Source organism: Pelodiscus sinensis, chromosome 10 (genome assembly GCF_052426305.1).
Source record: "Pelodiscus sinensis isolate ZL-2025 chromosome 10, ASM5242630v1, whole genome shotgun sequence".
Taxonomy (NCBI): Eukaryota; Metazoa; Chordata; order Testudines; family Trionychidae; genus Pelodiscus; species Pelodiscus sinensis.
The window spans coordinates 42,871,625-43,159,982 of NC_143061.1; the positions used below are offsets into that span (position 1 = coordinate 42,871,625).

At 43.8% G+C, this 288,358-nt stretch overlaps 1 protein-coding gene across 4 annotated transcripts; it reads left to right on the forward strand.

Annotated features, from left to right (window-relative positions):
- The first annotated feature begins 13,919 nt into the window (after positions 1 to 13,919).
- Positions 13,920 to 238,897, forward strand: SPSB4 (splA/ryanodine receptor domain and SOCS box containing 4). 4 transcript variants are annotated; one of them, XM_006134825.5, is made up of 3 exons: positions 13,920 to 14,056; positions 107,806 to 108,657; positions 237,652 to 238,897. In XM_006134825.5, the coding sequence occupies exons 2-3, from the start codon at positions 107,964 to 107,966 to the stop codon at positions 237,777 to 237,779; spliced, it is 822 nt and encodes a 273-aa protein (XP_006134887.1). In that variant the 5' UTR covers positions 13,920 to 14,056; positions 107,806 to 107,963; the 3' UTR covers positions 237,780 to 238,897. The 4 variants fall into 4 exon arrangements, with proteins under 4 accessions (XP_006134887.1, XP_006134886.1, XP_006134885.1 ...); XM_006134824.5 differs by lacking the exon at positions 13,920 to 14,056 and adding an exon at positions 53,419 to 53,587; XM_006134823.5 differs by lacking the exon at positions 13,920 to 14,056 and adding an exon at positions 53,597 to 54,049.
- Positions 238,898 to 288,358: the final 49,461 nt, after the last annotated feature.

A 288,358-nucleotide genomic window follows, 5' to 3' on the forward strand; every position in this document is an offset into this window, starting at 1 on the left:
CTGAGTTGTCTAGGGCATTGAAGAATACATGTTAATGAGATATTAGAATGTTAGTTGATGTTAGACTGGGGGTTGGGTTTTTTGTTTTAGGTTTTTAGGTTTTTTTTGGGGGGGGGGTTACTTGTTTTCCTCATATTTCTGTTCTCCTCTTGGAACTAATTTATTTCTGATGCTATGTCTTGGATACCTAGTACACAGCAGGCTGCACAGCTTTTACTAGCAGATCAAGCTATTGAACTGTATATGAACTAGGAATGTAAAAATGTAACCGTGTAACCACTAAAATCATAGCTGCAGCAAAGCCACCTCCCTGGGAGAGGGACTGACAAGGGCTGCTACCGGCCCTGCTCCTGGGGAGGTTTGCATGGGTTCTGCAGCCGACTTGTGGCGAGCCAGAATGTAACTTTGGGGGTGGGGAGAGGAGACTGACAGGAGCTGCTCCAGTGAGCCCTTACTGATTAACCAGAACCAGTAACCTTTACTTATTAACCTTTTACACCCATTAAGCAGTTTGCCTTTTATATCCCTAATATGAACTGACTATAGAGCTTCCTTCCTCAAGAAGCATGTTCACTTCTAGACACTTCAGTGCACTGCCAGGAATAGTTGTGAGGTTGGTAAGTTATGTTACATAAGGTAATACCTGGTGGCTGAATGGTATATACAGTTTAGCATTCCATTACTCTTATCACAGTGGTACCCAAACTTTTCCTTTCTCGCCCCCCTCCCATCAGTAGTGGAATGTGTCCCAGTGCTGTACAGTTGGCTCTGCAAAGGAGGAGCTGGGGCTGTAAAGGTGGAACTGGCATACAGACAGAGGAGCATGGCTGGGTGGCTCTCCCTCCCTGTCCCCCCTGAGGGCTGGCCCTAGCCCAGCTGAACATCTCCCCAGATGTTGCTCTGCATCCTGCAGGAGGGGTGCCCCAAAGTTTATACAGAAGTAAAAATAGCCTTCATTACTTCAAGTGCATTAACCAGTTCCCACAAGTGCTTATGATTTTTTAATAGGCACTTAAACTCTGTAGCAGATTTTACAATAAGATACATTTCCTAGCAATGCCAATCTTTAGGGTAGTTCACATGTAATTTTGGTAATGTTTCATACATTATGTGGTTGCTGCTTCTGATTTGTCTGCCAATCACAGCAAGATCATGTACTACGAGTATTTCAACTCCGCATATGTCTGTTTTCATTCTGTCCTAAGCAACAACTGAAAGAAATTGTCTTATCTTCTCCTAATGCTTGATAGACATTACACTAAATTTAAAAAACAACATCCACAACACCTCAGTGATTTCTAAAACCATATTTGCAGTCCTGAAGGCTGTAAAAACTGGATTTTGTATTTCAGGTTGAAGTAACAGTGAAGCTCAATGATTAATTCATAACAAATAATTTATTCAGATTAATGTTACCTTTACAAAAATGTGTTAATTGTCCTAAGAAGACTGTAGAATTCTCAAATGTATTAATTATTTGAAATTGTTCACTAATTTCATCAGCAAATAATTCTGTTTACAGATTACTTAGTAAGGAGAAGAGTTTGTTGTCAATAATTGCTATTCACACTGATACAGGCCCGTTTTGGAAGTTATTCCTAGATGGTAGACCTCTGCTTTATACTCTTATATGAAAACCATATGTTATTTAAATCTTTACAGCAGGGGTGGGGCACCTCAGGCCTGGGGGCCGGATATGGCCTCTGGCATGCCTGGCTCTGGCTCCCAAGGCTCATGCCACCCCGCCCCCGCCCCCCAGCATTGGGGAGCTCACACTGGTGCTTCAGCCCTCCTGCTACCTCAGTGTGAGGCTGGAGCAGACATAATCTATTAGGCTGGCCCTCCCCCAGGCTCTGGTGTGTGAGGGGAATGCGGGGAGTGTCTTTCTCCTTCTCAGTCAGGAGCTTTGTCAGTGAGAGTTTGTTTTTGTTTTTTGCGTCTCACTTGTGTGTGGCCCCTGACTGATTTTTCTGTAGGTGGGTGGCCTCCGACCCAAAAAAGGTTCCCTATCCCTGCTTCGCAGGCTCAAGGCCATGGTTACATAACTCAAATGGTATTATTTTCTGTTCTTAAATTCTATAACTTTCCAACAAAGTGTAAATTTATAACTGAATATACAATTCAAAACTTACTTTCAGCAAATATTTGAGCTTTGGAAAGTGATCAGGGGGCTGACAGCTGATCTGCGGGCCCCTGAGCAAGGTATGTGGGGGGACTGGCTTTGTACACCCAAAAGGGGCAGGACTGTGGGCAAAAGGGGTGAGGCAGCCAGCCAGCCCTCAGGACCACCTGGACTGAGGTGCTCCCTCAGAGCCATGCGGAGTGTGCAGAGTGGTGCTCTGACATGGTCCCCCCTGTTGGCATGCCAGGGGACTTTTGTATTATACCCAGAACTAGGGCGTACTTATTGCTTCATAAACACCACAGCTCACACAGAAAGAAGCTAATGCAAATCCCTGTCACAGACATGCATTTTCTGTTAATTCTTCTTTTCAAGGAAGCAAAGGAAATGTTACTGCATTCTTGTAGCACAGAATTTCACAGAGCTAGTCACAGAGGAGCATGGCAGTTAGTCCCACGGGTGTGCCAAGATACTGTAGTGCCATAGAATAGTATGCATGGGGCAGGCAAAAGAGAAGACCTTTGCACAACTTGCCAAAGCCCATATAATAAGAATAATAATGTGTGTTTGGTATCCCATTAAAATCAGATGGGGCAGGTTGTTCCATCTGCTAGGAAGCTATTAAAGAATGCATTTAGAAGCAAGATAAGTTATGAACAAGGCCAACTTTAGGCCGATTCGCCTGATTCCCCCGAATCAGGTCCCACGCCTAAGAGGGCCCCACTAGGGTTGCCAGATGGTTTCAACAAAAATACTGGACGCGCTTGACATTACATCACAATCTACATTATATCTTATTTAGAAAATATTGGACATTTATATTTTCTCAATTTGTTTCCCCAACAGAAAGCTCAAATACTGTACTGTCTGGTTCAAAACCAGACACCTGGCAACTCTAGGCCCCACACCCTAAAGCTGGAAGTGTGCTGGCGTGCCGGGCACACTGCGGGAGGGGGCGTCGGCCCCTGAGGAGGAGCGCGGCGGCTTCCCTGCGCCGCAGGAGGGGTGAGATAGGACTCTGCCCTGTAGCTGCGGATTTAAAGGGGCTATGACTCTTCTTTTGTGTGCTTTTTTTTCCCCTCAACAAAAAATCCTGGCTGCTGGGGCCCCATCGAAACTGTTCGATTTGGGCCCCGCACTTCCTAAAGCCAGCACTGGTTATGAATTATTTTAAAGTAAGATCAGTGATCTTTTTATCTTTTTTTAGAAAGTTGAATTTTATGTTGAAAAAGAATTCTGCTTGATTAAAGTAGGGATGTGACCAAATCTTGTATTGGTAGAAAAATATGAAGCAGTGAAGTTTTTTTCCCTCATATGAATAACAGCACTTCACCTTGATTTTATTTTCAAGTGCATTATCAACACTAACTAATTAATCCTCAAAATACCACTGTGAGTTAGGGAAATATTATTAGAGCAAAGAGAAACAATAGTATCTGTCTGAGGATGCGTCAAGGAGTATGTCCGGCTCATATAGAATAGCTTTATAAAATCTTGTGTGTACGTTATTATTCTTTTATGATTCACAGATTTTATTGTGAATCTGGGTACATCCACACTTGCTCCCTAGTTCAAGCTAGGGATGCAAATGTAGGTGACTGAAATTGCTAATGAAGTGGGGATTTAAATATCCTGCGCTTCATTAGTATGATCTCGCCAGCACGTTACTCTGCTCAACAGCTGATTCGAACCAGGAAGTGCGTGCCAGGACACATTAGTTTAAACCAAAAAATGAGGAGTAACGTTAGTTCGAACCAAGGGGTTTGGTTTGAACTAATGCATCCCAGCGCGCACTTCCTGGTTTGAATTAGCTGTTGAGCAGAATAACGCGCTGAACTAGGGAGCAAATGTAGACGTACTCTCTATTTGGTGGCAAATTTTGATTGCTTTTTCTGATTTTTGAATTTGGGTTGGTGATCATATAAATCCTGTCACTAAACCGATTGGCTGAATCTTCTCAGTATTAAAAGGTGTCTTGACATGTATTATGAGGCAGTGACTGTGTTTGTCTGCTGTCTCTAATCCAATCAGAAAATAATATTATTAGCCACAGAGAATGTTTCTGCTGTGCTCTCTGCTGTCTGAATGCTTGAATACCATTCCCAAAGGCCATCCAGGATTTTGGCGTTTGCTGTCCTCTGAAGTCACCAGTGTGCATTATGTTCCATCCTCCAGAGAAGTAGCAGATCATCAGTACTTCCCTGCCAGAAAACAATCTGAAGCAAGAATGACGGGTGATTGAATCTGTCATAGAACATGTAGACTAGAAATAACTGGAATTTGCACTGACTGATACTGTATGTGGATTATTCTGTTGGTGTAAATAATGCCTTAATGAGAAGCAAGATACTCTCCATAAGAAATTGTAAATTACCTTGACAGTCACTCATCTTCTCTTCAACATTCTGTACCTGATAAATACACAGTTATTAACTAATAGGTTACTGAATGCAAACATCGTTTTGTAGTAATACCAGATGACAGAAACTAGCCTGTTCAGTATAACAGGGAGGTCAGTTTGCAACATTCTTACTGTGCAAGTAAAAAGCTTACCATATTTAAATGACTCTCCTATTGGCATGTACAGTGGTCTAATTTCAGTAAATGGAGTGATTGAGATCTGTTTCTTAATCTGACGTGGGCGTGTGTATTTCTAATCATGCTGGTGAAAGGGAAAACATTTACATACAGATTAGCCACATAGACCTTAGCTATGGTTTTCAACCTATGTGTTGCAGCTCATCTTGAAGGGTCCACAAAAGGTTGTTGTTACACTAGAAGAGTGTTTTTCAATCTGTGGTCTGTAGACCCTCATGTTCCACAGATTATGTGTAAAATTTCCAAAGGAACCAGCAACTCCATTCATAATTTTAGGGGTCCACAGGTGAAAAACAGTTGTGAACCTCTGATACAGTATATTTGGAGTTGATTGAAAAGTTGTGGATCGATACCATTTAAAACTTCTTGGCCCTCCATACCTTGAATGTTCACTTGGTATCAGTCTTATGGGTAAATAATCTTTTTTGACTGGCAATAAAAAATAAATGTGATGCATTAAAGCTGTTTTAGACCTCTAGTATATTAAATTGCCAATTCTAACCTATTGGTGAGTCACATTTGACGTGCAAGTCATACTTGTCATATTCTGAGAATGCTTGCGTACTTATGCTTTCCTGAGCTGAAATGAAGATTAGTGAAAACATCAAAGTTGCAGTTAAACTGAGGAAAGATGAGTTTAAGCCAAGTCATTAGAGATCCCTTTGAAGTGATTACAGACTAAGCACCATCTCTTTTAAGTGGGATACTTATCTGCCTTTCAATATTTAAGTAATAGGACACGACAGGCTGTGCTTTTCTGGGGGATTATGGCATGCCTCTGGTGCGTTGTAAGGCATGAGCCAAAGGCTCAGTGACTTCAACTGCTGAAAACTGTAGTAATCCCTTCAATGCAGGGCTGGACTATTTTACTGCTATTATGAAATGAAAAAAATTAAAGGGGAAAAAGGTGCACTCTGTAGGGATAGTAATTGAGTACCGTGGACAATAATGTGCCAGCCAATCATAAAATATCCAGGACCAGGTTGGAAAACTATTGTTAATGGTAGGGTTTTCTGAATTGTTAATGCTTATGTTTTAGGATCGATAACTGACCCTTTCTTTTGGTTACATTTTGTAGACTGTGAATTTAAAATACATGCCATTCCTTTAATAAACCACTGTGTTGATCTTTTCTGTATGGCTACGTGTCTCATTGAGTCTTGGTTCATTATGTCATAAATGTAAGAGCAAGCATAATATCAGGACAGTCGTAATAATACATATAGAAGTGCAGGGCCTTCTAACAAATACAGAGAAGTAACATCTAGCTATATCTGGTGAATCTGTACAAATTCAGAATGGCTGCTAATATAAATTCATGTATCATGATCTGTTGGTGAAAGAGACAATCTTTTAATTTACACAATCTGTGAGCTATGTGTACCTTGAAAGCTTGTCTTTTTCACCATTAGAAGTTGGTCCAAAGAAAATATTACCTTATCTCTGTTGTCTCTGAGCTCTGAGACCAATATGGCTACAGCAATCCTGCATCATAAATCTCATGTTCATTTTATCAGTGAGTCTTTTTTCAACCACCTCTGTTGTTGAGCTAGTGACCATATGTATTAATGTCCTGTCCATTATTATTATTGAGTATTTTATGTTGTGGTCATGCCTTGAAGCTAAAAACCCTCTTTGTCCTGGGATTGTGCAAATTTGTAGTATGAGACAGCTTTTGCCCCAAAGGACATACAGGGCTTCAAAGACAAGACTTAAAAAGTTCATGAGACCAAAGAGCAGGGATTGGTAGAAGCAATGGAATAATACAGTAACAAGGAAATGTGCAGTCCTTTTTTAGTCAGTAGGAATAATCATAGCTCATCACCTTGGTGGTTGTTGTCAAGTTGAAGTTTTCTAAAAATATTATGAGAGGGGTGAATTTTAAGGAGATACATGAAAGGGGATATGGTGCTGGGTTTGTGGATTTGGATTACAAGTTTTCCTCAGGAGTAAGATGCAGCATAGGGAAAAGTATGAGAGGTCAACAAGAGAAATGTTCCCATCAACTTTCCTTCCCTTTCGTGACAGTGGAGTCACCCTCAGTGTTTGATTTGTTGGATCTTTACCACTAAACCAAATGCCAGAATATCGACCGTCACAGGGTCGATCTTCCTTCACTCAAGTCTAGATGTTGCCTCAGTGAGTGATATTAATCAGAATCCACCAGCTCTTCCCCAAAAAGCAGCATAATAGTAATTGTACATAATTCCAACTACATTTCATGTGATTGTATGTTTTCTACCCATCCTTGATGCACCATATATGCTCTGTTGAGAGCTGTCCCATATAATACTTACTAAGTTTGCTCACACAGTTGAAATGTATTCTGGAACAAATGGTCAATTGAAAGTGAGGGTGTTTGCCTGGTTGAAATCTGTTATGTTAGTTGGGTTAATGCTTGGAGACTGGTATTATGTAAGGCATGAATCTTACTTAATGTATATCTTTACTCTTTAGGGTTTGTCTTGTGTGGAAACATGTTTGGAGCAACCTTAACTACAAGTTAAATGTCTTTTGTATGAAGATGTTACATATGCCATAATAAGGTACAGTAGATTCCATTAAAATTCCACATTTGCCTCTGAAGATATTTCTATGCAATATACATAGGTAAGGATGGCAAGCTCCCAAGGTGCAATAGCTGCCTGAGACTGTAGAGATTGAGGGCCTGATAACTTTAGTGGTCTTTTTCAAGAGAATCACAAGAAACATACCACATAAATGCTAGCGGCTGTGCAGTATCATAGGGTATGTCTACACTGCATTCCTCTTACAAGAGAGGAATGCAAATGCAGACAAATGAAATTGCAAATGAAGCACAGATTTGAATTTCCCGTGCTTCATTTGCATAATCGTGTCTGGGCACTATTTTGAAATACCCTATTTCGAAAAAAGAAACGCTGTCTAGACGCAGTTATTTCGAAAGAAAACCCTTCTTTCGAAATTACCCTTACTCCTTTTAAAATGAGGTTTAAGGGAAATTTTGAAAGAAGGGTTTTCTTTCGAAATAACCGCATCTAGACAGCATTTCTTTTTTCGAAATAGGATATTTCAAAATAGCGCTCGGACGTGATTATGCAAATGAAGCGCGGGAAATTCAAATGCGCGCTTCGTTTGCAATTTCGTTTGTCTGCATTTGCATTCATCTCTTGAAAGAGGAATGCAGTGTAGTCATACCCATAGTCATTAGTAGACTATAAAAAGAAAATGAACAGACTTGGATTAATCCTGTAAAAATCAGAGCTAACTAGTCTGTATGGTTATGTCTACATAAGAAAGTTATTTTGAAATAACAGCCATTATTTCAAAATAACTTTACCAGCGTCTACACAGCCAAACCGCTATTTTGAAATTAAATCAAAATAGTGGAGGGCTTATTTCGAAATTGGTAAACCTCATTCCACAAGGAATAGCACCAATTTCAAAATTTCTATTTCGAAATACGTGTTGTGTAGATGCGTATTTCGAAATAGGGGGCCTCCTGCCCTTCCCAGGGTGCCCTACTGGCTACTCTGGGCACAACCAAGAAAACTCCTCTCCCTCACCCTCTCCCTGGAGCCCTTTAAGGGGTAGACTCTGACCACAGTGCCTGTGCCAACTCCAAGCCTGCCAGCCCAGAGCCAGCAGTCGCTGCACCTGGCCCAGTGGCCCCAGCATGAGCCAGGCAACCAGTGACAGCCAGCTCTCCACCACTCCCCAGGACCAGTTTGCCAGTTCCTAGGAGCCTGCCTGGTCCAGTGTGGAGATCAGGGACCTAATTCAGGTTTGGGGGGATGCCTCCAATGTCCATGATCTCCGCACTAAACGGAGGAAAGCAACTGTCTACAGGCGGATAGCTGCCAGCCTGGCCATCAAACCAGGAGCAGGTTTGCATGAAAATAAAGGAGCTACGGCATGCGTATGCCAAGGCCACAGGGGGCAGCTCCCAACCAGGGGCAGACCCGGACCCCTGCCCCTATTTTGATGCCGTAGACTGCATCCTGGGGGGGGGGGGGAGGATGGTCCGTGCCCCCCAGGTGGTGATCGACCCTGGGGCAGAGCTTGCTGCCTCCTGCTGCTCCAGCCCCTGCTGCCTCCCCAGCTACCGCTCCTTCTCCCCCTCTTGCTTCTTCCTTCCCACCTTCTCCATACCCCCAGGGATGCTGAGGCCCCCGCACCCACGGTGCTGGGAGACAGGTGGGCTGGCAAGACTCCCAGCCCTGAGCTTCTCCTCCCCCCTCCTCCCTTTGCCAACCCCGCCAGCTCCCTCCTCCCAGGTTTTCCCCTCCCCTCTCCCACCTTCTTTTCCCAGTCTCATCTCAGTTTCATTTCCCCCACCCCAGTTTTGTTCAGTAAAGAGGCTTTGTTGTAATGAACATGTGTCTTTTATTGTACAGCAGGAAGGGGGGTTAGGGAGGGGTAAGTGGAAGGACGTGAGGGAGGAATGAGGCACAAGCCCCCACTGGGGCACACCAGGGAGACTGTTACTGCCTGCAGAACGTGCTGCCAGGCTCACAGCAACACGTCCAGGAGAAGCACCAGAGTGCCCGGGGTGGCTCCAGCTCCATGCTGCAGAGTGCTGTGGTGTCCTGAGCGAGGGCAACCAGAGCACTCAGAGAAAAAAAATGCTTTGCTGTACCTCAGCAATGTAGGCAAGCTAGCAGGGAAACATTAGAACCGGCTGTCTAAGGGGGATCTCTTTAAACACAGGTGTCAGATAGCCTCAGCCTCAGGCAGCAGCCACACAAGGTAACTCCTGACTTGATGCCCTGCCAGAACCAGTTCCGGCCGGCCTTAAATTCGATTCAGCGTCCTATCATGCATTTTGTGTCTAGACGTGAAATAACGCTGTAGTGTAGACATACCCTATCTTAGGTACTTGGCTGTATATTTTCAAAAGGCAGCACTCTATACTATGTTCAAAGCACCAGACCCACTTCTACTTAGTTTTCCATACAGGCTTTTGAAGATTTTGGTGACAGAGTATCAGTAAAAGCACTCGAAGATGCTATGTGGTCTCTCAGCCTAAGAAGCAAAATAGGACCAAAACTTTCAAACCTAAATGTGGGTATCTACATTTAGACATGAGCATATGTAGACTGACTTATCATAGAATCATAGAATAATAGGACTGGAAGGGACCTCGAGAGGTCATCGAGTCCAGACTTACAGGAGTGCTGAATTCAGTGAGAGCTGTGATTGCTCAGTGCTTCTGAAAATCTATAAAAATAGATGCCCAACTTCAGGCATTCAGGTTTAAGATTTGAGTGTAGGATTGCAGAATGTCACAATCCAGATATCTTTTTAGGCTATGTGTTTGCCTCTTATTCTTCCCCCTTCCCTTCTTAATTTATCTCAGTGTCCTATAGTTCTAGAGGCAAATTGTTTCTGCAATTCAATATCCTTACATTGGAAAGAACATATTTTATTTGGAGTCCACACCTGCAGACTCCAAATAATTCAGTGCAGACTCTACTGGTAATTCAGTGCAGACTCTACTGTTTCCCACTTATGGTCACTTTCTGGTTTCAGCAATAAATGCTTTACTCATACTTAAAGTTACAGCTCATTTATCTGTGTTGTTCATAAGAAGAATACTGATTAGCCTTTAATAAAAGCTGTCACCACTTTAACCAGAGGTGATAAATTTAAAACACGGGCTCTCTGTTTCTCCATTGTGCTTAGCCAATACTGATAGCATGTTGATCATGACCTTAATCCCATAGCATTTTGCAAATTAAATAATGTTAAAATTGTAATTCATAGCAAATATATTTTGATATTTAGAAATGCATTACACATTGGAGGGAGTCTTTCTGTCCTTCTGTCCATCTGTCTGTTTGTTCAAAAACAGAAGAGCTAAAACCAAATTTGGTATGCAACTTCCTCTTATAACTTAAAGCAAAGAAAGGGTTTGCTTGTGCCAAGACAATGGGATGTGCCAGGAATGTGATTGTTTCTCATAAAATAGAAAGAGAGGGGTCTATTAGCAGGGACAGTTATACTGTAGAATAACTGCAAGGGACCAAAGATGGGGACTGGAACAGCTATAACACGTTTGGGCCAGCAGGCACCAGGGGTTGAAAAAGGGACAGCTATCTACTATATATTTCAGAAAGTGAGTTTGTTTGTGTGTCTGTCTGTCTGTATGTCTGTCTGTATGTCTCCCCTGCTGGGAGACATACACCTGTCCCCTAGCTGTGCCAGTAGCAGCTGCAGCAGCCATGGACAGGCACTTCTCACCTAACCCCAAGATGCTGCGGTGAGAAAGGGTTGGGGTTGTCCTCTCTCCCCAGGGCAGCCAGCATACTGAAATCCTCCTGCCCAGCCCCACCCCAGAGCAATGATTTAAATGAAGAAAAAAACAAACATTGAGGACCTGAGCAATGGCAGGTAAGTCCTCTAGTAAAATATAAAAGAATGGTTAAAATTGGAAATCAGATCTCAAAGGAAAGATATAAAGATTCCAGTTAACTCTCACTGGCTTGATTTATGCTCAGCCCACATTTCCTCTTCCTCCCTCCTGCTTGCAATTGTGATGAGCAGGACAAGTTAGCCCTACCCTTGCTCTGGCAGGTGGCACTGGTCCAGTGGCTAGTACGTGCTCAAACTGAAGCTGAGTTCTTTATGGGCTACTTCTGTGCATATTTAGTCACACTTGTGCATGATCATATGAAAATGTTGTCAGGTGCTGTTGAAGCAGATTTCGTTTTCAGGCTTGCAATCTTGAGGATGGTTATTTTTAGGGTTGCCAGGTGTCCAATATTCAACCGGACAGTCCAGTTTTTGGGCCCTCTGTCCAGTAAAAAAAATTCAGAAAATACTGGACATGTGCAATGTCTGGTATTTTCTGGTTTTCTGGCTGAGCACCTGACGGAAGCCTGGCTGGGGCGAGGGGAGTGGCTGGGAGGTGGGGCGTGATCAGCACTGGGAGCTCTGGTTGCATCTGACATAGGAGTGATGCCTTGGGGAGGAGGAGAAGCCTTGTCCGTGCACCTAAGGGCTGTTCAAGTGCGTTGTGGAGCCGTAGTCAGACTTGCTCGTGCTTTGCCAGGACCGTGCATGGGACAGGCAGCACCCTGGAATCTGCATGTGGCCAGGTCAGTCCTGCTCCCCGCCGGCTGATTCTCTCCCTCCGCCCCATTCCCCCCCACCGCCAGCCATCCTCATTGCCCCCCCCCCGTCCATCTACTTTTCATACAGCTAGTGTGCCTGTGGGGGCCAAATGTCCATAGCATTGCTATTCGACTTCCCGGTGTGGCTAGCCTCCTGGTCACCCTTTGGGGCATGTCCCCCTTGACTGCTCTCCTTCTGGAGTATTGAGCATGCAGGGAGGGTTAGGGGGACCCGGGCTCACCCTCTCCTCCAGGTCCCAGCCCAGGGTCCTTAAGTTCACTGGTCCAATCCCTCTACACGACTGGTGGGGGTTGCTCCCCGAAATGCGCCAGCCCACGGGCACCAATGCCACCCTGCCCTGGGCTGCTTCCTACCCTCTAACTCGTCCCTCTCTGCCACTTCCTCCGTCTGGGGTCCTACCGGGAGTTGAGTGTCTCTTCGCTCCTCCGGCTGCGTGGAGGCCTTGTCCTGCACCGCGCTGTTCTCGCCGGCCCTTGCGTTCAGCGGCCCTTGGTCCCTGCCGCTTATCCCCTGTGCCGGCTCTAGGGACACCTACCTCTCTTGCCGCAATGGGCATCCCTTTTGAAAGTGCCCGCCGCCGCTGGGAACGGTCTGATGCTCTGTGTCAGGAGCATCCTGACACTCTGCCATGCTCTGCCCCCTACTTTGCCCCCTCCCTTTCTGGGGCCCCGGCTGTGTGACCGGGGCCCTGTCCCGGCCGTGCCTCCACCGCAGCTCACCGTTGTTGGGCTCGCCCCGCCTCTGGGAGCACGAGAGGGCTGAGTCCATCCCGAGTGTGTGTCTCCCCGGACCCATCACACCACAATAAGGGCTTAGTTATACCTGCACAGCTATATCAGTATAACTGGCAAAGCTCTTCTTTGTAGAGAAGGGAATAGTTTTGGTCTGTAATTTACACAACATTTATTTAAAGCCCATCTTGTACTTTTTCTGGTATAATCATAAACATATGAATCCCTCCTTTGCAAGAAAACTAGCATCAACATTAGTCAACAAATACCATGTGTGTGTGTTCATGTGTCTGCCTGTTATTTCCGTCTTTTAGGTATTTTAGTTTTAGTTCTTGAATGTAAAGATTTACATCCTGAATCATTTTGGAAAATGAGTTGCACAGAAGTCTTCTTTTTATCTAAAATGCAGTCTATGAAGCTAACCAACTCCATCCGCACTTTTTTTAACCTACCTGACCTATATTGTGATTTTTGATTGGGGGGTGGAGTTGGAGAGAGAAAACTGTGGAGACAAATCTTTAGGTTGGAATTTTTAAAGGAGCCTGAGGCAAGTTAAGTGGCCAAGTCCAGCCCCAGCCATAAATTTTAAAATATTATTTGCCACTAATTCTTTTTCATACAACTAACCAGTAAACTTTCCACAATGGACTTAAATATGATCAGAAATTTTGGGGTGTGTGGCCTTATTCTAACTTAAAAACATACATTAGTTTTAAATAAACCAGTTTAAAATGGATTATATTGGTTAAGATTTTCTCTGCAGAGCTTATGAGTTTTGTTGATTGTAATGTACCCAGTTTGAACATGCCTCATTCTTTAGTTGCATCTTTGTTTTATTGCAATTTTATAATTTACCAAAGATTGACATTTTTTATTTTATTTGATGTTGCATGCAATGTTACTTTTCAAAATGCAGGGATGTGGTTTTTTGTTAAACTGAACAACATTAAACACAGACCTTGGTGTAAAATGAATCAAATCAAGGTTGTTTCTGTCAAGATTGATATTTAACTGAAATTGCTAACACTTGAAAGATAGTTTAAGGCAGGAAGTCTAATGTTGACTGACTTTAAAAAGTTGGCTAATTTAAATTTAAATTATATCATTCAACAATGTTATGTAATTGGATGGGAAAGCAGGAAAGTCCTTTTATTAGAGAATTCTTTGTAGATAGCACCCATGAAAGCCACACTAGTTGATGCTAATTACCATATTTTGTTTAAACTTCCATCTAAATGAAAGGATCATTCAGTTCAGAAGCTGCAGTCATACAAAAACCACAAGTGCAGTTGAATTGCTGCTGCCAAGCAGATGGGGCTTTGATCAGAATAAGTTATTTGCAGCTTTATTGTCTGGCTGCCAGGGTGGGGTTTGTATTGAATCATCTCTTTTTGAAGAAGGGAAAGGGGAGAAACCGGTCACGTTGACCAGTGATAAGTTTTTATTTTTTTGCAGATGAAAATCCTCAACTGAAGAGACAAACTTCAAGGTACTTGTTTAAAAATGTCTTGTGATATCAGATCACTTTATACATGGGATGATTTTAGTTGGAGAATAACTAGTGTGTTTGTTTTATGTAATAGTAGTTTGTAGGGGGTAGAGTATTGGATTATTTTGAGTTGAAACATCTGATTCCCTCTCCCCTCCCCAAAATTCAACTTTTAACTTCCACTGGAGGAGGAAAGGAAAGCCATTGCTGCTGCTGTGATGCATCTCATACTTCATGCTGACAGAGTCAAAAGCTTAGCAGTGTCACATAGCTGAAATACTTTCTGCTTGTGTTGGGAGGTGAAAACAGTGGTAAACCAGTCAGTTGACAAAGACATGGAGGGAATAGAATGGGAAAGGAGAATGATTTCTGCTGTGTGGTTTTCTGAGGCTTCACAGGATATTGCTGTAATAGCTTTACTAAAACAGCACCCAGCATTCAAAAACAAGACGAAAAAAGGACTGGGAACTCTGTCAGGAATAAAGCCAAAGTAGAAATGTGTACTGTAGAATTAAGAGTCCTAAATCAGATAGGCTTATTCTTCAGTGCTCATTTCTGTTTTGGCTTTAGCTCTCCTGTACCAAATTCCCGGTACATTTTTATTCCTGTTTTGAACACTAGCTGCTGTATTAAGGCTATCTGTTCAGAGATACCCTGTACATCAGAAAGTGAAATGTAACCCCGGGGAACCAGAACCAGCCTGTGGGCAAGTATTTGCTAACCCTTGCACCCTGATGATAGCTTTCCTAAAAATTGCAATGTACAACTGCAGCTGTAATTTTTACTTTGCTGTTCACACTGACAGAGTTGTAGGTGGTTTTTTTTCTAAGTTTAGAACAAGTGATGCGAATAAATAGTTTGTGAGTACTTTTAAATTGTGATGATTTATTTTTCAGAGAAAAAAAAATCCCAAACAGTAGACTCATCATTATGGCTTCATTTTGTTTCAGTTCTTTATTGCTCTCATCTTTCGCTGTCTTTGTTTCTCTCCTTTCTTTACACTTTATCTTTGTCCCTGCTTCCCTTTCTATTTTATATGCTCTACCCTTCTTCCCCCCCCCTTTTTTTGGTGTGTAATCTCTGCTGGGGAAGACCACAATAGATTGTTACTGTATAAAAGGCTTACAAATAAAACTAACTAGCTTCCCAATCTTTATACCAAACTTTGTGGTAAGAAAAAGCATGTGAATTTCACCTGAGAGGTAGTTTTCAGTGCCTAAGATAAGGAGTTTAAACTGGGTGTTTCCCCCCAGGTACTACTTCAGCCTCATAATAGCAATCCTACATCAGTAAAATCTTTGTAATAAGAAAATGTAGTGCTTCAGCTGAGAATGATTGTGTAGATGTGTTTATAGGTTATAAAAGGTTATAGTGCTATGTTTTGATAGGCTCATTTTTCAGTAGCCCAGCATTATGGTAGACGATTCCTTATCTCTGATCTTTCTGGTTAGCTCAACGTTAGGCTATTGCCAGCTGAATGCAAAAGGTATAGAGGTTATCTTGAAAATAAAATTTTGGATAAGGAGGTTTTGGGCTATGGTACCACAGGTGCCATCTGCAGGTTAAGAAATTGTTCCAGGGTGGAGGGCCTGAGTCTCCATTTGCTTCCATTGGTATACATCATGAATAATTGCACTGAAATCACTGGAGTGAAACCAGTATGAGTGAGAGGAAAATCAGGCCTATTGAGTTTTGTGAACTTTCTCAGCATGCCAGACAATACCACTTTAGAAGCTTTTGTTGTCTGAGGATTTACAGATTTTCAAGATACCCAGACTGATTTTGTTACTAGATTTTCAACTTAAGAGTATGCACTCAACAAATCCTTGACAAAAATCTTAAGACCATCAATTTCCAAATTTTGAGTTGTGACTCTTCGAATGAGGAAACAGTCCATTTTGATTGTTTAAGAATTGGCTTCTGCCCTCACACTTCATGAGAGTGTGTATATATCTCACTGAATCTTGGTGATGCTGCACACAATGAATGTGGTACATTTGCCTGAAGGCAAAATTTGTCACTTAATATATTGCTGAGACACTGAATGGAACTATCTGGTTAAGCAGTTAAGGAATTAAGAGGCAGGTGAATGAGGAGGTGTAATGGACAGGAGGAGTGCTGATCAGCACTTGGTGACTAAGGGGTTAAACTCAGGTAGCTAGTAAAGGTGTTGACGAAGGGGCCATGAGAACCAATTGAGATAGTGGGTTGAAATTTGAATTGGTTATAGGTTCCTTGCCTGCTTTCTTTGTGTGGGAGAGATAAACCAGGGCTAGTCTAGACTGGCATGATTTTCTTCAAATGCTTTTAACGGAAAAGTTTTTCCGTTAAAAGCATTTGCGGTAAAGAGCGTCTAGATTGGCATGGACGCTTTTCTGCAAAAGCACTTTTTGTGGAAAAGCGTCCGTGCCAATCTAGATGTGGTTTTGTGCAAGAAAGCCCCGATCGCCATTTTCGCGATTGGGGCTCTTTTGCGCAAAACAATACCACGTTGTCTACACTGGCCCTCTTGCACAAAAGCATTTGTGCAAGAGTGCTTTTGGCCGAATGGGAGCAGCATAGCACTTCTGCAAGAACACTGACAATCTTACATGAGGTCGTTGGTGTTCTTGCGGAAATTCAAGCGGCCAGTGTAGACAGCTGGCAAGTTTTTCCGGAAAAGCAGCTGTTTTTGCGGAAAAACTTGCCAGTCTAGACACAGCCCAGGAGTTGAGAGAGACAGAATAATTTAAACCCAGACAGGACTACCATGTCTCCAAGGAATTTGGGGCATGGGAATGGATTGAACAAAGATAAAACTGTAAGTCAAAGCGAAAGTGAATCCAGTTGTGTTCAGGGTAATTTTTCTTTATTTTGTGGTTTAGTAAGAACTGCTCTATATGATTCTGTGCCTCGCTTCCCCATTTACTACCTTGCACTATGTCCAGAGACTTTTCTCTGTCTTTTAAAATTTGTTTTCCTTGGTTGCTCTGTAACATCTAGCAACCAAGAATGCTTTATGAAGTTTATCTTTTGTTTTGTAACAAAAATAACTTCTTTTAAGGTGATTCTTGTGTCCTGATAGGTCTGTCTGCATGCCTCTGACTGAGGGGTCAGTTGCCAGAGACTGCAGCTTGTTTTCTCTTTTCTTTTTTCAAGTTCTTTTGGGGCAAAAGAGCTTGGGGTACCCTGGGGGAGGTGGTTTCAAGTGTTCATTCCTAGTTTTTGGGATAGAAAAGCACTTGATGGTGGCAGTGATTCCCCAAAATCTGTGTATTGTGATTCTGGGGTTGGGAGGGGGATTTTTTTGTAACCAGTGCCTGTAAAGGCTTTGAAGTTCTCTTGTGAGCCCTCACCATCTGCACTCAGAGCGCCAGGGTGGGGAATAACCCTGACAGGAGTTGAAGAAGGTCACAATGAATGTGGCTTAGTTTAGGACCAGAATATCACTAAAAGGTCACACTCACTAGTTGTATCTTCTGCCTACTTTTTAGCATGAAACAGAGCTGGGGAAAGCATAATTATGTAACATGCCAAACATCCATGAGCATGATGAAGGTATTGAATAGGGTTGCCAGGCATCTAGTATTGGCCCGGACAGTCCGGTATTTGTGGCCTCTGTCTAGTAAAAAAACAACAACCTCTGTCCAGTGTTTTCTGTTTTTTCTTGGACAGATGGGCGCTTGGGACATTCCACCTCTGCCACGTCTGATGGGAGGAGTGGTGAGCATGGGGATTTAAAGGCGCAGTGCCTTTTGTTTTGTTCCTTTTTTTTTCCTCAACCAATTTTTTCCCACCATGTTCGGTATTTCTTTTTAAAGTATCCGGCAACCCTAGTATTGAACAGCACTGGTCCCAGAACTGATTCTTGAGGATCCTCACTAGTTATACTGTTCCAGCATGATAACTATTTCCCTGGGAACAGTTTTCCAACCCATCTAATAGCTCAATATAGTTTGTACTTCCCAGTTATCACTAAGTCATGTTTTTCTCACTCTGAGCATGGTTAAGTGGTTCTTACACAGTCTATAGCTTGTTCTTTTAATTATTTCTCAATGTTTTAAATGAAGGGGTTGTGCTTAAATTATCTGTTTTTAAATATGTTTCTTTAGTTTGAAATGTTTCAGGAAGTTTCAGCCACTGTTACCAAAATCAGTGTTTGGAACCTATGTGTAGGGGAACAAAACCAAATTTAGGATCACATGTAAAAGTGTCAACAGTTGGGACAAGAACTTCCCAAATTGTAAAGTTTGAATTACAGTCATTTAGCATGTGTTCAGTTAAGTGATGTGGTATAAATTCATTCAGTAGCTGAATGAATTTACCATATTTTAGAACCTTATTTAATCATTGTAATGATTTTGATATAGATAAGTGTTTTCAGCATCATAGGAATATTCTATTTTATTTTTCAGTTTTTCATTTGATCAGTTACTGTAAAAGCAATTAAGGATTTCTAAAACAGAGGGCTATTTGGATCAGGAACTTCTATTCCTTCATAGAGATTTCACATTCCAGAAGACTGGAAAAGTGCCCATCTCTAAAAAGGAAAGTAAGGACAACAGAGGGAATTACAGACCAGTCAGTCTAACTTTTCTGTACCAGGAAAGATGATGGAACAAATAATTAAGGAATCAATTTGCAAACATCTGCAAGATAACAAGGTGATAAGTAACAGTCAACATGGATTTGTCAAGAACAAAACTTGCCGAACAAACCTGATCAATTTTGGGTTTTTTTGGATGGGGTAATAAGCCTTGTGGATGTGTGTGGGAGTGGGGGGGAGGGGGGGGGAGGGACTAAGCACAGTATAGCTAAACTTTAGTAAAGCTTTTGATACATCTCACATGCCCCTTCTCATTAACAAACTAGGGAAATACAAGCTACATTGAGCCACTATTAGATGGGTTGGAAAACTGGAGTAGCATAACTAGTGGTGTTCCTCAGGAATCAGTTCTGGGACCAGTGCTGTTCAATATCTTCATCAATTATTTAGATAAAGACATAGAGAGTACACCTATAAAGTTTGCAGATGATACCAAGCTAGGAGGGGTTGCAAGTGCTTTAGAGGATGAGATGAAAATTCAAAATGATCTGGACAAACTGGAGAAATGGCTGGAGGTAAACAGGATGAAATTTAATAAGGACAAATGCAAAGTACTTCACTTAGGAAGGAACAATCAAAATGGGAAATGATTAATTAGGAACGAATATTACAGAAGGGACTCTGGGAGTCACAGCGGAACACATGCTAAATATGAGTCAACAATGTAATACTGTTTCCAAAAGAAACCCCACAAGTATTATTCTGGGATGTAGTAACAGGAGTGTTTTAAGCAAGACTAGAGAAGTAATGATTTTGCTGTATTTCACACTGGTTAGCATTCAGCTGGAGTACAGGCAGTCCCCGACTTACGCGGATCCGACTTATGTCGGATCCGCACTTACGAACGGGGCTTTCTCGCCCCGGAGGTCAAGGTAGCGGATTGCTACCTGCGAGCTCCGGAGCAAGAAAGCCCCGTTCGTAAGCTGCTCCGGTGCCCCTGGTCTGCTGGAGACCGTCTCCAGCAGACCAGAGGCACCGGGCGGGTTCCCGCGCTTCTGAGGCTTTGCCAGAGCAAAGCCTCAGAAGTGTGGGGAACCGCCGCTGCTGCCGCTTGAGTCCCGGTGCCTGTGGTCTGCTGGGGACCGTCCCCAGCAGACCACAGGCACCGGGACTCAAGCCGCAGCCGCGGCGGTTCCCCACACTTCTGAGACTTTGCCAGAGCAAAGCCTCAGAGGCGCGGCACCCCGCTGCCGCTGCGGCTCTGCTCCCCGTGTCCCTGGTCTGCTGGGGGGGGGGCGCGGCTAGTGTGCCCCCCCCCCAGCAGACCACGCTTTTGTTTTGGACCCTGGAGCAGAGCAGCTGGGGCGCTGCAGATTGGTCCTGCAGCGCCCGCTCTGGGCACTACTGGACCAACCCGGCAGCACCCCAGCTGCTCTGCCCCAGGTCCTGATTCAGCCGCTGCTGGTCAGTTTCAGCAGTGGCTGAATCAGGACGCCTGGGGCAGAGCAGCTGGGGTGCTGCTGGGTTGGTCCAGTAGCGCCGAGGAGCGGTGCTACTGGAGCAACCCAGCAGCACCCCAGCTGCTCTGCCCCAGGCGTCCCCAAGTCAGCCGCTGCTGAAACTGACCAGCGCTGACTACAGGAAGCCCGAGGCAGAGTTGCTCTGCCCCAGGCTTCCTGGAATCAGCGCTGATCAGTTTCAGCAGCAGCTGACTTCGGGAAGCTTGGGGTTCTTAAGTTGAATCTGTATGTAAGTCAGAACTGGCGGTCAGTTTCAGCAGCGGCTGAATCTGGACGCCAGTTCCGACTTACATACAGATTCAACTTAAGAACAAAACTACAGTCCCTATCTTGTACGTAACCCGGGGACTGCCTGTACTGTATCTAGTTCTGGTCATCACATTTCAGAAAAGATGTGGACAAATTAGAGAAGGTCCAGAGAAGAGCAACAAAAACGATTAAAAGTCTAGAAAACATGACCTATGAGGGAAGATTGAAAAAACTGAGTTTGTTTAGTCTGGAAAAAAGAAGACTGAGAGGGTATATAACAGCTTTGAAGTACCTAAAATGCTGTTATGAGGACAAGGGAGAAAAATTATTCTCCTTAATATCAGATGATAGGACAAGAAGCAATTGGCTTAAATTGCAGCAAGGGAGATTTAAGCTAAACATTAGGAAAACCTTCCTAACTGTCAAGGTGGTTAAGCACTGAATAAATTGCCTAGGAGATTGTAGATTCTCCACCATTGGGAGATGTTTAAGAGCAAGTTAGACGAACGCCTGTCAGGAATAGTCTAGATGGTGCTTGGACCTGCCACAAGTGCAGAGGACTGGACTAGATGACATCTAGATGTTCTGTAATTCTGTGCTTCTTTATCTGTAAAGTAACTACAGTAAAACTCCAATAGTCCGGCATCCAATTGTACGGCACTCCCGATAGTCCGGCATCAAAATGGCAAGAGCCTAGTGAGTGAGCTTCGGAAAAAAACGAGTCACAAGGCCGCAGCTGCAGCAGCTGAACTGAGCAAAACCGGACGGGACCGAGTCAGTCTGCCACTGGTATTGTGTGACTCTGGACAGTGCTTGTGCTACAATAGAAAGGGTTAAAAACACTTTATATACAGTGTGTGTGTGTATATATATAAAACCATCTTATAGTACCTCCTGATAGTCTGGCATATCCGATAATCCGTCACCACCTAGGTCCCAAAGGTTCCAGATTATCAGAAGACTACTGTAAAATGCTTTTTGAATGCTGTCTAAGTAATATGGATGGAATAATTAATTTTACCAAATTTAGAACACTCTCAAACATTTTGTACTCTAGATTGAAACCATACTTTAATACTAAACTACATTTGTAGACTTCTTTTGTTAATTTCCTTTATCAACAAGTCAATTAATTGTGTAGACAAGTGAATATATACTAGCTTGAATAGAAAATAAGATGTCTAACTTTGAGATAACTTTATTTAAATTAAAATAGTTTTATAGCATATAAGAGATAATGCTGATATATGGGAGATATTTACTGGGAGTGTCCTATGGAAAATTATTTTTTCTTTTAAAGAACAATGTGGTAATCTACAGCAGGTGGCCTCTCTCCACTGATTTTGAAGAGTAATCCAAGAGAAAATGCTGTCCTGTTTAGTCAGTCTGCTTGTTGGGAAAAACAGAATGTAGCCTGGGAGAACCCCTGTCAGGACCAGGAGAGGTATGATCTCCGCCAAAGAGAGTTGTAAGTTGTGGACCTGGGAACCTAAAGAGGTTGAACCACAAGGGCTGGGAATGCAGATAATGTTGCAATGAACTATGGCAATGATCTTTAGAATAATATACTCAAAGTCTGATGGACATGTAATTACAGGATTTTACAACCTCATATAGAATATACACTTAAGGTTCATACACAGATTTGAGATCTGAGTGCATGTAGCCTAATCGGTACTATTAGTACCAATGATGAATATGTTCAAATACTACAGTAGTTATTTCCTAGAGAGTCTTTTTCAGTAGTATTAAAAGTGAGGTGCATATAGAATGAATGGCATTTATGGCATGTCTTCAGTGAGAAATGGTTTCAGTGGAACAAATATACTGTATTCTGATTTTAATCTGCTGCTCATGCTATGTTGAAGTGCTGCAAATGATTTGCATTTGACCCATATTTCTGTGAGTTAACTCACTCTCTAGAGATAATTTAATTATATATTAGCTAATTTTAAAAACTGAAGTCCTTACTCAGGACTAGATCAGCCCCTTTGGTGGGAGAAATTGCAAGAGGGTCGGGGGACAGAATAGAGGGAGATCTCTATAACAGTTTCATTCTTTTGGGGTTGCTGTGCTCCCCTACAGAATACTCAGGGTAAGTGTCTTTGTTTTACTGTGCTGGTTCTAGGCAGTGCTTAATATGTGCCAGAACTAAGCCCTGGCACATCTATGCTTGGCAGTTCACAGCCCTGGCACCTCTGAGCTTCCCACTTCATTTCTGAAATTTAAAAAAAAAAGGCCTTGAATCCTGACATCTTGAATCCCATCACCTCTTTCATTGTAAATTAAGCATTGGCTCTAGGTCACGGTCTTTGCTCCTCTATGCTGGCTGCAAGTCATCCTTATTACATGTCTGGCCTACCTGAGACACGGCACTAATGGGCCCACACATGCAGGGATCCCTCTGTCACTTGATTCCCTTCAAGCCCCCACTTGAGAAGTTGTCTACAGCATGGAGGAGCTTTACAGAAGAGTCAAAACAATTTCAGTGGGACTAACTGTCCATTGGATTTGAGCTGGTTGCCTGAATGGGGAGATTGTGTACAGATGTTACCTGCCCTTCCTGCTGGCTTTTTTCCCATCCCTGGCTTGCCTTCTCCCAGGTATAAATCTTTGACCCTTCGGAGGTCCCTCCCACATGGGTTAGGTATGGAAAAGGTGGTGCAATGGAAGTACATGACATCTACTTATTTGCAGGAAGGGGGAGAGCCATGCATACTTTATCCCTTTCTTGTCTGAAGTACTGTGGGAAAAGCCTGGCTTCCAGGATTTACCATTTGAATTTGACTTAATGAAGACTATGATTAGGTGATGTTATAATCACTACTTCTCTTCTAATTAGCTAATATAATTGACAGATATTTACTTTTTTTAAAGCAGGTAATGGAATTTTAATTTCTGCTCAGATTTGGAACTGTCTTGTCTGTTCAATATTTTTCTGACAAGGTGTTTCTGGGGCTATGTCTACACTAGAAAGGTTTGACAACAAAAGTCCCATCAATTTGCAAAAGTCGGCAAAAGTGAAAGCCGGTCAAACTGGTTTTCCTACCTTCCACTGTGAACATTTCATGGCCACATTGCTAGCTGCCCCCTCTGCTTTGCTCTATCTGTAATGTCACTAAGCATCCTGCAGTGCAGTGTGGTGGAAAGGCAGAGCTGATCCCTGCGTTTCTTCTGATTCTCCCTGAATTATCCCACAATCTCCTCAACTGGGAGCAGCGTCAAGAGTAGCTCTGTGAGCTCTCCATGCTGAGGAATGCCAAAGCAGCACAGCAGTCTCTCCAGACTCCCTCCTGCAGCAGCAGGCTGCCTGCTGCTGTGTTTCTAGCAGGGCAGAACATGAGCATTCTAATGGTTTGCTCTTTTTGTTTGTTCCTCAAAAGGAGCAGGTCAGTCAACTGTTAGGTACTTTCCAGAACCCTGAAAGGGGAGGGGCGCATGCCAGCAGACATCACAGGGAAGGCATTGTGGGATACTGGTGGAAGCCAGTTCTCTCAACAAAGCAAAAAACAGAGTCCACACTGTTCTTTGTTGACCATAAAGGTCAGGGAAAAGACAAAAGTCCCTCACGGAGGTGGAAATTTTCTGTCGCAAAAAACAGTTGCACGTTGGGACATTTTCATGCTGTAATGTGGACACTTAGAGATTTTAGTTATTCAGAGTTTTTCTCGATGGAACTTGCCAGTGTAGACAAGCTTTAAGTGTACTTATTTGTAATTAGATCCTACTTAGACTGTCCACCTTTTAATTTGAAAAAGGCTTAAGTGTCTTTAATTTCAAGGTTAATCTGGTAATAATTACATGACCTGAATGTTGATTTTTTTTAAGGTTTCCATGCATTCCAAATGAAAAGTAATGGTTGTCAACAGTATGAATTAGTATTATAACAGAAATCAGTCTTTCCTTTCTTTTACTGAGAGCAAAAATCATTCTCAAGGCTAACTTATAACAAAGTATAGATAGCAAAATGTGTTGCTCAGCTGGCTAGATTGATTGTATGTCATTGTCAGCATAACTGGTGAGAACTCAACAAGTTTTGTTTCTTTTATCTCTTTTCTTTAAAAAAAATAATAGAGCACGTTTTAATTCCATATTAAAAGGAACTAACATGATAATTTTCAATTTCTAAATCTTGGGGGTGGGTGCACAAAAGCAAAATCTGAATTTAAGGACATAACAAAGAGTTATAATCGAATAGAAAAAGAAAAGGGAAAAGGTCCCATATATCAACAATATAAAAATGTAAGAAACTACCAAAAACAATGTATATGAATAATTCCTGTGTACAACATTTAGTTGCTACTACCAATATAGCCATCAGGAATACACAGAGTAGTAAAAGAAAAATCTCTCACAAAGATCATCATGTAAAAAGACAAGAAGGGGCCCAATCATGCAATTTTTCCTTCATTACAGTGGGAATATTTCAGTGAGTAAGTATCATTTAAGCCAGGATTGCAAGAGTTGATCCCAAAATAATGTCTGCTCATATTTGTCTCACTCACATTGGTTTAAATGAGATTACTCCTATGAGCAAGGGGAGCAACATTTAGCTCATAGCACATAAAAAGAGAAAAATAACATAAATGTCTGCAATGGTCTGAACACTTCCTTTATTTCAAGGATGGTGACATGTGCTGGCTGGCAGCATTCTAACTTGCAAAATTTCCTGAACCACATATTTTACTATATATTGAACTACATAGTCACCAACAAGGTTTGTATGCAAGGTTGATAAAATATGGCAAAAAATATCGTAAGTATACTGCAGCAAGAGGAATCAAAACAATATTTCACTGGTTCAAACAATCTCAACTATTCAAATAGAGTATTTCTTCCTTATGAAATCCACTATTTAGTATACACTCTAGAGCAGTGGTCCCCAACACGGTGCCACACGGCATTCGTGTGTGCCCGCTAAGTGCTCGGGGCTGGCCTGGCCCTGGGCATGTGGCGCACGCATGGTGCTGGAGCTGGCCCCGGGCGCATGGCACACAGTGAGCGCCGGCCCCGGGAGCGCCGCGCTCTGGGTGCACGGCGCTTGGAGGAGGCGCCGGCCCCGGGCGCGCGGCACTTGGGGGGAGCTCCAGCCCCGGGCGTGTGGCACTTGGGGGGGAGCTCCGGCCCCGGGCGTGCGGCGCATGGGGGGGGGGCGCCGGCCCTGGGTGCGCGGCTATGGAGGGCCCCACCCCCTGGCGCCCAGCGGACGAACGGCCATTCCCCCTGGCACCCGGCAACCTCCAAAGGTTGGGGACCACTGCTCTAGAGGTACGTCTAGACTACATGGCTCTGTCGACGGAGCCATGTAGATGAGTTTACTAGACATAGGAAAATGAAGCAGCAATTTAAATAATCACCACTTCATTTACATCAAAATGGCCGCTGCGCTGTGCCAATCAGCTGTTTGTCGGTACAGCGCGGTAGTCTGGATGCTCCATGGTCGACAACGGAAGCCTTTGTCGATCGCTCCGGTAAACCTCATTCCACGAGGCATAACGGGGCGGTCAACAAATGCTTCTGTTGTCGACCACGGAGCATCCAGACTACTGTGCTGAGCCGCCAAACAGCTGATCGGCACAGCGCGGCGGCCATTTTGATGTAAATGAAACGGCGATTATACATATCCTAGGGCATGAGTGAGCAAATACCGGCATGCGGGCTGAATCTGGTTCCCCAGGGTTAGCTCCTGGTGGGTCACTGCCACTATATTTACTTGCACTTCTGAAGCTATGAGAGATTGTAGCTCCTGTTGATTGTGGATCACTGTTCCTGGCCAATGGGAACTGCAGGAAGTGATGTCTCAGTCTGCACCATGTCCTGCGACTCCCATTGGCTGGGAGCCATGGATCCACAGCCAATGGGAACTGCAATCTCCCATATCTGCAGAGGTTCAGGTAAATACAGGGGCAGTGGTCCTCCAGAGGCTAACACTAGCAAATCGCCACCATTTTATTGCTGACCCCTGCTTTAGAACTCCATTAGTAAGGCAAGAATATATATAGTAAATGATATGTAGTAAATTCATAAGCTGAATGAATATAGTGGAAAAAATACCTACATAGACTTCTAGAAGTCTGACTGAACTTGGCAATGAAGTGTATTCAGCCTGCAGTTCTCTGTGAAATCACAGGCTAAGCTCTCTAGCTCACAGAAATTCTGAATGGCCACCTGGGAATCTGAATATTTTATATTTAAAGGAGAAAATATTTTGGGAAATGATAGACAAGTTGGGGGCCAAGGCACTCAACAAAGAAATCTCCACCCTGTTTGAGGCATCCAGAAAGGAATTATGTAGGCACAACAGCCAGACAATCCTTTTGTGGCTTCAAATTCTGCTGATGTCATAAAAAAGCATCTAACTTTGCCAGCGTATTTTAGCAGTGCAATACATAAAATGTCTAGATCAATCTTCTCCAATAGAACATCCTCCAAGAACAATTCATGACTTCCTATACCTATGTGTGACAGTGAAATAAGCTGTGAGAGAAGTATGCGAGATGTTGGATAAGTGCAATCTTAAAAAAGTAAGTGGTGGAAATTCCATGAAGGCATATCCCATCACTTGGAGATTGGAACCATGACATGTCAAAATTAAGGATTTTAGATACTGTGTTAAGGAATAATCATGTAAATGCACACAATATTATCAGTTACATGATTATTTGATGGTCCTTGGGGGAAGGACTGGCAGCCAGTGTTCTCCTGGCCCCATTCCCGGGAAGCCCCCTACATCCTCTGATACAGATACAGAGGCAGCAGCCCGACCCACCGTGGACAGAGGCTGCTCCACAACAGCCTCCCATGTCCCCCTGGTGTGGGGGGGGGCGAGTGGCTCTGTAGAGTCAGCATATGTGAAGAGCCAGCTTAAAAGCTGGCTTCGCACATGTACCAGCTCCCACCTGCCTCCCCTTATCCTCTTATGCTGCTGCCTCTCTGTCAGAGGCAGCTCCACACAATCTGGTGCTCATGGGAAGCCAGCTTAAAAATCAGCTCCCCACAGACACTGGCTCCTGTCTGTCCCAGCTCTTGCTGCCTGTGATACACAGAGGCAACAAGAGGAGGGGTGTTGTGTGTAGTTTATAGGATTAACTGATAAGCCTAGGCTGATCAGTTTACTGATTGTGTACTTGACTACATGCTGACTTCCCTAGTCAAAATAAGATATACTAGGGTTTACTTAATTTTGCTTTAAATTTTCCTCCACCAAAGTTTATTTTAAATCTAAAAGATCAAGTGGTCCATATCTTTGAATCATGAAATCTGTTTGGGACCTTAAGTTCATTTAAGGTAAATATTAATGAACTTAAGTCTAACCTAGGCACGGCCTTCTAAGGTGATTATTTTTCACTGGTGGACCTCAAGGAGACCTGTGTTCATATAAGTGTTAGTAAAGCTCATATTTATTCAGATTTATGTTTTATCAGAGTCACTTAGAAACATTTTGGTTGATTTTTTTATTTTTATTTTGTTTTGGTTAGGATGTAGAAATTCATCTATTTAACTTTATTTCACTGGAGGGAGGGGGGCAGAAAGAGGAGGGTGGAATAAAAATGCGAGTGATTTTTCCCATCCCATCGAATTAAATTTTCCTTTCCCTCCCCATTACAATTAAAATATTTTGTTCTAATGTAAAATCAAGATGTTTCTCTCATTCTCTCATTTTTTATTGAAATATATTTTAACTTTCTTAACTACCTCTACTCATGATTTTAAAAAATGGACTTTAACATTCTCAAACATTACTGAGAATCTAGCAGATAAGAGAGACAGGCATTCACATCTCTTTATATCTTAGTTGCTGGATCTGAGACCTCTCAATGGAAAAAGTAGTACAAAAGCTCAAATCATTTGTTTGGGAGAAGATGCATAACTCTCTTGTGACCAGGGCTTCTGACGGGAGGGCAAAAGGGGCCCCTGCCGCAGGGCCTGGCCATTTAAAAGGGCCCATGCTCTGGCCTATCACTGCTGCTACCACGACAGCAGTAGCAGCTGGAGCCTGGGCCCTTTAAATCACTGCTGGAGCCCCCGGTGGCGTGGTTTGGTCATCACTGAAGATTGAGTGGGGGAGGCTATCCGAGTCCCCTCTCCCCTGCCACTTTGCTAAGGGCCAAGCAAAGTCTGTCACCAGCTCTGTTTGTGATTTCAGAACTTGTCAATATAAGGTCGTCTTATACTCCCCATTTGGTACATTTAACCATATTCATATAACTGTCTTTATAAAAATTCCTGCTAAGCAAATTTCATCATTGAACTTACTTTTGGGTTTTTTTCTGCTCATATCAACTTCCACATTTTGAGTATGGCTGTTGCAAACTATAATTTATTTGCCTTGCAAAAGCAGCTTTAGAACAGGCTTTGCTAAGTGGGAGTTTCTTGCCTAACTATTTTTTTAAAAGATCCTGTCTAAGTTGACTGCTTTGTACTGATCTAAAGATCTAGAGTTAAAAGCTTTTTTAAGTGCATAGAAGCTGCCATAGCCAATTGTATGGAGGACTGTGTTCTAAGTATCTTTCTATACATTTAATATTTAAAAGCTAGATAACTTGGTCTATTCAATTATTTAAAGAAATACGTTTTTAAAATTATATTTAAAGCAATTTAATGCAAATAATATTAAATTTGAAAACATTTATTCATCAACATGAAAGCTGTCCTGTGTCTTTGAATTTAACTTTCTGATGCATATTAATAATTTTATAGTTTAATAATAAAGCTGCTGATTTAGCATTTAATTTGTTTACAGTTATGAAGTTGCTTTAGCCTCCATTTTTTCTGTTTCCCAGCTCAGGTGTTAGAGAAGGCTACAGGAAAAAGACAAAGTGTTATGTCGTGGGGAGTTTCAGAGTATAGGAAGAAATCAGTGGAAAGGCAGAGAGCTGGAGTAGGTGCAAGTGTCCATTTTATTGCATAGCACAGAACTCACTAGAACAAGCCCAGACTAGCTGGGCTGACCCCAGTGACCTACTCAGTTACCATAACAACAAGATCTATATCTACAACCCAATATACAACATATTCCTCCCCCCTTAATAAAAATGTCCCTTTAAGAAAACAAAAACTAACTATGAAATGAGGGTAGAACGCCTCAAGTTCCCAGCTGTGAGTTAATCTCAACTAAAGGTCCAGCCGTTGAGGAGGCCTCCTTTCTCTAGGTGGATTACGGCGGACATCCGGCGTTCTTGCACCCGAAGATGTTATGGGTGCAGGCCTGACACTGGGCTGGGAACTTGAAGTGGGAACAGGTGAGGCTGTTGGATCAGCCTGCTCAGGGAGGAGGTTATTGTTCGCTGCTGGTGGTGATGGAGGAGGAGAGTCAGAAGCAGGTGATTCTTGACATGGTAGCTCACCAGCAGTGGGAAGGACGGGCAACTCAACTGGAGATGTGCCTCGGGGGCAGGAATAACCTGTCAATAACTGATCTACATGCTGCCGCCAGATGAGATCTTTCGCAGTCCGGACAGTATAGGAAACAGGTCCTGTTTGAGCAATAATAGTGGCAGGGACCCATTTAGCTCCAGGAACATAGTTCCGAGCCAAAACTGTCTGTCCTGGACTAAAGGTTTGGTCTTTTGCTCTGGATGCACGCCTGATGACTTGACTTTCCTGCTGACGTGGCACAATTTGTCGTGGTTCTGAAGGTTTCAGCAAATCAAAGCACGTGCGTAGCTGACGTCCCATCATTAGAAAAGCCGGGGACACTTTGGTTGTAGCGTGAGGAGTGTTTCTGTAGGATAGTAAGAAGGTGTCCAGACTCTTTTGTACGTGTGAATGTTCTCTAACCGATTTCAAAGCTTGTTTCATTGTCTGGACAAACCTTTCAGCCAATCCATTTGTGGCCGGGTGATATGGTGCTGAAGTGATGTGATAAATCCCGTTTGCTTTCATAAAATTTCCAAACTCCTGAGACATAAACTGTGGACCGTTGTCACTCACAAGTTGTTCAGGAATACCCAAATGACAGAAGATTCCCCGTAATTTTTGGATAGTACTCTCAGCAGTAGTGGAAGGCATTATACAGACTTCTGGCCATTTGGAATGAGCATCTACCACTACCAAAAACATGTTACCTTCAAATGGGCCAGCAAAATCAACATGAATACGTTGCCATGGTTTTTCAGGCCAGTCCCATGGGTGCAGAGGTGCCAATTGAGGTGCATTCCTCACACCCTGGCAAGAAATACAAGCTCTTGCCTTCTTTTCAATGTCACTGTCCAAACCAGGCCACCAAAAATAGCTTCGTGCAATTTCTTTCATGTGCACCATTCCACAGTGACCTGAATGCAGTTGCTCTAACATCTGTTGTCTCAGTATTTTTGGAATAATGACACGCATTCCCCACAACAAGTACCCCGAATGGGTTGATAACTCCGTTCTCCTGGACATGTAAGGGACAAGGTCAGATGAGACCTGAGAGTTCCGTAGAGATGTTCCATGCATCACTAGTTCTATTACTTGGGAGAGTACTGGGTCAACACGAGTTGCTCTCTTAACTTGTGCAGCAGTGATGGGCCTGTTCTCTACCTGCTCAAAGTAAAAGATTTCCTTCTGGCCACTATCTTGATGTTTGACTGGCAAAGGCAGCTTAGAGAGACCATCTGCATTGCCATGTAGAGTGGCTTTCCGATATCTGATCTCATATGTGTGTCCTGAAAGCCACAATGCCCATCGTTGTATACGACTAGCAGCCATTGGTGGAATACCTGAGTGTGGACCAAAAATTGCCATCAGAGGTCGATAGTCAGTGAGAAGTGTAAACTTCCGTCCAAACAGGTACTGGTGAAATTTCCGAATTCCAAAAACGATTCCCAATGCTTCACGTTCAATTTGTGCATAGTTAGTTTCAGCTGTGCTTAAGGTGCGTGAAGCAAAAGCAATTGGTTTCTCCTCTCCTGAGGGCATAACATGTGACAAGACCGCGCCCACTCCATATGGGGAGGCATCACAAGCCAACTGTAAAGGTAAGGATGGATCAAAATGCGTCAGGACCTCTGCATTTAGCAATGCACGTTTAGCCTTGTTAAATGCAACATCACAGGCGTCAGTCCACTTCCAGACCTTGTTCTGGCCAAGGAGCTCGTGAAGTGGTTTTAATAGTGTGGCTAGCTGTGAAATAAACCTTCCATAATAGTTCAATAGTCCTAGAAATGAGCGAAGTTGACTAACATTTTGAGGGGGTGGAGCTTCCACAATAGCCTTAACTTTTGAAGGGGACTTATGAAGACCAGTAGCATCAATGATGTGTCCCAAATATTCAACAGAGGGCTGAAAGAATGCACACTTATCTTTACGGACTCGTAGGCCATACTCTTCCAGTCTTTGTAGGGTAGCCTCTAAGTTCTTAAGGTGATCCTCCTCATTCCCACCCGTGACCAGGATGTCGTCAAGATAGCACTGAACTCCTGGCAAGCCACACAAGATCTGGTCCATAGCTCTCTGGAACAAGGCTGGAGCAGAAGTTATTCCAAAGGGTAAGCGACAGTAACGATAAAGTCCTTTATGAGTCACAATAGTCAACAGCTCTTGGGATTCCTCCTCAACTTGCATCTGTAAATATGCTTGACTCAGATCAATCTTGCTGAACATTTGTCCCCCAGCCAGGCCCGCAAAGATGTCATCGATGCGAGGAAGGGGGTATTGCTCTGCACATAAAACAGGGTTAACAGTGACCTTAAAATCCCCACAAATCCGAATAGAACCATCTTTCTTCAATGTTGGAACTATTGGAGTTGCCCATGGACTATGGGTAACTGGTATTAGGACTCCATTTTTGACTAGGCGCTCCAGGTCTGCTTCAACTTTTGGTCTGATAGCATATGGCACAGTTCTGGCCTTCAGATATTTTGGTTGGCTACCAGGTTTAATGTTCAGTTTCACGGTGATTCCCCTCATACTTCCCAGATCCTCTCCAAAAACAGCAGCATGTCTCTTTAATATATCAGTCAGACCTGTTTCTTCTTTAGTCATCCGGTGCACTTCTGCCCAGTCCAGTGGGATCTTCCTAAGCCATGATCTCCCCATTAAGGCTGGGTAATGGCCTTTCACCACAAACAGTGGTAATTCTGCAGTCCGTCCATTTAGTTCCACCTTAACATCAGTAGTGCCCAATAGGGGTACTGCTTCTCCTGTATATGTCTTCAGAATGATCTTTGTTGCCTTAAGTGGAAGATGCTTCAACTTTTCCTTATACACCGAGTCTGAGACCAATGAAACTGCTGCACCAGTGTCCACTTCCATGCGTACCGGTTTGCCATCCAACAGTGGGGTTACCCAGTATTCATGGGAGCCCCCTTTCAAAGACAAAACATAGCAGGGCACTTCATCTTCAGACAAGATGTCGCTTTGATCATCAGGCATCTGCTCGATGCTATGCAGATTTTCCTTTTTGTTCCGCCAGGCCACAGGCCTCTTTTTCTTTTGTTTACAGGCACGCTCAATGTGTCCTTTTTTTCCACACTGTTGACACACTAGGTTCTTACACCAGCATTCTGATGCATGGTGACCTGTCTTACCACAGCGGTAACATTCCTGGCTCCCCACTGTTTTGTGAGTAGGTTCTTGGGACATTTTATGCACCCCAGGGGGTGCACTAAGGTATTGTGCCTCCTGTGTGGCCAGTTCCAGGGAGACCGCAATATCAATGGCCTTCTGTAAGGTGAGCTGAGCTTCTGTTAACAGACGCCTCCGTATAGCTTCACTGTGCAGGCCACACACTAACCTGTCACGTATGGCATCATTTAACATCTCTTTAAATTCACAGTGTTCAGCAAGCTTTTTCAAATTGGCTACAAATTGTACAATGGTTTCACTTTCTTTTTGGTCTCTGCTATGGAACCTGTACCTTTCTGCAATTACCAGTGGTTTTGGAGCATAATGTGACCCCAGGATTTCCACAATGTCACTGTAAGATTTGGTCTCTGGCTTAACAGGGAGCAGCAAACTGCGTAGCAGAGAATAGGTCTTAGCCCCTACAACACTTAAAAATATTGGCACCTTCTTCTCTTCTTTAATGTCATTTGCAATAACAAAAAGTTCAAAACGCTCAGTATATACGTGCCATTGCTCTACAGACTCCTCAAAAGGTCCCAGTGGCCCTGTAAGTGTAGCCATGGCTGCTGCACTCCCCCCCCTTTTTTTTCTTTTCCAGTCTCAGGGCTCCTTGATCTTAGTTTCAGTTTGCACAGGGTAGCAGTCAGTTCTTACCCCCACCTTCCAGAACAGCCGGAAAGAGTTTGTTTTCTTACATTGACTTCTACTTCTTTTGTTGCTGGAGGCAGCACAGGTATCCCATCCTCGTCGCCACTTGTTATGTCGTGGGGAGTTTCAGAGTATAGGAAGAAATCAGTGGAAAGGCAGAGAGCTGGAGTAGGTGCAAGTGTCCATTTTATTGCATAGCACAGAACTCACTAGAACAAGCCCAGACTAGCTGGGCTGACCCCAGTGACCTACTCAGTTACCATAACAACAAGATCTATATCTACAACCCAATATACAACACAAAGCATCTTTAAAATAGTTGTGTTTTGCTTCATATTGTAATGTACTAAAAGTCTTTTATGTAGGAAGGGTTTTCACACTGGTTGAAATGGTTGAATATTCCCTATAAGGTACAAGAACAAAAGATTCAACAGGCAAAGCCTGCATTGGTTGGAAATGGGGAAGCTAACCTAGATAATAATGTATTATATTTGTTTCCACGTCATCCTTTGAAATAGTAGTTAGGGTAAGCCTGTGACCAATTCGTACATGGATGTTTGTGTGTGTGTGTGGATGTGTGCGTGTCTGTGTGTAAAGATGTTTTCACATTCTCCTTGGACGGGGCTGCCCTTTCCTGTCTCTCAAGTGTAAGCGTACGTCTACACTGCAACACTATTTCAAAATAACTAGCACTATTATGAAATAACTTAGTCTGTGTCTATGCTGCAGGCAGTTATTTTGAAATAGTGTAGGACTTCTGGAGGACTTCTTACTCCGACTCCTGTAATACTCATTGTATGAGGAATAAGAGAAATCGGAGGAAGAGTGCTCTGTTTCAAATAAGTGCTGTGTAGACACTTCCTATTTTGAAATAAGATACGAAATTGACATAGCTCAATTTGCATAGCTTATTTCGAGTTAAGCCCTGCAGTGTTGATGCACCCTGAGTCATCCCAAAAAGAAGCAGAGAGGGGAAAAAGCTAGGACCATGAGTTCTTTTCATCTCTCATCGACCCAGCTTTTGATGTTCAACATGACTTGAAAACAATGGCTGTGTCTAGACTGGCATGATTTTCCGGAAATGCTTTTAATGGAAAAGTTTTCCGTTAAAAGCATTTTTGGAACAGAGCGTCTAGATTGGCACGGACGCTTTTCCGCAAAAGCCATTTTCGTGATAGGGGCTTTTTTGAGGAAAACAAATCTGAGCTGTCTACACTGGCCCTTTTGCACAAAACTTTTGCGCAAAAGGACTTTTGCCTGAACGTAAGCAGCATAGTATTTCTGCAAGAAGCACTGATTTCTTACAGTAGGAAGTCAGTGCTTTTGCGGAAATTCAAGCGGCCAGTATAGACAGCTGGCAAGTTTTTCCGGAAAAGCGGCTGATTTTCTGGAAAAACTGGCCAGTCTAGACACAGAGTAGTCCTGTGGCACCGTAGAAACTAACTACATCTAGACCTATATATATATATATATATATATATATATATATATATATATATATATATATATATATATATATATATATAATCATGAACGTTTGTGGGTAAAACCCACTTTATCAGGTGAGGACTCATCCAGTATAAGCAGCCAAGATTGAAAATGTTGGCCTGTACATATTTTAAGGAATTTAAGGTAGGGGTGTTAAATTTCAATTAATTAACTAATTGAATAGTTGATGGGATTTCCTGACTGTTCGATTAGTCATAAGGACCAGAGGTGACTTTTCAAAGTTGGAACGGCGCAGCTGCACCCCTACCTCCTCCCACGAAAGTAGAGCTTGGGCGAACTGGCTTTTAAACCAGCTCCCCCCACTACCCCTTTCTCTCCCCCTTCCCTTGCTCCCTTTTTCTGATAGAGGCAGCAAGGGTGGGGGAAGCAACTAGTCAACTAGTATGTTGACTATCCGATAAGCTTTTGCTTATCGGATAGTTGACTAGTTGATTAGCTGCTTACATCCCTAATTCAAGGTATTTGGAGCCAGAATCTAACCAACATTCCACTAATCCAAGATTAATGTTAGAAATTTAAGTGTTTAAGTATAAATAGCCAAGATTGAAAATGTTGACCACAGTGCTTATTTCATGTGAAAGTTCATGACAAAAGCAGCTGAATGTACAATATAAACTAACACACTCTATGTATAACTTGGGTTTGGCTATACTGGTTCTTACATACAAAGCTAAAATAGGTGCAAAGTTCTGACTATAAAAAGATGTTAAATATTTTATCCTGTTTTCCCATTCTCTTTTTGAATGAAGGGGATAGTATTTTTCCTCACTGTATAATTCATGTTTCATGGCTTTTCCATCAGTGTTCCATCTTGCATTCTTTGTGCATCCAAAATGGATTGGGTCTGATTACACAGAAAGAATAAGAAAATATTTTTACAAAACCTGGAATGTGTGTATATGTGGGCTCCCCAGTGCAGCCACAATACCAAAACATGTATTTTAAAGAATGATATTTTTATTAAGATGTAAAAATATTAGTTTGGGTTTAAAATATATAAACTTTTATTCAAAAATGTGTGTTCACACACCAGCACTAGGTGGTTGGTTTGTTTTTTATTTATTCATGAGAGAAAGAAGAGATCATCTGTGCCCATTGACCTGCTGTTTGTTGTGAGATTATACAAGATGACCTCTAGCCATAGAGGGAGGTGATCTGCTCAGTCACACTGAAAGACTCACAGCGATTTGTTAGGTGCTGGCAGCATTGAATATAACCAATTATGCTGCACCATATGTGATATCAAATTGTAATTTGCTCTTTTTAGTTTAATGGGCATAGTAAAATATATTTTAGTGGAAAAATCAGCACTTTTTTCACATCCAACAGTTCTTTGTAATTTAAAGTAGTGGGTAAATTAAATTGTAGCTCTCAAGCAATAATGAAAAATAATTCTGTAAATAATAGAGATTTTCCAAATAGTGCTGCATTTTTGGTCTCATTATTTCTTGGAAAGCATTTTTCTGAATTCTGGCCAATAATTCTGTGATTGCATCATAGAATTCGAGATCAGTTTTCTTGTTTAGGCAAGCATTAGAAGTTCATGACTATATTTGAATATGCAGTGTTGTGGTAGCTGTGTTGGTCCCAGGATATTAGACTGACAATGTGGGTGAGGTAATACCTTTTATTGTATCAAGTTCTGTTTGTAAGAGAGAGAAAATTTCAAGCTTCCATAGAGCTCTTCTTCAGGTCTGGGAAACTAACTCAATATTTTACTGATAAACACAAGATTTGAATAGCTTGTTTAGCATAAACAGTGAACACTTATTTCAAGGGACCGTTTCATTCTCACCCATAACAATTTTACATTCAACAAGGACTGAGTCCAGACTAGGAGTGGGCAATATTTTTTTGCTGGAGGCCACTTCAGAAATTTTTGAAGTGGCCCCAGGCTGCACAGGAAGGGGCGGGGCATTGAGCAGAAGAGGCAGGGCATCAAGCTGACTTATGAGGAGAGGCTGAGGGACTTGGGTCTGTTTAGTCTGCAGAAGTGAAGAGTGAGGGGGGATTTGATAGCAGCCTTCAACTTCCTGAAGGGAGGTTCCAAAGAGGATGGAGGGAGGCTGTTCTCAGTAGAGCAGATGGCAGAACAAGGAGCAATGGTCTCAAGTTGTGGTGGGAGAGGTCCAGGTTGGATATTAGGAAAAACTATTTCACTAGGAGAGTGGTGAAGCACTGGAATGGGTTATCTAGGGAAGTAGTGGAGTCTCCATCCCTAGAGGTGTTTAAGTCTCGGCTTGACAAAGCTCTGGCTGGGTTGATTTAGTTGGAATTGGTCCTGCCTAGAGCAGGGGGCTGGACTTGATGACCTTCTGAGGTCTCTTCCAGTTCTATGATTCTATGTAGGGCCAAGCTATTTCCAGGTTCCCCACCCCCAGACAACGAATAGTCTGGGGGTGAGAGAGTGCCTTTGTCCCCATCCCCCATTCCCCCAAGGTGCCCATGCCCCTACTGTGGGAGGAGACTTCCCTCACTCCCCTGCCCCTAGGCCAATTAGGACCTGGGGGCGGGGGAATGCACAAAGCCGCCTCCACTCTCCCCCTGTCTCCTGCGAGCAGCATGCAGTGTTTCAGAGTGCCACATGCTCCTGGAAGGGCGGGATAAGGCTTTGCATGCTCCCCCGCCCCAGGCCAATTAGGAGCTGGATCTGGCCCACAGAGACCTTTTGTCTACCCCTGGTCCAGACCATGGGAACAGTCATGGGTACGAGGATGGCTCCTGACACCACCTGCCTACACATGCCTAGTTTTCACCTACCACTCCACACTGGGATGCATATGGGATATAATCAAACAACTACAATCCATACCCAATGGGGACCCTATCCTAGAAGAAATCTTTCCAAGTCCTTCTGACCTTCAAACAACCCTATAAAGTTTCCAAGCTCAACATGAGAAGCAAGTTTCCCACAGACGAGGTCACACCAACTCAGACTATCACCAGACTCTTCCAGAACAACAGATGCAAAACCTATAGATATATTTCCACTTCTATAATGCCTTGCAACATTCCTTTCAAATCCCTGGGTCCTACACATACCTATCACAACTTCATCCAGAATATTAAATGCCCCAATAGCACTATGTGGAGGAAACCAGATAATTACTATGTTATTGAATGAGCTCATACTGGAAAAAACACCCTGTCACCTGTGGGTGAACACTTTTGAAAAATGATCACTCTCTCTCTCTCTCTCTCTGATCTTTCAGTTTTTATCTTCAAAGAGAAAAAAGATAAGCCCGGGGCATAAATTCATAACTTCGCTAGACTGAACAGAGACACTAGATTTGTGGTTTTTTACCATAATCTATAATCCACTAACAGCCCCCCATCCACTTTCTTCCACTCCTCCACCCCATGTTTTTCTCCCTATGACTGGAGGGGTGTTTATCTTGAATAGTGCCTCGAAATGTGTTAACTACATGTGTAAAACAATCTTTTTAGACTTGTATTTAGCAGTGACACTTTGTGATAGTTTCCAAGGCCCAAAGAAAAATTCTGTGTTCATTCAAAAGTGTGTCTCTCTCCTCAGCAGAAGTTGGGCCAATAAAAGATATTACCTCACTCACCTTGTCTGTCTAATGAGGAATAAGTTATTTAGGCACAGAGCCTCCCAAGTGTTTAGTCCTCTAATGGCCACAAAAAACAGTGAGGGAGCACTTTAACCTCCCTTAACATACAGTTGCAGACTTGCAAGTTATTCTCAGGCAAAAAAACTTTAAAAATGGGCTGCATGGAGAAACTGCTGAACTGGAATTCATATGCAAATTTGACACTATTAAAACTGGTTTATATAGAAACATGGAATAGCTCTCATATTTGGGAATGGGAATGTGCACTCGCATAAATGATTAACCAATGAGCAGGGGCTTTTAAGCCATTCCCCAAGCGTTCTGGCTCCCATGGAGCCGCCTTCACCCCTGCGCCTGGTGAGCACTGGCTTCTGCCTGCCCCCCTGCATGTAAATATGTAACTGCTGAAAATTTCAGCAGTTATAAATTTACAAAAATAAATGCATTTAAACATCCCAACACTCATTACAATAAGTAACTTCCCCTTCACGTACTCTCACCTTGTCATCCCTGTTGGAGGCGAGACACATCTACTCCGATTTAATGAGCACTGATGTCACACACCCATCTCTGTGTCCCTTCCCTTTTTCCTTTTAGCATCTAAAGAAATGAGTTGTATCCCAAGAAAGCTTATGCCCCAATACAGTTGTTAGTCTTTAAAGTGCCACCAAGCGCCTTGTTGTTTTTTGCTGAAACAGACTCACACAGCTAACCACTCTGAAACATATGTAACTTAGAGCAGTGGTCACCAACCAGTAGATCTTGGAACCTCTGACAGGAGATCCTGAATGGTTTGGCTATCAAGAGTGGGGGTGCTGATGTTAGAGTGTCCCTCCTCCCCCCAACTCCTGTACCCTGTCTTGCCACAGAGAGAAGGGGATGGAGGGAGCTTAGCAATGCAAATCTCTGTCACTCTCACACAGTGTGTGTGTCTCTGTCATTGTCACAAACACACCCTGTCCTTCCTTCTCATCTCCTGACCCAAAACATACATGGGGGCTACGTCTACACTGGCCCCTTTTCCGGAAGGGGCATGTAAATTTCACCAGTCGTCGTAGGGAAATCCGCGGGGGATTTAAATATCCCCCGCGGCATTTAAATAAAAATGTCCGCCGCTTTTTTCCGGCTTTTAAAAAAGCCGGAAAAGAGCGTCTACACTGCCCCCGATCCTCCGGAAAAAGTGCCCTTTTCCGGAGGGTCTTATTCCTACTTCGAAGTAGGAATAAGACCCTCCGGAAAAGGGCACTTTTTCCGGAGGATCGGGGCCAGTGTAGACGCTCTTTTCCGGCTTTTTTAAAAGCCGGAAAAAAGCGGCGGACATTTTTATTTAAATGCCGCGGGGGATATTTAAATCCCCCGCGGATTTCCCTACGACGACTGGTGAAATTTACATGCCCCTTCCGGAAAAGGGGCCAGTGTAGACGTAGCCGGGGGGAGGAGAGGGTTACCACTTTTTGCTGCTTGCAAAGTGGGTTATTTTTGGTTTTTTACTTGTCTGTGCATTTCATAACTTTCATTTCTCTCTTACTCTTACATTTAATTCTTTGAGTTCTCAAATTCCTAACCTGTTGTGGTTGGAGTAATTATCCCTGTGGTAACTGCTGCTCCTGGAAGTAGGTGGCATGTCTCTGCAGCCCCCGAGAAAGGCAGAGCAGAGGGTCTTCATACGCTGTCCTTGCCTGCAGATACCACTCCTGCAGCTCCCATTATCAATAATGGAGAACCCTGTCCAGTAGAAGCTGTGGGGTCAGTGCCTGTACACAAGGGTCAAGACATGGAGCCACTGCTGTACATGCCAGCTGCTTTCATGGGTGGTGCAGGGCCAGGATAGGTGTAAGCCTGCCTTAACTCTGCTGCTCCATCCCTGGGGCAGCTGTCCAGCCACTCTGGTGGGGGGGGGGGAAGGAAAGGGGGATGCAGAGGGATTGAGCCCATCACCCTGTCGTCCAGAGGCTGATGCCCCATCTCCCACATAACTGGAGAACCCACTCCACCTCCCTACCTTCAGCATGTCCCTTCTCCTGCCTTACTAATGCGGGAGCCAGCTGCAACCCTGAGGCAACTAAGTATTGGCTGTCAGGCTGCTGCCTGAGTGGGTACCAGGGAGAACTCAAGTCCACCATCCTGTGCTGTCTGGCCACTCCTAGGCTAAGTCTACACTACTTGCTTCTTGCACAAGAAGCTTTTTGTAGAAGAGATCTGGAGTGGTTTAGTGGACACTCTCTCAAAAGAAAGCTCTGATTGCAATTCACAGAATAGCCACCAGAGCATCTGTGCTTTTGTCCATTGGCTCTTTTTGCACAAAACCCCTTGTTGCCCATCTACACGCACCTTTTTGCGTGAGAACACTTGTGGAAAAAGGAGTTATTCCTCATAGAAAGAGGAATACCTACACCCCTCTGTTCCCTCTTCCCCATCCACGCACACCTTTTTCCGAAAGAGCTCTTTTGGAAAAAAGCTTCTTCCTCATAGAAAGAGAATTACCAACTCCAGAAAAACCCCTCTGTTCTTTCAATTTTTTTCCCCCAAAAGAATGTGATTGCAGTATGGATGTAAGTGAAGTTTTTTCAGAAAACTAGTCGTTTTTCCAAAAAAACTCTGCAGTGTAGACATACCCCCAGGGTGGGGAGGGCAGGACTTGAGCTGCTTGCGGGGGGAAAAGAGGGAGGCTGGGACTCAAGCTCCTAACCCTGCACTCCCCAGGCTAATACCCCATCTCACTCCAGAACCCACCCCACCTCTACTTTCAGGGTATCCCTTATTCCACCTTCCTGCTGCAGGAGCCAGCTGCATCCATGGGGCAGCCTGTGTTGGCTGTCCAAACCTCCCAGGGTGGGTGTAACTCGAACCCACCATCCTCCGCTCCCCAGGTAAAGGCCCTATTCCCTCAGGTCACTCAAGAACCCACCCCACCTCTGTACTTTGAGGGCATCCTGTATCATGCCTTCCTGATGAGGGAGCCAGCTCCATCCCTGGGGAAGCCAGTGTAGGCTATTTGGTGGCTCCCAGGGTGGGCGGGACTCCAACCCACCATCCTGCACTCCCCCAGGCAAATGTCTTAATCCTTATGCCACACCAGAACCCACCCAACCTCCCTACCTTCATGGAATCCTGTATCCGGCCTTCCTGATGCTGGAGCCACCTCCATTCCTGGGGCAGCTTGTTGTAGCTGTCTGGTCATTCCCCCCGGTGGACAGGTATTTGAGCTTCCTAAGAGGACTGGAACTCGAACCCACTACTCTGCATGCCCCTGGCAAATGCTCTATCCACAGGCCACTCCAGAACCCATCCCACTCCCAGGCGTCCCTTATCCCGCCTTCCTAATGCAGGAGCCAGCTCCATCCCTAAGGCAACTGATGTTGGCTGCCAAGCCGCTGCCTGAGTTGGTGGAGTTGGGGATATTAGGGTGCATTAGGAGGAGCAATGCCAGCAGATCCAGAGAAGTGATTATTCCCCTTTATTTGGCACTGGTGAGGCCACACCTGGAGTATTGTGTCCAGTTCAGGGCCCCCCACTATAGAAAGGATGTGGACACATTGGAGAGGGTCCAGCAGAGGGTGATCAAAATGATTATGGGGCAGGAGCGCATGACCTATGAGGAGAGGCTGAGGGATTTGGGTTTGTTTAGTCTGGAGAAGAGAAGAGTGAGGGGGGATTTGAGAGCAGCCTTAAACTTCCTGAAGGGAGGTTCCAAAGAGGATGGAGAGAGGCTGTTCACAGTAGTGATGGATGGCAGAACAAGGAGCAATGGTCTCAAGTTACAGTGGGGGCATGGGTGGTGAGTTATATGGGCTCGTGGTGCCCATGCTCCAGCAATATTCAGAGCCGGGGGTCCTGCTCCACCAATATTTGCAGCTGGGTTTTTCCCCTGGCTCTGAATATTGCTCGTCTCCTCCAGCCCCAGAGCGTCCCCGGAGGAGAAGAGGAACTGTAACGGGGCACCCGCAGTCCCAATGTGATGGAGCACAGGGGTTCCACCACTGGGTGGCAGGCCAGCCCCACACCCGCACCTAGAAGAGTGCCCCTCCCTTCATCCACCCTCTCTCCTCCAAATTCCTCCCTAAAACCAGCTGCTGATCAGCAGTCCCATCCTGCTTTTGTCTCATCGAGAGGGATCTGCACACCAGACAGGGGTGACAAGATGTGGAGGCCTCGCCCCTGGGTGGACGCTGCAGGGAGTGGGCGTGGCGGGCCAGTCCCGCCCCCTCACCCTTGCGGCGCATGGTCATCCCACGCGCCGGGTATTTTAAATGCTGTTGGCACGGCAGACAAGGGGGAAGGAGTCCCAGGGAGCTCAGCGCAGTGCCCACCCTCCTGCAGCAGCCGGGACCTGGCAGGCAACCCCACGGGGTGGATGCCCAGACTCAGCAGCCCCAGAAGGAACGGGCAGTGGACGCCGGAGCGGCCGATGCCCCCTCAACGGACAGAGGAGTGGCAGGGCCTGATTGCAGACTCTAGCCCCACTGCCCTGCAAACTGGAAGGCAGAAGGTAGGGGAGGGGGAAAATTAGGGGGAAGAGATGGGAGAGTAAGGGGCTTGTGCAGAGGGGTGGGGGGTAGGTCAGGAGAAGAAAGGGGAAGGCACCAAGGGACAGGGTAGAGGAGAGACAAATGCCAGGGGGCCAAGTGGAGACAATGAGGAAAAGGGCAGGAGGGGAGGTGTCAGTGGGAGGGGGGACAGGGTGATGCTGGGAGAAGAAAGGGTAAAGGCATTGAGGGCTAAAGGGGGGAGGAGGAGGTGCTGGGAGAAGGCTTGAAAGAAGGGGTGGGCATGAGGAAGGCGGGGATGGAGCAAGTCATGTGTGAGGGCACAGGGGCATGAGGGGAATGGAGGCAGAGGGTGGTGAGGGGGTGGGCATCAGGGAAAAAGAGGACAAAGTGGGCAGGGGCAGTGAGGGAAGGGGGGTGCAGGTGCTAGGGGATTCTGGGGGTGAAGCAGAAGGGCAGACCCCTGCAGGGGAGAGACCAGCACCAGAGGTAAAAGGCAGGGCAGGTGAGTAGAGGGAGGTGTTAGGAGAGGGGATGAGGAGGGGTAGCTCACATGATCAGAGTGGGGCTACTGGAGGAGTGGGCACCAGGGGGAGAGAAGGGCTGATGGAGAGGGGGCAGGTCTCACGAGGGCTGAGGGCAGTGAGAAGGGCAGGAGTCAGGACAGCAGAGGAGGGTGAGGGATTGGGGGGCAGCAGGCACCAGGGGAGCTGATGGAGCAAGGGGAGGAGACATGGCAGCAGAGGGAAAAGGCAGAGGTTTATAAGATATTTATTAACTTGGGTGCCACAGTGGCACATCCAAACAAGCCACATGAACTCAGTACTGGTGCACAACACAAAATTCATTCTGCTCATGGGAGGAAATTCTTAGGCTATGTCTACGCTGGTGGCTTCTTGTGCAAGAACATCTTGAACATGACTTGAACATACTACCCTGCACTCCCCACAGGCAAATGCCCTGTCCTCTAAGCCACTTCAGAACCCACCTACCCCACCTTCAGCAGGTCCTTTATTCTGTTTCCAGATGCTGCAGTTAGCCCCATCCCTGTAGGGCTGCCTGGCTAGGATAGACTGGGGGTGGAGCTGAGACTCAAATGCATCATTCTGGGCATTGCAGGTAATTGTCATATCCCCTCATCCACTCCAGAACCCTTTCTACTGCCCTGCCTTCAGGGTGTCCCCTCCCACACTCTGAACCCCTTGGCCCAAGACCAGAGCCTGCACCACAGCTCCCTACCCCAGCCTGGTGAAAGTGAATGAGATTTGGGGAGGAAGGCGGATGGAGTGAATAGGGTGAGGCCTTGGAGAAGAGGTGGAGCATGGATGCGGCTTCCAGAAGCAGGGAGAAAGAAACCAGGCAAGGGTATTTGGGTAGGAGGTAGATCTTACATTGTTCTTAAATTGAAAAAGTGATCTTGTGGTTTTAAAGGTTGGAGACCACTGCCTTAGAGGTTTGGGGCCATAGGCCCCAACATGGAAAGCTCCTGGTATTTTTCTTGCAATACTAAGTCCATTGAGTTAAATGAGAGCTGTTTACAAGATGGGCTCTATATTTTAGGTAAAGCTTATCTGAAACTAAAGCCTGGCTAAATTTTTACAAGCAAGGAGATGTCTTAGGAGCAAATTGATGGTAGGATTCTGAGCTCCTAAGAAGCAAACAGGAATCTCTGGTAGGCCCTGAGGTGTAGTGACACAAATAGCACCACACAATAGTTAGGCTTTAAGACTCCACAGGTAGAGAAAGATGAGGCGGAATCCAGTTACAAACGGAGAGATATGCTAACCGCTTTGAGAGCTGATACTGTATGTGAAAGGATATATAGTACAATAGAGATTTAGACTATCAGGTTTTTATGACCCATTAGCTCAAGCTGTGCATATCAAAGGGTTCTATGCTGTAGTCCTATACAATGTTTCCTCTCTTCCTACATGAATAAACATTGTTAATACACATGCTTTAAAACTGCTTTCATCTCTGATTCATGTCTTCTCTGTGAAATAACCTTCAGTGTGCTGACAACATGAACATCAGGTTGTATTGCTTACTCTGCCTTTTCTTCTCAAAGCTCTCACAGATTCTGGGTGTGAGCAGTGCTCTTTTTGCGCTTCCTGCTTACTCTGCTCTCTTTGGCCTGCTATCCTTGGCTGAACAGCTGCTGCTATTACACCACATTTTTCCCATGTGGGAGGGCAGATGGGCTAATCCATAAAGAGACGATATTTGTTCATAGATCAGTTCTTAGAAGGGACTAAATTGAATAACTGATAATGTGAACAAAGATTCTGAATATGTCCCTACTTAAACTATTTATAAAAACAGGGGTCTTCCATTGTCTTTTCGCTATATATACAATGTTAGAACAGTGCAAAAATGCAAACTAAGAAATTGATGTTTTGTGGCCCAGGTGCTAATAGCACTTACATTTATTCCTTTATTCCTTCGTAACACTTTCTTCAAAATAGCACACACTTCAGTGACTTCCACTCACTTTTCCCTCCCCTACCAAACAACAAAAAAGTCTTCCATTAATACAGCAAATACAGTAGCACGCTAAAAGTGACATTTGATTTTTGTTTTTGCATCCTCCATATGCAGTAGGAGTATGATGGATTAGAGAGATTTCATTTTCCATGTTTCAACTGAAGATGTGTTGCTTTTCATTGAACATTGCAATTGTGCTTTACTGCTTATAGATTTAGTACATGCTCACTTAGATGTTTTCAAACCCTAACAATTTTCTCCAGAGGTTTTTTTTTAAGGGAGAAATAAATCCCTGTACTGTCTTTTTTTGTTCAGTTCTTACTGAATGGATACTTTTGTAACTGAACACACTTTACTGTATGAATATTTTCTCTGAAAATCTGTTTCTTCATAAACTCTAATTAAAACTAGTCATTATACTTTAGGAATAAAACATTTATTGGTATTTATTTTTCTTATGCCAATTAATTTAATTATCCATCTCTGCCTTTATAAATATTGAATTTCTTTTAATAAATCCAGTAAGATATATTACTGGGCAGTCAGTTATGTTAGACCAGGTTCTCTACAGCACTATTTATTCTTTTCCCTTCTTATCTGACTTTACTGGTCCTCCTGTAGTCTCTCTCCATTATCCTATAAGTCATTGTAACATTTTACAGACAACATTAATAAAGAATAAAAATAAAGAATAGATTATTGGAAATTAGAACTGCAGTTGTGATAGTTCAATAAAGAAAATGATACATTTCACTTCACAACATATGTTGTCATAAGAACGGCAACAAATTTTAATTGAAGGGTAGAATTGCTTTCTTGTATAAATTGGCCTATGTGTATTGTGTCTTTTCACCTTTTGTTCACCATCTGTCCTGGCTGAAACTCACGTTTGCCATCTGAGGACTACTTCCCTGATGCTTAGTTTTTTGATTAGATGCTCCTGGCACCCTTAACCCCTCCCTCCCACCACACACAACAAAAGATAATAGGGAGGCTTTTGTATAGTGCACACTTCTAGATCCCCAATGTGCTTTTGTGTTTTGCACCCTTACAGCAGGCTTTTGTGTGTCCAGACCCCAGATGGTTGCCTGCAGCCACGGCCTTTTGTAAAAGAAGCCTACACAAATTGTGTAATGGAAAATAAATTGTATTTACTAGACTTCTGAAGTAAAATAATATTTTCAAGTTTAAGAGGAAATTGCCAAAATACATACTCCTGCAAATCTTGGTGAAATATTTAAATAATTGATAACATTACTTAATGGTTTACTGGGAGCACTAAAAGCAAAGGATTGAAGAAATTGAAGATCGAAGGCAAAAATGTAGAATTATTAATATAAAAATCAAATATTTATAGCTAGAGGTTAGAGCTGTGCAAACAATGCAAAACACTTCTGTTTTAAATAAAATCACTTAGGCGATGTTCTGTATTGACAAACATTTGAGTGACGTAGTTTATTAGAAAAACATTATCAAGAAGCAACTTTGAAAGTTGCAAGGGTAGTGTTCACAGGAATTAACAGTTGCAAATATTCTTCCTTGTGTGCTCATCCAATAAGGGAACAGAAACAGTAAGCTGTGATTTAACTGAGAGTCCTAACACTCCAGCTTAATATACTGGCCATCAACTTGAGTTTAAATAATAAAAATAATAGTCCAAGTCAAATAATGGTTTACAAGTGATCTGCTCACAAATATTTTGGGAGCAGAAAGAATCTGAATATACTGAATAAATTACTGATGTGAGTTATTTCCTCAGTGCTCCAAGAGATGGTAAACAGAGTTCTTGTTCTAGTTAAGGAAGTAGTTGTGACAGAATATTTTATAAGGGAAGATGAGTACTTGAAATGGTAAAATTACTGCAATATTAATTGACTGTCTTAATGTTTTGATGAGGTTGAGCAGCTGGAACACGCTGAGTGACAGTGATAGTGTATCTATTTTTCTAGATGACTGCATTTTTAGTCCTTGGCATTATTTAAGCTTTGTCTTGCAAAAGATGGGATTTTTTTTCGGGAAAACAAGGAACTAATTTGGAGTTACCTTTAAGAAAGAGATTCTGTTTTACAAGGAAGAAACCTTGAAGGAGAGATGCTTATTTTGGATCTATTTTTTCACATGCTTAACTTCCATTATATTTTTAAATATAAATGTTACGTGGTAGAATAGATTAAGGAGACCATGATCCTCCAAGGTATCGAGGCTCCTCATTTCCATTCCGTGGAAGTTAGATGCCTTAGTATCTCATAAACCCTGCCCTGTGTCTTAGCTGAACTACACTGGCTCCTGGTGTATGCATTTAAGTATAGTCCTGATTATTTTCAACTAAGAACTTTCACCTCTCAAGGGCTGATGGAGGTTCATGATGTTGTCAACATGAAACCCGCACACTTAGCAAATGTGAAATATGCAAAATCTCAGCAAACTTTTTGGTTCCGGGGATAGAGAGGGGTTGGTCTCTGAAGCTTTATGTTGTCCTATTCTCTATAGTAGCAGTCAATTATAATCTACGTTGGCTTTTGCAATTAGGTGTTTCTTTCAGTATACTATAACTTCCTCACAGTCATTTACTCACAGTTGAATGTATTGCATAACATTCATTGCACTTATATGGCTAACTTGCAATTCTGATACGCCTAGGCCTCAGGAATCTCCCACTTGGGAGCTAAAAAAGATTTTTGATATTGTCATCTAATCAAATCTCTATTTCTCAGTGTATATTTTTGTTAAACATTCCATTTTAGATGCCATGATCGCCCCTTTATTCTGGCAGAGAAAACTCTCAGGGGCATTTCCTAATCAACCTAAGGGAATAATTGTTTAAAGCTTATTTTTTGTTTCTTTTTGGTGTGCAGTTCCAAACATCTCTACCCGGGGCTGAATCACTGTTGATTTATGCTACATAGAGAATGTACACAATGAACTTACACAGCTTTAGTGTGCAAAAAACACCTTCCTGTACTGACCATGACCAACTAACACATTTCCAAACACAATTTGCTATGTCTACACTAGGTGCAAATTGCTGTTTAAAATTATTAGTTAAAACATGACCTGTTTTCCCCCTAGTCTAGACATAGGCAAAAGGATTTCTCATTTCTATCTAGATATTTGTGTAAGGCCTTGGTAACCAGTACAGGCAGTAGTATCACTTTTTATATACTCAAGTAAAAGTCTTGCATGTGCATTGTGCTGGCCAAATCTCTCTGCTGCCTGATTGTTCTCAGTTGTTTGAGTTTCAGATCTCCGTGCTCAAGAATATCTGGGAAGATAAAAGGGAAGAAGTTGAATTGAGTTTTATAGTAGCATCCCGAGTCCCTAATTAGGATTGGAGCCCCATTGCTTTAGACACAGCCCAAATGCAGTAGAAGGCATGGTCCCTGCACTGAAGAACATATGATCTAAAAACATATACACATCTATCTTACAAGATAATACTGCACTGTGAAAGGGCATATCTTCAGAAAAATAACAGTTCCATTTAAAGTATTTTCTTGTCAAGCCAGAGAAGTGAAATTTGAGTACAGTGACTAAACTAACAGTAGTGATCACAAAACCCAGACCTTTAGAGGTATTTAGACTACTACCTTGCTTTGATTTCAATGGAATTTAAGATCTGGGACAGAAACTAGGGATGTAAGCATTTTGTCGACTACCTGATAAGTGTAGGTGACTACTCGACTAGTCACTTCTCCCCCCTTTGCTACCTCTGTATCAGAAGCACCAAGGAGGGGAGCAGGAGCCAGTGCTGGGGGGAGCTGGCTTAAAAGCTGGTTGCTTCCATCACTGTCTCCGGATGGAGGGGTGGGGGAGAGGGAGTGGGAGAGGCAGAGGTGCGGTGGGGGAAAATGGTGTGAGTGGGGACTGAAGCAGTCCCTGCTCGCACGGGGATCTGCCTGCTGCACCTCTTCCTTTGAAATGTACAAGAGTTGTGGGTGGGGACTACTTCAGTCCCCATTCACATGGTGTCCCAACAGCTATGCCTTTCCCTTGAAATGTACACAGCTGTGGGTGGCTCTTGTACATTTCAAAGGGAGAAGCATAGCAGTCAGGATTCTGCATGAGCTGGGACTTCTTTGGTCCCCACTCGCCCGGGTTCCCTGCTGCGCCTCTTCCTTTGAAATATACAAGAGCCACAGGTGGGTCTTGTACATTTGAAATGCAGACACGCAGCGGGATAGCGAGCATCCCCCTTATCGACTAATCCATGGAAATTTCATCCACTATTGGATTAGCTGATTAACTGAAATTTAACCTCCCTAAGAAATGTTTCACTTCAGGGTTGTAGCATGCCTCACAAAGGCCTGTTGCTGGTTATTGAGTTGAAGGCAAAGGAAATACTTACACTTTTTTCAAATCTAGAAGGCTAAAGTGCCAATTGGTTCTTATATCTTCTGCTCATTCATCTCTATGGGTCACTGATGTGGTAGAGAATTGGGTTTTGGAAGAGGGGAGCTACAGGCTTAATATAACTCTATTTGCTTTTTAAAAACATTTGTGGGAGTTCCGGAGCATTTGTTTTGAAGGCTGTGTCTCTGTCCCACAGTTTACATTGCAACTGTTTCACAATTCCAGTTTGTGATATGAATCATCTCCCAAATAAGACTGCTGGATTTTCACTGTGTGTCACCCTGAAGCATAGAATGTCTGAGTCAGTGTAAAGTGATGGAAACAGCTACAAGACAGGGTTATTTGGTTCTGAATATTCTCAGGCACAATCATCACTGGGATTTGCAGTCTGCGGCTGTCCACACAAGTTTTAAATTCTCAGCCATTTTGATTTCACACACTATAAATATCTACTATCACATATCTGTGCCATTCCGAGACTCCTAGATCATTGTACTATGAGAGGAAACTGCAGGATTATCACCTTTATTATACAGCTTATTTTCATGTAACCATTTAATTGGTTGTATGGGAGTGATTATATAGATCAGGGCTACTCAACATGCGGCCAATGGGCCGCATGCAGCCCGCAGCCTGTTTGTGGCCCACAGTGTGGTTTGGGTTTATGCAGGTCTCAACATGTGGCCCGCAGGTGGGATGCTTTGAACATGGCCTCCACTGGGAACATGCCCCACCAGCCGGACACCAGCACAACTCTGCCTGCAGTGGGCCAGGATTTCTTCAGGGCTGCGCTGGAGTCCTGGTCAGAGCAGCCCCTGGCTGTAGGAGTGCCCTGGCCTGCTGTTGGAGGGGGCTGCACTGGAGCACCCCTGTCCGCAGCAGGCCCCCTGCAGGGCTGGGGCATCCATTTGACTGTGGCAGGCAGGGAACTGCTCCAGCCCCACTGGTTAACCTTAGCCTTAATACAACCATTTAACCAGTTAAACCTTCACATCCCTAGTTTGCAAGTGCAGAACCTGAAACCCTGTTGCGCTGAAACATCCTTTCAAAGGAGTAATAGTTTGGTAGATCAATGGTCCAGTCCAAGCTTTAAAGTTTAACACTCAATTCAGATGAAAGCAAGAAATTCACATTCTTGTTGCTTTTGTTTCAGATTGCCTGGCCAGAGATTCTAGTTAAAAAAAAATGAATTAGTTTACACTGGGAAAGTTATCATCACCAGAAGGATAAAATGTCATTCTTAAAAGCAACAGCAGCAACAAAAACAGCTTACCGGTAGATCCCTAATACAGTAAAATCCACAAAAAGTCCCCTTTGAATTTCTATTCTATCAACATTGAAGGAAGAGTTCTTTTAAACCTTAATTTGTGTATTATTTCAAGGACTTTTTTTCTGTATTTGAGGGTTCCTAGTCCATCACCTGGTCTGCAGGTGACAGATGTCTTGCGTAATAGAAGCAAAGTCAGCAACTGAAAGAAAAGATTTCAGCTTGCTAGTCAGGCACTAGTGTGTGTGTGGGGGGGGGGGGGGGGAGTAAATATACAAATTATAGAATGGGGTTTTGAATCAAAGCATTTATTAGTATCACAAAACACTGGGTGTCATTTTAATTAATAAAATTAATAAAACAATATTAGGAGGAAAACAAACATCTTGCATTGTGATCGCACAGGCAATCTAAGTGACAAAGTTTGCTTCAACTAATCACAGTGCAGGATTGGGGCCATATTTAGGAGATTTTTTGTTTATTTAGCATAAAAAACTTTGGTAGGAGCTATACAGGCCTATCAGAAGATCAGTCTCTGTTCTAGCAGCTAAAAACCTAATGCCATGATTCTACAAAAATGTACGTATCACATGTTACTTTAGAGCAGGGTCTCAAACTCCCAGTCCAGGGGTCATCTACAGCCCAAGCACTTCCCCAATCCAACTCACAAAATAGTTTGAAAAGTTTATTTAATCAAGACTACATGGCTGCCTGCCTAATAGCGGGTGACGGCAAATGGCATGTGGGGACTCACTGCATAGGGCGCGCCACTGCCTGCCTTCACCACAATGCAAAGTGCGCTTGTAAGGGTTAAGGGTGATGCTTACCAAGTAACTGGTTAACCTTTTTTATCCCTACTTCAGCTCACAGGTAAAAATACACGTGGGGATCTTTTTATTTGGCATCTGGTGTTTGAAGTCTTTGGCTGAACCAGGGCACGTTTTCTACTTTTCTACACAAATCAGGAGACCTAAATTCTTCCTTAAAGAAAAGAAAAAAAGATAGGATTCTCTTCTAATATCATGCACTAACAAACAAGCATAGCTAATCATACTTTTCAGGATGCTGTCCTAATCTGATGGATAGATCTGCAAGATTTCCCTCCTATTCCTTCTCTTTATTACATTCCTCACCAGCACATTTGAAGGGTGATTTTTCAGGGTTGCAGGCGCACCCTTACTTTCCATGGACTTTTGTAAGAGCACTGGCAAGGGGCACTCAGCACCTCTCCAGTTCATGTCAGCAGAGTGTTCTGCCACACATGGGCTGTGTATATTTAAACAAACAGCAATCTTCAAGTGCCCAAGGAAAAGTAGCGGGCAGGCCAGGAACATTTTTAGTGTGGGGATACTGAAGGGCTGCGTCTAGACTGGCAAGTTTTTCCGCAAAAACAGCTCATGTAAGATTGTCAGTGTTCTTGTGGAAATGCTATGCTGCTCACATTCGGGCAAAAGCCCTCTTGGGCAAATGCTTTTGCGCAAAAGGGCCAGTGTAGACAACGTGTTATTGTTTCGCGCAAAAAAGCCCCTATCGTGAAAATAGCGATTGGGCTTTCTTGCGCAAAACTGCGTCTAGATTGGCACGGACGCTTTTCCACAAAAAATGCTTTTGCAGAAAAGCGTCCGTGCCATTCTAGACGCTCTTTTCCGCAAATGCTTTTAACGGAAAAACTTTTCCGTTAAAAGCATTTGTGGAAAAACATGCCAGTCTAGATGTAGCCAGCATGTTTGGTGTTTGTTATTACAGCATTTAAATCTGCAATGCTTGTTTCCTGGGGCCCCCTCCCGTCTCACCCCGGGGGAGCAGGTTCCCTAGGTGTTAACCATGCAGATGGGGGAAGAGAGGTGCATCAGGGCTAGAGTCTCCCCTGGCATGGCTCCCCCGTGGGTTTGGAAATATTTGTGGGCGCGTAGTGCCCAGCGGCCGGGTCGAAGCCCTGGTTATTGCTACTTCACCCCAGAGGGTGCGCCCCTAGTTCCAGCCCCACTGGTCACGCGTGGTCCTATGCAGCTGTTGCGAGTGACCCAAGGGGTTAAGCCCTGCAGCGCCTGCCTGGCCCAGTAGCCTCGCAGGACGCTGGCTTGGGGGTGAGCCCCAGCCGCGGGCAAGCCAGGGCAGGCTCGGGGCCACGTCTGGGCGGCGATGCTGGTGCCCGGGGAAGAGGCGTCACCATCTGTTCTTCATTCCCTGGCCATTGGATTAGTAGCCGTAGTGATGAGATCAGCAGGCTCGGCTTTCCTGAGGGGGCACTGCGCTCGCTCGGGCGGCGCGCTCTTCCCTTCCCTTCCCGGCGGGGCTGGCTCTCGCTCGCAGGGCGGGGAGGGACAGAAGGAGGAATCTGAGGCACGAAGTGAAGGCGCCACAAAAGCAGGTCCGGGGCGGGCGGGCAGGGGGTGGAGGCCGGTCTCCTGCTGGGGGGCGCCCCGGTCCCTGAGCCGAGGGGAGAGTTGCGAAGCGTTTCCCAGCCATGCTGCGAGCTTCGCGCGCCTAGTGCGAGCGTGTATCCCTCGGGGCGAGGAAGCCTTTCCCCGCCCCCTCGCCTCTGGCTCGCCGGGTCGGAGCCCCGAGCCCCGCACAGATGTGGCGCTCTCCCGCGCGCCGCCCTCCGCTCCCGCGTTGCCTCTCGATCTGCCTCCTCTGGGGGGTTCGCGTTTGCTGAGCTCCCGCGGCGGCGGCGGGCAGCTTGGCGCGGCGGCGGTGGAAGAGGAAAATACGGGTTGAGGAGAGTTTCGCGAGTCCCTGCGCCCGGTTTTTGTTTGTGGTTCGCTCTTTCCTTCTGGATGTGTGTGTTCCCGTAACAGAGCCGCCCGAGAAGTGCGGTCATCAATCTGCGGTAAGTTCTTGGAAAGGGGAATGTTTTCCATCGATTGGGAATGTTGTTTGAGTCGGTGACGTGCGTTTTTGAAGCAGTGGCTACAAATACTAGAAACTAGTCCTGAAAAACCAGCCAACCCCTGAATGTGTGGTTGAAATAGTCACATGTTCTTCAGGTTTTCAGAAATGCTTGTGAAATTCATCTAACTGTGGTCTTGATTTTTTTTTTTTCACAACAAAACACGTGAAAAACAACCCTCCCATAAGTTTTTGCTGCCTGGCTGTGAACCTAAATACTGGTGGATCAAACAATCCCAGTGTAAACAAAAATCTTTCTATAGGGCAGATTGTGATGTAGATGTTAGTGCAATATTTGTGGGCATTTTAAATATTTTAGAGATAGAAAAGGTGACTTCAGTTGAGCTACTTAATAAAGTTTTGAAATGTGAAAGATCTCTTTGGCTAATGTAACCCTCGTTATAATTTTGTAAGTAATTAAACACAAATTTGTATGCTACATGTGAGTTCCAAGCGAAGGAATGTATTCAGTCAGTTTGCCTTGTCCCTACTTTTAAAAACTCCAGGCAAGGATATTGTTTGAAATAGGTCTGATCCTCCTTTGGAATAGGAATACTACTTGAAAGCATAAAGGCTATTGAAAGATGTGCCACACTGTTTCCTATTGAATTCCTCAAGCGTAGAATCCCATTCATTCTTGGAGGAGGAAGAACATTCTAGTTTAAGATCAGTATGCAAAGTTAGTGTGACATTTGGCATGTTAGTTTTAATTTTTTTTTCCTTCCTTATATTTTGTAAACCATATGTGACACACTGCTATGGGATAAGAAGCATCTTGAATCCAGGCTGGATGTTATCACTTTGGACAACAGTTTGATATTGGCAACAGTCCAGAGTGCTAGTCAAATTAGATTTTCAATACAATGCTTGTATTGCTCATGGTGACAGCAACTATCCATAACAAGATAACATTGCATTGTGAAAGTTTATCCTTGGGAAAATAACAGCCCTTGAAGGACTATTCTGAAGTTTGTAACTGTTTGGTTGATTTGTGCAATGTATCTCAAGGCATTCTGCATTTTTAATGTCTTTTTGGTAACAAAAGCAGTCTGTCAGGAACATGAGAGTTGCAATTAGACTTGTGCTGATGACAGAATAAAGTCACACTATGAGTTCATTTTTAAAAACTGTTGGGCAATGGTTTTAAGATATTTGTCCAGTGGTATTAACAGAAGTGTGTTCCAGTAACTAAAGCACCAAAATAGAAGGTGAAGGACCTGGCTTATATATACTTCTCTGCCATTGATTTGTTGTGTGACCTTGGGCATCCTCTTCGTGTCTCCATTTCTCTGTCTGCACTTCCCTACATCATAGTGGTGCTGAGGCTTAATTTATTAATGCTTTTGAAAACATTGAAGGTCTTTAAATGGATCGTGCAGTATGCACTTAGAACTTGTGAAACTAAGAGCTGAACTTCTTCTGCATTTAACTGTTAAGGGAGATCCAGAAATAGTAGTTTGTCAGCCCCTTAATGCATGTGGTTTTTCCTGACCTTATTTTTTATTTCTTTACAGACATCAGTTCAATTGATCTGGTATAATCAATCTTCTTGCTCAATATTCCTTAGGCTTTGGTGTGATATAGTTGATAGGAGGTTCCCTCTTGGTTAAATATATATTTATAAGTAGTCGGGCTGAGAGCACTTGAACAGAGGTGTTCAAATGAAGATACAACACTAACTGGGAAATATACACTCACTAGAGCAGAGTGGAATTGTTAATTTTTGTTGAGGCTATTATGAAATTATAAAAGACAGTCATAAGTTTCCTGTAGCATAAGAATTGCTGAGTGATGGACTATTTCTTATGCTAGTCCACATGAAGCAACTCAATAACTTGTCAGGCTTCATTATATATTTAAGATAATGGATTTTCCATGTACCAAAATCAAAATTTAAGCAATTTTTTTCTGTCTTTTCCTTCTGCAATCACTTCTTGTCCTCACTTTGTCCTCTACACTCTCACAATGGTGAGTGGTGTTGTTTCATGGATTGTAGGGGGAGGGGATGGTTGTCTGAAACAATCACCTTGATGATGAGATGCTCTTGAATTTTACTAATTTTGTGACTAGGAATCCATGCCCCTCTGACTAGTTTGTTTTATCCTCAGTCTGTTGCAGTAATGGATCTGGTAGGTTAAAAATCTGAATATAGGGCTCTGAGATCTGACTAGCCATCAGTACCTTCATAAGAAAGTTTAGCAAACTAATATTAAAAACATTTCTACCAAATTCTTCTTGCATTTAAAATAAATGATGTTTTTACCAGGTTCAAGCCTGATAAATCATAGTGTGTTTTTTAGCTGTCTCTTCTGCTTGGCTGCTCTCTCTAGTAATACTGACATCCTTTTACTTACAACCTCCTTGCACTATAGCAATATTGAAAGCCTTCTCAAATTTGCTCTGAAGCAAAGAATAGTAAATTCCAGCTTAAGCAATGGTAATGAAGGTACGCTGTTTTAATTATTAGAAAATAAAGGGAATTTTAAAGCTATTTTAGTTATAACCAAGTTTCCCAAGATGATACTCGGTCAGGAAGCTTAGCAGAACTTGAAAATCCTGGCTTCATGCCAAGGAGTTACAAAATGGAATAGCAATAACTGATATTCTGTGGAGATGCCTTGCTTTATTCTGTGATGTAAGACATGAACCTTGACTCATGTCTGTTGAATTGTAAAGAAGCCATGCCGACAAAATCTTCTTTAGATTGACAGAGCTAATTCAGATTTCTCTTGCTGAGCCACATACATAAAGTACATTACTCTGTACTAGATTGTAATGGAAAGAAAAGACCAGACATGTTGTACGAAGGTCCTAAAATATGTAGAGGGGCAGTTTTAATTCTGATTTTGGTTATAAAGTCAGGTTTTCAAGACTAGCCGATTTGGAACTCAATCAATATTGTCTTACCCAAATTTAATGTGAAAGTGCTGTTTGCACATGCACGTAGTGAAATGTGTGCTAATATTTCCATAGAATACTATACGTACTTTATTTAAAATGTGAACATTTGCTCTGGGTTAACTTGCCAGATAGGCATGCAGCAGTTCGCCATAAAGGATGCAATTTTGGGCATTTAATGTACTCACCCTACACACTTGTGTCTTATCACTTGAAAATTTATTTTATATTCAAACTAAGTATGATGTGAAAATGTCAAGTAAAGCTGTAAGCTTGTGGTTGAGGTGAAAACAATGACTGTCAGGTTTTTTGGTACCATTCCAGAAACACTGCAAACGGACAATGACTACAATTTTTACTGTTCGTAAATTTCAAGGCCTTAGTCTAGTGTTTAATTGTCAAAGTATCTTGAAGTGATTAGTCTTCTGGCCAGCCAGTTTTAGTTGGAAATACAAGTCAGTCTCACACTAAAGAGTGTGCACCAGTAGTAGCAATAAGCAGCCTGCAGGACAGATACAATTTGTCAGGGATAGCTCCTGGCAGACCACCAGATGCAGACCTAAAGGTGAATGAAACAGATACGACCACTTGCAGGTCCCAGTGGCTGTGGTTCACAGTTCCTCGCCAATGGGAGCTGCGGGAAGCGCTACCGGCCAAGCCAGACATTCTCCCCCTCCACCGGGTCCCTCTCCTGGTGATGCAGCACTTTCTGCTAGCAGGGGAAGATTTGGAATACTGATCTGACCCAGACACTGCTGTTCTTCTTAGGGGTCAGGGAACTCTGTTTTTCTTCTCACCTGCCCATGCAGCGGGGGCATTCCTAGAACTTCCTCTCCATAGCAATTTACCACTTCTCCCAGCTGCCTGAACAGATGATCCTGGACTGCCATTAAAGGGTGAGTGAACAGTGGTGTAGCTTCTCTTTGCTTTCCCAGAGAAACTATTTTTTTTGCAAGCAATGTTCCCTGTGAGTTGTGTGCTTGTGCGGCTACTCAAGAGATTCTAGTGTCATCCAGCTGATTGGCAGAGCACTCACAGCTAGATTTTTGTGTTTCTAGTGGTGGTACCATTTTGCACATGCTTTGGTGCACAGAAAATATATATTCTGCACCTGGGAAAAACTTGCACATGGATGTAAAATCCCATTTAAAATGTGAGCCATTTAAACTACATGTTTAACCTGTTAACTGGCCCACTGTATTATGCTGTGGTAGAGACTGCTGGGCCTGCTCGGGTCAGGCACTGATTAACTGGTAAGACAATGCTTTTCCTGTACATCTCTAATTTCAGGGCTGCTGACAGAAGGGGAAGAGGACAGCTGCTCTGGGGCCCAGCGATTTTTTTTTTTTCTGAAAGAGCCAGAGGCTTGCCGTTGCCACTACCATAGCTGTGGCAGTGGCTGGTGTCCCAGGCTTTTTAAAATTGCTGCCAGAGCCCCTAGTGACATTGTCCAGGCAGTGCAGAATGGTTGGTGTAAGGAGGCTAGATTCCTCTTGCCCCTTCTGCCCAAGGTTCTGCCCTTCCAGGAGAGCCTGGAGCCACCCCCTTCCTCCTGCATACCTTTCCTAGGGATCTGGCATTTCTATCCTCGGTATTGGCATGTTTCATAGAGATGGACATATTACTAACAAAGATGTGACAAACCCATTTGCCCCTGAATCACCTCCAAAGATGCTTATCAACATATCTGCTGGACTGCATGCAACTTCAGATGTATAAGAGTGTCTGTGGACAATAGCAAATGTTGAAGATGAAATGAAGATGTGTGAAAGATGCTTTTGGTTCTAGCAGGTGGTAGACAACTTTTTTCAGCTCAGTCAAAAAATCTCACATCCAAACATGCTGACATGGCCAACAAATGAATATGCAAATATGGCAAGGTAGGAATGATCATGGCAGTCCATAAACTGGTTTCCACAGAGCTCTGCTCTTAGCAAGAGGTAGAAATAAGGTTTCAATGGCAACTGTGTTTAATCCAATAGGATCTGTGCATATACCTCTCTTCTATGAGAGAGGTATATGCACAGATGTATCAACAGGTGTGTTGTAAGCAAAACTCGTGAAGTCATTCTGCCGCTCTACTCTGCACTAGTTAGGCCTCAGCTGTCCAGTTCTGGGCGCCACATTTCAAGAAAGATGTGGAGAAATTGGAAATGGTACAGAGAAGAGCGACAAGAATGATTAAAGGTTTAGAGAACATGACCTATGAAGCCAGGCTTCATGAACTGGGCTTGTTTAGTTTGGAAAAAAGAAGATTAAGGGGGGACATGATAGCGGTTTTCAAATATCTAAAAGGGTGTCACAAGGAGGAAGGAGAAAATTTGTTCCTCTTGGTTACTGAGGACAAGAAGTAATGGGCTTAAAGTGCAGCAGGGGAGGTTTAGATTGGACATTAGGAAAAAATTCCTAACTGTCAGGGTGGTCAAATATTGGAATAAATTGCCAAGGGAGGTGGTGGAATCTCCCTCTCTGGAAATATTTAAGAACAGGTTAGATAGACATCTGTCAGGGATGTGAACTTGGTCCTGCCTTGAGGGCGGGGGGCTGGACTTGAGGGTCCCTTCCAGTCCTATTATTCTATGATTCTATTCTATGATGGAACAATTAATTAGAGTATCAGCTAGGAGCTCAAATTGAAAGAAACCATGAATTAAAAGCAGGCAACAGAGAAGAAACCACAATATATGTCAAATTCAGTGGATGGAGGTAAATTCCACACATTTGGTGAACTGGCTGCTGAATAAAAGGTCTTAAAAAGATTTGACAGAGCTAATTGTGTCTTTGACAGATATGACAACAGTAATTCTGAGAAGTGCAAAATGAGAATGCAGGCCACAGTCTAAAGTTGGATGCAAGACATACCAGGTGATTAGTGGAAGCCCTAAGTCTCTAGGGATGGGGGAATTTCTAAGTGTCATCCAACAAGTTACACTTGAAAAATTCCTCTTGGAATATGTGGTTAAAATGCACTGGAGAGGATAGGTGCATACTGAACCCAGAGTTTCTGGAGGCTTTTCCAATGGTGAAATAGTGAATTTCTTGACCAGTTGAAATAGCCTGAGATGTGTTTGGAGGAAGTAAACCCAAGAGGTTTTTATATGTGCCATTCTGGCTTTTTGGTCTCCTGGTGTTAAAGAACCATGGTAATTAGGGCACCTGAAACAGATATTTTGCTCTTTGCTATTCCGTACTTTGCAAAAATAGAACATGTAGATAATGGTGCCAGATATGTTAAACATTCTTATGGCTCTTCATGCTTCAGCCACACTTCCAGAGGACAAGCTTCCATGATGATTTGTGGAGGAGAATTGTTTGTCTCCTGCTCTGTTTTACCCACATTCTGCCACTTATTTCACCTTATAGTCTCAGATGATGACTTGGTATATGCTCATTATAAGAACACTTTTGCTGCAGACTTGACCCAAGATTTAGGAATGTATCTTGAGAAGGTATCAATATGAGATTTCCAAAAATCTGTGATGGACTATGTGTGGAACATGCTTTCAGAAATCTTAAAATAGCAACACTCAGGTGCAGAAATTACAGACCCTAAACAACCAAACATCAAAACTAGCCTTGTGCTGGTGGTGGCATCTGACTCAGATAATGAAAATGAACACGCATCAGTCTGCACTGCTTTGCAGTTTGTTCATAGAATCATAGAGCTGGAAGAGACCTCAGGAGGTCATCAAGTCCAGCTCCCTGCTCTAGGCAGGACCAATCCCAACTAAATCAACCCAGCCAGGGCTTTGTCAAGCTGAGACTTAACCACCTCTAGGGATGGAGACTCCACTACTTCCCTAGGTAACCCATTCCAGTGCTTCACCACTCTAGTGAAATAGTTTTTCCTAATATCCAACCTGGACCTCTCCCACCACAACTTGAGACCATTGCTCCTTGTTCTGCCATCTGTCACTACTGAGAACAGCCTCTCTCCATCCTCTTTGGAACCTCCCTTCAGGAAGTTGAAGGCTGCTATCAAATCCCCCCTCACTCTTCGGTTCTGCAGACTAAACAGACCCAGCTCTCTCAGCCTCTCCTCATAGGTCATATGCTCCAGCTCCCTAATCATTTTGGTTGCCCTCCGCTGGACCCTCTCCAATGCGTCCACATCCTTTTTGTAGTGGGGGGCCCAGAACTGGACACACTACTTCAGATGTGGCCCCACCAAAGCCAAATAAAGGGGGAATAATCACTTCTCTGGATCTGCTGGCAATGCTCTTCCTAATGCAACCTAATATGCCATTAGCCTTCTTGGCTACAAGGGCACACTGTTGACTCATATCCAGCTTCTCATCCACTGTAACCCCCAGGTCCTTTTCTACAGAACTACTGCTTAGCTGGTTGGTCCCCAGCCTGTAACAATGCTTGAGATTTTTCCGTCCCAAGTGCAGGACTCTACACTTGTCCTTGTTGAACCTCATCAGATTTCTTGTGGCCCAATCCTCCCAATTTGTCTAAGTCACTCTGGACCCTACCTCTCCCCCTAGCTTAGTGTCACCTGTAAACTTGCTGCAGGTGCAATCCATCCCCTCATCCAGGTCATTAATTAAGATATTGAACAAAACTGGTCCTAGAACCAAACCTTGGGGCACTCCGCTAGACACCGACCACCATTCTGACATCGAGCCATTGATCATTACCTGCTGGGCCCGGCCTTCTAGCCAGCTTTCTATCCATCTTACCATCCATTTATCCAATCCATATTCCCTTAACTTGCTGGCCAGAATATTGTGGGAGACTGTATCAAAAGCATTGCTAAAGTCAAGCTATATCACATCCACTGACTTTCCCACATCCACAGAGCCAGTTACCTCATCGTAGAAGCTAATCAGATTGGGCAGGCACGACTTGCCCTTTGTGAATCCATGCTGACTATTCCTGATCACTTTCCTGTCTTCCAAGTACCTCAAAATGGATTCCTTAAGGATCCTGTCCATGATTTTTCCAGGAAGCAAGGTAAGACTGACCAGCCTATAGGTCGCTGGATCGTCCTTCTTCCCTTTTTTGAAGATGGGCACTACATTTGCCTTTTTCCAATCATCCGGGATCTCTCCCGATCTCCATGACTTTTCAAAGATAATGTCCAAAGGCTCCTCAATGACATTTGCCAACTCCCTCAATACCCTCGTATGCATTAAGTCCGGACCCATGGATTTGCGTATGTTTAGCTTTTCTAAATAATTCCTAACCTGTTCTTTACCTACCAAGGTCTGTCCATCTTTATCCCATCTTGTGTCACTTAGCGCTTTAGTCCGGGAGCTGATCTTGTCTGTGAATACAGAGGCAAAGAAAGCATTGAGTGCTTCACGTTTCCCCACATCGTCTGTCACTAGGTTACCTCCTTCATCCAGTAGGGGCCCCACAGCCTCTCTGATCACCTTCTTCTTGTTGATATGCCTGTAGAAACCTGTCTTGTTATCCTTCACATCCTTTGCCAGTCGCAATTCCAATTGCGCTTTCGCCTTCCTGATAACCCTCCGGCATTCTTGAGCTATACATTTAAACCCCTCCCTGGTCATTAGTCCAAGTTTCCACTTTTTGTAAGCTTCCTTTTTGTACTTAAGTTCACCAAGAATTTCCCCTGTAAGCCAATCTGGTCTCCTACCATGTTTGCCTCTCTTGCTATGCATCAGGACGGTTTCTTTCTGTACCTTCAATATGGCTTCTTTAAAATAGTGCTAGCTGTCCTGGACTCCTTTCCCCTTCATGTTAGCATCCCAGGGGATTCTGCCCATCAGGACTGTGAGGGAGTCAAAAACTGCTTTTCTGAAGTCCAAGGTGTGTATTTTACTACTCTCTTTTCTTCCTTTGGTCAGGATCCTGAAATCTACCATCTCATGATCACTGCTTCCCAGGTTGTTACCCACTTCTACTTCCCCTATTAGTTCCTCCCTGTTTGTGAGCAGAAGGTCAAGCTGTGCACGGCCCCTGGTTGGATCCTTCAACACTTGTACCAAGAAGTTATCCCCAACATTCTCCAAAAACTTTCTGGATTGCCTGTGTACTGCTGTATTGGTCTCCCAACAGATGTCAGGGTGATTAAAGTCCCCTGTGAGACTTTGTTTTATTTTTGAAAGCAGTAATTTTACTACATTTGTAACTTGATCTTTCATGATCCAGAGATTGTGGTTTCATGATCCAGAGATTGCACTACTGTACTCGTAAGTCTTAAGTCACCTCATATTATTTTTACAGTGTGAATATTTGTAATATAAAGTGAGAGGTGTAAACAGCTATTTTTAAAAATATTTGGTAGCCTAAGTGGATATTAAGTTTTACCTAGATTATACATTGTATGCAAAAATTCTTAAATCAGAAAGGAAGTCGGTAAATTGGCTTAATAAGATTTACATTGAGAGGAGAAACTCTGCCAAGCATAGAATGCTTGTCTCATGTCGGTATTTATATTCAAATTCCATATATGTGTAACTGGCTGCTGTGTTGTCCTGGAATAAAATGCGCAAAACCACTACAAGTGGTCAACGTTTCAGTTAGTGGCCTCCACTGTACAACTCAAGGCAGCCTGTTTCTGTCACTCGAAGTATGTGCGTTATCATAACTACACTCCCAAGAAATATATTGCTGAGTTTACAAAAGGATTATATTTGGCTTCTGGCTGACTGCTGACTTCTTGAATTATACTCTCAAGTGCATGCCTTGGAATTCTTGCAGGCAGATTGACTGCTGCAATCCATTTTATAGTTCACTTTAGGCCAACTATCCAAAATATGCATTTTGCAATAAATTGTTTTCTTTTTTGCCTGTATTCTTAAATTTCTCATGTATCAAACCTACTTCTGAATTTAACAAAGGTTTACATTGCATCTTTGATCAACAAATGAAGACTACTCACATTAGTACAGGCACTACTGACAAAGAAGAGAGCATGGGCGGTCATGGTGACTTGGGGACCTGTTTTTTTTGTTTGGAGTGGGCAAAAGATATTGTGATATTAAACCTATTTGTGACAGTATCCCAGGAATTCTTTTGTGTGATGCAATGTTGTATATTGCCCTAAGAGTAGTTGTTACCCCTCATGTTGGTATAAATAAATAATGAAGGTGAATTTATTATGCTAATGGGAGAGTTCTCTCCCACTGGCAGGGAGAATCTTTGCCAGACATGTTACGGTGGAGCAGCTGCAGCAGTGCAATATGTAGTGCTACTAGTGTAGAGTAGCTCTTTGTGGTGCATTCTTCCCAGGTGTCTGGCATCTTGAAGCTGGAGGCCATTCAGAACTGGCAAATATTTTTGCATATGATAGTTGTGCTTTCGAATAGTCCCTTTAAGAATGTGCAGAGCAGAATTTTTGGCTTATGGGTCAGTCCTCTTGTGGCAGAGCAGCCAAAGTGGACAAGAAAGGTGACTGGAGGGACGGAAGACTCACCAGAAGGAAGAGCATTTAAGGTTATGGGCTTCCCTAAAAACTTAACACAGACTGTTGTTTTTATTGGGAATGATCTTTCATGACAGCAACCCTATAAATAGTAAAATGAAATGAATTCATCACCAGGCCAAACTGTTGTACCAGGAGAATAATGTGGAATTCATAGCCAATAAATCAGCTGAGTACAGTTGTATTGGGAAATCTGTTTTACATTTATAGAAGTGAAATATGCTTTATTTTTACTTTTCGAATATTCATTCTTAAGTCGCTGGATTAGATAGATAGATGTCTTGGGAGATAATGTGTGCTGAATTTTCCAGGTTTAAATATTTTACTTGTAATTCCTGCCTCCCAGACTACCATCACTATTTGTAGTCCCATGGCACCATAGGAATGTCTACACTAGGGATGTAAGCAAGTAGTCGAGTACTCAACTACTCCCTCTCCCTCCCTCTCCTCCATCCCCCTCTGCGTCCTCTATATGAGTGTCAGTAAGGGTGGGAAACAGGAGCTGGTACTGGGGAGAACCAGCTTAAAAGCCAGTCGTCCCCCCCCCCCCCCCCAGTACTGTGTCTTTGCGATGCTGCCTGCCTCCCCTCCCCCGCAGCCACCTCTATCAGAGGCAGGAGGGCGGGGGATAAGAACTAGCCTCTGCCTGCAGTGGGCCAAGGCTCGCCGTAGGCAGAGGCTGTTTTGGCAGCATCTCCTGTTCGCGGGTGTTCCAGTGGGCAGCTGGGCCCCTCCACGGACAGGGGCTGCTGCCACGAAGCAGCCCCTATCTATGGTGTCCCGGGCTGGCTGCCAGCAGAGTCTGCTCCAGCAACAGCCCCTGTCACTGGGCAGACCCGACCACCGTGAACAGGGGCTGCTGAACCTAGTGCGAGCCAGGATCAAGCAGTCCCAGCTCGTGCCAGTCTGGGACTGCTGCGCCTCTATATTTTAAAAATACTAAGAGCCCAGAGACTTGCTACATTTAAAATGCAGAGCCATGGCGGTCCGGAGCTAGCGCAAGCTGGGACTGCTCAGTCCTGTCTCGCACCTGCTCCAAGAGCTAATCCCCAGTGTGGCTCTGCAATGTAGCTCTCTTTATTGACTGATTGTGTAGTCAATACAAATTGTATCAACTACATGATTAGCTAAATAATTGCTCCTTAACATCCTTAGTCTACACTAGGAAATTATCTCAAAATAACTAAATTCGAAATAACTCCTGAAATAACTATTTCAAAGTAAGTTTATTCCCTGAGGAAAGCAGGAGTACAGATTTTGAAATAATCAACCCGTTATTTTGAAATAACAGACTTGGTAGTGTGGATGCTCCACTTAGTTCAAAATACCCCACCCCTTTTATTTCGAAATAATATCTCCCTAGTGTAGACCATAGCTTAGGGTATGTCTACACTACAAAGTTAGTTCGAACTAACGGACGTTAGTTCGAACTAACTTTAATAGGCGCTACACTAGCGCTCTGCTAGTTCGAATTTGAATCGAACTAGCCGAGCGCTTAGTTCGAACTAGGTAAACCTCATTTTACGAGGACTAACGCCTAGTTCGAACTAGCTAGTTCGAACTAAGGGCTGTGTAGCCCTTTAGTTCGAACTAGTGGGAGGCTAGCCCTCCCCAGGTTTCCCTGGTGGCCACTCTGGCCAACACCAGGGAAACTCTATGCCCCCCTCCCGGCCCCGGACCCCTTAAAGGGGCACGGGCTGGCTACGGTGCCCGTGCCAGGTGCAAGCCTGCCAGCACCCAGCTAGCAGACCCTGCACCTGGCACGGCACAGAGCCACCCACCCGATGCCCCCCAGCCCACCCCCTCTTGCCGGGACCAGGCTGGCGGCTCCCGGGAGCTTGCCCTGGACCGCAAGAGGTGGGTACCTTCCTGGGCTAGTGCGGACATCGTGGACCTCGTCCACGATCTCCTCACTAGGCACAGGAAAGTGGCCGTCTAGGGCAGGATAGCTGCCAGCCTGGCCACCCAGGACCAGGTGTGCATGAAAATCAAGGGGGTCCACTGAGACCCCCGCCCCTGAGCCCTGAGCTTACAATGGCCGTACTGGGTCAGACCAAAGGTCCATCTAGCCCAGTAGCCTGTCTGCCAACAGCGGCAAACCCTAGGGACCCTGGAGGGGATGGACCGAAGACAATGACCAAGCCATTTGTCTCGTGCCATCCCTCTCCAGCCTTCCACAAACTTTGGGCAGGGACACCACTCCTACCCTCTGGCTAATAGGACTCCATGGACCCAACCTCCATCACTTTATCTCACTTCCCTTTAAACTCTGTTCTAGTTGTAGCCTTCACAGCAAGGAGTTCCACAGGTTAACTATTTGCTTTGTCAAGAAGAACAACTTTCTCTTAGTAGTTTGAAGCCTGCTACCCATTCCTTTCCTTTGGTGTCCTCTAGTCCTTCTTTATGGGAACTAATGAAGAGCTTTTCTGTATGCACCCTCTCCACCCAACTCCTGCTTTTAGAGCCCTCTATCCTGTCCCCCCTCCGTCTCCTCTTTTCTAAGCTGAGAAGTCCCAGTCTCTGTAGCCTCTCTTCATATGGGACCTGTTCCCAACCCCTGATCATGTTAGTTGCCCTCCCCTCTCCCAGCCTTTCTCTTCCCCTCTCCCACCTCCTTTTCCCAGTCTCCCCCAGTTTTTTTTCAATAAAGACAGAGTCAATGTTGGAAGAAACGTTATCTTTATTTTGTACATCAATAAGAAGGGGGGCTAAGGAAGGGTAAGTGGAAGGAGGTGAGGGAGGAATGGGGTACGAGCTCCCGATGGGGAGGACTGGGCTGGCTCTGCGGGCTTCTGGGGGTGGAAGCTCTCCTGCAGCCCCCCAATTACTCCCTCTCCCCAGATGGCAGCCTGCGGCAAGTGCAGCCGGGCTGATGGCCGAGTGGTGTGATGTGCCCAGTGTGGGCACTCAGGGCACTCCAAGCCAGAACTTCTTTGCAAGCGGGGCACCCCTTAGAACTGTGTGTCCGGGGTGGGGGTCGGGACCCTTTAAGCGCAGCCCTCGGCTAGCCTGAGACAGCATCTCCATGCTCTAAGTCCTCCTTTTATGCCCTGCCGGCACTACTTCCGGCCATCCTTAAGCCCTGTTCAGAGTCCACTCAATGTGGACTTGCTAGTTCGAACTAGCAAAACGCTAGTTCGAACTAGTTTTTAGTTCTAGACGCGTTAGTTCGAACTAGCTTAGTTCGAATTAACTAATTCGAACTAAGTTAGTTCGAACTAGCGCTGTAGTGTAGACATACCCTCAGAGACTAACTAAAGTATATGGAACCATTTGGGTTTTGCCCACAAAAGCTCATGATTTTATATATTTTGTAAGCCTCTAAGGCGCCACAGGACCATTCGTTGTTTTAAAAGTTATAGACTAACATTGCTACACCTCTGAGATTATCATTTGTGATATTAATGTTTCACTAAGAGAACTATGGCAGTTACCAACAATATTATGTTTATTTCAGTAAGCATCTGTTAATTCAGGCTAATGTGCTCTTGGTGATACCCTTATATACAGGGCTCGCCGCGCGGCGGCAAGTCCTGCTCACCCTCTTCACATGCGCAGATTATTCTGAGCATGCACAAATCGCTCCGCGCTGGCTCTTCTGGGGTGTAATCTACTCGCCACGGGGTGTGTAGATTACACTATTTGTCAAGCACTGCTTATATAAGTTAGTTTAATTAGAAATTGTCTAACATGAGCAGGGCTCGACAAACCGCGGTGAAATCCACTTGCCAGCCCCGCACCGTGCATGCGCCAGACCGGCACTGCTCATGGGCACACCGCCAGTGAATGGGGCAACCGGCTGAAATCTACTCACCACAGGTGCGTAGATACACGGATTTGTCTATCCCTGAACATGAGGATGTTACTTAAATTAGTTTAAAATTGTCTTAAGGGTGCTATCCTAAGCAAAATGTACTTGGGGTCAATACTCCTAGGGATATTCTGTGTCTCTGCACATCTATAGAATTCATGCCCCCCACATAATTCTTAGCTTCCCCGCAGAAAAATAACTTTGCACTGGAAGCCAAGGGAAAGCACAAGAGTGTTCATATGACAGCAAAGGCAAAGCTGTTCAGGATCCTGGAGCAATTGGTACAGAAGTAAATGAGACTAAGGATGTTAAGAAGTAGGAAATTGGCTAATCGAGTTAGTTGATAAGGGAAGGTGCTCTGTCCCAGCTCATGCTGGGTCCGGGACCTACCCCTGCTGTGACTCTTCATTTTAAATAAATTTAAAATACAGAGCCACAGAGGCAGCAAGAGGGGGGTGGGGAGGATGCGAGTAGTTGACTACTTGACTAGCCACTTGCATCCCTAAATGAGACCATTATGGGCAGTCATGCAGGTGAGAGAGAGAGAGACACTCTGTCTCGCTTGCTTGCTGTTGTGGCCCACTTGATAAGAAGGGGTTCTTGATGATTCTGAAGAGGTAAGAGTGGGCAGGGTCGGACGGAGGCATGGGCGAGCCGGGCAGCTGCCCAGGGCACCAATCGATGGGGGGCACCTGATGGCAGCTGTAAGGGGCACGTGGTGTCCCTTACAGCTGCCATCAGGTGCCGTGCGCCCGGCTCCCGCAGTGCCAGTCTGCCCGCATCCCCCTGGCGCTGGCCAGCAACGCCCTTCTCCCCGTGGCCACGGAGCCCTACATGGCTCGGCGCGTGTGCGCCAGCAGCAACAGCCGGGTCAGACTGGGCCGCACTTGCGCCGTGCGCCCTAGGGGCAGGCCCCGGGCTGCACGCCAGCGGCTGTAGCCAGGCCGCGCTTGCGCCCTAGGGGCAGGCCCCGGGCTGCGCGCCAGCGGCTGTAGCCAGGCCGTGCATGTGCCGTGCGCCCCGGGAGCGGTCCTGCACACCCTTAGGGGGCGGGTCCGCTCCCCATGGGTGGGCCTGCACATGTGCTGTGCGCCCAGGACTGGCGCCCCATGCCCTGGGCTCCATAATACCTTGGGCTGGCCCTGAGCATGGGTTAGGCTCTGTTCCACAGGTAGAGCAGAACATAGCATCCTACCTGCTAAATGAATTGTTCCCACTGTCTTTGTGAATTCCCCTAGCAGCATTAAACGGGGAAAAATGTTTTAAGGCTCCTTTACGTTGCCAGGGCTGTGTAAAAGACAGTGTGGCATTGTTAATGCTTAGGGCACTAGAAATGTCAACGTTAGCTGGGCTTATTTGTGAATCCTGTTGATTACACGCACTCCACCTCGACACCGCTTCTGTATTAGAAAAAACAGCATGGGATGGGTGGAATGAGAGCCAGTGCTCCTACCTCCGGGGCAGGGGAGGCTGCTGCAGAGAAACTGTTGCAGAGCAGCCTCTGTCTGTGGCAGGCCCGGGCTTGCTCTATGGATCTGGCACAGCCTCTGTCCATGGAGAGCTTGGGCCCTTCATGGACAGGAGCTGCTGCTGCCTCTGTATTGGAAGCAGCCGCGTGGGGTGGCAGGAGGGAGCTGGCCTGCACAGGGGACTGTTTTTTAAACCAGCTCCCCTCATGGACTGGCTTCTGCCTGCCACCTCTCAGTGCTGCCCCGGATAGAGGGGCAGCAGCATGGAGTGGCAAGAGGCTCCTAAGGAATGGGGCTGGAGAACACTGGTTGTCCCCTTGACCCTCAGGGGTTATTAAATAGTCGTGTAGTTACATGCTATCTAACAGCCTTATAGGGAACTTTAGTTGGGGAAGGGATAGCTCAGTGGTTTGAGCATTGGCCTGTTAAATTTAGGGTTATGAGTTCAATCCTTGTGGAGGCCATTTAGGGATTTGGGGCAAAAATTTGTCAGGGATGGTACTTGGTCCTGCTGTGAAGGCAGGGTACTGGTCTCAATGACCTTTCAAGGTCCCTTCAAGTTCTAGGAGATAGGAATTCTCCATTAATTTAAATTTAGTGATTAGAACTGATCTAAATTTTTTGACTGGAAAAAGAATCCTGTCTAAATGTGCTCCATGAATTGTTTGCTGCTGACTTTCATGAGATGGTCAGTAGCCATTATAAACTAACTTTGGTTCCCCAGCCCTCACTTGCACTCAGTTGCCTGTGATATAGTACTGAGCATATATAGGTTGCATATATTTGACTACTAACTAGAAATAAATGGTCAAACTAGCTACTTTAATGTAAGCCAACGGGGCTTAGGGATTTCCTCCAATGCTGACAACTCATATTCTTCATCCACTCTGTTGCAGTTCAGTTACCAAAATAATTGAAATCAATGTGATTATGTTGTGTTTAGTTTGACAGTTAAGACATGCAGAATTTTATATATGGAGATATACCTATCTTATAGAATGGGAAGGGACCTTGAGCAGTCCCCTGCCCTCATGGCAGAAGCAAGTATTTATCCCCTGACAGATTTGCTCCAGATCCCTAAATGGCCTTCCTCAAGGATTGAATTTATAGCAGGCGAATACTCAAACCACAGAGCTATTCCTCCCCTCTCGAAACTTTCAAAAAGCAAGAGCTAGTAGTTAGGCTGGACAGCCTACAGGTATTCAATCAATTGTATGAGGTTGTAAGTGTGGGTGTAGCATATTTTGTGATAAGATTTAATTGTAAGTGTTATTTTTAAGAGAGACATTATTTAGTATGGAATTTTTCAAAATAAAAAAAATCTGATAAATCATTTTTTTTTTAATCCACCCTCGCTATTACTCTGTCTTGACTAATCTAGTGAGTAGCCCTTTTTCTAGATTCAACTGGATCTTGTAAAGTTTGGGCATTTAAAAATCATTATACTTCTTTTTAAGGATGTTAAAATGCAGTTAATTGGCTAGTTGACTAGTTGATAGGCACTTCCACATTCCTTCTTTGAAATGTATAAGAACCCTAGCAGGGGCTCTTTACATTCAAAGGAGGAAAGTGGAACTTCGCGTATAGCCGGGGCCAGTGGGAAGTTCTGCTGACTTCAGGTTGCATGTGGGTGCCTGTTTTGAAATGCACAATAGTCCCCTGCGGGACTCTCAGTCTCTCACTGACCCTGGGCTCCATGCTATGGGCTCCCCTGCCTCTTTGAATCATGCAGAGGCAGCAGTTTCAAAGGGGCAGCGGCAGCACAGTTGATTCGCTGTTCGGTGGCTACCGCTTTGAAACAGCCACCTTCGTGCAATTCAGAGGGAAGTCAGGGGAGCCTTGGATCAGCTGAGGAGTACATACATTTCCTCTATTTCATGGAGGCAGCAAGTTGGGGGAGGAATTGAGTAGTCTACTAGTTGACATTACTATCTAGTGACAGTACTATAATAGTTGACTAGTGTTTAACATCCGTACTCCATTCCTGGTTATACTCATTAAACTTGCACAAATGTGTGATGTTCTCATTTCTAGAAATGCTTCTGAGTATGGATCTTCAGTGTAGTACCCTGAAGCATGACAGTATGTTTAATGAGTTTTAGGATGTTTGCTCAGAACCCATTAATTTTTTCATACTTCCAGCATAACTGTTTGGGCTTAAAGAAGCCAGTAAAGTCTTTCAGTCACTGTACTGTTGGAAGCTGTTGTGATGTAAGTAACAAGTAATGGAAGTTCTCTGAAGATTAAGAATACGTACTTTGTGGGATACAGTTTTTAATTTGTTTTAACTCAGAATCATCTTCAGCTTGAGTGCTCTGTTGCTCTACCATACTTCACCCACACGGTGCCAGATAGTGTCTTCTCTAGGGCATACAGTGGGCATATATTAATTTCTGACATAATAAATATTTCCAAAATGTTGAACTTGATAGTCTTTCATTTGAATGAGAATATCAATCATTCTATAAATTGTCTTTGCAACTAAACAGCATTGCCACATCTGAACGGGGTAAAAGAATGTTGGTTTTCTGCAGCTTTAAGAGCTTGTAGCTTTTCCTGCTGAGAACAGGCAGTTTAGACACAGTCTCTAATGTAAAAAATATTACGATTTACATTTTAAAAACTTGAAATAATAATAAACTCCCATTGCTTTAGTGACTGGGGCTAAGCCAGTGCTGAATATTTCTTTGAAAAATCCCATACTTGTCAAAGTGTTTCCACTATAAATCTCTTTAAAAAAAAAAAAAAAAAGGGCAAAATTATGTGTTGAGGCGGAAAGAAAATTCAGCAAGTATGTGGAAATTTGTCAAGACCAAATTGCTTTTTTATACTTTGTTGGAGCACATTGTCTCCTATACAATAAGGTTTAAACTGCTTGTGTAGCTAAATAAACAAGATGGCTGTGTCTACACTGCACCCCTTTTCCGGAAAAGGAATGCAGATGAGACAAGTTGGAATTGCAAATGAAGCGGGATTTAAATTTTCCCCGCTTCATTTGTATAAACATGGCTGCCGCTTTTTTCCATCTTGGGGCTTTGCCGGAAAAAAGCGCCTGTCTAGACGGGGCTCTTTCGGAAAATAAAGCCTTTTCCGAAAGGTCCCTTATTCCTCTTAAAATCAGTAAGCGAAAATTTGTAAGCGATTTTATGTAAAAACTGGGGATTGAAAATAAGGGTCTAATGGCAATGATGCAACCCTAATAATAGCAATTTGATATTTGCTACAGTGCTAAATACATATTCTTGTTAATAGATAGCAATTACTATTGATGTGATAACAAACTCTTTCCCGTTATCTTTATTTTGTATATGAACTGTGTTATAATAGATTCAGTGGTATGGGAGGACGCACATGAAATTGCTATCTTGAATTAATGCCCTGGGATGCTACCATTTTTCTTTTTTCTTTTTCTTTTTCCTTTTCCTTTTCCTTTTCCTTTTCCTTTTCCTTTTCCTTTCAGAGAGCCATTTAAGCATCAATAAATTAACTTGTATTTCCTACCTTAAAACTCATTGCACAAATTAACAGCTTAATTATGTTCATTTGGATGCATCCTCACTTCAGCAATGCTTACTGATTGCTCATACATTTAGAAAAAAGTTAAAAAAAAAAAAACCCACCTTTTTTTATTTTACAGGCAACCTAAGAGAGCCAAATTTAGCTGGTGGAGAATGCTGAAAAATCAAGCTAAGTGACAGTAATATTCCATTGACACTATTGTCAATGAATTATCAATATTTCCATTTTAAGCCTGAGCTCTAAGATGTTGAGGCAAAGCAGATGGGAGCTTTTCCACAATTATTACTTGCATAGGATATTGCTGGAAAAAATTAGGGATGTCATTGTTTAATTAACCAATAACCCTAGGCTTATCGTTTAATTGTATGGTTGATCTTCTCGACTAAACACATTTCCCCCCCCCCCCCAACCTTGCTGCCTCTGTATCAGAGGCAGCAAGGGGGGGGCAGGAGCAGGTGTTCAGGGGTGCTGGCTTTAAAAGCAGGTGTTCAGGGGAACAGGAGTTCAGGGGTGCTGGTTCCCTCCAGCACCAGCTCCGCAGTTCCGCCACCCTCACCCCTAGCTGCTTCTATTAGAGGCAGCAGCAGGGGGCAGAGCAGGGAAGGCTATCTACAGTGGGACTGAGTGCCCCGCAGACAGACGCTGTTCTGCATCCCTTGGAGCAGTCTCTGTCTGCTGCGAGCCTGAGCCTGCTGTGGGCAGAGGCTGCTTTGCGTTCCAGCTCCCCATGGACAGAGGCTGCTGTCACCCCGTGTTGCTCCCTCTGTATCAGAGGCAGCAGCATGGGGTGGCAGGCAGACACTCTGCATAGGGAGTTGGTTTTTAAACGCTTCCCTCGTGGACTGGCTCCCTCTGCCTCAGAGAGGCAGCAGTGTGGGAAGGTAGGGGGCTTCCTGAGAGTGGGGCCGGAAGCACACTGGCTGCTGGCCCCACATCCAGGAACTATCAAACAGTTAGCTACAAAGATTTCATGTGGTTACATGACTATTCAATAACCCAATAGCTAGCTTCCCTAGAAAAAAGCTGTCTACACAAGATGCATCCGCATCTTGGCTGCCAGTATTGCTATAAAATAGCTGGGAAGTGAGGATGCTAACAAGACATGGTTCTAACTAAGGATGTTAAAATGTGGTCAATTAACTGGAGGATATTATCTCTTGCATGTGCTAGAGCTATACTTTTTTCAAAGGGAGCAGGAGTAAGGGAAACAAGTTCTTGATCCTGTATAGAGGCTGTTGATATTTCTGTGCATTCATATGAACAGTAAGAAGATCCAAAGGTCTGTTACACCTTATAGACTGGGGGTATGTCTACACTACCACCCTAGTTCGAACTAGGGTGGTTAATGTAGTCATTCGAAGTTGCAAATAAAGCCCAGGATTTAAATATCCCAGGCTTCATTTGCATCTTGCCGGGTGCCGCCATTTTTAAATCCCCGTTAGTGCGGACTCCGTGCCCGCGGCTACACGTGGCACGGAGTAGATGGTTCGAATTAGGCTTTCTAATTCGAACTACTGTTATTCCTCGTGGAACCCTGGTTCTGGAACGGCCTTCCACGGGAAGTAGTGGGGGCAAAAGATCTATCTGGTTTCAAGATTAAACTAGATGGGTTTATGAAGGGGATGGTTTGATGAGATAACATGATCTTGGTAACTAATTGACCATTCATTATCAGTGGGAAAAGGTCAATGGAGGGATGATAGGAGTTACTATAGAGAACTTTCTGGGTGTCTGGCTGGTGAGTCTTGCCCACATGCTCAGGGTTTAGCTGATCACCATATTTGGGGTCGGGAAGGAATTTTCCTCCAGGGTAGATTGGCAGAGGCCCTGGAGGTTTTTCGCCTTCCTCTGTAGCATGGGGCACAGATCACAGCTGGAGGATTCTCTGCATCTTGGGGTCTTCAAACTATTTGAAGTCTTCAATATCTGAGATATAGGTGAGAGGATTATTCTAGGAGCGGGGGGAGAGAGGGGGTGAGATTCTGTGGCCTGCCCTGTGCAGGGGGTCAGACTAGATGATCATAATGGTCCCTTCTGACCTTAAAGTCTGAGTCAGGAAGGAGCTTCTGAGCCATGAGCAGAATTATTATTGGGAGCCGAAGCTTTCCTCTGGAATGTTTATATTGGTCTGACCTTGTATTGCAGTTGTCTGAAAGGCCAAGGCTTTCTCCTCTATGCTCCTGGATCGGACGAAGAACACAGGTGTAATTTTTAATCATGATCTCTTTGTGGAGAGTTCTGTGTTGAATGTAGTCTGAAAATCTGTGGAGTCTGTGGTGTTTATCTTCTGACCATGCGGCAACAGTAGAATGTGGCTTTGTGCCACAAGATTCTGTTACTGTAATCCCTCTCTGCATGGCAGCTGAACTCTTGCAGGTTGCTCAGAGAACTGTGACATGTTTGAGGAATCCTAATCCTGTTATGTCTATCCCAGATTCTTTGTGGGTGGCCCACCAGAGCAGACTGATATTTTGAATCCTGTGTTGCCTTGTTCTGACTAGTAGATGCCTACTGATTAGGATGTAAGGCGCTCACCCAATTTATTGGTGTTGGAATTTGCTTTTGGGATGTGATGATCTAGTCTCTCTCCACAACCATCTCTCTCCACCTTCAAACATGACTCAATTTAAATATTTAATTATGGCATTTAATTTTTGCACCTATTCTTGTCCCTTTGCTTATTATCCTATCCCCATTCCTTTGCTCCTCTGCAGCCCAGTTCCTGCCTTGATCCCCCGTTGCTGGGCGCAGCCTGAGGTTTATTCAGATCTGACCTCTGCTTGGTCACCTTTTCTTTCCCCCGCCCAGCCCCATCCAAGGTACAGCAACTAGCAGACAGCTAGGTCCTTCTTCCTCCAGAGCTGGAATGAGAGAGAGTTCCTCCTGTTCAGGAGCCCTTTTTATAGGTCCCAGCTGGGCCCTGATTAATTCCCAAGGCTTTTTTAAGCCCTTATGTGCCAGTGCAGGGGGAAGACCCCATCACACACCATCTCTGATATCTAATATATAAAGGAGAATGTTTGTGCACTAATAACTTGGACACTATAAGAGCTACCACAACCAAACTTTGCATGGGGTAACCTTTTATACAGGAGAAGGTTTTAAGGGACTGTGGGAGGGAAGAGATGCGAGACTCTCTCCTCGGGGCTGCACGGAGCTTGGCAGTGTGGGGAGAAGCAGCTTCCCGGGGGAAACAGTGGGGCTAGTCATTCACTAAGGCTGGCGGACGGACAAGGAAGTGGAGGGCAGGTTCAGGCGCTGATGGCAGGTGCGCGGCTCCCTTCCTCTCCTCATAGACTTTAAGGTCAGACCTCCTTCACAATGCAGGCCACAGAATCTCACCAACCCCCTCCTAGAATAATCCTCTCACCTATATCTCAGATATTGAAGACTTCAAATTGTTTGAAGACCCCCAAGATGCAGAGAATCCTCCAGTTTTGATCTGTACCCCATACTACAGAGGAAGGCGAAAAAACTCCAGGGCCTCTGCCAATCTACCCTGGAGGAAAATTCCTTCCCGACCCCAAATATGGCGATCAGCTAAACCCTGAGCATGTGGGCAAGACTCACCAGCCAGACACCAAGAAAGTTCTCTATAGTAACTCCTATCATCCCTCCATTGACCTTTTCCCACTGATAATGAATGGTCAATTAGTTACCAAGATCATGTTATATCATCAAACCATTCCCTTCATAAACCCATCTAGTTTAATCTTGAAACCAGATAGATCTTTTGCCTCCACTACTTCCCTTCGAAGGCCGTTCCAGAACCTCACTCCTCTAATAGTTAGAAACCTTCGTCTAATCTCAAGTCTAAACTTCCTACTAGCCAGCTTATATCCATTTGTTGTTGTGTCCACATTGGTATTAAGCTTAAATAATTCCTCTCCCTCCTTGGTATTTATCCCTCTAATATATTTAAAGAGTGCAATTATGTCCCCCCTCAGCCTTCTTTTGGTTAAACAAGCCAAGCTCCTTGAATCTCCTTTCATAAGACAGGTTTTCCATTCCCTGGATCATCCTAGTGGCCCTTCTTTGTACCTGTTCCAGTTTGAATTCATCCTTCTTAAACATGGGAGACCAGAACTGCACACAGTATTCCAAATGGGGTCTCACCAATGCCTTGTATAATGGCACTAACATCTCCTTATCCCTACTGGAAATACCTAGCCTAATACATCCCAAGACCGTATTAGCCTTTTTCACAGCCATGTCACAATATCATAGTCATAGTCATGTCATTCTATAATCAACCAGGACTCCGAGGTCCTTCTCCTCCTCCGTTACTTCCAACTGATGTGTCCCCAGCTTATAACTAAAATTCTTATTATTCCCTAAATGCATAATCTTACACTTCTCACTATTAAATTTCATCCTATTGCTATCGCTCCAATTTACAAGGTCATCCAGATCTTCCTGTATGATATCCCGATCCTTTTCTGAATTGGCAATACCTCCCAACTTTGTGTCATCCGCAAATTTTATCAGGACACTTCCACTTTTGGTGTCAAGGTCAGCGATAAAAAGATTAAATAAAATTGGCCCCAAAACTGATCCCTGAGAAAACTCCACTAGTAACCTTCCTCCAACCTGACAGTTCACCTTTCAATATGACCTGCTTATCCACCTTTAACCAGTTGCTTATCCACCTCTCAACTTGCATATTAATCCCTATCTTTTCCAATTTAACCAATAATTCCCCATGTGGTTCTGTATCAAATGCCTTACTAAACTCGAGGTAGATTAGATCCACTGCATTTGCTTGATCTAAAAAATCTCAGGCTCCTCACCTCAGTTATATCAACTGTCAACAATGTATACTGACAAAGAGCAAGGACAGTCACTTAAAGTAGTTGGAATTGATTTGGAGACATCTTGCTTTTCACATGGACAACTCTTATGTTGCATATTCAAGAGTTGGAAGTGGAAAAATTTGTATATATTTGTTGTTAATAATGAAACAAAATACAGTTTTTGATGATAACATGTAAAATTGGTTGGTTTATACTTTTTTTATATATATATATATTAATCCCTATAGAACTCAGTGCAACTTTTCTACCATTCAAAAAACAACAGACTACTGTTTTTCTAAATTTTGTTCCTCCACTTTCCCGAGCAACGTAACTCCCACTTGTGTGTGTGTGTGTGTGTGTGTGTGTGTGTGTGTGTGTATATATATTTGACTTTCTTATGACGAATTTTAGATATTTGATACTAGTCCTCTAAATGGACTTTATGCGTTTGAATATAGAATGCAATGAAATTGTACCTATGTATAAAATTTACCAATTTGAAAGATCAGGACCTTAATTTGTAAAGCACACAATGCTTTGGTAGACTGGTCCTTTATAAGGAAGGGAAAAGTTCATTATTGATGTCAATGTAGCTCTCAGGCTATGTTTAGTTAACTGCTGCAAAGAGAACAAAACATGGATTTTGTAAGCCTATTCAAGTGGTATTTATTTTGTATTTTTTCCATCTTGATAAATACATCTGAACACAGAGCCTTTAATGCTTGCTTAAGTACTGTAATGGAAAAATCATAATTGGACATCATAAGATTATGCATCAGTTATACAAAGTCAATATACAGGCAGTCCCCGGGTTACATATAAGATAGGGACTGTAGGTTTGTTCTTAAGTTGACTCTGTATGGGTATGTCTACACTACAAAGTTAGTTCGAACTAACTTAGTTCGAATTAGTTAATTCGAACTAAGCTAGTTCGAACTAACGCATCTAGAACTAAAAACTAGTTCGAACTAGCGTTTTGCTAGTTCGAACTAGTAAGTCCACATTGAGTGGACTCTGAACAGGGCTTAAGGATGGCCGGAAGCAGTGCTGGCAGGGCATAAAAGGAGGACTTAGAGCATGGAGATGCTGTCTCAGGCTAGCCGAGGGCTGCGCTTAAAGGGTCCCGACCCCCACCCCGGACACACAGTTCTCAGGGGTGCCCCGCTTGCAAAGAAGTTCTGGCTTGGAGTGCCCTGAGTGCCCACACTGGGCACATCACACCACTCGGCCATCAGCCCGGCTGCACTTGCCGCAGGCTGCCATCTGGGGAGAGGGAGTAATTGGGGGGCTGCAGGAGAGCTTCCACCCTCAGAAGCCCACAGAGCCAGCCCAGTCCTCCCCATTGGGGGCTCGTACCCCATTCCTCCCTCACCTCCTTCCACTTACCCTTCCCTAGCCCCCCTTCTTATTGATGTACAAAATAAAGATAACGTTTCTTCCAACATTGACTCTGTCTTTATTGAAAAAAAACTGGGGGAGACTGGGAAAAGGAGGTGGGAGAGGGGAAGAGAAAGGCTGGGAGAGGGGAGGGCAACTAACATGATCAGGGGTTGGGAACAGGTCCCAGATGAAGAAAGGCTACAGAGACTGGGACTGTTCAGCTTAGAAAAGAGGAGACGGAGGGGGGACAGGATAGAGGTCTCTAAAAGCAGGGGTTGGGTGGAGAGTGTGCATTCAGAAAAGTTCTTCCTGAGTTCCCATAAAGAAGGACTAGAGGACACCAAAGGAAAGGAATGGGTAGCAGGCTTGAAACTAGTAAGAGAAAGTTGTTGTTCTTGACAAAGCAAATAGTTAACCTGTGGAACTCCTTGCTGCAGGAGGCTGTGAAGGCTACAACTAGAACAGAGTTTAAAGGGAAGTGAGATCAAGTGATGGAGGTTGGGTCAATGGAGTCCTATTAGCCAGAGGGTAGGAGTGGTGTCCCTGCCCAAAGTTTGTGGAAGGCTGGAGAGGGATGGCACGAGACAAATGGCTTGGTCATTGTCTTCGGTCCATCCCCTCCAGGGTCCCTAGGGTTGGCCGCTGTCGGCAGACAGGCTACTGGGCTAGATGGACCTTTGGTCTGACCCAGTACGGCCATTGTAAGCTCAGGGCTCAGTGTCGGGGGTCTCAGTGGACCCCCTTGATTTTCATGCACACCTGGTCCTGGGTGGCCAGGCTGGCAGCTCTCCTGCCCTAGACGGCCACTTTCCTGTGCCTAGTGCGGAGATCGTGGACGAGGTCCACGATGTCCGCACTAGCCCAGGAAGGTGCCCGCCTCTTGCGGTCCAGGGCAAGCTCCCGGGAGCCGCCAGCCTGGTCCCGGCAAGAGGGGGTGGGCTGGGGGGCATCGGGTGGGTGGCTCTGTGCCGTGCCAGGTGCAGGGTCTGCTAGCTGGGTGCTGGCAGGCTTGCACCTGGCACGGGCACCGTAGCCAGCCCGTGCCCCTTTAAGGGGTCCGGGGCTGGGAGGGGGGCATAGAGTTTCCCTGGTGTTGGCCAGAGTGGCCACCAGGGAAACCTGGGGAGGGCTAGCCTCCCACTAGTTCGAACTAAAGGGCTACACAGCCCTTAGTTCGAACTAGCTAGTTCGAACTAGGCGTTAGTCCTCGTAAAATGAGGTTTACCTAGTTCGAACTAAGCGCTCCGCTAGTTCGATTCAAATTCGAACTAGCGGAGCGCTAGTGTAGCACCTATTAAAGTTAGTTCGAACTAACGTCCGTTAGTTCGAACTAACTTTGTAGTGTAGACATACCCTCTGTAAGTCGGAACTGGTGTCCAGATTCAGCCGCTGCTGAAACTGATCAGTTTCAACAGCGGCTGAATCTGGACACCAGTTCTGACTTACATACAGATTCAACTTAAGAACCCCAGGCATCCCCAAGTCAGCTGCTGCTGAAACTGATCAGCGGCTGATTCCAGGAAGCCTGGGGCAGGGGCTTCCTGTAGTCAGCCACTGGTCAGTTTCGGCAGCGGCTGATTTGGGGATGCCTGGGACAGAGCAGCTGGGGTGCTGCTGGGTTGGTCCAGTAGCGCGGCCGCTCCTCGGCGCTATTGGACCAACCCAGCAGCACCCAAGCGTGTCCGCTGCCTGTGTGTTCCGCCACTTTGCTTCCTTTCCCTGGTCTGCTGGAGACCAGGGAGAGGGCTCCGTTCGTAACTGCGGATCTGACGTAAGTCGGATCTGCGTAACTCGGGTACTGCCTGTAGTGAATTTATTATTGACTTTGGGAGACATTAAAGTCTGTCTTTTATAGAGGCTTCCCATACAGTTGACTTAAATGTTTTGAAGAAGAAAGGCAATTAGTAATTTAAAATATAATTGCAATTATTCAACTCACAGAATAAGGAATGTAGATGGAAACAACAATATTGCTTCTATAAAATGCAACAGGTGAGTTGGCTCAATTAAAGCTGAACCCCGAGATGTGATACTCTGTTACTGTTTTAGACATTTAATTCAGGCCATTAACTTTTTCATAGTAATTGCATGGTATGTGGTTCTCTTTTTATTATTTTAATATAACTGACTTCTATTTAGGTCTTTTATGGGTATAAAGAAAATTTTATGGCTAGTAATTAGCTTTTGAAAGGAAAAACTATCTTTCACTTTAATCACATTAATAGCTGGATCTAGTTAAGATTTATAGCTCTGTTTCCAGTGTGTTCTCTAAATGACATTTTAACTGATTTTTTTTTTGTTTATGTGGCTACTTCCTAGAATGCTTTTAGACTCTCATTCTCACAGGTTCCTTACCACTGTTCTGCATATTCTAATCAGTTGCTTTCTTTTAAATAGCTTTTGCGTTTTGTTATGTTCTGCTCATTTTTTTATTTAAATCCAATAAATAGAACTATTCACGCAATAATTTTGTTTTCCTTATTCTGTATTACAAATGTAAAAATACCCATTGTAAATTTGATATCCAGTATCTCCTTTGTTACTATGTAAACACTTTACAGTTATTTACCAATTGTTATAGAGAATGTTGCATACATGGCAAAAGCAGAAGACAGCTCAAGTAAAATTTTACTTCATAGGCATTCAATAAATTAGTAAAATAAGTGAATTCAAATCTCAGTGTTCTTATACACAGATCACAATCCATTTTATGGCCTAAGATAAGTAATATAATGCCAGGAAAACAAAACACAGGAAATAAAAAGAACACAGAAAACTAAAGAATAATACTTGAATGTATTTTCTTCCACAACATTTTCTTATTTAAATGCAAGGAATTAAGATGTTTAGTTTGAATAAAAAAATACAACTCTCCTATTAAACTCCTATTTTTCATCACTTAACTATCTTACCAGGAATAAACTACTCAATTAGTATTTGTGGTAATAGGAACACAAGCATATGCTTGGCATGTGTGATACACAGCTAGTAATGCTCTTTCTCTGGGATTGGATCTGGACAGACAGACCCCCTAAATCAGGAGTCTCAAACTCATGGCCCAACCAGTTCCATAAGTGCAGGCTGGCTATGGGACCTGGTAGCAGAGCAGAGACTTCTACATCGTACTGCTTCTCCGTGGCTCCCGTGAGTGCAGTGTGCTGTGGGCACCAGCCTTCCCAGGACTGTATGGACTAATCTGAGTATGTGGAACCATCCCATACATAGGACTGTTTGGGAAGGCCACTGTGGGGCTACCCAAATCATGGGGTCCGGAGCAGCCACACTGATCCATCCTATGGATGGGTTGGCTCTACACACACATCCCTCAGGGTATGTCTACACTACAAAGTTAATTCGAACTAACAGACATTAGTTCGAATTAACTTTCATAGGCGCTACACATACAAATTGCTAGTTCGAACTTAATTCGAACTAGGTAAACCTCATTCTACGAGGAGTAATGCCTAGTTCGAATTAAGTAGATCGAATTAAGGGTAGTGTAGCCACTTAATTCGAACTAGTGGGAGGCTAGCCCTTCCCAGCTTGCCCTGGTGGCCAGTCTGGGCCAAACCAGGGAAACTCTTCTGCCCCCCTCCCGGCCCCAGAGCCCTTAAAGGGGCATGGTCTGGCTACGGTGCTCGTGCCAGGTGCAAGCCTGCCAGCACCTAGCCAGCAGACCCTGCATCTGGCACGGCACGAGCCAGCCATCCGCTGCCACCCAGCCCTCCGCCTCTTCCCGGGACCAGGTTGGTGGCTCCCAGGAGCCTACCCGGGGCCGCAAGAGGCGAGCGCCCGCCTGGTCTAGTGCAGACATCGTGGACCTCATCCAGGTTTGGGGGGAGGCCTCCAACGTCCACAACCTCCACACTAGACACAGGAAAGTTGCTGTCTAGGGCAGGATAGCTGTCAGCCTGGCCACCAAAGGCCACATGCGAATCCAGGAGCAGGTTTGCATGAAAATTAAGGTGGTCCAGTGAGACCCCCCGACCCTGAGCTTAAAACATAAGAACGGCCGTACTGGGTCAGACCAAAGGTCCATCTAGCCCAGTAGCCTGCCTGCCGACAGCGGCCAACACCAGCTACCCCGGAGGGGATGGACCGAAGACAATGACCAAGCCATTTGTCTCATGCCATCCATCTCCAGCCTTCCACAAACAGAGGCCAGGGACACCGTTCCTACCCCCTTGCTAATATCACTCCATGGACCCAACCTATATGACTTTATCTAACATATCTTTAAACTCTGTTATAATTCTAGCCTTCACAGCCTCCTGTGGCAAGGAGTTCCACAGGTTGACTACTTGCTTTGTGAAGAAGAACTTTCTTTTATTAGTTTGAAGCCTGCTACCCATTCATTTCATTTGGTATCCTCTAGTCCTTATATTATGGGAACTAATGAAGAACTTTTCTTTATGCACCCTCTCCACACCACTAATGATTTTATAGACCTCTATCATATCGTCCCTTAGTCTCCTCTTTTCTAAGCTGAAAAGTCCCAGTCTCTTTAGCCTCTCTTCATGTGGGACCTGTTCCAATCCCCTAATCATTTTAGTTGCCATTTTCTGAACCCTTTTCAAGGCCAAAACATCTTTTTTGAGGTGATGAGACCACATCTGTACACAGTACTGAAGATATGACGCACCATAGCTTTATACTTCCCCCTCCTCCTTCTTCCCCTGGCTTCCCCCTTCCAGCTCCCTCCTCCCAGGTTTCCCCCTACCCTCTCCCACCCTCTCTCTTCCCCTCTCCCACCTCCTTTTCCCAGTCTCCCCAGAGGTTAATCCACCTCCCCCCAGTTTTGTTAAATAAAGAGAGTTTTTATTTTTGAACATGTGTCCTTTATTTTTTACATCAGGAAGGGGGGCTAGGGAGGGGTAAACGGAAGGAGGTGAGGGAGGAATAGGGCACGAGCCCCTGATGGGGAGGACTGGGGTGGCTCTGTGGGCTCCTCAGGGTGGAAACTCTCCAGGGCTATGTCTAGACTGCAAGCCTCTTTCGAAAGAGGCTTTTTCGAAAGATACTTTCGAAAAAGCCTCTTTTGAAAAAGAGCATGTAGACTACAATACGCGGATCGGAAAAGTGATCCACTTTTTCGAAACAGAGGGTCCTGACTGCTGGACGCTCTTTCGAAAGTAAAAGCCACCCGGAACTGCTTCTGCCAGGGCATGGGGGCAGCATTTCCTTCCGGGTGCTGCTGCCTGCCCTGTGCAGAGACGCGTGGTTAAAGGGACACCCCTGAACACCCGTTGCTCTGCTCCTGCAGCTGCCTTTGCTGTCCGTCTAGGAGGTAAGCAAGGCATTGCAGTGCTTGTTTGGAGTGCTCAGCTTCCTGGGACACCCCAGCAGGTTTTTTGTTTGGAGGTTTTTCTGTTTTAGACCCTTTTTTTCGGCATGGAGCCAGAGCTGCCCCTGGGCAGGCGATGGCCCCACGCCATCATACTGCAAGTGTTGCTGCATCTGCATGACACAGTCATGAGGCTACTTCCCCATCTGGACCGAGACCAGAGGTACGAAGGGATCATCCGTCATGCAGCCCCACTGCTCTTACCTCCAAACTTCTTTGTGGACAGGCGTGTTTGGAGGCTTGACACCAGCTCTGACTGGTGGGACCGGCTCGTTAGGGAGCTCTGGGATGACCAAGAGTGGCTACACAACTTCCGGATGCGAAAGACCAGTTTCCAGGAGCTGTGTACCTGGCTCGCCCCGGCTCTGCAACGGCAAGACACCCACCTGCGGCCCGCAATCCCCCTGGAAAAGAGGATCGCTATTGCCCTTGGAAGCTGGCCAGCCCCGACAGCTACTGCTCCGTGGGACACCAATTTGGAGTGGGCAGGTCTACTGTTGGATACATCCTGATGGAGGTAAGTCAATGTCTGGGGACAGTCACAGTTTGGGGTGAGGGAAAGGGAGACTGTCAGGAAGGGCAAAGTGGAGTGGGAGTGGGAGGGAGCTCCTCCACTCACCCTGAACTGCTGGGGGGGGGGGGGGGGAGTTCTGAGGAGGAGATTCTCGGGATGTTTGAGAGGGAAGGTGGGTGGTGGGTTCTCCTCCTAAGAGATAAGGCACCCCTTCTAAAATTTTGTCGTCTGTCTCTTTCTGCAGGTGGTGAAGGCCATCAATTCTGAACTGCTGAACAGGCTTGTCTGTCTAGCAGATCTGGACAGCGTCATGGCCAGCTTTGCTGCCCTTGGCTTCCCGAATTGTGGAGGGGCACTCGATGGGACAAACATTCCAATCCGTGCACCGCCCCATCGAGCAGCCCAATTCATTAACAGAAAGGGCTACTTTTCTATGGTCCTCCAGGCCCTGGTCGACCATCGTGGCCAGTTTTCTGACATTTGTGTTGGGTGGTCAGGGCGGGCACATGATGCCCGCATCTTCAGGAACTCGTACCTCTACCGGAGGCTTCAGGCAGGAACATTTTTCCCGCATGACGACTTTGCGGTTGGGGATGTGCACATGCCGGTGTGCATAGTGGCTGATGCCGCCTACCCCCTGATGCCGTGGCTGATGAAGCCCTACACCAGCTACCTGGATGCGAGCAAGGAGCAGTTTAATGCTCACCTTAACCGGGCTCGCAACAAGGTGGAATGTGCGTTCGGACATTTAAAAGGGAGATGCAGGTGCTTGCTCATACAGCTAGACATGGGGGAGCGCAACATCCCTGAGGTGGTGGCCGCGTGTTGCGTTCTCCATAACCTGGTGGAGAGGAAAGGGGAGGCCTTCCTGCCAGCGTGGGGTATAGATGCTAATGGTCAGGAGAGGCACTTTGCCCAGTCCCGGACAGCTGCCATCCGCCAGGCTCACAGGTCTGCTGTTTGCATACGGGAGGCCCTACGGGAGCAATTCTCAAGTGGAAGCCACTGACTCTACTGAAGGGCTTCTGCCTGGGGACTGGGCCCTGGCCCAATAAAAGCTTCCCTCTGCAACCCATCTCCTGACCCTGTTCGGAGAAATAATAAACACCAGGGTTTGTCTCAAAAGAATAAATTCAGGTTTATTTTTTTTAATATCACTCACTGGAAAATAGTATAACTGTGGCAAACATAAAAAAGCTTTTGTTAATTTTTGATGTAGAAAATATACTTTCATGCCAAACTATGTACCATAAACATTTTCTTGAACACTTTCTTGTCATTTAACTGGGGTGATGGGGGTGCTTGAAACCTGGAGCGGGGAAGCGGACTTGAAACCTGGCGGGGGGAAGGGGATCAGGTTGCACGGTGCTTGCCTGCTCGCAGTCTCCTGCTTGGGCCTCGTGTTCGGGGTCCACCATGGCCACGGGATCGGGTGGGCCGACTGTCCGTTGGCTGGACAACAGAGGGTAGGGTGCTCTTGGGACTGGGAGGCCTGGGGGAGAGGAGGGCCAGGGGGAAAGAGGGACTGGGGGACTGGGGGAGAGGGAGGTCCATGGGGGGAAAGGGATGCTGCTGTTGAAGGGGGGTTTGGTGGGGCGGGGTTATGGGGTGCTGGAGGAGCAGGACCAGGCACAGGAGCAGGCAGGCCACAGACCTCCCTGAGAGTGGCACACAGGGACGTGCGCTGCTGAACCAGCTCCTCCATCAGCCGGTCATGCCACCGATCTCTGCCTCCACCCTCTCTCGCAGGATGGTGTTGAGGTCCTGCACGGCCGCCACATGCTGCCTCAGGATGTCTGCATACACACGCCTGTGTCTGCGGCTCCCATGTCCCTGAGATGGAGATGGAGGTGGGGCTGGGGTGCTGCGGCCCTCTTGCATGGCTGGTCCGGCTGTGGTGGAAAAGAGGAAGACACAATCAGTCATAAAAAACTGGACTATGCACCACTGAAAATACTAACAGGATGGTTTATTAGGGGATGTGCTTTCGTGGGCCAGACCCACTTCCTCAGATCAGAATAAGATGACTACATTTCTATCACAATCAGTCATGTGTGCAATAGCTGTCCAAAAGGGCATGCTCTCTCCATGAGTATGTCTACACTACCCCGCTAGTTCGAACCAGCGGGGTAATGTAAGCATACCACACTTGCAAATGAAGCCCGGGATTTGATTTTCCCGGGCTTCATTTGCATAAGCGGGGAGCCGCCATTTTTAAAACCCCGCTGGTTCGAACCCCGTGCAGCGCTGCTACACGGGGCACAACCTAGGTAGTTTGGACTAGGCTTCCTAGTTCGAACTACCGTTACTCCTCGTGAAACGAATAAGCAGCAGGTTTAAAATAAACAAAGGGACATTCTTCACATATTGCACAGTCAACCTGTGGAATTCCAGAATGTTGTGAAGACAGAGACTATAACAAGGTTCAAGAAAGGACTAGTTGAATTCATGGAGGAGAGATCCATCAATTGCTATTAGCCAGGAATAAGCAGGGATGGTGTTCATAGCTTCTGTTTGACAGTAGCTAGGTAATGAGCGATGGGTACACTTGGGTGCCTATTGTGTTTATTTCCTCCGAGGCACCAGATAGATTCCTTCAGTTCCTTCAAAATTATGATATTATCCACTGAATAGTTTATTTTTTTCTTTTCATCACAGTTGGACCGTCTTTATTTCTATTTTTTTTCAAGTTATGTTTGAGATCCAACACAAAATAAATGTAAAATTGAGTAAGAAAATTATTTCCTCTGAGGCACCTGGCATTGGTCACTGTCACTTTTATGTTTTGGTCACTATTGTGAACAATAATTTGGGTGTAGGTTTTTTTTTTTTTTTAAACAGCAAACTAAATCTTGAGGTGGAAAATGTTTAAAACGAACTTGGTAATTCTGTTCCATACTGTGGAATTCATAGTTTGCATCCAAACATGCAGACAGATGTAGGATCATCTGCCCCCTATATTAAATATCCTTCTCATCTCTTAATAGAGATTGATTTAAACTTTGAAGCATGAGGTTTAAAAGCGCTTCCGAAATTGTTGTCTGTTAGGCTAACATTACTCTGGATATTTTTTTATCCATGTAAATGTTCAATTCTCTTTAAAATGTTGCTAAATTCTTGGCCTTAACAGCTTCTTGTGTCAATGAGTTCCGTGTGCATTGTGTGGAAAAAGGTACTTGCTGTCATCAACCAGCCAAACTATCACTCCATGTTCAGTGTCTGACTCAAGTTATTTTTTGTTTGTTAGAATAGTCTTTTGGTAAACCAGTTCAAGTCTGTGAGAATCGAGAGTGCAGTTTGCTCATTGGAGAGAGGTTCAGTTTACATTTAATGTAAAACCTTCAGTTTTGAATGAAATTATTCTGGAATTACAATTGCATAACCGTGATCAGAGTCCTAGCCTTTGAGGCTGAAGGAAAGACTTGCTTTCCAAGCATTTGTTAGAGAACTTTGACTACATGATGTAATAATGTGTATAACTTGATAAGGGATGTGTTTTCACAGATAATAATGAAGTTCGTTACTTCTTCAGATGAAAACTAAATGTCTTTTGAATGTCTCTGAAATGTGTAGTTTTACTCAGTTGCATAAGAGATCTGTGTTCAATGTGATACTTTGAATTTGTGAAAACAAGTTACAGTTAAACTCCAATAGTCCAGCATCCAATTGTATGGCACTCCCGATAGTCTGGCATCAAAATGGCAAGAGCCTAGTGAGTGAGCTTCGGCAAAAAACGAGTCACAAGGCAGCAGAGGCAGCAGCTGAACTGAGCGAAAAGGGTAAACAAGTTGAAAAACCTAAAACATTATAGTATACTGTATACAGCATGTACAATAAAAAGGGTTAAAACACTTTCTATACAGTATATACTGTGTATATATATATATATATATAACCAGTTTATAGTACCTCCTAATAGTCCAGCATATCCGATAATCCGGCACCACCTAGGTCTCAAAGGTTCCAGATTATTGGAAGTCTACTGTATAATGAATGTGTATTAAGAGTTTTTGATTGTGTGTGTGTCTGCTGTTTTGGTGCTGCCTAATATTAAATTTAAGCAAGACTGTCATGTCTCTAAAGTGTTACATTACCACTTGTGCTTTTGGTTTTTTTAAGTTACAGACTAACATGGCTATCCATATGGGAGATAAATACAGACTTTTTACAATTCCCAGATACAATAGATGGAAGTATTTTCAAATTTGCACAACGCCATATACACAGCTTACTCATATTCTTTCTGAATTCTTCATATGACTAAACTGCAGTCTAACTGATGTCATAACTGTTCTGTATTAGGATACTCTTCAATACAATATAAGAGCACAGTCCATTTTAATTGCATGATAAGTTAGCAGGTTTATCTTGAATTCTGAGGAGTTAGCCTTTGTGTAGTGCTATGAGAATGTAGCCTTTATGAAAGAACATCCTTGGAGTATTTGTGACGTGCATTCTTTTGCGAATTGAGCAACACATGACTGTTAATATTTTCCCCACAGTACTCATACCTCACATTAAATGTCATTTCCCTGAATATGTAAGCAGTATAAAATGTGTCTACTGCACAATGAAATGTAAAATGTCTGAAGGATTACAGACCTACTGTTCCCAGTACTATTACTACCAGTTTGGCAATTGGACCAAACGTTGCTCTATATATGTAGTGAATCAGCTTTTCTAGTGCTCTAAGGGTATATCTACACTACAGAGTTTTTTTCATAAAAACAACTGTTTTTGTGGAAAAAATATTCAATTATGTCCACACTACAATCACGTTCTTTCGAAAGAAAACAAAAGAACAGAGGTGTATTTCTGACATTGGTAAACCTCTTTCTACGAGGAAGAAGCCTTTTTCCGAAAGAGGTCTTTTGGAAAAAGGCATGTGTGGACAGGGAAGATGAAGTTCTTTCGCAAGAAGAGGAAAAAGCACACGTGTCCTGGTGGCCATTCCACCCTGAGTAATCACAGCTTACATGCGAGAGAGCATCCATTCAGTGTGGACACTATCTTTTGAAAAAGCAGATCACTTTTTCAATGCGCTTTGTCAGTGTGGACGCTCTCTTTTGGAAGACTTTTTTCAGAAGATCTCTTCCAAAAAGCTTCTGAAAGAAGCCTGCCATCTAGACATAGCCGAAGAATGTAAAGGGCACATCTAGACTTGCTTTCACTTTTGAAAGAAGATAATGCAAATTTGGCACGAATTTGCATTTCTTTCTTCTGATTGCTTTTTCTAAAGAGGTTCTTTCTAAAAAGAAGGTAGTCTAGACGCGGTTCTTTTGGGGAAAAAAATGTTTTTCAAAAGACCCGTGTAAACCTCATTTTTTTTAGGAAGAACGGTTCTTTCGAAAAAGGTTTTTTTTTTTTTTTCTCAAACCACATTTAGAGTACGATTGGAAGAAGATATTCAAATTCAAAAGTGATAGCTAATCTAGACATGCCCAAAATCATAGAATACTAGAACTGGATGGGACCTCGAGATTGTCAAATCCAGTCCCCTGCCAACATGGCAGGACCGAGCAGAGTCTATATCATCCCTGATAGATGTCTATCCAATCTGCTCTGAAATATCTCCAGTGATGGAGATTCCACAACCTTCCTAGGCAATTTATTCCAGTATTTAACCACCATGATAGTTAGGAAGTTTTTCCTAATGTCCAACCAAAACCTCCCTTGCTGCAGTTAAAGCCCATCCTTCTTGTCCTATCATCAGAGGCCAAGGAGAACAATTTTCCCCCCTCCTCCTGGTGACACCCTTTAGATACCTGCTATCATGTCCCCTCTCAGTCTTTTCTTTTCCAAAGTAAACAAGCCCAGTTCCTTCAGCCTTACCTCATAGCTCATATTTTCTAGACCTTGATTAATTTTTGTTGTTCTTCTCTGGACCTTCTCTAATTTCTCCATATCTTTCTTGAAATGTGGTGCCTACAACTGGACACAATACTCCAGTTGAGGCCTAACCAGTGCAGAATAGAGCAGAATGACTTCTCGTGTCTTGCTCACAACACTCCTGTTAATGTGTCCCAGAATCCATATTTGCTTTTTTTTTTTTTGCAAGTGTCATACTTGAACATGCTCTGTTCGCTAAACACATGGAACGGTGGTTACTGTTCTAGCTGCACCTTTTAACCCTCTTTATTGGCCTTTCTAAATGAACCCTGTAGGGCCACAAATGTTTAACTTCTCCAGGGTGGAATTCTAGAGTTCTCTTGTTCTTCATGTGATTGCTTATGTTATTCCACAGAAGCTGTGTGTGATCACCATATGCACCAGTGCCAGAAGTCTTTCCCTTAGCAGTATCTGTAGGAGACGGGCCTGGAATGGTGTGCACATGCCACATTATATAAAGGACTACTGACCTCCCCCACCGTGGTTCCTTCTTGCCACCAGTGACAATGCTGGAACTGTTCTTGCGGAAGCTAATGCTATCATCGTTCTCTCAGAATGTTCTCTTTTTTTCAGTGCTCCAGTGTATGGTTTCCCTGTTTAAAGTAACAAAATACAGGACTAACAAGATGGTTTATTAGATGATGAGCTTTCGTGGGCCAGACCCACTTCCTCAGATCAAGTGGGTCTGGCCCACGAAAGCTCATCATCTAATAAACCATCTTGTTAGTCTTTAAAGTGCTACATAGTCCTGTATTTTGTTTCAGCTACACCAGACTAACACGGCTACATTTCTATCCCTGTTTAAAGTAGTATCTCATGGAACACAGACAATCCTTGTCCCTCCTGGGACTCTGCCATGCATCAGGGCCTTAAAGCTTGTGAGCATTAGTGAACAGCCCATGTCGCTAGGCGACTCTGATAGGAGCTGCTTATGACGCCTGGGCAGAGGACAAGCAAAAAGTGTAAACTCTGTAAATCTTTTCAGCCATAGACTGAAAAGAGCAGGATATTGTCTGTGAGTCTCCTCTCCTTATGCAGTTGGCTCTTATCCTGGCACTAGAATGCCGCTTCGACTCGGTACTAAGCATCATGACAACACTGTGCATTGCGCCAGTGATACCATCAACGGCCCACCAGGAACTGCTAAGGAAGCTTTCCTCCAACTTGAACTTGAAGGCAAAGGAGCTGCAGGAGCTCTGAGACTCATTCTTTAACATCCTTTCCCCTAGGGTACCAATGAGGGTAATGCTGCCCATATGTGTAGGGGTGGCCAAAATTACTAATGCCTGGTGCCAAACCCCATCTTCTTTGCTCTCTGTCTCTAAATCTATGTCTAGACTGCAGGCTTCTTTTGGAAGAAGTTTTTCTGGAAGAGAGTGTCCATACTGCCAAAGTGCATCGAAAAAGTGATCTGCTTTTTCGAAAGATAGCATCCACACTGAGAACCCTAAGAGAGCAGAGAGGAAATATTTCATCTGTTCTGGGGACCATGAGTATCTCTATATCAGTGGTCTCTGACCTTTTTAAGCATGAGAGAATGTTTTGAATTTTAAGTGCAATCCAAGATCTACCTCAAACCCAAACACCCTTGCCCCTCCTCCTTTCTGCCCCTTCTCTGTTCACTGCTTCCTTCTCCCTCCCTCACTTTCATCAGGCAGGGACAGTGGGTTGGGGTACAGGCACTGGTCTTGAATTAAGGGATTTGGCATGTGGGAGGGGCTCTGAGCTGAGCTTGGGGCAGACAGTTGGGATGCCAGAGGGGTTTCTAGGTGCAGGCTCTGGGAGGGTGTTTGGATGCAGGGCTGCTTGGGGCTGGGGCAGGAGCCTGGGGTGCAGGAGGGAGTTCATGACTGGGGCAGGGTTTTAGGATGTGGGCTCCAGCTGGGCACTGCTTACACCAGGTAGCTCTTGGGGGGCGGTGCAGTGGGGCTAATGCAGACTCACCCCTGCCCTGGCCCTGCACCACTCCCAAAGGCAGCCAGCAAACTCCCTCCCAAGTCCTGTTGTGCCCCTCTCTCTGTCTGTGGAGATAGAATACAGAGTGGGAGAGGGCGCACCTTGACATCAGCACCCCTCCTCCCTCCCCAGGCCCTGCATAGAAAGCAGGAGGCTCCTGAGGGGACAGCTCCAAGGCAAAGGGCAGGAGATGCAGAGCAGTGGGGGGAGGGGCAGCTGAAGTGCTGGCACTTGATAGCCTCTTGGCCAAATGTGTCAAGATCATCTGTCAGAGGCTCCAAGATCTACCAGTAGATCCCAATTTAGTGGTTGGCGACCACTGTTCTATATACAGTAATTCCTCATTTAACACGTGCCCGCTTAACACGTTTTCGCGATAGCACGATTTTTTTAGGAACGTTTTTTGAATAACACGATTTCTCCAGCCAGCCCGTTACCAGCGGCTGCACGGGGCTTCCCCTGCCTCCCTGCAAAGTGGCAGAGGGTTCGCCGATGCCGCGCTGCTGCCCACTGACGCCCCTTCACCAAACACCTTGCTCCCTCTCCTCCACCCTTGCTTGCAGGCCGGTGGCTGGGTTTCCCCAGCCGGCCCATCACTGGTGGCTGCGCAAGGCTTCCCCCACCTCCCTGCAAAGTGGCAGAGGGTTCACCGCTTGTCGTGCCATTTCCCAGCAACCCCCCTCACCAGACGCAGTGTGGGTCCCGGCAGACCCGTCACAGGGGCATACTCCCAACCCAATCCCCCTCCCCTCTCCTTTCCTTCCCCAGAGCCAAACACCTCCCCTCCCTGCTGTAACCCAGTCCCCTTTCTCCTCCAACCTTATGTCCCAGTCCCAATAGACACCACCACTTGAAATGCAACCCCCACCTTTCCATTATTTTCAATGGGAAAATTGGTCCCATATAACACGTTTTCACTTAACACAATCATTTTGTGAAACAGATCTATAGTGTTAAATGAGGAATTACTATATTCATCAGGCCCCCCAACTCCCTTATAGCAGTGAACCACAGAGAATGGCAAGGCCAATCTAGCATTATCCCCAAAAATAGACTCCAGGAGACTGTATTTATTTGGATGAAAGGCTTATTCCCTCTTCAGCTCACAACTGAGTGTGGCAAACTATGAGGCCCTCTTGGACTGACACAATTTCAACCTCTGACAGAATATGGCAGTCTCTAAACTAAAATGATGCCAGGAAGTTTGAAGCTCTCCTCAAAAAGAGGATAGCAGAAACTAGGTGACTCTTCAGGCGGCATTGAATGCCGTAGACACAGTCACTTGAACTATTTCAACTGAGATTTCTATACACAGGGCATCATGGTGGCCCCTCTACTAAGGCCTAGAATTATCTGCAGTATTTTCTGTTCAGTGGGCAGACTCTGTTTGTGGAACAAACGGATACGAAGCTTCCCAGCCTCAAGCATGCACGCATGACCTTGGGAACACTAGGCCTTCATGTCCTGGCCCCAGCTTGTAAGAAGTTCATATCTCAACAGATGCAGAGCTCATCAGGAGCCCATTCCCATCAGGAGCCCTTTCTTAAGAGTTACAGGAGTTATAAGCTCTCAGAGGGGTAGCTATGTTAGTCTGTAACTTTAAAAACAAGGAGTAGTCACATGAACTGACTGTTCGGTTAGACACTAACCAAAATATATAGAATGATGAGCTTTCATGGGAAAAAATCCCTTTATCCGGTGAATTGGACTGGAAATAAGAGAAAGCAAGTGGATGGTTTTCCACTCTTCAAATAGAATTTCTCCGGGGTGGGAATCCTTTGTTTAATCACTGTAGAATGGGGCTATCCCGTGACACCTCCCTTGCACCAGTAGCTAGAAAGAGGAGATACAGCAGCTACTATGGCATTCCTGAACCATTCCAGGATTCTTTTGTAGTGGAGCAAATTCTCAAGAGGTTAGCTAAGCCAGCTTTATCATGGCTTTTGCTGCCATGGTGTGCTCATGATCATTCTGTTGTGTTTACTCTGCACCTTGGTATGCTCTCCCAGCCTGGGTCTGCAGCATGCGAGTTGATAATTTCTTGACATCAACCTACTACAATGCCAAACTTTCAAATTCACAGACTCCATAATCACTGTGGCAGAAGCTACACATTAATTGTAATAAATCCAGGGTTTCCTTTTCTGTGAACTGCAGTGCTGCTCTTAAGAACACCACAGTGCTTGTGTCTCAGGTGCTTTCCATTAAGGTGGAGTGTTTTTCTAAATATTGGAACTAGGTAGTTATATTTAAGGAACTCTAAAGAAAGAGCATCTAAATCGTGCTAATTGTACTTCCCTAAAGTGCATTTTTCTGATGCTTAGCCAAAAATTATTACCAAATAACATCTGTCATGAGTGTTGCAATGGGATAGAAGAAATTGCTGGCAGGAATTGTTATTTATTTATTTATTTATTTAAATGAGCATTGATGGGTTTAGCCTAAATCTTTGACCATATAGGGTATGACTACACTGCGAAAAATAATCCATGGCAGTAAGTCTGAAAGCCTGTGTCTGTATACTTGAGTTATTGGGGTTCGTGCTATGGTGCTCAAAATAGCCTTCAAGATGTTCTGCCCCAGCCCTTTCCCTGGGCTTCTGAGCCCAGACTGGAACATCTGTAATGGCTATTTTTAGCTCTATTGTTCAAGAATGAATCTGTAGATATGGGTTTGGGGACGTATTGCTGTTGGGGTTTCTTGGGACATTCCTCCTTCACATCCTGGTCCAAGACATTTACAAAGCTGCCACATGAACGGCCACAAAGTCACTTATACATTTGAGCCCGGTATGCCATTGTTCACCAGTCTAGAGATGACACCGAGTTTCTCCCTATGTGACTGCTTGGAGTCATCTACGGTGGAATGGATGTGAGCAACACATCTTGAACACCAGTTACAGAAACAGGTAACTGTCTCCTCTTAAATCAAGTCCAAAGCTGTGACACCCTGCGCATCGCCTGTGCTTCCCCAGTGGATTTGACTGAATGCGGTATCGGGTTGCAATGTAGACTGTACCCATAATTTCTAGTTACAACTCGGTAACATGTCTACAAAACAAAATACTGGCTTTTTAGTTATTTGTATCGGATGGAAGAAGTAGTAGTTGAGACAAGCTGTTGAAAAATATCTGACCTGGTAGGAAAAATTGCAGTGGATGGGATTCGCCATAATCGCATCCCATCTACAAAACACCTTTTTCGCCTTTGTCTTCGCCTTTGTCTTCGCCTCTGTCTCTATTGCAAATGAAAATGACTTAATGAGGCTCCTATGGGAACCCATTAATGTTCTTTCTTAATCAGTTAGAGGAATGTCAGTTATTTTCAATAAACACATGCAAATTCTCTAAATTGTCCAAAGCGGTGACACCCTGCGGATCACCTGTGCTTCCCCAGTGGATTTGACTGAATGCAGTATCGGGTTGCAATGTAGACTGTACCCGTAATTTCTAGTTACAACTCGGTAACATGTTTACAAAACAAAATACCCTCAGTTACTGAAGAGGGTGTAGTCTGCCAGGCCCACAGCTTTAAAACTTTGGGTGTCTGCTCAGTACTGTTAATGTGCTTGAGCGTGTGTGTGCGTATCTATGTGTAGGGGGGTTATAAAGGTATCTACAGGTCGAACCTCTGTAAATTGGTACTCTCTTATCCGGCAACATCCAAGGTCCAGGAGGATCATGGATGTTCGAGGACCAGAGAGTCCTGGTGCAGCTGTGATGCCTATGAGCCCTGCGGCAGTGGGGCCAGGAGCCCAGCTCCTTACAGCTGGGCTGCCGGGCATGCCCCACCACCTTTCCAGGGCTGACGGGCACACCGAAGTAGGCTGCCTGCCAGGGCCGGGAGCCTAGCGCACTAGCTGGGCTGCTGAGCAGGGCTGCCCAGTGCGTCCCAGCAAGGCTGCTCAGTGGGGCCTGGAGCCTGGGGCTGCCTAGCGTGCCACAGCAGTGCTGCCCAGGGGGCCAGGAGTACTACAGTGGGGCTGTTCAGCAGGGCTGCTTAGGGGGGTGGGGGGGCTGGGCTGCCCAGCAAGGCAGGCAAGAAGGGGGATGGGGACCAACAGGGCTTGCAGCAAATCCAGGGCTGGGGGCCGGTAGCAGGGGGGTGATATGACCTCCCCTGGACTGGCAAAATTGTTCATAAGGGACTGGTCAGGTCCCAAGGGTGATGGACCAGAGAGATCCAACCTATCTGGAGATTTTAAAATATATATACTCAGATAATTTAACTTCCCTACAGTAAAACTCAGAAATGTCTGGGATAATGTCCAGAGACATCCTCGACCAATATAAAAAATATTGGTAAATAGATAGATAGTGTGAGTGGGTGATACAAGTTAGACACAGGATTTGGAGACTTTTGGGAAAGATTCAGGAGATACAGCTTATGTGTCATCAGTCATTAAAACTATTATGATTTACATGCCTTTCTAATGATTTAATGGTCTTGTCAACTGCTAGTGACTGTTGGTAGCTTCTCTGGAGATCAAGAATTGACTGCACATATAGTGACATATTTTCTCCTCCCTAGAGGGGTTTTCTTAAAGAATACTTGTAGGGCATTATGGGAAATTTGCAACCAATTGTTCATGCTGATTTGTGACTTTATTTATCCTTGCTGCTGGCCTGAACTCACATGACTTCCTTTTTCTCTAAACAAGTAGCATCATAGGCTATTAATGTTACCCCAAAAAATTCCTACTGGAGACCACCCAGGGTAACGCAAGCATGAGTTTATTGATAAATCAAAGGTTTAGACTAAAGAGGCAACCAGCTGTCTCTCTCTCACACAAACAAGCACACGCACACATTCATTCACTACCTCATTCACACACATTCATTCCAGCACTCACACAGGTATATGGGTTGCAGAAGGAGCAAAGGCATGAAGGCTTATTTCTTGTAGAAAGAGGTTTACCGCTGTCGGAAAAACCCCTGCACTCTTTTGACTTTCTCTCGAAAGAACACAATTGCAGTGTGGGCATAAGTGTAGCTTTTCCAAAAAAACAACCGTTTTTCCGGAAAAACTCTACTGTGTGGACATAACCTATATAGTGACGTTAACAAGAGTTACATCATGTTCTTTCATTTTCAACTGCAGTATTGCTTAACAGTAGATATGTTCATGTTTGCTGTAAGTAGCTGGAGCTACTCATAGTCTGGAAGGGTGGAGAAAAGTAATTGTAAATGCTGGCAGTAAAACCACAAAAAGGATAATAACTTTCTTTTGGCAATATTTGCACACTGTACTGATAGTGGCATACTTCGTTGTATAAATCAGTCAGCACTTTTAACAGTATATCCCTCAAGCTTCTTCCTAACTGGAATTTCACTACTGATGTGAATAATATCCCTAAATACCTTGGCAAACTCCATGAGGGCACTAGAAAGTGAAATTGACACTTGGCTTGCTCTCAACAGTGTGCTTAATCTAATCATTTCCTGACAAAGTGTGGAGTGAATTTGAAATTATGAAACAAATATTTTAGGCAATAGGATCTAGATATCTCTCTTAATGCAGTCTCTCAGATTTCTCAGTAGTCTCACTCAAAATGAACTCTTAACATTTTCCTTCTCTTATCCCCTGTGTGCTTAAGTTTTCATGAAAGATTTTTTTTTCAGATAGTAGAATCATAGAATCCTAGGAGTGGAAGAGTCCTTAGGAGGTCATCGAGTCCAGCCCCCTGCCCAAAGCAGGACCAACCCTAACAAAATCATCCCAGCCAGGACTTAAAAACCTCTAGGGATTTTTCAAGCCGGGGCTAACAAACCTCTAGGGATAGAGATTCCACCACCTCCCTAGGTAACCCATTCTAGTGCTTCACCACCCTCCTAATGAAATAATTTTTCCTAATGTCCAACCTAGACCTCTCCCACTGCAACTTGAGACCATTGCTCCATGTTCTGCCATCCGTCGTTACTGAGAACAGCCTCTCTCCATCCTCTTTGGAACCTCCCTTCAGGAAGTTGAAGGCTGCTACCAAATCCCCCTCACTCTTCTTCTCTATAGATTATATAAGCCCAAATATCTCAGCCTCTCCTCATAGGTCATGTGCTCCAGGCCCCTAATCATTGTGGTTGCCCGCTACTGGACCTTCTCCAATGTGTCCACATCCTTTCTATACTGGAAGGTCCCAGAACTTGACACGGTACTCCAGATGTGGCCTCACTAGTGCTGAATAAGGGGGAATAATAACTTCTCTGTCTGCTGGAAATGCTTCCCCTAATGCAACCTAATATGCCATTAGCCTTCTTGGCTACAAGTGAACACTGTTGACTTATATCCGGCTTCTCATCCACTGTAATCCAAGATATCAGCAAATTAACTTTTGATGAACTTTAATCTTCTGGTTAAAGTATAGCAAATTAAAGTGATCATGGCTTTAGATTGGTATAATCAGAGTCTTGTGTGTATTGAAAATATGCTGAAGTTTCTGCAGTAGCCTAATATGAATAGAAAAAGTACTAAAAATAAAAGCTAAAACTCAGACATGGGTGGGATTCTTAATATTTAAGGATACACAGATGAGTAATTATGTAAGCTTACATATTAAAACTGTGCTAGGGGTAGGAATCATAGAGCTGGAAAAGACCTCAGAAGGTCAACCAGTCCAGCCCCCTGCTCTAGGCAGGACCAATCCCAACTAAATCAACCCAGCCAGGGCTTTGTGAAGCCGAGACTTAAACACCTCTAGGGATGGAGACTCCACTACTTTGCTAGGTAACCCATTCCAGTGCTAGGTAACCCATTCCACTCTCCTAGTGAAATAGTTTTTCCTAATATCCAACCTGGACCTCTCCCACTGCAACTTGAGACCATTGCTCCTTGTTCTGCCATATGTCACTACTGAGAACAGCCTCTCTTCATCCTCTTTGGAACCTCCCTTCAGGAAGTTGAAGGCTGCTATCCAATCCCCCCCTCACTCTTCGGTTCTGCAGACTAAACAGACCCAGCTCTCTCAGCCTCTCCTCATAGGTCATACGCTCCAGCCCTCTAATCATTTTGGTTGCCCTCCACTGGACCCTCTCCAATGCGTCCACATCCTTTTTGTAGAGAGGGGCCCAGAACTGGACACAATACTCTAGATGTGGCCTCACCAGAGCAGAATAAAGGGGAATAATGACATCTTTGGATCTGCTGGCAATGCTCCTCCTAATGCAACCTAATATGCCATTAGCCTTCTTGGCTACAGGGGCACACTGTTGACTCATATCCAGCTTCTCAACCACTGTAATCCCCAGGTCCTTTTCTGCAGAACTACTACTTAGCTGGTTGGTCCCCAGCCTGTAACAATGTTTGGGATTCTTCCGTTCCAAGTGCAGGACTCACTTGTCCTTGTCCAGGACCCACTTGTCCTTGCTGAACCTCGTCCGATTTCTTATGGCCCAATCCTCCAATTTGTCTAAGTCACTCTGGACCCTATCTCTGCCGTCAAGCGTATTTACCTCTCCCCCTAGCTTAGTGTCATCAGCAAACTTGCTAAGGATGCAATCCATCCCCTCATCCAGGTAATTAATAAAGATATTGAACAAAACCGGTCCTAGAACCAAACCTTGGGGCATTCCGCTAGAAACTGTGTGCCATCCTGACATCGAGCCATTGATCACTACTCACTGGGCCTAGCCTTCTAGCCAGCTTTCTATCCATCTTACCATCCACTTATCCAATCCATATTCCCTTAACTTGCTGGCAAGAATATTGTGGGAGACTGTATCAAAAGCCTTGCTAAAGTCAAGGTGTATCACATCCACTGACTTTCCCATGTCCACAGAGCCAGTTACCTCAGCATAGAAGCTAATCAGATTGGTCAGGCATGACTTGCCGTTTGTGAATCCATGCTGACTATTCCTAATCACTTTCCTGTCTTCCAAGTGCCTCAAAATGGATTCCTTAAAGATCCCGTCCATGATTTTTCCAGGAACCAAGGTAAGACTGACCAGCCTATTGTTCCCTGGATCGTCCTTCTTCCCTTTTTTGAAGATGGGCACTACATTTGCTTTTTTCCAATCATCTGGGATCTCTCCCAATCTCCATGACTTTTCAGAGATAATGGCCAAAGGCTCCTCAGTGACATTTGCCAGCTCTCTCAGTACCCTCAAATGCATTAAGTCCGGACCCATGGATTTGTGTACCTTTAGCTTTTCTAAATAGTTCCTAACCTGTTCTTTACCCACCAAGGGCTGTCGATCTTCATCCCATCTTGTGTCACTTAGCGCATTGGTCCGGGAGCCGACCTTGTCTGTGAATACAGAGGCAAAGAAAGCATTGAGTACTTCAGCTTTCCCCACATCATCTGTCACTAGGTTACCTCCTTCATCTAGTGGGGCCCCACACCATCTCTGATCACCTTCTTCTTGTTAACATGCCTGTAGAAACCTTTCTTGTTGTCCTTCGCATCCTTAGCCATTATGGATAAGGAATGTGGCCATTCGAAAGATTAGGTGTGGTGGTGACAAGCATGTACACTAACTGATATAAAGGTTTTATGCAGGAAGAGAAAAATGTAGACAATGAAATAAGTAGCAGTGTTAGCTAGCTTGTCGATTCTGATCCCTTCATCCTCCCTATGATTCCATTCGTAGGGATAAAATTACTGTATATTTTTTCCCTATACTTGCCCTTTTTTGTGAGAAATTCTCCTTTTACTCAGTGTGTAAGATGTTAGGAGTTCAGAACAGGCAAGATGAAAAATTAGGAGATGCCAGAGAGTGGACATACAAAAGATTTTTTTTGTTTTGTTTAAGCATCATAGAAATCACCCTGATTCTACACTCGAATTCTTCACCTGTTTTATTTTTTAAAGTAGAACAAACATCTCATAAATCAGTTCCTGCTTTCAAAAGCTGGAGTTGTAAAGTGGAGGCCTGGACTCAGCTATATGGATATATGGTCATATTTAAAATTTCTGAAGAATGCTTCAGAATTTCTATAACCCTTTAATACCTATAATCATCATGACCAGAGAAAAACATTCATAAACGCCAAGAACTGAGCTATATTTGGTTTTTTTGTACGATCCTGTATAAATATACCTCCCAAAAAAGGGCTTGATTCTCCTTTCTCTGTTTGGAAATGCAGAATTTGAACATGGAGAAGACAGAGGAGGACCCAGGGAATACTGTGCTGTTTGGATGGTCCTCATTTGCTCTGTCTTTTGAGTTTGATCTAATTTGGGAGCACTTCCATAAACAGCACTTCTCTCACTCTGCAACGGAGAGCAGGGAGAACAGGAGTCCCAACTGGCACGTTTCCCTAGCCACACCTACGAAGTTCTCAAACTGAGGCAACCAAAGGGTAATTTTATGCAGGAGCCATTGCTTCCATGAATTTAAACAATGTCAGCTGGCACAATATCCTGCACATAACTGTACAGTGAGCCCTCCCTACTTCGCGGTTCGACCATCGCGGATTCACGACTTCGCGGACTTTTTTCAAAGCCTTGGGGGAAGCCGGCGGGGGGGCATCCCAGGCGCGCCTGGGCTGCTCCCCCGCCGGAGCCCCTCCGCGGCTTTCAAAGCCTCGGGGGAAGCCGGCGGGGGGGGGGGGGCATCCCAGGCGCGCCTGGGCTGCTCCCCCGCCGGAGCCCCTCCGCGGCTTTCAAAGCCTCGGGGGAAGCCGGCGGGGGGGCATCCCAGGCGCGCCTGGGCTGCTCCCCCGCCGGAGCCCCTCCGCGGCTTTCAAAGCCTACTTCGCGGATTTTCAGCTATCGCGGTCGGGTTTGGAACCTATCTACCGCGATAAACGAGGGTTCACTGTAATCTACTTACACATGGAGTTGATCTGCTAGCACCTTCTATTAGGGAAGTAAAATCCTGTTTAATTGGTTACTTTACACTTCGTTACCAGTTGAGGGGACGGGCAGGCTAGAGCCTTGCCTATGCTGTGGAGCTGTTTCAGCCCCCACCAGTTAACCGGAACTGGTAAGCCTCACTCTTACTGAGTGAGACTTACCAGCTCACGATTCACATCCCTTCCTTTTCTTGCTTGGCTTATCTGCTATCTCCAGGGCTGCTCTTACCATGAGGTGAACTGCCTCAGGTGCCAGACTGTGGGGGTGGGGTGGGGTGCCACTAGGACCCAGAGTGTAGAAAATTGTGTCTGCTGCTGGTGCATATGTATTCTTTCTGCAGTACCATGAGAGGAATAGAACAGGCAGAATTGAGACCTTTCAAAGTTTTGGCCCAAGCAAGGGGACATGGGGGTGTCATTTAAGCTCCCCGCCTCAGGTGCCAAAATGTTGTGGGCCAGCCCTGACTATCTCCCATTATAAGAAGATCTTGCTTATAATTTTGCCATACTTGAACCATGTGGGATGGAAATTCCCATTCAGAGTTTGTGTCACAGAATATAAGTCTGGAAAATTTTAGCTAAAATGCTTCAGCCTTTTCTAAGAGCAAGACTAGAGCTGTTAAAAGATCTGGTGACTTTTCCTTTGAGAACTCTAGTACCCCTGGGCTTTGGAGCAGGGACTCAAGACTTAGCAGGAAGTGATTTGTATTTTAAGATTAGGGATGTGAAGGGTTTACCAGTTAAGGTTAATTGGTGGTGCTGGAGCAGCTCCCCATCGGAGTAGCCCCTGCCTGCAGGGCATCCAGACCTGCCTGTCTCTGGCGAGAGGTCAGGGGTGTTCAGGCAGTGGCTACTCTGGCTTGGTTGCAGCATCCCCTGCCTACAGGGTGGGGTGCGTTCGAGCCCAGCAGCCAGAGCAGCCCCTCCACTGTCCCTCTATAATTGGTTAATGGGTTAAACAATATGTTTAACAGGTTAACCAATTACATGAGATTTTACATCTCTAGTTAGGAATATGAAAATCCACCCCGATGTCGTCAATGCATTAGCGTTCCAGAAACCACAGGTTGCACAGAATCTAAAGACTCTTAAGAATTTTTTAATAACTAAATTCCAACTACATTGATCCTGCTCCAGCCTGAGGCTAAGGAAGACTTTCCTTGCATTTGTTGCTGTAGGTGTTTGCAAGCTGATCACTGGAATTGAGAGCAGGAAGAGTTGTGTGATCATTGATTTGTCAGTTGGGCCCTGGCATTGTGGGGGCGGAAGCTGATTGATTTGAATGGAGGGGAGGAAACAATGGGATGTGGGGTTGAAGGAGACGGGCAAGAAGCTGGCATTGGGAAAAGGGTGAAGCTGGAACTGGGATGGGGTCTCAACTCAGTTAACCTTAGGGCTAGCACCAGTCTTCAAATCTTCCTAATGGGCCTATGAGCACCCCTCTGTGACAATGCTGCAGGGGGTGGGGTGTCCCTATGAGTTTCCTCTTGCATTTTCCATTCCTGCCTGCCACCCTTGGGTGATTGAAACATTCTCTTTTAAGCGCCCCTTCCCCCTCCACCACCACTGGTAGCATGCAGGACTAGAGCAGCTTCCAACTGCTAGCTCTACGCCACTGCTGGCACATCCCTGTGGCCCACAGCAGGCATGTATAGAGCCGTCCCATCCATAGGACATTTCAATACAGCTGCTCCAGGTTTTTGGGGGGCCCTGTGGTGGCCACCCCCACTGTCCTATGTATGGGATGATTCTCCCTACTCAGGTTAGCCTGCAGTGTGCTGGGCAGGCTGGGGCCAGTAGCAGGGGTCAGCCCACTCCTCCCCAAACTTCAGTAGCAAGGAGCTATCAGGAAGTGGAGCTACAAAGCAGCCTGCATTCTGCTGCCCAGTGCTGGAAGAAGGAATTTAAGCAGTGCCACTATGAACCACCATTGTTTTAACCTAACATCATTCTTGTTAACATTCTGCAAAACTAAGTTAATCCTAAGAACTCGCATATAACATAGTAATTATACACCTTTAGCTATATTGGTTTGAAACTGAAATGATTGAAATTACTGAAATAATTAGGTAAATTATTAGGGAATGTTGCTGGTGTACAGGTGCTTGATGTTGGTATAGCTTATGTATGACATAATTCTTGCTGCATGGGAAGGGAGGTATGGTTGTGGTCTGTCCAAGTTCAATGCCTCTAGGGTTTCTAGTGTTAGCAGTCACAAATAAAACTCTGCTCCTTTGCTTTCGGGAATGCAAGCAGCAGTAATTTAGATCCATTTTCTCTTGGCTGGACTGCATTGGTGAGAAATTCCCCCTCTCATCATGTCCACAGAAACATCATACTGTGTTTCGTGTGTGTGTCTGAGAGGGATGGGAGTGGGGTGTGAGTTTTAAAGCCCTATTTGGAATTTAAGTGCCCATCTCCTGTAGAAAACTCAGTGGGACTCCTAGCTGCCCTTTAGGCCTTTTGACATCCTTATTTCAAATTGTAGAACTCTTTAAGTTTTTGTAACAAAGCACATTTTACTAAGAACCTAAGCAGAATTGGTTTGCTCAACAAATCTCCCAGGAAAACACATATCTAAAATATTTACTCTTTAATACTAACATTCTGTATTTTTATTGTCAATATTTATCTCTCCCCAGCTTATTAGTATGGATTGAAGTATTCTCACTGGCCCAAGTCTTCTGCCCCTTCACAAGCATTCAGTTTACTTAAATGTTGGCATGCATGTACCTGAATTTGGCTTACTGTCTGGATAGGTAGTTTTTAATTTACCCAACTCCTCTTTATGGTCCTCCACATGAGTATTTTCAGAATCCACCAATCTTTGTGGTCATTTTTTTTTTGTTTCCTTTGACTCCACAAATAGGCTTTCTAGAAATTGAGTTGCCGTTTTATGTCTGGTATCACTCTTTATTGCGTTCACTGAGTAATACTGAGTTTTATACAAGAAAAAAGGAAGCACACTTTCCCAAGAATATGTTCATTAGCCACGAGAGTTGTTCTTATTTTATTCGCTAATTACAGAAAGTTTGACTGGCAGTACAGCAATGAAGCATCTAGGTGCTTTGGAAAGTGGTTCGAAAATACACGTGTAAATGAAATGTTCATGGGCAGTAGGTGAAGGCCCAGCTGGGAAAGATGCATCCCAGCCCTACCCCTGAAGCCAAGCTCCAGTCCTTCTTGGCCATCTGAATGGCCAAGGCTACTGTGCTACTGCTCCATCCCTTTTTGGGGACAGGGGAGCTGGGTTGCCATCCCACTGCCCCACCCTTCTCCTGTGACCGGGGGAGCTGGGTTTCCACACCGCAATCCCCACCTTCCTCTGTAACCAGGGAAATTGGGCTGTTGCGCTGTGGCTCCAGCCTTCCCCGGTCGCCAGGGCACATAGGCAGTTTTGGGAAGGCAGTGCTCTTCCTGCCAGTTCTTGCTACATTTCAAAGGTGGAAGCACCGCAGGGAGCACCAGGCCAGTGAGGCATTCAAGTAGTCCCGGGCTTCCTGTGCAGGCTTTGCTTTTGAAATGTACAAAAGCCCCGTCTGTGTACTTGTACATTTCAAAAGAGGGGAGCACAGGGCCAGCGGGGGACTGCTTGAGCCTCCCACTCTCCCTGTGCTCCTGCAATAATTCTGCTTTTGAAATGTAGCAAGAGCCCCATTTCAAAGGTGGAAGCACCATGGGGAGGGTGCTGGGTGGAACCGGCTTTTAAGCTGGCTCCCCCTAGTATCAGCTCCTGCTCCCCCCTCTTGCTGCTTCTCTCTGATAGATGCAGCAAGGGGGGGAGAAAGTGACTAATCGAGTCACTAGTCAACTATCTGATAAGCATATATAGTCAACTATCAGATAGTGGACTAGTCGCTTACATCCCTACTTGGCACTGCATCAATTAGCCACTTAATTTGCTGCCTTCAACACTTCCTATATCTATAAACCATCTCATTCCTGTAACCTTTTAAACCTTTAAACATTCCTGTACAGCTTCAGAGATTGCTACAGAGCAAGTCCATTGACCTTAACACCCTCTTTTAAATATATTTGGGCTCTTCTGGTTTAGTTGCTTTGCCATGTGCATAGAATACTAACCTACTGAAATCCATGTGTACTTCCAAATGATTCTCACCCTTTATTTGTGCTAAAAATAAATTAAATACTGCAATGTGCGATAAGTGGGTTACACACACTACCCACACAAAGCACAAGAACTTGCATTCTCAGATATTCTCATTGGGGGTGGCTGGCAAAGAACTGAAATTGCAATGTTTTAATCTCAATAGCTTGGAGAACTCCCATTACAGAATGTATATCCTATTTTCCTCTTCTCACTGCTTCCCTCTTTCTTCTCTCACCAAAGTCAGTAAAAATAAAGCTTGACAGTTCTGTGCTCTTCTTATTTAAGGGACAGGTTATGTTAAAGGTAAGCAGTCCTGTTTCACAGCTGTTTCTTATCAGCACTAATTGTTCTAGTTGCTGTTACAAGACAAAGCCATGGATTGTAAGGGCATATAAAGACAGGAACAGTTAGAAAGAAAGGAGAGTTCTAAAATAGGACCTACTTGTGAGGAAATTAAATGAAAAGAGTAAGTAAAAATGGTTATACAGCTGAATGTAAAGTTAATCCCTATTCCTGGGGAATAATATATGCTTTGTACAAGACACTATGGCCCTGGCTAGACTAAATGGGTGGAAGGGCAGAAAGTGGAGAATGTCTGTATCCTATTATGAATTGGAGGAAATTACTGTCTGTATTCTGTATGCTGGTGGGCTCAGAATATCCTGTTGGCAGTCTGGTTTGTACTGCAGGGCAAAGAACACAAAGCAGAGAAATGTCAGTTCTTGTTTAAATTCACCTAGGTGGGATCAGAAGTAGTTTTCAAAAATATGTTGGAGAGGATAAACTAGCTCTCATTAACTGAAAATTCTCGGTTTTCTTTCAGGAGTGTGTTTTCTCTGAAATTGCTGCTGCTAAAGGGTTCCAAACGGGAGAAATAAATCCAGTCTGCTTGTCGAATCCCTGGCTCAGAGTGAGAGCGCTTTCATGAGGTAACATTGGGCCAAAGTCAACCTTTCTTCTTTCTGAATCTGCAGCCAAGAAATGGGCCAGAAAATCTCAGGGAGCATAAAGTCTGTGGATGTGAGAGAGCCCCCTTACAGACCTGTTAAACGAGAGCTGAGGGGCCCAGACTTTTGCAAACCTGCTCGACTGGACATGCTTCTGGATATGCCACCTGTCCAATTGGAGGTCCAGTATAAACATGCTTGGAACAATGAAGATCGATCTTTAAATATATTTGTAAAGGAAGATGACAGACTCACTTTTCATAGGCACCCTGTTGCCCAAAGCACAGATTGCATCCGGGGCAAAGTTGGCTACACAAGAGGCCTACATGTCTGGCAAATTCACTGGCCCACTAGGCAACGAGGAACACATGCAGTGGTGGGTGTATCAACAGCAGAAGCTCCATTACATTCTGTAGGATATACATCCTTGGTTGGTAGCAATAGTGAATCATGGGGTTGGGATCTGGGACGTAACAAACTTTATCACAATTGTAAAAACCAACCTGGGGTGACGTATCCTGTTTTTTTGGAACCAGATGAGTCTTTTGTACTCCCAGACTCTTTATTGGTTGTTTTGGATATGGATGAAGGAACGCTTAGTTTCATTGTAGATGGACAGTATCTTGGAGTGGCCTTCCGAGGACTGAAAGGGAAAAAACTTTACCCTGTAGTCAGTGCAGTTTGGGGGCACTGTGAAATTACAATGAGATACATCAATGGACTTGACCGTAAGTCAACTTTTCTCTAAACTATTTTTTTTTTACTTTCCTCTTAACTCCTTCATACTCTGAAAATGGAGAGTGCTGGGCAGAGGACCCTTGGATGCTGTTAATTTTACAGATGTTGGTTACTATCTCACCTCAAAACTTCTGCCCCTTAACTTCTGTTCCACAGATCGAAGATTATGGCTGTGGATTGTCATAATATCAACTCAGTTCCTAAGATAGTGATGGGCTAGTGAGCGGGCTGCATGAGTGACCTTCCTTCATCTCTGTGGCCTGCAAGATTGTCGTAACCAACACTGTCTCCCAGGATAGAGTAGTTTTGTAACTGCGCTTGTGTACCTACAATTGGAAGAATGTACCAACTGAACAGTAGCAGGTCTTTGGATAGACGCAGAAGGAGCACATGTCTCTTACTGCCAATGTTGTGTGCAATCAGCATACACCTCACTTCATGTGCCCTTGGTTTATCTGTATGTAATTTTAGTAGTACCAGTAGGGGAAAAAATATGCAAACGGAAACCAGCGGATTCTATGCATGGAAAACTATAAATAAAATGTCTCATGGACCACAGTTCGAACTCTGATGGGCTGCAAGTTGCCTACTTCAGACTTTTTTTTTGGATCCTATATTATAGTATATCTTTTGGTCCTCTGGCATAGAGAATGTCTAGAAATCTGACTTACACAAGTAGTTTTATTTCAGTAAGATGGGCAGGCTGGGACAATTCTCAGTTTTTATGCATTTTCAGAGTGAAATTCTTGTTTATTTGACATCGATGCATTTAAAATATTGAAATGTAAATGATTTTGAAAGGGAGCCCCTTTTCTTAAATTCTTGATAGTTTATAGCAGAAGATGAATTATCTTTTTTGAAAATGGGGTTTAATATTATTCATTAGATCATAATTTGAGGCTTGATCATGAATTGACAAATTATCCAGAATAAGGGACAATATGATGATGTAGGCTCCTCATGTGGCAGTGCAAGAGAGGTTGGCTTGAGGGTCATAGTCTAACTCCAGATTTCCTTGCAACTCTGGAGACTATTACCCAGTTTAGCAAATATCCATTGATGTGCTGGCACAGCTCTGCTGGTTGGGCACTGTGAGGGTGGGATGAGTGTGCGTGGAGGTCTATAGCATAGATGCAGCTATTCTTTGGAGCCTGCTTCACCCCTGAACTACGAGGGTTGGTATAGACAGGCCACTCTAAATGGTAAGAAACATAAATTCATAGTGTGTGTGACTGAAGTGGCTAGCTAGTTAAGCTGGAACTTTACATTGTGAATTAGACTATTGGCTATTTCTTATAAAGAAGAATTTAATAGAAAATGCATAATTTCTCTGTGTCTTAATAGTTCTGGGGCGGACACATCCCTTTAGATTTGAGTTTCTCTTTTTAGCTTCTAATGGGATCATCTAAATTCTCTCTGTCAAAAGTAATTGTCTGCTCATTACCTTTAGATTTGGTCTGTGAGCTGTAGTAAAATCATAATTTAAGAACTTGACCCTGTTTAAGATTACTTTTTAACTCCTATACATAAGTCTCATTGGGGAGAACTTCTCAGCAGAACTCTTGCAAGCATATTTCAGCTATAGTCAAATGAAACGTTCTTGTGCCTTAAAAGGAGTGTCAGGGGGTGGGCTCCCCGCAATAGCACTCTGCTGGTACCTCTGGGGAATCAGTTCTTTCTCAGCAGAGCGTTCCATTCTGGTCTCCTGTCCACCAGAGGCGCTCTGTCCACGTTTGGACTCTGGACCCACGTCGCTCCTGGACCATGGTATTGTTGTCTTCAGGACACTGCCCTCTGGCAGTGCCCACTCCCATGGTCAGTGGTTGGGATTTTATTGGCAGTCCTGTGTCTGCTGCCACTGTGGATGACTGTGGCCTCTAATCCTAGCCCGTCTTGTTTTGGGGGCAAGCCACAGTTTGTATGGGCCACACCTTGGTGGCAAGGTGTGATGCAAGGGAGATGGGGGAGACCCTGGCCCTCCCACTATGCTGGGTCCCAATTCAAGGACCCTCTGTTGGCAGCCTTGTCCTGCTCTTCTCTACTTTCATTGCCTCCTGTTCCTGGACCCCTTTCCCTGTGAGCCTTTGCATCTTCTTGGCCCTTGTAGCAAGGCCTGCAACCTGACAGGTATCAGGCTGGAGCCTCCCTCTCTAGCCCAGCTGAGCCTGCCCAGCACTGCTCGATCAAAAGGAGGCTTCTCTGGGAACCAGGTCCTGCACCTTTGCTGGTCAGGGCTCAACTGACTCTGCTGGGCAGCTCCAGGAAATGACACCTTGATTGGCTACCTAAAAACCTTTGGACAGGGCTCTGCGCAGGCTCCCTTCAGCCTCCTTTAACCCCTTCCAGCCAGTGTGGGACAGTAGCCTGTTACCCCAAAATATTCTCAATGGAGACCACCCAGGGTTACACTAGTATGGGTTTATTTCCACTAGGTAAAACTAGAGAGAGGAGAAAGCAGCCACCAAAGGTTTAAGCTAAAGAAGATAGAATTCTTTCTCTCTCTCTCTCTCTCTCTGTCTGTCTCTCTCTCTCTCACACACACAGACAGGCAAGCAAGCACACACCCCTCCATTCATTCACTCATTCATACCCATTCATTCCTGCCCACAGGCAATCACACACTTACAGAGACATATGGGTTGCAGAAGGAGCCAAGGCATGTGGATCCTGGAGGGGCTGTCTGCTCATCATGGCTGGGGAAGCTGGTCACTGGTCAGGAGGAAAGACACTGGAGGGGAGCTTCTCAGGATCAGTGGAAGGAAAAAGAGAGCGTCTCACATGTGTTCCTTCTCTTTATATAGTGTCTGAATGGCTCCTGTGACTCATTCACCTTGTCATCAGGGAGCATGCCCAGACTTCCCTTTATCCAGAAGAGAGCATGCCCATACTGTGATGACTCATTGCCATGTGGTCCATTGTTCCAAGCCTTCTTCAAACACACTCACGCTCACACTCTCTCTCCATTCACTCAGGAGAATGCAGCTTAGGGAAAAGTTACAAGCAAGGTGGCTGCATGTTACAAAGATTACAAAGTTGCAGTTTACAGTAAGTTTGAGAGTTACACAGATTACAAAGATTGACAAGGATCACAGTAAGTTGCAGTTTAAAACCTTAGACCGTACAGTTTGGTGTAGCTTTAGAAAATCCATGTATATAAATCTATTGAGCTCAGGTGGAGGCTTTTTTATGCAACATCGCCCACCACAAGCTGGAAGATTAAAGGGTCAAAAGTTCTCTAGCCATTAATTTGAAACCTGAAAAGCAGTTTTTTTTTCTTTTGACAGTGTGCTATATAACTACTTGGCTTTTCAAAAGCAAAAAGAAGAAACTGATAAATACAAATTTAGTTATGTTCCACTGTGTGTATTTTAGCTGTTTTGTGAGATATTTAGTTGAATACTAGAAGACAGAAAGGAGGATGTCCACAAGTAAGAAGAAAGGAGAGGCAGAAAAAAAGAAACCTCACAATGGATAAATAGTGGGTGTGAATGGATAAATAGGGAATGTGATGGCTTTCCCCTTTGGTACCACTGAGCTCTCTCACCCACTAGTCTGGGCTCCCTCTCACCCTGTGCTGCAGTGACAAGGTGCAGAGGCCCTTCTGGTCTTACACATCCTCCAGCATTCACACAGGTAGGGACACCCAGCTGCATTTGCATGCAGGCTCTCTGACCAATCACTGCATGAATCAACAATACAGAGGAAATGCAACAGCCTTTGCCCCTCAAGCTAAGATTTAGGTATGCAAGGGGGTAGCTGACTAGTTGACTACCTGATAAGCCAATGCTTATCAGGTAGTTGAGTCAACTACTAGCTTCCGCCCCCCCCCCCCCCTTGCTGCTTCCTCTGACGGAGGCAGCAAGGGTGGGAGGGAAGCAGGAGCTGGTGCTGTGGGTCCCAAAAATTCCATCAACTACTAGATTAGTTAATCACAACTTAATGTCCCTACTAAGATTACCAAGCACTTCACACCAAACTTCCTGGTTTAGATTAAAATGTAAAATAAGTTTATTAACTATAAAAAGATAAGTGACAACAAACAGATCAAAGCAGATTAAATACCTACTAGATAAGTAAAAACACCAAACTAAGCTGAACATACTAGAAGGATAGGGTTTGAATTCACAGTTTCTCACCCTGACTGATACATGCTGCCTTTCAGATTCTCATGGCACAAACTGTACTTGCTTTGCAGCTTGAGATCCCCCGGTTTTCGTGCGCAGGCTAACAGTTACTTTTAGCGTAGGGCCAGCACATCTCTCAGTTCAGTCTTTTGTTCCTCAGGTGTTTCCAGGGGTGGTGTATGTTAAGGAATAATCAATAAGCAACTCTGCAGAGCCGCAGCAGGGGTAGCTCCAGGAGCTGACTCAAACTGGGGCTGAGCAGCCCTGGCTCATGCCGGCTCTGGAGCCACCTGTGCTGCAGCTCTGCATTTTAAATGTAGTAAGAGCTGCTGTAACAGAGGCAGCAGCATGGGATCGTAGCTGGCTCCCCAGGAGTGGGGCAAGGAGCCTCCATGTAACTGAGTTCATTAACAGAGAGGCCCAGGCTCATTGGTTAACGGTTTACATAGTTATACATTCACATCCCTAGCCCAGAGTCATTTGGTCTGGTCATATGCCCTTGCATACAAGCCATTACTTATGGTTGATCTGGAGGATTCTCAGGAAGGCATACTAGCTGAGGGATAAATCTCTCCTAAGGCCTACTGTTTTCCCTAATGGCCCATTTCCTTGAATGGGCCCTTCATAGATTAGCTAGACTGGAAGCATTTTGACTAGTCATTACATTTGAAATATGGATACATGGTCAATAGTCATAACCTCATATAGAAAATGATAAATGCATACAAAAAAGAAGCATTCAGCAAATTGTAACTTTTCTAATGACGCATTACATGCTCCATGTTGTACAAAATACATCATAATTATGCCATTATCATATCACTGTGAAGAATATGGAGAGCAGTGTCTGGGTATGTCTACACTACCCCGCTAGTTCGAACTAGTGGGGGTAATGTAGTCATCCGCAGTTGCAAATGAAGTCCGGGATTTGAATTTCCTGAGCTTCATTTGCATGAAGCCAGCCGGCACCATTTTTAAATGCCGGCTAGTTCAGACCCGTGCCGTGCGGCTACATGCGGCACGGACTAGCTAGTTCGGATTAGGCTTCTAATCCGAACTAGCTGTACACCTTGTTCCACGAGCGTACAGCTAGTTCGGATTAGCAGCCTAATCCGAACTAGCTAGTCTATGCCGCGTGTAGCCGCACGGCACGGGGTCCGAACTAGCCAGCATTTAAAAATGGCGCCGGCCGGCTTCATGCAAATGAAGCTCGGGAAATTCAAATCCCGGACTTCATTTGCAACTGCGGATGACTACATTACCCCCGCTAGTTCGAACTAGCGGGGTAGTGAAGACATACCCTCAGAGTGGATGTTAATGTATTACCACTTCCTTTGTTAGATAATTGTATATATGAAATTATAGAAGAGAAAGTCTTTCATCCTGTTTCTTGAAGGTTAATCTTCTTGACTTCCATTCATGTAAAGAGAAAAACTTTTCAGTGGCATGCGAGCGCTCTTTTAAGTTTTTGATCCTGCACTCATTAATGAAGTTAAAGGGTAATTTTTCAGACCTTTAATGTGGGTCAGCACAATTTAAAACTATATATATCTAGGCCCAACAACTTGGCTGACTGGTATGATGAAGTTTAGAGCCACTACCTGGTGGGCAGGTGTTGACTAATAGGGTTGCCAGGTGTCCGGTTTTTGCCTGGACTGTCCGTTATTTGGGTCCCTCATCCAGTTAAAAAAAAAACCACAGAAAATACCTGATGTGAAATATTTCCTGTTTCTCTTGGATAATTTTTCCCTGCCATGTCTGGCGAGGGCGGGGGAATAAGGAGCACAGGGCCATTTAAAGGCACAGCTTTGTTATCTCCCCCTTTTTTTTTTCTCAACAACTTTGGCCTCCCCCCTCCTCCCTTTTTTTTCTCAACAGAATTTTTCCTGGTGTTTTTTTTAGGGGGGTTAGGGGGAGGTGTTCAAGTATTTTTTGTTAAACCATGTGGCAACCCTATAATGACTAACTCAGAATATTTCTGATTACAGATTCATAGTTCCATCCCTCTTGTAGAGCTACATCTTATTGTGTATATTTTAATAACTTTTCGTGTTCTCTAGATTTGAATAGGCAGATCTCCTGGGGATGGTCTCAGTCACCCACTAGATAAACAAATCAAATTGCTTCATGGTAAAGACCATTTTTACATTTTTATTTATCTTCTGACGTGTTCTTTTCACAAAAGTGCTCTGAATACTTGTCGTTCAGATAAGGATTCCGGAACCCTCTGATATTCATACAGCATCGTTGCTTGGCAAAGAGTGACAAGAGGAAGGAAGATGAAGGATTAAGTGGTGGACTTACATATGGGTATTAGTCATCTATTCTTGTCACTATGGCACAAATTTGATATGGTTCTTGCACTTTATTCATCAGTGTTCTGATAGAGAACATACAGAGAGAAGATAACTCTCTGCTCTGAGCCTTTGTGGCCTGGATATAACAGTGAGCATGTCCTCTCAATCTCTTTCTCTCTCTTTCTCTGACTGTATTGTTTATCATTGTCATATGTCAGCTAGTACTATAGCTCTAAAGCACTGATCTTCTATACCTATAGTAGTTCATTGCTAAAGCTAAAGGACTAAAATTCTCTGCTTCTGCACTCTGCTGGCAGCACAAAGGGAAAATGATATGTGGCCTTGTTTTCTCTGCTGCGGAGTACCAGCACACCTTGAATCTGTGCTTTCCTGCCCCATGATCTTGGCATGGGAAGAATGTTGGGGTGGATGACAGGAGGGGGGGCAGGAGGATGGTACTCTTTGGCCATCTTCACCTGGAGGACAGTTGCTAGATAATGCTCATTGTCAGCTGGTGCATAGTGGAACACCCGTTAAGCTGCTCTAGCCTCAGACTGGGAAGAGACTTGGAGAACCATAGCAGATTGCCTGATTGGTAGACCTCACTTCTATTACACTGGATCGGTTCTCAATGCAATGTAGGATCTTTGCACACGATCTCTTCTCCCCGCTTCATCAAATAGAGCTGTTTTATTAGGAATGCAGATGTATTCCATCTTCGGATCTCTTGTATGACAGTGTTTGCTTTTCACTGGATTATGTCTTTTTTCCCTTGAACACACTGACACCTATGTAGAGTATCTTATCTTTGTATATGGTGCATATGTAACACACACATACACTCTATATTAAAATGTGAGAACATTGCCTAATAGACAAAGTAGCTATGTGTTGATGCATTGTTCTGAGTAGGTCTTTATAAATATTTTTTCTTCATCTACTTTTTCTTCAAGGAAGTTTGTAATTAAAACTTGGTAATCTCCTAACTGCAAATAATTTTAAGGAAGGGAAAACCTAAACATGGCTTTTAAAATGGCTCAAAATTGCTTCAGCTTTAACAGTTTTAAAAATATTTTCCTGAAACACTGTTAGGGATGACCCCTGAATTCTTGTGTATCCCTATTTGTACAGACTAATTTAAACACAGCCATGTTCTGACAATTGGGTCACCTTTTTTGAGGTGGTTGGGTCCTAGTATCTGATTTCAATGTATTGGTTATAGATTAGCAAAGACTTGTATCATAGAAAGTGAACTCTTTTTTTTTTTAATGTTTCTTTTTGTGTAACAAAGTAAATGAACATCAGGATTCTAAACAAGTCTAGCTAAATTTAGGAGACCTTTAAATTGCAACTAATGTAAAAATTAAATATTTTTTTCCTGTTTTCATCTTAAATTCCAGCAACAATGTCACTTTTTATTTAAATGGCAAGAAGAAGGCGTGCCAGTGTTTTCTGGACAGTATTTTACTTCAACAGGAACATATCCCACTTGTTTCCCCATTCAAAGCAGTGAACTGTAACTGGGTATCAAGTAGAGTTGGTGATTCCTTAAAAAAAATATTTGGTTTGTTCTAAATGTTTTAATTCTGCAAACAGATCAGCAAATGGCATTTCAGGCCTGCAAACCCTAATCTTTTCAAGGGAGGGATTTGATTCTGTATTACATTTCTCCCCAGTGATTGGCTGAATCACCAGGCTCAGGAGTAATTCTTTTATCCCTATTTGAAGTACACATAATGGATATATTGTAAAGTATCTGTATAAAGAGGAACATCTTAAACAAAAGTAATTGACAGCAATCCATCTCAGAGCAGGGATGTTAGAAATTATTTATTTTAGTAATCGTGTAGCCGCAACAATTCTTAGCAGTTACATGATTACTAAATTACGCCCCTCCCCCCCACACATCCTCCCTCAGGATGTGCACTGCTGCCACCCCATGCTGCTGCCTTTGTATCTAGAGCTTTTAAATGTAGAACACATGGAGGAGCGGGGGTGTTGCAGTTAACTGGAACAGTAAACTGATAAGTAACCACTTATCAGTTAAATGGTTAGCCAGCTAGCTGCTAACATTCCAACCCCAGAGTAGTCTGGGGCCCGGCATCTGAGCTCCCTGCGGACAGTGGCTGCACCGCAGCAGCAGCAGCTCCTGTCCACGGGAGCTTGGATCCCCCCCATGGACAGGAACTGAGGGTACAGCGTGAGAAGGCAGGTGGCTCCGTGAAGCCGGGAGACGGCTTTTAACTGGCTCCCCACAGCAACGGTTCCTGCCTGCGCTCCCTTCCCACACTGCCTCTGTAGATTTCAGATCTCATTCATATGCCTTATATGACTCCAGTTGCTCTGGAAAAACACATTTTTCAGTGATATGGATAGAACTATTGCAGAAAATAACGTGAGTATTATAGAGTGCTGGGAAGAAGTTCTGTAAAGAGAAATGCCCCTGAGAATTGTACATTTGCCACCTTATCTCAGCACACCACCAGGTATAGAATTGATAGTTTGGTGCTCTGGCATTAAACTATTGAAAGAAACAAAACCAACAATCTACATCAAGAGATCCAGTAGTAACACCAAGAGAAGCCTTTTACTTCTATACCCTTCATTCTGAAAACCTGAATTGGCCGTAAAACTTCATCAGTAATTCCTTACGTGGAGACAGTGTTTTTTTTTTTTTTTTATAAAGATGTTTGCCGAAGTCTCATTAAGACTATTTTATCTGATGTGTAAATGATTCTTTTCCCAGAAACTTTCCAACCTTTTATGAACCACTTAGGATTTCAGAAAGTGTGTGTGTTTTTGAAAAACGACATTGAAAGGTTTGTACAAAATCTTGCAAAAACTTTGGAAATAATATCTTGTAACTTTCATAAGTGATTTTTTTTCCTCCTCACATTTATATGACAGATTTGCAACTGCAAATATCAGTCTAGATTTTGGCAAATTTGTTTGGCCGTGCCAAAGGAGGTGAGGTTAAAAAAGAGTGAGAAGAGGAAATGCACAACTTAGCAACTTTCATCTCGTTTCAGGACAAAATCCTCTGGCAAATTTTACTCTCATTTACTTTGTTGACATTTGAGGTCGTACAGATTGGAGGTCAGACTTTTTGATTCATTGACTATTTCAACACTTCTAAAAATACTTATGTACAAAACCTGCTACAAATATAAAGCCACATATGTCTTTCCCTCTGTATATGTTTAGCCAGAGACCAATAACTTATAGTGTGTATGCTAGATGACTTAAGGAAGCTTGGGAAATCTAGCTACAGACACTGAAATGGAGAATGCTCAGTGTTGTTCATAAATATATCCTATAAATCCTTAATTGTTAAAATCTCAGAACAATGGAGGCAGGGCAGATTAGTAGTATTGGGGGGTGTATTATATAATTTCACTACAGTGATTTCTGCTGCGGCTGCATTTCTGTCTACCAAAATAGTTAATAGTTTTAGAGATGTACTACATAAGGTGTTTTTATTTTGTTTTTTGGGGGAAGGAGGGGTTGTTGTACCAACACTGAAAAGAACAATGAAAACATCCCAAACACAGAAGTGAAACAAAATGCAATCGTTAGCTACAGATCCCTGGATTAAACAGGCTTCCAAGACAGAGTGCAAGGCAGATGAGGCATGCAGCTTTTAAAAATTGCTGAACTGAAAGTGCCTACTACTGAAACACAGATTGGATAACTTGGAGCAAGACTGAAAATCTTGAGCAAAGTCTCTCACATTACTACCAAGCTTTTTAAACTGGCTTTTTTTTTTAAGAGAACTCATTTCCAAGGTTGTGCAACTCCAGCTATAATTCAAGCCATATGTACATAGATTGACATCCTGATGCCTCCTCAAAACACTTCTCTTCTGCAACTTGTGTTCTTTCTTCCAAGTTCCATTCAGGTTGGTACATAAATGGATTCAAATTTCTGAATCTGAGCAAAATGTATGTACTTTCTAAGTAGACACCCCAAATCGCAAATAAAATAGTAATTTCATGATGGAAAGAGAAAATTCAGTTTACTCAAACTCGTATATATAGTAGCCCAGAGTGAGAGAGTTTGTAACGCCAAAATGTTGGCTGTTCCCTCTGGGGGGCGCTGTTGCCTGAAATGCTGGCTTTTCCCTCTGGGAGGTGCTGTTGCTGAAATGCTGGCTGTTCCCTGTAGGCGGCCCGTGCTCCATGGGGAGTGCGGGGCCAAAACAACCACTTGCTCTGATTGCTCCCCCGCAGTGGCCTGGCTGAGCGGTGCAGAAGTCAGCCGAGCGCCACAGCGGGAGGGGAAGGGGGGCGGGGCGGTGACATGTGGCATGACACCGGCTCCAGGCCCTGCCCCCTGGCCGTGAATGTCACCGCCCCGCCCTCCCCTTCGCCTCTCGCCGTGGCGCTTGGCTGACTTCTGCGCCACTCAGCCAGTCCGCCACGTGAGAGCAAGTGGCACAAGCAACCATTTGGGTTCTGCGCTCCCCATGCAGCACAGGGAGTGCGGAGCCCAAACGGTTGTTTGGGCTCCGTGGTCCCCCGAGTGAGAGGAAGGAGGGAGAGCAGAAGAGAAAGAGAGAGGCAGGAGGTGGAAGAGAGCTGGGGGGGGGGGGGGCAGTAGGAGGAAGAGAGAGACCGGAGGCTCAAGAGAGAAGACTGATGTGGAGGAGAGACCTGAAAATCCCATCTTATGATGGGCTAATTGGCTAGTACCTAAATAACTGTAAATTATAATTAAAGATCCATCTTTACCAGAATTAAAAAAGATTAATAGGTCCAAGAGGACCAAAATAAGACTAAGGGGGAGAAAAACTCCTGAATAGTTAATTTTGTATGTCAAAATATTAAAAGGGTTATTATTGTAATAAGAATAAGAAAACTGCAACAGAAAACCGATATCTTTCTGGATATAAATCCCTAAACCACTCAAGAGACAGTGGGACTTGATGGAAAATGTTGCTGAAATGTTGCTGAAACAACTAAACAGCAGCAAATACTGGTGACCAACTGAGGCAATTATCATTCTTCCCTGCCTTTTTTAAGTTCCAAAAGAGAGAAATCAAAAGAACGCAGGGCTTTTTTCAACATTGGTAAACCTTAAATTACAAGGAAGAACGCCTTTTACAAAAGAACTCTTTTGAAAAAAGGTGCATGTGGACACAGAACAGGAACATTTTTGGAAAGAAGTGGCAATCAAAAAAAGCACAGGTGACCTGGTGGCCATTCTGTGAATAGCAATCAGGGCTTTCTTTCGAGAGAGCATCCATGCAGTCTGGACGCTCTCTTTCAAAAAAAGCAGCTCGTCTTTTCAATCCGGTTTTGAGGTGTGGATGCTCTCTTTCGAAAGAAGCTTGCAGTCTAAACGTACCCTTAGTCTCCTCTTTTCTAAGCTTGCCTAGATCTTCTGGCAATGCTTCTGCTAATGTACCCCAGTATGCTGTTAACTTTCTTGGGTGCAAGGGCACACTGATGATTCATATCCAGCTTCTCATTCACTGAAATCCCCAGGTCCTTTTCTGCCAAACTGCTGCTTAGCCAGTCAGTCTCCAGACTGTAGTAATGCTTGGAATTTTTCCATACCAAGTGCAGGACTCTGAACTTGTCCTTGTTGAACCTCATCAGATTTCTTTTGGCCCAATCCTCCAATTTCTCTAGCTCACTTTGATCCCGATCCCTATCTTCCAGCATATCTACCTATCCCCCTAGCTTTGTGTACTCCATGAACTTGCTGAAGGTACAATCCATCCCCTCATCCGGGTCATTAAAAAGATGCTGAACAAAACTGGCCCCAAAACCAACCCTTGGGGCACTGTGCTTGATACTGACCACCAACCAGACATTGAGCCCAAGGGTATACACACTTTCCCTGAAGAGTAGAGGTTTATTATGAATGCAGCTGGACTGCTCATATATTTAAAGTTTTAATATTTTAATTTATTTTAAATGAAAGAAAACTCGTGTCAGATTATTTAATATAGAATGTTACAAAGGAATCTAAGCCAAAAGACAAATTTTTCAGGAGACAGAAAGAATTATAGATGGGTAGTGTCTTCCATTACAGTGGGGTTTTTGTCTTTCTTCTAAATGATCTTAAGTGAGAGACTTTTTTAATGGATGTGCTCTTTTTGTTAATATAAACCTTTTTTGCAGTATTTTAATACTGACTCATGTAAAGAGAAGAGTAGTTCAAATATATATTTTAATTATAATCCCCCTTTACTAGCTTTTTCTTAACAAAAGCATTCCTCACACAGGCGTGCTCTTGGAGAATTGAGTGGTAGTACTTTTTTGGAGATGTCTTCAGGTTTTGGATAATGTTTTTTAAAATGGAACTTACAATTTATTAAATAGGAATTGTGCAGCTAATTGGAATTCTCTTCCCCAAACAAGCTTTTCTTCTAGGCTTTATCTACACTATGGCTTTTGCCGGAAGGGGCAATGCAAATGAAGTGCTGATTAGCATTTTGTCACACTTCATTTGCATAATATATTCCGAGCTGTTTTTGCGCAAGGGGTTTTTGCGCAAAAACAAGCAGTGTGGCCGTTGCCGTTTTGCGCAAAACCCCCTTTTTGCCCAAGATCCTTACGCCTCCGTGGGCCCTTTTGTCTATGTCCCTTTATTTTCCGTACTTACCTGTCAGTGCCTCCATCTTCTATTTTCCTATGCACTTCTGCCTATTAATTGATTCTTTTTTGCCTTCAACTTTCTCGTCCCTAATCTACAAACTATATTAAACAAAAAACTACACTGGAAGACTATTACTGGCATTACAAAGGCCAGCACTAAAAAGTTAGGTAACTTATGCAACCTTAACTTGCCCCCCAGCCAGTTGTGTGTATGCATTATGATCCAGTTTTTAATTTCATGATCACTTGTTCTGGGAATGAGTGAGGGTTTTATAGTGAACTAGACTGTGGTCTATAGGACCCCTGCCTACTCTATATCAGAAGTGGGAAGCTATGTTGTTGAATGAGGCAGCAGATTGTGGAGAAAGCAGGGATGATGTCATGTTTAAGACATTAAATGCTTCCTAGGAGAATTGGATTCTTTCCTGTCTTCACCAGAAATATCCTTTGTGATACTGTACAAATCACTGAAGTAGACCTCTTCACATTCTGGTCACTACTTTTTTCCTAATTTTCTGGGTTCCTGACCTGAGCCCCTGGGGTCTGCTTTGCACAAGTGCTGAGCAAAGCACACGCCCCATGGATTCAGCAGCATCAGTGATTGAAAACATAGAGTTCTATGAAAAATCAAGCCTAGTGCTCTCCAATTGGGCACTTGAAATTTTTTATATTAATATATGTGTGTTTCCCACACATAAAATGGGGATAATACCACTTACAGTAATTGGGACCTGATGGTACTACCCCATTGTGAGCTGAATCGTGAAAAGTGGAATGAAAGTTTAAAAAATGTTACAGATACTTATAACATACATTGATGAGAGAAACAACATATTGGCTTAGTCAAAATAGAAAGGCTTACTGAGAACTTGCAGACAATTGAAATAATGTTTTGTGAACTAGAAAGAAGTCTCTGGGATCAGAAATCAAGGGACCGAAACTACTGTGTTGGAAATGTAGGCCTAATTTGGTGATCAGAATAATAAGGAGCTGTTCTGCTCCTCACTCTGTTTTGTGGTTCCTTTTAAAAGAGACTTCAGCAGGAGGGTCAAATGCAGACTGGAAAATAGATGAACTAGAAGGAACCAGCTTAATCCTAACAGCTGCCATCCGAGCCCCCAGATTCCATTGTGAAACATTTGTACCTTGTCCTTATTCTGAGAGAGGTCCTGTCTGGAATGGGCCAGGGAGAGGGACCCACTTCTACCAGCTTTGGCTAGATCCTTAATATTGGTTAGGATGGGGAACTTTGGTCCATATTGTCACCTCTTCAACACATCCTCATGTGTCTTTTTTCTTTCCCTCACCTTATTTTATGCTTGTGCCCTTTCTTAATAGACTTGGACAGCAAAGCCAGACTCTAAGCTCCTATGATTAGACAGGCAGCTAAAAAGCAATGTCTTGAACTGCCCACTGCTCATATGAGTTTGACAGATCTTGAAATAGTTGACAAGAGTTGCTGTGCCTTTATTTCTTCAACAGCAAGTTTGCAAGTAGAGTCACCAAGAGACACGAGTTACGTTCTCTTTGCTGCCCCTTTTGAGTGTGCATCTCTTGTTTCGTCTTAAAGGAAGCAGATCTGAACTTTCACAATAAAAGCAACATCTCAGGGTACGTCTAGACTACATGGCTCCATCGACGGAGCCATGTAGATTTGTTTGTTCGGCAAAGGAAATGAAGCCGCAGATCGGGGCAGTCTGGACGCTCTCCTGTCGACATGAAAGCCCTTTATCGACCTTCCCGGTAAACCTCATCCTACGAGGCATAACGGGGAGGTCGATAAAGAGCTTTCAGGTCAGGGCGGGAGCATCCAGACTAGTGCACTGAGCTGACAAACAGTTGATCAGCTGTTTGTCGGCTCAGCATGGCAGCCATTTAAATTTAAATGATGCCGCGATTATTTAAATCGCGGCTTCATTTCCCTCTGCCGATCAGCCTAATCTACATGGCTCCACCCTCAGGGTATGTCTACACTACAGCGCTAGTTCGAACTAACTTAGTTCGAATTAGTTAATTCGAACTAAGCTAATTCGAACTAACGCGTCTAGAACTGCGTTTTGCTAATTCGAACTAGCAAGTCCACATTGAGTGGACCCTGAACAGGGCTTAAGGATGGCCGGAAGCAGTGCCGGCAGGGCATCAGAGGAGGACTTAGAGCGTGGAGATGCTGTCTCAGGCTAGCCGAGGGCTGCGCTTAAAGGGTCCCGACCCCCACCCCGGACAGACAGTTCTAAGGGGTGCCCCGCTTGCAAAGCAGTCGTGGCTTGGATTGCCCGGAGTACCCACACTGGGCACATCACACCACTCGGCCATCAGCCCGGCTGCACTTGCCGCAGGCTGCCATCTGGGGAGAGGGGGCAATCGGGGGGCTGCAGGAGAGCTTCCACCCCCAGAAGCCCGCAGAGCCAGCCCAGTCCTCCCCATCGGGGGCTCATACCCCATTCCTCCCTCACCTCCTTCCACTTACCCTTCCCTAGCCCCCCTTCTTATTGATGTACAAAATAAAGATAACGTTTCTTCCAACATTGACTCTGTCTTTATTGAACAAAACTGGGGGTATGTCTACACTACCCCGCTAGTTCGAACTAGCGGGGTAATGTATGCATACCGCACTTGCTAATGAAGCCCGGGATTTGAATTTCCCGGGCTTCATTAGCATAAGCGGGGAGCCGCCATTTTTAAATCCCCGCTGCTTCGAACCCCGTGTAGCGCGGCTACACGGGGCTCGAACTAGGTAGTTCGGACTAGGGTGCCTAATCCGAACTACCGTTACTCCTCGTGAAACGAGGAGTACCGGTAGTTCGGAATAGGCACCCTAGTCCGAACTACCTAGTTCGAGCCCCGTGTAGCCGCGCTACACGGGGTTCGAAGCAGCGGGGATTTAAAAATGGCGGCTCCCCGCTTATGCTAATGAAGCCCGGGAAATTCAAATCCCGGGCTTCATTAGCAAGTGCGGTATGCATACATTACCCTCCTAGTTCGAACTAGGAGGGTAGTGTAGACATACCCTGGGGGAGACTGGGAAAAGGAAGTGGGAGAGGGGAAGAGAAAGGCTGGGAGAGGGGAGGGCAACTAACATGATCAGGGGTTGGGAACAGGTCCCAGATGAAGAGAGGCTTAAGAGACTGGGACTGTTCAGCTTAGAAAAGAGGAGATGGAGCGGGGACAGGATAGAGGTCTCTAAAAGCAGGGGTTGGGTGGAGAGGGTGCACTCAGAAGAGTTCTTCATGAGTTCCCATAAAGAAGGACTAGAGGACACCAAAGGAAAGGAAAGGAATGGGTAGCAGGCTTCAAACTAGTAAGAGAAAGTTGTTGTTCACAAAGCAAATAGTTAACCTGTGGAACTCCTTGCTGCAGGAGGCTGTGAAGGCTACAACTAGAACAGAGTTTAAAGGGAAGTGAGATCAAGTCATGGAGGTTGGGTCCATGGAGTAGTCTTAGCCAGGGGGTAGGAGTGGTGTCCCTGCCCAAAGTTCGTGGAAGGCTGGAGAGGGATGGCACGAGACAAATGGCTTGGTCACTGTCTTCGGTCCATCCCCTCCAGGGTCCCTAGGGTTGGCCGCTGTCGGCAGACAGGCTACTGGGCTAGATGGACCTTTGGTCTGACCCAGTACGGCCATTGTAAGCTCAGGGCTCAGGGTCGGGGGTCTCAGTGGACCCCCTTGATTTTCATGCACACCTGTTCCTGGGTGGCCAGGCTGGCAGCTCTCCTGCCCTAGCCGGCCACTTTCCTGTGCCTAGTGCGGAGATCGTGGACAAGGTCCACGATGTCCGCACTAGCCCAGGAAGGTGCCCGCCTCTTGCGGTCCAGGGCAAGCTCCCGGGAGCCGCCAGCCTGGTCCCGGGAAGAGGGGGTGGGCTGGGGGACATCGGGTGGGTGGCTCTGTGCCGTGCCAGGTGCAGGGTCTGCTGGCTGGGTGCTGGCAGGCTTGCACCTGGCACGGGCACCGTAGCCAGCCCGTGCCCCTTTAAGGGATCCGGGGCCGGGAGGGGGGCATAGAGTTTCCCTGGTGTTGGCCAGAGTGGCCACCAGGGAAACCTGGGGAGGGCTAGCCTCCCACTAGTTCGAATTAAGGGGCTACACACCCCTTAATTCGAACTAGTAAGTTCGAACTAGGCTTAATCCTCGTAAAATGAGGTTTTCCTAGTTCGAACTAAGCGCTCCGCTAGTTCGATTCAAATTCGAACTAGCGGAGCGCTAGTGTAGCGGCTATGAATGTTAGTTCGAACTAACATCCGTTAGTTCGAACTAACATTGTAGTATAGACATACCCTCAGGGCTTATCCACCCTGCCACTAGACTGCATAGTTTGAATTTACTCCACTTTAGTCTGCATCCATAGCCACTCACATACATCTTTGCATGTTAATACAGGTTGAACTCTCTAATCTGGCACACTCTGGTCCAGCAACCTCAGTGGTCTGGAATGATTTTAGTTAGCCACATGTCCACTTAATCATTGGTGTGGCCAAGTTTCCCACAGTCTCATAAAATGTGTTTATAGTCACTGTTCCTGGCTCTCAGGGTTCTGTACTGTTTTTTAGCTCTAATTAACCCCCTAAATGTCTTTTAAGAGTCCAGTAAGCGGTGGAAGTGTTGCTAATGCTGCTAGACAATATTGACCTCCTGTGGTGCAATAAATTCTCTGGTTCAGCCCTGGTCAGATTCCGAGGGTGCCAGACTAGAGAGGCTCAACCTATAGTTCCTTAGGGTGCATCTACTCAGCAGGGTTTAACTAGAAATAAGTTATACAATTTGAGCTACATCAGTTGTGTAGTGTATTTCAAATAGCTTATTTTGAAATTGGGAGCATCTACACAGCACTTATTTCAAAATAGATTACTCTTTCTCTGACTTCCCTTATTTCTCTTACAATGAGGGTTACAGGAGTCAGAGTAAGAAGTCCTCCAGTTTGACAGTCTTTGGACACAATTTCGAAATAACTGCCTGCTGTGTAGACCGGGGCTACTCAACATATGGCCTGTGGCCTGTTTGTTTGTGACCAGTGGTGTGGTTTGGGTTTACACAGGCCTCAACATGAGGCCTGTGGGTGGGATCTTTTAAACATGGCCTCCACTGGGAGCACGCTTCATAATGGTGAGTCAGTATAATGGTCTTCTGTTGATATGCAGTTAAATTCTTGGACTGTCATTCTTTTAGCAGTTAAATTCTTGGACTGTCATTGCTCATTAAAAGTGCTGTCATATGGGTGGAAAGCGGGTAAATATTGCATTTTATTAATATCAGCAGAATTGACTTAAATGCGGTCTGTGTGTTGTGTAGTCTTGCCTTAATCTTTGTATTCATGCCTGTCAGTGTGAAAGAAACTATTTGCATATATATTTGCTTGTACATGCAACCACACTTAAGTTGCAGTCCTCAGCATGTGCTGTGAGTATCATTGTGGCCCCGGGGCTTCCGAAGTTGAGTAGCCCTGGTGTAGACGCAGACTACGTTATTTTGAAATAATGTTGCTATGTAGACATACTCTGAGTGCTTTGTGCTAGTCCCTTCTCAAAGAGCACTAGTTCCAAGTACTCTAAAGAACTCTTGTTGGGCATCAGCAGGGTGCACATGAGCAGGTTTATCACAGTAGACTAATAAGACAGATGAACATGCTTGTTTGACATGGTTTAATGTTTAGACAAGGCATCAGTTAACCTTGCCCCTTATCCTCTGGGAACAGTTATTGCCATGTTTAATATCATCCTAAAAACTCTCTGCTTTTTCCTATCCGAGCCCCTCTACAGTTGAATGGAAAGGGTAAAGGAATATTGTTAAAATTAAATCTTACTTTACATTTCATTTGCTTGACTATTTTTCATATCTCAAAAGATTTATAAAGATTTTTTTTTTAAATGGTGTGCTTGCTAAGCTCTCTCTGTTCAAAACCCTGAGCTTTATTTTTACTGGTTAATGTTAGGGATGTTAAATATTGAATAATTGTCTAATTGAATAGTTGATGCATTTTGCATCGACTATTTGATTAGTCAATAGGGCACCTCCACTTTTGAAGTGTAGCAGCAGACCTGCGGCATAAAGTCTGGGTTGCCACATAGAGCCTGGTGTCAGCTGGGGACTCACCTGCTGACCCCGGGCTCCATGCGGCGCTGCCACTTTGAAATTCGTCAGGGAGCCCAGCGTCAGGCTCCACATGGTGTTTCAAAGCAGAAGCACCACATGGAGTCCAGGGTCAGCAGGAGAGTCCTCAGCAGTCCATGTGGCGCTGCTGTTTTGAAGTCTCCCCTCTATTTCTCCCCCCTCTCCTTGCTGCCTCTTTCTAACAGAGGAAGCAAGGGGTGTGGGAGAAACTAGGCAAATAGCCTGTTGATTATCCGGTACCCATTTGCTTATCAGATAGTTGACTAGTCATTCACATCCCTAATTATTGTTTTATAGTAATACCATTCCCTGGGCACATTTATTCCATCCAAACTGCCTCACCTTACAGGGACATTGAGAAAATAAATTCATTAATATCTGTGAAGCAGTCAAAATATGTTCTACAAAAGCTGAAGAGGATATTTAATAATTCAGTCCTCAAAGCAGTGTTCAGTAGTGTGCAGTAAATAAGTTGTGGGTCATAATGCGCAATATAAGGACAAAACAAAAGAATGACAAGGCCCACATTCAGTGTGTACTGGTTGCTCAGTGCTTTGAGAAAGAAATCCCATGGAAAAAATAATATGTAATAAATAACTTTGTATTATAACGTATATACTTAAGGGAGCCAAATTAATGTTGCACAGGCCATCTTAATTCTGGCATTTTCCAACTTTTTAAGTGTTTGCAATCTTGTCAGACATTGTAGAGCATGGATAAATCCAAGCTGTAATACAAATATTTGTGCTGTAGCAATAGATTATCCATTGGCTTGCTTATTTATTTTTCTGTTAAGTGTATGTATGCACACATGCTCTTGCATTTGATACTATCACAACATAATTTTTGAATGTCTTGAAGGAATTCTAGACGATACATCTTTTCTCTGAAGTTGCTATAGATTAATGGTTCACTTTTACAAGCTCACATTTTAGTAAGCTTTTACTGTTCACCAGTGTTCCCTAGAGCTTAATCTTTCTCATAACTTTGATAGAAATGTAGCCGTGTTAGTCTGATGTAGCTGAAACAAAATACAGGACTATGTAGACACTTCGCCAAAGGATCAATGCCCACAAAACAGATATTAGACAGGATCACAAATGAAAAACAGTTTCTTGCCATTTCCACCAGAAAGGACACTGTCTCAATGACTTAATTACCTGCATCCTGCTTCAGAAGCCTTTTAAATCTGCACTTGAAAGGGAATCCTCTGAACTGTCATTCATGCTAAAATTCGACACTCTACGCCTCAGTCTCAACAAAGACACTAACTATCTTCCCAATTACAAAGATAGCTTCCCCAATTATCACCTCTAATACCATTAGCTCACAGACATTTACTCCCCCCCATTCCTCTTCTGTTCTGAAATGTGATTTGTCCTTTTCATATGTGTTCATTTTAATTGTATCCTTTGGTATATATGGTTCTGACTATTTTCTTCCACTATTTGATCTGAGGAAGTGGGTCTGGCCCATGAAAGCTCATCATCTAATAAACCATCTTGTTAGTCTTTAAAGTGCTACATAGTCCTGTATTTTGTCTCATAACTTTGTATTAGACTTCTTCTGGCTTTATAAATGAGTGACTTTTGTCAAGATTTCTCTCCCTCAGGGTATGTCTACACTACCCTCCTAGTTCGAACTAGGAGGGTAATGTAGGCATACCGCACTTGCAAATGAAGCCCGGGATTTGAATTTCTCGGGCTTCATTTGCATAAGCGGGGCGCCGCCATTTTTAAAACCCCGCTCGTTCGAACCCCGTGCAGCGCGGCTACACGGGGCACAAACTAGGTAGTTCGAACTAGGCTTCCTAGTTCGAACTACCGTTACTCCTCATTCCACGAGGAGTAACGGTAGTTTGAACTAGGAAGCCTAGTTCGAACTACCTAGTTCGTGCCCCGTGTAGCCGCGCTGCACGGGGTTCGAACGAGCGGGGTTTTAAAAATGGCGGCGCCCCGCTTATGCAAATGAAGCCCGGGAAATTCAAATCCCGGGCTTCATTTGCAAGTGCGGTATGCCTACATTATCCCGCTAGTTCGAACTAGCGGGGTAGTGTAGACATACCCTCACTGTCTGACTACAATTTATATTAAATTGGTACCCTTTAGAAAAAGGAGCAATTTTAGCATGGATAAATTCTTCTTTAATTTGGTTGCAGTTCTGTGCTTACCTGGCAGGGCTAAGTGTGTGTCTGCACCTCAGAGCCCATATTGGCATAGCAATGCTGGCCCAGCCTCCTAATTTTCAGTTTCAGGAACACTACTTTCCCAAATTATTTTGGCAAAAGCCCACATCTGCTATATTAACTGCATGTACTCTTGGTGGTGGTTGGCATAGCTGTGTTGGTTAGAGATGTGTTTTTTTCACACTCATTATTGATGTAGTTATGACAGTATAACTTTTCAATGAAGACCAAGCCTAAAGAGTCATACTATTACATATTTCAGCATGCTGGATTCTTCAAAGAAACCTTGAGTATGTTATAAGCTAGTCTTGTATTACATTAGACATTATGAACAAATTAATTATTAGGTTTGTTTTCCATCTTTATAACAAAAATGCCTTTTCTCCAATCTTTACTTTGGAGGGGAGATCATTAAAAAGAGTGGGAATTGGATTAACTCATCAGGTATAAAGCAATGCATCAGGCTGTAGATACTGTGGATAAAGAAAATGTGACTTTAACATCCGCATCTAGCTGAAAATCATTTTGGATTTTATACATTCTAATCCTTTGGTAAAGAAAAAGATTACAATTGAAGTGTGGTTGGCAAACCTTTGTCATCCTATCGGAGAGGTTAATTGTGTCTGTCTTCCTGCCCCAGTTAACTAAATAGAGTTTAATTTGAATGACCATTATCCTCCAGTATGAAAAGTATGAAATGCCTCATTTCAAATTTCGGGGCTGAGGAGGACAAAGGCACTTGAGTATCAGTTAGTCACAAACTGTTCTAATGTGTGCTAGAGGAATAGTTGCTTAGTGATTTTTTTTTTGCGGAGAAAAAAGATGGATAATAATTAATTGAAAAGGTAATTTCTTCTTGTCATTGGAATTAATTACATCTGCGGGTTGTCTAACATCTTTGATTTCATTACTCGGTTATTCTAATGGACCTTATTTATTCACTGACCAGTTATGTTATACTGTAGTGAGCAAAATTACAGAGTTATAGGTTGAATTAAAACCACCAAGCCACCAACAAGGAATTACATGAAGGCTTTTACAATAAATATTTAATTATTGTGTCGTCATCTAATATGACCAGGAAATTTACTCTTTATGTAATGCTGTACCTTCAACACAGTTAGACATCCACTTCTTGAAATTTTATCATCCCTTGGCTTCTGAGACACATGCCTCATTTTTCTGTGGAAAAGCAAAAAAATCTTCAGAGGATATGAATTCTGCACATGCACAGTGGTGCAGAATTCCCCATGAGTAGAAACATCACTTTTTTTTGTAAATTACAATCCCAATATAAGGATCAGTATATTGATTTCAGTAGGCAAAATTAATATAACATATGCAAAAGGTGCAACAAGTTATTTAATTTGATGCCAATGTTTCCTTTATTTAAATAATTGCTATTACAAGATTGCACTAGAAATGATCACCAGTGTTAGAGTTTAGCTATGAACTACCAGGTTTCACCTTTCACATAGAGCTTCCGTACTTCATGAAGGCTATATTGAAATGCTGGTATTCAGTCAGAGCAGATTGTGGTATAGTAACTTGGTTGCTTATTAGATGTTTAGAATATATGGTTCTGTGGATAACTGTTCTCAGTCATTCTTCAAGGGCATAACGTGGGTTTCCACAAGAATCAGTTTTGGGACCAGTTCTGTTCAATATAGTCAACGATTTCAGTAATGGTATAGCGTGTATGCTTTATAAAGACTGTGGGAGGGGTTGCGAGTGCTTTGGGGGATATGAGCATAATTCAAAATGATATGGACAAACTGAAGAAATGGTCTGAGGTAAATAGAATGAAGCTCAATAAGGACAAATGCAGAGTACGCCACTTAGGAAGGAACAATCTCTTACACACATACAAAATGGAAAGTGACCATCTAGGAAGGAGTACTGCAGAAAGGGATCAAGGGGCTATAATGGACTACCCGCTAAATAGTAGTCAGTGTGATGTGACACATTTTCAAAAAAGGCAAATATCATTCTAAAAAGCATTAATAGGTGTGTTGTAAGCAAGACACAAGAAGTAATTCTTCCACTCTGTTCTGATTAGACATCAGCTGGAGTGTTCTGTCCAGTTCTGGGCACCACATTTCAGGACAGATGTGGAAAAATTGGAGAAGGTCCAGAGAAGAGCAACAAAAATGATTAAAGGTCTAGAAAACATGACCTATGAGGGAGGATTGAAAGCACTGATATTCTTGTCCCAATATCAGCAGTTTGTCTTTTTATATAGGCAATATTCCCTTTCTCCCCGAAAAAAGTATCCTGATTTTTTACACTTGCTATACAATCTTGCAAAACTAGACACAAACTGAAAGAAAAAAATTGAACAATGTTTATTTTATGTCATAGCTACTGGAGGCAGCATGGAAAAATTTAAATGGGTGATTAGGATTTTCAGAAGCATTCAAGCATTCAAGTAGGTATAATCCTACTCCCAGTGAAGTTGGTGGCAAAATGCTCATTCAGTGGTGGCAGAAGTAGGCCAGCTGTGAAAATCCAATTATAGACAGTCATGTGTAAAGCTAACGTCTCTATTTACAACATAGCTGCATATCAATAATGACTTCATTTGTTATGAAGGCCACTGAGCAACAAGATGTGATCTCTGTGCAGCCTTAGGGGCAGATCAGACCTGTCAGTCAATGGCAGCGGAGATGGGTCTACACCTCTGAGTGTACATCTACACCACAGCAGGTAATGACATTGAGATGGATCCACCAGCAGTTGACTGAGTGGGTATAGAGAAGAATAAGGTAAGTCAGTGGGAGAGTTTCTCTCGCTGACCCCCACGGTAACTTCTCCTGAGGTATGTCAGCTCTAGCTATGTTATTCATGCAGTGTAGACGTGGGCTAAGAAACCACTGTTTTTTCATCTGCCTCTTCAGCTGTTGGCAGGTTGAGAAGCTCCTTTATGCTGAAAAAGAAACTTAGAAGAGAAAATGGCTTTTATATCTCCAGCTTCTCAGGGCTTGCCTTCATTGGCAGAGGAAATTCAACTTCCTCCCAGAGTCATTGGGACTTTGTGCCCCCCATTCCATACACTATGTAGCATGGCAAGAGGACTAACAAGCGAGGGAAAGCCAGAAATGGTTTCTTCCATCAGGGAGGTTTAGTAGGACCTGTATGGGGATCTGAGCCTGTACTGTAAAGACCTAGCTCAGCCCAAGTGGTTAGTGTGGGGGGATGCTTCCTGCAGCCTCCGTTCTTGAGCAAGAGAGCTCCCAGCAAGCAGTTGCAGAACCTCAGCAGCAAACTCCCGCAGGCCCAGCACAGGCACTGGCTCCTTCCACTTTCATGAGGGGAACATAGGTTAAAGCATAACCTCAGAGGTGAGGGACGCGTCAGCCCAGCTGCCATGGGCTGCGCTCACAGACTGTTGACAGGTAGCACAGCGGCAGAGAGCTACTGTCAGCGATACAGAGCACATTGATTCTAATAAAGAGCCCTCACACCCAACTTTTCCCTACATTCTGCAGCATGTACAACTTTGCAATGGCTCAGGCCTACTTTTGATCAGCAGGGTGAGCATTGCTCTGTCTTCCAGTGCAACAAGCGGGTCAAGAATTTTCTTGTAATCTTCAAAATTGGAACCTGGTTGCTTGTTGGAGGGTCAGCCTGTCTCCATGTCCAGGAATCTCCCTTAAACAAAGCAAGGGAACTGGGAAGCCCTCTCTGGACTTAGCTTAGCACAAGCCTCCACTCTGAACCCTTCCTTTGAACAATTTTTTTACTCTGAGAAAGAGGTCGCTACCCATCTCTCTAATGAACCATCAGTCTGAAATTCCTCTCTGTCTTCCAGCAGGATGATCAAGGAGCGGCATAAGAAAGGTCTCAGACTCTCTCCCCTATCTTCTTCAACCTCTGATGAATCAGCAGGTTCCTTCAGGAGGTGCAATTAAAATTTTCTTACTCTTAAGCTGCATAAATCTTCAGGCTGCATCAGGGCAGATAGTCCTCAGTATCCTGTTAACCTGCCCAGCATATCAGTGTGGAAAAGGCCAGCTTGTAAGTTTAAGCTTGAATGCACACAGAGAATTGTCTCTCTTTAGGATAGGAAGGCCAGCATTCTAAATAAAACATATAAATATTTTGAACAGATCTTCCTAAACCGAAAAGGTTATATAAAAGAGATAATATTATCCACACTTCTAGATTCCGGGGAGTGGGAAGGCTCAGTGCTTTTGCGAGACTGGTTGAGATGTCCTGGTGCCGGGACAAGGAGGTCACTCCTGTGTCTACATCCATACCACAGATTCTCAAATTTCTTCAAGATGGACTGAGGCTATGACTAGCAGTTCACACTTTTGGAAGTTAAATAGCTGCTTTGGTTAGCATCCTTTGATCAGTAGACAAGTAGCAGATTTTGTCTGACGTGGATTTTATTTGAGAGCAGCATCTCTTCTACATTCTCACAAAATATATAGATTTTTTTTCATGAGTTCATCAACTATCTCAGTGCCCTTACAGATTTTTCATTTGAACCACCCATTAAAGGATCTCTTTACTTCAAGTAACCAAGTGGCCTTTTTATTAGAAATCTGATCACTTCAGAGGGTGGCTGAATTTAGGAGCTCTTTTCTGGAGCCTCAGTACTACATGGTGTATGCTAAAGTGGTACTTTTTTCAGAGGGGTAGCATTATTAGTCTGTTTCAGTAAAACCAATGAGGAGTCCTGTGACACCTTAAAAACTAACAAATTTCTTTAGACATAAGCTTTCATGGGCTGTAACCCACTTGCATTTGACAATGTGCATTGAAACCCTTAAAAGCTTATGTCCAGATAAAAGTGGTACTTGAAATTGGGCTTTCCTTCATTATCAGAGATGAACTTCAGGCTCTACAGAGCAGAAGAAATTGTCCTGCTCAGCTCCATTGCGCCTCAGAGAAATTGTGGAATACTTTGTGCATCCAAAGAGCTCTCAAAATTATCTGAACTGAAAGTGTGATAGAATAGTAAATGCTTGGTTTGTGCTTTATCATCTGGTGTCATAGGAAAAGAAAGCTTTATAATTTTTCCATTTACAGGTGGCTAGGGTATTCTATCTCTGAAACAAGAAAAGCCCTCCGTCTTCCAAAAGGAATTCACTGCCTCAGAACCGCAGCAACTTCATGGGCAGAAAGATCATATGCCTCATGCAAGAAAATCTGTAAAGTGAACTTCCAGCCATATATTCATACCTTCTCCAGATTCTACAGAATAGATATCCAGTCATCTGATACTGCCTTTGTTAGACTTGTGCTCCCACAATTAGGAAAGAGTTTAGCTCCTTTTGCATCCATACATAACTGTATAATATTCTTTACCCCAGTACACATTTCTATGAAAAGTGCCATTTTCATATCTGTGGACCTCATGAATTAGAAAATTGAACTGTGCTTTACTTGAAAATTTCCTTTCTTGAAGCAGTGAAGTCTGCAGATCCCATCCACCTCAAATAGGCTGTTAATGGTGGCAAAAATGTGATAACTAATTGGAGCCGTTTTTTGGTAACAGGATTCCTTGCTGGGTAGAAGGATTGTTTGATTTAGTCTTGATACTTAAATTCTCCTTTCCCTTAGACTAGCTAGAGATTTTCTAAGTTATGGAAGTGTCTCAATTTGTGGCTTCTCAGGTAAATTTTCCTAATCTGGTGATGAATATCCATGCATTAATGTGCACTGGTGCCTTTCCTGTAAGTATCATTGTTAGCAAGGGTCTATCATGAAATCTAACAAAGGTACATCTGTGTCCTGTGGCAAGTAGGGAATTACCATGAATTATTTTCATTTATATTGCACATATAGCTTGGGAAATCTAATTAAAGGAGCTTGGCTTCTGCTTCCAATATATTTTTAAGGTAGCGATACATATTGGTCAACACTATCCCTATATATTTCACTAGTTCATCTCATTCAGAATTCTTCACATTCTTGGCAAGGCATCATGGAGAAGAATAAATTGTTCTCCCTTGGTACAGCTTTAGCAAATGGACTTCTCAAGTACATTTAGCAGGTACCAGTTTAGAGTTTCATTTATAGCATGGTGATTTTTCCCCCTTGTCAGTTTTGTTTTGTTCCTGCTGTCTATTTTTCTAAATGAAAGTATGCAATCAGCTTTCAAAAATACATTCCCGTGATCATCAAAACTGCATAGGAACATAGATTATAGAAGACACATTTTTAGAACTTAGGTGTGTGTATTATGTAAATTTCTAAAGCAATAAATTAACATTAGCATATATGCTTATATATCAATTACCGGCAGTCCCCAACTTACGCGGATCCGACTTACGATCCGTACTTGCCCCAGAAGATGTGGGCGGCGGGACGCCCAGGTCCTCCGCGGCTTTGCTCTGTGTCTCCCTGGTCTGCAAAGCTGCGGAGGACCCGGGCGGGACCGCAGCGCATCTGGGCGCTCCCGCCGCCCGGGTCCTCCGCGGCTTTGCTCTGCGTCTCCCTGATTTGCTGGGCCCCCACCCCCAGCAGACCAAGGAGACGCGGAGCAAAGCCGCAGAGGGCCCGGGCGGAGGCACCGCGGCGCATCTCGGTCCCGCCGCCCGCGTCTCCATGGTCTGCTGGGGGGGGGGGGGGGGCACAGCTAGTGTGACCCCCCCAGCAGACCAGGCTTTTCTCGCGGACACCTGTGGTAGAGCAGCTGGGGCACTGCCAGTTGGTCCCGCAGCGCCGCTCCTCGGCGCTACTGGACCAACCCGGCAGCACTTCAGCTGCTCTGCCCCAGGAGTCCTGATTCAGGCGCTGCTGATCAGTTTCAGCAGCGGCTGAATCAGGACACCTGGGGCAGAGCAGATGGGGTGCTGCTGGGTTGGTCCAGTAGCGCCAAGGAGTGGTGCTACTGGACCAACCCAGCAGCACCCCTGCTGCTCTTCCCCAGGCGTCCCTAAGTCAGCCACTGCTGAAACTGACCATCGGCTGACTATTGGAAGCCCGAGGCAGAGTTGCTCTGCCCCGGGCTTCCTGGAATCAGCCGCTGATCAGTTTCAGCAGCAGCTGACTTGGGGACACCTGGGGTAGAGCACCTCGGGTGCTGCCGGGTTAGTCCCCGCAGCGCTGAGGTGCGGCTCTGCGGAGACCTACCTGGCAGCGCCCCAACTGCTCTGTCCCAGGCGTCCAGATTCAGCTGCTGTTGAAACTGATCAGCGGCTGATTCTAGGAAGCCTGGGTCAGAGAAACTCTGCCTCGGGCTCCCTGTAGTCAGCCGCTGGTCAGTTTCAGCAGTGGCTGAATCTGGACGCCAGTTCTGACTTAAGTACAAATTCGACTTAAGTACAAACCTACAGTCCCTATCTTGTACGTAACCCGGGGACTGCCTGTATATAGTTTTTATTTTACAAGTCATTGTTTATATGTTCAAGTTAGAATGGTCTTTTCAAAGGAACTTTCCAACAAACATTTAAAAATTTAAATCTCACTTTTAGTGCATAATTTTACTTTTTAAATAGACACTTTGCTTCCAATGTTTTTTTCCAAAACTGCTTGCATGATAAACAAAACAGCAAACTTTTTCCTATTTAACATGAGACCAATTGTAAGTAGTGAATATTTTCCACAGGATTTAAATCTGTATCCCAATATCACATACAAATGTGGTTTTAAAAAACACAGGAACTGCTCCTGTGAACATAGGTGCAAAGAAGATCTTCCCTTCACCCCTGCTCTTGTACATTTTGTAAATAATGCTTATAATTTCTCTTCAGAGCACTTCACAAACATTAATCACAACACTGCAAGATTTACATAAATTACAATCTGCAAAAGTCCCCTACAGTACAGTATCTGAGCATCTCTGAAGTCTGCCACTTTCTGAAATACGCATTAAACGTATGAAGTGACTTTTTGGTGAATAGATTAGATATGAACCAGTATGTTTGCCCTTGAAGATACAACTCAGTAATCATACCAATAGTTCAAACTTGATTCTGTTGTGTTGCAAACTTTTCAAAAGCACATTTTGTTGAATCGGTAGCTTTAAAGTTTCATTTATGGTTGTGTCTTTGGATGAATTTGTTTTTATTTAATATATGCTACCAGGTGTGTAAATAGCTTGTTGATTTTAGACTTACGACCTTTTGACCTCTTATTGTAAAAACAAATGAAGGTTAAAGGTTGAAGAGATCAGAGGGAGAACTTCTAACATCTTGCAAGATGTAATGTCCATTAATTATAGTTCAGTTTTAGTGTTTGATCAGAAAACTTGCAACCAATGTCCAATTTTTGTTGTTGACATTGTTGGAAGAGAATATAGTTATATCCAATTCATCGGTTCTACTTTACTCAAAGGCACACCCATTTTTTTTAAATCACTTTTTTCTGAATATAGTTATGAGTAACAAGTAATATTACTGCAACTGAAAATCTAGAGGAGAAATTCTTTTTTTCAATGTCATGGTTGAATTTGATAGCACTGTGGTCCCTGGAGTAAGCATGTGCTTAAGTGCTCTGCTTCACAGAAGGCTGTATTTCAGCATGTGCTGCTTATTAGTTTTCCTGAATCAGGATTTTGTGCAGTCTGTTTCCTCTGTGTAGTTAGTCTCTTGGTTGTATTTGTGGATTTTTCACACATCTGAAGTAGGAATACTGAAGTTCAAGTTTGCTGTGCCCCTTTAATAGCTACATTAATTATTTGTCCTTTTAAACATTTTACTTGGTCTCTTTTTTTCTAAATATGGTTTCCTAATTAGTTGGTGCATAGGACTTCTCAGTGACTCACTGGTGTGGAAAGACTACCGAAGTAGTGGAGCACGGTTTCTTTTAAGTGGTAAAGTACGTTGACTTACAAAACAATTTGTATCAAAGTCAGCCATGGGATCAAGTTCCTGAAATCTCTTCTATCAGATTGTGTTTGGCTTTAAACCTCCCCCATTTTTCAAAAGGGTCATGTTGTCATTTGTTTACAGTCTGCCAGAGTTCAGATTTTGAAGCTGAATATACCACTGATAAGGGACTCGGATAAGTCACTTGGATTTAGGTTTTTCAGTGGATTTTTATGAAAGGCTGCATTACAACGTTTGACAAAAAAGTATAAACTCATATTAAGTCAAGATTTAATTTGTGGGTTTTTTCATTGCGTTCTCACTAAAATCTAAGCCTTCTATTTGCTATAACTCATTTTGATTGTGCCAAGAAATTATGTAGAACACAAGAAATTAGGAGTTCCCTAAGAAGCTAAATTGTATCTTGATGGCTCCTTCCTTTGTGCTGCGTGTTGACCTAGGTACACGATGGATCAGCTGAAGTGACTGGCTCTCAATAAGTGTGCCAATATTGATATTAAGGACCCAAAATATTCCACATCTACATTCCTCTATATAGAGTATTTACTTAATTTGCAAATGCTCCAATCCTTTCCAGTTAATATACATCTTCTAAATGGCTTATAAAAATGCACCATCAATTTTCACTAAAATAACTTTTCAATCTCTCCTTAAAGTAAAATGAAAGAGCTGATTCTGTCAGTAAACCACAGTCTTGAAGGTAAGATCAAATATACTTGAATCTCTTTGGGCTCAAATTATAACTAGCTACCTGATCCAGGGACCTCTTTGAGGCAACTGGCAGAGTGCAGAGGGGGTTCATAAGGATTACTGGGATTGCCTAAATCTGATATTTTACATAATAGCTCACCAAAGGGTGGCATGTAAGATCTCTGTTGAGAGCCTATGTGTCACTTGTCCTTATAATCGTTACAGAATGTATGAACAATATGTAAATATCTGTGTGTATATGCTGAGAGTTATATTATTGAAACCTGTGAATTGGAGCTGGTTACCAGCAAATAAGTTCATTAGTGTAGATGTGCCTTACAACCATACACTATTGGCAAGATTGCTTGGGTCACCACTGTATACTCATGGGGGAGAGCTGTCCAGCTGACAAAATATGCTGCTCAGGGGTGTTTTTTTATACCCTCCCCCACATAGTCCAAAGTAACACAAGTTTGGCCGACATAAGTGATGGTATAGACATGTCCTAAGTTACCTTCAGGTAACATGCTTATCTGTCTGTAACCCCCAAGGAGATTGCTTGGATTCCCGGGGCTTTGTCTGCTGGCAGCTCAGGGAGAGGCACTCTGAGTTTGCCTTGGCTCCCCCTCCCTACCAGGGCCAGAGTCTGCCCGGCAACCCACAGGGAGTGAGATGCCCCTCCCAGGGGGAAGGAGAGACCATTGTTGAGGGGAGTCTGGAGCCAGCCAGGAAAAGGGGAGGACTGAGTGTGTGGGAGCTAGTAAGCCCCAGGCCTGCATGCAGGGTTCCCCCTGAGAGCTAGCCTCTAGGGACCTGAAGGCAGGATCCCTCAGCTGGGTTTATGTCTCCACTGTTGATTCCCAGTTGTGGAGTTTGCTGGGAGGCTTCCCCAGCCAGGCGGAGTTGGCTCTCCAGCTCCCTGGGTGAGAGAGTCACTGCATGGTCAGCTAGGCTCTAGCAGCAAGTTCAGGGCTGCTGCCTGCTGTGTGGGTCTGGAGGCTGGCCTGGGAGGCTATAGTTTTGAATTTTGGTGCAGTTGTGTGGTCTGCATCTTGAGCCCTGCACCCCTTCACAGTGAGGGGAAATTCTGGGACCGAAGCAGCCTGGTTCCTGCTTGAAGAGGACCCCTGTGAGGAGAGAGCAGCCCCTTTGCAGAGACTGAGTCATCTCTCAACCTGAGGCTCATTCATGGAGTGTGTGAGTGCACCAATTTTTAGTTAGTAAGTCAGGGAATTTGTTTGGGGATTTTATTACCTGCAGCCTATTAAACTGTGGAGGGATTTGCTGCCTTCTCCCATTTGTGAGTCCTTTGGGCTGTACTGGACCTAGTCAGCCCCACTGCTAAACCTCTGCAGAGAAGGATTGTGTGGTCAACAGTCATCAAGGGCCCCAACAAAGTACGCGTACCAACGGGACACTAACTTCACAGTTGCAGGGCACCGGTGACCCTAAAAATAATGTTTTACCCTGTTTTGTTATAATTGTCTCCTGTTTAATATAATTGTGTTTATTATAGTGTATGTGTTTGTGTTATTTTCTGGGAGTCTCCAACTATCTGGCGAATACGTGGGGATTATCCTGGGCTAGAATTTTCCTCCCAAGCTGCCCTGGCAACCCTGCTAGGAAGGAGTGAGGGGGGTGGAGGCACCGCCAAGTACATCAATCAGAAAGAATAAAATTGAGTAGGTGGCGGGATCCAGAAGAACCCAGACCTATCCATCCGAACCTGAAAGGAGATTGGCTCTAAAAGAAGGTAACCAGGTGGAGAGGGGGCGCTACATGTCTATATATAATATGGGATTTCTGTGAGTGCCCTTTGGATGCTATAGGGGGAAACTCAAGAGTTCTTAGGGGCTGGAGTGTGTCCATTGTTAATATGCAGAGGGACAGGGACTTGCATAGACTGGAAAGGGGCTGCTTGTGTTGAACATGGCTGAGATAGCAAGTCTCATCTCAACTCTGGAAACCTTGAGGAAATATCACAACTACCCTGGCCAATATTTTTCATGAGTAAATGCAAGAAAATCCCTCCTCAGGATGATATAGCATGCTAATTAGCAGAGCTCAGTAAACCCAGACATGAACTGACCCAGCCCAGTTAGGCTTAAAAAAGTGGCCAGTAATTCATGCTGTTCTTTGAATCTTTAACTTGTAAGACAGTTCCTTTGTCAGGCGTGGAGGGAAGATCTGTTTTTCCTTTACCCAAGTACAAAGGGTAAACACACAGGAGTGAGACACAGGAAAGTGGAATGGCTCTGCATAAATGAGTTAGAAAATGAAATGACCTAGGTTTTTTTTAAGTGGCACAATTGGACCCAAGTGGCATGTGCATCTCCTCTGTTCGGTTCTGAGACCAGAGAATTAGGGATGTTAAACTGAGGTTATTTTAGTAATTGAGTAGTTGATAGAATTTTTATCAACTACTCGATAGGGGAAGGCAGCCCCGCTCAGTCCTGGCTTGTTCCGGGACCAAACCCCACTGCAGCTCTGCAATTTAAAACGCAGTAGGAGCCGGAGGGCAAGCTGCCTGACTCCTACTGCCTTTTAAATTACAGAGCCACAGCGGGGTTTGGTCCTGGTGCAAATTGGGACTGAGCTGGAATGCCGGCCCAGCTGGTAGTAGCCCCTGTCTGTGGGGGGTTCCGCAGAGAGAGGCCTGTGAAGCAGCTCCTGTCCATGGAAGGTCCCAGTGGGAAGTTGGGATCCTCGGCAGACAGCAGCTGCTGCTAGAGCAGCCTCTCCTGCCCTTCCCCCCTGGTGCCTCTAAAGAGGAGCAGAAACAATGCTTTTAAGGCAGCTCCTGCCAGCCCTGTTTCCTGTTTCTCCCCATTCTTGCTGCCTCTGATGTGGGGGGGAATGTGAGTGGTCGCTTAAGCTTATTGGGTAGTCGACTAATCAACTACTCCCTTACATTCCTGCAGAGGATGCTATGGGGAAAGTTAGCCCTGACTGTGCCCCATTTTACACCCACACATGTACTCATACATGCCCTTGCTTCCTTCGAGGGCAGCTGTTCCTGCTTTGTTGTTTCTGCAGCTGCTCCTACCACCATAGAATCCTGGGGCTGGAAGAGACCTCAGGAGGTCAGCAAGTCCAGCCCCCTGCCCAAGCAGGACCAACCCCAACTAAATCATCCCAGCCAGAGCTTTGTCCAGACAAGACTTAAAAACCTGTAGTGATGGAGATTCCATCACCTCCCTAGGTAACCCATTGCAGTGTTTCAGCACCCTCCTAGTGAAATAGTTTCTCCTAATATCCAACCTAGACCTCCCCTACTGCAACTTGAGACCCATTGCTCCTTGTTTTGCCATCTGTTACTACTGAGAACAGCCTCTCTCCATCCTCTTTGGAACCTCCCTTCAGGCTGCTATCAAATCCCCCCTCACTCTTCTTTCTCCACTGAGAGCTGCCCACCTCCTTTCCATACTGCATTGCCTAGTGCAGTAGTCTGGGAGCTGACCTTGTCTGTGAAGACAGAGGCAAAAAAAGCATTGAGTACTTCACCTTTTCCTACATCATCTTTACCTCCCTCATCCAGTAAGGATCCCACACTCTCTTTGATCACCCTCTTATTGCTAACATGCCCATAGAAACCTTTCTTGTTACTCTTCACATTCTTTGCTAGCTGGAATTTCAATTGTGCTTTTGCCTTCCTGATCACTCCCCTGCATTCGTGAGCAATATATTTATGTTTAAGATTTCTCCGGTAAGCTAATGTGGTTGCCTACTATATTTGCTTTTCTTACTGCACATCGGGATGGTTTGTTCCTGTGCCTTCAATAAGGCTTCCTTAAAATACAGCCAGCTCTCCTGGACTCCTTTCCCCTTCATGTTAGCGTCCCAGGGGATCCTTCCCATCAGTTCTCTGAGGGAGTCAGTCTGGTTCCTAGTCTGAATTTTTTTTCCTCAAGATCCAGCAAGGAAGGGAGCTCCACATGGAGACTGTTAAAGTAAATTGCTGTGGGGTTAATCAGTTTTTAACTGGTAAGTACTACCCAGTAAGCCGAGCGCTATACTGGGTAAGCAGTTCCAGGCCCACTGTTCTGCAGGTGGGGGGCACTTCAGCTGGCGGGGCTGGAGAGACTGCACCTGCCGTGCGCCAGGCCTAGCTGGGCTGGAGCAGCCTTCTACCTGTGCCATGGTGCAGTGGGCCTGACCAGAGCAGCCTGCCACGCAGTGGGTCTGGCCAGGCTACAACAGCCCCTTCCCAACTTGCTATGGGCAGGAGGCCTTTCCAGCCCAGCCAGCCATGTTAAACTTAACATTTAACTGGAATTTTACATGACTAGTCTCAAACATTTGTTGCTTAGAGAGCCACTTCATTAGAGCTCACAGTAGTTACTGTAGCACTCTTGCTATCTGAATGGGCCTTTTATTTATAACATACAAACTGCTTTTTTTCCTTTACCAAAAGGTGACCTGCTAATTGTGGTAGGTCCCAGTGACTGCTGGACAGCTTACAGTGACACTGCAGTTATTCTAATAGAAACACTGGTAGCTAATTCTGTTAGTTTAACATGTATTTTGAATTTGATTCCTTTAAAAAAAAAATCCCTGTTGATTAAGATAATGAAAGCAAATCTTCAAAAAAGAGTAACTTCCATATTAAATCCATTACTTCTAAGCCGCTCTTTGCACTGCTAAAAAGGAGAGCCTATAGAATAAACACATACTAGTAATACAAAGTAGCTCTGAATCTTAATCATATCTTAAAATGCTGATTTTTCTCCATTTCAGCTCTTGAGGACTGAAAGACAATTACACACTTAGCTAAAATATTTGCAGCTTGGTTTTCTATTACGCAAATGCTTTCAAGAATATTATGGGTTTTTTTTCAAATGTTGGAATTAGGTTCTTTTATCAGAATGATCATAACTGGACACTCTCGAATATGATCTGTTCAAATAGTCTGATTTTACATACATGTGCAGAGATCTACTCTGAGTGCAAATTGGCACTCTGAATCACTCACAGTACATTAAGTCGTATCAACAGGGGACCTGGGGACCTGAATCTCTGTTGGTACATATTTTATATTATGTATTTTTTATTTTTTATAAAAGGGGAACCTTTTTCATTAAAGCTGAATCTAGTGAAAATCAAACATGTAAATCCATTAACAAGGCTTTATTTTATGGTTTAAAATGTGAGAGGTTTAACAAAATACTTTGTTCTAGACCAGTGGTTCCCAACCAACCATCCAGGGCTGAGGGGCTGCAAGCACATTTCAGGGGGTCCCCCAAGCAGGCCCAGCATTAGATTTGCTATAGCACAAAGCAGAAAGCTGAAGCCTCACCACATGGGATTGAAACACAGGCAGGGCTGAAACCTGAAAAAATGGAGCTTTGTGGTGGGTTGTGTGGCATGAGACCCTGCTTGCTAACCCTGAACTCCCACCCTGTCTTTTACAGGCAGTCCCCGGGTTACGTACAAGATAGGGACTGTAGGTTTGTTCTTAAGTTGAATCTGTATGTAAGTCGGAACTGGCGTCCAGATTCAGCTGCTGCTGAAACTGATCAGTTTCAACAGCGGCTGAATCTGGACGCCAGTTCTGACTTTCATACAGATTCAACTTAAGAACCCCAGGCATCCCCAAGTCAGCTGCTGCTGAAACTGATCAGCGGCTGATTCCAGGAAGCCCGGGGCAGGGGCTTCCTGTAGTCAGCCACTGGTCAGTTTCAGCAGCGGCTGACTTGGGGACGCCTGGGGCAGAGCAGCTGGGGTGCTGCTGGGTTGGTCCAGTAGCGCCGCCGTTCCTCGGTGCTACTGGACCAACCCAGCAGCACCCAAGCTGCTCTGCCCCAGGCGTCCTGATTCAGCCGCTGCTGAAACTGACCAGCAGTGGCTGAATCAGGACGCCTGGGGCAGAGCAGCTGGGGTGCTGCCCGGTTGGTCCTGTAGCGCCCAGAGCGGCGCTACGGGACCAACTGGCAGCGCCCCAGCTGCTGTACCACACGTGTCCGGAGCAAAGCCGCGGAGCACGGGGGCAGCCCAGACGCGCCGTGGCTATCCTGCTGCCCTCGGGCTCCGTGGCTTGGTCTGACGGGGGGGGGGGGCAAAGCAGAGCCAAGCCGCGGAGTGCGCGATCAGCTGACAGTCCAGACGCGTCTTGGCTGTCAGCTGGCCGCGTACTCCGCAGCTTGGCTCTGCTTTGCCCCCTCCCCCCCCCACGTCCCCCTGGTCTGCAGACCGGGGGGGGGGGGAGGCAAAGCAGAGCCAAGCCGCGGAGCGCGTGGGCAGCGGACAGCCCTGTCCGCTGCCCGCGTGTGCCGCTTTGCTTCCTCTCCCTGGTCTGCTGGAGACCAGGGAGAGGAAGGGCCCCGTTCGTACATAAGTCGGATCCGCGTAACTCGGGGACTGCCTGTATATGTAGAAAACCAGCTATTGTGGCACAGCGGGGCTCTGATGTTTTTATAGCATGTTGGGAGGAGTCTCTGGAAGAGAGAGGTTGAGAACACATGTTCCAGACAACAGGGACCACAGTTAGAACAGGAACAGTCCCAGGCTGAGCACTGCCACTGCTGTGACTTCATAGCCTGGCCCTGCCCCTCAATAGCAGTGGGGACTGCAGTTGGGACAAAAGGCATTTCAAGCTGCAACTACTATTGCCAAAGTCTCTAATGATGTTTCCCTCACCAAAGCTCCGTCAGTGTCCCATCCCCATTCTTCTTGATTTGTCATTTGCCTTCCGCACAGCCACACATGCTCTTTTTGAAATCATTGTGATGCTTTGGATCACAGAAATTGACTTGGGGCTGTCCTCTGGGTGTGCTGATCAAGTCACTGATACCCATGTGCCCTGTGGGGCTCCCCACCATCCTGTCCTGATGGTCCAGAAGCTCTGGTTTTCCCCAGCAAGGTTACTGCCTTCCTGAAAAGCAACACAGACACTGAATGGACTCAGCTGTAAAGGGTCAGCACTCAGGAACACAGAGGACTAAACCCCAAATAAATTAGTCTTATTCCATATAAAAGTTTTACATCAGAAAAGGTCATAAGGTTAGCCCCCTTTATCAAACAAAGGTATGCACAGTGGTTGCTTCTGCTCTCTCCTTCCCACCCCCATAATTGTTATTTCCACTGGGCTTGATTTAATAAATGAGTGGAATTTAAGTTGTTGCAAATGAAAACTGAGCAAAGTTAGTTACTAAGTTAAAATACACAAAAGACACCAGCTAGTTTTAATCCATTAAGAAATATGGGTGTAAGTGGGTACTCGATAAGCCTAGGCTCTGTATCAAAGGCAGCAAAGTGGTGGGGGGGGGGAGCAGAAGTTGGTACTGAGGGGAGTCAGCTTAAAACCCAGTTCTCCCAGCACTGTCTCCATTTCTCTCCCCCCTCCCCACCTCTGTCAGAGGCATTAGTAGGAGGGGATAGGGAAGGCAGCTCTGGCAGCAGCCCCTGTCTGTGGGGGAGTCACAGTGGATAGCCCCCCAAGAGGGGCTGCTTCCTGGCAGCAGGTTTGCTGTGAGCAGAGGCTGTTGCACATTCCACGGACAGGAGCAGCTGCTGATGGAGCTGCTGAAATCCCCTGTGGACAGGGACTGCTGGACCCAGTGCGAGCCAGGACTAAGCACGCCTGGCTCACGTGGGGTTCAGGAGCTACCCTGTGGCAACTCTGCATTTTAAATGTAGTAAAAGCCAGAGCTGCAGTGGTCCTGGACCCAGCATGAGCCAGAACTGAGCTGGGCTTCTTCAGTCTGGGCTCACGCTGGGTCTAGGATCTACTCCCCGCTCCGGCTCTGCAGTTTATATGTAGTAGGAGCTGGGTTGCCTGCGCATCTGTCTGCTAATATATTTAAATTGCAGAGCTGCAGTGGAGGTAGTTCCTGGGCCCAACACAATCTGGGACTGAACAGCTTCCCTTATCGACTAATCATATAGTCGATACAAATTGTATTGGCTACACGATAAGTCAATTACCCGCCTCTTAATATCCTTAATAAGGAAGTTTTTACATGCAAATTCTTACCCTGACCAGCTGGTCTCATTTAAGGAAAACTTTTTCAGGTGCGAGCTGATCTGCATTCTGGCTTGGGTGTACAGCTTATTTCAGAGTTCTTTAGAGGTTGCATCCCCTTAACGGAGGGCAGTTTCAAAGACCTGATCTTTTTCCATTCCTTAAAGAGACTTCCCCTCCAGGGCAGGCTACGTTTTAGACTCCCCTTCTCATGGAAGAATACTAGATTGAAGATGGATTCCAGTACCAGGTGGCATGATAATTTCTTTGTAGGACCACACAGTTTGGGCGTACAGGACAAACGAGACTATTCACAGGTCATTTGAGTTCTGAGCCAGATTCACACTTTATATTTTTAACTTTACATACAAGAATAATACCTCCACAAAAATAGAATATGCAGATTCAGCAGATTGTAACTTCAAAACTGATGCATTTTGCATAAAGCATCACTGAGTTATGCATATTCATAAACCAATTTTCATAAAGCAGGGGGAGTGTGGTGACAATCATATCTTCCCTTGGCTTCTGTGACACTCTCCTCTCCTGGTCTTCCCATCTCTGGTTACTCCTTGGGTGCGTCTAGACTGGCAAAACTTTGCGCAAAAGCAGCCGCTTTTGTGCAAAAACTTGCCAGCTGTCTACACTGGCTGCTTGAATTTGCGCAAGAGCACTGACTTTGTAATATACAAAATCAGTGCTTCTTGCGCAAATACTTTCATGCTCCCGCTCGGGAAAAAGCCCTCTTGCGCAAGAATACTTGCGCAAGAGGGCCAGTGTAGACAGGGAAGAACTGTTTTGCACAAAAAAGCCCTGATGGCTAAAATGGCGATCGGGGCTTTCTTGCGCAAAATTGCGTCTAGACTGGCCACGGATGCTTTTGCGCAAAAGCACCTTTTGTACAAAAGCATCCATGCCAATCTAGACGCTGTTTTGTGGAAATACTTTTAACGGAAAATTTTTTCCGTTAAAAGTATTTCCGCCAATCATGCTAGTCTAGACGCAGCCCTTCATTCTATCCTTCAGAGAATCCTTCTCTTCAACCCCATTCTAACTTTATGTAGTGGTTCCACAGGGTTCTCATGTTCATTCCCTTCTCTTCTCCCCCTTATCTCGTGGGTATCCATCCACAAACATTTTCATCTCTCATCTGTGCACTGGCAGCTAGAGCTCAGAGTGGTGCAGAACTGTCAAAACATTGGTCCTCTCATTGCTTACTCTGGAAAAAATCTAGTAATGTTGGACAGCATAGCCACCATACTTGTATCAACAAGTAGGGAGATATAAGCAAAAGACCATTTTTTTATGGTATTGGACAGAGAAGAGTCTTCCATCCCTAACGCATTTTCCACATTTTGAAAGAAAGTTCAACATCAGTCACAAAAAAGATGTGAATGGGCAGCTTTGTTATTTCTTTTGTACTATGAGAGATTCTGGTCTCTGTGTTACGAAGTGGGGCCACTAGAAACAAACATGTAAGCAGTGCAAATGCTACCATCTTACCCAGAATATAAAGAAAACCTCTTTTAAAAAAAGAAACCATTGTATCCTCACTTAAATCATGTTAGATATAAAACTATTAAAAATGCATCCTAGGGAAAAAATACTTTACATTGACTAGCAGTCATCTAAGGGATTGAGTCACCAGTTGACACATAGCCTAAAAAGCCTAAATAGCCTTACCAGTTATTTTCCATGTCCCCTCAGCCTTGAAAAGGAGGTTCCCTTAAATTTCTAATTTTTAAATAGGATCATCATGGTAGATTTTAAAGGGACATGACCTCATTGCAAACTAAGTTCCATTGGGATCGATTTCTGGCAAGGTCTAGTTGTATATTAATTTTGTCCATCATTGGCAAGTTCTGCCACACTAGATACTCATTTGATCACCAGCTTTTAAAATGGGATAAAATCTCTCAATTTTCTAGACTCCAAGCTGTCAAAAGTGACCATGTCTTCCAGCATTTTTTGTGTCTACAGATGTACTGTAACATGTTTGCTTAATTAACTGTTAAACTGAGGTCTCCATTCAGTGTGATGGTACTCCTGCTGCAATCACAGTGGAACTTCTCTTTCACAGGAGGAGAGAGTATTGCTGAAATAGCTCAGCTTTTTCTATATCAGGCTAATTTTGAATTTTTTCCTGCACACCTTCAAAAAGGGAGGATTAGAGATAGGTATGGTGTTTTGGGGAGCAATGTAAAAAGTTGAACTAGCTTGCTGGAAGATAGGGTGGGCCAAGAAATATCACCACATGGGAATGGAATCAACTGTTGTGAAAGTTTTTGTATGTGAACATACCTGAACAGTTTTATCTTCCCATCCTTGACCTTCTTGATACACTAGGGCTACGTCTGGACTGGCATGATTTTCCGCAAATGCTTTTAACGGAAAAGTTTTTCCGTTAAAAGCATTTGCGGAAAAGAGCGTCTAGATTGGCACAAACGTTTTTCCGCAAAAGCACTTTTTGCGGAAAAGCGTCCGTGCCAATCTAGACATGGTTTTGCACAAGAAAGCCCCGATCGCCATTTTCGCCATCGGGGCTTTTTTGCGCAAAACAGTTTTTAGCTGTCTACACTGGCCCTCTTATGCAAAAACATTTCGGGAAAAGGGCTTTTGTCCGAACGGGAATGTCAAAACATTTGCGCAAGACGCACTGATTTCTGATAGTAGAACGTCAGTGCTTTTGCGCAAAATCAAGCGGCCAGTGTAGACAGCTGGCAAGTTTTTGTGCAAAACTTCTTCTTGCGAGTGCCCCCTCTGACCGAGTGCTGCACTGTTTCTGTTTAAGCCTTCTTTGGCAACTCAGCCTTCTGGCTGAGTTACATACACCCTGTATAGGAATCAAAGAAAACCCCTTCTGGGGTACACATTTAACAGGGTTTCATCTTTGTGTCCTTTCTATAATGTCTGAGTCCATTCGTTCAGTTTGTTACCCACTCTAGTAGAGTGTGGGTGTCCCTCACATTTCTCTCAGGGCTTTGTCTCAGAGTCCCAACATAGTCAAGTCTTCACTATGCTCACCATACAGATCTGTCAGCAGTGCTGCTGCTCAGTCAGCCAGTCATCTGTCTGCATAGCTTGAGATTTTCCAGAGGAACTGAACTGCCTCTGGTCCTGCAGCTCCCTTTATCTGGACTTTTTGACTCCCGAGTAGGTGGTTCCTTGCAGCCACTCTAACCTGCTTGGAAGCCCTCTCTATGGGTTCTCTGGAGCAGGCTGTGGCAGGTCCACAGGACAGGGGGGCCTCAAGGCCTGGTCCACCCCATCATAATTAAATCTAATGCAATAATTAATTTGTTTTCCTGAATGGAAAAATAGAACCAAAAATCTCATTGGTATGTCGATATAAATCACACACCAACTCTTTTTGAAATGTCCATTGCTAAATAATCATTTCTTGTGAGTCCTAGTTTGCAAAGATCTTGATGGGAATTGTGAACATGCACATGTAAATACTAAGTGCATTAGTATCCATATAGGCAATTGATAGTATTCCAGTTTAAAAGATCTGTTCCAGTAAGAACCAGGTGGAATCCATCAAAGTTTGAGACAGTGCTATGTATAGTAAACTCTTTGGATCTGAATATTAATGTCTTCTGACAGGAAGTGTCAAATTAGCACTATGTGAAACTATTTTTTATGTCATTAACAAATATTTGAAATGACAAATGTCCTTTTCCATCATTCTTGTTACATTCTATGTTTAGTCATCCTTGGTAACTAAGAAACTGTACTAAACCTATTATAACTTACCCTTTATTATCTCACTTTGGTGCACCACTCTCTTTGCTGCATTGGTTTCCTCTGAAAGAAATTATTGCTTTATACTAGAATTTTCAGCTGCTATATACATTTTAGGGCTGGTATTTGAAACTAAGTATTTAATCCATTTTTAAGATAGTGATGTTAGTGGCTATTGTTGTATTCAAGAAATGTGTTCAGTATTAAAAAACATAGTGAATGGTTATACAAATGACGTATGTTTGTTTTCTTCAATATAAAAGGTTTTTTTTTTCTAAAAGTATATAAACTCATGTTTTCCAAGATTTTATGCCAAAAAGACAGATGGCAAATCCATTTCCAAATGCTAATTTTACTATAATATCATGATCTTCTGTAAAGCAGACAATTTGTTTTGAAACCCACAAACTGTCATTAACATTTTTACATGAGGAGAGAGATTACTGTTCGGTAGAGAATAGTGAATGATTTTTTAAGCAGTGATAGAATAATAGCTCCAACTGAGAAGGAAGAATATGGATAACTCTGTTTAGCCTGACTGCACTAAATGTTTCAAAATGTGGATTTTTTTTCATGACTAATGAGACAAAACACATCTCTGTTCTGACCCAAGAGAAAGGGGTTGTAAAACATTGTTAGCATTGTTTTTCTTTTCCTTAATGTGCCGTCAGTGCCTCCCACGTTGCTGCAAGCTTAAAAAACTGTGTCCTTGCCAGTTACTTAGCAGGAGTGTATTCAGCATTAAGAAAAGGCTTTAGGATAAATCTAAATAGTTTGCTTACTCAGAATTCTTTAAATATAAGTGCATCATAAAAAGGCGTGTATGTAAAATGCAATTGTGTAAACTGTAAAAAAGATAAAAGGATATTCAACTGGCATTTTGATATAGTCCCCTAAATAAAGTGAAACAAAAGACAAGGACTATGCAGCACTTTAAAGACTAACAAGGTGGTTTATTAGGTGATGAGCTTTCATGGGCCAGAAAAAGAGCGGGGGGAGTGGGAGGAGAGATTAGTGAGCAGAGGGTGGGGGGGGGGGGCGTATAAAATCTGATTTGTCAATTTTATGTGTGTTCGCATTTTTTTGATTGCATCCCTTTGGTATATATGGTCATGCCAGTTTTCTTCCACAATTTGATCTGAGGAAGTGGGTCTGGCCCACGAAAGCTCATCACCTATTAAACCATCTTGTTAGTCTTTAAAGTGCTGCATAGTCCTGTCTTTTGTTTCAGCTAGACCAGACTAACACAGCTACATCTCTATTACTACCCTAAATAAAGTGTGACACACACGCACAAATGTAATTTCTCTTAGCCAGTTTGTTTCTATGCTGCCCATTATCTTTCTATATAAAAAAGTTATTCCTACCGCATGACAGAATGATCATCAGCCTGCTTGAAAGTGGAGTCTCAGCACCTCGCTTATTAGGGCGTCAGTCAGAACCAACTGCGAAACTGAGATCTGTCTGTTACATGTAGAACGTGAGTAATAAACCAATTCACAGTTTGTTTTCTATACAGATTTGTTTGTTCACTTTTCTGTATAATCAGTGCAAGTTTAACAGAAAAGTGAACAGAAAAGAGAGCGGTTGGTGAGTGTAGCAAGCATAGGGCACAGCCCCGTAGTTTATTGTTAAAAATCAAAGTGAAAAAGGGTGGACAAAAAGCATACTCTGCACCTTGCAGGCAAAGAAAATGTCAAATAAAAATCTCTTTGGTAGTTAGAAAATCAGAAAATAGCTTTGAGCTACTTGCAGCTCACACAGATGATGGGAGGTGTCTCTTCTATTTCGAAGCAAGCAGGTTGCTCTCATACTCAAGGCTTTGGATGCCTGGGAGAGGAGTCCTTCACTTGTCTATTAGTCGAGTTAGCATATCCTTTAATAGTTATATAGTGTCTTCTATTATCAAAGTTCTGTACAATTATAAACAAATGCAGTAACGCTACATGTAAGATCTGATTTCAGTTACACATTGCACTTCTGAAGAAAAAAGAATGTTGTGGACTATATAGAACATAGTGGCGCAAGTTCTCCATGTTTATTTTTATTTTTATTGATGTATCTGATATGCCCTGTACTTGCTGCATTAGTCAGAGGAATAATTAATAACAGAGTATCCGGTAGTGGACAACTATCATATAGTCTTTCAGTCAAATGAAATATTCTTTATTCATTTGCCTCCATATAGGGGTTGTATTGAAATTACTTGCAAAATTTAACATATTTAAATAGTTTCCAACGAAGCTAAATAAACTGATGGGTTAAACACTTAATTGTGTTCCTGTCGCAAACAATAGTCTCTAATGGAGTTGCAATTATCTAACAGATGAATAGTAGTAACAGATTTTGTTTTAATGTTGTCTGAGATGCTTCGCCTTTCCATTTCCTGTTGTTTTTTTTTTATTTCTTGAGTATAATTGACAGTAAACAGCTTCTAGTTTCAATCAGGTATAAATACATACCTTGACATACCTAAGAAGGTGGTGCTATTATGTGCTTTTGGGGTTTTTTTCATGTATTTGTCAGGTCAGTCATCATGGTTTTCAGTGCTTAAACCACCATATGGAAATGTTGCATGATTTCATTTGCAGCTGCATGCCATTGGTCTGCACAGAAGCATTGATTTCAAATTTGTATTTATCTTTGAGAAATACGTCATTGCTGAAGTTCATCCTGAAGCACTCCTGAATGGGAAGTAATAGCTAGCTCTTCCAATTGAGCTGAAGGTGGGTCTCCAATAATTGGTACCAGTAACAGTACTGAACAATCCTGGCTCTAAACACTTAAATGTAGTTCCAGTCCTTTTTTTTTTCTTTTCTTTTCAGTATTGATTTGCTCCCATGAAGTCAAAAGAAAAAAACGTCTGCCATTGGAGTTTTGTCTTCACAGCATTTTACAACTGATTTACTGGGCTCGTACTTTCAGTATATTCTTGCTACTCCACTTGAAGTGTGAGAACAACTTGTACTGCTCAGATTATCTGAAGTTGTAAAAACAAGTACATTTTCAGCTCCCAGTGATCAATGTATACAGTGGATTTCCACTACAACAGTAAAATGTGCTTTGAATGGCATGCAGATCTGATTCATGGTTAGATGTTCAGTTAAATATTTAGATTACTGGACACCAATAACCAGATTGTACAAAGCTGTTTAATAACCTAAAATGCTTATGGGCATCTACTGGAATATAACAAAATGCATAGGCAGGAGGGATGTTAGATAATAGCAGGTAATAGAATAGTCGACTAACAGCATGAATTCTTAGTGGTTAGTTGACTGTAGTCCCTGGGGATGGGGATAGTAGCTAGTGTGCTCTGGCCCCAACCCCGGGGAGCCCCCTTCTACCCCGTGCTGTTGACTCTGTATCACAGGCAGCGGTGCGAGGTGCCAGGAAGGAGCCTGACTGTGAGGGCAGCCAGTTTAAAAACCAGCTCCCCTCATGGACCGGCTGCAGCAAACCCTGTCTGCGGAGAGCTCAGACCCTTGCCCCTCCATGGACAGGGGCTGCTACTGAGAAGTACTCTCTGCCTGCGGCTAGCCAGGGCTTCACTGCAGCCTCTTTCCTCGCCATCCCCCCCGCACTGCTGTGTCTGACAGAAGTAGCAGCGGGGGGAGAGGAGGAGGGAAGGAAACAGGTGGCACAGGAGAGGTACAGTCAGCACTATGGAGTCAGTGCTTGGAGGAACCAGCTTTTAAGCCAGCTCCCCTCAGTACAGGCTCCTGCTCCCCCCCCCCCCCCCCCCGCCCGATCCTAATTGGCCAGGGGGCAGGGGAGCAGCAGAGTCTCCGCAGGCCAGAGCAACCCACTTGGCAGGCCGAATCCTGCCCACAGAGGCCCTTTTGCTCACCCCTGGCCTAGTTGCATCTTCAAGTTTTTATTTATTTTGGCATATCTAGTTCCAATAACTTCTGAGTCGCTCTTGCAAAAATAAAAAAAATAGGCTCAGCTTCTTTGATCAGGTTTTCTCCTTTTGCCGTCATTCTGAGCCACCTCTCATAGAATCATAGAGTCCAAGGGCTGGAAGAGACCTCAGAAGGTCATTGAATCCAGTCTCCTGCCCAAAGCAGGACCAACCCTCACTAAGGCCAAGGCTAAAATTTTCAAAGGCACCTAAATTACTTTTTCAATGAGGATACTGATCGTTAGGACCTGTGTTGATTTTGAAAGTCAGTGAAACTTTGTCATTCAGATTTGGGGGGGGGGGGGTCTCCTCTCAGTTTCTGATCAGGTTTGCCAGGTTTTTTTTTTTTTTGCTCAACAACTTTGGTCTCCTCCTGTTTTCAGTGGGTTTTTTTTGGAGGTGGGGGGGGGGGGGTTGTTCAGTATTTTTGGTTAAATCTTCTGGCATCCCTATTTCTGATCCAGTTCAGAATCATATTGCATGGCCCTGACCTGATATGGAGAATTTAATTTGAAGTTCTTCTCATGAAATTTGTGCATTCATTTGTTAATGATAGACATTCACTGTTTTTAGTATTCTAGAAAAAACGCTTCACAGGACATACCTGCACTCTGTTTTTTGTAGGCTGTAATCAGTAGTCGCCTCCCCAGACTTTTGAATATTGTTTCTCTGGTTTATCAATATGTTTATTACAAATGGAAGTGCCACGATTGTCTTAGGGTAACAAAAGTGAATTTGGACATGTTGTATATGTTACTCTTTGACAGAATGAGTGACTTGATATGAGTCATATTTACTAATATGTCTAGTATTTCAGAGAGCTGCATAATGAACGTGGTTTATGATAAAATGCACCAGATGTGACAGGACTCGTTTTACATGGCATTTATTCATAAGATGCATGTTTAATTCTATTTCACACATCCATAACTAAGATTAAAACAAAAACATTAAATGGTAGTGTTTAGAATTATTGTATAGTAAGCCATAACTTTCATGTCGTCTTCACATAAAATACACATTTAAAGTATATTTTAAGAAGACTAAAGTTTTAAACGATCCATATAATCAGTTTTAAAATGTAAACAATGTTGTAATCTGATTATTTCCACATGTGTTTCAAATCTGTTTTAAAATAAGAAATATTTGTCAACACTCCTGAAAACTGAAGCTTTCAGTAACTAGACAGATGGCAGAATTCCTCTTGGTAAACTGTAATGGCGAATTGATTCTACTGCTCTCATTGAGTTGAATATGGACATTCATTCATACTTCATTCCAATCTCATCCTCTAAAAATAGGCCGAACATATTGTTCTCGGGTGCTCTCCTAGCTACTGATTGATCATGCATGCAGGATCATTAATTACCTTTATAGAGGGCGGATTATTGTATCTTCCCCTCTGAGCTGCAGCAGTAGTTATTCTGTCTGCTTCTCTCTTCCACAGGAAAATGGATGAAGACCAAGTTGTGAAAAGAAAAAAAAATCTGAAAATACTATACAATGTTTGATCTGAAAATTCCTTTGCACTGACATCTGCTATCTCAGGATCTGTCTACACTTATGGTGTAGTCCCAGAGCCTGGGCCAGTTGACTGCAAGACTAAAAATAGGAGTGTAGATGTACTGATTTGGGCTGGAAGGAACCGAGGCACTGATACCTAGTAAATGCGGGGGGGGGGGGCAGAGGGAGAAGGTATCAGTAACCACTGCCTCCACAATTTGTTTTTGAGGTTTGAGAGCTCCTTTGCCCGTAGGTTCAGGAGGTCTGAAGTAAGGATGTTAAAGACTAGTCGACTATCCAATAAGTACATTTCAAAACTAGCATGCCCGCATGGAGCCCGGAGTCAGCAGGACTTCACACTGGCTCCGGGCTGCATGCAGAGTTCCACGTTCCTCCTTTGAAATGTACAAGAGCCCCAGTAGGAGCCCTTGTACAGTTCTAAAGAACTGTACAAGTGCGGAAGTGCTTGTCGGCTAGTCGATGGAAATTCCATCGACTACTCGACTAGTAAATTAACCGCTAGTTAACATCCTTAGTCTGAGGGCCTTTTTATTGCCAGTGTGATTTGGGGGAAGGAGTTTCTGAAAGATTTGAACAGAAAAAATTGTTAACATTGTATTGCAATAGTTTCTCTGTCATTGGCTCCAGATAATAAGTTTTAAAAAAGTAAAATTTCTCTTTTTTGTCAGTGAATGGGAAAATTAAGGTAACCTTGAAAAAAAGATTTTAAATGTCAGCCATTTTAAAAGTAGTCCTTTACCACTAGTTATTGGAATGAGACGATGATAATCAGCTTCAAAATATTGAGCGAATAACAAGGACTAATGGAACATAATTTTGGCTACTACTTCACTTTGTAATGCTGCTTATGTAATGCTGCGTATGCAGTGTAATGCAGATCTGGCTCATGGATGCATCAGGAAATCTCAAGCAGGCTCCCTGCCTGTCCTGCCTTACACACACCGCTCAGAGAAGTGGCTGTGTGACCCAGTTTTTCTTTGAACCACCTGTGAGCCTGGGGGAAGGGAGAGAGGCTTGGTGTGCTGCCCTCTCCCGCAACATAATATCATTGATCTGTTTCCAGCCAATGGGAGCTGGAGCTGCCTATTTGAAGAACAGGCAATGTGTGAAGCACCCTTCTACCCTCCCCTCAGACTCACATGACTTCTGCAGCTGGTGTGGGTGGGGCAGGCAGGGAGCCTTCCTGAGAAACCTGCTGGGCTGCTGGCCAGGAGTTGCCCAAGTGAGTCTCCTGCCTTTGGCACCTGTGCTCCTTCCTCCTCCAGCCATCTGCCCCAGACATAACCCAAACCCTCTGTCTCCCCTCCTGCACCTATACCTCCTCCACCTTGCTCCCTAGTCCCTCATCCCAGATTACCACCTTCCCTGCCCTAAGTCACAACCAGTGTTCCCTCTAACATTTCCCATCCTTGGGAGGGTTGAAATTTCTTAAGTGCAACACCAATATGGAGCTAGTGTGTGGATGTGCACTCACCAGTACAAACAAGAACCCTAGATATAAATATGTATTTTAAACAATCCATTGGTGTGGAATATATTAAAACAAGGGATAATTAACAAGGAACAATGCTTATGATGTTCATTTAATATGAATCAAATAAAAGGAAAATTAACATTGCCCTTGGATTACATGTATTATCATCTTTTCTAACAATTCAAGCTAGTAAATGTGCCAAAATGAATATTCTCCACTCATAGCTCAGCTTTAAGATGCTAAAGAACTCTATGAGTTAACCAGAAATAGTCATGCTCTCCTTGCAAATATTAATTCAATATTTACTGCCACAGGAAAGGAGAGTAAAAAGCATTTACTCCAGCTTATACACTTTATCTGGGGAATGTTTAGGGTCCATGCTATACAAATACAAATGAAACAGGCCTCTAAAAACAGAAGTTTTCCTGGGTTGAAACTTTCACCTTGTGTGTGTCACCAGTTCAAAGAATAGAAGCTCAAGAGCAAATTAACACATAGCTTCAGGGTGTGTAGACAGATCCATTTTTCAAAAAGCTTTGCACATACTACAAAACAGCTACCATCACACCTGCTACTTCTGACTCATAAGAGCACTACCTGCTAGCCAAGATCTAGCCTTAATTAAGGATGTTAAAATGTGATTATCTGACTAATCATATATTCAATAAGCACCACTCTGCAGAGCCACAGCAGGGGTAGCTCCAGGAGCCAACTTGAGCAGTCCTGGCTCGTAGCAGCTCCGGAGTCACCTGCTCTGCGACTCTGCATTTTAAATGTGGTAGGAGCCACTGGGCTCTTACTACATTTAAAAAGCAGAGGTGCAGCATTCAGCGCAAGATGGGACTACTCGGTCCCAGCTCGTGCTGAGTCCAGCATCTCCTGTTTGCGATGGACAGCTCTGTCTGCCACAAATAGGGGTTGGTGCTGGAGTAGCCTCTGTTCACGGTAGCCAGACCTGGCTGCTATGAATAAGGGCTGGTGTTGGAGCAGCCTTTGTTCTTGGTGGCTTGGTCTGGCCACAGACAGGGGCTGCTGCCTTATCAGCCTCTGCCTGTGGCTAGCCCTGGCCACCACGAACAGGGGTTGCTTGGTGGCAACAGCCCCTGTCCACAAGGGGGACTAGCTCCCCACTGGGACCCATGCAGATGCAGAAAGTGGGGGCGGGGGGGGGGAGGGAAAGAAACTAGTCAAGTTGCTACTCGACTATCCGATAAGCATTTGATTATCAGAGAGTTGACTAGTCGCTTACATCCCTAGTCTTAATGCAATACAATTTACCATGTATTAATTAGTATCACAGGAGTTAAGAAAATCATTAAGACCACAGTTTTAGATACCTACAGCACTCCAAAAAAATTATGTTAAAAATATTTTTCTTTCTTACCTTAAGCCATTAACACCTGTGTAAAATGTGTTTGGAATGTAATCATGCAAATGTCCTGGCAGCACCCCCTCCCCCAAACAGTTTGCTTCCTTGCATGTCCTTTTCATAGGAACTCGAAGAAGTCTCCCCTCCCTTAACTCTCTAAGATAACATCTACAGAACAAATTTACCAGGGTCTCCATCTTGCACTGTTTCCAAGGCAACACACAACTTCATAATCATCCTCCTTTTCTATCCAAAGACTTATCTTACTATGTGTTTCATCTCTCACAATGTCTCCTCACAAATGTCTTTCCCCTCCCCCGAAAGTCCTTACCAAATGTCTAGATTCAACCAAAAAAACCATTCCTCCCCCTCCAACCTGTTTGCAGCCTCTGCACATGTAGACTGTGGCTGTCCTGTTTCCTGCAGCTAAGGAGGGAAGTTTTCTAAGCATGGAACTCACCAGAGAGTTAAAAAAAAGGGAGGGGAGACTTAAGTGATCAGAGAGATGGCTGAAACTGAATGTGCAGCAGAGATGTATAACAGGGGAAAACAGGGGATCCCTGCTCAGCCAATTCCCCAATGGGAGGGCTAGGAGAGAAGCAGCAAGTGGGGAGGCTGCCACCCCTATTAACAGTTCACAGGACAGGGAAGGATTGGGGAGAAAAGTAGAGAAGTTGACCCAATCTGTCAGTGCCTGTAACTTAGCCAGCTTTTCCAGGTGGCCAGTGGCAGGCAATGAAGCACCAATCCCTCCTCTCTTTCACCCAGCAGCTCGGCTCCAACAGGATCTGGGTCACATGATCCTCCAAGTACTTCCCACCTCCCTGATTGGAGACCTCACTAACCCCCAGTGCGTACACACCCTCCATAGGCGTGAGGATGGGAGGAAGGAGGACTGGAGTACAGGCCGTAGTCAGCTACTCCATTTGTAGCAACCAGCAGCTGCTATTGCTTCTGCTCTTCTGCAAGAGGGCAAGTGCCCCTGTCCCCTACTTCTTCTGCCAGTCAGCTGAGCTCCCTGCATGGGAGCTCTGAACTTCTGAACTCCCTCCTAGACCCCACATCCCCTCCTGCACCTCTGTCTCTTACCACACTCTCTCTCCTCATCCAACCTCCATCCCAGATCCCTTAACTCATCCATTAATAATATGGAAGAGCGTGCCCCTTGACAACTTTTGGAGTGGCCCCTCCATTAAAAACTATTGCCCACTCCTGCTTTAAAGTGAAAATTCAAATATTTGCAGTGCATTTACATGGTTACAGCTATACAACAAGCATTTTCCAGAAGAGGAAATGCACATGGAGCGCTCATTTGCATATGTCACTCTCTCATTTGCATTTTCTCTTCTGATCCTTTTTGCGGAAGAGGTTTTTGCACAAAAAAAGTGCTGTGTAGATGGCGCCTGTTTGCCCCAAAATCCCCTTTTGTGCAAGAGTCCTTCCTCAAAATGAGAGTGCGACATATGCAAATGAGTACTCCATTTGCATTTCCTCTTCCAGAAAAAGCTTGTAGTGTAGCCATAGCGCATATGTGTTTTGAACAAATAATCCTTTTTTTTTGTTGCAAAATAGTATATATTTTAATATCCATAATCCTTTCTGTTTGCATTTCCATAGTTTAGTGAGAAAATAAAAGGAGGAATTTTAGTACAGCGGTGTTGAGAACATGCAATGACTTTGGAATATTTAGTACTTCTTCATAAAAGATCTGAAGGTGATCCCATTTAGGACAGTGCAAACATAAAATTTAAGAAAAGGAATTTACATAGTACTGTTTTCTTTCACGTTTCAAGGGCAGAATACTAAAGAAACAGATTGTCTTAGCCCGTAGCAAGGAAAAGTGTCAGTTCTCCAATAGCAGGGAATAATTAGGCTGATGGTCAGTGCAAAAAGATATTACTAAAGTGTGTGTACATAAAATATAACCACCAAAATTATCTTCAGTCTCAGCAACTCAGCCAAGGATAGTTGAATAGACATGCCATTTGTAAACTGTTATCTGTAATCTGCTTGGAGTGCTTAAACATGTCAGTATTACAATATGAAGAAGCTTGCTGCACTGCTGCTTCTGTGATCTTTCTTTTTGGGGGTAAATCAAGACCTCCAGGCTGAAGTGCTATTTTAAGTAACCTTTCACAGGAAATAACCTTATTTAAAATTAGAGTAGAAATATTCAAAGCAAGTAAACAATATCTCTGCCAGCATGGCAGCCAACTGAAAAAAGATAATCAGTGAGTTAATATCCTAGGACATTTAATATTTATTGACAATGTATTGTTTACAGGGAGAGAGAGCTCAGATTTAGCTAATGGTGCTGTGTAGAGAACACTAAGTAAAGTTCAGGATACAGAGTAACGTGATGTATGCAAGTTAATTTGTGCCTTACATTTAAGGCTCTTGGATTGAAAGTGCCTTAATTGGCTTGATGGTGTGTATACATTAGTACTTACCATGTGATGGATTGTGGGCCAAAAACCAAAGGAAGCTGAACTAAATTATATTCCGTCTTCACATACTAGCAGAAATTCAGAACATTTTTATTTGTGGGAAAAGGCTTTATACTGCTGTTAATTTCAAATAGAGTTTACGTTTAGAAAACACCTTTTTGTTCATTCTAAAACCTTGTAGTAGACAAAGGAATTAGTGAAAATTCTTATTTAGTTAGATGATTGATATTTAGACAGTGCTACTTTTTTACTTTTACAATGAAGTCCTCTTGTCATCCCTCCTCCTGCCTCACCCCAAAGAAACCTCTTGAATCACTGTTTATGCATTCCACTCTACTGACATTGTTACATGCAAACTTTTTTTGGGGAATGATTATTTTCAATCTTGTTTCAATCTAGCTAGCTAGAATTACTATCAAATTAACTGGTCAGGAATTCCTAAAATACTCAACAGGGGGAAAATGTTGGGCACCTTTTACACTAAAAAGCATGTGTTGGGATGTGACCAAACTTTATCTTTATTTTTATTAATCCTATGCCTCTGGCTTCAGCTGTGGAGAATTGCTTTATTTTGTTATTGTTCAAAAAATGTCTGTGGGATAGCACTATTCTGTGATCTGAACTTACTTTATGGAATGGAACAAAAACTAAAATCTTGACATTTCATTCAAAACAAATCCATGGGGAAAACTGTACTCAATTGAAACATTTTAGTTTTGATAAAATAAAAATGTTTAATTGAGAATTTAACATTTTTTAAAAAATTACAATATACAGTAACATTTTTGAAGCACTCACTTGAAATTGAAAAGTAAGATTGCTCCATTCTGAAAATGTTGGAACAGAACATTTTGATACTATTGAAATGCATTTTCTTTTTTCTTAATTAAATTTCCCACATGTGATGCGTGTCTACAAAATGTTTTGTTTTTGATGAGCTAGATACAGGAGTTACAGTAGACTTCCGATAATCCGGAACATATGGGATGTAGGTGGTGCTGGATTATCAAATATGCCGGACTATCAGGAGGTACTATAAGCAGGCTATATATATATACTGTATACATTATATACTGTATGTAAAGTGTTCTTAACCCTTTTTATTGTACATACTGTATACAGTATGCTGTAATGTTTTAGTTTTTTTAAGCCTTTTTTACCCTTTTTGCTCAGTTCAGCTGCTGCCGCTGTTACCTTGTGACTCTTTTTGCCAAAGCTCACTCACTAGGCTCTTGCCATTTTGATGCCAGACTATCAGGAGTGCCGGACTATTGGATGCTGGACTATTGGAGTTTTACTGTACTAGGAAAAATTCCTCTCTGACCATAAAGTCGCCCATCTGACCTTTAAAATATGTGAATCAAAAAGTATATAATTGTTGTGGGAATTTTCATGCTTATTTCAATGGGAACAGTGTTAGGGCAGTGCTTAGTGCTTTTGAAAACCCCACTCATATTTCTAGTGCAGTTTTGTAGCCATAAGGGTAGGTTACTTGCCTCTAATTGTATGAACCAGGTTTGTAAGTTTGACAAGTGACACAACAATGGGAACAAGGTTCTGCACTTTAGAAACTGGAAATCTGAGCAGGTTGATTGTACTTGAACACCTGACAAGACCAAGCATCTGCTCATTTTCCCCTCTGAATGAGGTATGGAAGTAAAGGGTTTTCAATAACATCTGTAGCACAGTAATTTGAATTCTGAATGATTTTTGCATGGTTGACTAGATAAAGCACAAAAGAGACAGTCTTTGTGGTTCCAAATCCTCCCCATCAAGTCTCTGAATAATTCATGAATGACTGACCGACAGCTGTTTTAATAAGATGCTTGTCAAGAATATGCCTTCAATGGTCTGACCAGGCAATGGCAGTAGGAAGGGCATTATAGGATTTTTATTTGTTATTTTAAATATCATGTACTTGCAAACATTTCTGAGGTCAACTAATGGGATTATGGATAGCATGTACCATATCCACATCAATAATGCAATATAAGCCAATTGAAGAATTGATTATTTTTTCCTGTTCAGGGAGAGAAGCACAAAATAGAATGTAGGTCTTTGGCCATAAGAGATGCATGCCGATAATTCCAGTTTATCTATGGGTTCTAATTGTGACCTTGGAAGCAAGAAGGCCCATTAGATAGATTTTTATAAGCAGTTAGCATTAGTCCCTAAGTGCAATACAGGCAGTCCCCGAGTTACGCGGTCCGCAGTTACGAACGGGACCCGTCTCCCTGGTCTCCAGCAGACCAGGGAGAGGAAGCAAAGCGGCAGAGCACGCGGGCTGCGGACAGCCAAGACGTGTCTGGGCTGTCCGCTGCCCGCGTGCTCCACGGCTTTGCTCTGCTTTGCTCCCCGTCCCCCTGGACAGCCCAGATACCGCTGCCCGTGTGTTCCGCCGCTTTGCTCCCCGTCCCCCTGGTCGGCAGACCAGGGAGACGGGGAGCAAAGCAGAGCAAAGCCACGGAGCCCGAGGGCAGCAGGACAGCCACGGCGCATCTGGGCTGTCCCGCTGCCCCCCGTGCTCCGCGGCTTTGCTCTGGACGCCTGTGGTACAGCAGCTGGGTCGCTGCCGGTTGGTCCCGTAGCGCCGCTCTGGGCGCTATGGGACCAACCCGGCAGCACCCCAGCTGCTCTGCCCCAGGAGTTCCCAAGTCAGCCGCTGCTGAAACTGACCAGTGGCTGACGACAGGAAGCCCCTGCCCCGGGCTTCCTGGAATCGGCCGCTGATCAGTTTCAGCAGCAGCTGACTTGGGGATGCCTGGGGTTCTTAAGTTGAATCTGTATGTAAGTCAGAACTGGCGTCCAGATTCAGCCGCTGTTGAAACTGATCAGTTTCAGCAGCGGCTGAATCTGGACGCCAGTTCAGACTTACATACAGATTCAACTTAAGAACAAACCTACAGTCCCTATCTTGTACGTAACCCGGGGACTGCCTGTATTAAAAATATTTCCTAGAACAAAGTTACCTGTACTACCAAGGCAAGCATGAAGCTAGCAATGTTAAACATTCACAATTTATCTTTTTGATGGGGTAGGCTTGCTGCACTAGTCCTGCAAAAGCTGAATTAGGTCAGATGGGCCCAATCACCTAATTGGGCTGCATGAAGAGATGTAGCCTGCGGACAGCTAATTAAAAGTAGACTTACCTGTGCAGGAACAGTTATGTCCTGTACAAAGTCAGATAGCTGGCTGCCATGAAGGGAACTGCTACTTGGAAAGGCTGAAGGGAAGTAGGCTTAGTGAAGAGGGTTGGAGACTTGCAAATGCAAAGGATGGAGGAGCCTTATATGAAGGAAGAAGCCCAGAGAAATAGCAGCGAGAGTTAGGACTGTACAGTGTCTGTGACTGCTTGTTATATGATTCCTGGGCTGGAACCCAGTGAAGAGGGTGTGCTTGGATTCCCCTAACAGTGGGGAGTGGCAAGGGCAATAGAGGCACCAGGCAGATAGGAGGTCTGGAAAGACTGTAAATTTCCTGGCAGGAGAGAACTTCAGTGGAGAGCCAAGCCACTGAGAGGAAGCTGCAGACCAAGGAGTCATCAGGGCATGACAAGATGAGAGAAAACAACACTGGCGAAGGAGTACACGTTGGCAGAACTAATCCTCAGGATGGCCAGAAGTGGGTGGTATTTGTTCCCCCTCCAGAATTTATGTTCAAGCACTTACAAAATGCACTTGCAGAGACATTCGCAAGGTTTTAGTTTTTAATTTACAGTAGCATTTGGAATTGGGTTAGTATGGTCATTTTTATCACTAGCATATTGTAAGCTTAATAAAATAGATACAACTTTCTGTAGTGTATACAGGTTGCACCTCTGAAAACCAGCAGGACCATGGATGTTCCTGGACCAGAGAGCCCCGGAGCCTAATGACAGGAGGGTCAGCAGCCTGGTCGGGGCCAGGGACAGTGAGGCCAGAGGCACTCCACAGCAATGCTGGGGCCAGGGACTGGAGAACCTCTGCAGCCTGCGGCAGCCCGGGATCAGGGATTGAAGAAGCCTGGGTGCCCGCAGTAGCATGGGGTCTGGGGCCAAAGAGGCCCGATGGCCTGTGGCAGCACGCAGCAGTGCAGTGCCAGAGAATCTTGACCATGAGCAGCAGTGCAGGGTCAGGGGCTGGAGAAGCCCAGCCACCTGAGGCAGCGCAGGGCTGGGGAAATCTGGCTGATGCAGCTGCACAGGCCAGGGCCAGGGCCAGAAAACCCCGGTTTCCAAAGGCAGCCCAGAGCCAGCAGAAACAGAGCAGGGGAGACGATAGAGGAGGCCAGAGGCAGGGGGCCAGCTGCTCGGGGCCCGTGGTAGGGGACACCTCCCTTGGTCCAGCAAATTCTGTCGTTTGGGACTGGTTAGGTCCCAGCGGTGCTGGACCAGGGAGGTCCAACCTGTACTATGCAAATGTGACACACATTCCTCCAACAGGTACTTCAAGTGCTGTTGTCAGTTGTGGTTTCAATGAAGTATGGCCTGAGTGTGACTAACAGTGTTTGGATAATGATTTTTATTTAGCATTAGCATCATCCAAAGCTTCCAAAGGAAGCCTGTTTGCCCTCCAAGTGTTATATCTTGAAGAAAATTAAATCTTTCTCCTTTCTCCCCGTATTAGTTTATAACTTAGACTTTCCAATCTCCACTAGGGGTATATATGGCCAGTCCACAACATTTTGGCACCTGAGGCGGGGAGGTCAAATGACGCCCCCTCTTGGGCCAAAACTTTGAAAGGTCTCAATTCTCTTGGTCCTAGTGGTGCCCCTCCCCCACAAACAGTCTGGCACTGGGGGTGGCTGCCTCAGTTGGCCTCATGGTAAAGCCAGCCCTGGGGGTATATCCCGTTAAACAATTAACCAACCAATAAGTGGATGCTTATCTGTTGACGCTACCAATTGCATGGAACCCCTATCCCCTTCCAGCTCTGCATTTAAAGTACTTGGAGAGCCATGGGGTAAGCATGTTGGCTCAGTCCTGGCTCATGCTGTGTCTAGGGTGGCCAAGTGTCCGGTATTGGCCCGGACAGTCCAGTATTTGTGGCTTCTGTCTGGTCAAAAAAACAGAAAATAGCAGACATTTTAAATGTCCAGTATTTTCTGTCTTTCTTGGACGGAAGGCTGCTTGTGACATTCCTCCCCTGCCAAAAATTTTTTCCCCACCACGTTCGGTATTTTTGCAAAACTTTCTGGCAATCCTAGCTGTGTCCCAGTAGCTACCCCTGCTGTAGCTCTGCATTTAGCGTTTTGGACTCCATGTTGCATTGTTTCCAAAAAACCCAAATGTCATTCTGAGAAGCATTAATAGGAGTATTGTAAGCATGGTACAAGAAGCAATTCTTCCGCTCTACTCTGCACTGATTGGTTCTCAACTAGAGTATTGTGTCCAGTCCTAAGCACCACGTTTCAGCAGAGATGTGGAGAAGGTCTAGAGAAGAGCAACAAGAATGTTGAAAAATCTAGAAAACATGACCTTTGAGGGAAGACTGAGAGAACTGGTTTTGTTTAGTTTGGAAAAGAAGACTGAGAGGGGACATAGTAGCAGCTTTCAGGTACTTAAAAGGGTGTTGCAAGGAAGAGGGACACAAATTATTCTCCTTAATGTCTGATGATAGCATAAAAAGCAATGAGCTTAAATTTCAGCAAGGAAGATTTAGGTTGGACATCAGGAAAAAGTTCTTAACTGTCATGTTAGTTAAATACTGGAATAAATTGCCTAGGGAGGTTGTGGAATATCCATCACTGGAGATGCATGGGACAGAGAGAGGCTCTGACAGCGAAGAGCCTCCCTACTGCCAGAGCCTTCCATTGCTGGTGGAGTGTTAGGGAAAGGCTCTCTCATGGACAAAGCTGCAGGACACTACACAGCTAAACATCAATGTGGGTGTGAGGCCTGGCTTTGCTGTGTAGAGAGATAGGGTTCAAGAATTTAGGGCACTCTACTCCCCTAAACCATGCCTTACTATCTGCTTTACTGTTTAAACTTGTGTTCGCTGAGTTTCTTGGGAGGGGTCAGATGACTTTGATAAGCATTTCCATTCAACTTCTGTTTTAAAATTGTGTTATTCCCTGGGGTTTTATTGTTGACCTTTCACTCTTATTTACAACAATTACGTTCTGATGCTACTTTAAAAGATGGTGTAGTCAAATCACGTTAAAAGTTGGACCCAAAATAGTTTTAACATTTCACTGGAATAAAGACTTACCCTTAAGCACTTTTTTCTTCACTAGTGTCTTAGGGTGTGTCTAAACTACACCCCTCTGCCAACAGAGGGATGTAGATTAGGCACATAGCTATTGCAAATGAAGTGGGGATTTAAATATCCCACGCTTCATTTCAATAGAAATGGCTGCCGCTTTTTACATAAGAACATAAGAACGGCCGTACTGGGTCAGACCAAAGGTCCATCTAGCCCATTATCCTGTCTACCGACAGTGGCCAGCACCAGGTGCCCCACAGGGGGTAGGGGATATTAGCTACAGGGGGTAGGAATGGTGTCCCTGGCCTCTGTTTGTGGAAGGCTGGAGATGGATGGCATGAGACAAATGACTTGGTCATTGTCTTCAGTCCATCCCTTCCAGGGTACGTAGTGTTGGCCGCTGTCGGCAGACAGGCTACTGGGCTAGATGGACCTTTGGTCTGACCCAGTACGGCCATTCTAAGCTCAGGGCTCAGGGTCGGGGGTCTCACTGGACCACCTTGATTTTCATGCAAACCTGCTCCCGGGTGGCCAGGCTGGCAGCTATCCTGCCCTAGATGGCCACTTTCCTGTGCCTAGTGCGGAGGTCGTGGATGAGGTCCACGATCTCCGCACTAGACCAGGTGAGCACCCGCCTCTTGCGGACCTGGGCAGGCTCCCGGGAGCCGCCAGCCTGGTCCCGGGAAGAGGCGGAGGGCTGGGTGGCAGCGAGTGGCTGGCTCGTGCTGTGCCAGGTGCAGGTCTGCTGGCTGGGTGCTGGCAGGCTTGCACCTGGCATGGGCACCGTAGCCAGCCCGTGCCCCTTTAAGGGCTCCAGGACTGGGAGGGGGACAGAAGAGTTTCCCTGGTGGTGCCCAGAGTGGCCACCAGGGAAAGCTGGGGAGGGCTAGCCTCCCACTAGTTCGAATTAAGTGGCTACACAGCCCTTAATTTGAACTAGTTAATTCGAACTAGGCGTTAGTCCTCGTAGAATGAAGTTTACCTAGTTCGAATTAAGCTCATCGCTAGTTCGAACTAGCGGTTTGCATGTGTAGCGCCTATCAAAGTTAATTCGAACTAACGTCTGTTAGTTCGAATTAACTTTGTAGTGTAGACATACCCTAACAGATTAGAAAGACAGGATTTCCCTTTACAGAAACAATGTTGACTTTTGTCCAACAAATTATGTTCTTCTACATGCTTCACAATTTTATTCTTTACTATTGTTTCGACTAATTTGCCCAGTACTGAAGTTAGACTTACCGGTCTGTAATTGCCAGGATCGCCTCTACAGCCCTTTTTAAATATTGGTGTCACGTTGGCTACCTTCCAGTCATTAGGTACGGAAGCCGATTTAAAGGATAGGTTACAAACCACAGATAATAGCTCAGCAATTTCCCATTTGAGTTCTTTTAGAACCCTTGGGTGAATGCCATCTGGTCCCGGAGATTTGTTAACATTAAGTTTTTCTATTTGTTCCAAAACCTCCTCTAATGACACTTCAATCCGTGACAGTTCCTCAGATTCATCACTGTCAGCCGACGGTCAGGGCAGTGAGTCCCTTATGACCGGCTGAAGTTCTTTTAAATTGTGCTTGGTTCTGTTATAGCAACTGAAGGAGTCAGGTTAAAGCTTAAACAGTTACTATTTTATTGTTACAGGGTAAACTTAGTTGTTAAATGCTACTACTGTGTTACAGATAACACAGCCACTACAAAGGACAGGACAGAAATTACACTAATAAGTCACTAACAGGTACTATGAAACCCCTTTGGTTCTCTGAGCTCTTGTTAAATGCATGCAAAATAGACACCTAGCAGGTATAATTCTCACCTCTGCGTTCCAGACTTGGCGTGGCCAGCGTCTTTCTCTCATTCCCTCGGGAAGAAGTAGGGCGAGGTTGGGTGTCCCACAGACCTCGGGAGACAATCAATACCTGCCAGAAGGTATAGATGATTGGAGCTCAAATGGGGTGGGCTACTGAACCCCTCTTTATACCCTTTGGGTCATGTAGGCTTCTTCCTGGGCTCAAGTGGCCAATTAGGAAAAATGGCTTTGAATGCCAAGTTTCCCACGAAGGGTGCAAAGCATAATTCACACCTGGGAAAATGCAGACAATGGGCACCTCTGGTATGTGATGGGCGAAGATTCCTCTCCTGGGACAGTGCAGGTGTGTCAATTACTGGTACTAGCCATCAGTGCGATGGGAGGCCCCGGGTCGTCAGCTAGCCCATTTACTGTCTGGTTTCTGTTTATGGTAGAGTCAGGGACAGGCAGCACACCTGTGTTCCCAGGGCATCAAAGGCTGACTGCCTTTCTCTTGCTCTCTGGGGGGGGCTGAAACCAAGATGGGGTTCGTGTCTGGCTACAATCACCCACAAAGGACGGTGCAGATTCAGGAATCTCCCCAACATCCTCAGCCGTGAAGACTGAAGCAAAGAAATCATTTAGTTTCTCCACAATGGCTTTATCGTCCTTGATTGCTCCTTTTATAGCTCGATCATCTAGGGGACCCACAGGTTTTTTAGCAGGCTTCCTGCTTCTAATGTACTTAAAAAACATTTTGTTATTTCTTTATGAGTTTTTGGTTAGCTGTTCCTCAAAATCTTTTTTTGCTTTTCTTATTACATTTTTACACTTGATTTGACAGTGTTTATGTTCTTTTCTATTTATCTCACTTAGGGTACGTCTAAACTACATGCCTCCGTCGACGGAGGCATGTAGATTAGCCAGATCGGCAGAGGGAAATGAAGCCGTGATTAAAATAATCGCGGCTTCATTTAAATTTAAATGGCTGCCCCGCTCTGCCGATCAGCTGTTTGTCGGCAGATCGGGGCAGTCTGGACGCGCCGCGCCGACAAAGAAGCCTTTCTTGATCGGCACAGGTATGCCTCGTGAAACCAGGTTTACCTGTGCCGATCAAGAAAGGCTTCTTTGTCGGCGCGGCGCGTCCAGACTGCCCCGATCTGCCGACAAACAGCTGATCGGCAGAGCGGGGTAGCCATTTAAATTTAAATGAAGCCGCGATTATTTTAATCGCGGCTTCATTTCCCTCTGCCGATCTGGCTAATCTACATGCCTCCGTCGAGGGAGGCATGTAGTCTAGACACACCCTAACAGTGTTTATGTTCTTTTCTATTTATCTCACTTCTATTTATTTTTGCCGCTGCAGCACTTTGTCAGCAAAAAGCAGCAGTCTAGACAGGGATTGGTCGACAAGGAAAGCCTTTTCCGACCTATTCCTTATGCCTTGTGCAACGATGTTTACAGAATTGGTTGGAAAACGCTTTCCTTGTCGATCGATCCCCGTCTAGACTGCCGCTTTTTGCTGGCAAAGTGCTGTGGCGGAAAAAAGCGGCGGCCATTTCTATTGAAATGAAGCATGGGATATTTAAATTAACAGCAAAAATTAAAAGAAAAATTAACAGAAAATTAATACCCATTTTCTTACACTTGCTTATGGGTGTGTCAGTCTAAATAGAATAAACATGTAAGAATAACTTGTAGTGTGTCACTCCAGGCTAGCATCATCTGGTCTCATTAAATATTTTTATTTTTAATAAAGACACTAAATGTAGGTCAAGCTTCTCTGATGTTTTGGAGATGTATTAATAGCACAGGGTATGTCTACACTACAGCGTTATTTCAAAATAAGCTATTTCGAAATAGTTAATTCGAAATAACGCGTCTACACACAAAATGCATTTTGAAATAGCACATCCACACTGAGTGGACATTGAATCACATTTAAGGCAAGCTGGAACCAGGTCTGGCAGGGCATCAGGTCAGGAGTTACTTTGTGTGGCTGCTGCCTGAGGCTGTTTGAGGCCTGTGCTTAAAGGGACACCCCCTGGACAGCCAGTTCCCAGGTGTCCCTGCTTGCTTGCCTACCTCGATGAGGGACAGCAAAGCATTTTGTCTCTGCGTGCTCTGGTTGCCCTCACTCGGGACACCACAGCACTCTGCAACGTGGAGCCGGAGCTGCCCCTGGCCACTCTAGTGCTTCTCTTGGACGCGTTGCTGTGAGCCTGGCTTCGCTTTCTGCAGGCTGCCATCTGGGAGGTCCATCGGGGGGCTGTCAGTATCCAGGAGGCCCTGCGGGAGAGCTTCCATCTTGAGGTGCACTAACAGTCTCCCTGGTCTTCCACACTGGGGGCTTGTGCCTCATTCCCCACTCACATCCTTTCACTTACCCCCGCCAGCCCCCCTTTCTGATGTAAAATAAAATATATGTTTTTTCATAAACACAAACTGCCTTTATTTAACAAAACGGGAGGAGGGGGAATTAAACTCTGGTGAGACTGGGGAAACGAGGTGGGAGAGGGGAGGGCAAACCTGGGAGGAGGGAGCTGGAAGAGGGAAGCAAGGCGGAGGGGAAGCTCAGAGCTCAGGGGTGGGGGGTCTCCTCGGACCAACTTGATTTTCATGAGAGCCTGCTCCTAGGTTCACATGTGGCATTTGGTGGCCAGGCTGACAGCTATCCTGCCATAGACAACCGCATTCCTCCATCTAGTGTGGAGATCATGGACGTTGGGGGCATTCCCCCCCTCCCCCCAAACCTGAATAAGGTCCATTATCTCTGCCCTGGACCAGGAAGGCGGCCACCTTCTCCGGCCCTGTCAGGCTGCTGGGAGCTGGCAGACTGCTCCTGGGGAGTGGTGGAGGGCTGGTTGCTGGTGGCTTGCTGGCTTATTGTTTGGGGCCACTGGGTCGGGGCAGTGACTGCTGGCTCTGGGCTGGCAGGCTTGGAACTGGCACAAGCACCTTTTAAGGGCTCCGGGGAGGGGGAGGGTGGAAAGGAATGTTCTTGGTTGAGGATGGAGTGTCCACCAGGGCACCCTGGGAAGGCTGGAAGCCCCCTATATTGAAATAAGTGTCTACACAGCACTTGTTTCGAAATAGCTATTTTGAATTTGGCATTATTCCTCGTAGAATGAGGTTCACCAAATTCGAAATAAGCGCTCCGCTATTTCGAATTTATTTCAAAATAGCGGTATGGCTGTCTAGATGCTAGGAAAGTTATTTCGAAATAAGGGCTGTTATTTCGAAATAACTTTGCTGTGTAGACATACCCACAGAGAACGACTTTCTTATTGTGCGTCTGTAGCTGTAGAGATACTTATGTGAAAACAGGAGATGAGGCTTAGTTTTGTCCTTGAAAACTCAGAGTTATGTGGTTACTGCGGAATAAATGTTCTGCTTTAATTTGTGTGGTTTTCTAAGATTAAAGGCATATAAACTAACACTTCTGTTGTCTTAATGATGATTTCCGTAAAACTGGACACATTGGAGTGTATGGACAGAACTTGTTTAAAAGAGGGAGAGAAGAATACCTGCTGTGCTTTACCGACAAGGAGCTCAATATTTGTCTAAAGCAGATTAACAGTGTCATATGTGGAGTTGGGAAGGAATTTGTCCCAAGGACAGTGTGTTACTGATCTTTAGAGGGGAGTCTTCCTCTGCAGAATGGAGTACAGATTGCTGTGTGGGATCTTCTGGATATAGCTCATGTAATCAATTTCCTTACATCAGTTTACCACTGTCCCCCTATTCTGTGTGTGGTGCATAGATGGCTAGGAAACATAGGTCTAATTTCAGTTGCTGGATTATTGGAAGGGTGATAGGTAGTGCTGATGGACTATGAAATATGTGAAGTTGGACAAAATGATCCAATCCTTTCTAACCATAAACTCTAACTCTAACAGGAGGGTGTGCAGGGGGGAAAAGTGACATTTCACATGGCAGGCAACAAAATGCTGAAGTTTGTCAACAGTCCGCTAATTACTGTTTCTTTATAATGACCACCCTAAAGTGTTGATATGGCCAGAACTTTCATGAGCTTTCTTACTTTTGCCTTCCTAATAGGAATCCAGAATTTATTGTTGCTGCTGTCTGAGTTGTAATTTGCTGTTTTACATGTGGAGAGATGCAGATAGGCCTCAGTGGTACAGCTGACCCAATAACTATTGGGCACCTGACAGCCTTTAAAATAAGAACGGCAAAAGTTGATCCTCAGTGATTCTGCATCTCCTACATATTTTCAGATAGTTACTCAAATGTGTAGAAGCAGCAACACTACGCTTTCCACAGCCCTTTGTATCAATGCAGGCATATAGTATTACACTGCAAAAAATAGACAAGCTCGTTCTTCTTTTTACTTTACAATGCATTCTGTGATGACCAGCATAGGGTGGAAAGAAGAAAAGTTTTCTCTGATGTAACCCTACTGCTTCAACAACAAAATTGTAGCCCATTGTGGAGGTTCTCCTCAGAACAATGGTTCAGCGGATGGTTATGATGGTGGTGGATGTGAATCCTTTCTGTCTAAATCTGTTAGTGTGGGAGAGGATCCCTGCAAAACAATCTCGTCTGAAGAGACAATTAAAGAAAGTTATTTATTTATCGTTTTTCACTCTTACAATTTGTTAAATATTTCTACAGGGTAAAATACCATTTTGGGGTTTATTTCAAAAAGCCAATTTGTGCTAGCTCAAAAGTAGAGCTCTCGGCATGCAGCCTTGGGGAGCCATACATATTTTGTTTTTATATCTTAAATACAGCTGTAGCTTGAAGACTTTCAAAGTACAGAATGCAGGAGACAGACTTTATATTCTGCTTGGCATATGGAAATGAGAGTTGAGAAATAATTCAAACAGAAACGTCTAGTTGTTCTGCTTTGAAATGGAAATTGGTTGCACAACAAAGATGTATTCAAATGGGCTTGTGATAGGCCTGTTAGTGCTGCCTAGGAGTGGGGGAGGGTAAAAAATAACACACAAGAAAAAACATTTGATGCTGTTTACTTCCATAATTGTCCATTCAGCATTAATTGTCCATTCAGGATTAATATAATTTCTCTTTTGTAGAATATCTCTCAAATTACACAGGGGGAGTCATTTAATTCTAATAAATTCATGGTTAAGAACTATAGACAGAATGTGCAATCCATGAAGTCTGTGAATAAATTAAAAATATCTGTATCCTAGTTTAAAAATACCTCATGGCGAGGAGAGTATTGGAATTGGGATTTGGGAGGGAGTAAGGGCTCTGGCACTCTGGTCTGGGGCCAAAAATGAGAGGTTCTGGGAGCAGAAGGGGGCTTTGGGCTGGGGAAGAGGGTTGGACTGGGGGGGGGGGGGGTGCTGGCTCTGGGTTGCGATGGAGATGAAGGGATTGGAGTGCAGGGAGGAGGTTCCAGGCTGGGGCTGAGAGGTTCTGAGGATAAGATGGGAATCATGACTGGAAAAGAAGTTGACACACAGGATGGGGTGGGGATCAGGAAAGTAGGCTCCAGGATGCACTTACAACCTTGAACATATTCTGTAAGCAATGACACGGCTCCCTTCCAGCCAGCTCCTATGCAGAGGTGCAGCCAGGTACCTCCCATTGGCCACAGTTCCTAGCTAATGGCAGCAGTGCACAGAGCCCGCTGGCTATGCATAGAAGGGGGATATGCTGCTGCTTCCAGGAGCCGCACGGTGCCCAGAGGGAGCTAAAGGGGCTGGATTAAAACAGGTGGGTGGGCCAGACTTTGCTCCTCTGATACAGAGGCAGCAGCGTGGGACAGCAGTTGGCTCCCTAGGAGCTAGTGTACCCTGGGAGCTGGCTTTGAAGCTGGCTCCCAGTGCGTACCAGCTTCTGGCCGCATTCCAGGCTCCCAGCTTGACTCACTGGAAGCAGGGCCGGTAGCCTGCGAATAACCATTAATGATAATCAGTATTCCCAGGCTTATCAGTTAACTGTTTAAACACTTATGCTATTACATCACTAATATCTTCATCAATGATTTTATATGATGGCATAGTGAGTACGCTTACAAAGTTTGTGGATGATACTAGGGATGTGGGGTATAATGTAATTGAATAGTCATGTAACCACACAAAGTGTTATCGGTTACACAACTATTAGATATTCCATGCCGGTGGAGCTAGCAGCCGGTGTGCTCCCGGCCCCACTGCCGGGGACACCCCTGCAACCCCGCACTGCTGCCTCTGTATCATGTTTAAAAATCAGCTCCCTTTGCAGACTGGCTGCCTGTCACCCTGCACTGCTGCCTCTGATACAGAGAGAGCAGTGCAGGGTGGCAACAGTCATTGTCCATGGGGGCGGGGGTCCAAGCTCCCCATGGAAAGAGGCTGCTCTGTGGGATCCAGAGCAGCCACTGCTCGTGGGGAGCTCAGACGTCGTGTGGACAGGGGCTGTTGCTGCTGCTGCTGCAAAGCAGCTTCTTCTCACAGTGGGCCCAGGCTTGCTGCTGACAGAGGTTGCTTCGCAGCAGCCTCTCCCACAATCCCCCTCACTACTGCCTCTGATAGAGAAAGCAGGGGGGGAAGGGGCTGGCAGCACTGCGGAGCTGATGCGGGGCATAGCTGGTTTTTAAACTAACTCCCCCACAGCACCGGCTCCTGCCTGCTGTCCCTGAATCAAGGGTAGAGGCAGGTAGAACCATGGAAACTGATACGAATGGGGCGCTGGCTTGAAAGCTGGTCTCCCGCATGTGTCGGCTCCAGCCAAGCCCCCTCACCCTGTGCACTGATGCCTCTATCAGAGGCAGTAGGGTGGGGTTGGAGGCAGGAGGATCTGGTGCTCATGGAAAGCCATCTTTTGAGCTAGTTCCTCATGAGCATTGGCTCCCACTCCATCTCTTCCCTCTTGCTGCCTCTGATACAGGTTGGGGGGAGAAATGCGTGTAGTCAACAAAATTAAGCCATCCCTGGCTTATTGGTTAATTGTATAGTCAACTACATGTTGTTGCAAATGATGCAAATCTGGGAGGAATTGCTTCTTGTCCTGTTATCAGAGGTTAAGGAGAATAATTTTTCTCTCTCCTTCTTATAACGCCCTTTTAGATACTTGAAAGTTGCTATCATGAACACTCTGTCTTCTCTTTTCCAAGCTAAACAAACCCAGTTCTTTCAGTCTTCCCTCATAGATCATGTTTTCTAGGCCTTGAAATAGAGATTGTGGAATTTCTATAATTGAAGATGTTTTTTCTAACCAGCTCTTAAATATCTATCAGATGATCTTCTAGATGCCGCTTGGACTGGACTTGATGACCTCTCGAAGTCCCTTCCAGTTCTAGTAGTCTATGATTGTTACACACATTAGGCAGCTAATGTCTTAGCACTAGAAATGGGAGCAATTCTGTGATAGCACAAAATACCAAATGCCCTGAATGCTTCAGGAATCTTTATATTTGATAATTGCCAAGACCTGACAGACTGAGCTATAAAAATTGGTTTTTATCTTAAATCATCTCCAAAGACACTGTCTTTCACAACATCTGTCCAGTACAACCTGTAGAAGATACACAGGGTGAAGAGTTCCCTTTTCTGACTGCTACGGTACATCACTGGATTTTCCTAATACTAAGAAATTTAAAAAGTGTATTCTCAGGTGAAAGGCAAATCATTTTAATGGAAAATATACTTATTTTCTGAATTACTGTCAAGATGTTCTGAGCCCTTGAAATTATGTTGAAGGTATATGAAGATAGTGAATACCCTACAGTAGGGGTTGGCAACCTTTTCAAACTAAAGAGCCGAACTACATCAAAATTCAGAGCAAGTGGTCAGCAAAGAGCCATATAAGAATGGCCATTTGCATGACTGAAAAAACTACAACATAATACTATTGACACGATTAATAATAGCATAACTAATTATTAGTTGTGGAAAAGTTGTTTTCTGATTAGTTACTTACAGTGGACACATAATTGACTTACAAGACATTTTCACTCAAGACTAGGTTTGCCAGATGGTTGAAACAAAAATACCAAACACCCCCCCCCCCCACCACCACCACACACTCTCACACACACAAACCCACTGGGAAAAAAATCTGTTGAAAGGGGAAAAAAGGGAGGGGAGACCAAAAAAAAGGGACTCTAAGTGTAGTCCCCTTACTAAAGGGACCTCTGTTTTACTCTAAAAAGACCCTGTGTGCTACAATCCAGACTACAATTCCCATGAGCCCTTGGAACAAAAGAGGGAGGAGGGACTCTTGTGAGAGAGGAGGTCTCTCCATGTGCTTGAAGAAGAGACCTAGCAGTCTGGGATTCAGCCTTGCAGTTTGGAACCAAAGGGGGAGCCAGGCTGCTGCCAAGGACATTGACCCAGTGCAGGAGCTGTTGGATGCAGCTACTACATGCCTGTTGGGACTGGGAGTTAGCAGTCTGCTTCCTATAGGCACAGCATGAGGCAGTAAGTTTGGGCCTTGCTGGAAAAGTGCTGCCTGGGACAGAGCTGCTGTTTAGCCTGGACCAAATCCTCACTACAGCTGCAACATCAGCGCGCCAACGCAAGCAAGTGTCTGGGACTGAGTCTAGGGGTGTGCACACTCTGGGGTGGGATCACTGTTGTCTAGCTATATAAGCTTCAGTTATTGTTATGTGTTTTGTTAATGCTATTCCTTTCTAATCTGTTAATCCCTGTTTAGTTAAGTAAAGATGGTTTATTTTAAAGTGTTCTATTAGATGTATATGATTTGTAGTTGTTCTGGAATTAGATCCAGCTTTATGTTGGAATGAGTATGTTTCTGGAGGCTCTCAAGGTGTGTACAAGGCCAGCCAGGTGGAGGCACCGCCACCTTACATTCATTGCCAGCAAGGGACTGCAGCAAGGGGGTGGGTAGGGCTTTCCCCAGCTAAACACCATCACCACTGGGGTGCTCAGGATCTCTTTTGCGTTAAAACACCAGGCGCCCAGGCACACCTATGAGTGTGACCTGCTCCCCAGTAACCGCGGGAGGAAAAAGGGGGGTTACATAAGACTTATTAAACAAAAAGATACAATAAAATAAAATAAAACAGCATTAAAACAGCATGTCCCCTTTAAGAGTGAGTGAAGGGATAGGAACAGGGGAGGGTTGAGCACTGCTTCCCCTTGGTCGGCAGCCTTGCGGAACCAGGTAAGTGTGGGGGCTGGGGCCAGGGGACTGAGGGTGTTGGAACTGGTGGGGTGGGAGGGAGGCCAGGCACTGAGTGTTTGTAGGGTTGCCAGGTGCCCGGCATTTTCACCTCCTGGGAAAAAAATCAGAAAATACCGAACATTTTAGGTGTCTGGTATTCTCTGTATTTTTTTACCAGACGAAAATACCGGACTGTCCAGGTGAATACCAGACACCTGGCAACTCTATTCAAGACAGGGCTGTACACAATGACTGTGCATAAGAGAGGTCAATGAAAAATTTGACTAGAAACAGTGATTGGTAAAATGATTTTGTTATATACACACACACACACACACACACACACACACACACACATGGCAGGCCAAGGTGATCTCTCTCTCTCTCTTTTTCTCTCTCTGCTAGACAATAGTGACCACCTGTGGCTGGGCAAATTCTCTGGTTTGGCACCAGTCAGGTCCTGAGGATGCTGGACTACAGAGGTTCAACCTGTAGTTTTCTGTATGACATCAGACAAATATGGCAATCTCTCATGTGGCTTAAAATTTAGCACTAAATGTTTTGTTTTGTTGCATCTTCAGTAATTTTTAATTTTTATAAAACAAATTAGTTATCAGTTTATATTTTTAAATTAAAATCTGAGAAATGCACGTTATTTTTCCAGAGGTGTTTTGTATTGCAAAGCTGTATGAAGTTCATCCTTTCTGCAGCTAACTACCTACATTTTTTTCTAAGGACTTGAAAGCCTGCCAGCTTCACTGCTTATTCATAACAAATTGACGGTGTTCTTAACTGCTGGTGCAATTAAATGGCTGCAGCTTCAGTAACATGCTTACAAGAGTTCCAAAACTATTCCGGATGAATGATGCAGTGCTCCATGAAAGCAAGTTAGAAAGAAGAATTTTTAGAAAGTAGCTTGAATTTGTTGCCTGTTTTTTATTACCAAAAGAAGTACACTTAAACCCCTTTAATATGGCAACCCTTGGAAACAGGATATTCCGCATTAAAGTTTTTGGCCAGTGAGGGTACGTCTACGCAGCAAGGCTAAAGTCGAATTAAGCTACACAACTTCAGCTACGTCATTTGCGTAGCTTAAGTTGAAATAGCTTAACTTGGCTTTTGGTGCTGTCTCCACAGCAGGCAGTTGAAGGAAGAACACTCTTCCTTCAGCATCCTTTCTCTACTTGAAATGAGGGTTACCATGAGTCAGAGTAAGAAGTTTCCAGCTCACCATTATTTTGAAATAAAGGCCTGTAGTGTAGACATGAACTGAGAGTGCTGTGGGGTCTGGGTGTGAGGAAGTGGTATGCTAAACTGGTCTCCCATTCCCTTGGGTACATGTGGCTCTGTGCCCCATGCCACACCCTCCACTGCTGTGGGAGTGGTAAGGAAAATCATTGGATAAAAGTTGAAATTTCCCATTTTCTCTCTCCAGCTTAAAAATAGCCTGTCCTTCATGTCTAGTTAAATCATGTGTATGCCAATTGTATTTGGAAGTGGAGGGGAGTGGTTAAAATTAAGCAAAGTTTAATACTTTATTTTTGTCATGATTGGATTTGGGGCTTAATCACATTCTCATTGATGTCAGCAGTAGCAGGATTGGGCATTATGGACCTAGTCTAAAGTTTATTGAAATATAGTAATTCTATTACCTCTAATGGGCTTTGCATCACTTGTCTATGTATTTGGGAGCACGTTGTCATCTTGCCTGGTTGCAGCTCACAAAGAACAAAAGGATTTTCTTTGAGTTTGTTTGGAGATCTCTGTTTTGGAGTACTGGGATCAGACTTCATGTTCCAGCTTTGTAGGTGTGTTTTGTCTATTATGGAGAATATCCACTATAATTAAGGTTGTAACCCTGCATCCTTTAGAAAAGTTTTATTTGATTTTTTTTCCCCATTATAGTTTAAAAATAAGAATCTTCAGTTTAGAGCTACATCCTTGATAACTAGAATAATTTCTGAAATAAACAGATCTATACTTTTTAAAGAATATTCTATTAGTACATTATGTCATTAGCATAAAATTTCCATTGTCCTTACCTATTCATTTCCTTGAATTTAAGAGTATAGGTTTTATAATTTATGCAATTTTGTTATTGCCACTTAAAATTTCAAATTTTTTGAAACAAACGTGGATTTAAAAAAAATGTATTGCAATAATACATGCGTTGTAAATAGTGTTTTGTAGCTTAAACTTCTGCCCTGCAAACTACTCGCTGCAGTACCCTGGGAAGCAAATGATTACTGCACATGTACAGGGCCCACCTACGTAGAGGAGCTTGCAGGAGCTGTACGTAAGGTTGTCGCAAAATGTCATTCTCTGTGGATGAGTTTTGTTTTGTGAATATTGCTGCATATTGCTCAATGGTGTACGACCATGTAAAGAGAGTCCCTCTTGTGTTGTTATGCATGTGTATAATAGAGCAGAATTGTCACAACAGGTTAATTCTGAAGGGGTTTTTTTTTTCAATTAAAATCCCAGCTGGGGTATTGCAATAACATAATTTTATAATTAATTGTATTTTCACAGATATTTTAAGAATAAATGTAATTTAAATATGCCCAGCTGAAACAGATGAAATAGCAGGTGCAGTCTAGTGCACAAAGTGTATGCATGTTTCCATAGAGGTCTTTGTTCCTTGGTGAGCTTTGAATCAAATGCTGAGTAGGCCCATCCTTGTTCAAGTTGCATTCTAAGAAGATAAAAGCCCATTGGCATATGGTTGCATGCTAGTGAGCTTTTTGCTGAATCCCCAAGAGTGAAAAAATGAAAATGAATCAAATCTGGGCTTCCACAGAGCTCTGAACAGCACTCCTCCCCTCCCCCTACCACCCAGAAATACCTGAAATATTGTGCAATAAATCTTGTTTATAAAATAGCACCTGTTGCTTTTAGAGATATTGTTGTACCAAATAAAAGCAATCAGGATCTTATGAGGGGGATAAGGCAAAAAGCCACATTTATTGTAAAGATAACAATAAAAAATAAAGAAAAGATAGAAGCAAACAACGTTGTTTAACTACTTATCCCTAACACTACTTAACCCTTATACACTTGTGTGTGTGTGTGTATATATATATATATATATATATATATATATATATATATATATACCATTCATTCATACATCCATTCATTCAAGTTCTGTGTATAGTTACCAGCCTGGAAGTTGCTTGTGACAGAATACTGGCCAGGTACTCTGTACACAAGTGATGGTAGTGGGGAGCAAAGTCCTGATCAGATGCTCATCTGAAGCTCCTGGTGGGCTGGCAGCAGAACCTTGGACTCTGATTCCATAGTTTTTAGTCCAGTTCTTATAGGAATTTCTTCCTATGCCAGTCTATGGAAATTGCTGCATCATGCTGATGTCTCCAGGGTGGCTGCCAGGTGCTCGTCAGTGATCTCATCGGGTGGACCTCCAGTTTCTCCACTTGACACCTTTTGGTTGCACTGGCACCTGACGCCTTCTTCAGCCCTTTGTTGCTGTATTCTCAGGGTGGCACGTCTCAGAACCATTCACTCATCATCCAAGCACTCTCTCATACATTCATACAGTATTTTGTATAATAATAACTTTACATATATCAGAGTTGTAGGTACAAAAAGTTTCTGGGTGGTATTGCTTAAAACATTCTCTGAGTGCTGAGTAAAGTTACAATGTTTTAAAGAGAACAGGCATCAATTAAGTAACAATGCCCTTAGTCAATTACAGGGCTTGGCTCCCATAGCAGAGTTAGTGGTTTGACAATGCATTGTTACAATGTATCTTTGCAATGTCAATTTCAAGCAGCCCCTTGCACAAACTTGAGCATGCCCTGGCCCTGGAGCACGGGGGGGGGGCCCTGTTTCTGTTTCTGGTTACATAGGGTTATATTCTTAACAGTTCTAAGTTACATGACCTAATACATTATATTCTAAAGGGACAATAATAATAATAAATCTAAACATTTAACAATCTTAACAAATAATAATAATAAGAAGAATTAATAATAAATCTAAATATTTTAAGTTGTGGGGAACAAATTATGGGGAGTCACTTCCATTTGGGGGAATCACCACTTCCATTTGGGGGAATCACATTTTTAATACATTAATATGTTATCCCTACAATATCACAGACTAAGCAAAAATCCAAGAACAGCTGCTTATTAGGCCTGGTATGATCATCTGCATTCAATTGCACAGTTACTGCCTTATCAAATATAATATGACCTGCAAACTCATCATGTTTGCTCATAATATGACCTGAAACTCATCAAGGGCCACTAGGATGATTGGAGGAATAGAAAACCTGTTTTATGAAAGGAGATTCAAGGAGCTTGGCTTGTTTACCTTCACCAAAAGAAGGTTGAGGGGAGACATGATTGCACTCTTCAAATATATTAGAGGGATAAATACCAGGGAGGGAGTGGAATTATTTAAGGTCAATATCAATGTGGACACAAAAACAAATGGATATAAACTGGCTATCAGGAAGTTGAGACTTGAAATTAGACAAAGGTTTCTAACCATTGGAGGAGTGAAGTTCTGGAACAGCCTTCCAAGGGAAGTAGTGGGGGCAAAAGACCTATCTGGCTTCAAGATTAAGCTAAATGGGCTTATGAATGGGGATGGTTTGATGGAAAAGCATGATCTTGGCAACTAATTGACCTTTCACTATCAGTAGTAAATAGGCCAATGGTGGGATGATAGGAGTTACTATAGAGAACTTTTTCCTGGGTGTCTGGCTGATGAGTCTTGCCCACATACTCAGGGTTCAGCTGATCGCCGTATTTGGGGTCAGGGAGGAATTTTCCTTCAGGGTAGATTGGCTGAGGCCCTGGAAGTTTTTTGCCTTCCTCTGTAGCATGGGGCACGGATCACTTGCTGGAGGATTCTCTGCATCTTGGGGTCTTTAAACCATCATTTGAGGACTTCAATATCTGAGCTATAGGTGAGAGGATTATTCTGGGAGGGGTGGGTGAGATTCTGTGGCCTGCATTGTGCAGGGGGTCAGACTAGATGATCATAATGGTCCCTTCCGACCTTAAAGTCTGAGTCTATGTATTGATCCAGGAATGCAGTGATACATTTGCCTTCCTGGAAAAGTTCCAGTAGGATTTTTTGTACTGCAGATTGAGAAGTTAAAGGTGGTGTAACAAGAAGGTGATGTTGCGGAGAACTTGTCCTTGTTAAAAAAAAAATGAATATCCACAGTATTGTCACAGTATTAATTTGTGTACTTGTCATACTGTAAGTGGTGTTTACTTCAGCTCCTTAACATATGAAACTATGGTCGTTAAAGTTAGGTTCTTGGCTGAGCCAGAGCTCCATTTGAAATGGCAAAGTAGGTAGGACATGGCAGTTGGGACCAGTAACAGACCTCCTTCCTTCTAGGATCAACTTAAGTCTCGGCCCTAGCGCTGATTAGAGCAGCCCTTTGGGTTGCTATCTAACTGATGCCAGCTGGCAACAGTTCCCTAATCTGCCAGGTGAATACAGCATGCTGTAGTGGGCTTGGCATGGCCCTTCCACTGAGTGCTGCAAAAGGGGGTGTCTTTCTGGGGAGTCTGCAGCAAGAGCCATTTCCATTTCGGCCATCAGACTTTATAAAGTGGTAAATGTTTCCAATGTCTACATTACACTAGGGATGTTAACATGTACTTGTGTAACCAAGAAACCTGGATTCATTAGTTAATCCGCATGGTTACAGGCACCCTGCTCTTGCTGCTTTTCTATCAGAGACAGTGGGGAGTGAGGGAAGGTGAGATAGGAGCCAGTGCGTGTGGGGAGCCAGCTTTCATGCCAGCTCCCCATGCATATCAGCTTCCAGGGAGCATCCCTACACTGAATTGTATTTGATAACGATGCTAGTGTTCAGTTTGGCCTGGAAGTACATATGCAATTACAGTTTGCACTTCTGAAAGCCAGCATTCTCTGGTCTGGCAGCTGGTCCACAGATGCTCCAGGACCAGAGAGCCCGGGTGCTGAAGGGCAGGAGAGCAACCAGGGGCAATAGGATTGGCAGTCTGGCTAGGGCCAGTACAGGGCTGGGGCTGGAGCCCCACAGCAGCCCCCTGGAGCGTAGGGCTGGAACTTCCCAGGGAGTTATCAGCAGCTGGGTGAGCAGCCTAACCTGGCAAGAGGAGAGGGCCAAGGCAGGGGGCCGATTCATGGCTGGGGTGATAGCGATGGGCTTGGAGGCTGGTAGCAGGGGACCTCCTCTGGTCTGAGAGATTCTCTCATTCAGGACCAGTCAGGTCCCAACAGTGCTGGACCAGGGAGGTCCAACTTGTACTTCTAAAATAAAGTATTTTTGTGGTAATTTACATACAGGTTGTATTTCCTGACTCAGCACCCTTGGGACCTGACTAGTTCCAAATCAGGGAATTTGCCAAACTGCTCTCCAGTCCCCCCAGGTTCCCCTCTTTCCTTGCTCTACAACACTCCTGGCCTCATCCTGCCAGTTTTTCCCAGTGAGTCCTCCATCCCTGGAGTGCCCATTGGCTCACTGAGAATGGCAGGTCAGGGATGTTACTGGAATGGGGAATTTTGGATTAGGGCGGTTTAATTTGTATTTTCAAACCATCTAAATTACTCTAGGATTTTTAAATGTTTACCATCGAGCATGTGCATTTAGGATATTCCCCAACAGAGATGTAAATCTGCTTGTACAACTGCTATTTATCATTGCTTGCCTTGGCACAGAAGTCTTAGGAAGGTCCTGCTGAGCAATGTTATGCTGGCCGGTACTTTTAATCTCAGGTACTGGCGAGCTTTGCTTGAGTCTGATCATTGGAACCCCAGAGCACAGGATAATTGCAGAAATTTAAAAGGCTTCCTGGTGTTGCCATTGTTGCATCTCTCTCTCTCTAATAGGCTGAACTGGCACTGGCCAAAAGGTAATGTTCTAGAGGTCCTGATTTCTCGCAGCGGGCTGGAAGCTTGGTAGCAATGATAAGAGATTGGGGGTTTTGTTAAACTAATTTTAGAATAAAACCCAGGAAAGAGTGTCAACATGCTCTTCACACTGTTTTCCCCTCCCTCCTCTCCAATGCAAATCTGGTTATCACTTTTTTATATGCAAAATGGTAATAGCAAATAGAAAAAAAAATAAAGATATTAAATTTCCATTAAGAGATTTAGTTAGGCAACCATGACTGTCTTTAGTGTACAATCATGGGGAACACATTTATGAAACAAATGCTTTTTCAAGTTTCTTTGTCCATTAGTCAACTTGTTTCCAATACTACATGAAGATAATGTCCTCTGGATGTGTTTTATAGCAGATTGTCTTTTATTGCCAATACAGCTTGCACCTCCCAAAACCAGAGTTCCCTGTTCCAGCAGGACCACTGATATCCCTAGAACAGAGAACCTGGGTAGTCTAGTGGCAGGAAGTGATGGGCTGAAGCAGCGGGAAGGGGCAGAGGCTGGGGCTGGCAGCAGGTCACAGCAGTGGGGCTGGAGCTGACAGCAGCCCCGACAGCCTGTGGCAATGAACCTATGAATGCTGTCATAGTCTTGGCCTTCACAACATCCTCTTGCAAAGAGTTTCACAGCTTGATTGCATGTTGTGTAATGCAAGCCCCCGGCACAGGTGTATTGTGTGATGCAAGCTTTGCTGTCCATGGGCCACCATGGGAACCAGGCCCCCCCTCCCCCTGAACACGGGTGGTCCATGAGTCTTCCCCACCCCCCCAAAGCAGGGCAGCGTACCGGAGGGAGAGGCAAGCATTCGGAGGCCAGATAGCCCGTCTCAAGCCCTGGAGCATGGGGAAGGCTAGCAGCAGAGAACCCCAGACTCTATGGGATGAAACCCAGGCAATCCCATGAGTCTGAGGGAGCCATGCTGAATGTCGAAGGAGTTGGGGGGTGAAGCATGGGCAGGGCCAGCCTGTTATTGCCTTTCTCTTTCTTTTACCCCCACCACCCATGCTTTTGTTTATTTTAAACATGCTACATACTAATTTCATGAGGTGACCAGTGTTCTGTCTAAGCTGCAAGGCAGCACAGCGTCTCAGGTGATTAATCAGCCCTGCCCCGTCAGTCCGCTCCCTGCATGGAGGCCTGGGCCTGGGCCTCTGATTGGGCAGGACTGATTAATCGCCTGTGAAATGGTGCTGCCTCACAGTGTAGAGGGAATACTGGTGGTAACCCCTAGTTCTTGCGTTATGAGGAGGAGTAATTAATACTTCCTTACCTGCTTTCTCCATACCAATCATGGTTTTATAGATCTGTCATATCCTCTTTTCCAAGCTGAAAAGTCCCAGCTTTATTAATCAGTCCTCGTACAGAAGCATTCCATACCCCTAATCATTTTTGTTTCCTTTTTCTGAACCTTTTCAATTCCAGTATATCTTTGTTGAGATGGGAAAACCACATCTGCAGGTGCTATTCAAGTTGTGGGCATACTATGGATTTATATAGCGGCAATATGATATTTTCTATCTTATTATTGATCCCTTTCTTAATGATTCCAAACATTCTATTTGCTTTTTGACTGCTGCCATGCATTGAGTGGCTGTTTTCAGATAATTATCCACAATGATTTCAAGGTCTGTCTCTTGAATAGTAACAGCTAATTTAGACTCCCATCATTTTGTATGTGTATTTTGGATTGTTTTCCAATGTGCATTACTTTGCATTTATCAGCATTGAATTTCATGTGACATTTCGTGATATCCTTTTGAGTGCTTCATAGTCTGCTTCCGACTTAACTATCTAAAGTAGTTTAGTGTCATCTGCAAATTTTACTACTTCAAAATACATGTCCTAACAATTGTGTGTACTATTGAAAATAATACATTCCAGCAGTTTTGCTGGTTGTTTTTCTTTGGGGGGAAGGGAGGAGTTTGCTATGATCTTTATACAATCATTGCATTAATTTCACTTTGAACTTCATTTGGACTTAATCTCTTGGAAAGGGGAAAATATTTCTAGGCTATATAATAGCACACATTGTGGTTTCTTTTTCCAGACCTGTCTGGGGGATATAGATATACCACCTTCCATTACAATTTATGGGAAATATGTGTTAAAGTTCCTGGATTGCTTTGAAAATTTAAAACGTTTTTATTCCTAGACCAGGCTTGCATGTATCAGATATACATGCAAAAAATAATACAGTGGAAGTGTTCTTGAATACTAGCTATAGGAAGAAAACTACTCCAGTAATATTTTTAAATGACATTTTCCTGCAGCTGCATTTATTCTGATCAGTTTGACAAGTAAATTTTGAGACAGTCTAGAATGAATTATTTATGATGTTAGATGTTAAGACTGTTATACATATTGATGGAATTACGGGTTCTTTCATACTGAATTGCTATTTTCTGTTTTTTTGGGAGAGGAGAGAGTGTTCTCCTGCAAAACAAATGAGAGACCTGGAGTCCCTGACATTTCATAGAATTTCTAACATAAGTTAAGTGAAGTCTAATATTAGAATTGTAGAATACTAGAACTGGAAGGAACTTTGAGAAGTCATCATGTCCAGTCCCCTGCCTTCATGGCAGTACCAAGCACCACCTGTCCTAAACCATCCCTGTGAGGTGTTTTTGTAAAACACTCTAAGTCTACACAATTGATTGTAGTGTGGTTATGTTTATGTCAGCGTATCTTTATTCATTTTCAAGGAAGGAATAATATTAAATTGTACTGAAAAATGCTCAGCACAGAAGCATTCGTTGTACTTGAGTGAGTTCATTTCTTGCTCATGTGTTTCATGTTCTGAAGTAACAGAATATTCTTGCATTGAAGAAGTTAACAGGAATGTATTTTTCTCATTTCCCTCCTTGCATTGACTGTCCCAGTGTAGGTCTTACTAAAATGAAACATGGCAAAACTGCAGGAAATGGCAGGGGATATTGCCATATGTCATCATATGGGGAAAGGTAACATTTAAGAGTAAACTTGGGGAATGTTAAGTGGTCTTTAGCATAATAAGAATCATGATTAAATAAATGTTCAAAGAAGCAGATGCCTGCTTTTTTACAGAGTAAACTGAAATATAGAGTAGCTGAAAGGCTGCTCATAGTGATAGCTTATGGTCATAAAAGCATACAGAAAAGAGACAATCCCCAGACAGGTGAAAGAGGCTGGCTGGGAGGTCGCCCCTACTCCTTCCCCACCAAGAACTGCCCCAGCACTGAGCCTCCCAACTCCCAGGCACCCTTTGAGGGCAGAGGAGGAGACTGAAACTCCCCTTCCCCATTTGCTCATATGGGAGCATAACTGGCTGTTTCCCCTGCTTCAGGGAGTAAGGAGAAAGTGCACAGCTTGCTGCATTCCTCACTCTTGCTGGGGAATACAGTGGCAGGGGAACCTGGACCTGCCCCAGCCACGGGACATGCACCTCTCCCTTAGCTGTGCTGGAGCTATAGCAGCCATGGAGAGGTGCTTCATGCTTGGCTGGGGCTGCCTCTCTCCCTGGGGGCAGCCTGCATACTGATCCCCTCATGCCCAGTCGCACCCCAAAGCAATGATTTAAATGAAGCATGTTTATGTTAATTTTATTTAAAAAAAAAAATTAAGGATGTGAGCAATACATGTAAATCTTCTGGTACATTCATATAGCTGAAGTCAGCGTTTCCCAAACTATGGTCCGCGGCCCGGTACTGGGCCACGGAAAAAAAATGCCGGGCCTCAGCGTGCCTGGTGGCTGCCGGCCCTTAGGCCAATTCGACCCATTCGGTTGAATCGGGCCCCATGCCCCTGCACCTGGAAGTGCCGGCGAGTTAAGAGCTGGGACCCGGCTCTGCCTGGAGCGGGCCCTGGATCCGGCCCCCCCAGCGCGTCCTCCCACCCTGCCCCCAGAGCATTCCCCTCGGCCCCGGACGTCCCTGCCGCGCACAGCTCCTCCTTGCCGCCTGCCGCCCACGTGCGGCATTGCACGTGGGCGGGGAGGACGCCCAGACGTGATGTCACGGCACGGGGTTTTGAAACCTGTGGGAGGCACATTGCAGAGCCTGGCTGGCTCCAGGTTCAGCCTCCCAGGCCTGAATGCGGACTCCGGCCCTGCAACGTGGAAGGAGAAGATAGGGAACCGGCTCATGTGGTGGTGGAGGCGAGGAGAGGGTGAGGAGAGGCGTTGGGGGGGGGGGGGGGGAAGGAGAAGGGGATTGGGAGGGGAAGGCACCAAGGGACAGGGTGCAGGAGAGAGAGACAAATGCCAGAGGGCCAAGTGCAGACCATGAGGGAAAGAGCAGGAGGGGAGGTATCAGTGGGAGGGGGGACAGGGTGATGCTGGGGGAGGAAAGGAGAGGGGAAGGGCACTGGGGGCTGGAGGGGGAGGTGCTGGGAAAAGGCTTAAAAGAAGGGGTGGGCATGAGGAAGGTCAGGATGGAGCAAATCGTGTGTGAGGGCACAAAGGGGCAGGAGGGGAATGGGGCAGAGACTGGTGAGGGGGTGGGTATTAGGGAAAAAGAGGGCAAAGGGAGGCACCAGGAGGGTGCAGGGCTAAGGAAAGGTGCAGGTGCCAGGGGATTCTGGGGTGAGGAGGAGGGGAGAGCTGGCCACCAGAAGCAGTACTGGACGGGGGAATCAGGGCAGGCTGGGGAGATTGGGGGCTGGTGGAAGCAGGGCTGCCGGGGTGGGGGGGGTGAGGTTGGGGGCAGGGAGCTGGCCAGAGAAGATGTGGGCGGGGTGGGAGAAGCAGCCACTGGAAGGAGGGTTGGACGCAGGCAGCGGGGCTGGCCAAGGGAGATTGGGAGGAGAAGTGGGGGAGAACTGGCTGCCCGGGAGGGGGTTGGGGGAAGTGGGGCTGGCCAGAGGCGCAACAAGGGGAGCAGGGGGGAGGAATGACCTGACCCCATTCCCTCCTCCCCTCCACCCACAAAGCATGAGTTAGTCTGGCACAGGGATTCTACTGGGTCCCTCTCCCCCCGCACACACACACACACACACACACCCCTCGAGTAGTTGTGAACTATCTGGCTCGTAGACACACTCACGCAGCCTGAGCACGTTTACCAGACAGGCAGTTCGAAACTACAAACTGATACATCTAGTAATAATACAACTTACCTTCTGAGAAAATACCAGACATGTTATATGTCTGGTATTTTCTCAGTTTGTTTTTCATGTGTTTATATTTTTGGGCTGCAAAAACCAGAACTGAAAAAAAAGGGTTCCAATTAAAGTAAAAAGTTTGGGAAACCCTGGTCTAACCAGCTTTCTGTTTGTCTTACACTCCATTTATCCAATCCATATTCCCTTAACTTGCTGGCAAGAACATTGTGGGTGACCATATCAAAAGCTTTGCTAAAGCTGGCACTGGGAGATTTGGGGGGGACCAGAAACAACTTATTTGAATATTCATCATTTGATTAATGAATATGCAAATATGTAAATGAACATTGCTGGTCCTCCAAAAGTTCGTGAATGGATTTACTGGTCCCTGTGTCAAAAAGTTTGGGAACCCCTGGCCTAAGTGATTTTGTCTGAGGATGAGTCAGGGCACACAGACAGCCATCCTGCACCCTACAAATGGGAGCAATTGAACCTGACCTTCCTTTACAGAAGAAACTGTGTATTCCACTTGTACCATGGACTACTGTTGCTAGAAAGAAGAAACAAGGCTTTTCTCCATATTGCTTTAAACCAAAGGCTGCAGAGCAGTTCTTGACCTACAATATCTCAACAGAGCCCAGAAGAAATCAAAATTCAAGACTGAGACATAATCCACACCAGCTGCCATTGACAAAAGGGACTGCATGACATCAATAGATGCCAAGAATGCCTGTCTTCAAATCTCAATTTGACAGTCTGACATGCTTCCTAAGCTTTGCTCTCAGAACATTCCACGAACAATACAGTTCCTTGCCCTTTGGTTTAGCATCAGCACTACAAGTGTTTACAAAAGCACTGGTAGTGATAATGTTGAGTATCAGAAAGCAAGGGGTTCTTTGTTCAGCCAAGCCTCATCCAGAATCCATCATAGACTTCCCAAAAGCAATCTATTTGCAGGGTATCTTTGAGAGCTCTTTTTCTGGAACTGCAATGCTATGGATTCCAGAAGACTTCAGTGACCACTAAATGCTAAAGGTTAACTCCAGGCTTGGCAGAGCCTTCTTCCATCTTTCTGCCCAGCTCTGGAGTGTGAAATTGTAGCATTCTTTGGATACTTGGTGATTTTATAGTTTGAGAGCACTGTGAACAGCTCAGGGACAAATCCTTTGTTCTGTACTTTATTGTTCCACATCTAAAGAGAAGAAGGCTTCATAAGTCTCCATTGCTTAGGGGCTCAGAGAGGCTTTTTTGACGTGTGCTTCTGAGAGACAATCTCCATCTTTCAGTATCAGAGATCACTCTCTGAGGTGTGGTAGGTTCATGGGCAAAAAGACCTCATGCCTCATGTTAGAAAACTTGTAAAGCAGATTTCCCTTAATTTGTCTGTCACCTTCTAATTGTATCAGTCGTACATTGTTACCAACTGGTGCTGCTTTCAGTGACTCAGTGCTGTCTCCAGACTCTCTGCGTTATCGCAGTAATGATTAGGGTTAGGTAAATTATTGAAGAAGACAGGTCGCTAATTCAGAGAGATCTGGGTCACTTGGTAAATTGTGTGAAGGGAAACAATATGTGTTTTAATATGGCTAAATGCAAATATGTACATCTAGCAACAAAGTATGTAGGGCATATTTACTGGATGGGGACTGTCCTTGGAACAGTGACTGACGGAGATGGGGGTCATGGTGGATAATTGGTGGAACAAGGACTCTTAATGCAGGGGTACTCGGCCCACGGCCCATTTGTTTGCGGTCCGCGGTGTGGTTTGGGTTTACGCAGGTCTCAACACGTGGCCCATGGGTGGGAGCCAAAACAAAAAAGTAGTCAATATAATGGTCTTCTGTTGATATGCATTTTAATAGTTAAATTCCTGGACTGTCATTTCTCATTAAAAGTGCTGTCATATGGGTGGAAAGCGGGTAAATATTGCATTTTATTAATATCAGCAGAACTGACTTAAATAGAATAGTGATAGAAATGTAGCCGTGTTAGTCTGGTGTAGCTGAAACAAAATACCGAACTATGTAGCACATAAACTCCACTATTTGATCTGAGGAAGTGGGTCTGGCCCACGAAAGCTCATCATCTAATAAACCATCTTGTTAGTCTTTAAAGTGCTACCTAGTCCTGACTTAAATAGGGCTTGCATGTTGTGTAATCTTGCCTTGATCTTTGTATTCATGCCTGTAAGTGTGAAATATATATGCATATATTTGCATATATATTTGCATGTGTATGCAACCACACTTAAGTCGCGGCCCTCAGTATATGCTGTGAGTATCACTGTGGCCCTCGGGGCTTCCAAAGTTGAGTAGCCCTGTTTTCATGTGACGCTGTTTCCAAAAGACCTAATGTGATCCTGTGGTGCATAAAATGGGAATCCTGCATTGGTGTCGAGGTTTTTACCTCTGATTTGGCACTGGTGCAACTTATGCTGGGATACTGTGTCCAGTTCTAGTGTCAGTAGTTCTAGAAAAGTAACAGAGAAGTAGCCATGTTAGTCTGATCTGGGTAAAACAAACAAACAAACAAAAAAAAGCAGTCATGTTACACTTTGAAGACTAGCAAGATGGTTTATTAGGTGATGTGCTTTTGTGGGGCAGGCCCACTTCTTCTACCCCACAAAAGCTCATCACCTAATAAACCATCTTGTTAGTTTTTAAAGTGCTACATGACTGCTTTTACCAGTTTGAGAAAGATGTGGATAAACTGGAAATGGTTCAGAAAGAGCCACAAGAATGATTTTGGTCCAGACTTAATGCATTCGAGGGTACTGAGGGAGTTGGCAAATGTCATTGAGGAGCCTTTGGCCATTATCTTTGAAATGTCGTGGAGGTCAGGAGAGATCCCGGATGATTGGATAAAGGCAAATGTAGTGCCCATCTTCAAAAAAGGAAAGAAGGGCGATCCAGGGAACTATAGGCTGGTCAGTCTTACCTCGGTTCCTGGAAAAATCATGCAAGGGATCCTTAAGGAATCCATTTTGAGGCACTTGGAGGAGATGAAAATGATTAGGAATAGTCAGCATGGATTCACAAAGGGCAAGTTGTGCCTGACCAATCTGATTAGCTTCTATGATGAGGTAACTGGCTCTGTGGATGTGGAAAGTCAGTGGATGTGATATACCTTGACTTTAGCAAGGCTTTTGATACGGTCTCCCACAATATTCTGGCCAGCAAGTTAAGGGAATGTGGATTGGATAAATGGACAGTAAGATGGATAGAAAGCTGGCTAGAAGGCCGGGCCCAGCGGGTAGTGATCAGCGGCTTGATGTCAGGATGGCGGTCGGTTTCTAGCGGTGTGCCCCAAGGTTTGGTTCTAGGACCGGTTTTGTTCAATATCTTAATTAATGACCTGGATGAGGGGATGGATTGCACCCTCAGCAAGTTTGCGGATGACACTAAGCTGGGGGAGAGGTAGATACACTTGTGGGCAGAGATAGGGTCCAGCGTGACTTAGACAAATTGGAGGATTGGACCACAAGAAATCTGATGAGGTTCAACAAGGACAAGTGCAGAGTCCTGCACTTGGGACAGAAGAATCCCAAGCATTGTTACAGGCTAGGGACCAAACAGCTAAATAGTAGTTCTGCAGAAAAGGACCTGGAGGTTACAGTGGATGAGAAGCTGGATATGAGTCAAGAGTGTGCCCTTGTAGCCAAGAAGGCTAATGGCATATTAGGTTGCATTAAGAGGAGCATTGCCAGCAGATCCAGAGATGTCATTATTCCCCTTCATTCGGCTCTGGTGAGGCCATATCTGGAGTATTGTGTCCAGTTCTTGGCACCCCACTACAAAAAGGATGTGGACATATTGGAGAGGGTCCAGTGGAGGGCAACCAAAATGATTAGGGGGCTGGAGCATATGACCTATGAGGAGAGGCTGATGGGTCTGTTTAGTCTGTAGAAGCGAAGAGTGAGGGGGGATTTGATAGCAGCCTTCAGCTTCCTGAAGGGAGGTTCCAAAGAGGATGGAGAAAGGCTGTTCTCAGTAGTGACAGATGGCAGAACAAGGAGCAATGGTCTCAAGTTGTGGTGGGAGAGGTCCAGGTTGGATATTAGGAAAAACTGTTTCACTAGGAGAGTGGTGAAGCACTGGAATGGGTTACCTAGGGAAATAGTGGAGTCTCCATCCCTAGAGGTGTTTAAGTCTCGGCTTGACAAAGCCCTGGCGGGTTGATTTAGTTGGGATTGGTCCTGCCTAGGGCAGGGGGCTGGACTTGATGACCTTCTGAGGTCTCTTCCAGCTCTATAATTCTATGATTAAAAGATTAGAAAACATGCCTTACAGGATAGACTCAAGGAAAAAAGAGAAGATTGTTAACTTGATTATATGATATAAGTATCTACTCAGAGAACAAATATTTAGTGGACTCTTCTAGCAAATAAAGGTATAACATACTCTATGGCTGGAATTTGGAGCTAGATAAATTAAGACTGGAAAGAGAAGGTATAACATTTTGTCAATAGTGTAGTTAAGTATTGGAATAATTTATTAGATGCCAATCCAGGGGTGGGTAAAGGCCTCCATGGGCCAGATTTGGAACCTGGGGACAGGGGAGTGCATGAAGTGTCCTCCTTAACCAGAAGTGCACAGCGCTTAGTCAACCACCAAGGTTGACTCTAAGTGCTACATCCCCTTGCAGGGCAGGGGCAGGGGCAGGGACCAAGGGACCCATTCAGGGTCTGGGAGTGGGGGAAAGCATGCAAAGTCTACTCCTCCACCAGGGGTTCCAGTGCTTAGAGGGAACCTCCAGCTGTTCAGAACAGTAACAGTTCTTTTTGGCAGGGCGCGGGGGCAAAGACTTCACGTATTTCCTCCACCCCCAGGCCAGTCAGGGTTGTGGGTGGGGAAGCATGGAAGTGTCCATGCCCTTTTCCTTCTGGGGTGGCCTAGGGCCACTTCAGAAATTTCTGAAATACACCCCCACCCCTCCGTCTAAAAGTATTGCTTACCCCTGAGTTAGTCAATTCTCTATTATTGACAGTTTTGAAATCAAGATTGGATGTTTCTTCATTCCAAAAAAATACCTGGGGAATTCATTGTTTTGGGGAATATGCTCCATATTGTATAGAAAATCAGAATGATGATCACAGGGGTCTTTCTTCTGGCCATGGAATTATGATTCTATTGTGTGATTTATCGAGGGTTGCAGAAAGTCGCCCTAATATCCTTCAGCTGATGGGGAGCAACTTGCCTAGAGGTTATTGGCCATCCTGGTTGCAATATGCTGTGCAAATGGCTTTGGGCAACCAAGGAGTACCTCATTATGTTTAGGCTCGAGAATGCATGTTTTTGCTCTATCTGTAATCATTTGTTTCCATTAATCCTATTTGTCTTCATGAATTTTTATTCTTTGTTAAATAAACATATATTCTTGTTTTCACTGTAATAATTTCTAAGTGAAGTGTGATCCTGAGGCAATACAGATGAGCTGGTGTATGCTGTTCCTTTGGGAGGAGCAGGTCTGAACAGGAGTGCCCAGTAGAAGAGGAGATAAATGATGCAGGGGGATGTTCAGAACACTCAGGGTTGTAGAAATTTGTTGCTAACCTACAAAGCGACAGCACAGAGATCAAGAGGGAAGCGCTTGTGGGTGTGATCTGGGCGTTGATTAGCCTTTTTCATGATACAGATAAATGGCAGAGAGATGCCTCCCAACCATCATACACCTTAGAAGACTTCCAGTAATAGAAAAGAAAAAGATGATCTTGTGGTTCATAACACTGAATTGGAAATTTGGAGATCTGGGAGTCTGCTCCTGCCTGTGCCACTGACTGCCTGCATGATCTCTGCAAGTCATTTAATCTCTGCCTCAATTCCCCAATATTAAAATGGAGGTAATAGTTCCTTTCTGCCACCTTTTTTCTGTTTTATCTATTGTAAGATGACATGGTCAAGGAATAGTTCCTACTATATGCATGTGCTATGCCTAGCACAATGGAGTTTGATCCTGGTTGGAACCTTTAGGTACTACAAGAAATGAATTACAGTGACAGTACTAAAGCAACTGACCCTTTCAATTTCATGAACAAGCAGTCCATAAACGTGTCAAATTCATTGATCCAGACTGAACGGCTAAAATACTGAACAGAGAGTTGACATGTGTTGTACATGAAGGGGACTGTCCCTATAAGGAAGTTTCTTTGAGCTGTTAGAGTGAATGAGTGAGCATACTCTTATCGTAGGTAGACTTTTTGTTTAAGCTTTGGCAGGAGTTTTCTTTTTACTGCGCTGTTCCCAGAATACTGTTTCAGGTCCAGTGCCAAGTAGATGCTTAGATACTGTACTGTAGGTTGTATTTATGCCAACCATACATCCCAGATTTTCCAGGACACTCCCAGTTTTCAGATATTCTGTTCCATTGTCCCCATAAACCATTGAAATGTCCCAAAGTTTTGGAATTTCTGGGATATATTTCACCGGGGAGGGGAGAAAGCCCTGAGGCTCCATGGCATATCTAGCTTGCAAGAAAGAAGCACAACTAGAAGCAGCTGCACATGCTTCCACTGCTCCTCCCCAACTGGGAGAACATTCATGCAGGTACAATAGTGATAGAAATGTAGCCGTGTTAGTCTGGGGTAGTTGAAGCAAAACATTCATGCAGGTACGTGATTCCTGGAGGCTTTTCCTGCTGCTCTTGAATCCAGACAGTAGGAGAAGCAGGAGGTGGTACCTGGGGCACAGTGCGGGGAGCTGCACCAAAGCAACTAAGTGGCTCCCTTCCGCTCATGCCCAGACCCCATACCTCCAACCCACTCACTCGCCACCTTCACCGACAGCCTGCACCCCCAGCCCGCTCGCTTACCACCTCCACCCCGCACCCCCAGCCCGCTCACTCACCACCTCCACCCTGCACCCCCAGCCCGCTCACTCACCGCCTCCACAAACATCCTGCACCCCCAGCCCGCTCACTTACCAACTTCACCCCGCACCCCCAGCCCGCTCACTCACCGCCTCCACCCACCACATTGTGGGTGCCATGATGGCCACAAGCGCATATGACGTCACTATTGGTGCGCAAGACAGAACTCACTCTGCTCACTGATGGAGAATCTTATTGGGAACAGTGGTCGCTGTCGTTATATTTAAAGTGAATGTTCCATATAAAATGTTGCTCAGCCTCCCACAATGAAAACATGGACCTTCTCTGCATTCTTGTTTGCATACCTCTTGAAGCTGTATCTTTGCCTAAGACACATTCTGTGTTCCTGGAAATCTCTCTTTGTTCCTATTGAATTAAGACACAGTACAGTTGATGAAGTGTTCTGCTTTGTCTGCAGAAAGAGTTTGATTTCTATCCTCTTCTTCCATTGCATGGTTTAATCTTACAAAATACATTATAAATGGAAACATTAAAAACCTTCTCAAGTCAGTGAGCTAAGGTATAAATGTATCAGTTGATTGTAACAGGCAGCCAGTGCTCATCTGGTAAGTAAATGTCTGTGGCGGCTGCTTCAGTTCAGACATGGCTGAAGAGCCTTCTGCAGTTCCAGTGTGTGTCTGCTGCTGAGGGAGGACTGTAAGTTTTATCCAGAAGTGGATCCTTGAACACTTGTGTTCACCTGTGGCCTACTATGCAGGAAGGTCCTGCAGGACTGAACTTCCCATGCCCTGAATTCCACCACACCCTCATCCCTTCGCAACTCAGCCAGGTTTAGTCACGTGGTGGCAGAAGTAGAGCTGGGATTCTTACAGGAAAAGCAGCGTATACTATTTTTTTCTTAAATAACATGCATATACTTTTTTGTGTGTTATCCTTTAATATAGCGTATGGAGCAGACAGAACTCAATAGGACATAATTACAAAATTGGACCATGTTTAAAGCACTTTTCCCTTCCCTCTCCCACTTTTCTGGTTCTCGCAGAGAGAACAACCCACGAGATGTCCGAAGTGCAGACAATGTGATGTTTATTGGGGTTAGTTACCTTCATGTGGGTCGGCCTAGCTCTCTATACAACAATAGTCTGTTCCCCAGTGTTCCATTCCCAGCTCTGATGCCACAGAGCATTCACCCATTCCCAGGGGTTCCCTATTCCCTCCTCCTTAGCAAACATTATTTTGATTTCCTCTCTTCACTTGCTGTTTGGTATCAGTTTACTTAGTAAAATGTGTGCTCTGCTCAGCTACACTCTAATGAATCATTTTATTGAAATTTTACTAATCAATCCTGGCATATTGTAATATAATTCTCTGACTAATTTTATCCCACCACCTTGATTGATTTACACCTAACAAAACTTCACAGCAGACAAGAACAATTAAAGAACCAGACCGAGATGATACAGATCAACAATAAAAAAGTGGGGACAATAATGACAAAATAATAATAATAAAAAAAAGGATTTCATAACGATAATCATTGGTAGGTGAGTTCTTGCCAGACAGAAAGTTATCTGGCATTCTGGGATCTTTCCTTTATCTGGAGGTGTTATCTTAACAGCCTAACATTACCTTATTTCAGTGCTACTGGTTTGGAATATAAGGATGTGACTGTATGCTTCCAGCTGCAGCTTTTCCCCGTCCCCTCACCACACACCTCTCACACACTTGGGACACTGGAGCCCTGCACTTTCTAAGCTGTCCCCTTCCCTCTCAGCACTTTTGGAGCACATGAGTCACCTGATTTTTTTGCTTCATCCCCACTCTTGCCCCACTTTGCAAGAGCTTGAACAGCCATGAACTGATTTGCAGTATTTAATCTTAGAGAGGGAGGAGCAAGGATGGAGTGCAAATCAGGTGATTTGCATGCTCCAAAAGTGCTGGGAGAGAGGGGGATGGGCTCCAGTGCACAAGAAGTGGGGGAGGGGCCAAACGGTGGCCATGGGGCCACAGGTGTAACCCCAATGGACCGTGGGTTGCTGTGGCCCACTGAAGTGAAGGTGAGCCACTCATGCACCTCCCCACATTTTTGGTTCCCCATCGCTATCTCAGACAGTCACAGAGAGAGAAGGCCCATACACAGATGGACATGTGATTTTTGATTCGTTTTATACCTCCGTAACTAGCTAAGTGATGATGTATAACCCACACACTAAGGCTACATCTACGCAGCTTCCCTCTTCCGCAAAAGCCTATGCAAATGAAGTGTGGATTAGCATATTGCCGTGATTCATTTGCATAATTAATTAGGAGCCGTTTTTGTGCAAGAGGTCTTTGCGCAAGAGCCCTTCCTGAAAAAATGAGGAAGAATGGCTCTTCCACAAAAGCCTCTTGCGCAAAACTGTCTCTTAATTAATTATGAAAATGAAGCACAGCAATATGTTAATCTGCACTTCATTTGCATAGGCTTTTTCAGAAGAGGGAAGCTGTGTAGACATAGCCCTAGTGTGGTTCACTGTCCTACGCGGTGGCACCTAGACCACAGCAACAGATAAGAACTAGACACATCTACAGCATGTGCTGGCAGCCAGATGGCTATTAGCTCAGAGAGTAGAGGCTCCTATGCTGAGGTCCCAGGTTCAAATCCACCTGTGGTGGTTACAGATACACTTAAAGGCTTAAAGTGTAGGCCAGAGGTCCCAAACTCTGGGCAGTGCAAAGGGGCCTGACTGCTGCTGCCACCCTGTGTCTGGACCCTCCCAGTCACCACCAAAGCCTGGTTCCCTGGGGAACAGGGAGCCATGGGGGGAGACAGGAAGGTGTGAGGCTTGGGCATGGGTTCAGACACACACACCCAGGCAATGGGGTCTCCCAGGTTGGATTGAGAATTTGCTCCAACCTGTCAATGGGCTGGAAATTTGAGACACCTCTAGTATAGGCTTTTACAGGCTGGCCCCAATAGCTGTATGCTAAGAATGGTCACTCCAGTATTTCTTACTGAGCACATAAACTATGATAGCATCTGGGGGTTTGTGTGTGTCTGTTTTTCCTGATGAGAAGGCAGTGTTGCCCCGTGGCAGAGCATTGGCCTGGGACTCAGGGGGCTTAAGTTTTATTCCCAGCTTCAGAGATCTACAGGAACAGTATGCATATTTGATGTCATTCTTTGTTTTCTAGGTTAAGGCAGGGCTCCTAGAGCCCCTCTCTAGTTGTTTTTTGAGTATGATATTGAGAGAGTCAGGAAGGCGTTGTTTATGAAGGTCAAGACAGAACAGTGGAATTACTGTGCTTAATTACTTCACTGAATCAAACCTTAGTTTTTCCATGCCTCAGTTCAATCATAGGTCAAATGTGTGTGATTTTTTAAAATCAAATTTGAATTTATTTTTCAGATTAAAATGCTTTAATTTTGCTATTTTTCAAACCCAAATGTGGAAACTTGGTCACATTTAATTTGTGTCCATTTCACATACAAGTGTTTATTTAAGCGTTATTTATATATTTCCAGTGTGAATCGATTCTTCTTGCTTTGTTATCAAAGTGTCATCCTAATTCATTTATTTGTGAAAAGAGATGAGATTAAATTGCTGTGATTTTTATGTATTCCTCAATTTAAAAAAACCTCTTGATTTTTAAATTTTGTATTCTAGGTGGGCATTGTATGTGAAGTTAGAAATTGAAACTCACAGAGGTTGTAATTCAGTCCCTTTTACTAATATGATGGTTATCACAATTTATATAGCTTTTGTGATAAAAATTAAGATGTGCAGTACACTTAATTTAATACAAATGTCAATATTTCATAGTAGCTTTTTTCCTTTGTATGACTCATCTTAATAAAATACCACTGATAAAATCAAAAGACAGACTATACACGTTTTTGTCTCTCTTTTTTTTATTAGACCAAAGACCATGAGTGATCTTGAAAAGGAACAATAGGAACAGCAATTTAAGATGACATAATTATTCACTATTTGCTTTCATTAGTTGATATTTTATTAGACTGTGAAATGAGAATGGTTATGCTAGACAGAACGTTAAAACCTTAAATATTCCATATTCATTTTAACTCTAAGCAGTTGCCTGGGGTAATCATTCACATTATGCTGAATGTTAGCAGCTACAAATCAGTTTAAACAACCCTACAAATATTATACATTTTACAGTATTCTTACTGGGGATGTAAAATCAGGTTAACCTGAGGTTGATGTTAGGTCATTGTTTAACTGGTTAAAGTGAGATCTGGGCTGGGAACCATTCCAGCCCAACTGGAGTAACCTCCAGTCTCGTGCTGGGGCTTGCTGCCTGCTCCCAGCCCTGGGGTAAATGCCAGAGCAGCCCTTTGCCCAGGACAGGCAGGAGCTGCTTCAGCCCCTGCTGGTTACTGGTTAACCTGGACAATTTGTGTAACTGTTGGTCTGTGACTGCTGTTTTACGTATTGAATCCGTGTTTGTAAGATCATGATCAGGTTCAAGTCCAAGTGTCAAGTCTGCACAGACTAGCTACCGAGCCAGAGGCAAGTTGGTTTATTGTATTGACTGTAGTAGCTGTGTATAGCTGTTTATGGGTAAGTGCGTGTTTCATTGCCTGGGCTAGTGTTTAAGGAAAGTGCCTTGCCCAAGCGGCACTATCCCCCTCTCGGTCACCCCAGTTAGATCCAAAGGAAAGACAAGAGCCAGTACGTTAGGAACTGAGGTGACTGCAGGAGATGCTGGAAAAGCAGATTGGATGAAACCTCACTGTTAACTGCTTTAGGGTCTCCATTCCAGATTATCTGTCTGGGTTTACTCCCATAGCCTTTGGGTCTCCCAAACCTACCCACAATGCAGTGGGGAATTTTCAGTCAGGATACTCTTCTCTGGGGTGATGTAAGGAGTCACTACCATCTCTTGGATGCCGGTGACCAATTATGGTTCATACGCCAATAGGGTTATGCAAAGTAATCCAGGGACCCAAGTAACTCAGACCCTCAACCAGCAGCTTGAGGGGGTAGGGCAGCCTTATTTAGTGGCAGGCTGCACTCGCCATGTCACAACATCATCATCGGGCACTTGTAACTTTTAGTCAGAACATCGGATACCACCCAATGTCCCATCAAACCCTGGTAATGTTGCCGCTGCTGGTCTGCAGCAGCATATTCGCACAACAAAGCGCACTTATTTTGCAGCAAACCTCTGAAAAGAGGCCCCCTCCTATCTGCCACTTTGAGACGTACCAGGTAGCATGCAGCTCTGCCAACTGGACTTACATTTGTGTTTGTGAGTGAGGCTTTAGAGAAGGAGTTCTCCAAGTAGAGGAGAAGCAGATACAGGACTCTTGAGGGAAGTGTGTTTGGAGCTTTCTTGCTTTGTGCTGAACAGTGAGGCTTGGTTTGTGGGGTTTTGTTTGTTTGTTTGTTTGTTTTTTCCCCTGTGTTTGTGAGTGAGGCTTTTTTTTTTCACTTCCCCTTTGCCTTTCTCCTCCCCTTCATGGAGTGTGTGCTGTGATTGGCAGGTGGAAACTGTTGGCTTCTAATTAAAGTTTGAATTGTAGAAGCCTCTGCTGATTGGCTGAGCCTTGGTAGGGGGAGGGACTTTCAGGCACTCCAGGTCTTTATAAGGCAGTGGGCAAGCGACCAAGGAGCTTGTGAACAGGTGAGTGCTAACAGGAGTTTAGAGAGGGAGTTGGAAAGGGGAGAGGGAAGGGCGTGAGGTTCTCTTGCCTTTCTTTCTTTTTAAATCCCTTCTCCCAGACAACAGCGATGGATGGTGATAGGTCTGCTGTTGTTACCTGCACGGCATGTGTCATGTTTGTCTTCCTCCCGGAAGAAAGAACAGATTTCATCTGCACTAAGTGCAAGCTGGTCGCCACTTTAGAAGAAAAAATTAGAGGACTGGAGGCCCAAGTGCCGACCCTACGCTCGATCAGAGAGAATGAAGACTTCCTCGATAGAAGGCAGCATTTAATCCTTCAAGCACGGCAGGCAGAAGAGCCAAAGAGGGCAGTACGGGACCAGTAAGAGAACTGGCAGCATGTAACTTCTAGAAGGGGAGAAAGGCCAGCATGGGAATCCCCCAATGCTATAGAGGTAAGTAATAACTTTCAGGCTATCTCGACAGGCTCTGCAGTGCTGAAAGTTTTGGAAGGGATATCACAAGGAAGAAATCGGAAAGGAACACCATCTACTGGAAGGCATGGGATGCATAGTCCTAAGGATGGGGGTTCCATGGCCACCACCCCCAAAAGAAAACGACAGGTGGTGGTGGTTGGGAACTCCCTCCTAAGAGGGACTGAGCCATCCATCTGCCGTTGGCACCTGGAATCTCGAGAGGTGTGCTGCTTACCGAGAGCTCGCATTCAGGATGTGACTGAGAGGCTTACCAAACTGATCAAACCTTCAGATTGCTACCCCTTCCTGCTTATCCATGTGCGAACTAACGATACGGCCAAGAATGACCTTGAGCGGGTTACTGCGGATTATGTAGCGCTGGGAAGAAAGATCCAAGAACTCGGAGCACATGTGGTGTTCTCGTCCATCCTCCCTGTTGAAGGGAAAGGACTGGGCAGGGGTCGTCGAATTGAGGACGTAAATGCGTGGTTCTGCAGGTGGTGTCACAGAGAGGGCTTTGGTTTCTTCGACCATGGGACTCTGTTCCGGGCATAAGGATTGTTAGGAAGAGATGGGATCCACCTAACGAAGAGAGGAAGGAGCATCTTCACGGGCAGGCTTGCAAACCTAGTGAGGAGGGCTTTTAAACTAGGTTCGTTGGGGGACCTTGACCAAAACCCTGAGGGGAGTGGAAAAGTCGGATACTGGGAAGAAATGCAGAGAGGAACGAGCAAGAAAGGAGGACCTCTGATTCGAATGGAGAAGATAGGGCGATCAACTGGTTATCTGAGGTGTTTGTAAACGAATGCGAGAAGCCTGGGAAACAAACAGGAGGAACTGGAGGCCCTGGCCCAGTCTAAGTAATATGATTTAATTGGGATAACAGAGACTTGGTGGGATGACTCACATGATTGGAGCGCTGTCATGGAAGGGTATAGACTGTTCAGGAAGAACAGGCAGGGGAGAAAAGGAGGAGGAGTTGCACTATATGTAAGAGAGCACTACGATTGCTCTGAAAGAGGGAGAAAAACCTGTTGAGAGTCTATGGGTTAAGTTTAAAGGAGCAAACAATAGCAGTGATGTTGTGGTTGGTGTCTGCTACAGGTCACCGAATCAGGTGGATGAGGTAGACGAGGCTTTCTTTGGACAACTGAGAGAAGCTTCCGGATCGCAGGCCCTGGTTCTCGTGGGGGACTTTAATCACCCTGACATCTGTTGGGAAACCAATACGGCAGAACACAGCCAATCCAGGAAATTTTTGGAGAATGTTGGGGATAACTTCTTGGCACAAGTGCTGAAGGATCCGACCAGGGGCCGTGCGCAGCTTGACCTTCTGCTCACAAACAGGGAGGAACTAATAGGGGAAGTAAAGGTGGGTGACAACCTTGGAAGCAGTGATCATGAGATGGTAGATTTCAGGATCCTGACCAAAGGAAGAAAAGAGAGTAGTAAAATACACACCTTGGACTTCAAAAAAGCAGATTTTGACTCCCTGAGAGACCTGATGGGCAGAATCCCCTGGGATGCTAACATGAAGGGGAAAGGAGTCCAGGGCAGCTGGCAGAATTTTAAAGAAGCCTTATTGAAGTCACAGAAGAAACCATCCCGACGCATAGCAAGAGAGGCAAACACGGTAGGAGACCGGATTGGCTTACAGGGTGTTGGGATTTTGCGGTTCCCAGAGAGTCAGGTGCTGGGCAGAATCAAGGGTATTCGATTCGATTCAATTCAATTCAATACTTTATTCAGTGTGCACAAAGGGAGAGCCCCTGGTACTAAAATCAGCCAGAGCCCCTCGAGCAAGGAGCCCCTCCCCTTGCTGTTTTATGGTTACAGGTTACATAACACATGGTTACAGGTTACATAACACAAACTTCTAAACCAATCAGATTCAACCTTTCCATATATGGCTTTGTTTGTCACATGCTTGTACTTCTCCACTCCACATGTTGAGTTCACCCCCCTCCCCTTGGCCTTTTCTAGGCTGTTGCTAGGGTGGTGAGCCACAGCATGCTTCTTTATGCATACCTACTTTCCAAATCACATTTTGTTTAAAATGAACACATGCATACCCTTCAAGGGGAAATCCTTTTTGAACTTAAGCACAAAAAGGAAGCTTACAAAAAGTGGATAAATGACCAGGGAGGGGTTTAAATGTATAGCTCAAGAATGCCAGGGTATTATCAGGAAGGCAAAAGCGCAAATGGAATTGTGACTGGCTAAGGATGTGAAGGATAACAAGAAAGGTTTCTACAGGCATGTTAACAAGAAGAAGGTGATCAGAGAGGGTGTGCAGACCCTACTGGATGATGGAGGTAACCTAGTGACAGATGATGTGGGGAAAGCTGAAGTACTCAATGCTCCCTAGAGGTGTTTAAGCCTCAGCTTAACAAAGCCCTGGCTGTGTTGATTTGGTTGGGATTGGTCCTGCCTAGAGCAGGGGTCTGGACTTGATGACCTTCTGAGGTCTCTTCCAGCTCTCTGGTTCTATGATACGTTATGGGAACAAGTAAATAACTTTTCCGTATTCACTTTTTCCACAGCAGTCATGATTTTATAGACCTCTATCATATCCCCGCTTAGTCTCCTCTTTTCTATGCTAAAAAGTCTCTTTTTCATCTCTCTTCATATGACACTTGTTCCAAAGGTTTACATCATTTTTGTTGCCCTTTTCTGAGCCTTTTCCAATGCCAATACATCTTTTTGAAATGAGGCACCTGTATGCAGTATTCATGATGTGGTTGTACTATGGATTTATATAGAGTCAATAAGATATTCTTGTTCTTATCCACTATTCCTTTTTTAATGATTCCTAACGTTCTGCATGTTTTCAGAGAAATATCCACAGTGACTCCAAGATCTCTCTCTTGTGTGGTTATAGTCCCCATCAGTTTGTATGTGTAGTTGGGATTATTTTTTCCAATGTGCATTATTTTACAGTTCTCAACATTAAATTTCATTTGCCATTTTGTTGCCCAATGACTTAGTTTTGTGAGCTCTTTTTGAAGCTCTTCACAATCAGCTTTGGTCTTAACTATCCTGAGCATAGAATCATAGCATCCTAGGGCTGGAAGAGACTTCAGGAGGTCATCCAGGACCAACCCCAACTAAATCATCCCAGCCAGGATTTTATCAAGCCAGGACTTAAAAACCTCTAAGGATGGAGATTCTACCACCTCCCTAGTACTTCATCACTCTTCTAGTAAAATGGCTTTTCCTAATATCCAGCCTAGACTCCCGCATTGTAACTTGAGACCCTTGCTCCTTGTTCTGCCATCTGTCACCACTGAGAACAGCCTCTCACTATCCTCTTTGGAACCTCCTTTCAGAAAGTTGAAGGCTGCTATCAAATCCCCTCTCACTTTTCTCGTCTGCAGACAAATAAACCCAAATCCCTCAGCCTCTCCTTGTAGGTGATGTGCTCCAGCCCCCTAATCATTTTGGTTGCTCTCTGCTGAACCCTCTCCAATGCGTCCACATCCATTCTATAATGGGGGGGGCACAGAACTGAACGCAGTACTCCAGATGTGTCCTCACCAGTGCTGAATAACGGGGAATAATATCTTCTTTAGATCTGCTGGAGATGCTCCTCATAATGCACCCTAATTTGCCATTAGCCTTCTTGGCTACAAGGGCACACTGTTGTCTCATATCCAGCTTCTCATCCAGGTCCATTTCTGCCAAACTGCTACTTAGCCAGTCGGTCCCCAGCCTGTAACAGTGCTTGAGATTCTTCCATCCCAAGTGCAGGACTCTGCACTTGTCCTTGTTGAACCTCATCAGATTTCTTTTGGCTCAATCCAATTTCTCTAGGTCACTCTGGACCCTATCTCTACCCTCCAATGTATCTACCTCACCTCCTATCTCAGTGTCATCCGCAAACTTGCTGAGGGTGCAATCCATCCCCTCATCCAGGTCATTAATAAAGATGTTGAACTAAACCAACCCTAGAACTGATCCTTGAGGCACTCCACTTGAAACTGTCCATCCTCCAGACATTGAGCCATTGATCGCTACACATTGGGCCTGACAATCTAGCCAGCTTTCTGTCCACTTTGCAGTTTAGTATCATCTGCAAGTTTTGCCGCCTCACTGTTTACCCCTTTCTGCAGATCATTTATAAATAGATTGAATAGGATTGGTTCCAGTACAGACCTTTATGGGCAGGGCTCGACAAAGAATACAATCTATTCACCTATGGCGAGTAGATTTCAGCCGCGCACGCCGTTCATTCTCGGTGCGCGCATGTGCATGCACAGTACGGGGCTGGCGAGCGGTTTTCACTGCCGTTTGTCAAGCCCTGCTTATGGGACACCACTAGTTACTGCTCTCCATTCTGGAAATGTACCATTTATTCCTACTCTTTGATTCCTGTCTTTTTAACCAGTTATCAGTCTATGAAAGGACCTTCCCTCTTTTCCCATAACAACTTACTTCACTTAAGGGCCTTTGGCGAGGGATCTTGTCCAAGGCTTTCTGAAAATCTAAATATACTATATCCACTGGATTTTCCTTGTCCGCATGTTTGGTGACCCCCTCAAAGAACTCTAATAGATGAGTTAGGCATGATTTCCCTTTCCAGAAAGCATGTTGACTTTTCCCCAACAAATTATGTTCATCCATATGTCTGACAATTTTATTCTTTTCTGTAGTTTCAACTAAAGTGCCCAGTAATGAATTAGACTTACCAGCCTGTAATTGCCAGGATCACCTCTTGAGTCTTTGGATGACTGTAGGGGATGTGATAGAGATCTATAAAGTCATGGCTGGTGTGGGAAAAGTGAATAAAGAGTTATTTACTGCTTCCCATAACACAAGAATTACAAATTTATAAGCAACAGGTTTCAAACAAAGGAATTACTATTTTACACAATGCACCCTGTATTGTTTAACTCCTCACCAGAAGATTTTGTGAAGGCTAAGACTATAACAGGGTTAAAAAAAAGAACTAGATAAATTCATGGAGGAGAGGTCCATCAATTACTATTAGCCAGGATGGGCAGGGATGGTGTCCCTAGCCTCTGCTTGTCAGAACTGGGACTAAAGGGCAGGGGATGGATCACCTGATAAATTACCTGTTCCCTTCATTCCCTCAGGGGCAGCTGGCATTGGCCACTGTTAGAAGACCACTGCTAGATGGACCTTTGGTCTGACCCGGTATGGCCATTCTTATTTCTTGATTGTAATCTCATGGGTCCTTACAATAAGAATAAGTTAATATTTTGAAACAAGGGGCTTTTTTTAGGTCAGTTATTTATTTAAAATGTATTTTAATAAAAAGAAAGGAGAAAAATTGGAAACTAACTTTGGTATTATAATCTGCCAGAAAAATTATAAGGATTTGACTGTATCTTGGATAATATTTCTGTTTACATTGCAATCTAATACATTAGTCTTCTACTTATAGAGAGTGTCACTGCAAACTCGCTAGATACCAAATTACAGCCTGGTTATGTTTTCAAAATTAAAAACATCTTTATTTGCTTGATTATGATAATTATAGATACTGAAATTAGAGATGGTCTACCTTACTTTTCTATTTACTTGTCAAAACAGCATTGTTTTCTTTCATATAGTTTATAGCATTTGTTTCACTCTATAAAGGACATAGTAATTGGGCTTCTCCTCCTCCCCCCCCCACACACTGTATTTGGGAAGCTATTTCATAGTCTCTTTCTTGATATATCCAGCCTAAACTTCCTTTCATTCTAAACATATAACTACTTCTGCTAAAAAAATTGCTCTTCACCTTTGCTGTTAAAACCATTTATGCTTTGTATCAAGTTATCCTATCCTACATCCTCCTTTATCATTTTGCCAAGTTCTGCATTCATTTTTTAACCTTTTCTCCTAAGTCAAATCCCTCAGCCTCTTAATCATTGTTATTGCTTGTCTCTGAGGGTATGTCTACACTACCCTCCTAGTTCGAACTAGGAGGGTAATGTAGGCATACCGCACTTGCAAATGAAGCCCGGGATTTGAATTTCCCGGGCTTCATTTGCACAAGCGGGGAGCCGCCATTTTTAAAACCCCGCTGGTTCGAACCCCATGCACCGTGGCTACACGGGGCTCGAATTAGGTAGTTCGGACTAGGCTTCCTATTCCGAACTACCGGTACACCTCGTGCTTCCAGATTAAAGACTCCATCAGTGGCTGTATTACATATTGTTCTTTCATCTTTTTCATCACAGGTGTTCTTTTGGTTCCTATCTTGTCTTTTGACAAAAATGTGTTGTAATCGAGCCTCAGTTACACAGTTGTAGAGAATGTTGTGATTATATGTCAGTTACTCTTCAATCGCCCAGTGCAGCAATCTGGGAACCGACCTTGTCTCTGAAGACTGAGGCAAAAAAACAAAAACAAAACACATTTACTTCAGCTTGTTTCACATTTGTCAGTTAATTGCCTCCCCCATTCAGTAAGGGACCCCATACTTTCCTTGACCATTTTCTTGTTGCTAACATACCTGTAAAAACCCTTTTTGTTACCCTTCCCGTCCTTTGCTAGCTGCAATTCTTATTGCGCTTTGGCCTTCCTGATTATATCCTTGTGCATGCTCGAGCTATATTTTTATCTTCCTCCCCAGTCCAAATTTCCACTTCCTATAAGCTTTCTTTCTGTGTTTGAGCCCACCAAAGATTTTTCTGTTAAGTCAAACTTACCATATTTGCTGTCTTTTCTGCACATTGGGATGTTGTATTTCTGTGCACTCAGTAAGGCTTCATTAAAATCCTGGACTCCTTTCCTCTTCATATTAGCCTCCCTGGAAGTCCTGCCCATCTGTTCCCTGAGGGAGTTGAAGTCTGCTTTTCTGAAGTCCAGGGTCCATATTCTGCTGCTCTCCTTTATTCCTTTGTCAGGATCCTGAATTTGACCTTCTCTTGATCACTGCTCCTCAGGTTGCCACCTACATCTACTTCCCCTATCAATTCTTCCTTGTTTGTGAGTAGCAGGTGAAGAGGAGTCTGGCTCCTGGTTGGTTCCTTCAACATGGGTAGGCAATTATTTTTGGGGGGAGGGAGGAGCATTCCAAGATTTTGGTAAGTGGTCAAGGGCTGTACTTTTCTGTGGAGAGGGTGTAGGTTCTGGGATGGAGGTTGGGTGCAGAAGGGAGCTCATGGTAGGAGATTAGGATCTGAGAGGGAGTTTGGGTGATGGGTGTGGAAGGGAATTCTGACCTGTGGCAGAGAGGTTTGGATGGTGAACTGGGGTAGAGGATTGGGTGCAGGATTCAACAGAAGGTACGGCTGTAAGAGAGGATTAAGGCCTGGGGGATGGATGTAGGAGAAGATGCAGGGTCCACGAGGGAGTTGTGACCTCGGAGGGGTGGAGGGGAGAGTTTGGATGGTGTCCTGGGGCAGGGAGTTAGTGTGGGAGAAGGTGGGATGTAAGATGTGGGCTCTGGCTGAGAGGAGCTAACCTAGGTGTCTCCCGGCCAGAGGCCCAGCAGGATCCTCAGGCAGACTCCCTGCCTGCTACAGCCCCAGATTGCTTAAAATGGCTGGCTGCTCCATGTCTCTCTTTGTGCCGTGCGCTGGTGCAAGGAGCAAACCAGTCAATGGGAGCTGTGATGATTTGACTGTAGGTGGACTTCAGAACGCAAAGTCTTCTTCCACCCAGCGTGTGGAGTAGCCAGCTACTTTGAGTGCCCTAGGGCTATGGCAGGGAGCCTGCCTGAGGGCCCTAATGGGGCAGGCCTTGGGTCAGATCCAAAGGCTTGGCATATCTTGCCCAACCCTGCTTAAGGACAGTCAAATGAATGTCAAGATCCTGCAAACATGAAGTTCAATTCTGATTATGCACTAGTAAATATGTTGTTAAAATGTATCATACAAATAAGAGCTCTTTCAGAAAACACTTAAATAGCAGGTTATTCTAAAAGTGTGTGTGTGCGTGTGTGACATCACATCACAGTAAGCTTTTTTCAGTATCTTCAGGTGGTTTTGATCTGCTCTCAGTTTAAGTCTTTCTAAACAGCAGCACATGTATGGTAAAATAGTACATTACCAGTCAGCTTCAGATGTGATCTTACTGTTATTTTTCATAAATGTCTCATTGATGAGTATCAAAGGCTAAATACTTTTGAGCACACTTAAGTGTTCATTGTTGGAGCTATTTAACATGGCAATGTTAGTAGAACATCAAAGGGTGGGAATGGTGAAAAAATCCTGGAAATCTAATAAAAGTAGAAAAAGTATCTTAAGGCCTCACAGAACCTTTATTTCCCCATTTTAGTGCAAACTATCATGCTGGAGATATAAATTGATGGATCTGAACATAACTGTTGCTACTTCAGAACCAGTCTTTGCAAACCTCAATATATTTTCCTTCCATGTATCACTGGAAGTAGCATGTCTTTCACTAGGAGCTCAATGGTCCATTTCTTCTCTCTATGGGATGGTTTCTGCACTCCTGCTGGATGCAGGAAGGTTGAGCTAGGGCAGGAGTGAACAACATACAGCACAAGGGCCAGATGTGGCCTGAAAAGCTGCCAGATGCAGACTGCAGGAGCATCAGCAAGGCTGCCTGCCTGCCCTGCCTCCACACACTGCTCAAACAGTTCTCCGAATGCTGTGAGCCCAAGGGGAGGGGAGAAGGAGAGGCTTTGTGTACTTCCCCTGCCCTAGACACAGCCTCGGAAACCAGCCAATGGCCGTTGTCTGTTTGCAGGAGAGGCCGTGGACAAAGAACCCCTCCCACTCTGGACTCATAGCCTTCAGAGCCACAAATGGCTCTTGCTAGGCTGCTGGCTGGGAGCAGACCAGGTAAGTGCCTCCAGGCTAGAGCATGCCTCTGGCACCTCAGACCCCCCAACCCTCTGCCCGCTCCTGCACCTCTAACCCCTCTCTGATCTTGCACCCCCTTCCATACCCTTTCCTATATCTACCCTTCAGGTCACAAACCCCTCCCAAACCATGCACCCCAATTGTCTACCCCCGATCACAATCCAGATCCTGACCCTCCTCCTCCCTCCCCCCCCCCCCCCCCCCGCCCACACCTGACCCAAGTCACAACCCCATATACAATTCCTTAACACATCAGAAATCATGGACAGGTATCTGTCACTTTTAAAGAAAAATGTAATGGAGTTCATAGAATCATAGGACTGGAAGGGACCTCAAGAGGTCATCGAGTCCAGCCCCCCGCCCTCAAGGCAGGACCAAGCTCTGTCTACACCATCCCTGACAGATGTCTATCTAACCTGTTCTTAAATATCTCCAGAGAGGGAGATTCCACCACCTCCCTTGGCAATTTATTCCAATATTTGACCACCCTGACAGTTAGGAATTTTTTCCTAATGTCCAATCTAAACCTCCCTTGCTGCACTTTAAGCCCATTACTCCTTGTCCTGTCCTCAGAAACCAAGAGGAACAAATTTTCTCCTTCCTCCTTGTGACACCCTTTTAGATATTTGAAAACCGCTATCATGTCCCCCCTTAATCTTCTTTTTTCCAAACTAAACAAGCCCAGTTCATGAAGCCTGGCTTCATAGGTCATGTTCTCTAGACCTTTAATCATTCTTGTCACTCTTCTCTGTACCCTTTCCAATTTCTCCACATCTTTCTTGAAATGTGGCGCCCAGAACTGGACACAGTACTCCTGCTGAGGCCTAACTAGAGGAGAGTAGAGCGGCAGAATGACTTCACGAGTTTTGCTTACAACACACTTGTTGATACAACCTAGAATCATGACATGGTGTGATGCAAAGCACAATCTTAGCCATGTCATGCTGGTTCATAGGATTTTTGCTGTTCATTTTAATAATTGGAGTTACAATAATTGAGGATTATTTAGTTACCAGAAATACAGTTACTGACTTGAAGGATACTTAAAACTAGGTTTATGCAAAACTCATCTGTTTGATTTGCATGGCTTCAGCAAAAAATAGCCAATGGGTTTGGGTTGTGTGAGTTTGTCCCCTGAGGTTGTTTACTTTGCGACTTGTTCTCCTGTGAAGGTCTAAGTGAGCCTATAACATTCCAACTCTCAGCATTTCTGGAAGGACTCAGTTGGTCTCTTTCTCCCCACCATACTTCTATTCACATAGATCTTTTGCACACTCTTCCTCCTCTACACTTATGCAGAAAAAGATCCTGAGTGTTCATGTCCTCTAAAATCCACCAGGAAAGGATTCTTACTGAACTTCTGTCTGAAAAATCTTGTCTGGAGGTTTTAGAAACTGGAGGGAAGAGAGTAACCTATCTGTGTCTGATATTCCTGAGAAACATGATGTATGAGTGGTTCAGACAGGCCTGAAAACAAATGGAATCAGTTAAAGTTCACCAGGCCTGCTCACTCACAATGATGAATTCGAGTGTTGGAGGACTGTCTTAGAAGTGAAATTTCGTTCTTCCTGTCATGAAATTGAAACCAAGTGTTGGTCAGAGTTACAGATTTTGGCGCTAAATTCTATTGCAAGGACGCTTAAAACAGTGATACAAAACTATCTTGAACTCTCCTTCACGGTAGTGGGGTGAAGGCCATAACCAATGTGGGTAATTTGAGTGGTTTATGCAAACCACTGAGGGTTAAATATAGCACTTCCATGAGACTAGCATGGCTGGTCCCCCAAACCTGAAAAGAATGATTAAGTTCTTGTGTCTTATTGTAGCATGGAAATTATGACTGTTGATTAATCACAGTTAACTGGTGTGATTAACTCAAAGTAATTGAGATAAATGGCAGTTTTAACTGCACTGTTAAACAATAGAATACCGATTGAAATGTATTAAATATTTTTTGATGTTTTTCTACATTTTAAGATACATTGATTTCAATTACAATATAGAATACAACACTTACAATAATCACTTTATATTATTTTGATTACAAAAATGGATGCTGGTGCAGCCTCTGTCTGTTAGAAGCTCACCCTCTCTTCCCCTGCCCCCCTCCCCAACCGCCACGGACAGAGTGGCAGGAGGCTCCCCAGGAGTGGAGCTGGGAGTGCACTTGGCTGCTCTCCCCCAGGGACTCACTAAAATTTGATGCGGTTACATGATGATTTCTGACATCCCTACTGTAGAATGACAACAGGAGGGTGGCAAGGGGCCAGAGATAGGAATTGAGACAGCTGTAACCCCAGTGCGCCAACAGCAGGCAAGGACGGACAAAGGACAGCTATCACCTACCTATTTCATAAAGTTTGTCTGTGTCTGTCTCCAGCCAGAGGACATGCATCCCTCCCCCGGCTGTGCCCGCTGGAGCTGCAGTGTCCATCGACAGGGACTTCATGTGGCCCCAAGCTGCTGAGAGGGCTGGGGTTGTCTTCTCTCCCCAGGGCAGCCTGCGTACTGAACTCCTCAACCCCAGCCCCACCCCAGAACAATGATTTACATGAAGACAAACAAAACTTATTTGATTAAGGACCTGAGCAAAGCTGGCTAAATAGTCTCGTTTCCCATATTTTATGGCTTTTAATGCATATTGTTCAAACATAAAAACAGGTTAGTTTGGGAGTTTTGAATTCTAGATCTCTGCACAGTGAGACTTGGGCTTAAAAATCATTCTAAAATATTCCCATTTTGTTCATTATTTCTTTTGAAAAGGGCGAGAGGTGTGGCTATGTCAGATTATTTGGTTTCAGAGGAAAATATCACTTTATTTGAGAAAGTGAACATTCTAGTGTATTATTTACTAGTTTTATAGTCTATTTTTACTATGTTGAATAAATAAATTGTTTTACATTTTTAGTTTCTTTCCCATTTTCTAAAAGTGATATAGTTGCTAAAGTTGACTAGTTATAGTCAGAGACAGATGGCTGTGAAATCAAAGAATGGCTACATATTTATTGTCACTAATTGGGCAACACAAATCAGTGTTGTGAGACTGTTACTTAGATTTTAAGATCTTTAGGAAAGAGACCATTTTTGTTATGTGCTTATACAGCACCTAGCAGAGTATGTACAGTCCTGATCCGTGACTTATGCTCCCAGTTGCTAACAATAGAAATATTAAAGAAGTGGTCACACTAACTCCCAAATTAGCTACAAAATACTCTATTGGCAATTAGGGAAACTTATGGACATTCCTGTTTATTTTTTCCCTCTTCATACATTTTCTCTTATATATCTTGCACTTGTTGCTGCTGATAGTAAAATATATGCATTATTTTAGTCATTTACAGTATTTCAGAGATAGAGTTTCTATCATGATAGTTTAATTACACAGGATATGTCTACACAGCAAAGTTATTTCGGAATAGCGGCCATTATTCTATGCAAACTTCTACATAGCCATTCCGTTTTTTCAAAATAATTTCAAAATAATTGACGGCTTATGCAAACCTCATTCTATGAAGAATAATGCCTATTCCAAAATAGCTATTTCTTAATAAGGCATGTGTCGATGCTCCACTTCTGCTATTTCAAAATAGCCCCTCACCAGGGTCATTCTAAGTTATTCCTCCTCGGGCTCTAAATCGAGATAACACATCTACATTAGGGAAGCCTGCCTCGGACTAATTTTGAGGCTTCCCTTCAGGGTAGACGTGCTATTTTGAAATCAGTTATTCCAGAATAGTTTATTTCGAAGTAAGTGTGCAGTGTAGACATACCCTTAGTTATTTACTGAAGACCCTTAGCAAAATATGAAAAAAAAATTACTAACTATTCTATTAATGCAGTACATATTCTAGAACTGTGGTTCTCAACTGGTGATCCATGGTGACTTTTTCGGTGGTCCATAGGAACATTATCCAAAGTCACACGGCGTGGGCAGGAACCAAAAGTCTGTTAGTAAGAAATACATTTCAAACCAAAATGTTCATTGTCTGCTCATTTTTATCATGTTTCAAAAAGGAGGTGGTCCACGAAAATTTTTTGATTAGTCTGGTGGTCCGTGGATTGAAATGAGTTGAGAACAACTGCTCTAGTCTAGAACATAAGAACGGCCATAATGGGTCAGACCATTCCGACAGTGGCCAATGCCAGATGCTCCAGAGGGAGTGAACAAAATGGGGAATCTTCAAGCAATCCATCACCAATTCCTAGCCTCTGATAGAGGCTAGGGACATCATTCCTACCCATCCTGGTTATATCCACTGATGGACTTAACCTCCGTGAATTTACCTAGTTCTTTCTTTAACCATGTTAAGGTCCTGATCTTCACAACTTCCTCTTGTACAGGTTGACTGTGCGCTGTGTGAAGAAAAAACTTCTTTTGTTTATTTTAAACCTGCTACCTATTAATTTCATTTTGTGACCCTTAATTATGTCTCCTCTTCGTCTCCTCTTTTCTAAGCTGAAAAGTCCCAGTCTTTTTAATCTTTCTTCATGTGGGATCTGTTCGAAATCCCGAATAATTTTTGTTGCCCTTTTCTGAACATTGTCAACTAGTTGCTCCCCCCCCCCCACCCTTTGCAGCCTCGATCAGAGGCAGCAAGGGTGGAGGATGAGGAGGAGGTACTTCAAAGTTGCAGTGCTGCGTGGGGCCAGACCCCAGGGTCCACGTGGCGCTGCTACATTGAAATTCTGCATGCAGCTTGGGACCACCTGGGGTGTCCCCAGGCTGCACACAGCGTTTCAAAGTGGCAGCACCATGTGGAGCCTGGGGTCCGCGGGGGAGTCCCTAGCTGATCCCAAGCTCCATGTGGCGCTGCCACTTTTAAATGCCACGAGGAGCCTGACACTGGGATCCCTGTGGCGTTTCAAAGCAGCAGTGTCACATGGGGCCCAGGGTCAGCAGGGCAGTCCCAAGCTGACCCCGGGTTCCATGTGGCACTTTCACCTTTAAAGTGTAGCAACAATATCGACTAATTGATTAGTCAGTTAACTGCAATTTAATATCCCTAGTCCGCTTGTTCGTTGGACCCCCTCAAAGAACTCTAGTAGATTAGTAAGGCATGATTTCCCTTTACAGAAATCATGTGAACTTTCCCCCAACAAATTATGTTCAACCATGTGTCTGACAATTTTATTTTTTACTATAGTTTCAACTAATTTGCCTGGTATTGATATTAGACTTACTGATCTGTAATTGCCAGGATCGCCTCTACTGCCCTTTTTAAATATTGGCATCATACTAGCTGTCTTCCACTCATTAGGTACAGAAGCTGTTTTGAAGGATAGGTTACAAACCACAATTAATAGTCCCACAATTTCACATTTGAGTTCTTTCAGAATTCTTGGGTGAATGCCAACAAGTAACAGGAACTTGTTACTGTTAACTTTATCAATTTGTTCCAAAACTTCCTCTAATGACACCGCAGTCTGGGACAATTCTTCAGATTTGTCACCTCAGAAGAATAGCTCAGGTTTGGGAATCTCCCTAACATCCTCAGCCGTAAAGACCGAAGCAAAAAATTCATTCTCTTCCCCTTATTCTTAATACTAAGGACATTTGGATAAAAATGCATCTTTATGTGTATTCTGAAAACTAACCATACAAATACGATTGTGTGGTTCCCTGTGTGTATATATTTCTCACTGATTCTAGGTGAGCTAGTTTGACAGTGAAGGGACATACAAGTATCTAGAGATACAAATGGATTGATCAAATTTGTTCTATTTACAAGTACTATAACATCTCACACTTAATAGTGCTTTTCTAATTGCCTGTCCTGCAGACTCACTTTGGGATCTGAAGTTAAGCTGGATCCTTTCCTGCTCACACATTATTGCCAGTAATAAAGTTTCTGCCAGCCAAATGATGCTTTCATTTACACCTGTGGAATCTCATTAGCCAGCTGGCAGCTGGAATAAAAGTTGCATTTAGACTGAGTATATTTGATAATGAATTGGTGAGAAAATAAGTTCAGACTCCATGGTGTATTTTAGTGTAAAAGTGCTCTGTAACAATTCAACCATACTTGTTTTTCTTCTCCTCTTCTTTGACATCAAAGCTATCTTCTGTAGAGAAGATGGTCATAAATACTGGGATGGATGTGTTTTCTCCCCCACCCCCATGCTTAATGAAAATTGGCTTATGAATAAGATTATGCATAACTCAAAGATACTTTAGGCAAAATACCTCATGTGACATATCAATTTTAATGTTACACTCTGCTGAATGTGTATATCTTATTTTTGTCCATGTATCATTCTTGTATGTGAAGTTAGAAAGATGAAGTGTGAATCTGCTTATAATTCTGAATGTTCTAATGGCCATTACTGATGCTTAGAAAATTTAATGGCTCAATGATCAAGTTAATGACCTGTGAATAGTCTTGTTTGTCCAATAAGCCCAAATAGTGATTGGTCCTAGGAGAGGGGTGGGCAATAATTTTTACAGGGGGTTCTCTTACTGAATTTTTATACGTGGTCATGGTCTGGGGACTAGCCTCCCCCCAGAGTTCTCAGGGGCTTTGAATTAAAAACACTGCAAAGGACTCGCAGCTCCCGGCCCAACCACACTCACATTGCCTGGCAGCCACCTGGGTGGCTGCAGGTATTTAAAGGGATCGCGGCTCCAGCCTCTGCAGGGTAGCCCCATGACTGGGAGCCAGGAGCCATTTAAATGGGATCCTGCTGTCTGAGCCACCACCTGGAAATTGGTTGGTGCAGGGAGCAGGTTATAAATAGAAAATGGCCAGATGCAGTCTGTGGGTCAGATCAAAGTGTTATGCGGGCCACATTCGGCCCTTCAGCCGCGTCTTGCCCAGCCCTGTTTTAGAAGGACATGTTGCCAGGCTACCTGATACTGAAACCCATTTTGGATCTGGTACTTGTCCACTTGAGACAAGAAAAGTTTGTACTGAGCTCAAAGAGTTCCCACCTTGGGCAAAAGGTATCTATGGGAGGGGAACCAAACAATGGGGAGTCGCCAGTTGCTTCCCTCTTACCACCTAAGATGCCTGCTGGAAATATCTAAGAGTGAATAAGGGGAATGATAAGACTCAAGCTGGGAGGCTGCTTAGCTTGTGAAAGGGATCAACTGTTTAGGGTGAGCATTCACATGAAACAAGTTTCTTAGTATAATTAAATTAGCTGGCTTTTTTTTGTTTGTTTTTAACTTAGTAACTTACTTAAGTTGCACTGTGTTCACTTGCAACCACTTAAATCCTCCATTTTGTACTGAATAAAAACACTATTGTTTATTACCAAGTGCAGGGTAAATAATTGTTACCTGGGGAGGCAGAGTACCCAGTGTGTATAACTTTCATTAATAAAGAGGGCTGACTGGGGCTTTGGTCTTATAACTGGGGCTTTGGTCCCTTTTGGGGGTAACTTTCCTGGGACCTGAGCTCTTATAACTGAACCCTCCCAGAGCTGAACTGGTTCAGTGTCTGTGCTGCTCTGCAGGGGGATGGTAACCCCAACTCTGTGCATTGGCTGGGGAACACCAGAGCTTCTGCCAGCAAGACAGAGTGGAGGGAAGCCCCAGAAGGCAGGATGTCAGTGTCTTGATAAGCACGCTAGGGGTGTGTCTAGACTACAGGCTTTTGTCAACAAAAGTGGAGTTGTGTCAACTAAACTATACCTGCATCTACACTACCGCCAAGTTCTGTCGACATAACGTTGACAGAACTCGAAAGTTTTGTCGACGCTGGTAAACCTCATTCTGTGAGGAATAACACCTTTTGTCGACAGAGTTCTGTTGACAGAACGTGTTATTGGATCTAGACTGTCCTTTGCATCTACACTCTCACGTCAACAAAGCGGCTTGCTTTGTGGACAGAACTGGATGTAGTCTAGATGCTCTTTGTCAACAGAAGTTTTATCGACAGTATCTTTCGACAAAAGCCTGTAGTCTAGACGTACCTTAGGGGACAACCCCAAAGGGATTTCTGTGAACTATCCTGTCACAGGATGACCAGTGAAAAGGCATAGGGAAATAATCAACTCAGGATAAGAGAAATCCATCCTCTACCACTGCTAAAACCTGTGATCAGAGATACCTGGTGTTTATGGAAGCCACTAGAATAGCTGTAACTGGCCAAGCTCATCAGAGGCCAGATTCCTGTTTGTGTTCTGGCCCTTTTGTGCTGTCTGGGAAGTGCAAAGGAGTCAAGGCAACCAGATCTGGCCCACTGAGTATTCCCTTGATGAACCAAAGTTCTCTTAGCTGAGGCAAACCAGAATACCTAAGCCCGTGGTCCCCAACACGGTGCATTTCAATGCGCCCGCCAGGTGCTCGGGGCTCGCCTGGCCCCGGGCACATGGCGCACGGGCGCTTGCGGGGGGAGCGCGCTTGGCGGGGGGAGCGCCAGGCATGCGGCACTCGGCGAGGGCAGGCGCCAGCCCCGGGCGCGCGGCGGGGGGGAGCGCCGGCCCCGGGCGCGTGGCGGGGGGAGCGCCGGCCCCGGGCGCGCGGCGGGGGGAGGGGGGGAGCGCCAGCCCCGGGCGCGCGGCACTCGGCGGGAGGGGGGGAGCGCCGGGCACGTGGCACTCGGCGGGGGGGGGGAGCGCCGGGCGCGCGGCACTCGGCGGGAGGGGGGGAGCGCCGGGCGCGCGGCACTTGGCGGGAGGGGGGGAGCGCCGGGCACTCGGCGGGAGGGGGGGAGTGCCGGCCCCGGGCGCGCGGCACTCGGCGGGGGGGGGGAGCACCCCCCTCCGGGCGCGCAGCTGGGGGGGGCCCGCCCCCGGGCATGCGGCAAGGGGGGGCCCGCCCCCGGGCACGCTAGTGTCCCCGCCCCCTGGCGCCCGACAACCTCAAAAGGTTGGGGACCACTGACCTAAGCTAACATCTGCCCTGCCACCTTGTTCGGCTCAGAACAGGAAGTATGATGGAAGAGTTGTAGGGGTAGATATTAGGCACAGTGTCATGCTCCAGCACTTTACTTCATCACAGTGCCATACTCCAGCTGCACTCAGCTGGCGTTCAGCTTGGGGGAGACACTGTAACCATATTGCTAATGGCAGAGATGCCTCCATATGCAGATCTACTGTGAAGAATCAAGAAGCTGTAATTGGCCTTTGACTATCCTCCCTTCTCTGCTGAGCAGAATCACAGCCCAGCTCAGTCTCCTACACCCAGTCCAGCTCTAATTTCTTCTGCAGTCAGACTCATGTCATCCTCCATGATTCCTGGGCTCTAGCAGAGGGAACATGGAGAATACTGGAGAGTCAGGCTCCTGGCTCTCAGCTGCAGCACTCACTCTACTTCACAGCAGCCAGGCGAAGCAGTGGCGCTCAGGAAGTCCCATTCAGTATCTGCACTCCTGGGTTGGAACATGCTCTTTGTAGGTAGAATTTTCAGAGAGTTGAATTGCCAAACGGTAACATGCCTGCGCTTAGCACGTGCAATCTGAACTCATTGCAGAGTCTTGCAGCAATTGGATTTTTGATTTTTTTTTTTTAAACTAAACAGCAGGCTCGCCGCAGCAAAATTTCTTAAATTTGGTATTAAAATAACTGGGATTGTGACACACACTAAATTTATCACTAAAAAGATATTTAAGAGAAGAAACACTAATTTTGATCCCTTTTTGTGTTTGAAATGTTACTGGTTTAATCCAGCTGTGTGTCAACAAAATTTAGTTGAAATCACAACTAGAGTAATGAAGTGATGAATCAAACCTGTTATTTCCAAAGCTCCCCTGTAGATTGTTGGCTTATTTACAAACATGTTTTAATTTTAAATCTTGTGCTGCTGCCAGTTTTTCACTTGATTTGAGGCTATTTGGAGCTGTTAGATCATTTAAATTTAAATAATTAAAAAAAGTTGTACAATAGAATGATACAAGAAATATAGTCACATATTTGCACAGCGCTGACGTGTTTGGAATGATATTTAAATTTAATCAGGATGGTCTGTGATTTCTAACATTTTGCACTAACAGGAAAATTTCAGCATATAAAAAGATACCTTAATCATTAAATCTAATTACAAATAAGGTAAGTGACTAAAGAATAATTAATACTGATTCAAAAAACTACCTTGTTGACAGTTTTATGGGGCAGATTTGGCCTGAATACCTGTAAGTAATAGATGCCAGAGTGTGTGGGTGTATATTATTTATTTTTGGTATGGTATCACTTAGAAACTTGAGCAAAGAATTGGGTCCTCATTATACAGGCAAAGATGATAGTCCATGTCCTAGAGATACTCACAGTCCAGGTGTCAGAATGTAACAGCTGGACAAAACTGACACCTGGAATTGAATATAAGGAAGGGTGACCTCAAAATGGCAAAGGTAAATTATTTTAATTGTTTAACCAAAAATATATAATTCTCTTTAAAACATCTTTCTAATGCTTATAATTTTGCCCTGAATTTTCTTATTGCTCCTCTGTCTCATGAGATGGAGTCTCCTGTTGAGAAGTATAATCCCTGTATTATTAAGAAAGCAGTCCACACTGACATTCTTCAAGGAATGGAGATATTGACAGTGTCATTTCTAAAAACGATTCTAGAAATTCCTTTTAGAAACCAAATAATCTATCTTCCTTTTTTCCCATCTAGCTGTTGAGTGGCTGTATTTCACACCACTTGTCTTTCTGTTTTATAGCAACTTGTACCCAAGTTTAAATCTTCATCAGAGCCTTGTAAAACCAAATACATTCTGAGTGACTGCTTGGTAAAATCCAAATCCTTCAACGAACCCCACATAGTCTTAAAAGTCCATAAAGGAGAACTTGTAGGATAAGGGACAACAACTTGCGTGTTTAGCATTATGTGTGTTAAACTTTTGAGGAAACATTAAATAACCTGACTTTTATGAGGATAGAATACTTGACAAAATTGCATTCCTGGAAAGGAGGATAATTTTCAGAATTAAAAGTTGTCTAGAACTTTAATAGTTCAAAGAAACTGAAGTTTAATACAAATTTTAATGGTCTTTTATGCCATAAGCCACTAGAGCTTTTCTGCTGCTGTAGATAAGCACAGCTGTACCTGGAAAAGTACATTTCACTCTTAAATTATTTTTCTTCAAGAACCCTAAGGAATAAGCAACCACGTATTCCTTAACTAAATCAATAAAGTAGAACTTCAGAAATGCAGGCTCTCACTTGTGTACAATTTCTGTAAAATTGGATTATAGTGAATTTTTAGATAAATATTTTGTGCTTTACTCATAAAATGTGCAAAAGCTATTTCTGACCTTCTGAACAAATATTGTAATCTGAGGCTCTTCCTTGGTGTATTGGTCTAGTAGGTTATGTAAGTTCTTCAAACCCAGCTCTTCAAAGTCAAAGACTATATATAGGCGTTACCAAAACATGATCCCCTGGGTCACTTTCTCTAACTGTTAGATTGATCTCTTATTAAAGCTGCAGGAGTGGACTCCTTCCTATTAGCATATATTTTCTTCTTCCCTATTTCTGGAAGAGATATCCAAAGCTTTCCTAAACTATTTCACCAGCTTGAAAATGTAAGCGCATGTTGCCTGTAAAGTTGTTTATAAATCACAAGAACTCTTCATATGCATTTCACATGTTCAGAACGTTTAGAAGTGTTATGCCTTCTCAGTGTTATATTCTTGCTTTCTTGAAAGGGTTAAAATGTAGAATTTATGGTGAGAAGTAAGGCAAGAAAAGTATGTTATTGCATTCTTGTTTCCAGGCTTAGAATAAACCATCTTGTAGGGTGTTTTGTCCCATCTGACTTCCGTTGTAGCTGTTTCAGCTTTTAACATCCATATTTATTATTTCATGTTGGTAAATCTATTACATACTGCACAAATTGCCTTTTTAACTAAGTCTGTTGAAATCTCATCCAAACTCTAATCACACTCACATAAGTATATTGTAACCCCCTTTTGGCATGACCATGAAGAATACAGACTAGATTTAGTGTCATAAGCATGCCTCTGAGTCCCAATCCTCTTAAACTTTGAATCTGGGAATCCTATGTTTGTAATTTACAATGATCTCCAATTTTTGTGACTTTTCATACTCTTCTTTATGGTTGAAACCGTCAAACACTGAAGTTTCCTGAAAAAAATATGTAGCATATCATTAAAATCTTTACTGTATCTGCTCCAACTTTGTGTAATGTCCAGTAGCACATTAAGGGCATCAAGTACCCCTGACTCTGTAACTTCCACTCCAGTTCATCTCTGAAACAGGTTGTACCCACAAAAGTTTATGCCCTACTAAATCTGTTAGTCTCTAAGGTGCCACAGGACTCCTTGTTCTTTTTGCTTCTGCTTGTAACTTACACTGAGAACCCACTTAGTCTTTTGAGGCAACTAACCTGCTAAAATAATTCCTCTGCATCTGCTTAATTTTAGGCGGTTCTCATGGCAAATAGTCTTATAGGACTAAGATACTATATTGGTTTGGTACTTAATACAGTAATGGGTATCTCAAAAATCTAGTGTGTCTCTTGGGGTAGCAAATGTGTTTAGGGCTTGTTTATAACAATTCAACTGAAAAAATTACAATATTCTTAATTTCCTTCATCTGTTCTGCATCAAGGAGGATCATAAATTGTTCATCATTTAAATTGCAGCAGTGACAATTTAGGTTAGATGTTAGCTACCTGTGAAGTCAGGAAGCTTTTCTTAGGTACGTTTTGGAATATTGGTAATTGGAGGGTTCCAAGAACCCATTAGGCAAACATGCATCTGGGTGGTCTAGATAAACGTAAGACCTGTTCAACGCTACGCGGTTAGGTTGACATAAGGTAACTAATGCAGACTTAATTATATCTGTGTATACACTACAACCTTCCTCCCACCAATGTTAGTGCCCAATTACACTGCTGTGACTTCACCTCCCCTACAAGCATAACACTTACTCCAGTGTAGTAAGATTGACCGAGTTATTATATAGATAGTGTCTCTTCAATTGGCTGTCAATTTCTCAGCCCTGAACAAGGATATTGACTATGCTGAGTGACTCCTGGTGGGGAACCATAGGGGGCCAAGAACCTGATCTTAGTGGGGAACAGGCAAAATAAGCGCAAGATGTTTTTTCCCAATTCCAGTAGGGAAGAGAAGCCCTCTGGGAGCCTATGGGGCAGCCAGGTTTCAAGCAGAAAGCTGACAGTGGAGCTGAAAGACTGGGGTCCCCACACTGCCCTTCTTACATTAGGGGAAGTGCTCTATGTGAGAACACCCACCTGAAATCCAAGGAGGGCAGTGTGCACATGCAGTAAATTACTGCAGTGGCTGTAAGTCGAGCTAATGTAGGTTGACTTACATTTCTATTGTACACATACTTGTAGTCCTGACTCTGGAGCAGGGAACAGGATTTGATAACCTACAATTCTTCAGGACAGCCTCTCTCTGTGGGAAGCTCAGACCCCTCACGGACAGGGGCTGCTGCCAACCCATGTTGCTGCCTCTAATACAGAGGCAGGAAGCAGGAGCCAGTCTGCCCGTGGAGCTGGTTTTTAAACTGACTTCCCTTGTGGACAAGGTCTCGCCTGCCACCCCATGCTGCTGCCTCTGAGGGTATGTCTACACTACCCTCCTAATTCGAACTAGTAAGGTAATGTAGGCATACCACACTTGCAAATGAAGCCCGGGATTTGAATTTCCCGGGCTTCATTTGCATAAGACGTGCGCCGCCATTTTTAAATCCCGGCTGGTTCGAACCCCGTGCCGCGCGGCTACACGCGGCACGAACTAGGTAGTTCGGACTAGGCTTCCTAGTTCGAACTACCGTTACTCCTCATTCCACGAGGAATAACGGTAGTTCAGACTAGGAAGCATAGTCCAAACTACCTAGTTCGTGCCGCGTGTAGTCACGCGGCACGGGGTTCGAACCAGCCAGGATTTAAAAATGGCGGCGCCCGGCTTATGCAAATGAAGCCCGGGAAATTCAGATCCCAGGCTTCATTTGCAATTGCGGTATGCCTACATTACCCCGCTAGTTCGAACTAGCGGGGTAGTGTAGACATACCCTGATAGAGAGTCAGCAGCGCAGGATAGCAGGGAGCTCCCTGGGGTTCACTGGCTGCCAGCTCCTTCCCTGGGGACTATCCAAAGTCATGTAACTGGTACAACTTGATGCGGTTACACGACTAGTCAATTACATGCTATACAAATCCTAGAGATTTGTATGTTCCCTAGAGATGAGTATGTTCTAATAGCCCATAGAGCAAAGAGTTAAATGCAACCATTTTATAGATTCAATTAAAGTTGGCATACATTGTTTCTCATTTTTAAGTGTATTTTCCCATATAACAGAAAAATCTAGGCGCAGAGCTGAGGTATTTTAAGAAAAAAATCTCTTTTCCCATTTCTTATTGCAATCATTTGTATAGCCAGACGTTGTCAAGACTGACCAGTACTTACACAGTCATACAGGACATTAGCATTTCACTGAGGGAAAACAATGTGCATCTCCATGTGAGGATTACTTTTCCTTTCCATCCCTTCTAGCTCTGCCTATTTTGTAGTTACAATTCCTGATTCTTCAAACGTAGTTTTTGGTTTGACTAGTATACTGACTGGCATGCTGAATTCCCTAATTCTTTGATATCTGATTTCTTTTTCTTTTCTTTTATTTTGGAAGAAATTTTAGCATCACGTGGAGATGTAAAAGGACATATTCCAAAGTAGGGAATCTCAAACGTTTCCATGGTGTGGCCCGCATCTCAATACTGAGATTCTTTCCTGGCTCAGCTTCTTGCTGGTTCATGATTACATGATGTCTCTAGAGCAATTACAGTAATTGCTTATATGATAAAGTAGTAACAGGATACAATAAAGTAATAACAGGAAAGCTTGGATACAGTTATAATTGTATGTATTACAACACATTTTGCTCATTCTGGAAGAAGTTCATCACTCTGTCTCCTTTGGCTCTTAATTTAATTTTCTCAGTCTCATCTATTTGTTTCTTTTATTTAAAAAATTAAATTAATGGAGATTGCCTATCTCCTAGAACTGGAAGGGAAAGGTCATTGTGTCCAGTCTACTGCCTTCACAGCAGGACCAAGTACCATCCCTGACAAATTTTTGCCCCAAATGGCTTCTGCAAGGATTGAACTCACAACCCTGGGTTTAGCAGGCCAGTGCTCAAGCCACTGAGCTATCCCTCCTCCAAAAACAAGGGGCGCCTCTCTATTTGACCATCCATTTCCCTGTGGGTGACCAACAAGTGCTGTTTGCCTTACTAGTGGGCTTCAGAGCACACTTCAGACGTCTTGGTTTGTGGGTCTATGGCAAACTTCCTTGTGTGACCATGTGCAAGTCGCTTAACCATTTTTGCCTTAGGTATTTCATCAGTAAAATAGATATTGCTTCCCTACAATATAGGGGTGTTAGGATTCAATATTTGTGAAGTATCTTTAGGTCCCTGAAAGGAAGTTGTTACAGCAAAGCATAGTGTAACTATGGTGTTAAGTGCAGCCTTTCCCCAAAATGTAGATGATAAATTACTGTGTTGTGAACGTGTCACAATTGCCTTGTCTGATATGTTATATGCCACCTCAACCTGACAATCTTGATAGCTTTTTTATAGTGAGCATCTGGACAATTGAGACCCTAATATATGAAAGGACATTAGTGTGTACTTAAATCCAATGACTTCAAATCTTGAATCATGTGTGTTGAATCCCACTACCTTCAAATTAAAGACATGTTTAAGTGCTTTCCTGGTGAGGGATGCTTTCCTGAAATCTTAAGGCAGGGCTACACAACACACAGCCCATGGGCCACGTGAGGCCCACAGCCCATTTGTTTGCAGCCCACAATGCAGTTTGGGTTTACATGAGGCTCAGCATGCAGCTCATGGGTGGGATCATTTGAACATGGCCTCCCGTGGGTACACACTCCACAACAGGGAGGTGTCTTCCAGGTGGGGTGAGCTTTGAAAAATGCAAGTGGATGGGCTGCCTGGAACAAATAGGTACGGGGTAGGAATGTAATAGTTGAGTTGATTAACCGATAAGCAAAAGCTTACCAGTTAATGCTATAGGCTACACACATTTCCCACCCCCATCCCCGCACTAATTTTTTTAGCAGGCTGACCAGCAGCATGACTCAGTCCCAGCTTGCACCGGGTTTGGGACCTACCCCCGCTGCAGCTCTGCATTTAAAGTATATTAGGAGCCAGGTGGGCAGGCAGCCCAGCTCAGTTGCAGTTTGCGCTGGGTCTGGAAGTTCAGATCCCACCCCCAGGCAAGGGCTGCTGCAGTGCAGGGTGACAGTGCTGGCTCCCCTCGTGAACTAGTTCCTGCCTGGCACCCTGCACTGCTATCTCTGGGTGGTAGGGGTCTTCCTGGGAGTTGGGGCTGGAGCACACTGGCTGCCAGCCCTGCCCCCAGGGACTATAGAATAGTCAACTAACCGATAAGAATTGATGAGGTTAATTGACTATTTAATTAACTGATATTTAACATCCAGAGTGTTGGTGTTTCTAATCCCCAGGGAGATGGTGCTAGGAGCATTGGGCCATTGTGGAAAGTGCTGGCTGCTTAGCCTTGTGGGCAGAGCCTGAGAAGTGCTGACTGGCTCTCACTGGCCACGTTTGTGTCCAGCCCTGCAGCTTAAGCCTTAATCTTTGTATTCATGCCCATCAGTGTGAAAGAAGCTTTTGTTTGCATATATATTTGCATGCATATGCAACCACGCTTAAATTGCAGTCGTTGGCATGTGCTGTGAGTATCATTGTGCCCCGGGGCTTCCAAAGTTGAATAGCCCTGTCTTAGGGTATATTCCTAAAACTCATGTGGCTGTGTCTAGACTGGCCAGTTTTTCCGGAAAATCAGCCCCTTTTCCAGAAAAACTTGCCAGCTGTCTCCACTGGCCGCTTGAATTTATGCAAAAGCACTGATTTCCTACTGTAAGAAATCTGTGCTTCTTGCGGAAATACTGTTCTGCTTCCATTCGTGCAAAAGGGCCAGTGTAGACAGCTCAGATTTGTTTTCCGCAAAAAAGCCCCGGTCGCAAAAATGGCTATCAAGGCTTTTTTGCGGAAAAGCGCGTCTAGATTGGCACGGATGCTTTTCCGCAAAAAATGCTTTTGCGGAAAAGCGTCCGTGCCAATCTAGACACTCTGTTTCGAAAATGCTTTTAACGGAAAACTTTTCCGTTAAAAGCATTTCCAGAAAATTATGCCAATCTAGACGCAACCATGTGAGTATGAAACTACTACTTTGAGCAAGGAAAATGTCAAGAAGGAGATTGCAGGGCCAGGATCTTAATCTCAAAATGACACATACTTTCTAAAAAATTCTAATGATATCTAGCCATCTTAAAATTTTGTAAAAAAATAATGCGAACTGGCAAGAATGAGTTGTCTGTGAAGACTGTTGCTTGACTTCTGTTTTCTTCAACTTAGTAGCTCCTTTAAATACGCCCTGATTTAAGTTTAAAACTGATAAAATTATTAATATATTTTCTCTGCTGAGAAATAAGGTAATGGCATAAACTTTATCTCCTTGGTAGTTAAATGCTGGAGACACAAAAGTGACTACTTTATCAATTTTAGCTGATAACAAGGTCTTGCCATCTGCCACCCATTAGTCTTTTCAAAAAAAGAAAACAATAGCTCCTAGCTGTTTCTGTGTGAAGAGACTTGCTGGAGAGAGGGGAAACAGTGAACATGCAGGAATATACCTGTGCATTCTGAGCAGTAGCAGAGTTCAGTTCATGTTACAAGAGTTGATTGGGTTATAGTACATGACTCTTGAAGTAAAACCTGTGTTATCCGGCATACCCAGAGATTAGGGCATGCCAGTAACCTAAAAGTTCTGGTTATCTGAAGGAGGAGTGGGGGCAGGAGCCATGCGGGGGCTGGGATGTCGCCTGCTGGGGGGGTCCACGAGCCTCTGGGGGGGGGATGCGGCCTGGTGAGGGGGGTGGAATGGAAGCTGGGAGGCGGAGATGGTGGGGGTGGCCTGTCGGGGGACGGGAGCTGCAGGGGGAACCGAGATACTTACTGCTTGCTTCCAGCTGCCATTCACCCCTCCCCCAGGTATGTGCTGCATGCTCGTCTGAGGAACGGCCTGGCACTTAAAGGGCCAGTTTCTCTTTTGCTTTTGCTTTTCCCAGCGTCAGAAATTTGCCGGTCTCTACAGGTTTCCGAATAGCACTGGTTTTACTATATTGAGAAGGGGATAATATAGAGTACGAGGAGCAGAACATCTTGGCAAACCAAGGTCAGATATGCAAAGGTAGAAGACACATGGACACTAGAAATGTAAAAACTAACCAAACAGGATAACTGGTTAAATTGTATGTTTAACCAGTGAATGGATTAAACAGGTGCTTGCGGAGAGTAGAGGGGAAACTCCAGCACAACTGGACTAGAGAGGTGGGCTCTGCGGGGCTGAGCAGCCCCCACCGGTGAACCCTAACTGGTATGCCTCACCCATTAAGGTTAACTGTTCACACCCCTAATTGACACTGGAGTTTTATTTATATTAGGAACATTGACCTAAACAATTTTTTTAAAACCCCCAGACTATAAAAATGTAATGTTCTGATATCATATAAAGCTAACTATGGTAGAAAGCAGGTGGTAACTACACAGCTAATTGGCATCTGCAGCCTGCCCTTGTTCTGGCACTCACTGCTAACGTCTGAGTGCTGTTAGTCTGTAGAGTTACCAGTCATGAACTGCATTCTTTAAAAATGTATTTGCAATTTCCTTTCTTTAGAATATAAAGGAGAAGCTGCATTGCTTTAATGATGGGCCATTTAAAGAATGCAGTGGGCCACATTTCCCCCTCCATTACAGTAGTGTAGTTCTGATTATTGCAGTGGGGTTGTACCAGTGTAAGTGGGAGAAGAATTTGACACATTATGTCTGTGTAGAAGTAAAATAGTAATTAGTCATGAAAAGGAAGGGTTGAGAGGGAAGCTCTCTTGTCTACATATATTTTTAATACTATAATTTTATAGTGGAGTGGTGGTTGAATCGTGTGTAAACAAAATGTTTGCATAAAACCAAGTGTACAGTTGTATGAACAGGAATTAAGAATTCAGACCATATCTATAGAATGAGGGAATATTTCCTGAAAAGCAGTGTCTCAAAAACAGGATTTTAGGGGTCATCGTGAGCAAGCTGCTAAACCTGAGTTCCTAGTGTGATGCTGTGGCGAGAAGTTTAGGATGTTGAAACGAGGGAATGTTGAGCAACAGTAGGGAGGTGATTTTACCTCTGCAACTGAAATTGGTCAGACTAATTCTGGAATACAGTGTCAATCTCTCTTGTCCACACTTGAAAAATTGGACAAGGTGCAGAAAAGATCCTCAAAAAGGATTTGCAGGCTGGAGAAAATGCTATAGTGAGATTTATAGTTCAGTCTGTTAGGCTCAATGAGTCACCAGGCCCATGTGCAAGATATTTGTGGGGGAGAGGGTCTCCATGCAGGAAGGGGTGGAATCTTGGGCAGAAGGGGCAGAGGTGGGGCTGGTTTCCTCAGGTAGCCTCAGAACTGCCTGTCGCATGCCACAGTTCCCCCAGGCAGCCCTCAGTAGCAGCAGCAGTGGCCGGAGTCCCAGGCCCTTTTGAATCACCCTCTTTGCCCCCATCTGTCACCAGGCCTGGTTAGGCTTATCATAAAGACTGGGGCAACTTGATTACAGTACATGGGGCACAAAAATACTGATATTAATGGGCTCTTTAATCTAGTGGAGAAAGACATAACCACAACAAATGTCTGGAAGCTTAAGCAAGACAAATTCAAATTAGAAATAAGGCACAAAGCTGTAACAGGGCAATTAGCTGCTGTAACGAACTACTAAAAGTAGTGATGTGCTCAAATCATGATGGGATCTCTTTCTGGAAGATTTGCTTTACTCAAACCCACGTTATTAGGCTCAATAAAGGAGTAACTAAGTACAATTTAATGGCTTGTCACATACGTTAGGTCAGACTAATGATGTAATGGTACCTTCTGACCTTAAGTTGATAATTAAAAATTGGGTGTGTCCCTTTTTGTTTCTTGACAACTTTTTTAAAAAAGTGAGTGGACTAAAATAAAACATTTGACATAAAGGGTTCATTTTCACATGTCCATATAAAAATCAGAGTTAAATCACGATGCCATTTAAGGAGGAAGCAGAGGACAACAGAAATCTGAGGGATGTTCACAGGTGTTTATCAGGTCTGGGGGCAAGAGGAGGAATTAATTACATGATCTAGTGTTCCAAGCAACAATTCAGAAATCTATATAGAAAAGCTAAGATCTGAACAAAGGCACCAGATATTTTCCTAGTTTTCCAGACTTGGTGCATCAGCGTTTCATTAGTTTTGCATTGAGCTACTTCCTTTCTGTATTCTGAGTAGATGAGTTGAACATTTTCTAATTTTAAATTTTTAATATGAGAAATCCAATTTTTCAGCCCATTTTAATTTTTTATTTCTGTGGCCAGGTTGAAAATTGTAGCTTAAAGTAAAGAGGGTCTTCGTAGATTAACACAAAGTTATAGAAGAATAGACGCGTTGTATTATTCAAGAAATGTTTCGATTATTACATCTTGCAAAATTCTTCATCAAATAAACTGATTCATTAGGCACAATAATTGCACACTAAATGTGATTCACTTTTTCAGGTGTCACCAAAACATCTGTGAATAGATTTTGTTTTGTTCTGTTTTGTTTTGTTTTTTTGGTGTTGTATAAAGGATGCACTTCTGAGCCATTCTTTGAGCCTGCTTGCTGGCATAAAGAATTCCTATCATTATGCCAAATAGTTAATTGACAACAAGTTGCCAAGAATAAATAAGCTTGTTGATCTCCACTGCATATGTACATATGACGTGAGATGAGGTATTAAATAGGCATCTGTATAAGTGAATAACCTTGTACCCATTTTCATGTCATACATTAAAATTACATTTTAAACAAATATGATCTCTTCTCCACTTATGAGTACAAGGGATGCTGACAGGTATTTAGCAGGGCTGTGGGCAAGAGGTGAGTAGCCAAGTCTAGGGCACTGAATGAGTGGCATAATGATTACTCTCTCCTGTCTCAGTCTGTCACTTGCTGGTTGATGTACCATGGTTTATAATGACACGTTTGAAGGAAAGGCCTCTAAACTGACTTGTAGGTTTTATTGCTTATGATGCTTGTGTTTTAGATACACTTTCTGTTTGGGAGGAACAGTGAAAATAATAGTTTATTTTTATTTATTGTATTTGTGCCATCATTAGATTAGCATCATTTTTTAATGTGGTTGCTAAATTGGGGCTGTCTAAATTTGAGCTGCCTCATGGAACTGAGAAGAAACAAGGAAAAGGGATATGGAACTTCCTGGGAAAAAAAGTTTTCCCTCTTCTGGCATCTGCTGAAATGATACCTTGGAATGAAGAACTATCATAATGAGTGTCTGTATAAGAAGGTGATGGCTGCAAACAGACTCAGAACTATGACAGGACTTTGGAAGCAGGCTCACCATCATATATTACTGGAAGAAGCTGCAGGAGGCTGGAAAGAAACCTTAGGTTTCCTCTGGGAAAAATTACCACATTGCACTTAGAGAGCTCACTTTATATTAAATTCCTAGCCAGCCTAAAGAACTGAAAGAGCTATTATTATGTATTGTGATAAAATTTTATATTTCAGCTTAGCAATTCATTTGTTTAATTGATGGGACGTTACTTGAGTTCATAAATCTTCAATACAACTGATGCTCACTGATTCTGCTTTGAGGATTTGTATTCTTCCAAACTCACTACCAGAACATGCACAAAGAAATTATAAACAAAAAAAAATCATTGGTGATTTGATGGTAGGCCTGCAAAATGTACTTGTACTCTAGCTGCCACAACGCTCTTTTGTACATGAGGCTGTGGGGGCAATTACGGTTAGTCTCTAAGGGCATGTCTAGACTGCCCACAGATTTTGAAAGAAAATATGCAAATTTATGCCAAATTTACATATCTTCTTCCAATCCCATTTTTTGGAAGAGTTTTTTGAAAAAAAAAAAAAAAAAGGCAGTCTGGATGCGGTTATTTTTAACCCTTTTTCAAAAGAACCCTTCTTCCTAAAAAAAATGACATGTACAGGGTTCTTTCGAAAAGGGTTTTTTTCCCCCCCGAAAGAACCACATCTAGACAGCTTTTTTTTTCTGAAAAAATTCTCCCAAAAACCGGATTGGAAGAAAATATGCAAATTCGTGCCGTAAGCTTGGACAAATACCTTATGTTCTGATAGTTTTTTCCTAGATGATTTCTCAGATAGCTGCGTAGTTTCAGAATACCACTTTCCTGCGGTGTCCTGTAGTATTAGAGTCATTGGTAAGTATTGTTTGTACCAGCTCAAAGGTCCATTGAATGCAAACAAATTATATTTTAAAAATATTTTGAATGTTACAGTGTTAAACGTTTTTTGACATGGAAGTTTGGTGCATTTATAGGTGGAACATGTAGCAACACACATTATTAAGGGTTGTCAAGCATTCACTTTCTGCGTTCTAAGGGGACTGTTTTGCTTAAACTGTTTTCTTTTGAGTTGGAGTTTTTCCTTGCCCACTGGTAATTTTTTTAAAGTAATTTTCATGAAAATTGTAGTTATGTCTTGGATATGAAAAAGCGGAAGAGGTGGCTTGAAGGAAACCCTTTTGTTGTTTATAAACAGTATTTAGCGGTTGTTTTGAACTGCTCCAGCAGCTCAGGTGGGTTGGGATTCAGGTTCCTACCACATATGAAGCCAACACAGGAGACATGGGGGCAGGAAGAATTCCAGAAATGACACTTCCTTTTGCCCTGCAAGATCCTGGCTGCTCTTTTTGCTTCTTTGGGATATTGACAGCTGTTGTATGGTAGAGCTGCCTGATGGCTGCTCTGATTTACCGCTAGAAACTAGGTTCTGGTAAAACCTCTAAGGTTTTACTGTAACTGACTTTGTTACTCTGCAAAAGTGTTTCATTTTCCAGGTAGAAGTAGGTATGTGGTTTTAAAAACTGATTATTCCTGGTTTTGTTCACTAGTATTGAACAATTTCATGTCGTTTTAAGAATTTAGGACTGTGTTTTCAAACATCTATTCCGGTGAATCCATTCAGGTGAAGTTGCCATAGTCATGTAGTCATAACTCTTGGCAGAGATTTGGTGGCCTCTGTGAAATTCATTTGTGGTCTTAACCCAGTTCCTATCACATACACATATTCTTCAGCAAGACTACATCACAGTAGTTTTCCATGTTGTCAATGTTGGAAGAAGTATTAATGATTTGAATGGATATGGAAACTGAATTATGTACTTGCATATCCCTGTCATTCTTGTAGGTCAGTGGTTTGGGCAGGTGGTATAACTGGGCTACTCAACACATGGCCTGTGGCCCGCATGAGGCCGGCAGTCCATGGTGCAGTTTGGGTTTAAGTGGGGCTCAATACGTGGCCCCTGGGTAGGATCCTTTGAACATGGCCTCCACTGGGAACACACTCCACAACAGTGAGATGTCTCCCAGGCAGGGTGAGTATTGAAAGATGCAAGTGGACAGGCTGCGTGGAACAGATGGGTACATGGTAGGGATGTAATAGTCTAGTTGATTAACCAATAAGCAAAAGCTTACCGGTTAATGCTATAGACTACATGCATTCCCCCCCCCAGCCCCTTTACCCCCCCAGCATGGCTCAGTCTCAGCTTGCACTGGGTCTGGGACCTACCCCCACTGCAGCTCTTCATTTAAAGTGTTTTAGGAGCCAGGCGAGCAGGCAGCCCAGCTCAGTTCCAGTTTGCGCTGGGTCCAGGAGTTCAGGCCCCACCCCCAGACAGGGGCTGCTGCAGTGCGGGGTGACAGGCAGCTGATCCATGAGGGGAGCTGGATTTTAAACTGGCTCTCCTCATGGACCAGCTCCTGCCTGGCACCCTGCACTGCTGACTCTGGTAGAGAGGCAGCAGGACAGGGTGGCAGGGGGCTCCTGGGAGTTGGGACTACAGCACACTGGCTGCCAGCCCTGCCCCCTGGGACTATAGAATAGTCGACTAACCGATAAAAATTGATGAGGTTAATTGACTATTCAGTTAACTGATATTTAACATCCAGGGTGTTGGTGTTTCTAGCCCCCAGGGAGGAGGTACTGGGAGTGCCGGGCTATTGTGGAAAGTGCTGGTTGCTTAGCCTTGTGGGCAGAACCTGAGAGGTGCCGACTGGCTCACACTGGCCACGTTTGTGTCCAGCCCTGCAGCCTTAATCTTTGTATTCATGCCCGTCAGTGTGAAAGAAGCTGTTTGCATATATTTGCATATATATTTGCATGTATATGCAACCACACTTAAGTTATGGCCCTTGGCGTGTGCTGTGAGTATCATCGTGGCCCCTGGTGCTTCCAAAGTTGAGTAGCCTTGTTGTATAATATTGACACTTTGGCAGCACTGAAAATCCAAGAGTAATTTGGCATTTTCCAAAAGCACATAATTCAGATTGAGAAAAGTAAAATCAGAACCTTCCAGACAGGCATCTTTTTTATAAGAACCTGTCAACTGAAAGAAACATGTTTATCTCTGACAGAAAAATAAGGACATTTCCCATTTCTACTTTCAGTAGCCCCTAAAAGGAAGGCTAGACACAGTTTGTAGGGCCAAACTACGCTTGCGTAGACGTGCATTTAGCCTTAAAAGATCCTTTACCACCCCTGAGCAGGAAGAGAACTATATTTAAAGGCCAGGCGGTATTAGTTTAGCTGCGCAGAATGTTGTGTTAACAGATTATAAGATCTTGTAATCCTTATTGGAAATCCTGACTTCGCGTGTAACAAAATACTTGTGTAACCCCCATTATGCTATAACTTTTGAAATGCTGGGATAGTGCTGAATGTTTTATAGAGTCAGATACAAAGACGAAACCATGATGCTTGTTTTACTATGTATGTAATAAATTGTTGACACTACTGCTTGGTAAATCAGTATCATTTTAAGCTTGTGAAATTTTAAACACAATTTGTTACCCTTTGCCATGTACCATATTGTTTTACCCCTGAGAGCGTTGACATACATTTTCTTCTTCAATAAGTTAGTAAAATGTAGATATCAATACATTAATCTTATATTATTTTTTCTTCCTTTTTTCAGCGGAGCCCCTGCCTTTAATGGACTTGTGCCGAAGATCAATTCGCTTTGCTCTTGGCAGAGATCGCCTGCATGACATCGAATCTCTACCTTTGCCCCAGTCTCTGAAAAATTATTTACAGTATCAATAAGAAACCTTAGAACCCTTTTTCTGGCTCCATGTTGGACTAAATCAATGCAAATGGCAGAAAGTATTGTTTACATCAAAATAGAAATATTTGTGGTGGACCCTTGAGTGTTATTTAATTTTTAATGTATGTGGGGGCTTTTTCTGAATCAATTGAAGCAGAACAATATGGTGTGAACTAGAGAACGCAGAAATCAGTTTGATCTATATTCACAAATTATCTGTTGCCTAGAGAACAGTATTTAGGATTGGGTTCTCCTGGTCAGATCCTTAGCTGGCATTTACTGGCTTAGTTCCACTGACTTCCAGTTAACATCAGCTGAAAATCTGGCTCTCAAGAATTATCCAGAAGTGCATCCTTTGAATAATGTGTCCACTAGAGAAAGAAATAACACTGTGTTAAGTTAACAATAATATCTAAATCTTAAGACTTGATGTTCAAAGGTGCTGAGTTATTATCACAAGTTTATCTGGCCCTTAATGTGTTAAAGGACCTATCATGTTTAACATCTAGATAATGATTTATTTTATATAACACCATTGCTGGATTTAAAGAAAAATTGTTACTGAAGAGTGGAAAATCAATTACATTTGATGCAATCCAGTGTTTTCAAGACCAAATCTCATTCCTCCATAGTTCTGCATAGTTTATAACAGAGCTGTTCACTGTCTTGAGATTTTAGGATATTCACATTTTGAGAAGGTTACTTTTTTATTTGAACAAATTTATTATTTTTATGTCATACCAACTCTAAATACTTTTGTTCTCTTTTTAATGTATGTGTGATACATTGTTTATTTATCTGTTCAACATCCTCATTTAATTGTTTTCCATCTTGGAAGGACTGGTTTACTTTTGTCCCCCCACCCACCAAGATGTATTCCTTTTTCAGGCTCAACCTGTTTTAAAGATGCTGCTTTCTATTTGCATTTCTTAAGTTTCAAGTTATTTGCCTGATCAGTTATCTAGTTTTTAAACTGGAAGTTGTTGTAATGGCAGAATATCAACTGATGAGACCTAACTGCCTTCAGCATATTTTAATGTGAATTTACTGATGAATGAGGACAACATTTCTAATAAAGTCTACTGCCCAAAATTAAACAAGTATCTCCTTTCTCAAACTATCTGATATACTTAAGAGAAGCAATATATTTAGAACTGAAGTTCAATTCCTTTAGCACTTACGCTGCTGCTTTGGCATTTCTATGGCCGTGGTGTGTGTGTGTGTGGGGTATAAGGGGTGAGGGACCCATCTTCCTTAGCAGTGCCAGTGCCCTGTTCCTGACCTGTACTAGTCCTGTAGATTTGTCAGCACTTACACCAACTATGTACTATACAGTAATTCCTCGCTTAACACGTTTTCACGATAGCACGATTTTGGGGGTGGGGAGCATTTTTCAAACAACACGACTGTCCCCACAATAACACAATTTCCCCAACCGGCTGTCTGGTCGCCGGCAGCTGCGCGGGCTTTCCCTGCCTCCCTGCAAAAGCAGCAGAGGTTTGCCGCTCGCTGCACCGTTCCCCAGCGACCTCCTCTGGCCGGATGCCTCGCTCCCTCTCCCTCTGCACCCTGCTTGCAGCCAGGTTTCCCCATCTGTCTGGTCGCCGGCAGCTGTGCGGGCTTCCCTTGCAAAGTGGCGGCGGTTCACTGCACGCCGCGCTGTTCCCTGGTGACCCCTCCTCGCCAGACGCAAGGAGACAGAGGAAGCCCTTATACAGCACTCAAGAATATCTCAGGTGAGTGTAACTGCTGCTAGGCAGATTTGAACTTGGGACCTCAGGGGATGAGCTTCTACAGCTTGAGCTATAAAGCCAGATGGCTCTCCGCTTAGGCTGTAGAGCTCCCTTGTTCTTATCACTCACTGTAAGTGGTCTCTGTGGTACTATACGGGACAGTGAACCTCTCTAGAGATCCATCTACACTGTTTGGTTTTTGTGGACGAGGAAATGAAGTGCTCATTTGCAAATCTCATGCTCTCCTTTGCATATTCTCTTCTGATCCTTTTTGCGGAAGAGGTTTTTTGGGGGGGGAAACACAGTGTAGATGAGGCCATTGGAGGGAGGGGAACCCTTTTGTGCAAGATCCCTTATTCCTCAAAAAATGAGGTTTACAGAAACTTGCGCAAAAGGTTTTTTTTTTCTGAAAAATAGCCCCGTCTGTGCAAATCAGAGTGCAAGATTTGCAAATGAGTGCTTCATTTGCATTTCCTATTCCACAAAACACAGTGCAGACGAAGCTTTGGTATGTGGGTTACATAAGCACTTCAGAAACTCAATGCTTTCTCCTTTAGCCCCGTTGTTCACATTCCATTTAATGACTGTGCCAAAGGACAACAGTTGCATTTGAGATGTTATCTTTCAATACCCTTCTTTACCATGACCCATGCTTGTATATTATTTTTGTCAGTGCAATAGCATGTAAGAGACATACATTAATGTCCATTGGGAGCAGAACTGAAACAAATCCATAGTAAATCTCTCCTTACATGCTGTCCATTAACCCAGTTATTGTACAGCTTGATTTGGACTTTCAGTAGGGAAATACTCAATTTTACTATTCCCACAAATTGTTAGAAGGAAAAGTTAATCATGGGGACATTACAACAGCACACGTCAAAAAGTAGATTTGATTGAAAACGTCCACTTAGTGTGCAGCAGCAGTCAAAAAAGCAAATAGGATGTTAGGAATCATTTAAAAAGAGATAGAGAAGAAGACAGAAAATATCTTAATGCCTCTATATAAAACTATGATACAACCACATCTTGAATACTGCTACAGATGTACTGCGTCAGATGCATCTGACAAAGTGGGTCTTTGCCCACAAAAGCTTATGCTCCTACACTTCAGTTAGTCTATAAGGTGCCACAGGACTCCTCGCCGCTTTTGCAGATTCAGACTAACACGGCTACCCCTCTGATACTTGCTACAGATATGGTCGCCTCAGCTCAAAAAAAGATATATTGGCACTGGAAAAAGTTCAGAAAAGGACAACAAAAATGATTAGGGGTTTGGAACAGGTCCCATATGAAGAGAGATTAAAAAGACTTGGACGTTTCAGCTTAGAAAAGAGGAGACTAAGGGGGGATATGATAGAGGTCTATAAAATCATGACTGGTGTAGAAAAAGTGAATAAGGAAAAGTGATTTATTTATTCCCACAATGAAAGAACTAGGGGTCACCAAATGATTTAGTTGGAATTGATCCTGCCTAGAGCAGGGGGCTGGACTTGATGACCTTCTGAGGTCTCTTCCAGTTCTGCAGGACAATGTAGCACTTTAAAGACTAACAAGATGGTTTATTAGATGATGAGCTTTCGTGGACCAGACCCACTTCCTCAGATCAAAAGGTTTTGATCTGAGGAAGTGGGTCTGGCCCACGAAAGCTCATCATCTAATAAACCATCTTGTTAGTCTTTAAAGTGCTACATTGTCCTGCATTTTGCTTCAGCTACCCCAGACTAACACGGCTACATTTCTATCACTATTCTTCTAGTTCTATGATTCTATGATCTATGATTCTATGAATGAAATTAATAGATAGCAGGTTTAAAACAAACAAAAGGAAGTTTTTCTTCACTCAGCACACAGTCAACTTTTGGAACGCCTTGCCAGAGGATGTGGTGAAGGCTAGGACTTTAACAGGGTCCAAAAAAGTGCTAGATAGATTCATGGAGGTTAGGTCCATCAATGGCTATTAGCCAGCATGGGTAGGATTGGTTTCCCTAGCCTCTGTTTCTCTGGAGTTGGGTGACAGGGGAGGGATCATGTGAGGATTACCTGTTCTGTTCCATTCCTCTGAGGCATCTGGTATTGGCCACTGTCGGCAGACAGGCGACTGAGCTGGATGGACCATTGGTCTGACCCAGTATGGCTATTTTTATGTTCTTATTGTGTAAAAATCCCACACTGATTTCAATATATGATTTTCCCATGCAGTGCAGCCTTTTGCCTTGTACTCATTTGGCATAGCCTCTTCTGCTCTTATTCAACCTTTGGGCTCTGAACTCAGAGAACTTCCCAGGCTATCTGCTGCAGGAGACTTAGGTAGCTTTTGAGGTCTCTTCCCTGTAGCAGATTAATGAATGTGCAGTACTTCCACCTGTCATCACACTGTAAAAAAAACAAGCTTTTGTCCACTTACAGGAAACTTACAGGAAACCAGAGCAACCCATTCATTGTTCTTAGACTCTTAAGAAGCCAGAAACACTCTCCTGTTCGAGTAAATGGAAGAGGAGCCGTCACTATCAATTATGTGAACAGTGAGATTTTGTTTAAAAACTGTTTGAACATCACTAGTACCAAAAAAAAGATAGAAAACCTTGCAATCCACCATCTCTCAACCTAAAACCAGTCAATGGAATCACCTTGCAGACAGACTAGTTCTTTGAATGTGCATCAGCGTGGATTCTGCTTCACGTGCAGTGCAGTGTTGGAGTTCTTTGTACTGTGCTGTACCATATGCACCCGTGCTGCCCCTTGCTGCAATGTAAAGGTGAAAAGGACAGAGCTGCTGCAGACCTCACTCAGTTCCTTTGTACAGGGCAGTGAGATGGAACCCAGACAGTGCACTGATGGTTGATTACCGGCGACTGAAACTGCTTCCTGCAAGTCCAGGAAATACTGATACAGAGCAAGAGAAACATCGTAATCCTCTGAATGGAAGAGGTGCTTGAAATGGGCAGACCCACGTGGACTGGACCCATTCCTTATCTCAATACTAAAGATTGTTTACTAATTGCTTACGGGCTAGTGCACATTTACCCAGGCATTTACTCCCGCCTGAGACCTCAACATACTCATGAAGCCATCATCTGAGCTTCCTTCAGAATAATTTGTACATTACTCCTCCAGTGTCCAGCAATGTTTCCACTAATCTTTTCCATCTACATGCAGAATAAATTGTATGTGCACCGAAGCATGTGTGAATATGTAATACAAGTAGAAACAAAAATCCTATCTGTGGGCATGCTGCTAATCAGCTGGGAAGCATTTGAATCTCTCCTGAGTGACCGCACAGTTTACAGGGAACATTGGAGTCAGGTTCCCAGGCAATGTCTACTCTACAGGGTTTTTCCTTGTCCAGGGAATGTGTCTGCTCTTCCGCTTTTTTTGCAGAAGAGCAGACACGCTCTTTCAGGAACCCTATCTTCCTCCTCCCACGAGGAAGAAGGGCTTGTCCGAAAGAGGAGACTTTTCCGTAATTTGGCCCAGTGTAAACGGCCCAGTGGCAGGACAGGAAGGCATTGAGATGCTTATAGCTGAATCACCTTACGCAGTATTCCAAAGCTACACTCATCTCTATGAGAAAGGAATTGCTCGTGTTTAAAGGCAGTCAGAACTTGGCTTTATTTCATTGACAAGACCAAACCATCCATTTAGCAACATCCAGATTTTATAAAGGTCAGGACATTTCATCACAAAGACCATTAAGAGGGAAGGGTCATGAGTACTTCTCACAGTTGTAAAGAATCAGTAAGTAAGTGTGTTACAATTCTCTTCTCATCCCTGTCCAACTGAATATTGCTAAATTAACGTGCTCTCACAACACTCCGCTGCAATCCTTATTCAAGTGCACATAGAATTCCCACTGCAGTCAATGGGAGGTATGTCTGGGTCAGCACTGCAGATTATGGTTCCCATGTAAATTTAGCTCTCTGAACATTTCCAAACCACTGATTGGCATAGTACAGATATACATAAGTGATGTCAGACAGATTGGTTCAGCAGAAGCTTTTCTGCTGCCAAGTGAAGTTAGGTAAAGACTGAGAAGGTTAAGCCACAAAATGTTTCTATTTCAAACTGAGTAGATATATAAGAGAGTTAAAATACATGGCTCCTCAATGGCAATTTAAAAAATCTGATTTTGTAAACCTTTAAAAACATGACCGAGAAATTTTAATTGAAAATACGTGAATTTAGGAACTTTTATTTGAATTCCTCTATCCTGCTTATCGGAATGCCCAATAATTGAAATATCAAAATCCCTCCCCTTTTTTAAAACATTGGTGTTGCAGAGGAATGATGAAGAGATGCAAAAGTACTGGTAAGAGGAACTTGTCCCTAAGCAAACTCTTTTTGGATGTGTCTGCACAGCACCCTGAACTTGAAATAAGATCATTTGTGCTGCGCGAATTGCGTATCTTATCTCACATCTATTCAAAATAGCTTATTTTGAAATTTGGCACATCTACACAATGCCAAATTTCAAAGTAATGCACTATTTCAAGCCATCCCTTATCCGTCATCCAACAAGGTTTACCAGGATGGCAAAATAGCACACCCATTACTTTAAAAAATATGTTGAAATATCGGGCAGCTTGTGGAGATGTGGCGTAACTATTTGGTATCCTGAAATAGCCGTGCAGTGTAGACGTACTCTTTGGCTACATCTACACTGAGCTGTTTTGTGCAAGAAATATGCAAATGAGGCAAAGCGTGGACTATCACCGCACCTCATTTGCTCAATTAATGAGCGGCCGCTTTTTGCGCAAGAGGCTTTTGCGCAAGAGGGGGGGTTTGTGCAAAAGCTTCCTGTGCAAAAAGCAGTCACTCATTAATTATGCAAATGAGGTGCGGCGATATTCCACGCTTTGCCTCATTTGCATATTTCTTGCGCAAAACAGCGTAGTGCAGACGTAGCCTTTGTGTATACAGAATGAAGGGAGAAAAATACCAGATAAAATATACCAGCTGAAATATTTCCATGAGATGGCAACAGTTCTTCAAACAGTTTCTGAATGAGTCAAATCCATTTGATAAGTAGGGGGTATGCCGGTGAAAAAAATCACCACAATATGGCTTTGAGCATTTAAAAAAGCCTAGAAGAAATACAACACTGAACAGCTAGTCAGAGATCTATTGTCATACATTTTTTATTTTTTTAAATGAAATGTATGCAATTACAATTCTGGCGAGAATGTGAAAATTAAGCTTTTATAAGATTTGTTTTGAAATCTCACATCTTTATTCTCCGAAGTAAAATTTTAAGCAGCATCATGTGAATTTCTTTTTTAATTTTTACAAATAATAGTGTGCTAGATTTGAGAGTAACATCTCTTATCTATTCCAAGGAGTTCTTTTATTCTAATATACCTTTCGCTCTAGCCATAGAATACCTACTGTTTAGACTACTCTCGATATTACCACGTTTCTAAGAAACAAAGATTGAGTTAACATTTTTGTTGGTTCCTACGTACAAAGAATTCTATTGTCAGTTTCAAAGGCCTGTCTTCAGCCATAATGATAGAAGCACTTACATAAAGGGTACATATCTCTTCAGCAACTTTCCTGGGTCAAAAGGTATCTCAAAAAACAATACCCTGGAGTCAGGGCGGAATGTATTAAACATTTTTCAAGTTCACCTGAAAATGAACGTTCTTTGAGGGCATAAAATGTTTATATTACGCTGTTACCAGATTTGCCCAATACTCTGGGATATGCTCATTTATCAGGGTTACCCTTATGGGACTGGGGGAAGGTTGACAGTTCTATCAGTGTGCTGTTGGTGCTTACTTGGGCTCTCATACGGAGCTGAATTCTCCCTGCTGCCAATTCCCCCTCCCACTGGAGCTCTACTGCAGGAACTAGGTTCCTCAGGATGGGGTTCTTCCCACCTTAGCAACACACGCAGACACCCACACCCACTAACAGAGCACGTCTGAGAGGACTGGGTACTCAGCACTCACAAGCTGACCCCCCTCATATGTCCCTGACTCAGCTGGCTGGGTTTCACAGCAATGCCACACTGCACCCTCATGTGCCTTTGGACTCTGTGGGCAGGATTAAACAGCACTTTAAGCTGCCATCCTCATAAGCCCCCAGGTTCAGCACCCCCTATCCCCACTTTCACACCACAGTCATTCACTGGTAAACCACACGATGAGCAAACCCCACAGGATTTTGGGCACTACAGGGATCTTTTGCTTCGGTACAAGAAGCGTTGTTGCAGAGCGAATGGGGAAGCCAAAACAACACCCCTTAAGGAAGAGTGAGCAAAAGAGAAAGAAAGAGAGAGAAGCAACCAGCTTAACAATGAAAGTGATTTATTTCTGAGTAGTGAATAGATATCAAACAGTTACAATATTAACAGTTTACACAGGGCAGGGTCAGGAGGCTGTGCTTAGAGAGATAGTTGATGAGAGAGAGAGACCTCACCACTCCACGGAGCTTGCACTGATCGGGGTTCCCAGATGATGATGGTAGCCGGGGGTCCAGAGGGCAGGAGAGAAGCAGGACAGAGCCCCCAGCACGATCAGACAGGAGATGATGAAGTCTCAATGGAACTGATGCAGTTTAAGTCCAGGTATCAGAACAGTTTTCTTGGGACAAGGATAGGAGTTTTTATAGGGATAGTTCAAAGAGAAAGAGGAGAGACAATAGAGACTGATCACCCCTGGTTATGGGTGATGTTCCTTGAACGAGCTCACAATGCAACTAGGCAGTTTCAGTATTTTAGATGTCAATAGGATTGTTACTAGAATTGGTCTGATAATGACTAATTTGGGTGTGAGCAGGCTTAGGTTTATTGGCATCTGGAGTAGAGATTTCCCATCAGGCAGTGCTGCTCTGCTTTCGGTGTCCCATAGTTCACTGCGGTTCCTGCCTTGGAAGAGCTGCTCTCCATTCTGTATGCTAATGAGATGTCCCTCTGTTCCATCTTTAATGTAAATGAGGCTGGGGTGTTTCCTTAATTGTATCACCCTTGTCTGAAGCAGTTTAGGTGTGTCTTCCCCGGCCTTTTCTTTGCTTTGTCTTTGATTCTAGCAGAGGGCTGAGGGAAGGGGATGGTTTTCCATGAATGTCACTCCCTGACTCCCCAAGAGCACAAGGCTGACAGGCGACCATGTTCTGGTTCCCCAAGAATCACAGAGCTGGTGGGTAACAACACTTAAGGTTTTATTTACACAGACACAAATAACCCAGCTGCACACATACCTGGGAAAACTAACTCATGTTTTCAATGGCAGACAGCTTTAGCTTTTTTACTCTTCATTAAGAAAATCAATTTAGCAAGTGAATTGCTTCTCATATAGCAAAATGAGAACAACTTTAAGGCATGTAGCCAGAATTTTAATAAAAGCATTTGGAAATGAGTTTCCAAACACAATCAAAATGCCTTCATGAGTTATCTGGAGGATTGGAATTGATGTCTAGTTTACAGATGAATTAAAATTGCACATATTTATTGTGAATTAATAGAAGGGTAATCTGTCAGGGGCTTGCCTATACAAAAACAAGTTTAAAATACTTTCAAAAACTACCTGTGGAAAGCCTACCATGGCTATGGCTGCTGAGTATAAACATTAGCCTGGCAAGGCACTAATTGCCATTATTTCCCATTTTACACATTGCTTCCTGTTGGGTGAGGTTGTCAGGCTTGGCAACTCAAGCAATCTCTGCAGCTTACTGATGAAAGACTCCTTTATTCCCCTCAGACCTTCTCCAGAATAACGAGGGAATAAGAGGAAGAGAGATATTAGAGGATAATGGAAAAGTAAATCAGCAAATGGTAGATTAAGTAGATAAGAGTGTAAGACTGGAAGTCTGCAGACCTGTAGTCTAGTCCCAGTTCTGCCATTGACCAAGCTATGTGCCTTAAAGTCACTTTACCTCTCTGTGCTTGTCTTTCCCCTCTGACCTGTTGTCTGGTTTGTATGTTCAGGTAGTAAGCTGTTAGGGGAAGGAGCTGTTTGTTACCTACTGAAGATCTTGGCTTGGGACCTCTCAAGTGCTACTGTCACATGGATAAATAATGAACTACTAACAAAATCACAAACAGGTTTGAAGTTACGCCAGATACAAACAGGTTTGAAGATATGGTAGGTGTCAAAGCACATTCAGTTACCATGTGTGCTGCATATATTGCACCAGATTAGCTGGACCTAGGATAGTGGTCCTCTCCACCCTAGAAAATGAATCTAAGACTCTTGTTTTCCCTCAGGATTTCTGTTAGAAGTGCATTTTTAAACTAAGGATGCTAACTAGTGGCTAATTTACTAGTCGAATAGTTGATGGAATTCCCCCGCTGGGGTTCTTGTACATTTCAAAGGAGGAATGTGGAACTCCACGTGCAGTCCGGGGCCAGCAGGAAGTCTCGCTGACTCCGGGCTGCATGCGCGACAGCTTTGAAATGTATGAGAATCCCCAGTGAAATGCCCTCATGGAGCCCAAGGTCAGCAAAAGTCCCCCGCAGACCCTGGATACCATGCTGTGCTGCCGATTTGAAATGCCACGCGGAACCCAGGATCAGCTGGAGACTCCCCAGCTGATCCTGGGTTCCACAGAAATACCATGCTGCCACCCTGGGCTCTGCGCTGCACTGCTGCTTTGAAACGCCAAGGCGGCGTTTCAAAGGAGCAGTGCTGCACAGCTGATCCCAGGCTCAGCTGTGCAGTGCTGCTGCTTTTGCTGTGGCAGCGTTTCACAGGGGAGCTCCCCTAGGTCCAGCTAATCTGGGGATCAGCTGTGCGGCATGGCCGCTTTGAAGTACCCCTTTCTTCCCCCGGCCTTTGCTGCCTCTATCTGATAGAATCAACTAGTCGACTGACTAGCCGATAAGCATTTGCTTATTGGATAATCGAATAGTTGACTAGCCCTTAACATCTTTACTTTAAACTCTATAGGAATTCCCAAAGATGCCAGTCAGCAAAGCCTGCTGAGAGTATGTTGAATCTGTTCATTTCTGCTGACTTCCCTCCCCCCTCCCCCAGCCAGGACTACTCACTTTTTGGACTTAAATGAAGGAGATTTGCAGCCATATTGTGCATTGCATATTACAATATATATTTTATATGCAATTCCTCCTCGCCCTTCTACCACAATCCTCTCATTAATTCATGTGCTTGTTCTGACATTGAGTAAGCTCAGTTTTCTGGATCTGCTCTAGAGGATGTGTAGTATTCCACCAAATAGTCCGTTTCAAGAGTCAAAATTCCTTGAGCCATTGCAGGAATAATTTGGAAGATATGGTATATTACAAGAATAATTGGGACAATTGGAATAACACAGGCCAGCCTGGATGTTGTTACTTTTTCTCACAGGTATTCAACTTCCTTAATTAGGGAGGTATACGTGTCATTGCTGTCTGCCTTCTGTCCAAAATGTCAGGGATCATTTTGATATTGTAACAAAAAAATCTTCTACACAGGTCCAGCTCTGACATTTCCAGCTGTCTGAGCACAATGACCTCCAGCTTACTGCTAAGTCTGAGCAGGAAAACATAAAAGGGCTATAGAACCAAATATTGTGCATTGTTTGATATTCCAGAATCCACATATCTTTTGCTCAAGTGGAAATGAAGGGGTTTTGTTGATTGTCAAATAGCTGGGGATGTATAGTCACCAATGATAGGGGATTATCCTACAGAACAGCCATACTGGGTCACATCAAAGGTCTATCTAGTTTGATTCTGATAGTGGCCAGTCCCAGTTGCCCCAGAGGGAATGAACAGAACAAGTAATCAAGTGATCCATCTCCTGTTGCTCATTCCTAGCTTCTGACAAACAGATACTGCCTATCCTGTGAGGGAGGGCGCCGGTGCTTAACCTGCTGGTTCTGTCCGTGCTCTGGCACCATCTCAACACTCTGGTCCCGACACCAGGTTTCCTGATGCTGATGCTGTGGTTCTTCTGGCCAGGACTGCATTGAGTCTCTGCAGGGGTTCTGCATCTCCCCATGGAGGAGGAAGTGCAGGGCCTCACATGTGTGCACACATGGGTCCATGTCCTCCACCTCCAGCCCCTGCAAAGGCTCTATGTGATACAGGTGGTCCGGTGTGGAACACATTGGCACACAATTTCCTTCACCGCTTCTGAGGGCTCCAATATGAGTGGCAGCTCCTTTATTTGAGAGGTCTTCTGCAAGACCTCTCCAAGATGCCAGCCTTCTACAAGGACCTTCTCCAGACCTGGAAGCTGCTTTTGGTGACCAGGTCACTATCGGGGCCAACCTCCTCACAGAGCCCCTGCTACACAATCCCTATCTCCGTGTGCAGGCGGTGGAGTCTCCCGCAGTGCACTAAAGGTTGATCCTGGCAGAAGTCATTATGATCGAAGACCTTCTCCCCTCACCTATTAATTTACACACACCCCATCCATGGCCCCACAAAGTTGAAAGACCTCCTCATCAACCTCCTCCTGGCTATGGCCGACATGGCCATTTATGAGACCAGGGAGCAGAGGTTAGCTGAGGGAGGGGCTTGTGACTGTGGGCCTATTTCCACTCCTGTATCCGCTCATACATCCGGGTAGAGTTCCACTGGGTGGCATCGGCTGGCTCTCTCAAGGCCTTCGAGCAGCAGTGGACACTGTCCAGGGCATTCTGCTCAGTGCCCCTATCCTGTTCCTTCGTTTTAGCCCTTTGACCTCCATACCTGTCCCTGTTTTCTTTTTAGTTTTCCCCCAGAATCAGTTGGAGTCTAGAGTTCTTTGGATCCTCCCTATAGGCTGAGGGAGGGTCTTTTAGATGTGGGCAAGCTTACCCCCATCCACCTCCAGGACCTCACGAGGACTACTTTTTTGTAACCTTCAGATCTGACCCTGTCACAGCATATGTTCCTAAATTCACACTTACACCCTTCCTTGAGGGCTTGGAAGTAAGAGAGAAAGGAGCAGCTCTATCTCTGGCATGCCAATAAATCTGATGGCCCAGTTTCCTCCGTGCCCAAGATTGGTGGTAGATAGTAACAAAACTAATGGGTCAAATGATGGAGAGCTAACAAACCTTCACTTGGTGGCTTGACCTGTTATGTGTTCTGAGTACTATCATGAATATTCATGTTAATACTTAGCCTTCATGCCCAAATCTAACTTCCTTGCCCTCAGCATACTGGGGTGCACTTATCCTGTAGGTTAACAAATTAGTACATATTCATGCTATTTTAACTTACCAAATCTGTCATCTCCTACTCCGTGCTTCTGCAGAGGCAAAATGCCATGACCCCACTACACTTGACAGGACTCATGCTAACTTACTTAAGATAATCTCTTTTAGGATACAGGCCTATAGGTTCCTTTCATGACAGCTGATATAATGAAGGCGAGCTGGCCCTCTGGGATTGTGTGTAGAGAGCCGTCCTGTCCATAGGGCCCCATGGCAGCCTCCTCAGCTGTCCTGTGAATGGGACAGTCCTCCATATTGATCTTAGCCTATGAGGGAAAGGGGGCACAGAACGTCCTGGAAGATTACTTGAGGGGGTCCTGACATGGGGCGTCAGCAGGGACAGCCTTCACACACACACACACACACACACACACACACACACACACACACACACACACTCACCATGGCAGCAGGAGCTGCAGGGAGCAGAGCACCCTGACCCCAGCGAGAGTTTGGGGTGTAGCAGGCTAGGACTGAATTGCTCCACTTGCCATCACCATGGTGAAGCAGAGCAACCCAGCTGGGAGATGGTGGCAGAGCATAGCAGAGCAGGCTGTTGCATTGCTCTGTTTCCTCCTGCTGCCATGCTGCCACCCTATGTCTGACCCCCTACTAATCCCTCAGGTTGTCTCTCAGCGAAGGAGCTTTGGGGAAAAGATGAAATAGGAGTTGTAGAGGCAGAGCTTGGGGAAGGCTGGAGTGGGATGGGGTGAGTTGGAGGCAGAGCAGGGGCAAGAAGAGGCAGGGGTGGGCCTGAGGTACAGGGGGGTTGCTCTACATACCCCATAAGTGTGTCCAGAAGTAAGGGTGTCCAGCTCTGACAGTGTTGCCTAGCATCTTCCAAAATGTGCTTTCCGCTAAGAATCATGACATTATTTTAAATTCATTGCAAACCCATCCAAATGGATCCTTTTTAGCTTTGGAGAGCTGTGGTGATCACAGCATGCGGCCATAAATCACAAGCTCATTTCATCTAAAGTAAACAGGAGAAATCAAGTAACAACCTATTATAGCTCTCTGAGCTTGATTCCTAAAACTAACTAGTAGATAATAAATGTCACTCCCCTTTTTATAATTTCAATTAAAATATGATGATTGTGTTGTTATAATTTGTCCCTAACTGGATTGATTTTCTGCCTTTGGCCTTATGCTTAACATGACACTGTGTGTAAATTAATAGAGCATAATTCATGTTCTGTCATGTCTTATTGCTTAATTATCCTCAATGAGTGAAGTACAATATATATTCACTAATGTTTCTAAGAAAAATTTATGATTGCACTGCACTGGCTTGCCACTAAATGTAAAATTGCCTTCAGACGCTAATTAGCTTGCAACTTGCTCAGAAGTAACTGGACATTTCATACAAAATAAGTGATGTACAGTTTCCAGATTTCTCGTGTCTGGACTCTGGGAAAGGGTGGAAGTCCTGTATTAATCTATGGGATTGCTACATTGACGGAAGAGTGCAAAAAATGGTTGTGCTTTAATAAAGCGTCACTCAAATCAATTCAGGATCACATTTTCCATGATTTTCAGTACTGTTCCATTAAACAAAAATTAAAATGATAAAGACTTGAACCCATTTGTCCATTTTTTGAAAGCCCTGCCATTCATCCATTCATGCAAATTCACTTGAAGCCATGAGTGTGATTACTTTTGTAGAGGTAGCTAGCAAGTGAACAGCAGGTTTGGAGTGATAACTCTGTGGGAAAGAATTGTGAGAGTTTGGCTGGAGAGTGGTTATAGTGGTGAGAAGGGTTGGAGTCCGTGCTAGGCAGCTAGTGAGAGGTTTGTATGGAGCAAGGAACTGTATGCTACTGCTTCACAATAGACATGGTAGTTGTTCTTTTACTTCAGAATTGTTGGTCCTCAGAAGGGAAGGTTCTTCTCTTGACTCATTACAAATTGAAGTAACGAGAGAGGAGGGCACCAGGAAAATGAAAACAAAAAAATAACAGTTCACATTGACTTCAAAGGGAATTCAGGGTGCTCGGCATGTTGCAAAATTAGGCCTTTTGACGGGGAGAAGGGAGGATGGATCTAAATTGCTCTCCTGAATGGAAACTCATTATCTCTGCAGTAGCCAATAAGCCAGATGCAATGGTACCTCTCTGTTCCAAGCATGAACAGGGCTAATCTAAGTCTGGCTTCCACTGGCTTCATAATGTTTACTTTTCTCACACAGAGAAATGCTTCTGATGCTTGTGCCCTGACAATAGGATGTTTGCGCTGCAAGCATGCTATAGGAAAATAGGCAGATTAGGAAAATGCAGGGGCATCTTCATTTTCATTTTAAATGAATTAGTCCTCCTTACATGCAAAGCCAGTGACGAGAAAGACATTGTAGCTTAGCCGAGAAGTCAAAGCTCATCATTTGTGTTTGCTGCAGAGTAGCACTTTCTTGTGGAAATCTGATATAAACCGGTGGTGCCTTGCCTTCATCTTTCCAACATCTGAATGCATTGTGACAAAGGCACATGATTTCATCCTTTCTTTAGCCTGGTGGTGGTGGTATTGGATGCCACATTCTATCTCCAGGTACAAACCAGCTTGGTTGCTTTCCCTATTGTCCAGAAATCACACTTTTTTTCTTTCTTCTCCAAAAAGATAGTTAGCGTCTGTTGCAGCTATTCTTATTTTCCATGCCTTTGTTTTTAATCTGCCTATCTCAGCATTTATGCTGTACCCATTAATGTGGGATTAAACATACAATTTGGCCAGTGGGCAACCAGGAATCTTTAGGTAAAATCCTGGGCACATTGTAATAAAAAAAACCTCCTTTTGACTTCTGTGTAGCCAGGATTTTACACAAGTCTCACCTTTTCTCCTGATTGGGTTACTTTTTTAAAAAGTATAATGGTGGGTAGGTATCTGAGTCACTCGCCATCAGGCTATGTAGATGTATCTTGCTTTCCATTTGTGCTTTGTCCTACTCTAATAGGTGAATCTGCTCAATTGCGTTACAATAAATGTTTTCCTCTTTACTCCTTCTAGTTCGTTCTGAAGCTTGCTTTCCACTTAGACTAGTTAAACAGCTTCTCTGTCTCTTCATCTCAGCCATTCTTCCTAATCAATTCCCAGATTATGAGGCAATACAAATGAATAATTCAACATAACTCTCTCTTTTTTTTTCAGGATTGTGTTTTTTCAGCTCCAGAAACTAATTTCCAGGTAGAACTAAAGACTGACAACGGCCACCCAAGGGTTACTTCCTCTTTGTATACAATGCTATATATACAATCATATAACCAATTAATTGATTAATGAACTAGAATTTCTTAATGAGCTGAAGTATGATTGTGCTGCGGCATTTTTTCTGTGTACCATTCATTATTCTGATACCATGTCGAAATTATAGTATATTGGGGGATTTTTTTCAGAGATCATCACTATATAATAATTCGTATATTTACACATTCTGCCAATTTAAAACATTTTCTCATAGCTTTTTAACTCCCTTATAATTGGAGTACTAATTTGATATCAGAGAGCAATGATCCCTTGTGACAGCCTGCATATCAAGCCACTACATTGATTTATAATCCTTATGGAGCCGTCCCATAGAATTTTAAAAGAGAACAAGCGGCTTTTTTTTTGTAGATTTTTCACACTATGAAATCATAGAAGAGAGATGATCTTTTCTTCAAAGTTATATTTTTTGAATAATTTCTATAGCAACCTACGGGCTCGTCTACACTGGCCCCTTTTCCGAAAGGGGCATGTTAATTTCACAGGTCGTAATAGGGAAATCCGCGGGGGACTTAAATATCCCCCGCGGCATTTAAATAAAGATGTCCGCCGCTTTTTTCCGGCTTTTAGAAAAGCCGGAAAAAAGCGTCTACACTGGCCCCGATCCTCCGGAAAAAAAGCCCTTTTCCGGAGGATCTTATTCAAAGTAGGAATAAGATCCTCCGGAAAAGGGCTTTTTTTCCAGAGGATCGGGGCCAGTGTAGACGCTCTTTTCCGGCTTTTCTAAAAGCCGGAAAAAAGCGGCGGACATCTTTATTTAAATGCCGCGGGGGATATTAAAGTCCCCCGCGGATTTCCCTATTACGACCTGTGAAATTAACATGCCCCTTTCGGAAAAGGGGCCAGTGTAGACGTAGCCCATAAGTTTTATCCCTATTAAATTATAAAAGATTTCTTCTCATTCTTAAAAAAAATGGAACAGCAAAAGAGAACACATAACTAAAATAAAATAACTTAAGTGAAACAAAAGTATTTTAAAATGTTTCTTTGGTAAATATTTCTTCCAATACTCAGATACTTTCCGTGATCATATTAAAGTGGAAGGAAAGCACACTTGCTTCCCCCCCCCCCCCATACACTGCCACTCAGTGGCCAATAAAATTGTGTCTTTGAGATACTGCTGTCTAATAGCTAAACCTGCTGTCTAACCTGTTTACCTGAATATTCATCTGTGGAGGTTTTTTTAGGGTTTAATTCAGTATTGGTATGTATGAAACTGAGCCCAGTAGTATAAATGAGCCTTGGTACATCGCAAGATGAAAAGTCAGACTTGATGTATATTTTGAGGCAATATACCTGTGTTCTGAAAGAAACAAGGAAGGTGGGGCAATATTTTTTATTAGACCAATTTCTACTGGTGAATGGAAGTTGTAATTCTGCTGCTGAAACCCTTGAGCATAGGCCCCAGTCAGAAAAATGAGAAGATCAATTCAAATACATTTGCTTTTGTGACAATCATATTTATGGCTCATTCTCAAATATTGTCACTTGCTGTGACACTTGCAGACCAGGTGATTAGAGTTTGAGAGAGATATAAGTTGCTGCATGCATGAATCATTCTTATATTATCTGATATTTAGGGATTTGTTCTGTAACTGTAACTTACCAGGTGGCAAAGACTCATTAGCAACTGTGAAAGACCACTTTCCAGCAGCAGGTGTTCTCTCCTGACCATTAAAGAAGGCCCATTGACACCAGACAAACTATTGTGGAACATCAGAGGACAAAAAAGACTTTGCCGACTTGCCCTCCCCTCCTAAGAGAAGACATTCAAGAGAATCTCTCTCAGCGGGAGAATTTGGAACTTGAAGCAGAAGGGGCAAAGGAATAATAAGTCCTAGCAAGGGAAAATGTATCTTTCATGCTTCTTGGATTCTGAGGTGAAAGGGATTTACTAAGCATAGGCAAAAGGCCCCCTGTGTTTAACCTGGGTTAGTCCTAAAGAGCGTATGCATCTTGATTGTTTTTATTTATTTATTTATTTATTTGTATTGATGTTTTCATTCCTTTTTGAAACTTGGATTAATAAAATTGGAATTTATTTGGGTGTATGTATAGGTTTACATGTTTTAACCTTGATAATAACTCTTATTTCCTTTCCCTAGTTAATAAATCTTTAAATAGTTTACTATGGGATTGGCTACGTCCATTGTTTTTGGTGTAAGGTTTAAAGTGCAATTGACTTAGTCTAATTGCATGGTCCTATGGGACTGGGAGTAATCTGAATACTATTGTGATTGTTTGATGCTGGGGGTTATTATCACAAAGGCAAACTTATGTGGGTGGCAAGATAGACTGGAGTGCCCACAGGAACTCTTTGTGACTCCGTGTTAAGGGTGTATACAGTCCATGAAAATTTAGGATTTCATACTTGATAATTAATCAGTGAAATCTAAGTACAGAATTCTCAACAAGTTTAGTGAGTTTGCCATGTTCTTAACAGTCTTCACACTCATCAGCCACTTGACACTTGCAGGACAGCTTTACACTTGCAACTTAATTTTTCTCCACAATTATTCCATAACTGGTTGGCATGAATTTATTACAATCTGTGGAAAAGATCATGTCTTCTGTGCTTCATCATTTGAATTCATGCTCAGTGACTGGTTACCTACATCACATGGTGTCTTTTCTGCTCTGATTGAATAACAGTGGGCACATTTTACAGCAGTTGGCGGAGAATTTCCTTGTTTGCAGGTGCTGCATTGTTAGGTGTTTAATAGGTATTTAGTGACCCTGCAGTTATGTGTGCCAGCGAAAGAGAAGCACGGAATTGGGTGATGTCTTCTGAAAATCAAGGCTACTTTCTTCAGGGATTTAAAGTAATCTGAATGGAAACAGAAGGGAGTACTAATGTGATGGCTGACATTTTAGCTGACATATTGAAGACTGATGCAGGCTTAAAGCATGAACAGCTACAGCTTGAGATCAAGTCAAGGCATTTTATCTATGGCTGTAATAGAATAACACTCTGTGCGTCAGCACATTGTAGGATGAGTAGCACACACTCACCAGTAGATTACACCAGGTCCTAGTTTTCAAAAGTGTTTTTCAATTGGAAATACATCAAGGTGCAGAGGGGTCCAGGCATTTTTGTATCTTAACAGGAATTGGCGTAGAAATACTGGAACTATTCTCCTCAGAGAGAAAGGCATTATCTGAATGCTTCCTTTTCTGCACAGCACCTGACTGCTCAACTTACCCAAAGAAAGCTTGCAAGGCAGGGAGATGGGAAGTTCCTAAAGTGAATAGTCTCAGGTAAAATGCCAGCCTCCTATGCATTTGGAAATGTGAGAGAGATAGCAGAAGTAGCAAATGCTAGTTTGCTTACCTACTGGTGCAGGGGTGTGCAAATACCATCCTGCAGGCCAGATTCAGTCCAGCATGAGAGAACCCTTGGTGGGTCACCACCACTATATTTACCTGCGCCTCTGCATATACAGGTGATTGCAGCTGCTGTTGGCCTCAGATCGCTGTTTGCAGCCAAAGGGAGCTGCAGGAAACTGTGCTGTGGTCCGTGTTGCTTCCTGCAGCTCTCATTGGCCAGGAACAGCCATCCATGGCCAACAGGAGCTGTGATCGCTGGTACTTGCAGAGGCGCAGGTAAATATAGCGGCAGTGTCTCGGGTCTAACCCTGGTGAACGGCTGCCGTTTTTTGCCCACCTTAGTGCTAGTGCAACACCAACAGGCAGAACCAACCTGAGACCCCTGGAGCTTATTGCAAGAGTCTCTACCGCATGAGCTGAAAGCCAGCTGCCTCTCCTATAAGACTGTAGAGCAGACTCATTATTGTCTCGGTAAGAGGCCTCAGTGTCACTAGATCGAACAACGCCCCACGCTCAACTGGTGTATGAGTTACTCGGACTAACAAACGCAGCTGGGCCCAAGTTGAGCAGCCTGACTGGCTGAAGGGATCAGCAGACCTGCTCTTAAGTCCAGGACGCTGCTCAGCACACTTGCCCACAGCTACAATCAATCCTGTGCCTGCTCTGCTCTTAGCTTTGTCCAACCCTGTTCCTGTCCTGCCCAGTCCGCTCCATATTGCTTTCCTGACGATGGCTCCTGACTGCCTCTGACCCCTTCACTAGGCTTCTTCACTCCAGCTCTGCCTGCTTGCTCCTGCTCAAACTGCTAGGCCTGACCTGGTCCTGGTTAGTGACCCACTAGTGATAAAGGTGGTGGAGATGTAAGGGGAAGTCATACTACGCAGTCATACTATCAGAAGGCAAATGTAAGGTGGTTATGGAAAAATTATTAAAACCATTAGCCTTATGTGCAGCAGCAGCAGCAATGGAGAGGGAAAAAGGGACAAAAGATGGAACGGCAGGTTAGATTAGCAGGACAATATAAAAGATAGGAGGTGATACTTAACTGTGATTTTGCAGTGGTTACACCTCTACAGGAATACTGCCATGCAGGATTGGTCAGTCCACTACAGGAAGAATGCTACCTCTGATAGGATGGAATGTACAGCAACAGAGCTGATGTACAGTTTCGAGAACTTAAAGGAAAGATAATAGGACCTGGGTTTAGTCACAGTGAATTAGATGAAATGTTGGGAGTTGAACTGAAGCTGATAGAGAAAGTTTGTTTACAAATTAGAGGGGTTTGAATAATGATTGTCACTTTGCTGTCAGTTCAGGAAAAAAACCAATAAAATCATTTTGGCATACTCATATGATTTTTTCATCCCCCTTAATGAAACAAACCAGCCGTTATGACACAAATACACAAAATATTTTATTCAGTATTTGCAAAATTGGGGCCAATATTTTGCCATTTGTATTGCAACTGGGCAAATTTTTTCAACCAAATGTTTTGCCAAGCTCTAGCACAAAATGGTGTATTTCCCAATATTACCCACATTCTACAGACATTGACACGTGCTTAACTTTCCACATATAACCTCCTGATCACAGCTCTAATTTTTACTTATTGGCAATCATCTCTCTCCCCCCCCCCCCCCCCGGCCCTATTATTTGAAAGGAGGGGAGGAAGATGAACAAATATCTGGAACTCTAGTGAGAGCACTGAGTGAGAATAGCTGGCGCAAGGCTAAAAAACTTTTCCAACAGGAGTCCAAGAACAGCAGAAAAACACAGTCAAAGAGAACATTTAAACAGCACAGCTTCCTATGCTCCCATCCTGGGGACTGCAGCCACAAGGCACCTGGCGCCAAACAGTGTCTGTTCTCTTGAAATGTTTGTCTGGTTAGGGATGATCCAGCTGTCAGACACCGAGTGAGGAGAAATTAAAGATGAGCTTGATGCAGCTGTACAAAGCTCTCCAGGCTGCTAATGTCCCTGGAAGCACATTTTAAAAGAAATTCATCTCAACCCCACATTTGTTTTTCAGGAAATAAAAGAAAAATAATTATAATCATGGCATGGAGTGAGCCAAACAGTAATCAGCAGCCAACTGCAGGGCTGGATATTTTAGGAGCAGGATCTGAGCGAAAGGGGGGTTGCAAGGAACGCATGCACATAAATTATTAAAATACGTTGCTGCTGTTAGTCAGACACGCTGTAGCCTGAATGTAACCCTGCCTGCTTGCATTGAGCGAGGAAAGCAGTGTTTATCTCATAACGGCACGATGTTAGTAAGCGGCTCTCCTTGCTGAATTTAGAGTTTTATACTCTGACCTTCATTGGTAGCAATTTCACTGGGGAGAGCAAGTGGAAGAAATGGTTTTGAAAAGAATGTGCTTTACATCAATGGAACTATTTATAGTTACCTCTATAGAAACAAACAATACAAGCTGTTTACCTATTTACTGCAAAGATTCACTCTCCATAAATGCAATCCATTGATTCCCACCCACCTGAGAATCTGTGGGCCAGATCCTGAGCATGGCTCCCCTGGAGTCAATGGAGATATCTGATTTTAAACCAGCTCTTCTAGCCTAGCTCTTGATTAATTATATTCCAACATGATTTCATATGCAGCATATCAGCAATATGAATATGAGCAGCAGTGAAGGGTTTGTCTGTCATGTTGGAATAATTTCATTTCAAGCAGAGGAGGAGAGGTCTGTGTCAGTATCACAGGGCCCTTGCTTTACCTGTTAAGAAGCAGCACTAGAGGAATTGTGGAGGGAGATTTGTTTTCTTCGCATTCACATGTTTGTGCCCCTGTTGGGACCCCTTCTCCCATCCAGTCACTCTTTCCAACACACAGCTGGGTCCCCTGATTATCCCACTAGATTTCAAGTGGTCTCTAGAACACTGTTATCTCCAGTTCTTTGTGAGTTCTCCTGGTCAGCAGACTCTCCCAGAGAATGACAGAGGTCTGGGAAACTTTGAGTTTAGAGGCCCCAGCCCAGCCTCAGTCCCCAACCCCCTGACATATCCAACTTCTCATCCCCAGGGTCATACTCAAACCAAAAGAAAATGAACACTTGAGACATTTATTTATTAACATTAAGTCATTTTAGGAATGCTTTTCTGGGTGCAAACTCATTTATAATTGAGGAAAAATCTAATTTACATGCAACATCACAGTTACTGTTAAGCATTGTGAGCCCATTCAAATGCTCTTGTCCCATTGTAAAATGATGATCACTCTTTACTTGCTCTAACATGTTGCTTGAGGGTGGGGCTTGATCCCTTGGTTTCTGGCTCTGAAGACTAGTACCTACTGTGCCACTGGAGGAGACTTCCAACCATGCTACCATCAGGGCCCCCCTTATCTATCCTATGTCCCAAGGATACCAAGGGCATCCATCGCCAAGCTCATGTTGGGTGTACCCATGTTGGATGTGCATTCAACTGAAGTCACTGATGCGGAGACACTGACAAAAAATACGTAATGCAATTGTGATATTAAGAAATACAGTCAACAGGCCGAGAGTGAACATTTCTTGAAGCAGTTCTTTTGGCTTGCAGTCTGATTTAAATTTGGTGGAATGTATATGTTTCAGGAAGATGATCTCACCACAGAGATCTCTTGAAATGTCATTGTTGTACCTTCGTTGGAACTATTCAGTCGCTGAATATAGCTCTTCAACCAAAGGAATTCAAAAAGGGTACAAATTTGTCAGTGGCTCTAATTGATGTGTAAGACCAGATTTGATGGAGTTGATAATAACAAAAAAACCATTGACTCAAGAGTGACTTTCTGCACCAGATTGAGATGGTAGTCTGTGATTGGTGGAAAACTCAGATGAAATGTCAATACCCTGTGCTACTGATTTGGACTCGGAAAGGATTGCGAATCATGAATTGACCACGAATCTTTGGAATATCTTTAAGAAGTCATTCAATGTTATCCCTCTAAAAATCTAGGCTGTGTCTACACTGCACCCCTTTTCCGGAAAAGGGATGCAGATGCAACAAGTTGGAATTGCAAATGAAGCGGGGGATTTAAATCCCCCCCGCTTCATTTGTATAAACATGGCTGCCGCTTTTTTCCGGCTCGGGGCTTTGCCGGAAAAAAGCGCCAGTCTAGACAGGGATCTTTCAGAAAATAAAGCCTTTTCTGAAAGGTCCCTTATTCCTCTTAAAATCAGGAATTTAAATATCCGACTTGTCTCATCTGCATCCCTTTTCCGGAAAAGGGGTGCAATGTAGACACAGCCCTAATGTAGTATTGTGGGGTTCAATTACAAGATTAGTTTTGTCAATAATTTTTAGCAGCTTCAACCACATGGACGACATTAAAATCCTTTCAAATATGGATGTATACTTCTGAATTGATTTAAGCTCGGTGCAAGCCTGTTCTATGAGAGTAAGAAATTCAAGCTTGCTTAAAGCCTTTCTCACAGAGTCGAAATACTGTGCAACTGGTTTAATGCCATCAATTCGTGCTGACCATCTCATTGTCAACATTCCGTGAAGGGAAACGGGCAAATGCTGTTTCAGAAGTTCCCTCCCTTCGAGTACTGCTATTTAATAGGTTGTACAATTTCTGGATTGTTTCAAAGTATGTGATTTCTTCCTTGCATGATTCAGCACAATCAACGCTAACAAGATATAGTGTGTGGTTGCCACAGCCAGAGAACATACAGTTTTGATTTTGCTCAAGAAGAACTGCTTGTTCTCCATTGTACTTCTCAGCCATATTGGATCCATTCTCATAGGTTTGGCTAATGCAGACTTGAAAATTTAATTTGAAGCCTTCCAGAATTTCTAATACACAAGCAGCGATTTCTTTTCCAGTTTTTCATGAAATTATCAAAATGAATCATTCTTTAATTGAAACCTTTGAACTTCCTGCAATTTTAACATATCGAACAATGAAGATCATCTGTTTTTTATGAGAACAGACTGGAGTTGTATCAATAATAATTGAAAAGTACTTTGTATATCCTATCTCTTCAAGAATTGTTGTTTGCACAAATGTCCCACACAGCTCAAACTCATTTTGTATTCTGGTAGACAAATAATGGAATTGCATGCATTTTCCGTTCTCTTATGATTCATGAACATGTCCTGATAAAAGTGGGCCATATTTACTAAAAAGCTCAAGTATACCAAGAAAGTTTTTGTTTCTCGGGTAACTGATACGTTGACTGCAACCACACAAAACCAATCTCCATTAAAAAAAAAAGACAAAGAAGAAGAATGACATTCAATATGCACTTAAGGAGTTTTTTCCAGTTATCAGTTTCTGTATTTATTTCACTGAGGAATAAGTTTTTAATTGAACTGTTAGCTAGTGCTGCTCTACTAGCTGATTTTCATGTAACATAGTTATCTTCATGTGATACTGAAGTTTCATGTTCAGGTATTTGGTCTTTCATTTTCCTCCAGCATCTACTGATGCTCCAGCTGGATGGATCAGACAATACTGATTCATTTGAAGTATTACTGCTAAAAATGAAACAGGATACACAATACAGAGCCTGCTTTTCCATGATCCACCAGAGCCAATCTCTTGTGTAGATCTCTCCATTTGGAAAAGTTTTTGTCAGCACACAAGTGGGAAAAGCATGATTTTCAGCATCTTTTGGTATATTACTTGGAATCTGAAAACAACTAACTTTGAGAAATGACTGCATTTGAGCAACATTGTTTGTATCAAGAAGTCCAATATCAGAATCCGATGCCACTGTTGTTACATTGTGTCCTGTGCTAGTCGTAAGTTCTTGTTCTTGCTGCGCAGCATCTCCGAGGTCATTTTCTGCCTGCACAGTCTCCAAGTTGAGTGTGGATTCTGCATCTATCGCTACTTTTGGCATTCCTATGTCTTGATTAATTATCTCCTTATTTTGAGGCAGTGCCATTGAAATGTCATTTGTGGGTACAAAGTTTTCATCATCAGAATTGGAAGTATCACTGTCAGTATGGTCACCATCTAATGGCTGAGGCATCTTTCCTACAAGAAATAATGTTATTGGCTTTAAACTCTTAACTGCTGCTTCACTCTGTTGCTTTCACCATCACTTACTTGCACCACTTTCAAATCTTTGCTTCATTTTTATAAAAGGTTTCTTTTAAAACACAATAAATTCATTCACTATAGGCTATTGGTTATACAAAAATTTAATTGTGTATACTTCGCAAGGAATATTATATGATAACAGTGTGGGGGTTCTATTCACTTTGGCCCTTATAGCCTTATTTCAACATCTTGAAATTTCATCTGCTAATATGTTCCCATTATTAAATTCATCTAATAACTGGGATAGAAATGTAGCTGTTTTAGTCTGGTGTAGCTGAAACAAAAAACAGGACTATGTAGCACTTTAAAGACTAACAAGATGGTTTAATAGGTGATGAGCTTTCGTGGGCCAGACCCACTTCCTCAGATCAAATAGTGGAAGAAAATTGTCACAACCATATATACCAAAGGATACAATTAAAAAAAATGAACACATATGAAAAGGACAAATCACATTTCAGAACAGAACATTCCCCATCCCCCTTCTGTTCTGAAATGTGATTTGTCCTTTTCATATGTGTTCATTTTTTTTAATTGTATCCTTTGGTATATATGGTTGTGACAATTTTCTTCCACTATTTGATCTGAGGAAGTGGGGCTGTTCCATGAAAGCTCATCCCCTAATAAACCATCTTGTTAGTCTTTAAAGTGCTACATAGTCCTGTTTTTTTATTCTAATAACTGGGGCATTATTATGAATATGAACATGGGGTGATGAGATATAAAGTTTATTCAACTATAATTAAAAGTTTATTATCACAAAAAAGCCTTTAAAGGAGAATCTTAAACTGGACAAAGAAATAGCTTACAGCTGAGCCTGATATGGTTTTTGTATATGAAGACACATAAGAAGAAACAGGAATACGAAAATCTCCTATGCAGAGATAACCATCTAATTTAAAGGTTAAACTCATTCTGAGACCAAGCAAAATCACTTTACAGTAACAGAATTAATTATGAGTTTCAAAACCTCTCAGCTATGCAAAGGCTGTAAATAGCATTTCATAACATAAAATCACTAATCACAGAAGCTACTCCAGTCTCCAGTCATGCAGATGAAGACATGTTATGACCAAAAAACTGGCAAAGGCCTGAGGTCCCACAATGATTTAAAACAAATGGAAATGACTTGGTAGAAAAATGTCAAAATTTGAGGCCCCTTTGTCTCCTGAGGCCCTATCCTATGATAGAGCCTGCTAGTCACACCCCATGACATGTGGAGACAGCACCACCATGTATCCCATGAATGAAACAGGCAGACAAACCTGAGGCCTAATGGAACAGGAGCCCCTGAAGTCTTCCTATTTTCCCCTGCAAGCCAGCTTATTAGCACTTCCCAGATCTGCTGAGTGCCTATGATGGTGTAGGACATAACGGTGGTCTTGAAGAGTGCCTCTTATGCCCCTTGTCTTGAAGGCTGTCTATGGCATGGCTTTCTAAGTAGTAGACTTTAGGCCCACTGAAGGCCGCCATGGACATTCAAATGGACCTACAGCTCCCTTCCACCCCAGCAACCCTCTATGCTCCAGGTGCCCCACCACAGCTCTGCACTGATTGGATGTGTTCCTTCCTGCCTTAAAATCTCTGTCTCCCATAGATTCTGTTATTCCTTTCCCAGCAAGCTTTTGGTCACATGCTATCAGCTGGAATAGACTTTCCCCAGAGGAGCAGCTTCAGGGCTCTTTTCCTAACTCTTGTGGTTTTCTCCCCCCAGAACTGGACAGAGTTGCCCTGGGTGAAGAGCAGTTAGAAGTGAGCCATAATGACATGGAAGTATGTGGTGCTGTTACCAGTTTAGGGCCCTGCAAGGAAAAATTCAGCAGATTAGTTAAATGTTAAAGAAAAACATTGTTTTTCTGGACTAGCAGGAATCTATTTGCAGCCGTTGAAGTACCAAACAAGTAGTTGTACTTTGTACTTGCTAAGGCTTTTCTTGTGAAGATCCGAAATGTTTTCCAAACTCATTCAGTATTATCCCCCATTAAACAGATGGGAAAAGAACATACGAAGAGAGCAAATGGGTTCCACAAGGTCGCACAGACAGCAGCAAGAGTAGAATCAAGGTTACATGACACTCAAAAAATGAGGAGTAACGTTAGTTCGAACCAAGGGGTTTGATTCAAACTAACATGGACCAGGGCACACTTCCTGGTTCGAATCAGCTGGCGATTGAAATAGCGCGTGGGAGAGATGATGCTCATGAAGCACAGGATATTTAAATCCCTGCAGGTATGTCTACACTACAAAGTTAGTTCGAACTAACGGACGTTAGTTCGAATTAACTTTCATAGGCGCTACACTAGCGCTCCGTTAGTTCGAACTTAATTCGAACTAACGGAGCACTTAGTTCGAACTAGGTAATCCTCATTCCACGAGGATTAAGCCTAGTTCGAACTAGCTAGATTGAATTAAGGGGTGTGTAGCCCCTTAATTCGAACTAGTGGGAGGCTAGCCCTCCCCAGCTTTCCCTGGTGGCCACTCTGGCCAACACCAGGGAAACTCTACTGCCCCCCTCCTGGCCCCGGATCCCTTAAAGGGGCACGGGCTGGCTACGGTGCCCGTGCCAAGTGCAAGCCTGCCAGCACCCAGCCAGCAGACCCTGCACCTGGCAGAGATAGAGCCACTCACCCGATGCCCCCCAGCCCTTCCCCTCTTCCCGAGACCAGGCTGGCAGCTCCCGGGAGCTTGCCTGGGACCGCAAGAGGCGAGCACCCGCCTGGGCTAGTGCGGACATCGTGGACCTCGTCCACGATCTCCGCACTAGACACAGGAAAGTGGCCAGCTTGGGCAGGATAGCTGCCAGCCTGGCTACCCAGGAGCAGGTGTGCAAGAGAATCAAGGGGGTCCACTGAGACCCCTGACCCTGAGCCCTGAGCTTACAATGGCCGTCCTGGGTCAGACCAAAGGTCCATCTAGCCCAGTAGCCTGTCTGCCGACAGCGGCCAACCCTAGGGACCCTGGAGGGGATGGACCAAAGACAGTGACCAAGCCATTTGTCTCGTGCCATCCCTCTCCAGCCTTCCACAAACCTTGGGCAGGGACACCACTCCTACCCCCTGGCTAATACCACTCCATTGACCCAACCTCCATGACTTGATCTCACTTCCCTTTAAACTCTGTTCCAGTTCTAGCCTTCACAGCCTCCTGCAGCAAGGAATTCCACAGGTTGCTTTGTGAAGAAGAACTCTTTGCTTTGTGAAGAAGAACTTTCTGTTACTAGTTTGAAGCCTGCTACCCATTCCTTTCCTTTGGTGTCCTCTAGTCCTTCTTTATGGGAACTAATGAAGAACTTTTCTGCATGCACCGTCTCCACCCAACTCCTGCTTTTAGAGACCTCTATCCTGTCCCCCCTCTGTCTCCTCTTTTCTAAGCTGAAAAGTCCCAGTCTCTTTAGCCTCTCTTCATATGGGACCTGTTCCCAACCCCTGATCATTTTAGTTGCCCTCCCCTCTCCCAGCCTCTCTCTTCCCCTCTCCCACCTCCTTTTCCCAGTCTTCCCCAGTTTTGTTCAATAAAGACAGATTCCATTTTGGAAGACACGTTATCTTTATTTTGTACATCAAGAAGAGGGGCTAGGGAAGGGTAAGTGGAAGGAGGTGAGGGAGGAATGGGGCACAAGTCCCCGATGGGGAGGACTGGGCTGGCTCTGCGGGCTTCTGGGGGTGGAAGCTCTCCTGCAGCCCCCCAATTGCCCCCTCTCCCCAGATGGCAGCCTGTGGCAAATGCAGCCGGTCTGATGGCCGAGTGCTGTGATGTGCCCAGTGTGGGCACTCAGGGCACTCCAAGCCAGGACTGCTTTGCAAGCGGGGCACCCCTGAGAATTGTCTGTCCAGGGTGGGGGTCGGGACCCTTTAAGCACAGCCCTCGGCTAGCTTAGGACAGCATCTCCACGCTCTAAGTCCTCCTCTGATGCCCAGCCGGCACTGCTTCCGGCCATCCTTAACCCCGCTTCAGGGTCCACTTAATGTGGCCGCGCTAGTTCGAATTAGCAAAATGCTAATTCGAACTAGTTTTTAGTTCTAGATGCGTTAGTTCGAATTAGCTTAGTTCGAATTAACTAATTTGAACTAAGTTAGTTCGAATTAGCGCTGTAGTGTAGACATACCCTGCTTCATTAGCAATTTTGGTTGCCTACATTTGCATCCCTAGTTCGAACTAGGGTGCAAGTGTAGACGTACCCGAAGAGAGTCTAATCTATAAGTATGTTAAAATTAATTTCACTTTATTCAGGCTTAGTTTATCAGTCATGTAAATGAAATCTCAAGGTATTTGCAATGATAGTAAACTGGAAATTCAAGGTGACTTTAGACACCTGAGTGAAGGAAAGCATGATTTCCATACCTTAGTTAAGGGGCACTGTCCCTGGACCCGGGAACTGCAAATATTAAATTTGTTTTTATATGCTAATATATATTTATGAGCCATTTTAATAAATTCACAAACTCAGAGATAGAGCCTTACATAATTTAGTTTAGTATTTAGTGACAGTGTTGCTACTATTAAAATAAAGACATAAAATATGCAATGCAAATATAAGTGCCTTTTTATAAACATTTGTCTTGTTCTCATGCCATTTACATTCTAATAATGTGTGAGTTATAGTTTACATAGTACAAACTTGGAATTCATATTAAATAAGAAGATAAATAGAATGTCAGGGATGTAGCAATGGCATTATGAATTAGCATATTGTTTAACAACTGATGAACTGACAGAACAATGAACCTTTTATTCATTGTTAACATTAACCCTCCGAAATCGAGTTACTTACTATAAAACTGGTTTATTAGTGGGATTGTGTGGCAGATGTGATATTTACCATAGGCTGTGTCTACATTGGCAAGATTTTGTGCAAAAGCAGCCATTTTTGCGCAAAATCTTGCCACCTGTCTACACTGGCCGCGAGTATTTGTGCAAGTAAACTGACTTTGTAATGTTCAAAATCAGTGGTTCTTGCGCAAATACTCTGATGCTCCCGCTCAGGGATAAGCCCTCTTGCGCAAGTATTTTTGCACAAGAGGACCAGTGTAGACAGCAACATAAATTTCTTGTGCAAGAAAGCCCGATGGCTAAAATGGCCATCAGAGTTTTCTTGCGCAAGAGACAGTCTACACTGGCACGGATGCTTTTGCACAAAAGCAAATCTTTTGCGCAAAGGCACATGCCAGTATAGATGCTCTCTTGCGCAAATACTTTTAACGGAAAAACTTTTCCGTTAAAAGTATTTGCGCAAAATCATGCCAGTGTAGACACAGCCATAGTGTTTAGTGAATGCAGTGTAAAAAGTTATGCTGTTTGGGAAAGTTTGGCTATTTGGATAGAAAACAAACAGTCCCATTTAAAACCTATGCCTTGTGGTCTGCCACCTTAGTACACTTTTAGGCTGTGTCTAGACTGCAGGGTTTTTTCGAAAAAAGTAGCCTTTTTTTGAAAAAACTTCACCTGCATCTAGACTACAGCCACGTTCTTTCAAAATTAAATTGAAAGAACGCGACTTTTCTTTTGACGGCGGTACTCCTTATTTCACGAGGAATAACGCCTTTTTTCGAAAGTGCTCTTTCGAAAAAAGGTGTTTTTGAATGCAAACAGGGCTTTTCCGAAAGAGAGCATCCAGACTGCCTGGGTGCTCTCTTTCGAAAAAGCGGCTTGCTTTTTCGAAAGTACTGCTTGCAGTCTAGACGCTCTTTTTCGAAAGAGGCTTTTTCGAAAGTACTGCTTGCAGTCTAGACGCTCTTTTTCGAAAGAGGCTTGCAGTCTAGACGTAGCCTTTGGCTACGTCTAGACTGGCCCCTTCTCTGGAATAGTCATGCAAAGCAGGTAAGTCAGAATAGGGAAATCTGCGGGGGATTTAAATATCCCCCGTGGGATTTAAATAAACATGTCTGCCGCTTTTTTTCCGGCTTGGGGAAAAGCCGGAAAAAAGCGTCTAGACTGGCGCGATCCTCCGGAATAAAGCCCTTTTCCGGAGGATCTCTTATTCCTACTTTGAATAAGATATATATTCCTACTTCAAAGTAGGAATAAGAGATCCTCCGGAAAAGGGCTTTATTCCAGAGGATCGCGCCAGTCTAGACGCTTTTTTCCGGCTTTTCCCCAAGCCGGAAAAAAAGCGGCAGACATGTTTATTTAAATCCCACGGGGGATATTTAAATCCCCCGCGGATTTCCCTATTCTGACTTACCTGCTTTGCATGACTATTCCGGAGAAGGGGCCAGTCTAGACGTAGCCTTAGAGTGTTACCATGTTAATTGGATATGAAGAATTTCATAGTCTCCGCTTCAAAGACCTGCCCCTGAGTGTTATGGATTTTGGGAAATGCAGCATCTGACCCATGGTTAAAAAAAAGAAATTAGACAATATGGTCCTGAACCTCCAAATTCATGTAATCTAAATTCTAAGCAACCCTAAGGGACTACCCATGAGTCCCACTTTCCCGAGAAAGGGCCACAATGAAAGCAGTTGTTACCTGTAGGTTCTTTCCCAAACTGTCTTAGCACCACACCTTCCAAAGATTCAAAATGTTAGGGGTCTCCAACTTGCAGATATTACAGCTAAATAAAACAGGGGATTGGCTCAAAGAAGGCATGTGGCTCGCAGCTGTGAGATCCATACAGAGCAATACCTTTCTATTCCCTATTTATTCATCTATGGACATTAGAAAGTAATTGTGCCAAATACAGTTTTAACACAGGTCCAGTGCAATGCCTTTAAATCCACTGGCATGGCACAGGATAGAATTTGGCCCACTGAATAAACTACCAGGAGGACTGTTGGAAACTGGAAAAACAACTCGGTGAGCCACTAAATTCAACTGAACAAAAATCATTCAGCAAGAAAGGTGGCTTTTGCCAGTGATGGACAATAGGTATTACAGGTAACTAGACACCAAAAATACTGTATTAGTGTCTTCCAGTGTTCCATCTCAAAGGTGGCTGCAGATTGGTTGTGGCTAGGTGGGATGCAGTCTATTGAATATTGTCTCTTGGAGAATGTTGTCAATGTTCTCCCTTTTACTCCTTCTTCATGAGGGTCAGGAAGAACTTCAGTGCCAATACATCCTTGAGCACATCATCTGGGGTACCAGTTATCTCAGGGTGGAGGAGAAAGTGGGGCTGTGCACTCAATTCCTTTCTTTAAAAATCAGAAAATAAATTGTGCTCAGTCTGAGCATTGATGAGACCGTGGTTAGATTTTGTAATTCACTCCTTGTGCATGTGGACAGAGGAGTGTTCTTTTGCTACTGCTGGAGGCACTTTGTGTAAGTGGTAAGAGGGCAGCTGCACGTGTATTTCCATCAAGGTGCCTGTTTTTTTCTAACTGGAAAAAATGAAGGTTTAATACATATAGGATTTTGGAGACTGAAATGAAAACAATGGCTAAGGCTCTAAAATTTCTAGCGCTTCAGTTTTCAAGTTCCTGAGATTCTGATGTCAGTGACACCAGCATAGCCCTAGAATAACTTCATTGAAGTGGTTTACTATTAATGTTTGAAACATAAGCACTAAGCCAATAGCCTGCATTTTAAACACACATAGCACAGTGCCCTGATGTTGTTCTTCTTTTTGAACTCCATTAGCCTCTTCCTTTCCCCATAACTGCTTAAAATCACTGGCAGCCATTCTTCTTCAATATTGGAGGTCAAAAAGGTGAGACAATATCTTTCCAGTTCAAAACCTGATATTACTTTTTCTTGCCCAGCCTTGATAGGTATGAATAATAATGGGTTTTGTCATAATCAGGGATTCTTTCTTACACAATGTATCACTGGTAGTGACAGCTTCTTCTCTATTTTTGCATGTAGTGGAAAACTTGTCTTTCCAAACCTCATGAATTGGTGCTGACAAGCCTTGTATTAATAGGCTGTGAAGACTTGTTCTTCCAGCAACCTCCTGCACCTGTCACTTAGAGTTGTAAAGTTCCTGTTGTCAGGCTGGTCTTGTGTCTTCATGGCAGTGGATCACATACACTAACATAAAGAACAGTCTTTTTAGTTTTAGAAATTCCATTTGGTGCTGTAAGGCGCAGCAGCGAGCATCCTGAACAAGCAACCGTTGAAAGGTGCAGTTCCAAATCCCATTGAAAACACCATGACATCTATGAAGCCTCTCTTAATCCACTCTGAAGATGAGGGAGATTCAAGGGCATGCAGGGGGCACTGGAATAATTTGAATAATGGGGATGCTGAAGGCTAGTGAACAGAAGTGTTAATTGCTATTACTTCAAGCCTTAGGGTTCTGTCTTACCTCCAGCAGCCCTCTGGACTTATGGTTTGTGAGTGTGCAGGGAAAGTCCCCAATTAGGGAAAGAAGACTATAGTGTGCAGGGAAAGTCCCCAATTAGGGAAAGAAGACTAGAAGTACACCACAACTGGCTCATGCATTTCATTGTGTCAGTTACAGTGCACATAAAATAACATTGTACATGGTCAGCATTTTAACAGTGCTCTTTTATTACTTAACTATATTTTATTCCCACAGTTTAGAAAGAGCATCCCATTGAGGGCCCTACACATGCAGAGTATGAATACTTAAAACCAAGTTGCTTTCATAATGTTAATGGAGATTAAAATTACCAGTATGGTTTTTAAATGGCTGAGAATGCTTGTTTATTTCATGTTTGTCTAACTCAAGAGGAAGGATATATTAAAAAAAAACACACACACAAAAACCTATTTTAAGAAATACACAAGAACGGCCACACTAGGTCAGAACAAATGTCCATCTAGCTCAGTGTCCTGTCTGCTGACAATGGCCAATGCCAGATGCCCCAGAAGGAGTGAACAGAATGGCGATTCATCAAGTGAACCCTCTCCTGTCAACAATTTCCAGCCTCTGACAAATAGAGGCTAGGGACACCATTTCCACCAATCCTGGCTATTAGCCATTGATGGACTGTATCTCCCTGAATTTGTCTAGCTCTTTTTTGAACTTTGTTAAAGTACTGGTCTTCACAACATCATCTGGCAAGGAGTTCCACAGGTTTCATGAAGAAAAACTTCCTTTTGTTTATTTTAAACCTGCTACCTATTAATTTCATTTGGTGATCCCTAGTTCTTATATTATGGGAACAAGTAAACAACTCTTCTATATTCACTTTTCCACACCAGTCATTAATTTATAGACCTCTATCGTATACCTCGTTAGTCTCCTCTTTTCTAAATTGAAAAATCCGAGTCTTTTTAATCTCTCTTCAGATAGCACCCATTCCAAAACCCTAATCATTTTTGTTGCCCTTTTCTAAACCTTTTCCAATGCCAATATATCTTTTTTTTGAGACAAGGCGACCACAACTGTATGCTGTATTCAAGATGTGTGGGTACTATGGTTTTCTATAGAGGCAATAAGATATTCTCTATGCCTTTTAAAATGATTCCTAACATTCTATTTGCTTTTTTGCCTACTGCTGAACATTGAGTGGATGTTTTCAGATAACTATCCACAATGACTCTAAGATCTCTCTCTTGAGCTAAATTAGCTAAAATAGCTAAATTAGTCTCCATCATTTTCTGTGTATAGTTGGGATTATTTTTTCCAATGTACATCATTGTACATATATCAACATTAAATTTCATTTGACCAATCAGTTAGTTTGGTGAGATCTTTTTGAAGCTCTTCACAGTCTGCTTTGGTCTTAACTGTCTTGAACAGTTTGGTATAATCTGCAAATCATAAATATCATAAAAAGCATTATAAGGTGAAGAGAATTATGCAAAATTCCAGCTGAGAGAGGTAATTATTTTAACAGGTGAATAAGATCCCCTAAGGGTAGGGGTGAGGGAAAAAGAGGCTCAGAATGGAATTATCATTTCAGCCACAACTACAATGGATCACAGCAAACCTCAGCAAATAGTCCTACATTGAAGATTTCAAGACCCTTAATTTTAGTGGGACAAATAGAGTCATGTTAATAAAAGTGTCATTGTGTTAAGCGCAATGTGTCAAATGTAATGCTGGAACTATAATCTGTGACTGCTGACAGTGTTGTCGAAGACAGTATTAAAATATTGTCTCAGTGGGACTGAATGAATCATAATAAAAGATGAAATAAAAGAATCCTCAGTTTTTAATTAATTGCACTTCTTTAGCAGCTTGAGAAAGAGTCCTTTGGTTTGCTGTACAGCCACAAGGTGCATCAGAAGATGAACTAATGTGCTAAGAAAATTAAACACGCTTTTGAAAATCACTCTCCCTTAATATGCTGGCCACATTTGTGAAATTTCTGTAACAAACCTCTGCAATAGTCCTACAATGGAAACATCAAACTACTCAATTTTAGTGGGAGAAATAGGGTCATGTTAATAAAAGTGTCATTGTGTTGAGCACAATTTTTACATCTTACTACTTTTTCAGGAAATGGACTGCTCTACCCAACACACATTTTAAAAAAATTAAATGCACATGGTATATTTTTCTCTATTTTTAGAACTATTCTGCAATTGAAAGAGTAATTAGATTTTTTCATTACATGTATCAGGAAAATATATTACAGTGAACAGAGAAAGTTTGAAGAATGAATTTCAGGGACTTGGAAAAGAGCTGCACAGCTTATTGATACCTATTTGATTTAAATTTTAACATATTCTAAAAATATTTACGTGTAGTTCGGTAGAAGGAGGGGTGAAAAGGTTGCATGACACTGAGCTCCTTCCTAACACACATGCTATATCAGACCTTTTCTGTAACTGAGGTTGTGCTTTGAATTATAGATTTATGGTATTTTTGTTTTCAGAGAGGAAAGATGGTCTTGTGGGGATGATGCTAGATGGTGACTTGAGAGCATTGAACCTGGGTCTCCTGTGCCACAGACTTGTGTGACCTTGGGCAAGGTGTACCTCAGTTCTCCATCTGTAATATGGATATAATAGCACTATCCTGCCTCTGGAAGATCACTAAATACATTAAAGATTGTGAGGCCCTTAGGTAGTGTGGTAATGGGTCTCTATAAGTACTTCAGATTGATAGATGCAAATAGTTTAGGGGATATAATTATGATTGTGACTAAAATAAACCCCCTCATATGAAAGGACTGACTTCAGTGTTAATCATTCAGAGCCACTCTTCCTCTGCAACAGCTTGCCTGGCTTGCAGTACTGCAGACACTTCCCTCATAAAAAAGGACATCATAGTCATCTTTCTTGCACCTGGCTGCTTTGGGGCCAGTGACTTGGGTAGCCTTCTTCCAAACCCAAGAATGTTCACCAGTCTGCTGCTGTATATGCCAAAGGAGCCTTCTCCACTAAACAGCACCCCCTCCACTGGCTAATGAATTTAGTGTGTTATCTGCATCAGTCAGTCACTGCCTTTTGATATGGTGATAAATCACTTCAGAAGTGACACACAAGGAAGTGGTTTGCCGTATCCGTGCTGTCAAGGGAAGGCAGGAGAATTTTGTAGCTGAACGACTGGTGACAGAGTTATTTTTGTACTGCTTTTCTGGGTGAAGGAATGAATTCAACATGCTGGCCCTAAAGCTAGCATACTCCTTGGCATCTAAGAACACTGTCAATCAAACCAGGTCTCAAACATTCAAGAGCTCTTGAGAGTACCATACAGCTGGTATGATAAAATCACGGTACAATAGGTGCTGCTTAAGGAACACATTCCTTGGTAACAAAAAATGAATGTTGACCCTGGGGCAAGTACTAAAATATATCTGGGATAAGCAAACTCATCTGTTTGCCACAATGTAAATTATTTCTAATAACGAGGAGTTAATGGAGCAGCAGAGCTTGTTTTTACCATTTAGGAATATATGTAAGATAATTAATGGTACAGTCCTGGGAGGTGCTGATCACTGAGGACTTCTGCTGAAACTAGTGTGAATACAACAGAAGAAGAGTGAGATTTAGACACTAATGAATCTGTCCCAGAAGGAAAGATTATAGTAAAAGAGAGGGAAGAAAGCAAAGGGAACTGAGGATATTGAAGCATCTTATAGGACTGGCCCCCCAGTCTTCAGGACATAACAGTCAATGCTTCTCTTTTCTTTTCTCTTTCTTTTTTCTCCCATGTTGTATTTTCCTGTTATATTTTTTACATTGAATTCTAATGTTTATTCACAAACAATTAAAAAAAGTCTTTGTAATCGGTTCTTATAGTTTTGAAGATCTGGGGAGTCCCTTTTGAAAAATGAAATTTGAAAAATAATGGGCTTAATTCTGCAGTACATTATTCCACGTTTATACCTGAGTAACTCCAGTAGAACAAAGCAGTGGTGAATCAGGCCCAGGGTTTTCAAATGCTTCAGCAGTCAGGCTCTAGTCCTATTGAATGTTTAAGGGTATGTCTACACTACAGAGTTTTTTTCGGAAAAACATCTGTTTTTCTGAAAAAACTTCAATTATGTCCACACTGCAATCGTGTTCTTTTGAAAGAAAATCGAAAGAACAGAGGGGTTTTTCCGACATTGGTAGTCCTCATTCTACGAGGAAGAAGCCTTTTTCCGAAATAACTCTTTCAGAAAAAGGCGCGTGTTGATTGGGAAGAGGAAGTTCTTTCGAAAGAAGAGGAAAGAGGAAAAAGCACAGGTGCCCTGGTGGCTGTTCCAGCCACAGTAATCACAGCTTAAATGTGAGATAGCGTACACTCAGTGTGGACACTATCATTCAAAAAAGCAGAGCGCTTTTTCTATGCGCTTTTGTACTGTGGACGCACTCTTTCGGAAGAAGTTTTTCTGGACGATCTCTTCTGGAAAAGCTTCTTCTGAAAGAAGCCTGCAGTCTAGGCATAGCCTAAGTATCATGCTGAGTGGAGGGTTTGTAAGATATGAACGAAACCTTGTCAATGGTCTGATTTCTTGTATAAAAGTTCAATCTTTTTACAAATAAATAAGAATAATTTCTGTACCTTGCCTGACTCCATAACTTTTCTGCCAGAAAATAAGCAAGAAGAAGGATTAATCTAGCGGTTGATAAAAGTTGGTGTTTGGTAGCACAAAGTCATCATCAGTGTCATCCATCCTTGCAAAAGCGACAAGGATTCCTGTAGCACCTTATAGACTAACAGATGTATTGGAGCATAATACATCTGTTAGTCTATAAGGTGCTACAGGACTCCTTGTCGCTTTTGCAGATTCAGAGTAACACGGCTATCCCTCTGATACTTGACATCCATCCTTGCCTAGTGCTGAGTTACTAAAGTGCAAGTCTAGAACAATGTGAATCAAATTACTATTATATGTGGTATAGGGCTCAGTTCTTGGTGGATAAAAGGGAATTGGTCTTGTTTAGAATACAGTCTTGTGTAGCAAAGTTTTATTTTTCAAGTTCAGTTTCAAAAGAGGCTCAGACATGCTTCTATTGCAAGTCAACTTTGTACTGTGTGACTACTGTAGCCAACATAGCACCTGTGAACACACACATCTGTATGTCAGATTCACCCATGAGTCATGTCTCAGCTTGTATGACTCATTATCATCTTGGACATTTCTGTGTATTCCCAATATATTGAACTAACCAGTCAAAATCTGGGTAGACTCATGAACGGATATGGTGATTCATTACTGATATGGTGGCTGTTGCTATATCAACACTTGCAATTGACAGGTAGTTATTTAGGTTAGAGAAGATTTAAAAAAAAAATCTAGAAGGACATCATAAGTGAATAAGCTGCACCATGGCCGATGAAAATTAGCAGTGACAATAGCAAGGTAATATACACTAGAATAAATCATTTGCTAGGGTTCAGATTATTTGGAGCTAGCCTAATAATAACTTGGGGTGCATCTACACAGCACTTACCTCGAAATAAGCTTATTATTTCAAAATAGCTTATTTCAAAATTTGGCTCAGTCTATACAGTACCAAATTTCAAAATGAAGTGCTATTCTGAAATGTCCCTTATCCCTTGTGCAAGGAGGTTTACAAGGATGTCAGAAAAGTGAGCCCGTTACATTTTGATATAACGGGCTTGCTCTTAAGACAGGGAATAACTATTTCGGGATACCAGGGGTGGCGATGAGACAGGGAAACAGAAAACTAAGATAGAACATGGCTGGAAGAGAAAACAATAGTGACAATATTATGATGCATTATCTAAGTTGGTGGTATGCCCTCCCCTGGAATGCTGTGCTCAGGCTGTGCTGTTCAGCCAGCAGAGACACTAGGACTAGGATAGTTTCCTGTTAATGGAGTCTGTTTCATAATTTCTATTATAAGGGGTTTTGCACCTTTTTTGAAGCATCTTGCATTGATCAATAGCTAAAACTAGTTGGATCAGCAGTAATTCTTATATTTCCTTATAATCTCTCTGGAAGAGGCTTGATGCATTACTGGAACAAGTTCCGCCATTCAAACGCACTAGGGAACACTCAGCCAGGGAAGAATTGTTCCTTCCTAATCGATGTTCTTTCTGATTGTTCCCCATAGGCACTGGTGCTAGATTGGGCCAGCTCTGTCCTTGTCAAGAACAAAGCATGAACTTTCCAAGAAAAAGCTCTTACTGTACTTTTGTTTGCCAGTGGGGGTTGGTTAGGAGAAAGCATGTTTGTTTAGATGGAAAAATGAAATGTCCCTCGTCTTGCTCTGCAAACACATGCACTGCAATATACAGTGAAGGGGAGTCTCTGAGGAACCTGCTGTTAAACCATTGGCAGCATATCCCCATGCCATTTCAGCAACTGCGTGTGGTGGGCTATTAAGTTAGATGCACCTTTGCATTGCTTTTCTATGGCAAGAATAACGTTCCTCGAATTAAATAGCTTTTCTTGCACAGTTGGCTCTAAGACACGGGTGGGGAACCTGAGGCCTGGATGCAGCCTCTGCCTTGCCTGGATCTGGCCCCTGCAGCTCAGGGCTCTCCCCCCAGCAGTGGGGAGCCTGTGCTGGCAGTCCAGCCCCCTCTCTCCTTCGCTATTCCCCAACAGGAATGGAGTACACAAAATCTACTAGCCGGGGACCCAGTAGGCTCTTGTGTGCATGGGGAATGTAGGGAGTGTTTTTCTCCTTCTCAGTCGGGGGCTACGTCAGTGAGGATTTGGGTTTGTTTGTTTGTTTGTTTGTTTGTTTGTTTGTTTGTTTGTTTAGGGGTTTTTTGCTTGTCACTTGTGTGTGGTCCCCACCTGATTTTTCTGTAGTGAGCAGCTCCCAACCCAAAAAAGGTTCCTCTCCCCTTCTGTAAGAAGCAAACCCTTTTGGATTACTCAGCACCTGTCCACCGATATGCTGTTCTTTATTTAATGTTTATGTTTTTACAAAGGCTTCCAGCTGCTGCTGCCATCTGTCCTCTGCCACTTGAACCCCTCTGGAAATGGCAGGTGGCCTTGGTGACAGGCAGGAGCTGCCGTGGTGGAGATTCAGTGCTGCTGAGGACAGGTAGCCCAGCAACAGGGAGGGGAAGCCTATTAATAATTCTTTGTCAGGCAGAGTTCAGCAGGTGGCCTGTGTGTTTGTCCTTTCAATCCTGAATCCAGTGTTCTGGCGACTTGCTATTGAGAAAACAGGGATACACTCTGGTAAGCCAGCAGTCTGGATGTTCATATCTGCTTGTGATGGGGAAAATGGCAATAACTAAATGAGAAGAAAGGGTAAAAATCACACAATTCCTGTCATATTTGCCAGAAGAGATTTCCCGTTACAGCCTTTGTAAGGGACTCTCTCTGTAGACAGCATTCCGTCTTACAATGTAGACTCAGTCACACCATGCGCACAGTGCTCTGGAAAGTAGTTGCCCTCTGATGACTCCTGGCCCCAAATGACCTCTGCATCTGGCTGGGAATTTAGTTTCATCTTCAGTACATTTAGGAAGAAAGGAAAGCCAATGGTTCAGAAAATGCCAGAAGAACAAATATCTTAGATCAAATGTGATAGTCCCAAATGTCACTCTATACAATAGCTAAGCACCATGTGGCTATATATCAGTGTGGATTTTTATTTTATATGAGCCACAGCTACATCTGTCAAACTTTGATGAAAACACCACACTTCCCTGTTTACCTCAGGGGCAGGCTGTGGGGTAGCTTAGGGTGTGTCTAGACTACATGCCTCCTTCGACGGAGGCATGTAGATTAGCCAGATCGGAAGAGGGAAATGAAGCCGCGATTAAAATAATCGCGGCTTCATTTAAATTTAAATGGCTGCCCCGATCTGCCGATCAGCTGTTTGTCGGCAGATCGGGAGAGTCTGGACGCGATGCCCTGACAAAGAAGCCTTTCTTCATCGACACAGGTAAGCCTCGTGAAACCAGGTTTACCTGTGTCGATGAAGAAAGGCTTCTTTGTCGGGGCATCGCGTCCAGACTCCCCCGATCTGCCGACAAACAGCTGATCGGCAGATCGGGGCAGCCATTTAAATTTAAATGAAGCCGCGATTATTTTAATCGCGGCTTCATTTCCCTCTTCCGATCTGGCTAATCTACATGCCTCCGTCGAAGGAGGCATGTAGTCTAGACACACCCTTACTGAATAGTTTCTAAAGAGATTCTTCTGTTGTACTCTTTACTGTAATCCCCTTTGCAATGTAAAATGGCTCTCCTCACCAGGTAATGTCATTTCCATACACACAATACCATACAGGGTCACTTAGTGATTCATAACTTTATTCCCATGGACTATCAGAACTTTTTTACACTGCAGTGCAATAGCTTTGTTGCAGCAATATTCTTTTCTTAAAAAGCAATGCATCTTATTTAGTCTTAAAGAATATCCGGTAATGCAGTGAGTAGCTCTTCAGATTGCTCCAATTATTTTAACCTATTTGCACCTGTTGAGGATCTGGCACAATGCGTACTTAATCACACAATAAAGTCAGGGGAGAAAATTCCATGTTAGAAAGATGGAAAATAAATGCATTTGTGCAAAAGAAATTTGGAAAATAAGTTAATGCAACACGCTCATCAAAATTTGCCCATATTTAGATTTTGTAAAACTAAGTTTTAACTAAAACTAAGAGGAAACATCTCTTTCTCTTCTAATTTCACTAGAAAACAGACTTTGTAAGCAATATTTACAAAAATCTATATGTTACAGCATTAGCCTTGAGGACAAGAAAGTAACATAGAATAAAAAACTTTGCAAATCAAACTGAGTAGTCCATCTTCATTGTCCATAATGACAGAAATGCAAACAATAAGCACTGCTTAGGGAATGAAGAATAAGATCTTATTCTGTAGAAATTCAATGATGTGCAGCCCCACTCAAATCAATGGTGCTCCATGAGGGCATTAAGTTCAGTATGGCTGGTCTCAAGTTCTGCAGTATTCAAAACCATGAATCAGTTGGGTGCCAAGAGTTTAGCAATAGTAGCCCATGTTTTCCCATAGACATCATCTGCCATGTTTGTACTACATTGCATTTCTGCTCGAAACTACTAGTAGTTCTTAGTCTTGCAGACCTAACTAGTCATTAGATTTCACATGCAGAATTTCCTGCTCTTGTTTCATTTTGTTAGGTGATATTTATGTTCAACTCTGTGAAGTCCAGTGCACTTACACCATAGATTAATCTCATACGTATTTCCATATTATATGTTGTTTTCCTAACCACCAAGGTGTATTCAGCCACAACCAAGAGAGTATTTATCACTTTTATTTAAAATTGCTTGCATGTATAGACAGTAAAATTGCAGCGACTTATAATGAAATAAAGAAGAGGTGTACTAAAAACCAGCAGCTCTTCACAGTTTCATTATATTTTCCTGTGTACTTGCTTCATAGTATTTTCATTGCTCCCAAGTGAAATTAATGTTAAGAAAAGACCATTTATGTGCAGGGGTTTGTGTGTGTGTGTGTGTGTGTGTGTGTGTGTGTGTGTGCAGATTATTATTCCAGCAGAAATCCAGGTAAATAAATTGAAATGCAAATGAGAGGAGTTTTTGTGTATGCAAATGTATTAATTTCAGGGCTCTTGAGAATCATATGGTGAAACAGAGAGGTGTTTGGTAATCTAATTTTGTCTACTGCTTACAATTTAATGATTTTTCCATTGAGTTTGTTTTCCCTTGGAAAGAGAAAATGTTTGGAATCCTGTCACAACTGGCACACAGTTTGACTTTGTACCAGATATAGAAGCAGGATTTGTATTTGCAGGAAGGCCTTTTGGTCAGAAAGGAAAGAAGTATTAAAGCACCATCTAGTGTTACATTAGAAACTGTGGAAGAATATAAAAAGTACAGCCAGAGTTACGGAAAGTTCATATTGAGGATGTCTTTGTAAAAGTAAATGAAATATTTTGAAAAGAAGAAAAGCTTTCTTGAATAAGCACAATATAAAATAGTAGAGCTGTGAGGAGTATGAAGACTCAGTGAGGGGATTTTTTTCCCTGCAAGTCTTTGGAAGTATGTAAGGCCTTAAACCGTTCTCAGGGTGTGTTGAGGAGTGGGCGTTGGTAGGTATACTATTTCAACTTTGTCCAAAATTGTAGATGTAATTTTCAACTAGTTAAGAGTACGTCTACACTAGCTTATTAGTTCGACCTACGTAGAGCAAGCGGAGTTGCAAAAGAAGCCCGGGATTTAAATACACGCGGTACGGAGTAGGTAGTTCGAATTAAAGATCCTAATTTGAACTACCGTTACTCCTCATGGAATGAGGATAAAAATCTGGAATCTCCTCGTGGACTGAGGAGTAACGGTAGTTCGAATTAGGATCTTTAATTCAAACTACCTACTCTGTGCCACGTATAGCCACGGGCACAGAGTTCGGACTAGGGGGGATTAAAAATGGCGGCGCCCGGGAACATGCAAATGAAGCCCAGGATATTTAAATCCCGGGCTTCATTTGCAACTCCGCTTGCCCTAATTACCCCTCGAACTAACGAGCTAGTGTAGACGTACCCTAAGGGATTTAGGCCCAGGCTCCCACTGAAGGTAAATAAAAGTTAGAAGTTTTAACTTCCTTAAGTCTCATTGAAAATCCCAACATTTATTTCCAACCAGAGCTCAAAAGCAGGGGTGGACCGGCAATCAAAATAGGCCTGGGAAATGGGTTGAGAACGGCACTCCCCATGATGCCCTGCATGCCCCTCCCCCTTTCCCTGAGTCCCAGGAGCTGGGTTTATCCCCCTCCTCCTCCAGCAGCCACCAGCCGGCCTCTAAGGGGGTCACAGGTCCCCAACCCCTCACCTGGGACGTCTTCCGGACTACCTCTTTACTCTCTCCCTCTCTCCGGGGCCCCTACCCAGTCAGACCAGCAGGGACGGGACCCCTCTTTTGGGCTTCTGGATACCCCTGGCATTAATGGCCACTTAAGCCAACCGTGATGGGGAATCCAGGCTCAATATGGAGAGGGGGAAGGGGAAGATTCTTCAGTTGGAAAGGGCGGCTCGGGCCCTCCCTCTCTCTGAGCCACAGCCCAGGACCCTAAGGATACAGAGACCCTTTGTCCCTGTTCTGACTGGCGGGGCTGTAGCCCTCAACTCACCAGTCCACAGGCCTCTGTTCCCAGCCCTGTCCTGGGCTACTTACTTTCCTCCATTTCCCTCTCCTGGCATATTACCACCAGGTCTTCCTCTCAGCCCCTCCCCAAGTACCTGGTTCCTATCTCACTTTTCTCCTATTCACCTTCCTCCTTCCCTCCTCATGCTGTGCACTGGCGGTACCCTTTTGAAGGGCCCGCTTTCTCCTTGCCCCGCCCCTCGTGGCGGTGTCTGGGCATTGCATCACGCCCTGGCCCGCCCTTTAACGTGGCATCTGGACATTTCCCCATGTCCGGCCCGCCCCCTATGGCAGTGTTTGGGCATTCTGGCATGCCCGCCCCACCCCACCCCCTTTACTCCCATCCATGGTGGACGCCAAGAATCCCAAGAATCCCAAGCATTGCTACACTCTGGGGACTGACTGGCTAAGCAGCAATTTGGCAGAAAAAGACCTGGGGGTTACAGTGGATGAGAAGCTGGATATGAGTCAACAGTGTGCCCTGCTAGTCAAGAAGGCTAATGGCATATTAGGGCGCATTAGGAGGAGCGTTGCCAGCAGATCTAGAGAAGTTATTATTCCCCTTTATTCGGCACTGGTGAAGCCACATCTGGAGTATTTTGCATCCAATTCTGGGTTCCCCCATTACAGATAGGATGTGGACCCATTGGAGAAAGTCCAATGGAGGACAACAAAAATGATTATGGGGCTGGAACATATGGCTTATGAGGAGAAGCTGAAGGATTGGGGCTTGTTTAGTCCATAGAAGAGAAGAAAGTGTGTGGGGGGAGATTTGATAGCAGTCTTTAACTATCTGAAGGGAGGTTCTGAAGAGACAGGAGAGAGGCTTTTCTCAGTGGTGACAGATGACAGAATGAGGAGCAATGGTCTCAAGTTGTAGTGGGGGAGGTCTAGCACTGGAATGGGTTACCTCAGGAGGTGGTGGAATCTCCATCCCTAGAGGTTTTTAAGTCCTGGATTGACAAAGTCCTGGCTGGTATGATTTAGTTGGGGCTGGTTTTGTTTGGGCAGAGTGTTGGACTTGGTAACTCCTGAGGTCTCTTCCAACCCTATAAGTCTATGAATTAATTCATACCTTTCTGAATTAAGTTTATGCATGATTGTGGCCTGGGGACCACAAATATCATGAGGACCACAACTCTCCATGAACTAAGAACAATGGGGTTGATTCAACCTCACAAGTTTGCCTAGAGGTACTGCCATCCGGAGATGCTTACATATGTTGGTTCAAACTGGATTCTCCAGGGACCAACAGACAAACAAAGGTCTTTTGGATAAATAACCCTATTCTAGGACTGCTTTCTGATCTAACAAATGGTCCAAACTGTCTGTGTAAAGGGAGGCCAAAATACTTTCTAGGATAAGAGGGAAGGACTTGATTTATTTGTGGGAGTGTTTATTCATAGCTAAGGTTATGTCTAGACTACAGACTTCTTTCGGAGGAAGCCTTTCTGGAAGAGATCATCCAGAAAAAAATCTTCCAAAAGAGAGCATCCACACTGCAAAAGCACATCAAAGAAGCTATCTGCTTTTTCGAAAGATAGTGTCCCCACTGAATGGGGACTCGCATTTAAGTTGTGATTACTGTGGATGGAACAGCCACCAGGGCACCTGTGCTTTTTCCTCTTTCCTCTTCTTTCAAAAGAACTCCCTCTTCCCCATTCTTACATGCCTATTTCCGAAGGAGCTCTTTTGGAAAAAAGCTTATTCCTTGTAGAATGAGGATTACCAATGTAGGAAAACCCCTCTGTACTTTCAATTTTCTTTTGGAAGAATGGGATTGAAGTGTGGACGTAATTGAAATTTTTTGGAAAAATGGCCATTTTCCAAAAAAACCTCTGTAGTGTAAACATACCCTCAGATCCAACATGAAGTTGTAACCACAGAAGAAAAACCTTGATGTAGTTTAAAGAACAGATCACCAGCTAGAGCAGGGGTGGGTAACCTTTTTTGGGTGGGGGGGCACTGACCCAATAATTTGCACACAAGTGAGAAGCAACCCCCCCCAAAAACCAAAACAAAAAAACAAAAAAAAAAACTCCACACTCATTGATGTTGCTCTCAACTAAGCAGAAGAAAGACACTCCCCATGGCTCCCATCACATCCAGAGCCTAGGGAGGGCCCAGGATAGTAGATTTTGTGTGCCATAATGTGGCAGCAGGAGGGCTCGAGCACCTGCGTAGGCTCCCCAATGTTGGGAGAGGGACCCTAGACATGGGGGGCCATATCCAGATCTCCGGCCCAAGAGTCTCCAACCTTGAGCTAGAGTCTTTGTTAGAGTTGGGGTGATCTCTGGCAAAGTTATTAGGATGTGTGTAGGTACTTTTAATATATCTTCACTGTAATGCTTTCACCTTAAGAATAAATGTACATGCTTAGAAAGGGCTGTGTGTTAAGACATACCTGAGACAGGTTTGGTCAGAAAGATCCTCTTGAGAGCAGTGTTCCCTCTAACATGCATGGCATGACAGCTTCACGGGTGATTAATCAGCCCCCGCCCAGGTAGTCAGCTCCGTGCAGGGAGCCCTGAGCTTAGTAGGAACACTGCTTGAGACTGTCATTTGATGCACTGAAATACCACTGAGCCCACCTACCTGCCCTTTGGGAAGCCCCACCACTGTGTCCTGCTGAGCCAGACCCTCTGGTCTCCTCCCATATTGGCACAGAGTTATTACAAAATAACTATAGCGTCTACACAGCAATTTAGTTATTTAGAAATAATTTTGAAATAACGGATGGCTTATTCTGAATTCTGTAAACCTCATTCTATGAAGAATAACGCCTATTCCAAAATAGCTATTTCGAAATAACGCCTGTGTAGCCGCTCCACTTCTGCTATTTTGAAATAGCCCTGCACCAGGACCATGCTAAATTAGTCCTCCTGGGGCTCTAACCAGAGGTAGCACATCTACCTTAGGGAAGCCCATCTCAGACTAATTTTGAGGCTTCCCTGCAGTGTAGACATGCTATAAGTATTCCAGAATAGCTTATTCCGAAATAACTGCAGTGTAGACATATAAGAGAACTCATTACAAATGATAATTTCTTACTCTAGTTCTTATTTCGGGTAAAGTCCTTCTCAGGCTGGAAGATATCCTTTCTGGCCTAGTTCCAGCAGTTCTCCTCCACCCCTGTTACTATAGTCCTTTTATTTCCAGGTGTTTTCATGTATCTTTTTGGGGTGGGGAGGCCATCTATAAAGCCAGATGAAGAAATCATTGTTTATTTCCTTCGCTTTATATAGAATTTCCCTAGGTTGGGAAGCGCCCCTATGCTTCTGTAGAAAAGTACAAAATTCAAAATAGATTCCAGCATCAGCAACCCAAATACATTACCTTTTGGGTACTCTGAGGCCCTCCTATTGACTGGCTCATACGAAAAACAAACCCACTTACAGATGAATAAAATTTAGGATGTCTAGATTAGTAAAACAGGTTTATACTTCATATTTTTAACTTCAAATACAGGAATAGAATTTCTACATTTGGCAGATTATAACTTTTCAAATGATACTTTACAAGAAGTATTTTGCAGAAAACATCTTGCAGTTATGCATCTTCATATTCATAAGCATATTCTCATACAATATGAAATGCACACAAAACCTATGGGTAATTTGTTTATAGCTTTTGAGGAGAAGGCAAAGCAGGCCTGTCTGACTTACTGGGGATTGATAAAAACAATGAGTAGTCCTGTGGCGCCTTAAAGACTAACAAAAATGTAGGCTCATGAGCTTTCATTAGCATTGGCAGAGAATTTGGAGGGGCATGTATTTCTGCCTAAGAGAGGTGACAGGTTCAGAGCCAGAAGCCTCAGCGTGAGTGTCCCACAGAATGGGAGTACAAGTGCTGTTGCCCTGAACTATGACAAATCCAGAGGGCCATTTCCCATTAATAAAATACAATAAGTAAATTGCTGCATCTAGGAATGGACAAAAGGGAACATATTCCTGACATGCACCAACATTCTTTGTACCTACTCCAGGTTTTTGTTTGTTCTTTTCCTATGATAGTTATCTACCTACCAATCTGTGGTACTTATGATTTATGTGGTCTCTTGCACTTGTTTCCACCTTCAGTAGTCTGTCATAGCTGGTTAATATTACAATACATATGATCTTTCACAGACCTAGTTTTTCTATTTTAATAATTATGGTGTTTCTTAAGCTACCACTGGATGGTGCTTTAATACAGCCTTATTTTCTGATAAAAGAAATTCCATGCCTTTCTGAAAGTGGAGATTCTTCTGCTCTATGAAATTAATCACCAGTTATGCTCATATGCTCAGGGGTTCTGGGATTCATCATTAGGATTCACTTCATTTTCTTTTCCTCTATTAGAAACCAAACTTATTGTAGAATCATTTAAATGTAACCAACTACCCTACAGTATATTAGGCTGAAAATGCCTATCTATTTTGCTACAGAAAATAGCCCCATGAAGGTAGTTGACTTTATGTTGGAAACTAGTGGAGCTTCATTCTGTGCCCAATTACAGCAGCATTTCAGAGTTACAAACACTTTGGGAATAGAGGTTGTTCCTCACTCTGAACAAAACATTATGGTTCTTTCAAAAGTTTACAACTGAACATTGACTTACTATAGCTTTGAAACTTTACTACGGAGAAGAAACATTCTGTTTTTAACCGTCTTAATTTAAATTAAACAAACAGAGAAACAGCTTCCTAGCCTCTGCAAATCTTTTAAAACTTTTCCTTAATTTTTTCAGTAATTTTCATTTAACACCATATTGTATTGGCCATTTTTGATCTCTGCTGCTGCCTGGTTGTGTACTTCTGGTTTCAAAAGAGGTGTATGGTTGACTGGTTAGTTCATAACTCCAATATTCATAACTTTAAGGTTTTACTGTATATATACATCTTATCTCATATGATGAAATGAGGTTGCCCCCGCACTCCATACTTATTAAACTGACATAAAACTACATTTATCATGGACTTTTTAATGTCTGTCCTTCGCTACGCCCATCACTGCCAGGAATAAATTACCCAGCAGCTTTCAAACCATCACCAATTTTAAATAAAATCATAGGTGAGACTAAGGTGGTGTACTCCGAGGCACTGCTCCGGTAAGAAGAGGCCGGCCGGCACTGGGGCGCTCCTCTACAGGGGAAGGCGTGGCATGCTCCCAGTCTGGCTCCGACCGGTTTCTGGGGCTCTCCTGCGGGTTGGTACTGTCAGCAGCCCCACACACTGTGCTAAGCAGCAGGCAGCCAAGCAGTTTATAGAGGAGTCATGCACACTGCCAGGCAGGCTTCTGGGCGGGTATCCATGTCCTAGCTAATGCTGGCCTTCTCTTATCATGATGGCTAGATGCTGGGCAGTGCAAGAACAAGAGCAGTTCAGTAAGGACCTGTCCACTAGCCAGATAACCTAGCTGTGACCAGGACTGTCTCAAGCCAGCTCCAAACACTCCCCACTCTTTGCCCTACATCTACATCCCCCCAAACTTCCTGTCCTAAGTTCCTGCATGCTCCCTGACTCCTGCATCCCTGCACACTCGTAACAACCCCCTGCCCTGTGCCCTTCATCACACCCTCCATTCTTCCTCCCTGGAGTCCCCTACAACCCAGCTTCCCTCCCCACCTAATTCTGCTCCCATTTCCAGTGATAAGACAGCAGCTGCCTAACGTGTGGAACAATCATAGAATCTTAGAATACTAGAACTGGAAGGAATTTCA

Coding starts and splice junctions, on each gene's coding strand:
- SPSB4 (XM_006134825.5), top strand. CDS start 107,964: ATGGGCCAGAAAATCTCAGGGAGCATAAAGTCTGTGGATGTGAGAGAG. Junction 108,658..237,651: donor ATACATCAATGGACTTGACC/GTAAGTCAACTT, acceptor TCCTTTTTTCAG/CGGAGCCCCTGCCTTTAATG.